The sequence below is a fragment of the Panthera pardus genome, unplaced genomic scaffold, assembly GCF_024362965.1.
Source record: "Panthera pardus isolate Hobbes unplaced genomic scaffold, ASM2436296v1 HiC_scaffold_15, whole genome shotgun sequence".
In the NCBI taxonomy this organism is placed as follows: domain Eukaryota; kingdom Metazoa; phylum Chordata; class Mammalia; order Carnivora; family Felidae; genus Panthera; species Panthera pardus.
Window position 1 is genome coordinate 31,929,836 of NW_026526710.1, and position 288,358 is coordinate 32,218,193.

The 288,358-nt window shown below is 39.2% G+C and overlaps 1 protein-coding gene and 1 long non-coding RNA gene across 10 annotated transcripts; one reads left to right on the forward strand and one right to left on the reverse strand.

Annotated features, from left to right (window-relative positions):
* Nucleotides 1-9,503: 9,503 nt before the first annotated feature.
* On the reverse strand, nucleotides 9,504-232,358 carry ARHGAP28 (Rho GTPase activating protein 28). Of its 8 annotated transcripts, XM_053902405.1 has the most exons (20): nucleotides 199,123-199,236; nucleotides 180,119-180,214; nucleotides 96,998-97,200; nucleotides 86,448-86,665; nucleotides 80,837-80,929; nucleotides 75,220-75,312; nucleotides 67,423-67,512; nucleotides 56,821-56,905; nucleotides 54,796-54,938; nucleotides 52,065-52,230; nucleotides 51,872-51,963; nucleotides 49,488-49,565; nucleotides 43,389-43,551; nucleotides 37,202-37,284; nucleotides 34,397-34,594; nucleotides 33,937-34,050; nucleotides 24,917-24,973; nucleotides 22,752-22,876; nucleotides 13,371-13,435; nucleotides 9,504-11,216 (listed from the first exon to the last, which is right to left on the reverse strand). In XM_053902405.1, the coding sequence occupies exons 3-20, from the start codon at nucleotides 97,164-97,166 to the stop codon at nucleotides 11,122-11,124; spliced, it is 2,127 nt and encodes a 708-aa protein (XP_053758380.1). In that variant the 5' UTR covers nucleotides 97,167-97,200; nucleotides 180,119-180,214; nucleotides 199,123-199,236; the 3' UTR covers nucleotides 9,504-11,121. The 8 variants fall into 8 exon arrangements, with proteins under 8 accessions (XP_053758380.1, XP_053758382.1, XP_053758376.1 ...); XM_053902407.1 differs by lacking the exons at nucleotides 180,119-180,214; nucleotides 199,123-199,236 and adding an exon at nucleotides 232,102-232,358; XM_053902401.1 differs by lacking the exon at nucleotides 180,119-180,214 and having other exon boundaries at nucleotides 199,123-199,405.
* LOC128777064 (uncharacterized) lies at nucleotides 12,680-14,740 on the forward strand. Of its 2 annotated transcripts, XR_008422224.1 has the most exons (3): nucleotides 12,680-12,938; nucleotides 13,100-13,183; nucleotides 13,634-14,740. It is a non-coding gene; the product is annotated as an uncharacterized LOC128777064 (long non-coding RNA). The 2 variants fall into 2 exon arrangements; XR_008422223.1 differs by lacking the exon at nucleotides 13,634-14,740 and having other exon boundaries at nucleotides 13,100-13,478.
* Nucleotides 232,359-288,358: the final 56,000 nt, after the last annotated feature.

The window sequence follows — 288,358 nt, forward strand, 5'->3', positions numbered from 1 at the left end:
ATTCTCTTTCTCCTGCCCTTCCCCTGCTCACACACACTCTCAAAATAACTAGATCGCTAGGACCAAAAGGCATATGTGCACCTTAAAACACTATCAAGTAAAGGGCTAAGTTATGGTACAGTGGGGTAGAAAGGAACGGGAAGGCTCTAAAAAGGTTCCTGTAACTAGTATTTGTAGGCTGTATAATAGGAGCACTTCTAACAGCCCAGCGGACAAAGTACTTTCACTGTAGTAAGGGGACTGTCGCGGACAGGGTGGGTGGTATTAGCACATGAGAGATCTAAGTTCCCTAGTTGAAACAGGGACCCTGGTGTAATGGGAAAGAGTACTAGGCAGGTCGGGCCTGATTGTGGAGGATCCAACAAAATTATCTCAGGTCCATTTCCAGTCAGCCCCTCGTATAAGAGGCTATCACTTTTCTGATAATCTATCACTATAGATTTTCTTCTGCTGCTGAATTTCAGGTGAATGGAATCGTGTAGTACATACTCTTCAATGTTTGATTTCTTTCACACAACACGGTTTTGAAATTCGTATTTTTCCATTTTTTTAAAATTCCTTTTTAGTCAGGGGCACTTGGGTGGCTCGGTTAAGCGTCTGACTTCAGCTCATGTCATGATCTCGTGGTTTGTGAGTTTGAGTTCCATGTCTGGCTCTGTGCTGACAGTGAAGAGCCTGCTTGGGATTCTCTCCCTCTCTCTCTCTGCCCTCCCCTGCTCATGCTTACTCACCCTCTCTCTTTCAAAATAAATAAACTTAAAATGTTAAACAGTACCCTTTTTACCCTTTTCCAACTTCTCTCTGGACTGTCAGAAAACACGTCATTTACCACCAGAAAGGTAAGAGAAACGTCTTATGGGAGCCCCTAGCATCTCTGGAACTCCTGATTCTTTTCCATCTGCTTGTATGCTTTGCCAGAGATCTTTGGAATTGAGGTAACTCCCTTGCCTTCCCTGGCACAGTTGATCCAACAGAAATTACAACTGGGCTCAGAACATTCTGGGATGGCCAAAAGAAGACAGCATGCACTCCCTAGTGAAGAACCATGGGAATAGATAATCTAGATGTGTCCTTGAAGAGGTTAACGGGGTGCTTAGGAATGACCGCTTCATTAGCCATGGAACAGGAAAAAAAAAAAAGCCTCATTGCAACAAGGCAAGAATCTGTACCATGGGAGGACAAATCCATTAATCTTCCCAACAGATTAACCTGATGCCCCAAGAAAGAGAAAGGGTGGGGAAAGCACATCCATTTGTTTTTCAGTGTCCATTCTCTGTGCCAGGAGTTACATCCAAGGGAATAAATGAACCATTTGGAATGAAGCCATATTTGTGTATTGTGTGGGAAAGAGACTCAAAAAGAGACAACCCAGTCTGTTCACCTTGAGAGAAGCTGAGAAAGACAAGGAGGGCCTTTGAGCTGCAAGAAATAGATGCAGCCCTTCTAGAAGCATATAGTCCCCACATTTGGGGCTTGAATCTAGCAGTGAGCAGCAGAGATAGTGCCAGCCCCACTCGGGCTCCCCATCTATACTGGGGGGCTCAGAGCCCTCTGCCCACTCCAGGAGAGTTTCAAAAAAGCAAATGGAGTGCCACGTGCCTACCTAGGGCATAGGCATCTGAGATGCAGGGAGGAGCATGAGGAAGTGCTCCCTGCCCACCTCTCTCCCAGTCACCCCAAAGTCCCCCAATGTGCTCCTGGGTGTGTGACCACAGGGCGCCTGACTTCAACCATGGCCTTGGGAAAAGCTTTAAAGGCCCTTCATCCCCCAGTCCCCGTGTGAGGGAGTGATCTGAAGAACTTCTGTCTGCTGGAGAGTTCAGTTCCAACACAAGAGGACAACGACAGCAACGAAACCTCAACTATACTGCAGCTCAGCTGGCACCAACCGGTACTGGGATAGAACCCGAATCCTCTGCTGCTGTCCAGTGACAGACACCAGGAAAGTGGAATGTTCTCTAGGATAATGACAGGCTATTTTTAGAGGTAAAATGACAAAATCTAAATGTTGACAAGTTCAAGCCAGAAGGACTTGGGCCTACCTGTGTTCATTTAGGACTGGGATGTGGCTATGCTTTCAAACTTGGTCACCCCCATGGTTTACCAAAGGGTTGATGTGGGCTGTGACAAGAAAGGATCCAAGGGACTCAAGAGTTTTGACTTGAGGAACTAAAAACTGTTGCTCTTAACTGAGATCTTAAAAAACTAACATATGGTTAGAATGGATTTTGGCATAGAGATTTAAAAATTCACTTTGAGACATGCTAAGTATGGAATGTTTTAAAGGGGGATATTTTTGCTAAACTGGATAAAAATTTTGCAGCACCAAGATTTGATGGGTTCAACTCTCATGTACTCTTAGTTGATGTAAAAATCCAACATTTCTAGGATAAAGATAATTGGAGCTCTATTAAGATTAATTGGATATACAGTAAATGGATTGGTAAAGAGATGAAGGGAAGATTGCTGTCTGATGGAAAAAGCCAAATCCTAATGATCATATATGTATTCCTTGTATATTTGTATGCTAATTGGGTTGAACATACATTATGGAGGGAAAGACTATAAAAAAAAAAAAAAAAAAAAAGGGTTGACGTGACCTTTTCTCTGTCTCTGTGGAAATCTGACCTTAGGTTAACTTTCTGGCTTCTTGCTTCTGGGAACCTGGTAAGAGAATATGTTAGTTGTACTACTGGGGAGCATTGTTTTTAGTAAAAGGTAGATCTTATGACGCAGATCTATGCTTTCAAACCATGAGTTTTGTAACCTCCTCCTCCTGGAACAGAAAACCCTTGCCTCCACATAATGGGGAGTGCAGTGTATGGATATGTGGTTCTGAATCTATTGGGTACAGAAAGACCAAAGAAAAAATAATTCCTCAGACTCATCCCTCTGTATGAATTACGGAGGAAGAAGACCCAACGTCAGAGAAACACCTGCGACTGCTCCATGGTGACCTCTTTGAAATCTCCGCATAATGATTTTACATGGTGTCCAAAAGATGAGTTACTGTTATTTGTTGTTGTTATCTGTTGCTTGTCAAGCAAGCTTTTGAAATTTGTAAATTCTTACGTTCCTTTAAATAGAGGTTGCTAATGGCACACAGGTGTCCTGAGATTTGTTTGTTTGTGAACCTTTTGGTTATAACTATGGGCAAAATGTCATGGAGTGATGTTAACTTGCTAAGCTGACATGGAGGGTGTTCAATTTTTATGTTCAGTATATTTTGTGTTTATTATATGCATCACTATATAATACTTCTTGAACTATTGTATTGCTGAATCAAGAGTTGTAGTGTTAGAGATTATATAACTGATAATATAATTGAGAATGGAATAACTGTGGCTTGCTTGTTAGAACTGGCAGGTTACTTTGTAACTATTTCCAAAACATCTGTTATTTAAACTGAAGCAATAAGTCACTCCTTTAAAATAAAAAGCAATGGGGCATCTGGGTGGCTCAGATCTGGGTGGCTTAAGCATCTGACTCTTGATTTCAGCTCAGGTCATGATCTCACAGTTTGTGGGTTAGAGCCCCACGTCGGGCCCTGGGCTGACAGTGCAGAGCCTGCTTGGGATTCTCTCCCTCTCCCTCTCTCTGTCCTTCCTCCACTCATGCGCACTCTTTTTCTCTCTCAAAATAAAAAAATAAACATTAAAAAGTAAATAAATAAAATAAAAAGTTGTTGCATCATTGAAAGATTTAGGACACTACAAAATAGCTTCTGCAACCCTGTTTGGCAATGGATTAGTAGAGTGGTGGATTCACTGATTATTAGCGATGGGTATGTTCTTATTGATTTTGGTACTTTTTTTTTTTTTTTTTTAGCATTTATTCATTTTTGAGAGTGAGAGAAACAGAGCATGAGTGGAGGAGGGGCAGAGAGAGGGAGACATAGAATCCAAAGCAGGCTCCAGACTCCAAGCGGTCAGCACAGGGCCTGACGCAGGGCTCGAACTCACGGACTGTGAGATCATGACCTGAGCCAAAGTCGGACGCTTAACCGACTGAGCTACCCAGGCACCCCTGATTTTGGTACTTCTATGTTCAGATCGTTGTTAAGTCATTGGGTTGGAGCCCTGGGGTGGCGTGGAGTGAGATGTAGTGAGTGCGGGCCACTGATGGGAGAGAAGCCCCTGTCATTTAAGGACACAAGTTACGCCCCAGCACCGGCCCGCAGCTGCACAGTGAAGGAACTTACGGTGAGGTTGCTAAGCAAATACTCGGAATGAATTACTGTTACCTATAAGCTCATAAGCAAATTGTTAAAAATACACATGCTTGCTAGTTGACATAGTTCAGATAAAACTTTTCAAAAGCATACTCTCCTCATTCCCTTTGCTTCTCACCGCCCCCCCCCCCCCCCCCCCCCCCCCCCGCCCAGAGCAAGTGTAATTTACTACGGGGAAGATAAAAAGAAACATCTAAGGGGAACCCCAGCATTGCCCAAAGTCCTGATTCTCTTTAATCTGCTTTTATGTTTTTATGTTAAGAATTTTTTTTTTCAAAATTCTACAGAAAATTTCAAGCGTAGAGAATATTACGTTGAATGCTGGTATACCTACTGCCCTTCCATCGGAAGTATTTTACTATATTTGGCCTGAAGCATATCTTTCTATTGATTCATCAATCTATCTTATCTTTACACATTTCACAATAATAAATCACAGACACCGATACACTTCCCCCGAGATGCCCCAGGATGCATATCATTACCTTAAGTTCAATATTTCTTATTTGCAAATTATTGTCTTTTGAGGTAGCATTTACATATAATGAAATGCAGGAATAGTAAGTAAGCATTCACTGAGTTTTGACAAATATTATACATCTTTGTAACCCAAACACTTATCAAAATATAAAACAATACTATCCCATAGAAATGTAATGCAAGTCACATATATAACTTAGAATTTTCTAGTAGTTACATTAAAAAAGTAAACAGAAACTGCTGAAATTTATTTTACTAACACATCATTTTAAACATACAAAATATTAGAATCTAACATGTAATAGTAAAATATTACTAATGAGATGTTTTATATTCTTTCCTACTTACGTCTTCAAAATCTGGTGTGTATTTGGAACACATCTCCATTCAGACTAGTCACATTCCAAGTGTTCAACATGCCCATGTGGCCTGGCCAGTGGTCCTGTATTGGATGGCACATATAGAATGTTTTCATTCCCTGGAAAGGCCCCATGCCCCTTCCACCCAGTCTCCATACCCACCCCCATAGAGGCTCCATCGTTCTAGGTTTTCTCCCCTCTCACTTATTAGTGCTGCCGGTCCTACCATTTCATGTCAATGGAATTGTACAGTATGTATCTTTTGTGTCTGGCTTCTTTCACTCAGCATAATGTTTCTGAGATTCATTTATGTTGTTATCTGTACTCAGCAGCTGGTAGTTGTATAATTGGTCTGAGAGAAACTGCTAGACCCTTTCCAAAATGGCTGCCCTACTTTATAGCAGCAAGTATAAGAGTTCTGATTCTTCCACCCTCAAAGTGATCAATCTGTTTAATTTTAATCATTCTGGTGGGTATGTAGTGGTATCTCCTTGTGGTTTGTTTTGCATTTCCCTAATGACACACGATGTTGAATGTGTTTGTATCTGCTTATTAGCCATTTGTGTTATCTCCTTTCATGTAAGTATCTGTTCAAGTCTTATGCCCTTTTCAAAAATGTGCTTGTTTTTCATTAGAGAATTCTTTATATATCCTGAATGTCTGTCTTTTGTCAAACATATACTTTACAAATATCTATTTTCCTAATCTGTGGTTTGCTTGATTTCTTAATGGTCCCTTTGGATAAGCAGCAGTTTTAAATTTTGTTGAAGTCTAATTTAGCAAATTTTGTTTTCTTTTAAAAGTGTTGCTTTCTGTTCCTAAGAAAGCTTTGCCTATTCCCAAGTCACAAAGCTAGTCTCCTGTGTTTTCTTCTGAAGGCATCATTGTTTCGAGCATTATAATTAATACTCTGATCCACTTTGGATGAATTTGTGATATGTATATCTAGTTGCCCTAGCCCCTTCTGCAGAAAGTTTCCTTTCTCCATAGGGTTACTTTGGCACCTGTGCTAAAAATCAAATGATGATGTAAGTGAGCACCTCCTGTGCTGTTTTGTTTCATTGATGTAGGTGTTGACCTTCATATTGTATCATATTATCTTAATAGCTGTAGCTTTATAGTAAGTCTTGAAATCCCTCATTCTAAATGTAACTTGGTTCTCTTTTTGGGGTAAGATTACTTTAGATGTTCTAGATCCTTTGCATTTCCATATAAATTTTATAATTAGTTTGCCAATTTCTACCTAAAAAGCCTACTGGTGTTATGATTGGGATTGCATTAAATCTACAGATCTATTTGTGGGGAACGGACATCTTGCCAATGTTCTTCCATCCATCTCTTCCCACGTAGAAACATGATCTGTCTATAAATTTATTTAGCTATTCTTTAATTTCTACCAAAAGTATGTTTTAGTTTTTCCATAAACTTTCTTGATGCTATGGGAAATGGAAGTTAAAACCTTTATTTTCCAATTGTTTGCTAATATAAAAAATACAATTGATTTTGGAGCACCTGGGTGGTTCAGTCGGTTAAGTGTCCAACTCTTGATTTCGGCTCAGATCATGATCTCAGAGTTTGTGAGATCAAGCCCCACCTCGTGCTACACTGACAGCATGGGGCCTGTTTGGGATTCTCTGTCTCCCTCTCTCTCTGCCCCTCCCCTGCTTGCTCACATTCCCATGTGTGCGTGTGCTCTCTCTCTCTCAAATAAATTAAAAACCTTCAAAAAAAATACTATTGATTTTTACGTAATAGCCTTATATGCCATGACCGTGCTTAATTATCTTACTAGTTCTAATAGTTGAAGATATTCAGCCTTTTCCATATAAATACTCATATCATTTCCAAATAGAGACTGCTTTCTTTTTAATCTTTTGCCTTTCTTTCTTGCCTTTAGCACAAGATATACTGTAAAATGTTGAATTTACAAAAAAATATCATGAATTAGTACTGAATTTTGTCAAATGTCTTTTCTGTATCCATTGAAAAAGTTTTTGTTTTTTTTGTTGTTGTTTTTTAAAGACACATTAAAAACAACATCATAACCATCCATTACTATAGTGCCACATGGGTTTTGCACAAGGCCACCATCCAGCAAGTGAGTGACAGAGTGGGCTCACACATGTGCCTGCTGACTTGAAAGCCCTGTTGTTTTTGTTTGTTTGTTTGTTTGTTTTTTTGAGAGAGAGAGAGAGAATGCAACCTCGAGAGTAGGAGAGGGGAAGAGGGAGAGAGAGACAGAATCTTAAGCAGGCTCCATACCACCACAGAGCCCATCACGGGGCTCGAACTCATGACCGTGTGATCATGATCTGAGGTGAAATCAAGAGTCGGATGCTTAACCAGCTGAGCTACCCAGTCCCCTCAAAAGCCCCCATTCTTTCACTAGGCACATGGTGCCCTTAGACTGGTGGAACATAAGAATTCTTGGGACAACGTTTTTCTTTTTTTCTCTTTATTTTTATGGATAAATGCAACATACATATTATATTTAACAATGGAAGCCAAGACAAAAGAATTAATATTAACTTTTGCAACGGGAGACAACATAAAACATTGGCATTTCTTGTGACATTAAATCATTTTTTAATCAGATCACAGAGTTTTAGAAAATAGTTGAAAAATGGCTGAAAGATTTGTTTTTAAATTAAGGTTATGTGTGTGTGTGTGAAACCATTTAAAATGTTTGAAAGAAACATTTTAATCCATGTCACACTATTTTTTATTAAGTGACATATTTATGGAAAATAGCTGAAAATGCCTGTCAGAAACTAGGAACTATTTAATCCCATAATATATATTCTTTTCAGGCATGTTAAACATTTGTGAAAAACAGTTGAAATATGCTTGATAGAAAGAAGGGAATTTCAATCTCATGTTGCTTTTCTGTCAAGTGCAATATGGGGAAAGCAGTTGAAAAATGCCGGAAAGCAGAGATGACTCTTAATTCCTACACTTGAAAACCTGCACTGCAACGTGGTGAAACACACAAGACAATGACTAAGGGACACGAATTTCTCAGAGTATACCACAGGTCACAGTTACAGAGTAGTTTTGGCTTTAAAGCTTTTGCTAAAAATATTTTACATCATTAAATGTGTATTATTAAATGCACATTGAAAGCTAACTGAAGTGACTTAAATAATAATAAGACTCAGGGACAGTTTGTAACAAAAACTGTTAAAGTCCATTAATTTTTTTCCCAAGAAAGGCAAGTGAGGTAGTTTATACTGTATACCCATTGTAATGAAATTAACATTCCAGTTTATTTGAAGATCACTGAATCCAAGAATCATATCCTCCAAGAGCTGCTAAACAAAGGGATCCTCTTCCACAGAATGCAGAAAACAATGAGCCAGCTCTAGGTTTATTTTCTGGGTAAGTGTCACTAAAATGTTAACTTCCTCTAATACTTTCCCAGATATTATTTTCCTAAGCGGGAAGCTAGTGAGAACTGAATCTAGAAGCCCGGGATCTGAGTCTTCTCTTGTTTGCAAACATACTACTCAATTTTACTGACTACTATAACTATTTTAAAACAACCCTTGAAAAAGCAAAAATAGTTTCAGTAATTATTTGACAGACATTTTTGAATTGTAATTGTAGAGGTTTGTTTATTCTTTAAGAATAAATTGAGTAAAAAGAACCTCTACTCATACAAAATTAGTCTGTATGTCTACTGGAAGTTCTCCTCAAATCAGTCAGTTATCCTAGGACAAAGAATAAAAGTTGTATCCAAAGATAGTGGTATTGGCATGGCCTTCCATATCACATAGCTATTTGAAAGTTGTCACACATCCTTAAATACATTCAGGTGATTCATTTAAAGCTACTGACTCAGCTGAATCTTTGACATCTGACACCACACAAAGGGGGGTAAGAAACTCAGAAACTTACTGTTTTTCACCTGTCATCTGTTACCTACTTATTTCAAAATGATAAGTGGAGTAAATCTCAAAACGTTTAGAACTTATGGATAGGTTCTAATGTGTTTTCAATTCAAAGATAGGAAAATTCTCAAAAAATTAAATGAATACGATCCGTAAATCTTCTATGTAAACACGGTAGAATTTAATGATTCTGAAATATAGGAAACAATAAGAAAAACCAGTCCCTGTTTTCATATGTACATGGAAGTATAAGATAGCTAATTTGAAGATTATCTTCCATGTGTGTGGGCATAAATTACCACCATCTTATGTCCTGGAAGTTAGCAACTGCATAAAGTAAAATGTTTACTCCTGTAGTCTGAATTATAAAATGATGAGAGCATTTTTTTGGACTCTTGAAATTCATTATGTAAACTTGCACGCCATTGATTAGCCAACCATGGAAAACTGATGAAATGTAGGAATAAATAAAAAGTGATAAAACGCATTTATCTCAAAATGGGTTTTCAGGCACAGGAAATAAAAATTCTCAAACAAATAAAATGAATGGATATTTGAGTTTTTTATAAAAATATAACAAAATATTAGTGGCCAGAAACACAATTATCTACATGGTGAATACAAACAATGTTTTAAGAGATATCAAGGCATAATGCAGCATATAAAAGATTTCTTCTATACATGGGCTTCAGTTATCATCATATTACGTTTTGAGAATTGGTAAGTAGATGAAATGTCTTCTGTATCTGTGAGCAACTTTATTGTTTGAACTGCAAAAGAGAGTCATCTGGGCATTAAATCTCATTAAAATTGATACAAATTCATCAACATCTCAATCTGTGGATTCTAATCCAAAGCATGCATGTGGGATAAATGAGATTTCTGTCCCCAATTCTACTGACCCTAGAAGAACTGTATCTGCAGTCTCAAGATGAAAGGCGGAGCCGTCTGACCCCTTGGCACATTTCAGATTTGTTCTCCATTAGCTCGTGGAGAACTGTATGTTCTCACCAAGTGCCGGTCTGGAAAATGCTTCCACAGGATCTTCACAGTGAGACAGTTTCCAGCTCACCAAAGCTGCATCTGATTTTAAAGCCTGAGGCTAGTCCACAGTGCTTGGCCATGTCAATGGTTGATGAACAGAAACAAAATATGCTTTTACAGCATATAAAATATGGATATGACACTATTTTTCAGTATTCTTGGATAAAGAACAGTTGGATAAAGGCAGTTCTATATTTTTAAATTGGGGTGGCAGAAGTGACTATCTACAGTTGTGAAATATAAAAAATGATATGTTTGATCAGGAAAGGAAATCTGTGTCTGGCACAGAGAAAGCTATTCGTTGAGCACCAGAATCATGAGGAGAAAATAGTGGTTCTGTGACTATTAACCACGCAGAAGGTTACGAAAGAATAAGGACACCCTCTTTCAGACTAACCTTTGCTATACGGACCAGTGCTCATCAGAAAAGAAGCTTTAAAAATATCAATTTTCAATAGTCCACAATAGAGAAATGGTCATTTGCACCAGAATGCTGATAGTCATAATACAGTACAACATACATAACAATACAGTGTTCCTTCAACAGGAGTTCGCCCTCCTCCAATTTGGGAGCAAGTCAGAGCATAAATATTGTATGCATAACTTTAGGAACCGATTCCCTTTGAAAAGTAGATCTGGATTATTTTACAGAGCAAAAATTATTGATATTTCTGGCATTCTTGTTCAAAAAGGTCCACCTATGTATATAACACAGGTATGAAAACAATTCTCTTCTACCTCTTGTCTTTGGTAGCATTTGCTACATAAAGAAGTGTTTCTTATCTCTAGGTATAGGGCCAAATTCATTTCTGATATGAAACCAAAGTACTAGAAATGATTAGAGTTCCACATACTAGATTGGCCTTTCTTCTGGAAGGATCGCATCATCTTTCCTTCACTCTTATCAAGGAATCATAGGAGAAAGCCCCAGCTCAAACAGCCAACCAGTGCCTCCTCCATGGTTCATGTTGACAACGCTGGGAGACACCACTTGGGCTGAGAAACACCAAGAGAGTTATTGGAGCAAACATGTCAAAAGTAGTCTTGTTTTTTTCCCTACCACATGCAGAATCTTCTTGGCATGTGATACATGATAGCTGCCATCCTGGAGGGTGTTTCAAAAACTTGGTTGGGGTTTAATCACCCACTCTGCTTGAGGATTGACGTGATATACATCCAATATATAAGCATCTGGATCCAAGCAATGCTGCCCTAAAGGAAAGAGAAAATCAGAGGATGTTTTTGATGGTGCACACTTCTATGTGTGCATATGCATGTGTGTGTTGGTAAGTTCGAATAAGGCTAATATCTCAGCCAAAAGTAAGTAGATACATATTAAAATTTCCTTAGCAAAGCTAGTCGGCCTACCTTCTTGCCTTCCTCTATCCCTTCTTTCTTTCTTTCTGACTGTGAAATACTTCACATAAATCCCATGCAAAATTGTGGAAAAATATAGACATACCAACTACAGGCAAACTGTTCCCTAGACTCACCACATCAAGTAGGAAAATCTGGAAAGAACTTATTTAAGGTATAAACTGATCATTTATAAAATAATACACGTCCTCAAATGGTTTTACAGATAGTAACTTGACCAGGACTAGAAAAGATTAAAATTACGTTCATTTTAGGAACGGTCATTTTGTTTCTTTACTACGGATGCAATGCCCAAGGGCAGGAGATCTAGAAATGATAACAACAACAACAAATCATTCCATGAGGCAAATACATTTGAAAATCTTTATGTACAGTGTTTGAAATGTATACCAAATTCTCAAACAAAACTACCAACATTTGATTGCTTGCTTCATTCACTCATTCATTTATCAAATTGTTCTTGAAAGTTACTATATTCCAGGTATTATTCCAGGGGCTAGGGCTACAGAAATGCATCAGATAATCAAAAACACTTGCCCTCAGGGCACTTACATTCTCAAAGTGATAAAAGGCAACCAGCAAACTAGCAAGCATAATATAAAGTAAGTCTGGCGGTGATGAGAACACGAGAGAACAAAAAACCGGGAAGGCACACTAGAGAGGGTGAAATCCCGGAAGGTCTCTTTGAGGTGACACAGCGGCCAACACCTCCAAGAGGTGAGGGAGGAAGAAACGAACACTCTAAAGGAGAGCATTCTGGGAAAAGAGTACATGCAAAGGCTCCATGGCAAATGTGCCTGGTGATGAGCTCTGCAAGGTTGGTGTTGAGTGGAAGTCTGGATAGAATATGAGAAGCATCTGCATGCTGGTGTATTTAAAGCGATGTGACGGATTGAGCTCACTAAGGAAGTAATATGTAGGTAAGAAGAGCTCTGAGGCCTGACCCCACAGCTTTCCACGTTGAAGGTTGAGAGGATGAGAAGTAGCGGGCAAAAGAGGGTCAGAAGGAGCCACCAGTGAAGTGGAATGAAACCCAGAAGCTTAGGTCGTCCTTGAAACCAGGTGAAGAAAGTGTGTTTTCAAAGGGAAAGATCAACTCGGCAGGCAGTTATCAAGACAGACGAAAGACTGGATTTCACAACATAAGAGTTCTCCGGTGGCCTCAACAAGAGAGCAATTTGGGTGAAGTGTTGCGGGGTAACGCTTGCCTGGAGTGGTTTCAAGAGAGAACGAGAGGGAGAAATTGGAGGACAGACAACAGCTTTAAGGAGTTTTTGCTGTAAAGTGGAACACTGAAATGGAAGTGGGCTGGAAGGGGGTCAAGAGAGATTTTTGGAAATATCTGTTATCTTCACAAAACTGTTCATGCAGTTGGAAATAATGCAACTGGGAGGGAAAAGTTGATGGTGCAGGAGAATGGGGGACTGGAGGAAGGCTCCAAGTGGCAGGCGGGGACATGAAGCGAGGTACACACAGAGGTGCTGGCCTTCAGTGGAAGCACCGGTCGTTCATCCAGGCTGTGCAGGGTGCAAGCAGAAGACATGGACGAAGGGGAAGGTAAGGACACAGATGAAAGCAGAGGGTATTTCCCTTTGATTCCTTTTTGCTCCCTCTCAGGGAAACAAGAAGAATGAACCTGGGTTGAGGGTGAAACCAGGAAAGTTCAACAAAAAGGGTGTCACGATTTCAAAGTTCCATGATGTTTCTCTGTTTTTCAGGGATCTCTAGGAAGAGACTTGCCAACTCTGAGGCACATTGAAAAGACCCACAAGTCTACTTCATGTCAACTGGAATATTCACATGTAAAATTTGGGTATATTTTAGGAAATTCATACAACTGTTCTCACATGAGATTAAAAAATCAGAATCTTACTGATTTTGAATTTATAATCTAAGAAACTGGTAAAATGTGCTGTTACAATAATAGCATCATATTTCTTTTAGAGTAATCAGAGAATTTAGGAGTAAAGACCGTTAGAGAATGCTTACCTATATTTCCTCCAATTTCATATAACCGTTGGTTCTGAATCTTAATGCATTCTGACGAACCATAACTGAAAAAAAGAAGGCAATGTAATTTTAACCCTGTTCTATGATCTGAGGTAAATCTGTGGATTAAATAACCATGGCAACAAACAATTCCTTCTGCCTTGAGTGAAATATACCCACAAATCATTATTACAATTGAAGTTATGATAAAAACTTATTATTATTATTATTATTATTTTTTTTTTTTTACTTGTTTGACACAGACAAGCATTCAAGGCACAGAAAGGATGGGACTATCCCAAACTAAGACGGATGCTGCTGTCCCCTGCAGCAACCTGGAGCCCATTCTGTCCCCAACTGACAGCTTCATTTAAGAGAGTAAACTGTTAGAGACACGCCAAGGCTGGCTAAGGAGCAGCTGGATGTTTCATATTGCCTTGTCATTGGTCACATTACTCTCGATTCGAAAGAAGTCAGGTTTCATTTCTCTTTTTGCCAGAAACTGAATGGGATTCTCTCCTTTGTCCATGCCATGTTTCTAAACTTGCCTAAAGCTTTTCAGACTGTCTAATGTTGACTTCATTGCATGTTTCTGCTCTATGGTGAAAGCAAGTCAGAGAAAATAATTGCCCAGTTTAATTTCAGCATCCTGGAATACTGCAGTAGAAAAGTCTAGAAAGACCATTGTTGATCTCCACCTACATGAGGAATGACTTTCAGCTTGGTTTCTTCAAAAAGACTGCCTTAGCTCTTTGTGAGGAAGAAAGATGTGTGGCCTATTTTATTGTTTAAACATTTTGAGATAATGGTAGATTTGCATGTAGTTTTAAGAAATTATACAGGTAGATCCTGTCTACCCTTTACCCAGTTTCCCCCAATAATAACATTTTGCAAAACTCTAGTTTGCTACCACAACCAGAATGTCAACATTGATTCAGTTAAGATACAGGATATTTCCATCATCACTAGATCTCCCGTTTACCTTTTACAGTCCCACTCCCTACCCTCTCCATCATTACTATGCTCATCCCTTGTCCCTAGTAATGTCTACTCGATTCTACATTTTCTAGAAGCTTCTAATTTCAAAAATGTTACACAGAGTAAATAGAAACAGAGTACAGAGCTTTTTTTGTATTCATTTTTTTCTTTTTAAATATAATTTATTGTCAAATTGGCTTACATTCTGTATGGGCTTTTTTTTCTAATCAGCATAAATCACTGAAGACTCGCCAAGGTGTTGCATTTTATTGATGAGTAGCATGCCATGGTATGGATGTACCAGTTTGTTTTTTACCTGTTGAAGAACATCTGGTTTTTTTCCACCAGTTTTTTACTATTTTAAATAAAGTTGCTATAAGCATTTGTGTTCAGGTTTTTGTGTGAATATTATCTTCATTTCTTTGAGCTAAATTCTCAGGAGTGTGCAAGCTGGATCACACGGTAGTTGCATATTTAGTTTTATGAAAAACTGTCAAACTGTTTTACAGAGCAACTATAGCCTTTTACATTCTCACCACCAATGTAGGAGTGATCCGGCTTCTCTGTATCTTTGCCAGTATTTGATGTCATCGTTATTTTTTATTTTAGCCATTCTCAGATGGTTTAATGATAGTCATTGTGGCTCTGCATTTCCCTAATGGCTACTGAACATGTTTTCATGTGCATATTTGTATCCATATATCCTCTTTAGTGAAATATCTGTTCACATCTTTTGCTCATTTTTAATTTGGATATTTTTATTGTTGAGTATTGAGTGTTCTCTATATATTCTAGAAACTAGTCATTTGCTGGATATAAGGTCTGTATACATCCTTAGTTTGTCTTTTCAACCATTTCACTGAGTCTTTCAGTATATAAGTTTTCAGTTTTGAAAGATGTCCAATTTATGGATCATGCTTTTGATATCAACTTTAAGAACTCTTTACTAGCCCTACATCACAGAGGTTTTCTCCTGTTATTTTCTAAAAGTGTTATAGTTTTACATTTTAAATTTAAATATGCACTACGGGTTAATTACTTTTCTTTCTCTTTCTTTCTTTCTTTTTTGTCTACAGATATTCAACTGCTAGAGCACCATTTATCATTTGTTGAAAAGGCTGTCCTTCAGCCATTGAATTGTTTTTGTACTTTTGTCAAAAATCAGTTATTAGAATAGTCACATTCATAGAGACAAAGTAGAAGAGCAGTTACCAGTGCTTGGGAGAGGGAGAAATGAAGAGTTATTGTTTAATGGGGACAGAGTCTGAGTATGGGATGATAAAATCTTTCCGGAGATGGATGGTGGTAATGACCGTGTAACAATGTAAATGTACTTAATACCATTGGAATGTACACTTAAAATTATAAACTTTATGTTATGTGCATTTTTATTTCTTCCTTTAAAATCTGTATGCCTACTTGCCCAGCCACCCTTCCTTCATTCTTCCCTTCTCCCTTCCTTCCTCCTTCCCTCCCTGGCTTTCTCTCCTCCTCTCCCCGCTCTGCCCCCCTCCCCTCCCCTCCCCCCCCCTTACCTTCCTTTCTCTTTCCTTATATTGAGTGGCTTCGTCCTCCAATAGTATGTTGAACACAAGTTACAAGTAGTGTTTTTTTTTTTTAAGTAATTTTCTTGATCTTGGAAGGAAAGCATTCAATCTTTCATCATTAAGTATAAGGTTTGTTATAGGTTTTTATAGATGGTAGTTATCAAGTTGAGGAAGTTCTTCCCTTTTCCTAGTTCACTGAGAGTTTTTATCATGAATGGGTATTGGATTTTGTCAAATGTTTTTTTCTGTATCAGTTAACATGATCTATGATTTTTCTCCAATCTGAGGATGGATTACATTACTTTCTGAATATTGACCTAAACTGAAACGAATCCCACTTGATCATGGTGAGTAACTCTTTTCATATATGTTGGATTAGATTTGCTCATGGTTTGCCTAGGACTTTTATCTCTAAGTTCATGAGAGATACTGGTCTGCACTGTTTGTTTGTTTATTGTCTTTGGTGTCAGGTCAACACTAGTTTCATAAAATGAGTTAGGTAGTGTCCCTTCTTCTCTTCTATTTTCTGAAAAAGAATGTGCTAAATTGCTGTGAATTCTTTAAACATCTGCTAGAATTCTCCAGTGAAGCCATCTGGACTTGGAGATTTCTTTTTTGGGGAAACTTTTAAATTAAAAATTCAGGGGTGCTTGGGTGGCTCAGGCAGTTAAGTGTCTGTCTTCAGCTCAGGTCATGATCTCACTGTTGGCAGGTTCAAGCCCCGTGTCAGGCTCTGCGCTGACAGCCTGGAGCCTGCTTCAGATCCTGTCCTCCTCTCTCTCTGCACCTCCCCCCTCACTGTGTTTCTCTCTCTCTCTTGAAAATAAATGTTAAAAAACAAATAAATAAATTAGTTAATTAAAAATTCCATTTCTTTAATGGCCTCAAAACTATTTCATCTTGGTTGTGTTTTGGTAATCTGTAGTCTTAGAGGAACTGGTCCATTTCTTTTAAGTTTTCAATTTTGAGCATACAGTTGTTTATAGTATTTTCATATTATCCTTTTAAGGGAAATATTACATAGTGATATTTTTTGCTTTAAAATTGGTGATTTTTTTGCTTTTCATTTCTAGAAGTTTATCAATTTTATTGTTTCTTAAAAGAACCAGCTTTTTGTTTCACTGATCTCTATCATTTTCCTGTTTTCAATTTCACTGATTTCTGTTCTTCTATCACTTCCTTCATTTTGTGTTTATTTTGCTCTTATTTTTCTAGTTTCTTGAGGTAGAAACTTACTTGATTATTCTGAGATCTCGCCCTCTTTTTTAATGCAAGCATTTACTGCTATACATTTTTCGCTCAGCATGGCTTTAGCTGCACTGTACAAAATTTGGTAAGCTGCAGTTTTATTTTCAATCTATGTACTTTAAAAAAAATCTTCTTTAACACTTCCTCTTTGACTTGTGGAGTTTTTACAAGTGTGTGGTTTAATTTTTAAATATTTAGAGATTTTCACGTTGTCCTAATGTTACTGACATCTAGTTTGATTCCTTTATGGACAGAAAAGATACCTTGTATTATTTAAATTATTTTAAATTTACTGAGGTTTGTGTTATGGCCCATGATATGGTCTATCTTTTATAATTACACCTTGATTTATTTACAGAATTTTTAAATATACTACTTTGTATTTTGTGTGTGTGTGTGTGTGTGGTTTCTCAGGCATTACAATACACAAATGTAACTTATCATGGTCCACTGGGATTGAGGTTTTACTACTTTTAGTGATGTGTAGAAACCTACTTCTGTCAGTTCTCTTTATCTTCATACTTTAAGAATAAACATTTAATTCTATTTATTCTTAGTTCGTTGAATTAAAAATAACATAAGTTAAAGGAAGAGGACCACTAACGCATATATTATTTCATTTTTAAAACAGAAAGATAATCCTGATATTCTAGCATAACTAAACTTTACCTATTTACTTTGAAATTACTTTACCATTAATATTCTCCTAATTGGTAGAACCCTAACAAATTTTACAAATAAACCTAATTTTAGAACTTTTAGATTTACTTAAAAATTGTGAAAATAGTATAGACAGTTCCATATTCCCCACACCTGGTTGCCCCTATTATTAACATCTAACATTAATACGGTACATTTGTCACAACTAATGAATATAATACATTGTTATTAACCAAAGTTCATATTTCATTCAGATTTTCCTAGTTTTTACCTAGTATCTGCTTTCTGTTCCAGAGACCCACCCAGAGTATTGCAATATATTTAGTAATTATAGTTGGTTGAATAGTGTCCTTTCCAAAATTCATGTCCACCTGGATCTTTAAGAATGTGACTTTATTTGAATATAGGGTATTTGCTGATGTAATCACTTAAGAATCTTGGGATGAAATCATCCTGGATTCAGAAGATGCCCTAAAATCCACTGAGTCTTTATTAAGAAGGGAAGAAGACACAGAGAAACATAGGGAAGAGGATGATATGAAGATGGAGAGATTGAAGTGATACGTCTATAAGCCACGGAATGCCAAGGATGCTGGCAACCACCAGAAGCTAGGAGAGAGGCATGAGAAAGACTCTCCCTCAGAGCCTCCAGAAGGGACCGACCCTGCGGACATATTTGTTCAGACTTCTGGCCTCCTGAACTGAGAGAATACATTTCTGTTGTTTTAAGCCAGAAGGTTGAGGTAATTTGTTATGCAAATACCGGGAAACGAACACCTAGTCATGTCTCGTTAGGCTCCTCTTGATTCTGTTTCTCACCTCTGTCTTGTTTTTGACATCCATGACAGTTTTCAGGAAGACACATCAGGTATTTTGTAGAACATTTCTAAGTTGGGATTTATCTGATGTTTTTCTCATGTTTAGGCTGAAGTTATATGTTCTTGGGAGGAAAGCAACAGATGTAAAGTGCCATTTTCATCATTTCTTATCAAGGGTACATACTATGAGCAAGACTTAGCATTGTTGATGTTAATCTTGGTCACCTGGCTGAGGTCAGATTTCATGACTATGAAGTTGTTCTTTTTCCCTCTTTACATACTGCAATCTTTGGAAGGAAGTCACAATGCAGACAATAAGGGGTGCTGAGCCTCAACCCTTCTTAAATGTAATTACCTTAAATATGTCCTCTACCTACACTGAGCAGCATATCAGATGTAAAAGTTTTTGCTTCAACCATTAAATATGATTTAAGAAACGCATAACGAGTAGGATAATCTCTTACATTTACTACTGTTTACCTATTCTGATGTTCTCTTTTCCTTTCCGATGCTCCAAGCCTTTGTTAACATTTTCTTTCTATTTAGAGAACTTCCTTTATCCATTCTTTATGGGTAAGTCTGAAAAATCTCAGTTTGGCTTCACCCAAGAATGTCATTTCCCCTTCATTCTGGAAGGGTATTTTTTGCAGGACTTAGAATTCAAGGTTGACAGTATTTGCTTTCAGTACTTGGAAAAATGTTATGCCACTTCCATCTGGCCTCCAGGGTTTCAGATAAGAAATCTGCTGTCGTTGGAATTGGTGTTCCCTATAAGAAAGCCATTGCTTCTCTCTGAATACTTTCAAGGTTTTTTTCTTTGTCTTTAATCTTTACAAGTTTAATTACATTGTTGTGCCAAGGATTTCCTTTGGTTTGTCTTATTTGGGTTCACTTAGTTTCTGGAATATGTCGGTTTACACCTTTGCTAATTTGGAATGTTATCAGCCATTGTTTATTCAAATACTTTTTCCGTTCCTCTCTGTTTTCTCTACTTTCGGTGCTGCAATGATGCGAATGTTAGCTTTCTTATTATAGTCCATGGATCCCTGGACTCAGAATATAGTCTGAGACTATATTCACTTTTTTAGGTCTGTCTTCTTTGTTCAGAATAAATAATGCTAGTGATATGTCCTCAAGTTTACTGATTATATCCTCTGTCAATTCCACTCTACTATTGAGCCCAGCGAGCGAGTTTTTATTTTAGTGATTCTGTTTTTCAGTTCTATAATTTTCATTACATTCTCTTTATAACTTCTATTTGTTTGCTGAGGTTTTCTATTTTTTCATTTTATTCATGAGAATCATAGTTGCTTGTTGAAGCCTTTTTTTTTTCCCTTTGAGATGGCTACTGTAAAATTCTTGTCAGATTAATTCAGACATCTGATTCCATTTAGCACCAGCATTTGTCAATTGTCTTTTCTCATTCCTATTGTGATTTTCCTGGGTTTAGGTATAATGAGTGATTCTGTATCATACTGCAGACACTTTGGATATTATGAGACTCTGGATCTTATTTAATCATCATTTTTGGCAGGCAGTCCTGTTGAGGTATAGCACAAGGTCTGGGTGGGTGTGTATCTTCAGCTTTTTGCTGGGCCCCACTGACACCTGCCCAGTGAAAGTGGGACACCAACTGGCACCATTCTGCTGCCTCTGATTGAGGGTGTAAGATCAGCCGCCTGCTGGGCTCTGCTGCCACCAGGGAGGGGAAACAGAAGGCTGCCTCAAGCTGCTTTGCTGCTGCTGGGTGAGGGTAAAGCTCAGCTTATCGTTGGGCCATACTGACTCTGAGGGTGGGGTGAAGCTGGGGGATACTGTCTGCCTCGCACAGACTCGTCAGGTCTCCCCGATGCTGGGTGGAGGTGCTGACACTAACGTGGCTGGGAACTGGATCACCAAGGGATTCTGCTGGGTGGGGCATGCAGATCAGTGGCCTGCTTGGTCCCACTGAGACCACAGGCGTGATGGTGTGCTCTTCCAGTTCCTGTTTGGTTGGAGCAGGGTAGGTACTGCCAGAATGGTGCTTTGTGTTTAGACCACTCTCTCCCCAGTCCTTTGGCTGGGAGCAGGCTCTTCTTGGAACTCTTTTATTGTCTGCGTCTGTGCCAGGTTGGAGGTTTCTGCAGTTCCTGCCTGGATATGTGGGAGGCAATAAGGAAACCCAAGAATTCACCACCATGTTGTTTCAGAGGCCCGATGTCCTTAGGTGGTCAGCACTCATCTTTCTACCTTTTAGTGTCTTCCTACACTTGTCGTTAGGTTATGTCCAAGGGTTTTTAGTCCTAAGAGGGAGGATCTGGGAGAAGGAGACTTCTTTCTTCTTTTTTTTACTTAAACAGAACAGCCTCTAGTGAAACAGGCAAAAATGGGCCACTTTACAACTAAACTGAAATTGGCCACAGTTCTAACTGGTGAAGAAAATGGACTGGACAAAATCTGTTGAAGAAGTTCATACAAAGAATTTGCATCTATCTGCAGTCACTGATTCTGACTTACTTTTACCAGAAACATTTTCATTCTACAAAAGGTCTACATGACAGCACAGAGGCAGTTTTGTCATGCATGTGACTAGGAATCTATTGTGTGTTCAAATCCCCTCAGTGGAATTTCAAGTCTCTCTATTACCGCCTAGTGGTAACTACTTATGGTGTCTTCACAGTGAAGAGAAGTAAGTTTTTGGGGCTCCTGTTGGCCCCTATTATTTTCTTTTTTTATATAGTACATATATAACATGCACACATCCTACATAAAAACACTTGAAGAACTTTCACAAAGTGAACATACCATGTAACCAGCCCCCATAGTCTAAAAAAAGAACTTCTTAGAAGCCACTATCATGGCTTCTTGGTCACTATCCCTTCCACCCTTACAGAAAGCCACTAACCTGGCTTCTAATACTATAGGTTACTTCTATTGGCTACTCCTGTTTTTTTTTTTTTTAACTGAAATATTTCTATCAAGTTAGTCGATTCTTACACGTATGAAATATAATACAGAAAGATTCTTCATACTCTTTGCCCACTTTTCCCCAAATGGTAAAAAAAATACAGTATAATGCTAGTTAGAATCCTGACATTGATACGATCCACCCATCTTCTTTAGATTTCCCATTTTACATGTACTCATTTGTATGCATGCGGGTATTAAGTTCAGTACAACTTGTACAGGTTCTTATCTACCACCAGAGTCAAGACACTGAGCAGCTCCAATATCTCCAGGTCCTTGTGTCACCCTTTTATGACCATACCCATCTCTCTCCCATAATCTGCCCTCCCCAACTTTTGGCAACTGCTAATCTACCCTCCATTTCTAAAATTTTGTCATTTCAAAATGTTATATAAATGGAGTGTTACGGTATGTAACCTTCCTCAACTGGCTTGTTCCCACCCTCAACATGGGTACTCCTTTTTAGTATGATTGGAAAGCTTCTCTTTGAGAACCTCCATCAGTTTTACTAGAAACCCTCAAACTGTACCTGCTGTCTAATGGACAGATTTAAACTAGTGCTTCTCATCTTTTAAAAACCTCAGGGCAAATGTTTATCCTTTAATAAGTATGCCTAGACAAAAATTATCCTGATTTATGGTGCTTCAAGATGACTTAGGGCAAATGAGGAAAGGATTTTTTTTTTTTTTTTTGTAAATAGAATTCTGATCTCAAGATTAATTAGCAGTAGGTTTTAAGAAAGACGACAGCAATGATGCCCGTTCAACTACATAAGCTTTATGTATAGGCTTTATATATAGGCATGTCGAAGCCCAGTGAAGCCTGGAATGGTATTCTAGGTATCTATAAAACTAACTTGCTATATTTTTTATTCTAATAAAAAGTAAACTCATTGAGTAAATGAAACCAAGATAGAAGATATCTATTAAGAATTCTATTTGTAGAAATTTCTTCAAAAAATAACCCTCCCCAAAAGAAAAAGAAACAAACCAAACATTTCTGTTATCAACAATTCTATGGTCTACTTAATTTCTTTCTCTACTTTTCACTTACTCTATTGGTAAAGTCCCCAAAATAACAGGTTCTAATTTTTCAAAAAAGCCAAGTTTGTAAATGCCTGGGAGTTACTTATCTGATAAAAGATCATCTTCCTTGTACAGAGACCTATACTCACTTTTACTCACCTGTTCTCATATTGAAATTTTGCCAGTATGTCTTTGGCTTTGGTGTGACTATTGAGTTGAATGGCCATGGACACCTTAGAGAGAAGTGGAGCATGGACCCTTATGACTCCTTCCGGCACGTCAGACTGCCAATGAGGAAAAATTCAGTACATTCTGTCAAACTAGGATGAATATCGCTTTAATGATTGCACTTTAAAGATGTGAAAATCAGTGGCATTATGAATTAGGAAAACATGTAAATATGACCAATATTTAACCAGAATGAAACACTGCTTTCTTTTTAACAGGAGATTCACTAATGAGTAAACTTAACCTGGGATTTTACTTTTGTTACATACTTAAGGCACTTGCTATAGTCCCTTAAAATAATAAGACAAGTAACACTAGGTTATGACAAAATCTCATGTTTCTATCAGTTCATTTTGTGCCCTAAATAAGCTTACTTCAAGCAGGAGTCTGTATTTCAGTATATTTTAAGAAGAGTCACCTTCTGAAAAATTTGAGAATCAATTAGAAAATACAGCTTTTTAAAACCCTTTTTCTTTAGTTATTAACAATGATTGGCTGGCCCAAGTTGAATTCCAGATGGGGATTTAAAACTTGATCCCTCAAAGTGTGCTGATAACACTCTGAAGAGCAGGTGTGGACTGCTGAGCATCTCTGGTTTCATATGACAAGACTGGCCTGGAGACCTGCCTTGGAGCTCTGATTAAATGAAATAGTCAGAGAATGGCACTTAGGTCTAATTAACATCAACTGATGTTTTTTCAGGACTGGAAAATTTCTTTTGTTTCAAAATTTGGAATGTTTTAAAAATGAATTCTCCGTCTAGATATGAACGGAAATAAATTTCTACCTGAGGATCTGGCTACTCCTTAGGCATTTTATCAATTTGAACATTCTCAAAAAATGGCATTGTTGATATAGAAAGTTTATGTTGAACTGACTCAATATATACCCTAGAAGGAATATATTATGGGTTGAATTGTGTCCCACAATAGATACGTTGAAGTCTTACCCCCCAGCAGCTGAGAATATAACCTTATATGGAAATAGGGTCACTGCAGATGTGATTAGCTAAGACAAGGTCATATGGAACAGAGTGGACGTATATCCACTATGGCTACCGTCCTTCTAAGAGGAGAAGAGACACAGACACACACACAGCGTGTAAAGATGGACACAGAGATCGGAGTGATACATCTACAAGCTAAGGAACACCAAGGATTGCTGGCATCACCAAAAGCTAGGAATGATGTCAGAAACAGGTCCTTCTCTCAAGGCCTTCAGAAGGACCAATGCAGCTGACACCCTGATTTCAGAATTTTAGTCTCCAGAACTGTGAGAGAATACATTTCAATTGTTTTAAGCTGTTTAGTTTGTGGTGCTTTGTGACAACAGCACTAGGAAACTAATAGAAAATATTTTAAAATACAGTCAGTTCTTATGGTCCTTTTCTACTATTACCAGCAAGAACCAGGACAGCATGCCAGGGAACGGATGCTGAGAAAGTTGGACTTGGTGGGGGGAGGTGCAGAGCGTCCCCAGAGTCTTGGAGTCAAGACTATACTCCTAAAACCCTCTCTTGGTCATTTCATGCCCTTCCTCTCCCAGCTCCCCAGAAGCCTCTGTAAGATAAATTCCACATTCCTGACATTACTGAACCTGTGATCATAATCACATTTTCCCTATTAATATTTATAGTATTCATACTTGCGTACAGAATGCCTAGCCATACATTTTGAGTCATAAGTTAGCAGATTCTCTTCCTATACTATTCCTTCATGTGCCACATGAAATGCTAAGTCTGAAGGATGTTTCATGATCAAATTAAAAAAAAAGATATGGTACGGGGAGGCGCCTGGGTGGCTCAGTCAGTTAAGCACCCGACTTCAGCTCAGGTCATCGTCTCACAGTCCGTGAGTTCGAGCCCCACGTTGGGCTCTGGGCTGACAGCTTGGAGCCTGGAGCCTGCTTCAGATTCTGCGTCTCCCTTTCTCTCTGCCCCTCCCCCATTCATGCTCTGTCTCTCTCTGTCTCAAAAATAAATAAACATTAAAAAATATTAAAAATAAATAAATAAAAATGATATGGTAAATATATCCAGAGAATATCATGTAGGGAGTTAATACTTAGAGAGGAAAGGAAATTACTTATTTTCTTACCATTCTTCTTGAAGAGGGTGATTTTTGTAGTACCTTTGAAGTCTTGGGGCTTATAACCTAAATAAAACACATTTAGTCCTCAGGATTAACATTAGGAAAACGAGCACATGCTGCTATTAGAAGTGTAAACTGTCACAGTCTTTATGGAAAATATTTGGGGAATATTTATCAAAGTATAAAATGACCCAACAATGTCACATCTGTAAGTTTATCCTACAAATATACTTCATTTGTGAGAAATAATGTCTATACAATTTTGTTCACTGATGCATAAATCTTAACAGTGAAAGGCTGGACATGATCTAACCTTTCACCAATACGAATTGCTTACATAAATTAAGTTGCATCTACAGAATGTCATGCAAAAGAAGCAAAGAAGGCTTTGTCAACTGATATAGAATGAACACCATGATTTCTTAAGTTGGTATAGCAAAACAAAGGACAACATTTCATGTATATTACCGTTCATGCTAAAAGGGGGAAGAACACTATTGAGAATTCAGCTCAGCTATCCATGGTGTTGCTGCCTCAGCATCCATTTTGTTTGGCCAAGCAGCCTGCAGTGACCTTAAATGGACACTGGTCCCTTGTGTAAACCTTTGCCCTAGATAACAGCCTATGGAGTCACAAGCAAATCATAGAGTGCTGTTATGACTTTCCCTGTAGCCCTTCTGATCAACAGTCTCCCCACCTCCCAAGGTTGTGCCCTTGTGTGAACCTTAGATAAGACCATAGTGGGGTTCGCAAAAATCCCACTCTTTTGGTTTGAATTGACCAAATTGGCCTTAGCCTGGGAACCCCAAAGCATTGCACCCATCGACTCTAACCAAGGAATGTGCCCCAGGTTCTGTGGCTCAGTCTACTTCTTGCCTTGACATGCACTTACAGCTCCTTGGGGGCATGCTTTGTACTTCCTCCAGAACCTCTGAGTAATAAACTTTTCTATTTCAATTTCTCTTATGGTTTGTTTTTGAGCTGTGATTCACCACCCAGTGCCTTTGTTCCACTTAACAAATGTTAATTTAACAACATCATAAGAAACATATGTTTATATTTGCTTGCATGTGCATAGTGCTTCTTTGGAAGTATATACGCCTGCATATTCCTGGGCACAACCACCCTGCCATGGTGACATGATAGTAAGCTCATGGAAGCTCATGGAAGCTCATAGTAAACTCATGGAATAGACTTCAGTAGCCACACAAAACAAAGAATTCAAACTTTACGAAATTAGCTCAGCAGAAAAGTAACTAAACAAAGCAACAACAGCTACAACAAGAAGCAAGAAACCCTGGGGAGGAGGGGAGAATCTTATTTCCAGAGTTGCCACATTATAATATTTAAAATGTCCATTCTGCAACAAAAAAATTATGAGACAGACAAAAAACGTCAAGAAAATATGGCCCACAGACAGGAAAAAAGGAGTTCCAAAAGTTTCAAAAGAAACTCCTTTAGGAAACCTAGACAACAGACTTACTAGAAAGAGCCTTTAAATCAGATATTTTAAATATGTTCAAAGAACTAACGGAAACCATGTTTAAAGAACGAAAGGAACCACGAGAACCATATCTCACCAGATTGGGAATATCAAAAAACAAACAGAAATTATAAATAAGGAATTAAATGGAAATTCTGGACTGAAAAGTCCAACTGAAATAAAATATCCACTAGAGGAGCTCAACAGCAGATTTAAGGATGCAGAAGTAAAAAATCAGTAAACCTGAAGATAAGTCCATTGACACTATCCATCTGTGGAACAGGAACTAAAAATGAAGAAAAATGAACAAAACCTAAGAAGAATTATAGGATAACATCCCCCATGAAGTGCAACCAACACATACATAATAAAGAGTCCCAGAAGAAGAAAAGGAGCAGAGAATATTTGAAATAATAATGGCTGAAAACTCCCCAAATTTGCTGACAGACATTCATCTATCAATTCAAAAAGCTCAACAAACTCCAAATTGGATAAATGCAAAGAGATCCACAGGAAAATACATCATCATCAAATTGCCAAAAGACAAAGAACCTTGAAAGCAGCAAGGGAAAAGCAGCTCAACACACACAAGAGATTTTCAGTAAGATTAACAGTGATTTCCCAGCAGAAATCACGAAAGCCAGAAGACAATGGGATAACACACTCAAAGTGCTGAAAGAAAAAAAAAAAGCCGTCAAGCAGAATTTTCTCTGGCAAAACAATACTTAAAAATTAAGAAGAGGCCTTCTAGATGCCATCCCCCGAGAGCTGCCTGTGTTGCCCACCCATGGTCAACCCCTCCATGTTCTTTAATACTGATGTTGCAATGTTTTTCCTTTGAGCTGTTCCAAATTCAACAGAAAACTTTCATGCTCTGAGCACTGGGGAGAAAAGATCAGGTTACAAAGGTTCCAGCTTTCACAGATTATTTTGGGATTTATGTGCCAGCGTGGTGGCTTCCCGTGCCATAATGGCACTGTCAGCAAGTCTACCTATGGGGAGAAATTTGTTGATGAGAATTTTATCCTGAAGCACACTGGTCCTGGCATCCTGTCCATGGCAAATGCTGGACCCAACACAAACGGCTCCCAGTTTTTCACCCGCACCGTGAAGACTGAGTGGCAAGCATAACGTGGAAGAGGGCATGAACTCTGTGGAAGTCCCAGAGCACTGTGGGTCCAGGAATGGCAACACCAGCAAAAACATCACCACTGTTGACTATAGGCACATCTAATAAATCTGACTTATGTTTTGTCTGAACCACCAGACCATTCCTTCTGTAGCTCAGAAGAGCACCCCTTAACCCCATCTGCTTAAAATAGCCTATGATCGGGGCACCTGGGTGGCTTAGTCGGTTAAGCGTCCGACTTCAGCTCAGGTCACGATCTCACGGTCTGTGAGTTTGAGCCCCGCGTCGGGCTCTGGGCTGATGGCTCAGAGCCTGGAGCCTGCTTCCGATTCTGTGTCTCCCTCTCTCTCTGCCCCTCCCCCGTTCATGCTCTGTCTCTCTCTGTCTCAAAAATAAATAAACATTAAAAAAAAAAATAGCCTATGATCTTTGTGCTCTTGACACAATTCTTTAGCTTCCATATTTTCCTTATCCCCCTCTAAGTCCAGCTGATTTACAAAGTTAAGTTTATGATTATTAAATAAAAACTAAACAATCAAAAAATGAAGAAGAAATTAAGACATTCAAAGATAAATAAAAGCATTCCTAGTAGTACTGCCCTGAAAGAAATGTTAAGATAATCAGTCCTTCAGGCTGAGATTAAGGAACACTAGATAGTAACTTGAATCCGTGTGAAGAAATAAAGAACACCAGTAAAGAAAACTAGGTAGGTAAATATAAAAGGAAGCATTAATGTATTTTTAAAAACTCCAATTTTTTCTATCTAATTTAAAAGAAAAGTGCATAAAGCAATAATTATAAATCTGTGTTGATGGGCACACAATTTGTAAACATGCAACTTGTGGCAAAAGCAGCATAATGTAGGAGATATGGAGGTCTCTAGGGAGAGTATTTATACACTATTGAATTGAAGGTGAAATTAATATGAACTAGATTGCTACAAATTAAAATGGTACTTGTAATTCCCAACGCAACCACTCAGGAGATAATTCAAAAATGTGTAGTAGAAGAAATAATTGTTTCTTTCAACAAAAATACATAGTAAAATAGTTAAAGTGGTATATTAGGAAACACTTATACACAAATGAAGGCAGTAATGGAGGAACTGTGGAACAAAAGTCATATAAAACATACAGAAAAAAAAACACAAAGAATTGAAAGGATAAATAGTTCTGCAACAGCTAGAGACTTCAATACCTCACTTTCAATAACAGAAGAACTAGCAGAAGATCAGAAAGAAAACAGAAACCTTCATCTAGACATAACAGACATCTATAGAACACTAGCAACAGCAGAATCTGTTTTTCTAAAGTACACATAGAACATTTTTCAGGATAGACAATATGTTTTTCAGGCCATAAATCTCAATGAATTTAAAAATACCAAATTAATATCAAGTCTATTCTCCACCCACAATGGAATTAAATTAGAATTCAGTAACAGAAGGTAATCTAGGAAATTCACAAACGTGTGGAAACTATACCATACTCTTAAATAATGAATGGGTCAAAGGAAAATTAGAAAGTACTTTGAGATGGACAAAAATGGTACACAATATACCAAAACATATCGGATAGAACGAGAGTAGTTCTCAGAGGAATATTTATAGACGTAAATGTCTACACTGAAAAAGAAAGAGCTCAAGTCAATAATCTAACTTTCTATAGTAAGAAACTAAAGAAAAAGGACAACTAAACTCAAACAAGCTTAAGAAAATAAATAATAAAGATCAGAATTTTAATAAGGAATAGAGAATAGAAAAACAAGAAAATCAATGGAACAAAAGTTGACCCTTAAAAAAAAAATCAATAAAATGGACAACCCTTTAGCTAGACTGATGGTGTAAAAAAGAATGAAGATTCAAATTATTACTCCAGCATATAATCAGGGACATTACCACCAACTCTACAGAAATAAAAAGAATTATAAGGGAACATCATTAACAACTTAGATGCTAATAAATTATATGCCAACAAATTAGATAATGTGGATGAAATAGACAAAATCCTAGAAACACACAAACTCTCAATACTGGCTCAAGAAGAAATAGCAAATCTGAATAGAGTTATAGCAAGCAAAAGATTGAGTCAGTACTCAAAAAAACTCCTACAAAGAAAAGTCCAGGACCAGATGTTTTCACCGGTAGGTTCTACTATAATACCAATCATTCATTCATAAACTCTTCTAAAAAACAGAAGGTGGGGGGGCGGGGGGGGGCGCCTGTGTGGCTCACTTGGTTAAACGTCTGACTTCAGCTCAGGTCATGATCTCACAGCTTGTGAGTTAAAGCCCCACTATGGGCTCTGTGCTGACAGCTCAGAGCCTGGAGCCTGCTTCGGATTCTGTCTCCCTCTCTCTGCCCCTCCCCTGCTATTGCTCTTTCTCTGTATCTGTCTGTCTCTCTCTCTTAAAAATAAATAAACATCATGGGGTGCGCCTGGCTGGCTCGGTTGGTTCAGCATCCAACTTCAGCTCAGGTCATGATCTGGTTCGTGAGTTCAAGCCCTGCATTGGGCTCTGTGCTGACAGCTCAGAGCCTGGAGCCTGCTTCAGATTCTGTGTCTCCCTCTCTCTCTGCCCTTCCCCTGCTTGTGCTCTGTCTCTTTCTCTCTCAAAAATAAACATTAAATTTTTTTAAATAAATATTTAAAAAAAATTTTAAAAATAGAAGATGGAGCACTTCCTAACTCATTCTAAAGGCTAGTATTTCCCTGATACCAAAGTCAGACAAAGACACGACAAGAAATTAAAACTATAGATCAAGATCCCTTATGAATGTTGATGTAAAAATCCTCAAGCAACCTGTCTAGTAGCATATTAAAAGGACTGTATACCTTGACCAAGTAGGATTTATCCCAAGAACGCAGGATTAGTTCAATAAATGAAAACCAGTAAGTGTAATACATCATATTAATAGAATGAAGAGAAAAAACCCAATGATTGGGGCGCCTGGGTGGCGCAGTCGGTTAAGCGTCCGACTTCAGCCAGGTCACGATCTCGCGGTCCGTGAGTTCGAGCCCCGCGTCCGGCTCTGGGCTGATGGCTCGGAGCCTGGAGCCTGTTTCCGATTCTGTGTCTCCCTGTCTCTCTGCCCCTCCCCCGTTCATGCTCTGTCTCTCTCTGTCCCAAAAAGAAATAAAAAACGTTGAAAAAAAAAAAAAAAAAGAGCCAATTGCAAAAGCTTTAAAAAAAAAAAAAAAAAAAAAAAAAAAAGAAAAAACCCAATGATCATCTCAACAGATGAAGAAGAAGCATTGGACAAAATCGAACACCTTTTGATGGTAAAAACACCCAACAAATTAAGAACAGAGTTTTCTTGAAGCCCATCCATGTTACCACAAATAGAAAGATTTTGAAGGCATCATGCTAAGTGAGATAAGTCAGACAGAGAAAGACAAATACTGTATGATCTCTCTTACATTTGGAATCTCTAGTTCATAGATACAGAGAATGGATTGGTAGTTGCTGAGGTGGGGAATGGGGTACAAGAAGGAGAAATGGGTGAACTGTTTTTGTTTTTGTTTTTTAAATTTACATAAATTGAATTTTAAAAATGTAAGAAAAAAAAAGAATGGAATTTTCTCAAACCAATAAAGGCAATCTATGAAAAACCCACATACAACACCATACTTAATGATGAAAGACTGGGCTTTCCCCTTAAGATCAGAAACAAAACAATGATCTCTGCTCTTGCCTTCTTATTTAATATTCTACTGGAGTTCTAGCTGGGATAATTAAGCAAGAAAAATAAAAGGCACAAAGACTGAGAAGAAAGAAGGAAAATTATCTCTTTTCACAGATAATATGACCTTATATGTAGAAATCCTAAAGAATTAATACACATAAAACCAAACTTTTAGAGCCAGTAAATGAGTTTAGCAAAACTGCAGAATACAAGATCAATATACAAATATCAGTTGTATTTCCATACACAAACAATTAGCCATCCTAAAATGAAATTAAGAAAAACAATTCCAAGGACACCTCGGTGGCTCAGTTAAGTGTCCAACTTCGGCTCAGGTCATGATCTCGTGGTTTGTGGGTTCAAGCCCGGCGTTGGGCTCTATGCTGACAGCTCAGAGACTGGAGCCTGCTGCAGATTCTGTGTCTCCTTCTCTCTCTGACCCTCCCTGCTCATGCTCTGTCTCTCTCTCTCTCTCTCTCTCAAAAATAAATAAACATTAAAAACAGAAAAAGAAAACAATTCCATTTGCAATAGTACCAAAAAGAATAAAATACTTAGGAATAAATGTAATCCAGAAAGTGTAAGACTTATATATTGAAAACCATAAAACATTGTTAAAAGAAATTATAGAAAACCTAATAAATGGAAAGATAACCCATTTTCATGGGCTGGAAAATGTAATATTATTAAGATGGCAATATTTCCCAAATCTATCTACATATTCAATGAAATCTCTATCAAAATCCCAACTACTGTTGTTTTTTTCTTCCAGAAATGAGAAAACTGATCCTAAACCTGATATGGAAATTAGGGGACCCCAAATAACAAAAGTTATTTAAAAGAAAAAGTTGGAACTCTTAATTTTCAATTTCAAATCTTAAAACAAAGCTACAGTAATCAAAACAGTGTGTTGTTGGCATAAGGAGAGACATATAGATAAATGTAACAGAAGTAAGAGTCTGGAAATAACTACTACATCTATGGTCAATTTTCAACAATAGTGTCAAGACCATTTGTTGGGGGAAAGATTCGTCTTTTTAACAAAAGATGCTGAGATACTGGATAGCTACATGCAAAAGAAAGAACTTGTATACTCCTACTTCATATTACATACTACAAATAACTCAAAATGGAAGAAAGATGTAAATGTAAGAACTAAAACTAGAAAATTCCTGGAAGAACACAAAGAGTTCAAATCTTCATGACCTTAGATTTGACAAAGGATTGTTTGATATGACAACAAAAACATGACCATCAAAAGAAATAGGAGATAAATTATACTTCATCATGACTAAAAACCTTTGTGCATCAAGGGACACAAACAAGAAACTGAGAAGACAACCCACGGAAGGGGAAGTAATATTTTCCAATCATACATCTGATAAGGGACTTGTATCTAGAATATATGAAGAACCCCTACAACTTAATAGTAAAAGGACAACTGAATCAAAAATTGGGGAGGAAGCTAAATAGACATTTCTCCAAGGAAGATCCACAAATGGCCAACAGGCACATGAAAAGACGCTCAACATCATTAGTTTTCAGGGAAATGAAAATGAAAACCACAATGAGGTACCACTTTATATGCCACTAGGATGGCTAGAATAAAACTTTCTGATAATAAGTTTTTGTGAGGATATGGAAAAATCTAAATCCTCACACACTACTGGTGAAAATGTAAAAATGGGGCAGTTGCTTTGGAAAACAGTCTGGCAGTTCCTCAGATGACTCAACATAGAGTTGCTTTATTACCCAGCACACACCCAAGAGAAGTAAAAACATATGTCCACATACAAACTTATAAATGTTTGTAGCAGCATTATTCATAATAAGCCAACAGTATAATCAACCCAAGTGTCCATCAATAAACGAATGGATAAAAAGATATGTGGAAATCCATATAATGGAATACTGTTTGGCCATGGTTCATGGATGAGCCATGAAATATAATGCTAAAGAAAATATACCAGTCACAGAAGACCACATATTATATGACTTAATTCATTAAAAGTCCCAAATAGGGAACTCTATAGAGACAGAAAGTGGATAAGCTGTTGCTTAGGACTGGCAGGAGGAAATGGTAGAGGTGTGCCTAGGGCGATGATAGCCAAAGGGTATGGTATTTTTTTCCAGGTGATGAAATGTTCTAAGGTTGATTGCATTGATGATTTCACATATCTGTGAATATACTAAAAACTATTGAATTTTACACTTTAAATAAAAAACTGTATGATATGAGGATTGTATCTCAATACAGTTGTTTATTTGTTACACAAACTATGCTAAAGCAAAAATTCTTTGAAATGCAATGAAGATTAAAGACTAATCTTGAAGACTAAATATTCTTTTATTATCCAATCACTAGAGAAATCGTTCTCTATTTATTAGACATACTAGATACTGGAATGCCCTAATTCTAGTTGACACGGGACTAAAAGGTTGACTTTTATCTTTTGTGAGAACTATTTTAGACTTAAGTACTTAACAGAGTATTAAATAATCTTCCAGATAGACCTATTTCAAGAACTTAAACCAGAAGCACATATTTCAACAAAATGGAAAGACCACAGTACTCTGTTATGAACACCATTTCCATAATGTTTATGGTCACAAGACAGATATTTTGTGAGAATATTTTGGTTATAAATTACAAGCTACTTTGTGTTATGCTTTGAGGAATAAAAACCTGGGCAGTAACAACATTTGCACCCTTAGTTTCTTGCCATTACCTCTCGTTCTATGGTCTTCCTCCTCAGCAGCTTTCTGACACTTGGGAGCTGCTTCTTTAACAGCATCGTAGCTTCGTTCATTCTTCTGACTTGCATGATTAGGAAAGATGGAACCTGGAGAAGAAACACTACTTGAATCGAAAGGAAAGTGTTTGGATTAAAACTCCCCGGTAGACTCCATCTTCAGTTATGGTAACTCCTCCTGGCCACTCAGTATCCTGGAAACAGACTGTGGCATTTGTCTTTACATTTTAGAGAAAATGAGAAGCACTCTTGTCTAAGAGGGGAAACATATTCAGGAACAGTCATGAAAGTATTTACAAAGATGCCACAGGCAGCCTGGGATGATCTTATATTTCCTCCTGTGACTAAGGGTATCGCTCGCTCGTGGAGTCTTTACATTTCCTGGGTGCTGGTGGACTTCCAAAGAAAACATCACAGTCATCACACCGTTACTCACCTTCCACAGAATCTTTTGGTATTTAAGCATTAGGCGGATGATGTGGGCTGCAGTGTTTGCTAACTGTAGTTCTTCATAATCAGAATGTTTGCTTCGACTGAAGAAAAGGTTTGGTGCCATTACAGTAGAAATGTTCCATACACTCATTCGGTTTTTTGATTCGTTGGCAATCACTTTATTGAAGAATGTCATGAGGGCCTAGCAAGAAACGGCAGTCACACTATTGTAGATTATCAAAAGGCACCACTAGGTGCTGTCATTCATTTCTATACCCGTTCATGGTGCCCTCTAGAAAACTGTCAGAACTACAGCATGGCTATATAGCATGGCTAAATGTGTAATGCTGTCTCCTTTATTACTTAAAAGTGCTAATGAGATATGTGAACTGTTCACTCAATTGTCTGCTTCATGAAAGTATTCCATTTCTATAGCGTTTATTATATTGGAGTCTCTATAAGTAAAAGTTTGCATTGTTTTATTTTCTTTATCCAAAATGAGGTTGACAAATATTAAAGTTATGTAGTAAAACCGGGAAGAGGAAACACTGCAATTCAAATAAACATGAAGTTTTGTTATGAAGGAAGAAAAGGAATCCTTAAAAACACCTTAATTAAAATAAAAATTAATGTTTATTTATTTTTGAGAGGCAGTGAGAGAGAATGAGCAGGGGAGGGGCAGAGAGAGAGGGAGACACAGAATCCGAAGCAGGCTTCAGGCTCTGAGCTGTCAGCACAGAGCCCGATGTGGGGCTCGAACCCATGAACTGTGAGATCATGACCTGAGCCCAAGCGAAGTTGGATGCTTAACCGACCGAGCCACCCGGAACCCCTAAAAACACCTTAATTTAAAGCATTGTGATTGAAAACTATTTACTGTTTCCTTGGGAAAGGAAAATCCATTAAAAAAAAAATGTGTATCTCATTAGTCAGTCCAAATGTAAACTCAATTGAAAAATTAAAAAATTTTACTTTCTGGGGGTCATTTTTCCATGCTTTTCAGTTTTCAAATCTTCAGCAGACCAAAGGGAAATGCTTACATGAAGTTGTTCTTGGCATTTAAAAAGAGAGAGAGAGAGGGAGAGAGAGAGAGAGGGGGAGATTTGAGAAAGCTTAAAGTTTGGCTAAGCCACCAAAGTACAGATACTTATCAGAACCTTCTGAAATTCACCAAGAGGGCTGAAATCTTTAAAAAAGAAAGAAAAGAGAATAAAAGATATTCTTTAGTTTTTCAAGTTTGAATCTGCTGTAGTATTCTTAATGAGAAAATGGGTAGCACATAATAGGAATTAATAGTTAACATTAATTTGAGGGTTTATTGTGAGCCAAGCATTATTCTTAATACTTCATATATATCACTGACTTTGTCATCATTACAAACCCTGTGAAGTGGGTACTATTATTAATTCTGTTTGACAGATGAGGAAGCTAATGAAAAAATTAAAGTAGCTTCACCCAGTGTGAATTAAGTAAGTGGCAAAGCCAGGATTTGACCTGAGGAAATCTAATTCTTGAGTCAGAGCTCTTGACCTCTACCACACCAGCTTCAATCCTAGATCCAGTCACACTGTAGAGTGGGAAAAAATTTGTGTATTTGTGTGTGTGTGTGTGTGTGTGTGTGTGTGCGTGTGTGTATGTGTAACCTCTTCACCAGTCCCATGATGTTTTTGAGGATCTTGTTAGAAAAGTATCGAATTACTTGTTTCTGAACAAAATATCTGATACCAGATGCATCCTTTTTTCCCTTTATATATAAAAGAACATTGTTGAACACAAACCCCAAAAACAAGCTAATAAATTTCCAGCTTTTGAAAAATTATTGAATTACATTAGACACAGACATTCTTATGTCATATCCAATTCCCATCCTTGGGCTGAGGATATGATATAATTGACATACATTATAATTGACCTAGATATTTTTATTAGGTAGGAGGAAAGGTCCTCACCAAATTGAAATGTCTGATAAGAGGCAGCAGAAAGAATCATCTTTGTTTTCAAGCGTTATGTTTACTGGCCTCAAAATTACGGGCTCTTTCCAGCTCATCTTAACTCAGTTTCATTTCAAAGATTCCAAACACCTGTTGTACTTATAACAAATTTCCCACTGTATACAGAATCATTACAAAATAACAAGAGGACCTTTTGATTTTTGCCAACATACAGCAAAGAAATAAATCTGAAATAAAGCGAAGAATATTCGGGAGAATAATGCAGTATGATTCGATTAAATGTTCTATTATATATTAATGGAGAAATTATTTTTCTGAGTCTAATTTTCCTAATCTGTAAAATGAGGAGACCCTATCAGGTGATCTCCAAAATTCCAAGATCTTAGGATTCTTTAATTATTTTTGTAAACTTTAAGACCCAAACATTTTACAAATTTCATTTAAATCAGTGATTTCAAATTTCCTCCATGAGTACACTCCTTGGATCTTTTGCCACTAGATTGGAGTGAGCAGCTTATAGAGTTTTATATTCTGCAGCTTACAAAATGGTCTCATTTACTTCTAACATTACGTGCTTCTCCTCCTGCTAACCCTAGCCTGGTGCCGGGCACTAGACAGATACTCAGTACCTCTTAATGGATTGAATGAATAGAACTGAAATGTTCAAAGAAGATTCCAGGATTTACATTCTTTCCTGCCTTCCTCAGGAGAACACCAGTGGGAATGCGCAAAGACAATTATAGGTTGGCAGTGTGCTGAGCTGGCTTAGTCAGTTGTCATCTTGGGTTCCATTTTTCCATCTGAACCATTTTCTCTAAGAAGGGCCAATCACAGACCATGAGGTTGATACCACATACCTGAGCTGTGTCTCTGTTGGCATCGGGCAGGGCCATGACCATGAGGTGTAAAGCTTGAAACTGTACTTTGATGGGAGGCCCTCCTAACAAGAAAACAGAAATAACCACACATTTTGAACAACACTGAAGCATTCTGACAGCATTTCTTCCTAACATCTGGTGGCACAGGAGGGCTCCTGACAGCTTTCAGTGGTAAAGACTCAGGTTTTGTGCCCAACAATGTAAATTTGTTAACCTGGACAACAGCCTCAGTCTATCAACTCCTTTTTCACATCCCATGATGCCACTGTAGAGACAGGTGGCCAGTGAGAGCCTCAAAATAATTCTAGATTTGTATAACATTTCCCTTTTCAAAGTACTTCCAGTGGCCCTGCTTTACTTGTATGCTATAAACAGAAGGTTTAAAAGCTCAAGTCAACAGAAAGTAAATCTTGTTTCCACATGATGAGGCAGCAAAGTATAATTATTAGGAGCACAGATTCTAGAACCAGGTTCAAATCCTGCATCTACTACTTAGTTACTGAATGACCTTGGGCAGGCTATTTAAGCCCTCATTGCTACTATTTTACCATCTGTAAAATGGGAGTAGTCATACCTACCTCATTTGGTTGTTACAAAGACTAAATGAGTTAGTATGTATAGCGTTTGCATCAATGCCTGTACATAGTTACCTCTGTATGTGTCCGTTCTTTTTATTATGATTAATGACACTTATTCTAGATCTACAGTTGGATCTCCAGATTCTTGAGTATTTTATTCCTGGATAATGACAGAAGATGGCGCCAGAGGGCTGGCATTCATACTTGAGTATTCTCAAAGCTGGCTTTTTTCCCCGTTTTAGGGAAAGAATTTTAGGGATTCCATCCACAACTGGATAATCCACAACCAGCTGTGCTGAAAATGTAGCGCATATCAGAGCATTCTAGGCTTTTCTTTGTCTCTCTGTATTCTCTTCACAATAGTCTCTTGGTGGGGAGTTCCTGAAGGGAAGCATTATGTCCTAGCATCCCTGGAGAGTTTTCAAGTTGAAGTAAAATCTATTTATATTCAGTGGATAAAAGGTAGTCAACTGCCTATAAGGCTACTTAGCTTTACAGCAGTGGAAACACTCTTGTGACAAGCTACTGGGTTACAGGAGATGGTGCACATCCTAGTTAGCAGTAGATGACTAATGTATATAATCATGTAACGGACAAACAGTTGGGAACATTATTATAGGGCTGTATCATTCTCTTGGCATAATCCCCATGTGGATTTTTAGAAATTTATGTAAAACTTGTAAACAAGAATGACACAGGTTCAGGATGTTTTTGAAAATGGCCAATGTACACTGATGTGAGTTTACCTGATTAATAGGAACTATCAGGAGCATATCTCAGTATAAAGCACTGAGGGACACATAAGGCATTATTTTAATGCATAAACTGCAGGCTAATCTTCTCATGCAACCAAAAGTGTTCTTTGGCTGGCTGGGGGAGCAACAAATGCAGCTGCAGGTTCTGTATTTCTACTAATTTCAGAGCAATTATGAAAATACTTTTAAGACTAAAACTCTGTAAACTGGCAAATAATCTATTTTCATTTTATTTAGGTAACTTGCCCCTACACCATTTCGTGGTTAACCGTTTTGTAGTTAATTCATTTACTGCACCCTGGTTAGGATTATTTTCCCAGGAAGTTATTAACTTTTCATAAAAGCTTCTAACGCTTGATGGATGAACTATTAGTCTTTTAATCTTGTGGACAATTTTGGGGCCAAGTTTGGGAAGAGAAAGCAATTACACTCAACGATTACATTCTCCAAACCCCATTTTAGAGAATAAAGAATGGCAGCTTAAACACATGTATCCACAATTTCTTCCTTCAGAAAATCTCGTTATAACTAGAGCTTACACTAAGGTAGCAAAAAGGCCATTTTCCCTGCTGGTAGGAGTCCAGAACTCTGGGCTTCCTGCGGGGTCGGCTGCTATCAAATCAATCACTGCAACATAGTATTTTTCACTTTCAAAGTCATACAAAGAAACGTGGACTCCTCTGTGAACCTTTTCAGGATATTTTCCAGATTTTCTCCCTTCAGTGAGGTGTACTGGCTGCGGTCAGATGGGGAACAACGATGCTACAGAAACTAGTGTATTTGTATACCTTTCTTAATAGGATTCTCTGACCAGATCTGGCATAATTTTATAATACCAAGAAGCCACAAACACAATAAAATCCTCTGTGGCACCACTTTGTTTTAACGAAATTATTTAGTATATACACGACAGATTAAAGTAAAGATAATACTTCTGCAGCCCATTTTCCAGGAGAGCAAACTATGCAAAAAATCCTATTTTGGGGGGCTTATAAACTGAAGGGAGGAACTCTTGCTTCTGTATGGCTGAGTAAGCTCCTTCCTGACCAATCCTCCTGAAGGGAACTATAAACGCTGGACAAAATGCAAAAAACAACTCCCTAAGGCAGTGGAGAATTAATAAAAGCAGGCAGATTTAGAAGACTGGACACCTGGAATTAGAGAATGGCACAGGGAGAGTTTCCCACTTCTCTAGCTTTTAGTCTGAGGTCAAGCTATAGTCAGTATTGCATGAGGTAGCTAAAGCTCCAAAAGAAAACTCCAGTCTTTCTGTCCTCAACAGCTAAAAGACAGGATTCAAGATGCCTACAACCACTGGGAAATTATGGGCAAAGGCCCTGATTCTGGCATAAAGTCCTGGCCGACCTAAACCAAGAATGTATGGAGTAGCACAGGTAAGGATTAAATAACTAGACTGATAGTTGAGCTGCTTCCAAAAGACCACTGGCAATTTGAGTTCAATTTGGGTCGAAATAAATGGTTGGCTTAAATACAAACAAACAAACAATTGACAAAAACCATAAGAGAACTCCAAACCTCACTCTTTGGGGAAATTATGGAACACAGAGTCTCCGAAACACAATATTTACACTGTTCAGGATACAGTTTAAATTTACTTGACATGCAAGAGTGGTGCATTCTCAAGGGAAAAGACAATCAACAGAGACCAACCTTGAGATGACCCACATCTGTGGGGATTAGCAGACAAGGATTCCGAAGCATCTATCATAACTATGTTCAGTGATGTGAAGGAAAGTATTCTGATAATGAATGAAAAGATAGGCCATCTCAGCAAATAAATAGAAAATACTTAGGGGCACCTGGGTGGCTCAATCGGTTGAGTGTCTGACTTCGGCTCAGGTCATGATCTCACAGTGCGTGGGTTCAAGCCCTGAGGTGGGCTCTGTGCTGACAGCTCAGAGCCTGGAACCTGCTTTGGATTCTGTGTTTCCTTCTCTCTCTGCCCCTCCTTTACTCACTATCTGTATCTCTCTCCTTCAAAAATAAACATTAAAAAAAAGAAAGAAAATACTTAAAAAGGAGGCAAGAATATGACAAAAGAGGCAAAAATATACAATGAGGAAAAGATAATCTCTTCAACAAATGGTGCTGGGATAACTGGACAGTCACATAAAAAGAATGAAACTAGACCCCTGCCTTATGCTATACACAAAAATGAACTCAAAATGGATTAAAGACCTAAATGTGAGACCTGAATCCATAAAAATTCTAGAAGAAAGCACAGGCAGTAATCTCTTAACATCAGCCATAGAAACACTTTTCTAGATCTATCTCCACAGGCAAGGGAAACAAGAGCAATATTAAACTATTGGGACCACACCAAAATAAAATACTTCTGCATAGTGAAGAAAATCATCAACAAAACAAAAAGGCAACCAACTGAATGGGAGAAGGTATTTACAAATGGTATATATGATAAGGGGTTAGTATTCAAAATATATAAAGAACTTATATAACCCAACCCCCCAAAACCCCAAATAATCTGATTTAAAAAATGGGCAGAGAACCTGAATAGACATTTCCCTAAGAAGACATACAGACATAAAAATGGCCAACAGACACATGAAAAGATGCTCAACATCAGTAATCATCAGGGAAATGGAAGATCAGAACCACAATGCGATATCACCCTACACCTGTCAGAATGACTAAAATAAAAAACACAAGAAATTACAAGTGTTAGCAAGGATGTGGAGGAAAAGGGACCCTCGTGCACTATTGGTGGGAATGCAAACTGGTACAGGCACTGTGGAAAACAGCATGAAGGGTCCTAAAAAAAAATTGAAAAGGTAAATACCATATGATCCAATAATTCCAGTATTCAACTAATAAAAATAAAAACACTAATTCGAAAAGATATATGCACCCCTATGTTTATTGCAGCATTATTTACAACAGCCAAGACAGGGAAGCAACCCAAGCATCCACTGATAGATGAATGGATAAAGAAGATGTGGTGTGAAAAATAAAATAAAGAAGATGTGATGTGTGCATGTATGTGTATATACACATTCGACGTATACCATGTGTGTATGTATATACATATATACATACAATGGAATATTATTCAGCCATAAAAAAACAAAATCTTGCCATTTGCAACAACATGGATGGATCTACAGGATATAATACTAAGTGAAATAAGTCAGAGAAAAAAAGGGTCACATAATTTTACTCATGTGCAATTTAAGAAACTAAATAAATGAACACAGAAAAAGAGAGACAAACAAAAAACCAGACTCTTAAATATAGAAAATAAACTGGTGGTTGCCAGAGGGGGGTAGGCAGGGAAGGGATGAAAAATATAAAGGGGATTAAGAGTACACTTATGATGAGTGCTGAAAAATGTATGGAATTATTGAATAATTACACTGTATACCTGAAACTAATATAACACTGTGTATTAACTATAATTCAGTTTTAAAAAAGCACCAACTAGAAACTCTAGAACTGACAAAACACAGTATCTGAAACACAAAAAGAATGAAGCTAACTAGCTCTTCTCTGTTTCTTTGAGAGTTTCTCTCATAAAACAAAACACTACCTCATACGAAGAAAAGAGATACTGGTCACAGATGGCATGTGAATTAAAGCTTAAGAAAAAAACCTGCCTTGCCTATCATATTCTCTTCTATGAAGACCCAAAGGATTATATTATGAATCTGGTTTAGTTAAAATTTTTACAGACTTAGAACCTATTAATATTTAGGACAAGTTTTGTCATAAAACTTAGAACCTGGCCATTATTTTCTTTCTGGTGGTTTTAAGGATTTTATAGTTCTGGTAAACCTGCAGAAAGCTGTAAACTGGCAGATATAGATATCATTTGTTAGGCTCACACAGTGTTTTCACATTTGAATCTGTGGCTGATATTTTCAAATTAACAGTTTCCCCATTAAAGTGTGGATTTTGGCTCTCACTCCCGCATGGTAACCATTATCTAGAGTTGAGCAGTGGCCAACCTCTTTATATGGGGTGTGTCCTTTCTGTTTGTCCCTGGTGTTTTCTGTCCATGTGGAACTGCCATTTATTTAAGGCTTGTACACAGTTAGGCTTGTGACCCCCGAGTTCCTCAGGTTAGCAGGCAAAGCCCCCATCATGTAGCCCCATTCTACTTTCCTAAATCTCTCTTTTGTCACATCTCTACAATAGTCAACCCTGAGGCTGAAACCATGCCAAATTATTCCCTCACTGCCAAATACAACACACACTTTCCAGTTTCCATGCTTTTATCCAAGTTCCTCACTTAAGGCCTAATCTAGGGGACTGTAATTTTCAAAAACACTATAGTGATATTGTAATTTTCAGAGACAAAACATCTTCTGTGTAGCCTATATTGTGTGTTACACATCATCAAACCCAGGACTTCAGATTTAAAGAAGGGAGAGACCTTCTATATTTGGAAGGACTATTACACATGAAGCACAATTCTAGATGTCTTCATTCAATAACCATATCAACCCTGACAAGCAATTATTATACGTAATTTGTAGGTACAGCAATGAAGCTGAGAAAGGTTGATTACACGGCTAACAGATGGCTGAGCACGAATTCAAATCTCAAGAGCCTGACTTTCAACAATCTTCTCTTTTAACAATTACAAAACCCTCTAACTTTTATCTACCAAACTTAATATATAAATATGAAAAGAGATGATTGTCTACCATCGAACTCAATACTTCACTAAGCACTTCCAGGAAATAGCAAATCTGTACATTTATGACCACATGTGATTATGCATTTTTCTCCTGCTCTGTGGCACTTTATTGACATGATATGTTAGTCCATTCACACTTAACTTCTTCTACCTACTTTCCATTAAAGTGATGAAGGCAGGTATATATTCCACGGGGAAGAGAGAGGTGGGTAGTTCTCTGAAAAATGCTTTCAACATTACTGCAGCTTCTCTATGGCACATTCTGTCCCATTTAAATTTATCAGAATTAAACTTGGCATCCAGTTCTTCACGGTATTGCTGAAAATCAAGAAAAACAGTCAACATTCAAGGCGTTGTTTGTTTTTTTTTTTACCACCTGACCCCCTTTTTCCCTTATAAAAACTGTCATTACATAAATTATTTTTGTAAACAGGTTGAAAAGCCAACATCTCCAAAGCCTTACTTTTTCAACATAATTAATGAACTGAAATAGCTATTTCTGAATGAATTCTTCTAAAACCTTTTAAGAATAATGTTAATATGGGGCGCCTGGGTGGCTCAGTCGGTTAAGCACCCAACTTTGGCTCAGGTCATGATCTCATGGTTTGTGGTTTTGAGCCCTGCGTCAGTCTCTGTGCTAACAGCTCAGAGCCTGAAGTCTGCTTTGAATTCTGTGTGTGTGTCTCTCTCTCTTCCCTTCCTCCACTTGCTCGCTCTCTCTCTCCCAGAAATAAATAAACATTTAAAAAAAAGAAAAGAATAAGGTTAATCTTGGGGCCCTTGGGTGGCTCAGTCAATGAAGCATCTGGCTCTTGATTTCAGCTCAGGTCATGATCTCATGGTTTGTGAGACAGAACCCCATGTCGGGCTCTGTGCTGACAGTATAGGGCCTGCTTGGGATTCTCTCTCTCCCTCTCTGTCCCTCCCCCATGCACACATGTGTGCACGCACAGTCTCTCACTCTCTCTCTCTCTCTCAAGTTTTTTGTTTCTGTGGTTTTGGCAGAATATCACCTATCCCCACAGGATAAATGTACTGATTTGACAAAGCCTTCACTACCCTTTTTTTTGTCATAATCTCTTCTTTCTGCCACCCTTGTCATCTACTTCTAAATTAGAACAAGAATGTATGCCTCTCAACTAGTTCTCATGCAGAACAAAAAATATCCCAATAAAGGAACTCTGACCTCACTGCAACATGCAAATCAATGACATCATCCTGGAGCAGTTACAGTGAAGTTTTAAGCCATGTCTTCCACATGTTTGCACGCTTGCCCAATCCTTCATAAGGTTTGGAACACTGTGTAAGTACTTTAAAAAAATTACTAAGCCTCCCTAAGTTTTAGCTGGGTTATACATTTTTCTTATGATTCATTTGATTATCAGTGCCACCATTCTCCACGATTCTTTTTCAAAGCCAAACTCATATCCTACTAACCCCCTTGAACTACATACAGAGTTTGCCTATTAATACTAGGTAGTTGTGGTCAGTTCCCCAACTGACACTACTCCAAAGAGAGAATTTTGAAAACCCTCAGTTTCTTTGAGGCCTCTGCTTTATTTACTGAGTGCTTTGAGTCACACACAGTCAGAGTCAGTCTGCGCATCCGACCTTTCCCAACCAAGTTGCTGCACATTAACCAGTCCAGACACTAATGCTCTCATCATTCCCCGAGCCCGCAACACTGGGGACACTCTGGCAGGACACATTCCTTACAGAGACAGACATGATTCCAAGCCACCCTCTAGCCCTTACTAATGACAGCAAAAGGAGATTTTTTTTTCTTGTCCTTGAGAAGCTCTCAATCTAATAGGAATAATAGAGCAAATAAAGCAATGTTTTGCTGATAAATACACTCTGTAAAGCACTGAAGCATACATATAAAGGCTTTCCTAGAATAAAAGAAGTAGAGAATAGACTGGGCTCTGGTAAGAGGAGGATGCATGAGATCCAATCTCTGCCTTTGACCATCTTGTGGTCCAGTGAATGGGACTGTCTTGTGAGTTCACGATGTAACTCAGAGCACATACTAGATGCACTGCAGCCATGAAAGAGGAGAATCTAACTCTTCTCAGGCCAGCTCTCGAGTCTGAGGAGCTTGTCAGGGGAGGAAGAAACAGAAGGATACTCCAAGACAGCAGAAAGCGCTCTAGTGGTGGTTCACATGCAAGGAGACCCACTGTGTTTGGGGAACTCCAATTAGTTCAGTGTTGCTGAAGCATCACGGGCAAGGAGGAGAGAGAGAGAGTTGAGGCTGGGGGGCAATCCAGAGCCGACCCTCAGGGGACTGAACTTTATTCCATGGGCCATGAGGCAACAAGGAACACGTCCGAGCAAGAGAACAACAAGGTGAGATTGATCTTTTCTGACAACCAGATGGGAAAGTGATTTGGAGGAGAATAGAGCTTGGTGCTGACTGGGGAATGGACTAGAAGCAAGGAGACTAACTACTGGGCCATGGCACCATTTCTGGAAAATGGGGGACTAACCTGGATAAGCAGCCAGAAGACAGAAAGGAGAGGTGGCACTGAAGAAATGCCTGAGAGAGAAAATTCTCAAGAATCAGTGATGGGTTATTCAGAGGAGACTTAACAGTCCAAGATGACTCTGATTGCGAGCCTGCGTCATGGGTAGAGGGAGGTGGTGTTAACAAGAAGGCCAGGGAAAGCAGCAAATGACTTCCATCCATTGCCTGGTGCCACTGCCACACAAAGCAAAGGGGAAACAGATTTCAAGGAGACAGGAAGCACCAGCGTGAACAGAATAATTCAAATTCATCTCCCACGTCCCTCTGCTGTAGGAAGCTGTCTGAAACGTAACGTGACTACCATTCTAACCTGTCAGCTGTTCCCTGCGGCTTAAGAGGCAACATGGCTCCAGAACCAAGAACAGGCTCTATGACCAGACTCTTTAGGTTTTCATCCCAGTTCTACAACTGACTAATTCTAAGGCCTGTGCCCCACATTTCTGTGTAATAGGGATATTGAAATGACTTCACAGATTAAATCAGATCATACAACGTAAAGCTCAGGGGAGAGGGCCCGCCACACAGTAAGCACTCAATAAATGCTGGCTGTTCATAACTCCCCCCTCCTCTTGGTCTGTAATAACCTTTAGTATTATTACTATGGGAAGCCCATGCATATGCAGTTATTTGGGTCATAGTATCTCTTCATCTTGTCTGGATGGCTAGTATAAAACAAAACTGAGAGAAAGAATGTCCTCTCTTCCTTCTGACTAAAGCAAACTGAGGGACATAGGGGCAGAGCTAACATTTCCACGGCGGTCCTAAACATGAAGCCATATAAACCAGGCGTTGGATTTAGTTTGCCAAAGACAGGAAGCATTTAAAGTTTAAAGAAGTCATGTTTTCTGTCCAGTGTTAATGAGAAAACTAGGCAAGGGTCAGATGCCACGTCCTTAAATCTGCTCTGAGCAAATACAGCCTGCTTCCATTTCAGAGGCTGTTTTATGAAAATGTAAATGACCCACCTTCAGCTTCAAAAACCAGATCAGGAAGGGAAACTAGCAGACCAAGTAACATAATTATGAAACACTGAGAGCAGCTAGTCACAAAAAAAGAGAACCTCGCATGTCAAACAGTCTGCCTTCTTCCATAAAATGTATTCCCTAGAGTTTGGCTCAAATTTCTGTCATTTTTGGAAAAGAAAATCATTGGAAACACCAAAGCATTAAATTGGTTCCAAATGATCTGAGGCCTCAAATACAGAAATGGGCTCCACTGCTGTGTTCCCTGTGCGGTCAAAGCTAGCAGCTGCCCCCCAGGGCTGTGTCCCTGTTTGTCTCACCAGGCCCTGAAAGCACAAACCTGGGCTGGATTGTTCATAACGATACATTAGTGTTAGCATCATCCATTTGGCACAATTCGAGGATAATTATAATGGAGGGTTTTTTAACTGTCTTTCCCGAAGCGCATTCCTAGAAAAACTAGTCTAACAGATGAACTTACAAAAGTAGTTTAAAGTTTGAACAAAGGAGAGAAATAAAGACCCCTTTAATATATCAAGTTACAATGTCTTTCTAACTGCGATAGTCCCCTGTTTCTGTTCGCTGGCCCAGATTTCTTTCACATTGGTTTTCCTGGAGCTCAAACCATGAAAACATCTGGGTTACATTTTCAGACTAATAAGAGATGGAAGAAATAGGCTGAAACTACATAAACCCGATTAGGGGAGAAAAGGGACTTTTCCCTAAATGTGGTTCAGGAATGCATGTGCCTATAAGAACCCTCTTGAAGGGATTATTAGCCTCTGGCAAGCATTTTTCAGTCAAAGATTAGCTAAAGAAAAGAAACTTGTGCTATGGTGTTAAACTTCGTGCACACAACAGATGTTGTGTAAGGTTGACTCCTTTTGATTATTTTGAAAAAAGAATTTTAAATCATTTCCATTATGTTTTACACACACACACACACACAGAGGCCAGGAAGAATGTGCAAATGCAGTTTCCCAATTATGGAGTGAAGTTTAGGGGAATGAATTCTAATTGTGTCTAGGAAATTTGTTTCCCTGACTTCCCTTGGGTTCTCTGACCCAACAGATACAACAACTTTCATTCTCTGATTCAGGGTACATATAACAACCATACCCATCAGAACCTGAGACAAAAAGCAGACTCAATTTAGGAATAATAAACCATGGGGTACCTGGGTGGCTCAGTTGGTTAAGAATCTGGCTCTTGATTTCAGCTCGGGTCGTGATCTCCCAGTTTGCAAGATTGAGCCCCTTGTTGGGCTCTGCGCTGACAGCACAGATCCTGCTTGGGACTCTCTCTCTTTCTCTCTCTATCTCTGTGTGCCCCTCCCCTGCTTGTGCGCTCTCTCTCTCCCTCTCTCTCTCTCTCTCTCTCAAAATAAATAAACATAAAAACAAAGAAAGAATAAATCTTGAGGAGTCATTAGGATTTTTCTTGCCTTTCAAATGACCTTGTGCCAGCACTTAGCAATCCCCATTCCCAGGGAGGTTACAACTCTCCAAAATGCCCTGATCCCTTCTGCCACTGGCAAAGCGTGGTGCACTGCTCAGATCTCCTTTGCAAAACGAATTACCTGCACAAAATAATGCAGGTGACTCCCAGCCAACCGACTCCCCCCACAGTTAACACCAGCTCTTCTGCCTCATCCCCTTCTTCACGGAAGCCCAGCAGTGGCCGAGTGCGGTGTGGAAGCTGGCATCTGGCCCCTCTGCCAGGTGGGGCAACAGGGAAGGACAGCATCAGCCCTGCATCTGGTCTGAGGCACTGCCTTCCCAGTCCTGCAGCAACTCTATGCCCAGAGAACCCTCTTCTACTCCTGACTCAGCCTATTTACTTTCAGTTTCAACGGACAAAAACAGCTCATCACACCTCTAAATAAAAACTCTGAGACTTCTGATACAAATAGGATTCCCCAAACCATGTACCAAAATGAAGTAATGCAGAGATGCTCTTCCACCTCTACACACTGCAACCAAGTTAATTTTTCCCTCATCCTGAGACTTTTTTACTCAAGGACGGACTGTTTAAAACTGCTCAGGTTCTCATGTCTACCAGCCAGGGAGTGATCTGAGAAGAGTGAGGCTCCTTCCTGCGATGCACCCCCACCACCAGAGACTAAGTGGAAGGTCTTACTGGAAATTTATAAGAAAAGCTTTTCAGTGCTTCTTTCCATTATGGTACCGTACAGTTTGCCACTATAGAGAAGCAATAAAGCAAAGCAAAAGGAATCATGTTACCTGGGTGGTTTCATGTGGAGAAATTAACATCACCTTAAATGGAACTGGGCTGAGTGACTATTCCGGTGGTGACCACCTTTCCTACATATTCTTATAAGGACATTCATTAAAAGGAAAGCCAAAGAATGTTTCTCAGTTCAAAGCAACTGATAATGGCAACAGGGCTCACGTAACACTGGGTTGGTGAATTCCATGACTGAGAGGAACACAGCCAACTAAAATGTTTAACCCAGAAAACAATGCTGGGACATTTCAACTTTTCCAAACTAAAGAAAGATAAGCGGCAGTTTTTGATGGTGAATTGGTATGTTGTTTCGCTGTTGTTGGTTTTTTAGTGTTGTTGTTTTAATTTAAAAGGATATAAAACATTTAATCATAGGTATCCAGGAACACGAGGATCAAGTGGTCCTATCAACAACGACACAGCTACAACAACAACAGAGGACTTGCAACCTGGGGCCTGTGTGAACCAGGTCTAGCTGGCTTAGATCTCCAAACAGAAAGAGAGAAAACGTTCAGTACCTTGACTTTGGCGGTACATCCAGAAAGTCGAAAAATTCCTTCAGATTCCAGGCCTGATTCCTCAACTTTCTCAAAAAACTAGAAAGCAATGATATGTTATAAAAATAAATACCTCCATATAATTATAAACATCTTAAATAATAATGATGGTGACAACAATCAATAAATTACCATGCATATATACGTGACTGGTACTTGAATGTTTTGTTCAATGTTTACAACTGCCTCTGAAATCAACAGTAGCCTCCAATTTACAAATGAAGTGGAGACTGAGAACCTCCTGGGGCATTCCCAAGACCACCTTCAAAAGTAATGGCTCTTGACCACTAAAGTAGGTGGCCACTTGCCCACTTTAAGATCTGACTACTCTATCTCTTTCTGCAGATGGACCAATAGGAAAGATTCTAAATTTGCTATTATCAGATGTAACCAGTTTAGCTGAGAGACTACAGGAATCCTAGAAATATGACCAAGGTTTATACCTCTCATGAGTTCCCATGGTGATGATGATGATGATGCTGTTATAGTAATAATAATACCTAATGTTTATGGTGCACTTACTGTGTCAGATACCCCATTCTCAGAACTTTGCATCTATTAACTCATGTAATCCTCACACTGATCCTATAAGGCAGGTGCTAACCATACCCCCATCCAACTGCTGAGGAGACTGAGGCATGGAAAGGGTAAAGGACTTGCCCCTATTCACACAACACAGGAGGACCCAGAGTCTCTGGTATTTTCCCTTCAAGAAATAATGGTGCCTGGAACTAAGGTAGTTCTTGTAGGGTATGGAGAGAAATGGATATTTAGGCCAAAGAAATATGTCCATAAAAAAAGACTCTCCCATAGGAGTAGACGAATAATACCTCTAGCTGTCTTCAATGAGGAACTCCTGACCACAGGGGGAGTAATAGCTAACATTTATTGAGTTGCTAACATGGTATAAATCCAGATTGAGCTGAGCTAGCATTTATTGTGCAACTTCCATTTGCTAAGTTCTGTGCTAGGTTTTTGCATCTACACAATAATATAAATTCATGTGTTGAATCTTCTCAGTCTTAGATTTTTTACGTATTGTTTTCAAACTCTGTCCTTTACACAGAGGACAGAAGTCATAACTCTATTTCGAGGAAGGAAAGAAAATCTTAGTGTCACCATGGACTTCGGCTGTGGGTGTACGCTGTGCTCCCTCTGACCCTTCCTCCTTGCTGGCTGTGTGTTCAAGGGCAAGGTAGCTTATCCTTCTGTGCCTTGGTGGCCTCAGCAGTAGAAAACACAGTCCCCTCTGGCTGCTCGCTGCTGACTCCCCACGCTAGGATATGGATGGTACCCACGCAGGAGAGGTGCCCTACAGATGCCCCCGTGCACACTGGCATATCACCAGCACCCTTTAGCTCTCTCTCATCATCATCCCCCGTCTTCATCAGCAGCAATCAATCAATCAATCAATCAACCACCTGATGTCAGGAGTAGCTCAATCTGAGGCACTGGCAACAAAGTTCAGAGAGAACGCAATAAAGGGACATAGCATTGTTATGGTGAATAAGATAAGTGTTATGCTTCTTCAGTCAATTATTTTCCTATATTACTTAAAAACTCAATTTAAAATGCAACAAGATTTGTGTTTAGGGCTTGGAATTTTAAATGTGCCACTGGATGTCACTGTTGAATAAATGCACACTTGGGTAAACCCAAGTAAATTGTTGGCTATAAAACACATGACTTAAATCAGGTATTGAGCAATCATGGTCTCAGAGATATTGTCAGATGACAGTTCAGATAATATCATTTTTCAAAACTCCCTTCCACCAAACTTCTTCTTTGTCTAAATATACCCTATCTCCCTAGTGATACCTGAAAAACCACCAGAAAAGCTGATTTTTAGGCTTTATTAAGCTTTGTTTGGTGAATTCATTTAAATGATTACACATACATATTTAAAAACAGCCATCCTGTGAGATAGCTCAGCAAATACTTGTATAATTAGTCAATGTAATAGCTGATAATTAATGGTCACCTTATATTCTAGAGAGAATAATCAAATACTAACATATAACACAGACAAGTAACCTTTAGAAACTACTGGAGAAAACATAACAGAAGGAAGCCATGTACAGAGTATCTGTGTCCATCACCTGATGCTTTAAGGTCAGACAGTGTCACAGGCTCCACAAGTTCACAGCAAGGCAAAGTGGCCCCAGTGCTGTGGGGATGTTATGGGGATGAATAAGCAAAGCTGAAAATCACCAAGGGCCTGAGGCTTCTCTTAAGCCTTTCGTGTCTTTAGTGTCTTTAGTGAGAAAACTCATCAGCGGGTTTCCAGATACCAAGCTGCCAGCATGAGGCTCTATCCTTTTCCCATTCATTTACATTCCACTCACTTTTTGCAACACCAGGGGAACCTTCACCCCAGGATCCTTCTTTCGGTCATTGTCCAACAGGACTGTGAGCGGAACTCCAAAAATTCCAGTGTCTTCATTGTAAAATGGGCAAGAAAGAAAGAAAAAAGAATCAGAAAAGCGCTTCTTCCAGTGTGCCAAAGAGTTAAAATCAGAAGAAACCTGTCTTAACTACCTCGTCCTTTTACTCTCTCAGTTTTGTTTCTTTTCAGTTGGATTCCAAAGGCATCAAAAAAGGCAGTCAGTTCAATCAGAGACAGATGGCGGATCTTCTTCATATCTTCAGAAGACAGGTCTCCTGCTTCAGTTAGACCGAATCTGGTTTTCTGGACAATAAATTTCTACAATACATATGGAGGATATTTATTTTTTTATGGCGAAGGAAAAGTATCATCCCTTCATTTAAATGTCACCTGGGCATCCTAAATCTGTATAGCAAAACATGCTACTTGTAAGAAATCTGTGAGGAGCAAGCTGTGTCATAGAAAGATTATGAATGGTTTTTAGAACATTTGCAGAACGCTCTTGTGCTACATTAGGAACAAAACAGTGGACTGAAGTGTACTACAACATCATCATCACAACCGTGAAAACTTGTTTCTTCGAAGAGACATCCTCTGTTGTCAACTGATGTCCCAGGCACCATGTGGAATGTACCTACCACGGGCACATGTGACCCAGGAATATAAGGCACAACAGCTAAGTGCTCCCAGAAGAGCTTTTGATGTATCTTTTTGGGGGTGGGGGACCATCGGTCCTTTCACCAGATACAACCTGTTTTCTTCTACAAACCCTAAAAGACGAATGAATCTCCCCACTGAATCTCACTGCACATGCCTGCTGAGACAGCAGTTACTCTACCTTGAAAATCAAATGGAGAGGACTCCAAATATTCCTAAAAAGGGAAAGTACATAGAAAGTGCCAAATAATCCTCCTATAAGTTTTGAGACAATGATATTGCTATATTCTCTATTTCCACAATAGGAAACAAAATACAGCAAAATGAAAACAAAAAGTCTTTGACAATCCAAAAATACTTGTGAAGACTAACAAGTAAGACCTTTTAAAGGAGAGATTGTTCTCCTATAATAACCACAAGTATGCTTTGTTCTCAAAAAACCTGCTATTGAAACAAATGCTAAAGTAGAAAAATCCCAGTTATTTCAATTACAAATCTTTGTACGTTCTCCATAGGGGCTCCCTCAATTAGAGCTTTCTTGAGGTTTTTAAACCAGCCACTCATTCATTCATTCGTTCACTCAGTCAACAACTGTTCTGTGGAACCTCAAGTATTTTAAAATTAAAACAATAAAATGCAGAATGTGGTTTGGGGCAACCTTGTCCTATAAAAGCTGAGCTGTTTTACCTTCTTTCTGAGACCAAGGCCCCACATAACGGTAATATACAGCAACAACAATAGAGACAAGAACTGCAATTATTCATGGAGTAATTACCACTTGCTAAATCCCACGCAAAGTTCTTCATCAGAGACTGACCTGCACCCCAGATGACCCAAATCTCAGAAGGCGACAGACAGCTTGGATGAGGGAACTGGGGACCAGCATCCTCTCTTGGATGACTCTCCCTAAAGATTGGGAGGGATGCCCCTGAAACCAGAGTCCCACTGGATTTCCTTTTTGCCCCGGAATACTCTTATGCCCTACCAACATGGAAACTGCTTAGGGACCAGGAGGGGCTTTGGAGTTTGACACACGGAGGTTTAAATCCTGTTTCTACCTCCTATTTGTTGACGGGCTTTGGATATATTTCTTAACTTCTTTGGGCCTCAGTTTTCTTTTTTTCTTTTTTAATGTTTTTTTCATTTTTGAGAGACAGTGTGAGCGGGGGAGGGGCAGAGAGAGGGAGACACAGAATCTGAAGCAGGCTCCAGGCTCTGAGCTGTCAGCACAGAGCTCGACACAGGGCTTGAACTCATGGACTGTGAGATCATGACCTGAGCTGAAGTCAGACACTTAATCATCCCATGGGCCACCCAGGACCCCATGGGCCTCAGTTTTCTCAGCTGTAAAATGGGAGCAGTCACAGGGTGATTACAAGAGGATACCTAATGCAGCATCAAGCTGGTAGAAGGCACTCAGTGAGTCTTACAGTTCTTGCTCTGCCCTCCTGCTCCCCTCCATCATGGGGAGGTTGTCTGGGAACGGTCTAGGCTACCTAGGCAAAGACTCTGCCAGTTTTTATATGACCCATTCCTTTAGCCATGAAACTGCCTGAGCCCTGCTCATCATGCCTCCAGCTCTGATCAGCATAGAATATTCAGGGCTCTACATCATGAATGCTTCACAAATGCATTTATCGAGTAGCCAATAGATCAATGTAACATATTTCTTATAGTGGGCTTTTAAGATACAATATCCTGGAGATATATATACATACATACTGAGGCTTTCAGGATAATGAAGTCTATAGCTCTACTTGCCTATTCCATAATAATAATATAAACTCTTGAGTCTATATTTGATGAATTTTTAGTACCTGTCCCATTAAGTGCTCACTTCTTATTGTAATGACTGTGACTTTGCAGTACCCCCTTCTGATATGTGGCTTCTAGAGGCACAACTAGGTATACAATTAGAATCTGCACTAATCTATAAGTAAAGTAAGGATATAAAGTGCATGAAAGCACACAAGCCAGGAAATCCTATTTCTTCTATAAAACAGTATTCAAGCGTATACCCTCACAACTCTTCCTCAACCCAGTCCTGTTAGGCAGGCTGTGCACTGCACAATAAATGGTGCCCTGGTGTTATGCAACACCGATGCCTGACCTTTCCTCTACACACAGATGTAAGTTTTGTTTTGTTTTGTTTTGTTTTAAATACTAGTTTGTCCCATGGAAAAGTTACAGGAAGTTACTGGAATAATCATGAAAGGCTTTACATACAGTTAAGGCGAAGTCCTCTTTCTTAAATTCGGACTTCTTAAATTTGTTTCTTTTTGGAATTTCTGTAACCATTTCTGAATAAGATACTTCGAAGGACAGCTCTTCAGTTTCTGGTGGAATGTTCTTTTCCAGATAAACATCATCTAAAAAAAAGATGCATAATATTTTATAAGTCACTTAATCAATTACAATCATTTCCTGTAAAGTAAGTACAAAATATTTATAAGTTAACTTATAGGCATGTCAGAATGTTTACATCCAAGAAAGCATCAGACTCACTCAGAGGATTTCAGTTAAAGGATAATGTGGGGTCATCAGATTTCCATATGAATGAATTTCTATAATCATTATCCAAACAAACTTTCTATTTCGTCTGATGTTTTTAATCTTACTTTTTACATCTCATGAGAGGCACTAGAGGATTACTAGAGGAAAGCCCACAAATGAGGTAGATCTATGTTACCATGCTATTACAGTTAAGTCCACCTAAACCCAATGGTGCCGCTACTGGGGAAGCAGAAGCTTAAGGCAGAAGGAGGAAGGGCAGAGACCCCACTACACTTCCTGCCTAAATTCATTTCTCTTATTGTTTTTCCCAAACTATGGGATTTTTGTCTCCTAAGATGTGTTCAAATTAAATTTGGACTTCACTGCTAGGTTTGTTCTGGTAAATTAATCCAAATTCTTAGGATTTGATTTGGTTACCTGACCTTGTGTGCTGTTTATTAAGAAACAGCCCAATGGGTATAATGTCCCACATAAATATTTTCCTTGAGGTAGTTTGGAATGTAAGACAATAGATTCCTTGACCAAAAACAAGTGAATCCAGAAATCATCTGAGTAACCCTAAACTCTAATTTCTGACTAAGATTTTGGCTTGCCATTTTTTTTTTTTTATTGCTTGGAAAAATTGTTCATATGCAATGAAAGACCAATTTGATTACAAAAAAGAGAACTCATCTTTTCTACCCTCTTCTATAGACAGTGACCAAAGGACAACCAAATAGAACAAAAGGAACAATGAAAAGAAATAATAGAAGACCTAAAGAATCTTATATTAAAACCTAAATGGGAAAATTTGCAAATCAACAGTTTGTAAAGTTCTGAACTGAAATACTGATTAGTATTAGTATTTTTGATTAAAAATACAATAAACAGATGCAGTAAAAACTTAGGAAATGGCAAAGGGGGAGTTTTGATGTTCACTCCTCATACAGAGGCTTGCATTTAAAGTGGAAGAAGATGAACTGTTAAATAATACTCTAACTTCTTATAGCTCTATACATAGATTTTTTTTGGAGGGTGGTGATTACAGTGCTCCAAACCAACAAACCACCCCCGGTAGACTTTTATCTCTTAGAGGTGTAATTTGAACTGAATAACAAACATCAGAACATTTTCATCACCCCAACTCATTTGAATTTAGAAGTTAATGCTGAAAGTATGAAGCTCTGTTGTACATAAGAAGAGGCACATATTTAGGGAAAGGTTCAAGGACTCACCAGAGTAGGGTCTTGAAGGAGCCTACTTCCTATAAGGAGGATTTCGGATTCCATACTGAGCCCCTGGAGCATGCCCAATGCTCAAGTGGAAGAGGCCCAGTTAAAAGCTAAGCCTGTAACCTCGTATGTTATAAGCTTCTCTGGTGCTGCTTACACTTGAGCATAAGTAGAGATTTCTGGAAGTGTCCTACTTCCTGGACCACTTGTAACTATTAAGCAGATCCAGATTACTTGTGAAAGAGACCTCAAATCAAAGACACTACCCAAGTGAGTACTTTCTAAATGATGTGATGGTGGTGAAGGAGAAAAAGATTCTGCTTCCAATTTGGCTCAATTAATTTTGTCTGGTGTGACAGAATGGGGTGTTTGGAGCTGGCAGGGAGTGAGTGCTAGAGTGACAGAATCAAAATGGGAAGAAAAACACACACTCTGCCTTGACAACGTTACTGGTAACTGTGCTGAGTGCCAGAACAAAAGCAAGAAGACACAGCTTAAGTTCAATAGAGAAGGAGGTGTTGCTCACCACTCACTGCATTCTGAACTGACTGTCCAGGGTCTGGAGATCCATTGGAATGAACTGGTAGAGCTGGAATGGTCTCAAGTATAGACTGTGAAACAAGGGAAGATGAACACAAGACATTATATCATATAAGTACGGGCTGCCTCACATGTCAATCTGATTTATGTTCTGAAGTTTACAAAAGTTCTTTTCACACCAAGCAATTCTTGATTCCATACAGGGCCTGCACCTGATTTTCTGCTCCTTTGTTCAATCCAGAGCCATACAGCTCACACAGGCTTCTCAAAGGAGAACTGTGTCAAGGTCAAAATACCTGTGTCTTCTTAGCTCTGGAGAATTTGCTGTTCATACGCTTCCTAAGATGTAGAAATTACAATGCTTGATGTCACACAGTTTGACAATTACAGTATTTGTTATTTTTGGTGCAGTAGCCACACATTTTAGGCTTAAATTCCAGGTGATGGGGGCACCTAGACAGCTCAGTCAGTTAAGCATCTGAATTAGGCTTAGGTCACGATCTTACAGTTCATAAGTTCGAGCCCTGCATAGGGCTCCACACTGACAGCGTGGCAGTGGGGAGCCTGCCTGGGATTCTCTCTCTCCCCTTCTCTCTCTCTGCCCCTTCCCCACTTGTATGCATTCTCTCTCTCTTTCTCTCTCTCTCTCTCTCTCTCTCTCTCTCTTTCTCAAAATAAATAAATAAACTTAAAAAAAGAATTCCAGGTGATGACGTAGCTACATGGCTAATGGAAAGGACCCTAGGGCCACACTCCTGGAATTCTAATCCAGGCTCCCCCACTTGTTGTGCGACCTTGAGCAAGTCACTTGTGTTCTCTGTTGGTAGAATATTCAAAGAGTTATTATGAATTTCACATGACTTGTCCTGTATAAATTATATCAAATAATATCTGATACACACTGAGCACCATATGGGGGTTGGCTACTGTTGATGATTAACATATTAATTCCTTCATGACAAAATAAAGAGTGATAATAACTACCAAAAGCCTAAGTATGCTCTTCTAGTCCAGCTTCTAACTTGCTAGTTTCTTCACTGAGATCCTGCCAAAGCATTGCCCTCCCCTGCAATATTGTCAGAAGTTGAGTATCTTTGTAAAGCAAGTCAATTGCTCAAGTCTGGAAGGGTACTCGTAAAAAAAAATTATACACAAATCTATCATTTCTGCCAATATAGATTTGAATGTGGGAGTTATTATCTATGAATGTGTGTGGCGATGAAAATCTGCTATTCAATCAGCAATCTTTTCAGTATAAAGTCTGTTCATTTTTTCCACAGAGCCTGATGTTATTTCTTTTATTCTCATATTTATTTAGCAATTACTGAACACCTGCTTCGTGAAAGATCCTTTATCATGTGCTACAAATTACACAAGGAAAGTCTCAATTTTTGAGCCTTGTGTGTTCTTTTTCCTATTTTATTTCAAAGGAGATTACACACTTGTAATTGTGTAAAAATCATGTAAAGACATGGCCAATTATTAAAACATGGACGCCCAATTACTGGAACTGGTAGGAGAATGAAAAGACATAAAAAGGTCTAAAGCCACACAATTTACTGCCAATCAGATTTCTGGTGGCTCTAAAAACCAATCTGTACACTAAAATCCTTAAAATGATATGGACCACTTTTCAGTGGTCTTCTGGAGTTTTCCAAAAAAGAAATGCTTTCTCAAACTTTTAAATGACTCACCTATGGTAGACAACAGTCTTGAAAATGGAGAGGCATTTATTTACAGTCTGAAACTGATGGTTTGGGATGTTTAGACCCTACTAGATGCCAATTTCTTAATCTGTGAAGTGGAGAAGTGTCCACCTGCTGAGTTGGTTTACTTGGCCTATAGCCAACCTACTGGACTGAAGGCATGCATGCCCTTTGTAATGTAAACTATTCTGAAACTATCTTGGGGGAGGCAGAAGTTTAAACTGTGATCCCTGCTCTTGAGCTATTCATAACGAGGAGTAGAGAGTAACATTTATGGAACATTATTGAAAAACGGTCAACCCGCTGTTAAGAGCTAATTTCTTCTACAACACAACTGTGTGTTTACTGGAGGGTAATGGATAAGGAAGAGGTGCAGCCTGGAAGGGTTTCACCCAGAGGTGGGTAAACTGGAACTGGAATTCAAAGCTTGATGGGGAGGACTTACAGAGCCAGAGGAGGCTGGCACAGGCATTCAGACCCGAAATAAAGTTAGAAAGTTCAGGTATGGAAATACCTGAAACATTTCAGCTACCAACCAGGAGAGACTGGTTTACGAGGAGTTGAGGCAAGGTATTATAAAAACCTGAGAAATAAATTAGTCAAGACAGTCAACTCCAATTATGGAAGGCTCAGAAAGCCAGGCAGAGGAGCTGAGACTCTCATAAGGGTTAAACCAAAACAGAACAGAACAAACAAAAGAACATTTAACACAATTCCCCGTGTTAAAGCAGGGGAATGAGATGTTAAGAATGAAAAAGGAAGATAAATCTGCCAGTGAATGGACCTTGAGTTTTGAAATAGGTTGAGTGAAAAGGCTAGGTGCTCTGTATTTATAGTTTTAAAACATCCATTCACCCATTAAACACACTAACACTAGCATCATTTTTAAATTTTTACTAGTTATTTTAATATATTTCAAGTGTTAATGCCATTCCTATTTAAAACACACTTCCTCTGCTTGTCGATAACAGATCCTACCATTTCCCTATGTGCCTGACCACAAGAGGCTGGGCTTCAATGGTAAGGAAAAGCAACATTTTCCAGCCAGTGAAGCTTGCTCTGCTGTCCAAATCATGCGGCGCTGGGATTGGAGAGTATAATTTATGGGGGATAATGATTTTTCAATTCCAACCTGTGAAAGGTTGGCACTACCGCTGGAGTTCTTTCAAAACTAGACTTTGTATGATATTTCCTTCACATTACAGAAACACCATACCAAAAATTTTCCATGTTCATTACTTACAGGAGCTGTTTCTGACCTTCCAGACTGGCTGTTTCCTTTTTTCTCAAGGCTTGAGTGTGTGTGTTATAACTCTATGTATACAAGTTGCCTTGAATCAATACAGGTAATAAGGTTCCCCTTCTTCCTCTTCTGCACCTGAGATCAGAACTGATAAATCTACATCTTACTAAATTCTCCAGAACTACACTTTTTTTGTTGAGATTGAAGTGTAATTAACATACAGTGTTATATTAGTTTCAGGTGTCCCATATAACGATTCAATACTTGTATACATTTCTCAGTCCTTGTCGAAGTTAAGTGTACTCTCCATCCCCTTTATCTATTTCACTCATCCCCCTGCACCTCCCCTCTGCAACCCCAGTTTGTTTTCTGTACTTAAGAGTCTGGTTTTTTGTCTCTCTTTTTTTATTTTGTTCATTTGTTTTGTTTCTAAAATTCCACAGATGACTGAAATCATATGGTATCTGTCTTTCTCTGTCTGACTTATTTCACTTAGCATTATATCCTATAGGCCCACCCATGTTGTTGCAAATGGCAACATCTCATTCTTCTTTATGGCAGAGTAACATTCCATTGTATACATATATGCTGCATCTTCTTTATCCATTCAGCTATTAATGAACACTTGGGTTGGCTCCATATCTCAGCTATTGTAAATAATTCTGCAAACACAGGGGTGCGTATATCTTTTTGAATTATTTTTTTTTCTTTGGGTAAATACTCAGTACCCTAGAGATAAACTTAAATAAGTCACATTCACTGACAAATATGCAATCAATTTTAAAATAAAACATATAATAATAATAATTATAAAATCTATCCAAATGCGAATTTAAAGGCATTCCAATGATATCTTAGGTTAAAAATTAAATCACATGTGAAATTATAAGCTAAATGTTAGACAATAAGAACAATAAATTCCAAAAATCCATGATAAAAGCTAAAATATTATTCAGAGATTAATTCTTGGCCTTAAATGCAAATAAGAAAGATCAAAAATAAGTGTTTATAATCCAAGAGACTAGAAAAAATTATACAAGACCAAGAATGAATGAAAAAATAAAGATTAAATAAATTAACACAACAGAAAAAGTAGGCTTCAATAAAAAAGACAGTCTTTTTAGCACAGTGTTGGGAAAACTGGACAGCAACATGCAGAAGAATGAACCTGGACCACTTTCTTACACCATATACAAAAATAAACTTAAAATGGATGAAAGACCTAAATGTAAGACAGGAAGCCAATGAAACCCTAGAGGAGAAAACAGGCAACAACCTCTTTGACCTTGACCACAGAAAATTCTTATTAGACATATCTCCAAAGGTAGGGGAAACAAAAGCAAAAATGAACTATCATCAAGATAAGAAGATGCACAGAGAAGGAAACAATCAACAAAACTAAAAGGCACCTGACAGAATGAGAGAAGATTATTGGCAAATGACACATCACATAAAGGGTTAGTATAAAAAATCTATAAAGAACTTATCAAACTCAACACCCAAAAACCAAAAAATCCAGTGAAGAAATGGGCAAAAGACAAGAACAGACACTTTTCCAAAGAAGATATCCAGATGGCTAATAGACACATGAAAAGATGCTCAACGTCACCCATTATTAGGGAAATATAAACCAAACCACAATGAAATACAACCTCACGCCTGTCAGAATGGGTAAAATTAACAGCTCAGGAAACAACAGATGTTGGTGAGGATGTGAGAAAAGGGGAACACCTTTGCACTGCTGGTGGGAATGCAAACTGGTGCAGCCATTCTGGAAATAACTATGGAGATTCCTTTTTTTGAGAACAGAGCTACCCCATGACTGCAACTGCACTGCTAGGTATTTATCCAAAGGATACAAAAATGCTGATTCAAAGGGGCACATTCAGGGGAGCCTGGGTGGCTCAGTCAGTTAAGCATCTGACTTTGGCTCAGGTCATGATCTCACAGTTGGTGGGTTCAAGCCCCACCTCAAGCTCTGTGCTGACAGCACAGGCCTGGAGCCTGCTTTAGATTCTGTGTCTCCCTCTCTCTCCCTGCCCCACCCCCACTTGTACTCTATGTCTTTCTCTCTCAAAAATGAATAAAATATTTAAAAAATTAAAAAATAAACAAAGGGGCACACGTACCCCAATGCTTATAGCAATGCTATCCACAATAGCCAAATTATGGAAGAAGCCCAAATGTCCATCAACCAATGAATGGATAAAGAAGATGTGGTATATACATGCAATGGAATATTACTCAGTGATTAAAAAGAATGAATTTTTGCCATTTGCAACAATGTGGATGAATCTAGAATGTATTATGCTATGCAAAATCAGTCAGAGGAAAAGAAATACCATTGATTTCACTCATTTGTGGAATTTAAGAAACAAAACAGATGAATACAGGGGAAGGGAAAGAAAAATAAGATAAAAACAGAGAGGGAGGCAAACCCTAAGAGACTCTTAAATACAGAGAAAAAACTGAGGGCTGCTGTAGGGGAGTTGGGTGGGGAGGAATAGGCTAAATGGGTAATGTGCATTAAAGAGGGCACTTGTTGGGATGAGCACTGGGTGTTACATGTAAGTGAAGAATCACTAAATTCTACTCCTAAAACCATTATTACACTGTATGTTAACTAACTTGGATATAAATAAATATATAAAAAATAATTAGAAAAGAAAAAGTAGGCTTCCTCCATTAAAGGAAGTGATTTCTTAAAAAATATTGCTGATACAGACAGCAATTTACATTCTAATTGGGATAAAAGACATAAATATTAGAAATAAAAAAAGGGCAAATAGCTACCTCGCAGAAAATTTAGAAAGTATATGCCTAAATAAATATGTGTATATATTTGTATACATGTGTGTACACACACTCAAACATCTACATATATTAAAATGATAAATAAATTGGATATTTTGCTAGAACAAACATACATTACCAAAACTCATACCAGTTGGAATATAAAGGAATATAACTTCAAAACCATATCCATTGAAAAAGTAAAGCACTATATCTACATTGATGCCAGACCTTGGAGGTTTCATAAACAAATTGCAATACAAACTTATATATAATAGCTTTTATAGATTATATATTTACACCAAAATTTAATATATGGCTCCAAAATACTGAAAAAAAAAAAAAAACAAAAAAAAACAACCAAGCTTCTTAACACTTTCATACCAAGGTCACTATAACTCTGTAACAATGAAAAGAAATTATATATATATAGGCTAATCCCATTTATTAGAACAGTAGTTAAAAAGGCTAAAATTGGGGTGCCTGGGTGGCTCAGTTGGTTCAGCATCTGACTTTGGCTCAGGTCATGATCTCACGGTCCACGAGTTTGAACCCCATGTCAGGCTCTGTGCTGGAGCCTGCTTCGTATTCTGTGTCTTCCTCTTCCTGTACCTCTCCTCTGCTAACGTTCTATCTCTCTCTCAAAAATGAATAAACATTAAAAAAATGTTTTTAATGCTAAAATAGTAGTAAATGATATATTCTGCATTGTAATAAAAGAATAATGTAACACAATAAGTAGGATTCATTTTTATCAACAAAATTATAGTTCAATATTAGAAAGACATCAATAGAATTTCCTTAAGTAATTGCTTAAAGATGAAAAATATATTCATTTTAATAGATGATGAACAATTATTTTATATAATTCAACCTCCATTTCTAATAAAAACAACTAGAAGTCTCAGAAACTTAGAACAAATAATATTCTACTTAACAATGAAACTTAAAAGAATTCATGAGAAAATCAAGAACTTATTAAAAGATCCCCATAATTATTATTCAATATAATCAGTGATTGTGATCGGTCCAATTAAACATGGAAAAGAAATAAAATGACTAGGGATGCCTGGGTGGCTCAGTCGGTTAAGCCTCTCTTCTGACTTCGGCTCAGGTCTCAGGTCATGATCTCATCATTTGTGAGTCTGAGCCCCACATCAGGCTCTCCACTCTCAGCACAGAGCCTGCTTCAAATCCTGTCTCCCCATCTCTCTGCCTCTTCCTCGTTCGCTCTCTCTTAAAAATAAAAATAAACATTAAAAATTTTTTTAAAAAACGACTATTTTAAAGATTGAGTAAAGAAAACTTTCACTATTTCAGATGATATCTATAAATTATAAAATCAAATGAAAAGTTCTTAGAAGTAAGAAGAATTTTCAGAAAGGAAGCTATAAAATATACTTTCGTGAGAAATCCAAAAATTTACTTCCCTTACAGTGCCGCAAAAACAAACTAGAAGGTATCATAAAAAAATCTATGAAAACTATTAAGTTCCTAAGTAATTAATCAATAAAAAATGTATAAGAAAGAATATTATGAACTTTTATTGAAGAACAGAAAACATAAATAAGTGGAAAGACAATTACTATTTCTCAGTGGGAAGAGTCAGTATTTTAAAATGTGAATTTTCTCCCCAACATTAATCTTTAAATTCAATACAATTCTTAGTGAAGTCCTAACAAGATTTATTTAATGGCTGGTTATAGAGTCATCCTAAGCTCATTTGGAAGTAAAAATTCCTGAGAAGAAAGAAAATTTTGATCCAGAACAACAAGGGTGAACACACCCCAACAGACATCAAAAACAAACCACAGAGTTATAGTAATTAAGATAGACCCCATACATACAGAGGTTTCAATGATCATAAAATAACATTTCTAATGTACATAAAAGATGAAAGATTGAAAAAAAATTGATCAAGCCAAGGTTATCCTTTTGGAAAAGACAAAGTTAGGTTATCTACTTTATACCATTTCACAACGTAAACTCCAAGGGCAAGTTGTTGGGGCCTTCTGAAGTCTTGAAGATGACAATGAAATGTCCTTGGGAATTCACCCTGCCAAGCAAGATATACTTTACAGAAGTCATGGCCAGGACCCCTGAAGCCCTTGCTACCACTTCACGGAATTACTAGAAATCTTACTATCTAGAAGAAACTGCAGAACCAACCTGGGGTGCCAATGCCTCCTTATAATCAAGAAGCGGAGAGGTCAAAATGTATTTCCCTGGTGATAAGAAGTTCTAGAACGACTTTCAGTATAGGTGCAGTAAGGGTTAAGTTCTCATCTCTCTAGCAACTAGCCAATTTGTTCAACATTTCTAAATAAAGGTATCTGAGTAACAAACCATCCAAAGTTAGTCACACTGGAGACTGATACAAATCAGATTTTTTTGAGTCTCAATACTGCTGACACTTTTATTTATATCATAATTAGCATTCAATCAGTTTTCAGAAAAAAAAAGATTTAGTTTTTTTTTTCTTTCCTTTTAGAAAATCTGAATGATTAACTTACTCCAGGAAACACTATCTATAACTGCTACACAAGACCACTGTCTTTCTCTTATACTCTCAAGCTTTCAAGCATCCTATTTGCAGACAATATGTGCCTAACAAGGATTTGGTGAATGAATGAATGGATTAATGAAAACCTAGAAAATAAGGCCTACCCAAAATCCTCCCCCTCAGCAACTCAATTATGTAACCATTCTGCTTCAAGTGCTACTTGGTGTGTGCATGGAACCACATGCAGTCCTGTGTTGGCTTTTATAAAATGACTGGGGCAGTAAAGTCAGCTAGAGAGAGAGACGAGTAAGGTGGGTCAGGAGTGTTTATGTTAACTAGAAGACGTGGGGGAACCTCAGTAGGTGTTAAACAAGGCTCACACTTATTTGTATCTATCTATCTATCTATCCATTCATTCATTATTTTACTTTTTATTTATTTATTTTTTAATATAATTTATTGTCAAGTTGGCTAACATACGGTGTATATAGTGTGCTCTTGGTTTTGGGGGTAGATTCCCATGATTCATCACTTACGTACAACACCCAGTGCTCATCCCAACAAGTGCCCTCCTCAATGCCTTGCATTTTTATAGATCAATGACTTTCAGCTGTGGGAAGGATGAATTTGAGGGGTATAAGCTAAAGTCAGGGACAGATCACTTAGAAGGCTATCTCAGTAATACAGTAAGATGATGAGCTTCTGTACTAAGTAAGTAGTTACAGGAAAATAGGGGAGTAGAAATATTCTAGAATGTAGAATATTCTGGAATGCAGAATATTCCAGAATGTAGAAATATTCTTTTTTTTTTTAATTTTTATTTATTTTTGAGAGAGACAGAGCACAAGTAGGGGAGGGGCAGAGAGAGAGGGAGACACAGAATCTGAAGCAGGCTCCAGGCTCTGAGCTGTCAGCACAGAGCCCTATGCGGGGCTCGAACTCATGAACCGTGAGATCATGACCTGAGCTGAAGTCTGACGTTTAACTGACTGAGCCACCCACGCACCCCTAGAAATATTCTTTGTAAGGCAAAATCCACAGGTCTCAGAGATGAGCATGTAGAGGGAAGCATGTAGGTAGAGTTGACGCTAACGCTTAGGGACGGTACCCTGGGCACATGGTAGCATCACCAGCTAAGAGAATATATAGGATCCTATGCAAAGCTTTAGGCAGGAGTCCCCAGTCACAGGGGCACAGCACAACTCTGAAAGGTCTATTGTAGGTAACTCCTCATTTTAGTAGTTGTCGGAGTTTGTGAATGACTTACTCTGTTTTCAGCCATCAGTACTGGAGATTATCTCTAAAACAGAGACATCCTCACTCATTTGCATTCCAATGCAGTCTTAAATAGGAAAGTAGCAGCTGAATTTAAAGCCAGTAGGTCAGACACTGTGGGTAACCCCTAACCTATCTGTGCCATAATCTGTAATGCTATTTATAAGTTACCCATCGACAAAGACACTCGCATTCTTTTATGCTTTTTATAGATCACTGTAGCAAAGCAATTTCAAAACCAAAACTCTGAAAACACAACAGAAAAGCTCCTTCACCTGGGGCTAACAGCTTTGTCTCTCTGAACAGTGGGGATCTAATGTGTTATGCATGTGAACATCAACTATCCTTTCTCTCAAAGTGGATACCAGATGAGAAACTACTGCCCAGAGGGACTTGTAAATGCGCCCTCTTCATTTGCCTGACTAATGGGCTCTTGCCTTCCAGTCATCCTGTCATCAAAGAACTGCTATCTCATTTACCAGGGTCTCTCACTTCTTCTGGTCCATTGTAACCTCCCTGCCAGAGCAGCTACAGAGAGACCCCAGGCGGGGATCCCCAGTGGTTCTGGGGAGGGGGAATGATGAGACTTTCTGAGAAAGAAAAGTACAGAATCTGTCTGAATTGGAGGATTTATATGGGTGTGATCTAAGGCTGGAAATGTAGGCCACAGTGCCTTCAATATCAGGATGAGGGCTTTTTAATTTATCCTGCAGGTAAGAGGACCTTTGGGTCAAATGGCAGAGTTAGGCTGGATCACTGGTGTGAACTCAGCCCAGAGGACCAAAGGTAAATTCCTCCGTGCTTGATACACGTAGAGAACATCCTTTGTTTTCTGACCATAGAGGTATTAGTTTATGGAGCCCTCTTTTAAACTAAGATCTAGTTGTTCCTCAGTTTTGAGTCTCCTACTTCCTAACTGTTCAAACACTGGTGGGTCTACTGGCAGCTGTGGTTTCTTTGCAATCTCAGTTCAAGTTTTTCTTATCTGTTTTGAGGAAATTGCTTCTTCTCGCCTTGAACTTACAGTTTTGCCCTGATGTGCAATTGTCTTGGCATGTGACGACTTACCACAGAGCCACTCCTGGGAACTGTAAAACTCCCTTCTTCATCTGGGGACCCATCTGACAGGGCGGTACTGTTGAGAGAAGCATCATCTGGCTAGACGGAGAAACGAAAGTACCATTCTTATTCAGGCAGACGCTTCTAATGTGTTTGTGTACTGCACTATGTGTATGTATTTAGATGTGTGTGACAACATACAAAGTCATGACTGCCTGGGCAGCCCTTCAGGGAACATTACCGTGAGTGCCTAAAAGCCAGGCCCTCTGGCAGACACTGGACAGACGCTGGCCCCTGTAGCAGACACTGCCGTTGCCCGCCACAAACTCCCTTTGCTTTAACAATGTCTTGGTGTGGTTCCAGGGAGTTAAACCAAAGAACTTCATTTCCAGGATTCTTTGCGGCTAAGAGTGATCACGTGACAAGTGTGGTCCACGAGATGCAAGTGTAATTTTACCAAGAGGGCTTCCGGAATGGCTGAGGCTTTCCTGACCAAAAAAGAATCTGGTCAGCTCCTGTACACTCATGACAGCACCGCAGATGACAGCCTACAGTTGCCGGGTATCTTGCTCGAATAAGCATGATGGCCACGGCAAAGGATGGCAGGGGCAGAAGATCAAACCCACCTGGGTTTGTGCAAAGGTATCAGGTGAATGCCCTGTCAGACTTGGACCTCCAAATCTCCATGTGAAGCAAAATAACTCCAATGCTTCCATTACACATGGCCGAACACAAACCTGTCTAATCTTACTTTTTAAACACACCCTATGATTATCTTCAGCAGTGACGAGAATTCAGCAGCAACAGCACCACGTTATGTTTATAAAGCTGGAAATAGATTTTTGCTTTAGCAGACAATGGCTTCACTAAAATTTAAGACATAAATATTCTTTTCTTTACTGAAGGAACCTTACTGCAAAGTACGCTGCTTTTGATACTTATGAATACATACAGTATTCTGTCTTTTAAAAAACTGTTGCTCACCTTGCTTGACCACATTTTGTAAATTTCTTTTTTTTTGTAATTTTTTAACGCTTATTTATTATTGAGAGACAGAGAGAGAGAGCTTGAGAATGGGAGGGGCTGAGAAACGGGGAGACACAGAATCCGAAGCAGGCTCCAGGCTCTGAGCTGTCAGCACAGGACCCAATGCAGGGCTCGAACTCACAAACCGAGGGATCATGACCTGAGCCGAAGTCGGATGTTTAACCGACTGAGCCACCCAGGTGCCCCTCTAAATTTCTTTTTTTTTTTTTTTAATTTTTTTAATGTTTACTTATTTTTGAGAGAGAGAGAGAGACAGAGGACGAGTGGAGGAGGAGCAGAGACAGAGAGGGAGACATAGAATCCGAAGCAGGCTCCAGGCTCCAAGCTGTCAGCACACAGCCCGATGTGGGGCTCGAACCCATGAACCACGAGATCATGACCTGAGCTTGAAGTTGGATGCTCAACCGACTGAGCCACCCAGGTGCCCCGCCCCTCTAAATTTCTTATAGAGGACAGGCATTACTTTACAAGGTGAGCAAAGGACTTTTTTTTTTTTTTAAGGGACAAATAAAACACAAGAACTAGTATAAGAAATTTAAGTCAAGATGGTGAACTGACAATTATCTACCCCTCCTATCCTCAATCACTGAAATGGCAGAAAACATATAATTTTTTTAAAGGAAGACATTTTTTTTAAAGGACGACATTTTTAATAGCACTGGGAACCAGTACAGAATTCTACAGCAGACCAACTCATAGAAATTTGTAGATGAAAAGAAAATAGAATTAGTTTGGTAAAATAAAAATCTTTACCCCTGAGCAGCATGAAAGGAAATTTCCAGACAGGGAGAAGAAAAACAAACAACACAGAACTGTACAAAGACTAGGAAAGAGTCCCAGGTACATAGTTAAAAAATGTTTGCAAAATAGGAGCCAAGCCGACCAGCTCCTAAAATATGTAGACAGCCCCTAAATATAACCGAGGAAGCCCTCCCAAAATATAGTCCAAATAAAATGAACTAACTACCTTGGGCGGTGGGTTCCTATTGTGAGTGTAAGGGTCTGAGAGAGAAGGAAATCAGGAGGCCACAACAAAAGTCATGGAGGGGAGACTGAAATGAAGTCAGCTTTGCCTGTAAGTAATGACTTAGGTCCTTCATCCTTCATCCTTGGCATCCTTCGCATCTGGGGACAACGTTTACCAACCTACCTGCCTCCTCTATGCACCTTAAAGCTAAGGACACTCCACTCGCTCACAAGAACACACAATCAAAATTTTGGCCTTCAGAAAAATTGATCCACTCAAGTGCAAAGGAAACATACAGCAATTTCCTAATTGATTAAAAATTAATAAAGTCCTGTGCTATGATTCTGCAGAGGATTTTGAGAGCCCACAGGGCTTGTAGTTCCACCTGAGAGTGTGCTCGTACCTTCTGCCTTGTGGAACACTTTCCACCCTATGCCTCCTTGGATGGAGTCTCGGTTGGATCACCTCACCCTCTTGCTGTGACAGGATTCTCAAGGACAGTGGTATGAGGGAGGGACTAGGGAGCTGGATGGGAAAAAACAACCTGGATCCATAGTCTTGGTACAAAGCTCTCTCTGCAGTGGACGCAAAACCTAAAACCTAAAACGCTTGCTGCCACCTAATGGGAGATATGCACTTCCCCGATCAGATGGTTCTCACACTCGGACACTTCACTGTTTGTGTCACTTATTATTACACATTCTAAAAGCTGGCATTTCTCCACTTAAGAGGTTTATATTTGAAAAATAACTGGAAAAAAAAAACCTAAATATTTATATCTTAGTTGATAGTGAAAATACTGAAAAAAATTTTTTTACATGGTAGTCTGTTGTTTTTCTGTATGAGCTTACCAAGGACCAAGCTTTAGCTGACGACATCCTCCACTTGGGAGACACACACAAAAAATTAGTTTTTGCTGTTGCTTCTCCCTATAGATGCTTTTTTTAAAAGAATTTAGTTAGGGGCGCCTGGGTGACTCAGTTGGTTAAGCGGCCAACTTTGGCTCAGGTCATGATCCTGCAGTTTACGAGTTCAAGCCCCACGTCGGATTCTGTGTTGACAGTTCAGAGCCTTGAGACTGCTTCAAATTCTGTGTGTCCCTCTCTCTGCTCCTCCCCTGCTCATGCTCTGTCTCTCTCTCTCTCTCTCTCTCTCTCTCTCTCTCTCCCTCAAATTAAAAAAAAAAAGAATTTAGTTATTTTTGATTTACCTATTATTTCTTTCTGAGTCTATGAGCTATGGGTGATGGCCTGTGGGTAGGTTGTCTGCCAAAAATCTAAATTATGTTGCATCTTTACCCAAGAGAAATGATGAGAATACACATCCTTTATATGATATGAATGTTCATTGTGGTAACATGCATAATTGCTCAAAACTGGAAACAATCCAAATGTCTATCAACAGGTGAACAGATATACCAATAGTATATTTGTGCAATGGATTATTGGTAGTAATAAAAGGACCAACTTCCAACATATGCATCAAATGGATGAATCTAAAAATTATTTTGAGTGAAAACAAGACAGATACAAGAGTACATTGTATTTATAATTCTACTTATATGGAAGTTAAAACCAACCTAAGGGTTAGAAATCAGCGCAGGGCTTGCCTGGAGGAGGGGCAGGAGGAGCAGGAGGATAAGGGAAAGGGCCCCAAAGAGATTTCTGGGGTGATGGAAATTTTCTCTGTTTTGACTAACTTGTGGTTATGTGGGTAAAAACATATGTTACAACCAATTGAATTATACACCTAAAACACATGTATGTATTGTTTGTGACTCTACTTCAGTAAAAAAACAAAAATATTTTGATTCCTTAAAAAAATGTAATTCTTTGCAGTACCTGGGTGGCTCAGTTGGTTAAGCGTCTGACTTCAGCTCAGGTCATGATCTCACGGCTTGCGGGTTCAAGCCCTGCATCAGGCTCTGTGCTGACAGCTCAGAGCCTAGAGCCTGCTTCAGATTCTGTGTCTCCCTCACTCTCTGCCCTTCCCCCACTCACTCGCTCTTGCATGAGCATGCTTTCTCTCTCTCTCAAAAATAAACAAACATTAAAAAATATATTAAAAAAAACAAATGTAATTCTTCTCTTCAGAGTGATTTAAGGGGCTATGGCTACTCTGAACCAAGAGCCCACTGCTACAATAATGGGAAAAAAGAAGAATATGTTTACTGAAATTCAGAAAAAGAGTGAGATAAGCTACAATAATACCATCATGACCAAGAAAAAACTATTAATCTGCAACATAAAGATGAAGAAATCCAAGCAAACAGGCTAACAGGAGAGGAAATTTCGGAGGTACTGAAATTCAAGCAAAGAGACAACCATCTAACGTGTGTTCTAGAAGGCTGGAAACACGGAAAATGGGGAGAAAATAATGTAAAACATAACAGAAGACAGTGTGCAGAAACTGGAGGGGAAAAAAAAGTCCTTGGATAGAAGGAACTTGCGGAGCAATGGCCAAAATGAATGCAGTAAAGGGCAGATCCTCATGACGGTTCAGAACTCCAGCAGCAAATTCAAAATCAATTAAAAATGCCAAAGTTGAAAAAATTTGCACGGTGAACAAACAAACGAAACCACTTATACATAAAGGAATGAGATTCAGGTAACCAAAATAAGAAAAGAAAAGAAAAACAATAATATAAGAGTGCAACATTGAATGAGCAATAAGAGGAATTCTGCCATAAAGGTTTTCCCTGACAGCTAAGGTCTTCTGTTAATAAGGGTCACTCATTTTACACATATTCCTATCAGGAACATCAACATGGTATTCAGAGTCTGCTGGATTAAATCCATACGCTACAGTGGCATCATAAAAGGAAAAAGTTAAAAGTTCATGCTAACGCTGGCATTGCGTTGTACACAGTGGTACCAACCTTGGCCTACCCACCATTGGTTCCTTGTTTTGTGACTAAAACAAACTCCCACTTGTTTAAATCAAAGTTCTTTAGATTTTCTTTTCCATGAAGCAAACACAGATGTAACTGACATTTTTTAAACAGATGGTATGATGATTGTATTTTGCAGTAAATTATGAATCAATACCAAGTGTAGCCATTTGATTTCAATCACTTAAGACATTGGAAATATACTAGATGAACTGCTTTGCTTTTCGACTAGACTAACACCCCAAATGACTAATTCATTTATGTGGACTGCACATTTTATCTATATAAGGAGTGGTTTGTAGAGTAGGTTTGTTGATGGAAGACTGAGTTGTAAGACTTTTGTCAATGCCCAAATTCAGTGGCATTTGCAGTTCAGAGTCAAGGGTCCACCACATATAATACATAAAAAGACTATTTCTTTACTTAATGTAGCTTGTTGCAAAATAAACACTTTGAATATTAATGAAATCATAATATATCATATGAACTCTGTTTTAAAGATTTAGGTATAACCTACAATTAACTGCCAATATTTAAAGAGTAAAAGCATGCATTTTGATGTCGTTTTGAGAAATATTTAGACCAGTGAAACCATCACCATAATCAATACAGTGAACAAAAGGAGCACACCAAAAACTTTCTTATACCCCTGTCAAACCTTCCTTCCCTCCTTTCCTCACCCATCCCCAGGTCTCCAGGCAATCACAATCTCCTTTCCCTCACTATAGGTTAGTTTGCATTTTCCATGATTTACAGAAGTTGAATCTTTTTGGTCTGGCTTTTTTCACATGGCATAATTATTCTAGATCCATCCATGTTGTACATATTAATAGTTCATTGCTTTTTATTGCTGACTAATATTCCATTGTATGGATATACGAGAATTTGTTCATCCACCTGTAGGTAAAAATGGTCGTTCCCTGTTTGGATCTATTACGTGAGAAACATTTGTAAGTAAGTCTTCGTGGTAATATATATTATGTATGAGTAAAATGGCTGGGTTTGAAGTAGGTATATGCGTTAACAGTTGAAGGTTGCCAGGGGTGCCTGGAGGCTCAGTCAGTTAAGCTTCTGACTTCAGCTCAGGTCATGATCTCCCAGTTCATGGGTTTGAGCCCCGCGTGGGGCTCTGTACTGACAGCTCAGAGCCTGGAGCCTACTTCGGATTCTGTGCCTCCCTCTCTCTCTCTGCCCCTCCCCCGCTCGTGCTCGCGCGGGTGTGTGCGCGCGCGCGGTCTCTCTCTCTCTCTCAAAAATGAATAAACATCAAAATAAGTTTTTTTTAATATTTAAAAAAAAAAAGAAGTTGCCAAATTATTTTCCAAAGTGGATGGACCATCTTACACTACCACCAGCAGGGCAGCAGTGTCAACTGCTCTGCACCCTTAGCAGCAGATGAGAGGGTCAGTCTTGCATTAGGCAGGTTATGTAGAGACACCTCCCTGTGGCTGTATTTGCATTTCCATAATCACCAGTGATACTGAGCACCTTTCCTGAGGTTAATTTGCCATCCCCATATTTTCTTTGGTGAAGCATCTGTTCAAATCTTTTTCCCATGTTAAAAGGTGAGAAAAGACCAAACAAACCTTTACCAATGGAAAGCTCAGGGTATGTTCTTGAAAGAGAAAGTTGATTTGTTTTCAAAAGTAAAGGATTTGTGTAGTTAAGTTAAGGGAATCAAAGGTCAAATACCAGCAGGGAGCAGACTGGGGATAATTTTTAATATCAAAAGAAATCTTGTGTTATTTCTGTAAATAACCGGGGTTATATTCTGGGATTAAATGGGAAAGTTAAGTCAGATGATCCAAACTCTCTTTCCTAAAACCTAATAGAGTGAACAAAACATAACTAAAAAATAGGAAAAAAGATTCCCAGCAACATTCATATGAGGGGTGATTGGACAGAGATGTTCCAGAAATAACACAAATTCCTTTCTACAGTCCAACTCCCTCTCCATCAAAACTGCACTAATGAAGAAAGCAAATGGAGAACATTTTGAAAAAGACAACTACCATCATGTCCAAATTAGGAGAGAGGACAACCAAAGGTGTGAGTAACCACAGGTGGGCTCAATACATGCACATTCAAACAAAGACTCCCCTGCACCATCTCAGCAGGGAGGAGGGAACCTATTGGGATTCCCCATTCTGCCTTTTGCTAATCTGGGAGGAAGCCAGGACAGGGAACATGAGCATGGAAAAACAAGAAAGAAAACACTACACAACCTCCACCAAAGGAGAGAAAAGACTGCTTGAAGGAGTGTACATAGAAACATGTGAGAAAAGGCTCTGGGCTGAACCGTGAATAAAGTAAACTTTCCTGGTTGTAAATGGATATAAGCTTGACCCTTCTTGTGAGGCTTGCCTGACTTTTCCCTCCTCTGGGTCAGCTGGGAGAAGAAGTGGGGATGGGTAAAAGTAGGGAGAGGGAGAAGGGAAAAAGGCACTGGATACCTGGGGTTACATGTATGGTCAGAAGAAAGGTGCCTGGTATTCACCCTGCACTGGGAAAACAATAGAAAACCTGAGGACACCTGCTTCTCCTCCAACAGACGGACCTATGACTCGATGGAACTAGCACTTATGAGAATTTCTTTAAATAAAAGAAAAAACAAAGAAACTAAATCTGCCCCAGAAACGGCCTACCGTCATTGGTTTTCTGGGTATTTGTCTGTTTTTATAGAGCATGCAATTATTTGTGAGCTTAACTATTAAACTTGGGTTTGTTTACTGCTGAATGTTTTCCTATAAATTGATTAAAGGTAGATAGGTATGTTGACAGCTGTGGCTGTCCAGTCATCTTAATTACGGTGCACTGTTTTGAAGTTTTGCCTGATTGTCTTGGGGAAAAAAAAATGGCCTCTTCATTCATCCCTACTCCCAACTTTCCTGCTATAACTTACCAAGGAATCACTTGTTTTCATAACTCCTGGCAGCTCTTTTTCCTCCTGGGGACCATCCAACTGAGCAGTATGATTGTCACAGGTATCACCTGGCTAATGAGAGAAATGAAAGCCATTTTTATTCAGGCATATCTGTCCCAACATGACTGTTTATTCAATTATTCATTACACAAACTCTATAAATGGACAGCCATGTGGTGATATACAGAGTTAATGACTGACCTGTGCAATGTCAAGGGCATTTGCCAATTCATCCACAATTATACTGATCCTCATAAATACTGTGTACTGTAGCAGAAGTTGGTCTCAAGAGCAGACACTGTTAATTACCTGCCAAAATCCACTTTTATTTCCTTCTTAACTTACGAATATCATGATCTATTCCAAGATGCTACATCTAAACTAAAAAGACTAAAGTGTGATCATGTGATGGTTATGACCAATGAGATACAAGTAAAATCCTACTTGGTAGAGCATCCAGGAAGGCTAGTATTTTCTTGTTTAAGTGGATAGAATCTGCTGGCTGATGCTTCTTCCAGAACATGGACATGATGCCTGTGATGCCCAGGCATTAAATATAAGCCTATAAGCATTAAATATAAGCCCACATGCTACGTGGAGCAGAGTGGAAAGATGAAAAAGTCGGTAGATCCAGGCTAGGGATACTAGCCACACCAGCCTCAGACTTCTTATTTTATAAGGACAATACATCTCTAATTGTCTAAGTCATGCAGCTTCCTGATAAAACTATGCTACTTTAAAATCAGACTTTATGACTTTTGGTAATGACTTATAAATCAGCAAAAGTAGTCAGTTTTTTTTTCAATTAAGAAACTGGAAATACAGTAGATTGATGGTCTCACAAACACACGTGACTGAACCAAACATTTCATTCCCATTCACTGAATATTGTAAAAGCTCTGATTTTCATTATGCAGCAAGTATATTTGGAGACTATTCCAATTGTGATCGATGGCATTATAGGCTTTGTGCATATGCTCTAAGATTTTTAGCAGCACTTGTGATATAATGGCATTCCCCCAAATAAGATGCAATTATTCTATTCTATGATTGAAGCAACATTGTGCCAAATTAAACACACTGGATAATAGTGAAATCATAAACTTCTACATGAAACTTCAGAAACTGTTATTTTTCATCTTGCTTTTCCATATTTTCTAATTTTCCCCCAAAGTGTACACATTATATTCATAAGAAAAACATACATCTGTTTTGAAGTGAAAACAATGCTAATGAGGCAATACAAGAAGCCAGGTCAGGACAGAGGACTGAGGGCACAGCACTCCCAATCACTCAGAATTAGAGAACGGGATTGTAAGACCAGCTCCAAATGGCACTGGAAACCAACAAGGTGTACTAATAACAGGTGAGAAATTGTTAGAAATTCCTGGGGAATAAAACATAAATAACGTATTTCATAATTGCACAGATTTTAGCCTAAGAATAGCATAAAACAACACTGCTGGCAAGGAAAAGATAAATCTACAAAAAGCAAACAGACAACCAAGTAACCTCAGTGTGAAAATTAGAAAGGGTAGGATGGGGCCCTAGCGGAACAGCTGCAATAATTTATCGTAAAATGTTTTGTCAATGGAGAGGCCAGACAGACCTCCCAAAAGCTCCCTTTACACTGAACAGCAGGCAGCAGCTAAAAGCACTCTGGGTGCAGTGAACCACCTGCCATGGGTAGTAGTCCAGGATCAGAACTAAAAAACAGACCTCAGTATCAGGTTACTCTGGGCCACCATGAAAGACATGGAAGGGAGAATAATGGGAAACATCAGTTTTGTCTTGGATAGCAAGAAATGAAATCATTTACCACTTCTCCCTTTGGTGTATGCTTGCGTGTGTGTGTGTGTGTGTGTGTGTGTGTGTGCGCGCACGCGTGCACACATGAGCATGCATACTCACCCATATATACAGTGAAACTAACTTCCATTCACACAACATTCACATACCTTACTCACTTACACAGTACCCGAAATCACCCTTCTTATTCAATAAAGAGTCCTTTGGGAAAATATCTATATCATGGCAGAGAAATCATACAGCAATGACATATCCTAAGTAATTAATTAGTCAATCTAGTCCATTAATAAATATAAATCAATCACTAAGAACCATCAGGCACCGGAGAAAATCAATGTTAGGAAAAAGTCACTCATGGAGAAAAAAAAAAAAAAAAAAAAACATTCTAAAAAGGTACAGTGATAAACATTCGGTGAAAAAGAATTGAGAAAAGGGAAGAGGCTTAAAATGAATTAATTTCAGAAATATTTGAGAAAATAGTACAACCATAAGTCAGGAGTAACTATAAAAATAAAGGGAAGTGAGTGAAAAAGAAGGAGTTCTTGTCAATTAGCAGTATGACTACTGAATGAAAAAATCAATAGAGGCTAAATTATAACCACTCATGGCTAAAAGGAGAATCAGGGATTTACAAAATGACATAGACAAAATCTACTAGCATACAGAACAGAAAAAAAAGACAAGGAAATATAACAGACAATTTAAGAAATATAGAAGTTTAATACAGAGGCAATAAAAGGAAGAATAGAGAAAATGGAAATGATGAAATAATTAAAGAAATTCTGGGAAGAGAATGGTCATAACTGAAAGAAAAGTAATGTTTTTCAGAAACAAAAAGCTGAGTGCTGATCATGATTAAAAAAAAAAAAAAAAAAGATTTCATACCCTTATGGCAGTTCAGGTCTCTAACACTAAAGATAAATTTAAGGGGCACCTGGGTGGCTCAATCAGTTGACAGGCCATGATCTCAGGATTCATGAGTCTGAGCCCCGCAAAGTGTTCTCTGCTGTCCGCACAGATCCTCTGTCCCCCTTCTTCTCTGCCCCCGCTTGCGTGCATACATGTACATGCTCTCTCTCAAAAATAAAAACAAAACATCAAAAAAAGATAAATGCAAAAGGCTTCCAGAAATGCAAAAATGAAAGGATACAAAATAAGATGTAGAGAGAAATCAAATTTCTCAACGTTAGCACTATATGAAAAAGCAAACATTAATATTTAAAAATTTCTGAAAAATTAATTTAGGGCCTAGCACTTTGATACTCACCAATTTAGGATTTAAGTTTTTATTTTTTTAATTCTTTTTTTAATGTTTGTTTGTTTATTTATTTATTTTATAGTGAATATAACTTATTGTCAAATTGGTTTCCATATAACACCCAGTGCCCATTCCAACAGGTGCCCTCCTCAATGTAGGATTTAAGTTTTTAGGTATGAAAATTTAGTATCCGGAGAGATTTCTTGCCAGATTCGCTTAAAGGATAAAAGGTACAATCTGCTAAGAAGCTGTAACATTTTGTAATATGTATGATTATGCAAATTAATATTTTTACTGTTCTCTGTAGTCATTCTGCTATGTTAGCCCTCACCATCCTCCTGGGAGAAAGAATGGTACTCCCTTTCCCATTCTATAAACTGCTCAGTAGTTCAGAGCAGGGCCTGGAATAAAACTTTAATGTCCTCTTCTGTCTTACTGCTAGATTTCTTAGATTGTTCGGCACCACAGTTGCCCCTTGATTCACCTTTAAAAGGTGATAAGACCTTCCAGGAATTGAAATTAAAAAAAATAGTGAAAAAAGGGAAAAGAAACAAAATAAGCCTAGACAATCACGGGAGTCCATGGTTAGGATGGTGTGTTAAGTGTGGCAAGTAAGACTTCAAATAAGCCTCTCTTACGTGCTGCCTTACATCTGGTAAAAGCAGAAGGGCCATAAATGGTCTAACTACAAGCCTCCGTCCCACTCTGCTCCCTTATATAAGGTCCCCTAGCAGAACAATGCTCCTTATCCAGGAGGCCAGACACAATTCCTGCTTATCCTTCAGTAGTGGCTTTCAGTTCCCCGTCAGCCTGTGGAATTATTCAAACAAGCCAATCACATCCTCCCATGGGAACCAAGGGGAGCCGTGCTCTCTTGATACTACACGGCCTGCTTGCTACAACCCTTGGTTATTCACTCTGTTCCCAAGTGCACCCCACATGTAGCTCTGTGTGGTGTCTGGTGTCCTCCTAACCCAAGCTGTGAGAACATGTGATAATAAATTGCTGTTGACCTTCTCTGTCCATTGTCAGGTGTCAAGCCACTCCTATAACCCTAGGGTGGGAATCCCTCCCTTACCTACAGGGTAAAGAGGAGGCGATTAAAAGAGAAGACAGAGTCAGCTAGGGTGAAACCTCACAGAAATCCATCATTTGAAAACACTAGTGTCTATTCGACATGCCCCTCCTCTGGTGGTCTGAGGAGTCAGGGGCAGACAGAGAGGAATCACAACTCAGATCAAGTGTCCTGGTTGGAAGTAAGGTATGTAAGACTCCCTGTAATTCAGGAACAATCTAAAACCTGAGGACACTTGCTGCCAGCTCAACAGAAAAAGTAAAGACTTCTGACTAAATGGAGTTAACACTTCTATGAGAAATATAATGAAATTGGAGGGAAAAACAATTAGAGACAAAATCTACTGGATTGCTCCCAGCTCCAGCTAACCACATTCCTCCTCCAGAACTTGACCTACCCTCAGGCAACAGAGGAGCAGCCAGAACATCGGGCCACATCCAAACCCTTAAGCAGCATTTGCAAGCAACAAAGGGCTAGCCTGTATTAGGACAATTTTTCGAGATCCAGACAGAATGTCCTACATAAAGTATGTATAAAATGAAAATAAACTGTACAGAAACTAAAGATCATCATCAGCATCATTATTCATCAGATCAAAAATGGTACAAGGGTCATTCTTAAAACAGCAAAAGAATCCTTCTTCCTCTACTAGGAAGGAAAAAAAAAAGTAGAGCTAAAGAGAAGGAAACATGAGTCATACCAGAGGAGTCTCTCACCATAAATTTCTGCTGCCATGAGTCCAAGTGGAGGCAGATGTCAATAACTCCATGTCTTTCTACGTCTCCTACTCTGGGCACCTCACTTCAGTAAGAGGACCTAGGCCTTAGGCCAAATGGTACAGATGATGGCATAGCATTCATCACACACACACACACACACACACACACACACACACACACGCAGGCCTTCCACTGAGATCACTTCATTGGCAATGATGAGCTCAGGTTAGCCCTTTTTGAAACTTTGTACTAAGATAGACAAGGTGGGCTCCAATGAAAGGTGTTTACCTCCTGTGCTAGACAGTGCACTTTCCCCACCTCCTGTTACACACTGAAGATGCTACGGTGCTGTCCCCCAACAAAATATCTACCTGTAGAAAATAACTGAAACATCAAGTATTTCATATGTAGAGAACTAAATTAATATTGACAGATACATGGAGAGTAGCAGAAGGTCTTCTACTACATGTTCAGCAAAAAGAACCAAAGTTTAGCTGACATTTTGACTTCTGGCTGGGGCTGGAACTGCAGCTGTGGTTTTGTTACTCGAGGTGCAGACAGGCCACGGAGTTATTTGTGGATTTAACTATTTAATTATTCATTCCTGAATTTAAGAGTCTTTGTTTCCTTCTTTGTGACAAGGCAAGTAGGCATTTTGCTCAAGTTCTCCCGACTGCCTTGAAATAATTACTTTTTCTAACCTCCTTACTTTCAAGTCCCCTTGCTTTATCTTACCAGTTGACCATTTCTGCAGGGAATTGCTGATATCACTTCTTCATCCAGGATCAGTTCCAAAAGAGGAGCTGGGATACAACAAAAATCATCTGGCTATTGAGAAAAATGAAAGTGCATTTTTATTCAGGTATCTTCTCCCCAGTGTCATTGTGCATTCAGTCATGAGCTCTGCATGACCTGTGTCCATTCACACAGACGTGTGGGGACATCCATAGATTTGCCTGCTGTGCACTGATCACCGCATGTAGCCATCCATCAGCCAACACTGAGAGCCCACTACATTCGGGGCACAATGACAGACACTCTGGTCTCTGTGGAGTATATTGTCAGCTGTTTACTCCAAATCCAGTCACCTGCCTTCCTTAACAGGATCCTGATTTTTTTTTTCTTTTCTAGGGACTTTTGTGTCCAACTAAAAAAGGTCAATTTCTTAGGCTCTTTTGAAGCTAAGGATGATCATAAAACATTTCTAGGCAATGAAAGGTAATTGGAATTCTACAGAGTAAGATTTCCAGGACACTAAGGTCGGGGAGACAGAGTAAGATGGTACAAGTTCCAGGACCATGGATATAGTGCTAGAAGTAGCCCGGCCAATTTGTAAGCAAAAGGATGAAGGTTGCATATGAATGACAAAATAGAAAGACAGGAGGAAGATGGATCCATGCTACTGCAAAGGAACACCTACCTTACCTTCTTCTTAAAGAGAGAAAAATACACCCGTATTTGTACAACTCATGATTTCTTGGGTTTTCTGTTACATGTAGTAAAATGTATATACAGGTGATATAATCAAGTTTTTAAAAACAGTGTGCATGACTATATTTACACAATTATGTCAGTCCCACCTCTGACTAGTTGTTTATCAATTATGAAATTGGAAATAAATTAGGTTGACTATTTTACTCAATTAAATATGTTACTGAAAGGAACGTTTGATTCACATCTTCTAAATATTGGAGACAAATGTATTTGGGTCCCAGAATTCTGCTCATGATGAACAGTACTGCAGATCCTATCACATCCAGAGGCTGATTTAGTATTTGTGATTCAGTGCATAATAGCTCTACTAACACAGGGGTTAAATATTTTATTCCTTTACTGTTAGAATTCCACTGAAAACTTTATTTATTGGATATTTAATTAAATCATAAAATTTTATTTGGGCCCATAGAAATAGTCATTTTTTACCTTGCTTGTTCATATTTCCTAAGTTTCCAGTAAAGATTATGTACTATTTTTATAATAAGGAAAAACACATTTTTTGGAAGGAATATTACTGAAGAATCAGCACAGATTCTTCAAGGGTCAAGATAGCAAAATGAACATACTGCTTTCTCCTCCCCCTACAAATCATTCATAGTGTCAAAAGAGATACCTTTTTCAAAGAGGAGATCTAGAAACCACTAAACATTTCCATTAGCAGAACAGAAATTGTTGGATGTTCCTGGAAGATAAAAAGCAAGCAAAAATGGCTTGATAAGGGTAGAGGGAAACCTTGGCCTGAAAAAAGTTACAAGAGAAAAACATATAGAAGATAAACGCTCATCTAGAAAAAAAAACACATAATCAACATTGAGAATAAAGAGAGCAGTAAGGCATCCCCAATTCAGAGGCCAATGGCCAAAGTGATCGAAGAATGTTTTTCTGAAAAAAGCAGCCAGGAGAGCTTCCCTCCCTCTAACACTGAACAGCGGGCAGCAGCTAAATGTGATTCCAGGATAAAACCCAACAAGTGTCCTCTTGTTGACAACATGACCACTTGCCTTGGGGGGGGGGAGGGGTGTCCTGGTATAGTGCTCCTGGACAGAAAGTTAAATTGCCCTTCATTGGGGCCTTCTGAAAGAACACAGGAGTATAAAAAGGCAAGTTAAGCTTGCCTGAAAAGCAAAAAAAAAAAAAAAAAGAAAAAAGTAATTCTTTAAGATTATCATTACTTTTGCATTGATACTATATTTGTGTGTCTTTAAAGTGAAGTGTGACAGCTGACTGACACATTTCACCACTCACACAGGTCCAGACTGCTATCCACTAGGAGAGTTTTAGGGAGAAAATAAGTCTACGTAACTGCATAGGAAATATACAGTCATTACCTATACTCATCAATCAATCAATCATTCAATCAACCTAGCCCTGCATTAATAGGAATTAACACCCAAATATCCAAAATCAACTGAACAATAGTGATGTAATGATGCCAAACGTAAGCAGATGACCCTGAAGAAAATAGTAATTCAAGGAAAAGAAGACCACCTTGGAATTTAAGGTTTAGGGCTATTGCAGCCAAGAAACAAGAACAGATCACTAAAATAAAGAGGAAGTCAGGGGAAAGGAGATGCCTCAGCAAATTAACAATATGGCTGTTAATTTTTTTTTAATTAATGAAAGGCAGAAGTATTGATACCACCATGAATATACGATGGTATTATGGTATTACAGTAAGTTACGGATATAAAAAAATGAAGTGGAAAGGACAGCCACAGATACACACAAACCAAGCCCGGAATAACAAGAGAACATTTAAAAGATACTGAGGTTCAATCCAAACAATGCAACAATCATCTAACGGGAGTTCCAGAAGGAGATAAGTGACAGAAGGAAGGGAATAAATACTGGTTTTAAATATTAGAAGGCAATATGCAGAACCTGAAGAATGAGTGAGCTCTCATATTGAAAGAGCTCTTTTAGCGGTGACTAGGATGAATGTTTTCAAAAGGTAAAACTGGTGAAATTGCAAGGTTCCAACAATAAACATAAAGTTCAAAAAACTTCCACATTTGTATATAAAGGAACTCATTCCTCATTGGTGGAGATACTGTGCTTCCCATAGACCAACAGTACACGAGAGAAGATAATGAACGAGTAGCTCCAAAATTCTGGAGGCAAATTATTCTGAGCATGGGATTCAGTGTGCAAAATACATTAAGAAAAGAGGAGTGTAATCTACATATCTATCTTTTAAATTACTGAATTTATATCTTCACTAGGTAAGTACACGGGGTCAGATTCACATGCCTAAGATTAATGCAAAATTACCTTATGAAACTTATGATGTTAAATCTTCATTAAGAAAATGAGATGGAAACTTTAGGTGATTTTCTATTAATGTACGTAAATGATGACAAAGAAAGAAACAGCGTAGGAGAGGATATGTGGTGGTGGGGGGGGGGGAGACAGAGAGAGTCATATAGAGACAGGGGAAGTGAAGGAGGGGGAGACATTGAGAGAGACAGACCAGGGCTGACAGATACTTTGGGCAAGAGAAGGAGGGAGGGATGAATTGGTATTTATGCTGTCAAATTCAGATAGGAAATTTTAAAAGTTTAGGTACTTTTCTAAGAAACTTCCAAGTCTACTTACAGAAGCAGATGCTGATTTTTTTTTTTTAGGAAGAAAGTCTGTGAAGATGTTTATTAGGCCTGATAGACCTGTAAACTTACCATATTTTTTTAAAACCCTAGATTTATGTATTTTTTATGAAGAACAATCTGAATTTTGTAATGCCAGGCTTTCACTGACTTCCAGGTGCTGCGCTTCTATGGACAGCACAAAGACCTCTACTCCCTAGAATATATGGATTTCTTTTCAACCACTCTCCCTGTTGCACACCCATTCTCTATTCACTTCAGAACTGGGGCTTCAGCAGCAAGACTGGAAGGGAGAAGAGGAAGGTAGGCAGGGGGAAGAGCCCCGGGGGAGCATTCCCTTTATTTACCACAAATATGGTCCTTTCTCTGCCTTTGCTGGAGTTAAACACCGGTTTCCTGCACCTGCATGTTATGGAGAAGTAACAGATCTTTCGTTTCTTTTTGTACTTAAAGCCCCAATGTGTAAGTGCCCACTTTATACTTCCCTTTAGGGTCTGTGGGAAGACCACTGTTTCTATGCATCTAGGAGTCCAAAGTTTTTGGAAACCTAAAGACACACTGAATGCATTTTCTTCAGTACCTGCAGGATTCGGAGAAGCTATAGATAGTTAACTGTTTTGCAATTTGCTAGGGAAGAGCAAAAATCTTAGCCTGAAGTAGTTGGAAATAGAAATAAGAAAGGAAGCATGTAGGTCAAGTTGTTAGGATTCTCTGAAGACGATCTGGGACATATATGTGAAATGACTCAGGGAATTTAAACCAGCAGGGTAAACCTTTTCTTTCATAGGCACCTTGGCCAGGACTCACATGGCTGAAGCCCTTGCTTCAAGTTGTGGGTGTTACCTTGATTCAACTACAGCTACAGAAAATCTCACTTCCAAAAAGGTACGGGTTTCAGCTAGATTGAAAGTTCGATCAGCACAGAACTCAAAATACACTGCCTCAGATATATAATTATGTACAACAGAAGATTCTAGAACTGTACTGCTCAGTACATTAGCTGCAAGCCATATGTGATGATTTAGATTTAAATTAATTAAGATTAAACAAAATTAAAATTTCAGTTCCTTACACTAGCTACACATTGGACACACTCTAGCTACCCATATTGGACAGCACAGAATTAGATCATTTATTTCCATCACTAGAAAGTTCTTAAGGACACTGCTATTCTAGGGCATTATTAACACAAATGCAAAGGTTAACCTGGAAATGTGAGCTACCCTGGCAACTACCCAGTGTGATGAATATATATAAGAGAAGACTGGACTTACAGATAACCTAAAGTAACTCAAAGTGGAGGGTGCCTTCAACCAAGCCACCTACCCAAATATCCTTGAAGTTTTAATTTATGTCATTATTAATATTACAATTAAACAGATAAGAAATGTAAATCAGAGTGATTAACTAACTTGCCCCAGGCAACTCTCTGCAACTGCAGAAGAATATCCAGTTTCTTTTTTCTACAGACTAATTATCCCCAAAATTTGAGAATCCTATTTGCATAGAGCCTAATATAGGATCTTGCACAGAGAATGTATCTGGTAAGTATTTGTTGCATCAATAATGCAGTTATTGATTTCAGTGATGCAATGAGTGAATAAATAAATGAGTGGTAAGGCAGAGCTAGCAGCAAAACCGTCCTAGCAATAGGAGAACATGACTAACACCATCAAAAGTAAAATTTGTGGCCATGAAATTGCTAAGGGTAAGCTGGAATTTCAACCAGCCATTTCTCAGAAAACATGTGATGCTTCCCTTATGGTTTTTTGAATCCCTCTCTTGCCCACTTAATTAATGTTGGCATCTTTCACTTTTTACCATTTTAATTTGAACATAAAGGCTACCCTACCCACTCTCCCACTCCAACCTCCATTTAAAATTAACTACCCGAACTTGCTTAGAATACTTTGGGCCCACTTCTCTGGGGGTCCTTTGCCTGTCCACAGAATTTCCATTCAGTGTTAGATTTAAGTAAAGGCTCTGTGTATCCCATCTATAAAGATTTGCTCCATTACCAAGTAAGATATTCTCCAACTCAACCAAGAAGGAATAAAAAAGTGTTGAGGGAGGCTGCTGTAGGAGAAGGAATGATCGCTTAAGTTTCAAAGTTGTAAAATTTGCACTCTTCTGTCTGCTTTAGTTTTCTCTAAAAGAGAATGGCCAACTTTTTCTAATATTTTTTTCACATTCTCCCCATCGCCCCTAAATCAAAGCAAAACTTTTGAGCCAAGTTCATTACTTACAGGAGATTCGCTGACTCCAAAGATGTCTCTGACATCCCTAACAGATTGCTTGTTCTTTTTTCTCATGGTTTGAGTGTAAGTATTGTATCTCTTTTTCACTGCAGCTGCTTGGGTTCGAGTCAGCGTAGAGAGCAAGGCTTTGCCATCCTCCTCTTCATTACCCGAGATCAAGGTTGATAAACCCACATCTTGCAACCACTCTGCTTCGAGTTCTCCTTCTGTCAAATAACATTACCAAGGAAAGGTCAGAACATTCTCCATTTAATTAGATGGCATGTATATCTATAGGCCTGTGCATATCAGTGAATAAATAGTAAACACTATATTAAGACCAATCTTGGACCCTGAGGGCAAGTTAGGTGAAATAAATCAGACAGAGGAAGACAAACACCATATGATACCACTTCTATGTGAAATCTTTAAAACACACACACACACACACACACACACACACACACACGCTCACAGATACAGAGGTAGGTGAAATGAGTGAAGGGAGCAAAAGGTACAAACTCCCAGTTATAAAATAAATAAGTCATGAGGATGTCATGTACAGCATGGTGACAATAACAGTTAATAATACTGTACTGCATATTTGAAAGTTGCTAAGACAGTAGATCTTAAACATTGTCATTGTAAGAAAAAAAATTCTGTAACTATGGTGATGGATATAAACAAGACTTATTGTGGTGATCACTCTGCAATGTATACAGATATCGAATCATTATGTTGTACACCTGAAACTAATGTTATATGTCGACTATACCTCAATTAAAAAAAAAAAAACACCAGGGGCGCCTGGGTGGCTCAGTCGGTTAAGCGTCCGACTTCGGCTCAGGTCACGATCTCACAGTCTGTGAGTTCGAGCCCCGCGTCAGGCTCTGGGCTGATGGCTCAGAGCCTGGAGCCTGCTTCCGATTCTGTGTCTCCCTCTCTCTCTGCCCCTCCCCCATTCATGCTCTGTCTCTCTCTGTCTCAAAAATAAATAAAAACGTTAAAAAAAATTTAAAAAAAACAAAAAAACAAAAAAACACCATCCTTTTTTCCAGGGTAATTGTGGGAAAGGCCTATAGGAATTAATGAAAAATCTGTATGATATTTTTTAAGTAAGTCAAATTTTAAAGTATTTTCTGAGAGAGTAAGGTTAATAGGCATATTTAGTAAGGTAATTTTCCTTGCCAGAAAGTTAAATATAAGCCATATCTGGACTCCCAATTTCAAACAATGATAAAATATGAATACTTAAACTAAAACCATAATAGAATAAGAATGGCTTAGTGGGGTAGGAAAAGGTTTTTCAATCACTCAAATGCTGGTTCAAATCCCAATGACACCATTTACTAGGCAAACAGCTTTGGAAAGTTTTTAGATATCTCTAGGCTTCTGTTTTGTTGGCAAAATGGAGGTAACAAGATGTACTAGGTGGCTATGATGATTGTTATATCAATTTATTCATGATAGATGGCAAAGAATCTGGAACAGAGCATGAATTCAATAGATACTCATTCTCTTTTCTACATAGTCTGAATATTAGGTAAGTAATCTTTCCTTTTTTTCAGAAGTCAATTAAAAAGTTTAAAGTTCATCATAATGAGGGTTAACTGATATTGAAAATTACATGTGCAGAAATAAAAAAAATTAAGAATAACAACATCATATAACAGAAAATCCACTACAGATACATTTCCGGGAACTATGCTAAACAGGCATTACCTGAATGAGATTTGTTTAAAGAGCAGATCAAATTGATTTGCAAATAGCCTGTCAAATCATCAGTCTAAGAGGCTTGGATCCCTCTCACATTATTGTATCACATAAACAAAGCCTTCTAAATGCACTTTACAGGAACTTCTCAGCGAGGCATTTTTTTTTTTTTTTTTTTTTTTGGTTATTTTGTGTGTGTGTGTGTGTGTGTGTGTGTGTGTGTGTGTGTCTGTAAGTTTATTCATTTGCTTTATAAGTTATCCCTTTAACAGAAAATGCAAAGGTAAACATAAACTTAGCAGCTCCGATCCAAAATAGTAAACATTTTAAATTAGTCAGTTATGACTTGGAAATTGTCTTTTACTTAGGCCACAGATAAGATTTTCATTTTGAAGACAAAATTTACAAATATAGCTCAATATGAAAGTTTTAGAATTTGGATTTTTTCCCCTCCAACTCTGTAAGCAGTAATGAAAGAGTAGATGGAAGGAGTCAGAATTAACAGACACTGGGGTGAAGATGATCTAAATCCTTGGACTCAGACTACAGAATCTGCAGAACATATATTTTCCACAGGAAAGAAATGTCTTCGAAATCAATATTACTCCTGTAACATTGCTGAATTATGGAATCACAATCCTGTGCTCATTCCTCCAGTTACCAAATGTATAACTTTCACATAGAATACTCCTTTGAATTTCAGCTACATCTATTCAACTACCTACTCAACAGTTACTTGACTCTATCAGTCGCATACCACACTCAACAAGTTCAAACCTGAACACATACTCTTCGTTCCCAACTCTAGGCCTCTTTCAGTATTCCACATTTCAGTAAGTGAAACCCACCATCCATCTAATTTAGCAAAGTAACTAACCTAGGACATGTTGTTGACATCTCCCTCCTTTACACATCAAATCCAATATGTCACCAAGTCCTTTTTTTTTTTTAATATTTATTTATTTTTGAGACAGAAAGCACAAGCAGGGGAAGGGCAGAAAGAGGAGGGGGACAGAGTGGGTTCTGCTCTGAGCACAGAGAGCCCAATATGGGGCTTGAACTCACAAACCTTGACCCGAGCCAAAGTTGGATGCTCAACCAAATGAGCTACCCAGGCATCCCTATCATCAAGTCCTTTTGATATTAATTCCTTATTATTTCTCAAAAATTTCCACTTTTATTTGTCTTCTGCTCTGACCTTGGCCCAAACTACCATCATCTCTCACCTGAACTACGGCAGTTGCCTCCCAGTTTTTCTTCCCATTCTTGATTCACCCCTCCAATCCATGATCCACATTGTAACTAAATCAGACCTTTCCAAATGCAAATAGAAGCCCTTTCCTGAAAGGTCACAGTTCTTCCTTGCTCTTGGGATTAAGAATAAAACGCTTGGGCCGCCTGGGTGGCTCAGTCAGTTAAGCATCCGACACTTAATCTCAGCTCCTGTCTTGATCTCAGGGTTGTGAGTTCAAGCCCTGCGCTGGGCTACGCACAGGGAGTGAAGTCTACCTTTAAAAAAATAAAAAAAATAAGCAAAATAAATAAAATAGAATCCTTCACATGGCCCACAGGACATGAAGCTGTTGACCTTTCCGGCCACAGCGTGTACCATACTCTCTTCATTCTCCCCTCACTGAAAGTACTTGTCTATGTTTGGTTCCTCAAAAGCCCCAAAAAGCCCCATTATATATTTTGTTACAAGGCCTTTGGACATGCCAATCCTTCTATTTGGACTCCTAATAATTGTCCATTCAATCTTTTAGATCTCAATTTATATATTTCTTTCTCAATGAAGTCTTTTTTTCCTGAATCCCTCAATCAGTCGGGCCCACTGTTACCCATCCTAATCCTGCTGTGTGTCTTTTTTCTTCAGATAACTTTTCTCCCAACAGACATCTAGTTATATCATTTCATTAGTTATTTTTTATCTACTAGGTTATAAGCTCCATTAGAGCAGGGCATTTCTGCCTTTGTTTATAACTCTAACACCAACATTTTGCAATGCCTGTGAGAAGCAGGTACATATATTTGTTGAATTCATTAAATCCCAGTTGAAATATTTAATTATTCTAAGTGAGAAAATGAAGAACGCAAAACATCAACTTTCAAAACTGAATGTAGCTGTCACACATACCATTCTGTACTAAAAATCCACCTAGTTAGTAACTTTGTTAGAGAAAGATACCAAAAAGGGAATAAAATTTTCTAGTAAAATAGAGTAGCTCGTAGAGAAATAACAGTTCTGCGTATAACAGTTATGAACTCTGAACTAAGTACATAAAATAACTATTTGAGGGTAATGGAGAAGAACCAAGTGTAGGCAGAAACTGAAAAATAATTAAATTTTGATACAAGAAAATGTACTGTGTGAGATTTGTACTTATACAACTTTTCAACTGAGTCCTTTCCCAATCCCTACATTACACCAGGGGTAGAACACAACTGAAAACCACAGTCTTATTTATTTGAAGAGTCAGGGGATGCAATAAGGGATTATTACTAGGACGGCTGGAAAGTGAGGGGCACATTCCTATTAGGAGGGAGCCACACAGGAGAGAGCTCCAAAATCTGCACAAACTCTGATCAAATCCTTAACTAAACATTAAACCAAAAAGGCATATGTGAGACTCCAGCATCCTATTGAAAAACAGCAGCCAAAAGGGCTAAAATAAATGAGCAAGGTTACAGAGAGTGCACAGAGCAGAGAAGATGGTGTTGTGAGGATGAGTCCAATCTATGAAAATTGCTATGAAATTAACTCCCTTTAGAGGAAGATAATGGGATACAGAGTCCCTGAAAGATGTCAACAATGTTATAATATTACATTCTCAATGATGTTACAATAGGTAGGATATAATAAAAAGGAAAACAAAAAAAAATAGACTAATTTGTCAAGAGAAAAGGTCATCAATAAAAAGTGACTCTGAGAGGACTCTGAAGTTGGACAAGGACTTTAAGGAAAAAATTATCATGAGGGAATAATTAATTCCAGCAAAGAAATGAAAAATAGAAAAAATGAAACTAAAATCTAAAATTCAAATTATAAAATTAAAACATATTAAATTTAAAAAATTGCTGTAAAGGCTTAATGGTGTATTAGAGACTTTAAAAGAAAGGACTGGTAAACTTGAAGATTAAATCAGTAGAAATTATTCAATCTGAAAGAGAGAAAAATATTTTAAAATATTTAAAACAGAGCCCAAGGGACCTATTGGGAATGGTTAAGTATTGTAATATATGTATACTTTGAGTTTCAGAAAAGAGAGAGAGTAGTGAAGAAAAAAACATATTTGAAGAAATAATATCCAAAAGTTTCCAAAATTTGTTGAAAAACCAGTTAGCTTAACTAATACAAAGTAGGTCAAATACAATAGAAAACTGCACTTAGGCATCCTAAAGAGAACCTGCTGAAAACCAAAGAGAGAAAATTTGAAAGCAGTCAAAGAGAACATATTACATATAGGGAAGCAACAATATGAAGGCACTGAGCCCTTATTAGAAGCAGTGAAGATCAGAACATAGTAAGATGATGTTTAAAAAATCCTGAATGAAAATAAAAACCTGTCAACCAATAATTATATGTCTAGCAAAAATATCCTTCAAGAACAAAGGTAAAATAGTCATTATCACATGAATGAAAACTAAGAAATGTATCACCAGCAAACTTGCTCTGTAATATATGCTAAAGGAAGCTCTTTAGGGTAAAGGGAAAAGATGTCAGACAGATACTGGATACACAAAAAAGAAGTAGTGGAGGGGCACCTGAGTGGCTCAGTTAGTTAAGCACCTGACTTCAGCTTATGGTTCAGGAATCTGAGCCCTGAGTTGGGCTCTGTGCTGACAGCTCAGAGCCTGAGCCTGCTTCAGATTCTGTGTCTCCCTCTCTCTCTGCCCCTCCCCTGCTCTCTCTCTCAAAAACAAATAAACATAAAAAAAAAAAATAATAAGAAAAGTAGTGGAAATGTTAAACATTCAGATTTGATTTCTTTAAAAGACATATGGCTACTTCTTCCCTCAAAATTAAGTCTTAAATCCTAAAGATATTAGTTAGAGCACAGCAAGGCAGTCATTTATGCAGAGGAGCAGGGATGTTAGGGCCCAAGTGGGATGAGCAGGGCAACTATGAAAAGGAGAGGGGAAATTGATAACATATAGAGGGATTAATCAAATAAATATATATATGTAAGATAGTGGAAGCCACTGTCTAAGAAGGGAATCACAAATACAGAAGGAAAAGTAGAATTAACCTAGCTGATTTCCAGATCAAATATGGAACACTTTCAATATCAAAACAGATTATAGTAAAAGATAACCCACTAACAAATAACACACTAAATAAACCAGGAGCCCATTCTGATATAAAAAAATAATATGGGGCACCTGGGTGGCTCGGTTGCTTAAGCTTCTGACTTCAGCTCAGGTCATGATCTCATGGTTCGTGAGTCTGAGCCCCACATTAGGCTCTGTGCTGACAACTCAGAGCCTGGAGCCTGCTTCAGATTCTATGTCTCTGTCTCTCTCTGCCCCTCCCCTGCTCATGCTCTGTCTCTCTCTCTCAAAAAATAAATAATAAAACATAAAAAAGAAATAATTTGATATAGAATATATATATATCAAATATAGAATAGCTTGATATAGAATATTTTATTTCCACAAAATATTTATTTTTTATTTTTATTTTTTTAATATGAAATTTATTGTCAAATTGGTTTCCATACAACACCCAGTGCTCATCCCAACAGGTGCCCTCCTCAATACCCATCACCCACCCCCCCTTCCCTCCCACCCCCTATCTACCCTAAGTTTGTTCTCAGTTTTTAAGAGTCTCTTATGGTTTGGCTCTCTCCCTCTCTAACTTTTTTTTTTCTCCTTCTCCTCCCCCATGGTCTTCTGTTAAGTTTCTCAGGATCCACATTAAGAGTGAAAACATATGGTATCTGTCTTTCTCTGTATGACTTATTTCACTTAGCATAACACTCTCCAGTTCCATCCACGTTGCTACAAAAGGCCATATTTCATTCTTTCTCATTGCCATGTAGTATTCCATTGTGTATATAAACCACAAGTTCTTTATCCATTCATCAGTTGATGGACATTTAGGCTCTTTCCATAATTTGGCTGTTGTTGAAAGCGCTGCTATAAACATTGGGGTACAAGTGCTTCTCTGCATCAGCACTCCTGTATCCCTTGCATAAATTCCTAGCAGTGCTATTGCTGGGTCATAGGGGAGATCTATTTTTAATTTTTTGAGGCCTCCACACTGTTTTCCAGAGCGGCTGCACCAGTTTGCATTCCCACCAACAATGCAAGAGGATTCCCGTTTCTCCACATCCTCTTCAGCATCTATAGATTTGTTCCTTTTAGCCACTCTGACTGGCGTGAGGTGGTATCTGAGTGTGGTTTTGATTTCCACAAAATATTTATTGATCACAAAGATGAAAGTAGTAACTTCACAGGGAGAGACCTTGTTAATACCACCTGAAGTGATTCAAGTAGACATCATCATTAATGGGAAAATCAAAACTATATGCCACCTGATAGGACGCAATGAAAAGAATACAGACAGCATCATGATCTGCAAAGATGCAGAGCCTGAATCTGAATCATCAGGAAACACCAGACAAATCCAAACAGAGGAATATTCTACAAAATAGCCTGTAATCTTCAAGAGCTTCAAGGTCATATATGTATATATGTGTATATATATGTGTGTGTGTGTGTGTGTGTGTGTGTATATATATGTGTGTGTGTATATATATATATATATATATATATATATATATATATATATAGGCCCTGAGAAACCATTCTAGATGTAAAGAAACAAAAGAAACATGGCAATGAAGTACAAGTGATTCTGAACTGGATTCTTTTGTTATAAAAGATAATATAGGAAATATACAACATTTAAATGCAGTCAGGATTGGATAACAGTGATGCATCAAAAATAATTTCTTGGGACGCCTGGGTGGCTCAGTCGGTTGAGTGACTGACTTTGGCTCAGATCATGATCTCACGGTTCATGGGTTCGAGCCCTGCATTGGACTCTGTGCTGACAGCTCAGAGCCTGGAGCCTGCTTCAAATTCTGTGTCTCCCTCTCTCTCTCTGCCCCTTCCCTGCCTGTGCCTGTGCCTCTCTCAAAAGTAAATAAATAAACATTTAAAAATAATAATAATAATTTCTTCATTTCAGTAGTTATACTGTCACTATATACAGAACAGCTGCACACACACACACACACACACACACACACACACACAGACAAATCCTCAATCATTAGAGTTGGAGATTTTACCAACTTCCTATCCATAACTGACAAAATAGACAAAAGTGTATGTGTATGTGTATATATATTTTACAAAATTAAAACATATAATATACATATATTATATCTTAGATATATTCTATAGATCTAAAGACCTAAGGTACTTGTGAGTAACAGGGGCAGTTGGCAAGTTACTTTCAAATGGTCAAATGGTTCCAGACCAAAAAGAAGGTTATTTAAGTTGTATTTGCAGTTTTTCTGTAGATTTTAAATTGTTCCACAATAAAAAAAATGTATGTTCATATAAACAGTGCTGTATTGATGGTGGTACAACATGTGTAGATGTTACACACCTACAACAGTACCAAGCGCTGCTGCCTATAGCAGGAGTTGCATGCACCACCAGAAGCTAAGAGAAAGGAATGGAACAGAGAAGCTGCTGACACCTTGACTTCCAGTCTCCACAACTGCAAGAAAGTAAATTTCTGCTGTTTTAAGCCACGGGGTTTTGGGGTACTTTGTTACAGCAGCCCGAGGAAACTAATACAAACTGCCCAGTAACAAAAGGAGAGCAACTACTGATACACCAGATGAATCTCAAAAACACTATGTTCAGTGAAAGAAGTGATAGAAGCGAAACCCCAGGGCACCTGAGTGGCTCAGTCGGTTAAGCGGCCAACTTTGGCTCAGGTCACGATCTCACAGTTTGTGAGTTCAAGTCCCACGTTGGGCTCCGTGCTGACAGCTCAGAGCCTGGAGCCTGCTTCGGATTCTGTGTCTCCCTCTCTCTCTGCCCCTCCCCTGCTCTCTCTCTGTCTCTCTCTCAAAAATAAATAACAAACGTTAAAAAAATATACTTAAAAAAAAAAGCGAAACTTCAAACTAATCTATGACACAAGAACATCAGAATCATGGTTGCTTCTGGCCAGAGAACAGCAGTCATGGGAGTGACAAGATTGGGGAAAAGCATGAAGACATTTTCTGAGTTGCCCGAAATGTTAATCTTTCTTGATTAATGTGAGGCTACAAAGTTAGCATCAGTCAAACATCACTGAATTGTACACTTAAAGTTCTGTGTGAATAGTTCAAGGGGAAAAAATCCGTAAATAAATACGAAAGTCTAGTTAATAAGTATGTTTTTTGTAGAAGTTTAGGTTAGCAAACCTGAAAATATTTTCTGTGTACTCTAGGTTTGACCAAATGATAGTAGAAACCAGGCGTCTCTCATTATTGGAGGAGTTATAAATACAGAAAAAAAAAAGAAGAAGGCAACAACAAATCTTGTGGTGGTAAATTGGAATGGAAGGTTATTAGTATGAACTCATGTTTTTTTAATACAGATAGCTAGCTAGTATGAAAAAAGGGATGAAGAATAAAAGGTATTTTCCTTCATGTGTCTTTCTATCTCTCTGGATCTAAAAAGGCAAGATGGAAGGGTGTAGGTAAATGGAGTAAGAATACACCACACTGATGGAGATGGTTTCCTTGAACAGATTTTCATTCAATGTGTGGTGGGACTTTTATTTCTAACGATTTGTGAAATATACTAATTGTGGTGCACATAAACTACTATTTTTCAGACCTAGGAAGGACAGACTTACATGCAAAGGAATGAGGAATGAAAACTTTTTTTTAATGTTTATTTTTGAGAGAGAGTGAGAGAGACAGAGAGACAGAGAGAATGTGTGCATGCAAGCAGGGGAGGGGCAAAGACAAAGGGAGACAGAGAATCCCAAGCAGTCTCCCTACTGTCAGCACAGAGACCAACTCGGGGGATCATGACCTGAGCCAAAATCAAGAGTCAGAGACTTAACCAACTAAGTCACCCAGGTGCCCCAGAATGAAAACTTTTTAAAAGTTTTGGTCATTGTCTTGAGATTAATCACTGGCTAATGGAAACATTCTTAGGTGGGTACTTACTTAACTACCTTCAGTCTTTCTTGGATATCTTATGTATTTACTTGGTGATAGAGAGCAACTGAGATGACCTATACTTTTAATCCAAAGGTAGTAATTTAGCTCTTTTTAATAATTAAGGACAATTATATTTTTTCTAGTTCTCAATCTTCTGTTTAGTTTCACTAAAAATTGGTATATTTGACATAGCTTTTACTTTGAGAAATACAAGATAATCTATTCCTTAAATACATTAATACTAGTAGATGCTGCAAAACCAAATATTTTTTTCCTCTACAATTATACTGGCATCTTTTTTCTTTCTCTTTCTTTTTTTTGTAATGAATAGTCAAGTGTACAAATGTAAAAGCCATCAAAATTAGAATACTCAATCTGCCAGATGATAATGAATCAAATCAATGATAGGCACAGCATGCCTAAGCAGTGATACATCAGAAATCAAGTTGGATGTTGACAGCTCTTCTTGTTAGGACATGTCACTGTTTATAGAAGTCACCATGAGCCAGTCCAACAGATATAAATGAGTGGGAGCTGGTAGCTGATATGCCAAATTCTACTGATTTCATTTGTTAAACTACTACTAGAATGATTTCCATCTGTGAACACAACAAGACACACGAAGGAAGATAGTAAACACACGGGAAGACAGATCCAACACCTTACCATCCACAGGCTTGACCTCAGCTGGTATCTGCTCTTCCTGTACTCTCATGCTACTCTCTTTAATGCTTTCTATTTCCCGCAAGAAGTCCTCCATGGAGGTGCTGTCTATGGAGGCTTGTGAGTTGGAACGGTTAAATGCAGGCGAATGTAGGGACTCATTGGAGAGCATTCTGTTAATTCTTCGGCAGCGAGGAATAGATTTTCTGAGGAAAGAACAATATCTGTTGTTAATAAAAATTAGTGTCTTTTAATGTTACAAATCATGAAATAAAATTTATGTTTAAAATCAATGGAGAAATAGAGTTAAGTGTGACAGAGTGGGCTTTGAGAGAATAATCTCCACTCAGTGGTGGCCCTTCTTTTTTATTCCCTATAATTCATAATGATTCTCTGGCCATGTAGGAATCACCGTGATAATACTTTTTATAATTTTCACACACTTACAAAGTATGCAGTTACTTGTATTGGCCAAAGCATAGAGTTTAGGGCAATATCTCTGATGAACACAGATGCAAAATCCTCAACAGATTATTAGCAAACTGAATTCAACAATCCATTAAAAAAATCATTCACCACCAAGTGGGATTTATTCCAGAGATGCAAGAGTGGCTCAATATCTGCAAATCAATCACAGGATATATCACATTAGCAAAATAAAGGATATAAACCATATGATCATCTCAATAGATGCAGAAAAAGCATTTGACAAAATTCAACATCCACTCATGATAAAACTTCTCAGCAAAATAAGTATAGAGGGAACATATCTCAACATAATAAAGTCCAGATACGACAAACCCCCGGCTAACATCATACTCAATGGTAAAAAGCTGCAAGTTTTTCCACTAAGATCAGGAGCAAACCAGGATGTCTACTCTCAAACTTATATTCAATATAGTACTGGAAGTTCTAGCCACAGCAGTCAGATAAGAAAAAGATAGAAGATGCTTCTAAATTAGTAAGAAAGATGTAAAACTGTCAGTATTTGCAGATGACATGATACTATATATAGAAAACCCCCAAAATACCATGAAAAACTATTAGAATTAACACAAGAATTCAATAAAGCTGCAGGATACAAAATTAACATGCTGATGAAATCTGTTGTATTTCTATACACTAATAATGAACTAGCAGAAAGAGAAATTAAGTAAACAATCCTATTTACACATGCATCAAAAAGAATAAAAGACCTAGAAGTAAATTTCACCAAGAAGGTGAAAGACCCCTACTCTGAAAACTATATGACACTGATGAGAGAAGTTGAAGATGACCCAAATAAATAGAAACATACACCATGTTCATGGATTGGAAGAATCAATATTGTAAAAATGGCCATACTACCCAAGCAATCCAAAAATTCAACATAATCCCTGTCAAAATAACAATAGTATTTTTCACAAAACAAGAACAAATAATCCTAAAATTTTTATGGAATTTTAGAGATCTCAAAGAGACAAAGGAATCTTGAGAAAGAACAAGTTGGAGGTATCACGATTGCAGATTTCAAATTATTATTACAAAGCTATAGTAATCAAAACAGCATGGTACTGGTACAACAAGACACGTAGATCAACGGAACAGAATAGAGAGCCCAGAAATAAGCCCACACTCACATGGTCAGTTAATCTATGACAAAAGAGGCAAGAATATACACAATGGGGAAAAGAGAGTCTCTTTAATAAATGGTGTTGGGAAAATTAGACAGGTACATGCAAAAGAATAAAAGTGAACCACCTGCTTACACCAGACACGAAAATAAACTCAAAATGGATTAAAGACTTAAATGTAAGACCTGAAACCATAAAACTCCTAAAGGAAAACATAGGCAGCAAACTCTTGGACATCAGTCTTAGTAGTATTCTTCTCAATGTGTCTCCTCAGGCAAGGGCAACAAAAGCAAAAATAAACAATTGTGACTCCATCTAACTAAAATCTTTTGGACAGTGAAGGAAACAATTAACAAAACAAAAAGGCAATCTACTGAATGGGAGAAGTTATTTGCAAACGATGTATGTGGTAAGGGGTGTATGGTACGTACTAGAAGGCTGTTTGGGCAAGCACACCCTGAATGTCTGTGTTAATCACTATCTTGAGAATGCAGAGATCCTATCCTCCTTCTATATTCCCATCAAACAGAATAGGTAGAAGAACATGTTGTTCAGTATTCAAGGTTAGGAGATCCAATGGTGGCCAACCCAATATCTCTCTTGTAACAAAGAATGTCTGGATGCTAGGCCTCAATCTCCTTGGAACACTGGCTGTGCATGGAAGGGAAGGGCTACAGATAGTTGGTAGGCTAGTTGCTACACTATAAAAACTTATTGCATGTGGATTCCAGAAGTGGATGCTTTGTCCACTTGGCCACTCCTGGATTTCCTGTATGTAAGTTCCCCAAATAAACCTATGTCTTGATCTCTGTCTCTAAGTCACTCTTTTAGCCTTGCCAGACCATCATCTACCCTTGGCTTAGAGTCTGCTGGTGTGTGGCTACACAAAGGGTTAAAATCCAAAATATATAAAAACTCATAAAACTCAATACCAAAAAAAAGTCCAACTAAAAATGGGCAGACGATGGGGCTCCTGGGTGGCTTAGTCGGTTGAGTGTCCGACTTTGGCTCAGGCCATGATCTCGCAGTTCGTGAGTTCCAGCCCCATGTCAGGCTCTGTGCTGACGGCTCAGAGCCTGGAGCCTGTTTCAGATTCTGTGTCTCCCTGTCTCTACCCCTTTCCCGCTCATGCTCTATCTCTCTCTGTCTCTCAAAAATGGATAAACGTTAAAAAAAATTTTTTAAATGGGCAGATGACCTAAATAGACACTTTTCCAAAGAAGACATACAAATAGCCAACAGACACATAAAAAGATGCTCAACATTGTTAATCATCAGGGAAATGCAAATCAAAACCAAAATGAGTGACACCATTTTGACATCTGACACCAGTCACAGTGGCTAGTTTCAAAAAGACAAGAAATAGCAAGTTTTGACAAGGACGTGGAGAAAAAGGAATGCCTGTGTACTGTTGGTGAGAATGTACACTGGTGAAGCCGCTACAAAAAAACAGTGTGAAGGTTCTTCAAAATTTTTAAAATAGGAATACCATACAATCCAGTAATTCTACTTCTGGGTATTTACCTGAAGAAAATGAAAACACTAATTCAAAAAGATATATGCACCCCTATATTTATTGCAGCATTATTTATAATAGCCAAGATATGGAAGCAACCTAAGTGTCCATTGATATGATGAATGGATACAGAATGTGATGTATATATGTACACATGCACACACACACACAATATGGAATATTATTGAGACTTAACAAGAACAAAATCTTGCCATTTCAACAACATGAATGGACCTAGAGATTATTATGCTAAGTGAAATAAATCAGAGAAAGACAAATACCATAGGATTTCACTTATATGTGGAATCTAAAAAACAAAACAAATGAACAACTAACAACAAAACAGACTCTTAAATACAGAGAACTGATGGTTGCCAGAGGGGAGGAGACTAGGACCATGGGTGAAACAGCTGAAGGACATTAAGAGACATAAAATTCCAGTTATAAAATAAGTCACAGGGATGAAAGGTACAGCAAGGGGAATGTCGTCAATAATATTGTAATAATACTGTATGGTGGCAGATAGTGACTACAGTTATCATGGGAAGAATTTTTGTAAATGTTGTAAATACATAAATGTCAAATCACTATGATGGACACCTCAAACTCATATAATATTGTATGTCAACTATATTTCAACTAAAAGTACGTATAGTAAAAGTTAGCTTTGGAAAAGTATCTAAGACGATGACAGAGAAGGTGTAAAAAGTTGGCTGCTCACACCCACTAGGATGGCTACTATCAAAAAAAAGAGAAAGCAAGTGTTGGCAAGAATGTGGAGAAGATGGAACCCTTGTTCACTGTTGGTAAGTCGAATTTCTGTGGACAACAGTATGGCAGTTCCTCTAAAAATTACATATAGAATTACCATTTGATGCAGTAATTCCACTCCTAGGTATATATACCCAAAAGAATTGAAACAGGGTCTTAAAGAGAAATCCATACACTGTGTTAATAGCAGTGTTATTCCTGATAGCCATAAGGTGGAAGCAACTTTGACAGATGAATGGATAAGTGAATGTGGTCTATACATATAATAAAATATTATTCAGCCTTAAAAAAGAAGGAAATTCTGATACATGCTACCACATGACTAAACCTTGAGGACATTATGCTAAGTGAAATAAGCCAGTCACAAGACAAATGCTGTATGATTCCATTAATAAGAGGTATGTACAGAAGTCAAAATCATAGAGACAAATAGCAGAGTGGTGCTTTCTGGGCTCTGTGGGGCTGAGGAAATGGGGAATTTTTGTTTAACGAGTGTAGAGTTTCAGTTTTACAAGAGAAAAAGAGTTCTGGAGAGGGATAGTAGAGGTAGTTGCACAACAATGTGAATATACTTGATACCACTGAACTAGCTGTATGCTTAAAAAGTGGTTGGGGTGCCTGGCTGGCTCAGTCAGTTGAGTGTCTGACTTCAGCTCGGGTCATGATCTCACAGTCCGTGGGTTCGAGCCCCGCGTCGGGCTCTGTGCGGACAGCTCGGAACCTGGAGCCTGTTTCGGATTCTGTGTCTCCCTCTCTCTCTGACCCTCCCCAGTTCATGCTCTGTCTCTCTCTGTCTCAAAAATAAATAAATGTTAAGAGAAAAAAAAAATTAAAAAAAAATGGTTAAGAGCGGCAGTGCCTGGGTGACTCTGATGAGCATCCGACTCTTGATTTCAGCTCGTGCCGTGATCCCAGGGTTGTGGTATCAACCTTAACCTTAAGAGAGACCTGAAGATTTTCTCTCCATCTCTGGAGCACCTGGGTGGCTCAGTCGGTTAGGTCTCCAACTTTGGCTCAGGTCATGATCTCATGGTTTGTGAGACTGAGCCCCACATCAGATCTGTCTCCCTCTCTCTCTGCCCCTCCCCTGCTTACTCACACTCACTTTCTCTCTCAAAAAATAAACACTAAAATATATATTTTTAAAAAGATCCCCTCCTCTCTCTCTCTCTCCCTCTGTCCCCTCTCCCCACTCATACTCTCTCTCTCTAAAAAAAAAAAAAAAAAAAAAAAAAAAGGTTAATATGGTAACTTATCAGAACTATTAAAAATTGAAAAAAAAATTTAAGTTGGCTACTTAAATACTGAGATAGTAGTGTGAGGAAATAATCTGTAACATTAAACGGAAAAATCCTACATGAGGATGAGGAAGGGGGCACCGACCTGGAACACAAAGACCCATACATAGTGAGTTCAGGGAGAACTGGATCACCGCTACAGGCAAGGTCAAACCACTGAGGAGGGCAGTGCAGACTCCTGCGATCTAGGAGGGCCACAACAGGGCTACCTCCAATCTAGCAGATACACAGTTGAGCAGAGCAGGGAACAGCTTCATGGGGCACTTTGTCACAGGGCCGCTGCGAGGACTAAATAAGTTAGCACATGTGTACATTTAGAACACAAAAATATCCAACAAATGTGAGTTTAAAAAACCAGAGGCACAATGGGGGAAATATATGCGAAAATGCTAGAATTCTGGGAAATTTTTGAGATTTGCATAAAAATAAAATGAAGTATTTTTATGTGAGGTGGTGATGTGTTAAGTGACCTCATTGTTGTGGTAATCATTTTGCAACATGTGCACATATCAAACCAACACGTTGTGCATCTTAAATTTAACCCAATGTTATATGTCAATTATATCTCAATAAAACTGGAAAAAATTCAAAAAATATTTCACTTCTATGGTATCTGACAAATCTCATACTCCCTGGGAACAATGTTTGATTAACAAGAACACTTTGGTTCTGAACCATGAATAACTGAGCTACTTTATGCAGTACGATCTTCTATTCTTGTTCTGACATTATTTTTTTTCTTTTTAATTTGCCAATTTGGAGTGACTGTGCACCTTCTTTCAAAGAACTCCAAGCCTGCCTTGTTCTCCCTTGGCTCAACTGGAGTTGACCAAAACGCTGAGACTACCTCTTCACCAGTGTGCAGGCCGAGCTGTTTCACCCAAAACAAGAACTCCCAGATGAAAAGAGGCCAACTGTGGCATTATGACTCAGGGCAGTTTCATTTTTATATGCAGAGCAGCAGAGGACTGCTATGGAATTTAGCCATGTCCTATAGCATATGCAAAGCACACTGATACCCAGGAGCAAACAGAGAGACGGGAATAAGAAAACAAATCCGTGTGCTCAATACTGTCTCTAGGAATCCTACATTTCTAAATCACTTTTAGCAGAAGTTTCTGGCATTTTACCACTGATCCTGACACTACCATACTGTTAAGTAGTGCGAGTTTTGAACATCAACTGGCAGGGAGTTAGCCAATTTATTTTTAAAACTCAAAGCATTTCAGAAAATTACGAACTATCCCTTTTATTTTCTTATGCTGTGAATTTCAGGCAGCTTTAACAATTGGGTGGTAAGAGTTTTCTACTGAATTCTTTATAGTCTGAAAGACACACATATTCTTTTTTTTTTTTTAATGTTTATTTATTTTGAAAGAGAAAGAGCATGAGTGAGGGAGGGGCACAGAGAGAGAGGGAGAGAGGGAATCCCAAGCAGGCTACAGGCAGTAAGTGCAGAGTCCTACGTGTGAACCATGAGATCATGACCTGAGCCAAAATCACGAGTCAGTCAGCTGAACTCACTTAGCCACCCAGGTGCCCGAAGACAGATATATTCTAATGGTAGAGATAGAAATCGACACAGGTATCATGATGGCTGTACCTTCCTTCATTATTTTTTATGCTTTGAAGACTTTTCCCTTTTGCAACAAGACCAAAACTGAAAGCCACTAATTTCAATAATTCTAGTATAGAAACATCTTATAAACTGTATCCAATTACCACTGCTACACAGCTTACTACCCTTCATATACCATATTCAGAAGCCCAAAACCTTCTTAGTTATGGATATTTTTTAGGTTTATATCTTTCAAAAATGAATGTGCTTGACTTGTGAAAAAGTTACAGTATTAATGACAGACATGGACCAAGTTTTTTTTGTTTATTTGTTTGTTTTTAGTGTTTATTTACTTTTGAGAGACAGACCGAGAGAGAGAGAGAGAGAGAGACAGAGAGAGACAGACAGAGAGAGAGAGAGAGAGAGAGAGAGAGAGAGAGAATGAGTGGGGGAGGGGCAGAGAGGGATGGAGACACAGGATCCGAAGCAGGCTCTAGGCTCTGAGCTGTCAGCACAGAGCCTGATGCAGGGCTCGAACTCATGAACCGTGAGATCATGACCTGAGCCGAAGTCAGATACTTAATGGACTGAGCCACCCAGGTGCCCTGTCATGGACCAAGTTTTTAAAAACTATAACCCAGTACTGAAAGCATAAAAGTTTAAATCATACATAAGTTATAAAGTGGAAATTGAAGGTCTTCTCCATCTGTATCACATCAGTATTTGCCTATAAGCTGCTCTGTTTCCCCTACTCAAAAATATGTCATAGATATATTTTCTGTGCCAGCACAGAAATATCACCTCAATAACTGCATGGACTGGCATAAGTTATCTTAGAAATTAAGCAAACACGCAGATATATCCAGGCACTGAAAATGTCTGAAGAAGTGAGAAACTTGAGAAAGAATAAGTACATCTTAGAAGATGAGGAGCAGACACATTTAGGGCTACTAATGACAATTTTAGTTACAGCACACAATTTCTTACTCATGCAAAGCTTACATTGGTGGAATCTCAGAGAAGAGATCACTGTAACATTCTGCTGGGGTAGGGGAATCAAATGTGAAATACAGGTCATGAGTATCTGAGTAACACATTGGTTCATTCTGAGGTAATCCACCCAAAGAATCCAATAATTGCATGATTTTTTTTTTTTTTTTTTTGGCAAAGAAGTAAGACAGTATTTTGGGGACGAGCACATTTGGAAGAGTTCTCACTTTTTCAGTTAGGGATCCAAATATTTCCCTCCTCATCCCAGGGTAGAGTAGGGACCACGACCTACCAGTCTTAAAGCATTACATAATTATGATCCTCAGGCTCATCCAACACTTTGATGAGCCTTTAATCTGTAGCTTCATACCTCACCATATTAGGATAAATAGAGCTTAATCTTCATAAACTGTTTGTATTTTTTAAATTCCAAAACAATACCAGGAAAATATTACTTGAAACACAGACAGTAATTGTATCACACAGCAACTTTTGTTGGGAAAACAGCATTAGGTTTCAAATTAGATTTTGAGTGCATAGTGATTTCCATGAATTCAAAGTGGCATTAACAATGATTTTATTATTCCATTTTTCCCTCCATTATTTTTCTAGATATAACTTGTATTACATTGCAATGATTATTGGAGATCTGTAACTTCTTACTGTCTACACTGAATGAGTATTTTGTAACTTCAGAACAATGTAAATACAAGAGTATAATTCTCCCTCCACAGATCAACTGACTTTTAAAAAGTCAATAATCTTTTCACAAATCAAATAAGTAGTCTTTTATATGTATCCCTTCTGGCGCTCTTTCTTTCTGCATGCCCCTGTACCCATAACAGATCATTTGTTATCAGCTTCGAGGACTTCATCTGGCACTTCCTCTATTTTACCTTAGCATTTGTCATACTGTGGACCTGGTGGCAACAAACTCCCTCAGGTTTCTTTCTGAACACGTCTCTAATTCATTTTCGGTTTGGTGAATTTTTTTTACTGGGCACAGAATTTTAGGCTGGCAGTTTTTATTGTTGTTTTTCAAAACCTTTTAAAGATGCCATTCCATTGTCTTCTGGACTCCTGAATCTGATGAGAAGTCCATTATAATTTTTTATTGAGATTCTTATAAATATAATGTCTTTTTTTTTCTCTAGCCACTTTTTCATAGATTTTCTCTTTCTCTTTGTTTTTAGCAATTTAATTATGAAATGCCTACACTGGGGTTTTCTTTGTATTTATTCTGCTTGAGGTTTACTGCGTTTCTTGAATTTGTGGGTCAATGTCTCTCATCAATTTTGAAGTATTACCCATCTTCTCTTCAACCATTTCTTTTGTCCCATTCTCTCTCTCCTCGTCTCCTGGAACTCCAATAACATGAATGATAGCCATTTGATATGGTCCCAAATGTCCTTCATGGTCTGCTTTGCCTTATCCTCCACTCCTTCTCTGAGCTACAGTTTATTTTCTACTACTCTGTCTTCAAGTTCACTTTTCATTTCTTCTATGCATCTAGTATATCTATCCAGTGAATGCTTCAATTCTGATATTGTGGGGTTTTTCATAATACATATGTCAAATTAGCTCTTCTGAGAGATTCGATTTCTCTGTTGGCATTATTCATCCTTAATCCATTCTGTCCAACTTTTCCTCTGATTTCTTTAATATATTATCATTATCATTTAATGTATCATCATATCATCACTATATATCATCATTATCATATTATATTATCATTTAATATATATCAATATATCATCATTATCATATTATCATATATCATATCATATAATATCATTATCATTTCTTTAATATATTATCATTGTTACTTAAAAGTTCTTATCTCATAATGCCAACACTTGTGCCATCAGCGTGCCTGCTAACATTGATCAAAAACCAGTCAATTGTTAATGGGGGCCACATTTTCCTTTTTTTTACAAACCTCGTAACTTTTTGTTGTATGACATTTATTATTTTTTAAAGGAGCTCTAGAAAACTGGAATAAATAGTAATTTCCCCCAGAAGGGCAAGACTTTTCCTCTGTCTGGTAGTTAGAGTGAGACACAGATCACTTCACTCCAATCAGGAGCTGAGCGGGGTCTGAGCTGTATTGCAACTTTAATTAGTTGTAGGTTACCTCTAGTTCTAAATGCTTTAAGAGTCCTGTGTGTTTACAAGTTCTTCCCTCCAGGAGGGCTATGCCATAAACACTGTGGGACTCAGAAATCTCTCTGTGCTTTAGAGTCTAGCCCCCAGCCTCCTTTGTTGTTGCTCTCAGAGCAAAAATCCCAAATGAGAGGATTATCAGGTGTGGAAGACCCTGTATCTGGGCTTCAACAGATTCCAATCTGCTGTGCCAGTGCACACAGCCATTAACAGCTGCACTGGTGTCTCCTTGCCCCTGCAGATGCCTTCTGCCCAGGCAGGTATGATTGTCTGCCCAGCACTGCATAGACTCAGGGGCAGAAACGTGCCCAGGGAGGGAAATGACTGCTGGACTCTGTCACCTAGGAAGAGCTCTGCCCTCCGTGGAATTTAGCTCCTTTAGACATCGTGTCCGCAGCGTTCCACTACAGTGTTTATAAAACAAATGATTTTTACATTTATCCGTTCTTCTCTAGTTGTTACAGTAGGAAAGACAGTCAGCCACCACCTAGCCTACCTCCTAACTGTTAGTGGAAATCCCACAGAACGTTGTAAACATCAGATTTCCTTTAACATCGTATTTGCTAATGAACTGCTAGCTCTGTCTAACCACAAGTCCAAGTTTTCTGAGTATATGCCGCAGAATATTTTTAAAAGACATACTTCTTGCTAAGAAACACTCTATGGGCCCTTATTGTCTCTTATAAAGAATTTCACATATAACAATTTACTACCATACACATTACATCATTTGATCCTTACATTCACCCCATAAAGCAGCCAAAGCAAAAATTCACATTTCATTGAGGGAAACAGTTACTGACAGCAAAGCGGAGACGCAGAACTTCCCACTACAATTACAATAAAATGCAAATGCTCTTCTAGGACTCCATGGCCCAGCACGTTCTGTCCTCAACCTGCTTTTGCAGTCACACCTTAGATCACTCTCCCCAGCATTAGCACTAGGCATGCTAATCTTTTCTCAGTTTCTTTAAAAAGCCAAGCTGTTTCTTCTCTCAGGAAATTTTCTCTTACCGGTTTTTCTGCCTGGAACATTCTCCTATTTCCATGCCAAGATGCTTCCCATCGTTCAGCTCCCCAGGTAAATGTCACCTCCTCGGGGGATCTTTTCCTGGCCATCCTAACTTAGCATTCCTCCAGTTATCCATCATCTCAGCTTTCTGCACTTTCTTTTTCTCATCCATCAACAACTTACACTTCATCTACTCACTTACTTCATTTTTCTGGAATGATTTTCCCCAGAAGAATATAGAAGAACCATGTCTGTCTCATTTACACAGTATCTGGCCAGTAACAGGAACTCAGAAATATTTGCTGAATGAATGACTATTGACAATGGAGCCAGAATATAAATTCAAACCTTTTCAATACTGTCCAAATGCTCTCCCTAACAGTAATCTTTCTTAATTCCAAAAGTCCCCTCAGGTTTTAGTGTATCTGTGTATTACTATATATATCTTTGTACCAGAGAAGAAATATGTGGTGATTTAGAGAAAAACTGTGAAGCCAGCTGGCCCAGGTTTCAATGTGGGCTCTGACACTTGCTGGATCTATAACTTTGCACAAGCTATTGAACCTCTGTCCCCCACTGCCTAATCTGTAAAATGGGAATATTAATCATACACATGTCCTGGGGTTATTATGAGGATTAGTGAGGATTAATAATATGTGAAATGCATGGCACATAGTAAACCCATATGTAAAGTGACTGCTATAATTTAATTTTTTAGCATGCCCATAACTAGATTTATGTTCACGCTATTATGCAGGTCACTAAAACATCTCTAGAAATAAAATGAGATAAATAAAACTGCATTTATCAGAACTTCTCTCTGATCCAACCCCATCCCCAAGCCTTCTTGTTTCTTCAACTTCCTTAAGTTCTGGCCAAATCACATCAGAAAAATTCTTCCCCATGGTTTCAGTGAGATCTTTTGTTTTCTTAAAATAAGTGCTATCGCTTTCTCTTCTCCTTCTTCCTTCTTGGAACGTAGACAAGATGACTGATACTTTAGCAGCCATCTTGCAATGATGAGAGAAAAGCCAAGAAAATTACAGTGATCAGCCTCGATATTACTGAGTCTCAAAAATAGTATCAGATGCTGCCTATCTCTGGTCTTCTAGAAATGTGAGAACAACAAGCTCCTATTTTTGAAGACTATGCTAATCTTTGTTGTTGTCATTATTATTACTTCCAGCCCAGATAATTCTCAATGATATAACTAGAAGGAATACTTTAATAAGTCATTTAGAGTAGATTATATGCCTTCTCCACTCCACTAAGAGGATTATTCAAGTAAGAATCCAGTCAATAACCTGCCTCCTAAAGGAAGGTGTGTCTAATGTAATGATCTTCAATATTAAGAGCTGCCAAATTATTAGCATGCCTAATCTCATGTCTTGGTCTGGCCTTGCTCAGTGTACTACAGAGTTAAACTATTCCTGCTGAAGATATCCCTACCTAAATATACAAGGAATATAGTCACATTGTTCTCAAATCAAATATATTCCAAGAATATTAGGAAGAATATACCAAAATTAAAGATTTCCCCCTCCTCTTTCTAAAAGAGGATTGGATTTTCCATTGTCATTGTCTTTAATGATGTCAATGGCAGCACAGCATGACCATCTAGAGACATCATCTTGGCTCCTGACCTCAGTGAGGCTTTGCAGCAGGGCTCTTGCAAAGTGACATTGCTCACTCTGTGGGACAGACCCTAGCTAGGCACAGTCCCGGTAATGCAGCTCTTTGTCCCTTAGCTCCCTCAGGAGGCCATTTAGATAAAGTAAGACGACAAATCCCTTGTTTTTATGCACTGGCTTCTCAGCAATCTTTGTATTCTAACATGTGTATAAACAAGCTCAACTTGGATGTCTTGCAAAAAAGCACTTGAAAGGCAACGGTGATAAAGGGAAGCTATAGTTTCAGAGTAATAGAAGCAAGAACACACAGCAGGTTCCCACTCTCTTTCTCAGGCTCACTGACTCTGTCTTTCAATATCATCTGGCATCCTTCATTTTCTTCCTGCCATCCCGGTTTTCTGTTCCTCTCCTGACCTGCCTCACCCCTCTTTGGGGAACAAGAATAAAGCTGATGAAACCACTCCATCAAAAGGTAAGCAGGTCTGCCTGAACCTCTCTGTTGGCAGGAAAAAAAATACAGAAAAATGTGTTTGTAGATTAGGTGGAGGCTTAAAACAGCAAACAAATCTCAGTCACTCATCAGGGAATATTTGAAATGGTTTTGAAAGCTGGAATTTTGTTAACCAACTGAGGTTCCTATCAGCAATTAAATTCTTAAGCATGTACATAACACCTCTGAGCACAAGCACTGGGCTAGGAAGGGCAAACGTTGCAACATGGAGGGAACAACTTCCAACCATTAAACACTGAACCCCAGGAACTTGCAAGGTGGGGAGACTTTAATGGGACAACAAGCTCTTCTGCAAGAGAGAATGATGGAATCTTTTTTGAGGATGGATGGGGAGAAGAGCATGCTTTTCTGTACTTCTAGCTATGAAAGAAAGTCAACTCCACATGCTTGACTTTGAAAGTAATCTATGCCAGGGCATATGGGTGGCTCAGTCAGTTGAGGGTCTGACTTTGGCTCAGGTCATGATCTCATAGTTTGTGAGTTTGAGCCCATGTCGGGCTCTGTGCTGACAGCACGGAGCCTGGAGACCATTTCAAGTTCTGTGTCTCCCTCTATGTCTGCCCTTTCCCAGTTCATGCTCTGTCTCTCTCAAAAAATAAATAAATAAATAAATAAATAAAAATAATTAATTAATTAATTAAAAAAATAAAAATAATCTATGTCATGTTCTATCTACTGCTTTATCAAAAGACACCACTAGTGAGAATCAATGCTTATATAGCTACCACATAATTAGAGTATATCACTTATATGGGCATATATAAACACACACATGACAAAATCAAAATATAATCTTTCTTCAATTTCACCTACTTTGCTTGAGGGAATGGGGAAATAGAGACTGATTGCTAACAGGTATGGAGTTTCTTTTTGGCATGAGGATAATACTCTGAGATTAGATAGAAGTGATGGTATCACAATTTTGTGACTATATTAAAAACCACTGAATTGTATACTTTGGTTTGTTTGAATTGTACACTTTAAAAAGAGTAAATTTTGTTATATGAATTATTCATCAATTAAAAACTGTATGAGAAAAAAATCACCTTTTTATTAAATTTTGATAATTAAAAGTGTTTTGACACTGATAACACTAAAGGCTGGTGAGGATGTGGGGCAAGAAATATTTTCATTCACTGCTGGTGAGAATGCAAACAGTACAGGTGCTTTGGAAGACAGTTTGGCTATTTCTTGTAAAGCTAAACATACCCTTATCATACAACACAACAATCACTCTCTTCAGTATTTACTGAAGGTGAAAGCTTATGTCCACACAAAAACCTGCAACATCAATATTTATAGCAGCTTTATCCTATCCCTTAGTAGGTAAATGGATAAACGTGGTACATCCAAATAATGCAACGTTATTCAGCGTTAACAGGAAATGAGCCATCAAATCATGAAAAGACATGGAGGAAACTTCAATGTATATTTCTAAATGAAAGAAGATGTTCTGAAAAGGTGACATACCATATAATTCCAACTATATGACATTCTGGAAAAGGCAAAATTATGGAGACAGTAAAAATATCAGCGGTTGTCAGGGGCTGAAGGAGAGCTGGGAGGGATGAACACATGGAACACACAGGCTATTTAGAGCAGTGAAAATATTCTGTATGATACTTTAATGACGGATACAGGTCATTACACATTTGTCCAAACCCACAGAATGCACAATACCAATAATTAACTCTAATGTAAACTATGGACTTTTGGTTGATAACGACGTGTCAGTGTAGGGTCATTAATGTAACATGCAATACTCTGGTAGGGGATGTTAATAATAGGGGATGCTGTGCCTGTGGGAGGCAGGAGATATTCAGGAAGTCTCTGTATCTTCCCTTCAATTTTGCTTTGAACCTAAAACTGCTCTAAAAATATCTTCAAAAAAATATTTTGGGATTTCAAATAAGTTTTAAAAATCAAAAAAGAATCAAGTTTTCAAAAAAGGGTCATGGATGGAAAGACACCCCTATGAAAAGGTTCTTTGGCTGCTTGGAGCAAAGAGTAATAGTCACAGATGGGAAACAGCGTTACCTGTTCAACTAATAATCCTCTAAACAGGTGACAGACTAAAATGGCTGTTTTTAAGGCACAGGAAATCACCAAGTAAGAACGCTTTATGTTGTATTTTAAAACCAATATACAGTTTATGAGTTTGATGGAGATACTGATTTTGGTGAAGCTCAGTCAGTCCCACAAGTGACTCATCACATTATCCTCAAAGATAAGTTAAAATTATTAGTGGAAAACTAATTTGATGACACCTAATCATTACTCAGAAGCTGGTATTTTTTATTTGATTAGGAGATATCCAGGAAAAAAATATCTATAAAATAGAATGTAAGCAAAAAGAAGCTTTCCCTTGCTCTTTAATAGAATTCTATCCTTTCTACATTCAGTGACATATGTCATTATAACAGTTTTAGACATCTATGTTTGGTGCTTCTAAAATTACACTTATCCAAGAAATCTAGATAAATAATTTTTTTAAAGATTGTCTTTTTCATTCAAAAGCAAGTTATACATTCTCTCTACTGTTTAGTACCAAATGTCAGTGTGCATTTTTATTCTGTGGTTTTGAAGGGCCTGCCGTGGCTGGTGTTACTATGCATGACTTGTCAAAGTAACTAACCAGATGAGTCTCCCAATCTGGTGTCTGAAAGTCTGCCTCTCTGGGGCTGTGACGATTTGCTGGAATGCAACCATGTGATCTCTTTTCTTCCACATCTCTGGTCTCTATTTATTGTTGCTATCACCTAGTCATTCAATGGTCAGCCACAAAACACGAAAACTCTATTCTGTTGCATCCTTATACTTTTTTTCGATTTCTTTTTTGTCTGTCGCCCTTCTTCGACTCCAAAAGTTCAACCACAGCAGGACAAAATCATAAACAAGATCAAAGGGATAATCGGGTAGTCCCTCTGCTTGGAGCCTCACGTGGTCATTCTCACATGCACGGGTTTTAAACAGCTCTGTAGTCCATCCTGTTAAAGGTTTTCCTCAGCCTTTTTCCTCATAAGGCAATAACAGCTCAACTTTAAACTACTCAGTAAAAATCCAAGGCGAAATATAAATCCAACTTACTAAATTCTGGCAAGAATGACTTGGTCATTTGGATGAATAATTATCTCTCAATTCTTTCTTTCACAATACATTTTCCACACTCAGACTTAGTTTATTCCATGATGGTTTTAGTTCTATGGGGTCCCCTTGAGCAATAATAATTTTATGTTCCATTTGTTTTTACTGGCTAACTTTAAGATGGCTACCCCTAACTTTTGTATAAACAGGTTTAAATTGGAAAGCCATAATAACTAGGGTTTCCGATGAGACAGAAAAGCTAGACTTGGGGATCTGAGAGGGAATTTGAGAAATACTCAAATACATCACATTTAAAAAAATGAAGCTCCGAGAAATGAAGTAACTCATCCAAGAGCACATAGCTAATTACTGAGAACTACAACTACAAATTTAATCTCCTGATATCTAATTCCATGTTCATTTTCCCCTAGTCACCAGTCTCTTGATCCATTTACACTTTACATTCTTCACTCATTCACCCAAAAAACCCAAGAGCTTCACACTTTTACAGTAGAGGCTATTCTCTTTTTTCCATTAATGTATTTCTTAAAATGCAAATGATAATCAAGTGGATCTTTTTATCAAAAAATATGTTGGAATTTCCGTCCCCAAAGTTTTCATTAAAGAACAAAGATGTATGCAAAGGTGCTTCACAAGAGAGAAAAAAAATTTAGTACAAATTTCTCTAAAAAATCTGAAAGTAAACTAATAAAGCTGACAGGTGTAACAGACTAAATACACTGGTCATATTAAGTTGTATATAAGATACAGATACCACACATAAAAAAACAACTGCTAAATATCTGGTCTAAAAGGAATATATTAGCACTATTAAACATAAATCCCATTGTTAATTTATCCATTGGTTGGCATTTTAGAATGTATTAGAATTTCTTGAAATAGTATCAATAATTCTTGTATTTTACTTAAAACCATTTGAGGAACTAGAAGCTGAATTCCATTTTACTCGATTTTCCTTGTGGCATATAGAGACATTTCCCAAGTATCACAGCCAGGTTGAAGTAAAATAATAAATTCTAAATTCACATTTTTATTACAGTTGCTATTGGTAATCATCATCATCATCATCATCAATCAATTAAAGGTATTTTCAATTACTTGTCTACCTCACCATCTCCAATTTACTTATAACATTGTTCATCCTAAGATAAATTCCTTCAGCAAACCATTAAGAGGCAGCAGTCGGAGCACTTCACATGCTTTAAAAATGCCATACAAAACAACTGTCAGAATTTAAGGTCATCAAAGTCCCCCTCACAGAATGACAGGAAAGGCATAGACTAGTAACCTGAATGCCCACGTTAAATGTGAAGGTAAGAGTTGCAAGTTCCACCAAAAGAGAATCAAATAACTAATTTCATAATGCTTGACTTCACGTGGTGGGGGCTGTTGTTGCCAATGCCTCTGAAGCTCTACCACGTTCAAGATGAATAGCTTGAGTAGTTCAGTACCTGATCTCTGAAAGCAGACAGACAACTATAAACCCCAGATCAATAGTTTATGCCCTGGGGAATGGAGAGTGATTACTTTTCTGTCATCTTAGAGGAAGCTTTTTCTTTCTAAGAGGAGTAACCCCAGCAGGAAGTTTTCCCTCTCCGAAGGCTTCCTATCCACTCATTTGCAAGTAACGTTATCTTCTTTCTTTACCACTGGCTGGGATTAATTATGATAATCAGTAATTCCCTGAATACACTCTGTTGTGCCCCAAACTGTTGAGCTTTTGTCCCTTTAAAGAAGAAATACAAATGACACAAATGACTTAGGTCTTTCACTTCACTGTATTTACTTGCATTTATTTATAAAAGAAGCTGAGGCTTTTTTGGTTTTTTGATGAATGGGCAAGAGAGTTTTCATTTTCCATGAAAAAGCTCCTTCTTTAAAGTAAAAGAATACCAGATTTTGCTTAACAGGATACCTGTATTTAAGTAGAATTATAAAATGAAATTCTACAAGGGTTCCTGCTAGCCCATATATATAGCACCTCTGTATGAATTCAGTAAAGTCTATCCTCTCTGAAAAAATGTGGTTTGGCTAATGGAGCAAAGCTCAAGCTCTGCCCCACTTGACCCCTTGGCATTCTTATTCAATAAACAACCTCTACAACTACTTTCATTGACCTTGAATTTTACTAAATGACTCATAGTTTCCCATTTATTTCCATTATAGAATTCTTCTAGGAAAATGTCAGTCTCCAGTCAAACTTTTAAAATCACATCTTTAACAACAATACCAAAGAACAGTTTTCTTAAATTTTTGGTAAATGTGGATATATAATAATTCATTAATGAAAAATGAGTAACTATGGGAAAGGCTGTGACTATTAGTTATGGCTACTTGAGTAACCTTTTGGGAAATGTGCTCTTTCATAAAAGATTTTATTGGTTTTATTATTCTAGAAAGAAAAAAGGAAAAGAGGCACTATGTATTTCTCAAAAGAAGACATAAAAATATATTGTTATAGAAAAAGAAATAGATCTGTAGTGTTAAAAACTCCAGGATGATGGTAAGTGAAAGCTTCCTCAGAGCCTCTCCTACACACCTCTGCACTTCTGAACATAATAAACAGAAAGATGTAAGATCTGCGGTACTAGAAAGTATATTTGGATGTACTTAATAGACACATATTAAAGGAGTGCTGCATAGCAAACCCTTAGAAAATGTTTACTGAATGAACAGAATAGACTTTGCAAAGGAATGGAGGCTGGACCATTTCCACTTTTAAGGAGCGACCGCATGATAATCAGCAAATTCAAAAAGCATAACGATCAGCCAGTTCAAAGATGGTGCCTGCCCCTCTTCCTCCTTCCCCCAAACTACTTCTCTCTAATCTACCAAAAGAGTTACCAAAAACATTCAGAATCTTACATTTTAATGATTTATTCATTCATTCAATGGATGCTTATTACATTAACACACTATTGAAGAAACTTGGCAAAACATGACTCTAGTTTCTAGCAACAAGATTCAGAATCCAGGAATATTCTTCAAGTGGCCAAACACTGTGGATACTTTTACAGTCCCACTGGACTAGTACTTTCCTTTAAATTTCACTGGGTTGATGAGTCTTTCTTCTTGAAACTTTACTCCAGTGGCTCATAATTTCACTCCGTGAAAAATTTCTTAGGGAACTTTATAAAATGCACATCATTGGTTCCTACTCACAGAAATTTCTATTCCGATTTGGAGAAAGACCTGAGTATATGTATTTTTAAAAACACCACCCGCCATGCCTATCCTAAGTAATTCTAGCGAAACACAACTCTGTCTCCTAGCAAGACCACTCTGTCCTGATTCTCATTAAACCTTTCCAACCATTATTTCTTTGTGTACTTTCTGAATCCCCTTAAACCACCAATCCCTATATATATCCATATATCTCTCTCTCAAGGTTCTTCATACTTTATGATTCTATATAGTCTAGACTCTTCTCCTTCAAAAAAGCTCTTCCTATGTCAGAGTTTAGCCTTGACCTATGTGCTAGTATCTTTCCAGTCCTTAACTCCTTTCCTGACTACTCTCTCAGACTCATCCAATGGCATGCTGGACATGTCTACATGGATGTTACAATGAGACTTCAGGACAATGTCATACATTGTGCCTCAACCACAAGTCCTACAGATTAAGGACTAAGTGCCTTTGCTCATGTTTTCCCTATGCTTGGAGTCTTCCCTCCCCTCCTGACTTAAGATCCATTTTAGGTGGCTTCTCCTGAAGGAAAGAATTCCTCAAACCCATTCTGCATTCCTCTCAACCTGGGCTGATGGAATTCTGAGCATACTTCTATCTATGCACTTACTGGCAATTCCATGAAAGCATGAAAGACGTAAAAGTAATTTGTATGTGACTGCCTTAGAATTCACATGAAGATACAGACCATTAAACTCAAATACTTCCTCTACTCAGCTCCAACTTTCTTAACAATCAGCCAAAATTTTGGTTTGGCAGCAGAACAGAGAAAACTAGATTTCTGCAAAGTATCCAAGAATTTAATCTGAGAGTGATTTAGAGGTGAAGATGAAATAGGAAACATACGCATAAAGAGAATAAAAATGTATTGCTGACTACAATGACTACAATATGATGATGATGATGAATAATTTAACAAATATTTATTGGGTACCTATTAATACTAGATATGAGGTCCAAGGTGCCAGACACTATTCTAAATACTATAAATACAATAAACCAAAAAACCTAGCCCTCATTGAGATTTTATTCTAAGAAGGATGAATTAAACTAAAACAAATACTACTGTATGTACTCATGCATGCAGATGTGTAATTAGAAATTCATAAAGTGAGCTTCCATCTCCAACCATGAGAGACCAACAGGGTTCAGAATTACCCTACTTCTGTAAACAATAGGAAACTGGACAAAAAAGGGAAGCGATTGTTTTTAAACTTAACAACAGGCAGTGCAGGACTGTGGTGCCTGCAGAAAGCAAACAAAGGCAGTGAGTCTCCCAATGGATATGCCTATCTATTTGGAGGCAATTTCACAGAGAAAGAGATACTGAAGATAACCCAGCAGCAGTCTCAAAGAGGAAAAGGAGCAGATATCAAAGCTCAGAAAGGCCGAGTCAACTAGAATTTGCTTGTCAGAGTACCAGAATGGCAGGATCTAGAAGTGAAACTATTCCAGGCATCAGCATGGACACTTTGGTTAAACACTTATCAGGACTCCAGAACTGAACCTTCACAAGAGTAGGTGGGAAAAGAACCAGGAAGCTTTAATACGAAAACTTTCCAGAGTTCAAACAGGGCCAAGAAAGTGGTGTGTATACTAAAAATGTGTCAGGTGGACTTCTGCTTTCACCTACAACAAAGCATCAGACTTCACATAAGCCAGGGTAAAGGGGCATGGAAGAACAAACAGGACACACAGTAGAAACCTTAGAAGGCTCATGTCTTATTAGTAGGATTGGATTTAACCTAGCAAGAGGCTACTTTAGAATGCATTTGCCCCCCCTAAAATTCCACCGTCTGCCAAAACAAATTTGTGAATTCTTTAAAAAAATACAACAAAATCTGTCAAGCCACAATCTAAAATTCACAAGTTCAACTAGCCAATGAAAATTAATAGACATATGAAGAAGGAATAAAAAGTGACTCAGAATAAAGTCAGCCAGTAGAAATACACAGAGATGATGGAATTGGCAGAAAAAAAAAGTCAAAACAGCTATAAGGAAAATATTACAAACACTTAAGGACTTAAAACATGAACATAATGCAGAAAGAAACAAGAGATACAAACCATGAAATTTCTATACATAAAAAATCCATGTGAAATAAAACTTCCACTGGGTGGAATTAACAGCAGATTCGACATTGGGAAAAAAAATCAGTGAACTTGAATAAACATCCATAGAAATGGCATAAACAGATGCACTCAGCTAAAAAAAAGCAAAATAAATAGATAAATAAATAGAGCCTCTGTGACCAACACAACATAATGTGACCACAATATAAATGTGCTGACTTCCAACCAAGATTAAGTAGCAGGAACTAGATTTACCTCTTGCCTAAAATAAAGAACACACACACACACACACACACACACACTACTATATTAAAAGATTCTCAAGATTAGTGAATGACAGTAGACCAAAAACAGTGATCTCAAAAAACAGAAAACAAACAAGTTGAGTCCTACAGTGGCCCCAGATTATGGCCTAGAGAGAGCTTCCAGGTCATGGGTCAGTAACAGGGAACCCAGCTAAGCCTGCTGGTCTGGGTTTAGGAAATGGAGCTAGAAGTCAAGGAAGCCATGGAGCTCACAGGGCAGGATAATGGAGAGGAGAAATCTCCAGATGGAGAGAACTCTAGAGATTTTCAAGAGGATTCTACTCACATCTTCAGTTTTCATATATGGAAACTAGCCCAGGCCAGGAGTCACCAGACGAAAGGATCCCAGTAATCACAGAGGGCTGGGAATAGTTTGTGTTCTCAGCAACTAAAGTGAAAAAGCTCATGGTTTATAGGACCTTGGATGAGGTACTCAGAAGCATTTCACCTCTACAGTAGGGAGAATTTTTCCTTAGATGAAATACTACTCTGGTCACACCCAACAAACCTTAAAAGCAAGACACAATAGTATCAAACAGTTTTCAAATGCCAGAAAAAAATTCAAAAATACTTACAGAAATATAAAAATATCCAGCCCCCAAAAGATAAAATTCACAACTTTAATTCCAATTAAAAAAAAATTACCAGGTTAGCAAAGAAACAGGAAACTATGGCCTATAATGAGGAGAAAACTCAATTAATACAAACAGACTTAGAAATGACACAGATAATGGAATTAATAAACAAGGACACTGAAACAGTTATTACAACTTTCTCCTGTATGTTCAAAAAGCTAGAGGATGGGGGTGCCTGGGTGGCTCACTTGGTTAAGCATCTGACTTCAGCTCAGGTCATGATCTTGCGGTTCATGAGTTACAACCCTGCATCAGGCTCTGTGCTGACAGCTCAGAGCCTTGAGCCTGCTTCAGATTCTGTGGCTCCTGCTCTCTCTGCCCCTCCCCCAATCACATTCTGTCTGTCTGTCTCTCTCTCTCTCTCTCTCTCTCTTAAAAAATGAATAAACATTAAAAAATTTAAAAAAGAAAGAAGAAGCTAGAGTAAAAGCTGACATGTTAAGTGAACACAGAGAAGATTTTTTAAAGGCCCAAAGAGAATTTCCAAATTTGATGAAAACTTTAAAGCCACAGATTCCAGAAGCTCAATAAACTCAGAGTGTAAGAAACACAGAGAAAACTACTGTGGCACACCATAATCAAATTGTTTAAGCCAGAGATAAAGAAAAAAAATTTTAAAATCAGAGTAAAATACAAAAACAGTATGTAAAGAGGAACAAATAAAAGAGTATCAGCAGATTTCATGTCAAAAACAATGCAATCCAAAGAGCATAGCGACATCTTTTAAATACTTGAAGGAAAAACAATCAACTTACAATTGCATATTCAGTGAAAATATCTTTCAAAAATTAGATGGAAATCAAATTTTTTCAAACATAAAATTGAAAGATTCATTAGTCACAGAACTTTCCTTCAAGAAACATTAAAGGAAATCATTCAAGCAGAAGAAAAATGATACCAAGCAAAAACACTGATCTATACCAAGAAATGAAGAGCAGAAGAAATGGTAATTAAAAGACAAAGATTGTCAGATTAGGTTGAAAAACAAGATACAAAAAACACGGTCAACAAGAAATGTACTTTAAATATAAAGACACAGGGGGCACCTGGGTGGCTCAAATAGTTAAGCAACTGACTTTAACTCAGGTCGTGATCTCACGGTTCATGAGTTTGAGTCACACATCGGGCTCGCTGCTGCCAGCACAGAGACAGCTTTGGATCCTCTGTCCCCCTCTCTTTGACCCCCTCTCTATACTCCTCCCCTGCTTGTGCTCTCTCAAAAATAAATAAACATAAAAAGTAATAATAATAAAAATAAACATAAAGACACAAACAGGTTAAAAGTAAAAATATTTTTGGGGCGCCTGGGTGGCTCAGTCGGTTGAGCATCCGACTTCGGCTCAGGTCATGATCTCGCAGTCCGTGGGTTCGAGCCCCGCGTCGGGCTCTGTGCTGACAGCTCAGAGCCTGGAGCCTGTTTCAGATTCTGTGTCTCCCTCTTTCTCTGACCCTCCCCTGTTCATGCTTTCTCTCTGTCTCAAAAATAAATAAATGTTAAAAAAAATTAAAAATATATATATTTTTTAAAAGTCATGCTGAAAAGATTGAAAGCTAGATGGCTCTATTAGTAACAGAAAAAGTTGATTACAAAGCAAAAAATATTATTAGAGATTAATAAAAATCATTTTATAATAGAAAAAAGGTCAATCAAGAATAAATAACAATCTTAAACTTTTAAACTCTGTACCAAATAACAGAGAATCAAAACATATAAAGCAAAAACCGATGGACCAGCCACGAAAAACAGATAAAAATTATAATTACAGTAAGAGATTTCAAAACCCCTCTTTCAACAGTGTGGAGAACAAGTACAGAGTAAATCAATTAAGTATAAAACGAAACTTACTTAATTGAAAATTAAAGAACACTCCACCTACCAATATCAGAATACATAATCTTCTCAAGTATGCATTTACCCATATAGATATTTGGTCCATTCAACCAGTGTCAATAAATGAAAAATAATTCAAGTCATAGAAACATATTCTTTGACTACAAATGAATTAAATTAGAAATCTACAGCAAAAATACATGTAGAAAATCCTCACAAATTTTGAAATTAAATAACAAACTTCTAAATAACCAATGGGTCAAAAAAGAAAACAAGGTGAAAATATGAACTATAAAAGTATTAAAAATACAGCATTACAAAAGTTGTGGGATACAGCAAAAGTAGGGGTTGGAGGGAAATTTATAGCACTAATCATCAGTATTAGAAAACAAGAAAGCTATCCAACCAATGACTTCAGCTTTCACCTTAAAAAATCAGAAAAAGAATAAATTAAACCCAAAGTAAGCAGAAAACAAATAACAAATCACTGAAACCAAATGCTTATTGTTTTAAAGATCAATAAAATTAATAAACCTCTATCCAGACAGATGAGGTAAAAGAGAAGACAAACTAGCAATGAAAAAGTGACATGACTACAAATTTTACAGATATTAAAAGGATAATATGAAAATATTATAAGCAACTTTATGCCAGTAAGTTCAACAACTCAAGGGTGCCTGGGTGGCTCAGTCGGTTAAGCCTCTGACTTTGGCTCAGGTCATGATGTCGCAGTTCAAGAGTTGACCTCCACGCCTGGCTCTGTGGTGACAGCTCAGAGCCTGGAGCCTGCTTCAGATTCTGTGTCTCCCTCCCTCTCTTTCTGCCCCTTCCCTACTCACGCTCTGTCTCTCTCTCTCTCGGAAAAATAAATAAACATTAAAAAATTTTTGAAAAAAAAATAAGTTCAACAACTAAGATGTAAAAAAATTTCTTAAAAGACACAATCTACCAAAGCTCACTCAAGAAGACACAGATAATCTGAGTAGCCCTGTATCTATTAAACAAACAAATTGAATTTGTAGTTAAACATCTTCCTACAAAGAAAATTCCAGGTTCAGGTGGCTTTACCAGAGAATTCACCAAACACTGAAAGAAGAAATAATACCAATTCTACACAAATTCTTTCAGAAAATTAAGTAGAAGGAAACATTTACTAACTCATTCTATGAGGCCAGCTTTACCCAAATACCAAAACAAGGCAGGTGAATAGATGAGAAGAAAGCCACAAATACCCTCCATGTATGCAGATGCAAACATTCTTAACAAAATTTTAGCAAATCAAATCCAAGAATATTTAAAAAGGAAAATGCATCATGACTAAGTGGGGTTCATCCTGGGAAACCTAGGATGATTCAACATTTGAAAATTGTTAACTCATTTAATTCACTGCATTTAATTATTTAAGAGTAAACAATGAAAATCACATGATCATCACAAGAGATACAGAAAATCACAAGAGATACAGAAAAAGCATTTGACAAAATCTAGCATCCATTCCTGTAAAAATAAACAAACACTTTGCAAATTAGGAATAGAACTACCTCAGCTTGTAAAGGGTATCTAGGAAAAACTCCTAAAATCATATTTAATGGTGAAAGACTGAATGCTTCCCCCACTAAGATCAAGAACAAACCTGGATGACTGCTATCACCACTTTTAATCAAGATTGTGCTGGAGATTCTAAGCAGTGTAATCAAACAAGAAAAAAAAAAAGTAAAGGCATCCAGATTGGAAGCAAGAAAGTAAACTATTTTTACATGGAGATATCATGATCGTCTAGTTAGAAAACCCTACAGAATACAGAAAAAACAATACTACTAAAACTAACAAATTAGTTTAGCAAGTAACAAGATAAAGACCAATATACAATGTTGTAGACAACATACAATACAAAAAGCAATTGGATTTCTACACATTAACAGTAATTAGAATCAACATTTAAAAACAATACCATTTCCAAAGCATTAAAAATGTAAACTACATAGGAGGATAAATCTGACAAAAGATGGGTAAGACCTGTATACTGAAAAGTATAAACATCGCTAAGAGGAATAAAAAAGACCTAAATAAATGGAGAGATATAACTGGTACATACATGGATTGGAAGATTCACTACTTTGTAATATTAATTCTTCTCAAATTGATCTATAGACTTAAAGCAATCCCAATAAAAATCCCAGCAGTCTTCTTTGTAGAAATTGACAAGATTTCTAAAGGTCATACGGAAATACAGAGAACATAGAATAGCCAAACAACTATGAAAAGAAAGAAAGGAAGAAAGAAAGAAAGAAAGAAAGATCAGAACACTTATAAAGCTACAAGAGAAAGCAATATAGTATTGACATCAAACACACTGAGATCCAATGGAACAGAATAAAGCCCCAAACTATATCTGCACCTATGCTGTCAACTGGTTTTCAACAAAGGTGCAAAGCAAATCAGTGAGGGAAAGAATTTTCTCAATAAGCAGCACCGAAACAACTGAAGATCCACTTAAAAAAAAGAAGAAATAAAAAGAACTTCCATCGATATCTCATACCATATACAAAAATCAACTTCAAATGGGTCATAGACCTAATATAAAACCCAAAAGCTTTTGAAACTTTTAGAAGGAAAACATATAAGAAAACCTTTATGACCTTTGGTTAGGTAAGGATTTCAAAGGTAAGATACAAAAAGCATGACACATTAGATAAAACCTATATAACATGGACTTAAAATCTGCTCTTCAAAGATACCATTAAAAGAATGAAAAGAATGAACTTTTCTACAAGAAAATATTTCCAAATCACATATCTCATAGTTGAATCCAGAATATTTAAAGAACTTTCAAAATTGAATAATGATAAAACAAGCAATTGAATTTTTATAATGGACTAATGACTTGAACACTTTACCAAAGAATAAAACTGTACATGTTGAGAGAAAGATGAGATGTTGCATAAACCAAGAATTAAAATAAGTACCACTTTCTCTAAGATACTGTCCCTGATCTTACCAGACGAAAATTATCTGCCAATATATGTCACTTACTGTTGTGTACTACATTGACTTGAGCATATGACTCACCTAAATTATTAGTTTTTAAAACTACTTGAAATTAGAAATTACATTAGATTTAATCTGACATCCCCCAGCATATCATAGTTCTTCACAGGATGCCTGTTTCATCCAAGTAAATATCACATGTACAGAGATGGAAAAATAGTAGGTATATAGGGAAATTCCTTTTTAAGTGAATGTTGTAATGAAGAAATATGTTTCAGAAAATTACTTTATAGGTTGAGTCATTTTATAATTTCTCTTAATGTTCCAGAAAATTCTAAATTTTATTAAACAAGTAAGAAACCTATCTTCTTCTTCCTTCTAAGTTTAATGCTTTTCCTTTAAACTCAAGGCTTCATTTAAAAAAAAAAAAAAAACTTGTTTTTATAAAACCATTATCTGAGGTTAATCACTGTTCTCTAATTTCCTCTCTCTCATGGACCTCCAAATTGTAGAAATCAGTTCCAGGCAGTGCCAGCTCCCAAAAGATAACAAAGCTATGCTATTATGGAAGAGAAAAGGAAACAGAAGACTGAGGAAGCAGAGAAGGGGAGAAATACCACATACAATTTCACAGAAATCCAGAGTCCTTAAGTTGTATGTACTGCTCCAGAGACAACTGCCAGGATGATTCTAGCCTCAAACGATATTCTCAAGACAGGGATCCAGGACTTGACAGCCATCTTTTCTTTTCCAGTCTCAAAGTGACAGAGAACAAACTCCAAAAAGCATCAAAGTGACCTAGGTTTTTTTCCATTTCTCAAGTCTTGCTTCAGGTGAGGCATATTGATGCCAAAAGGAAAAAAAAAAAAAAAAAAAAAAAAAAAAGGAGCTGTCTTCCACAAAGCAGGACAGATTTTGAAAACGGGTATATCTTACACAGAAAGTTAACCTTACATAACACCTGAACCCTAACAGACAAACAGGCAGGGATCTATTAGGCCTCCAAAGTCTATTTACTTTCAATAAATATTTATTGGACATAGGCATGTAAGTTTTGCCACTCTGCTGAGCTCTGAAATCTGCCTGCATAAACCTTATTTTATTGCCATTATCAGTTTCCAGAGCTCTCTACCAGCAGCCACCCTGGCTAATATCTCATTTTCCATTTGTTATTTGTTAAATTTGTACATTTAAATTAATTTTTAATGACATGTAAAATCACAGAAGACTGTGCGTGTGCATATATACATGAAAAGGAGAAAGAAACACAAATAGATTCCGACAGACATTGGACTTTGCTCCTTTCATTCACCAAAGGCCTGATGGGACTTTGTTAAATAGGTTAACTTGCTGATCTCATTATTTATAAGAACTATAGGATATTGTAATGAGGTGTTTTTGAAAAGCAACAACAAAGCTGAACTTCACAGAATTTAGAAAGGAAAAAGGGGTGTGAAACATTAACTTCAAAAAAGTGCAGTTAATTGGTTATCACTGAATTTCTTAGCCTACATGATGACTACCTAACCTTTTCTGAAGAAAATGAGTAATATGTCCAATAGAAAATGTTGTATTCAAATAAGTGGTTATTGATTTAGAAGAGGAAGCATTTTGAAGGCAGGGGCAAGAAGCTTTTAGAAAAGAAAGATTGATCTGTAAGGAAGGGGCCAGTGGGAAATGAGCAAGGCTGCCAAGGGGGCAGGAAGGCATGGGTTCAAGCTTAGCGTAAGTCCTGTTTCTCTCAGTCAGGAGTACAGAGAGGGAAGATGAAGATTTGTAATGTAGGAAGGTAAGCCCACATGGTCTCTATATTCTCCAAAAAAATGTATATACATATGTGTATATTTTTACCCATACATAGACATCTGGGTGTGCACATGTACATACTGTGTTACCATTTATCAAGAACTTTCTGGTGAGTACTTGCTAATAGAGCCTTGCTGGCTGTCTACTCCTAGGGCCTATTGCTCTTGGTAGGCACCTGGACCTAAGAGGTATTAAATACCTGGAATATCGCCCTTGTGTGCTCCTATACATTTTGTTAACCATTTCTATCCATCCATTTACCAGACTGTCCTCAAACACAGAAAATGCCTATAGGTCTTAGATGTGATAGTTTGGTTTTGCCACCTGCTATAATTAGAACTTAGACTTCAACGTTATACATGAAATATAAGGGTATAACTGTTACCTGGCTGTATGTTTTAAATCTTTCCTTATGATGTCCCAGGCATTGGTCTGGATCTCACAAGTGCTTAGGGAGGCCCAACCTCTATAAATATCTGGTCACCCTTTATGCGAATGAATGGGAACTTAGGGCCCCAAATGCCTTTCACCTTAAGGGTTGGGCTACACCCAGCTAGCCCAATAAAAACGTGGGACGTGACCCAGAGCAGGGGTCAGTGAACTACATGTGGACAATTCCGGTCTGCTGCTGCCTTTTTAAAGACAGCTTTACTGACACATAGCCACTCCCACTTGTTTGAGTATAGTCTATGGTCACAGTCACTTGTGCTGCAGTGGCTGAGTTGAATAGTTACAAAAGAGATCTTATGGACCACAAAGCTGAAAATATTTACATCTGGCCTTTTACAGGAAGCCTGCTGACCCCTGACCCAGAGCAAATGAATGTGTGCAGGGTACAGGCTGCTGCCATGTGCCTGCCTAAGACACAGCAAGAGAAATCCTCTCCCTTCCCCAGATCACAAGAACAGACCATTTCCTGAGCAGCCATGGCTGTTGGAACAACACTCTCCCACTTCTCCACCAGGAGCACAGGCTGTACCCCACTGGAGCTCTGAGAAACTCCAAGACCTGACTCGCCTTGCTGGACCTTGGGAAGGACAGGAGGCTCAGTTAAAACTTGCTGGTGCATTTTTCGTACTGAGTCTGAATCCTTGTAGAAAAGCCCATTCATCTAGAGAGAACAGTGCTCTGAGCTCCACTCTTTGATTTAGAAAATTAGTCTTTAATAAAACAAATATGCAAGAAAATACGCTAATGGCAATCTGTGAGAATAAGATTTCAAGGCTTCAGTTGATTTCTTCAGAATGCCTGTTTAAACCTGCTTAATATTACTTCATGCATCTAGGAAAAAGGATAATTGAAAAGTTAAATTGGTCATGTAATTTTAAAAGGTGTGTATTTTTACATACACATAGGGGCTCAAGTTCTGTTAAATGACCAAAAAGCAAGATCGGAAATCTAAACTTTAGATCTGTTAGTGAATCTTAGGAATGTATAAGAAAAACTTAAAACCACTGTGACTTTTTAGTATCACAACCTAAGGAACACAAGGCACTCTAGAACAAAATTACTGGAGCACAGATGTGTCTGCAAGGGACCCAACATGATGTCACGGGCCAGTGGAGGGTGAAGCTCCTCCTGGCGGTGCTGATCAGTTCTAACACCCCTCTGCAGCTCACAGCACCATTGCCTCATTTTCCTATTACATGCTCAAGGTCAATGAACCAATTCTCAAAAGTGGCAATTTCTTTAGCATTTCTGAAGTGGGGCAAAAACATTTAAGCAAAAGCCACTGCGATTTACTTATCACATTATGAAGGAAAAAAAAAAAATGGACCTGAACAAAACTTGCTGCTCTATTACGAAACTGAGTTTGTGGGGAGGGGCAGAGGGGCTGGGAGAGGAGTATTCATCATGTAGGGAGATGTGCTGTGAGAACTAAGAACTTGGAAGCTATTTTAAGTGCAGTCAGTTTGCTGTATATCTATTTTGCAACATCTCAAGTCTAGGATTACACACCATACACATTCTCTTAAAGACAAATACTGTTTGACTTTAAGAGGGAAAATAGCTTAACAGTGTTTGTTATCTAATATTTTTGTTTTTCCTAATTGAAAATGAATAAAGAATACAATTAACTTCATGATTATATAAAATGTAACCCGTCTCTCCCCTTAATAACCACTGCATGAATGACCTAATAGAGGCTTGAGCAAGTAAAGCTCAAGTAACTCTCACAATGATGAATGAGTCCGGGTGTAAAATTTTCCATTCATGTTGTGAATTATATTTTCTGAAGTCCTTCTTAATTACCCTTAACCTTCGTGGGCCTCCCTGAACGAATGATGAGTCTAGATCAAATCCTCAGCATACTGGAATGAAACACACATCCTTTACTAATGACAGCAAACAGAGGGTGACCTGCCACCTTTTAAATATCACTGCCAAGAAATACATACTGTGCTTTACAATTCACGGTGTGGATTCCCATGGAACTGAAGTGGGGGAAGGAAGGAGAGCAGAGAAAGCCATTTAGACAGTTCCCAGAAAATTAACTGTAATTCTGTATTCTCATTCACTCAGAACATACCCCCCAGAACCCTGGATTTCACTTTTATTCCACATTGTTTCTACTCACCTCAAGTGTGCCCATTTCCCTTAGGCAGGGGAAGGCAGAAAGAGGAAGAAAAAATAAACATGAAATGAAATAGAGGTAAATATAAGATTATCCATGGTCTGAACACTTAAAGTAACCGTTCATAGATACACTGGAGAAGCAATTTCCCTCATTTGTCATTACTGCGAGCATAAGAAGACCCTGCCTATTCTTATATTCCAAGGTCTTCGATATTAAATCATGGTCCATAACAACTATGGATGCTGTATTTTATGGTATTTTAGGGTTTCACATTTATCACATCTCATATGTATTTTAACTATGAAGAAAGGTAAGCCTCCGATGTTAAGTGACTTGTCCAAGGTCACATGACTTAAAATTGAATGGTCTTTCAGGAAGATCTGTGGAAAGATTTTGCACCCAAAATGATCGGTATAAGTGCACAAAAATCATCCAGAATAAATGAGGCATTTCTTTCATGATCCTCATTATGTTCTGCTTAATGTTTAAAATATAAGTTTGAACCAGGTAATGAGAACCATCAGCCTGGAAGCAGCTTTTAAGGAACAGATTTTGTGCATAAGCAGGCTGAAAACTGGCTAGATCAGAGCAACACTGTGTGTCTAATGAATTAACCTAAGAACCTATAGTTGAGAGAGGACAGAGGGATTGGAGCGATTTATGTAGAAACAGTGGACAAACTGTACCATCTAACTAGGGAGAGAAAACCACAGAATTCTACAGAGGTCATGATTGCTACACTATTACGTTATTTCCCCTCTATTTCTTGCTTAGGCAGAACTCTAAAGACTAAAAGAACTCTAAAGACGAAGACGGACCATTTGACACTGTGAACCTATGCTTCTCTCTTGGACTTCTCTCTCTCCATAGGGAGTGTTCTGGAATGCTGTGGGAGGGCTTTTTGATAATTGCAATGACTGGGGCTCTTTCTGGTATTTAATCATCAGTGCCAGGAATGCTAGGAGTCCTACAATGCAGTGGACAGTCCTGTACCAAAAAAGAATTGTCCTGTGTGAATTTCAAATACCCTGCTGGATATTCACCACAGCTGAAAGACCTGTTTATAATAGTTGGAACCTAAACCCTAATTCAGCTAAGGTATTTCTTATATACTGAATTTTCCATCGACACAATTATAGTATAAATTGATAGGAAACCGTATTTACTTTTTTAATTTTTTTAAGTGTTTATTTTTGACAGAGAGAGAGAGAGAGAGAGACAGAACACGAGCAGGAGAGGGGGAGAGAGAGAGGGAGACACAGAATCAGAAGCAGGCTCCAGGCTCTGAGCTGTCAGCATGGTGCCCGACGTGGGGCTTAAACCCATGAACCGTGAGATCATGACCTGAGCCGAAGTCAGACACTTAACTGACTGAGTCACCCAGGTGCCCCAGGAACCTGTACTTGCTTTTGTCTGAATATTCACCATTCTGGAAATTTATGTCATGTGCAGCGATACAGCTCATGTGGACTCGTCTCTACTCGCAGCATCCCCAACCATGGTACTTCTATATCAGAATAACCATCTGACTCTTTCCTCATGTCATCTCATTTAGTTACATCCCAGTGTTTACATATCAAAATACTTATTATATAAAATAGAATTTCATTTTCTTTATAGTATAGTTGGGCTATTATACTGATTTTTAAATTATGGGCATTGGTATATTATATTATCTATAAATTTCATTTGGGGATGGTCAAGGAGACAATGCGTCTGATAGAGTTGATAGCCAGGGCTTTAGACCATTTTTTCTTTTCTGGAAAGTCTCACTCCTGACCTCTGCAACAATGCTAACTCCTGGTTTTCCCAATCACTCTTCACCTATTTTCATGGCTCCTCTTGTCCCCGACTCTTAAAAGCAGCAATGTTCCCCTGAATTTCCTCCCCCACCCCTCTATTTTTACTGACATCTCTCTCCCTCTTGTATGACTCTGACCAGCACTTTCTTGCCAAACTGCTCTCAAATCTAGACTGAGTTTTCCACCCCTTTTTCTGATTTCACACCATAATTTTAGTTGCCCACTGTATACCACTTGGGTTTTCTCCCAGTACAGTCTCTCAAATGCAGCCAGCTCCACACAGAGCTCATTTTCTTCCCTGCAAAGTCTATTCCTCCTATATTCTCTTTTCCCTTGGCTGGTGGCGATATAGCTTACCAAGTCTGCCAAATTAGAAAACTGGGATCATTTTAGACCAATTCACATTTTTTACTGCCCCAAAGCAATTGTTCACCAAATCCAACCAAATTATCCTATAGCTTGAATATTTCTAAAATCTAAAGCACAAGTTTTTTATACTTTTTCTGAAATGCAATACAGTAGCATTAAAGTCTTAATGTTAAGTGTGATTTAACTCATTAATTCTACTTTTTATAAGCCTATAGAAACAACAGTTTTAGACAACTTTAGGCACCAAGATGTTAAATATAAAGTTATTCATGAAAATTTGGAAACAACCAAAAGGAAAGGATTTGTTTTTTTACTGTGCATCCATACAAAAATGATTCTGTAACCATTAAAATTACGCTAATGGAGCATCTTTATTATAACAAGAAATGCTTTTCACAGTGTTAAATGAAAAATCAGGACCTAAAATTACCTTTACCCTTTAAAATATGCAGAGAAAAGTGGAACAAATCATTAATGGTGGCTACCTCTCATGAAAGGATTGTAGATTATTTGTATTTTCTCTTAATGTTTTTCTGTGATCTTCCAGATTTTCCACAAGGTTCATGCTTTTCCTATAATTATTTGAAGTCCTTTTCAAGTCTCATCAGTGGTGCCTGTACCATAGTTCAGCCTCCTAATGCACTTTCCTTGCTTCCTGTTTCCTTTCTCTTCAGTCCATCCTCCAGGCTACTATGAAATGAATCATTTCAAAGTGCAGATTTGTTCATGGAGCTCCCTTTTTGCTGGCTTCCTACCATGCAAAGGTCCAGGACCAAATGAGTAAGCATGTCATAAAAAGGTCGGACAGCCTCTCTCCAAGTCTGTTTTTTCAGCTTCATACCCTGCAATTCCTCACCAACAAACACCTTCCCACTTCTGCCTGAACAAGCCATGGACTATGGCATTTTTTTGCAAGGATTTTTCTTTGACAGGAATGTCCCTTTTTCCCCTTTGCTGCCAGGTCAAGTAACATATCTATCCTTTAAGATGCAATTCAAATGCTATTAGTCTCTGAAGCTTTTGCTGACAGTTGGGAGCCATTTACACTCTCCTCCCAAACACTGTTATGGATTCTGTATTTTAGCACTTATCTCTTGGTGTAAGAAAGAGCCAAAGAGAAGAATTCCTCTTTGTGGGAAAATACTGTGTCTCAGTCATTGTTGTATCCCAAGCTCTGACACACAGTCTGGCACACAACAGGCACTCAGAAAGTATTTGATGAATGACCGAAGTAATGAATGCAGCCCAAAGCTGTAGGAAGAAAAACAACGAGTACCTCAGATAAGCAGCTGGCCTGGAGAAACTAAAGGCGAGCTATAGTTTCTGACTACACAAAAGGCAGAAGGAACCAGAATGTGTTGAAAGCAGAACTACTCAAGTTAGTTATAAAGGGAAAATGACAGATGGGTTATGCAGTGATTGATAACTACTGGAGATTGCTGGAAAAGATGGATTAAACTATTACATTAAAAAATCTCTTGTGCCTTCATATTTGAAATACAAAAATCTTTGAGAGTTGTGCCTAACACCTTTAACAAAGAATCACAACTGTGATTAAAAACAAAAAAGAATCATAACTGTGATTAACGGTGTTTTTGTGTAGTAAAACAAAATACCCATGGAATGCCTCTGGGAAGCTGAGACACCAGAGTGATGTTCAAGGTATCATCTCTTTGCACATTACAACTTTTTAAAATCTTAATGCCTGGGCTATATTCCAGATCAACTGGGGCCCAGATATTCACTATTTTTTAAAAGCTCCCACAATTGAGAATCATTAATCTATATGAAAACAGTTTCCCCAAATGTAGGCTGCATCCCTAAAAGGAAATAAGTATTTTCATGATTATGGTCACTGATAATCTCCTTCCTAAAAAGAGAGCAAATGACATACCCTTGGTATTAAAGAAAAGTAAATAACAATGCAGCTTAAAGAACTTCACTCAAGGGATGTTAATTTTTATTTTAGTTGATTTTTTTTCCTATTCTCAAAATACATCTTCAATACAAAATTCAAACCTGAATAAATGATCATATTGGAATACTATATTCTAACATCATATTTCGATATTTTAAGGCCAAAGGAAAAAACTTGGAGAATAAAAAATTTTATGGTAACAAATAAGCGCTAAGAAGAAAATTTGCTATTTTAGGGATTTTCTTTTCCCATAGAAAAATTTTAATAGCTTTGAACGGCAGTTCTTGGGGTCGGGAGATTGTTTTAATCCTTTTGATCAAATTTTAAATCGTACAATCTCACATTATTTTTAAGGGATTCACCTATCAATAGAGGAACATTGGCATGATTGTTTTGAAGAATGACGAGAACTCTGGTCAGTCACCCTAACTGGATGTGTGACAGGGGGTCAAAGAAGGGCAACAGTGGGGACAGTGAACTGGGAAATGAGGCTGGTAGGGTAAACTGCGTTCCCACCATCCTGTCCTGAGGGCTGTTTTCCTCTGGGTTCTCACATTTTACCCTCAGTGTTGCCAATTGTCCTGACTTGGGTATATACTCATCCCCTTTTAGATTCTGGCAAAGTTAGGAAAATTTTCTTTAATCTTTCTTTAAGTGTATATGAACACGATAGTTTTTCAAAACAAAAAATCCTTACTGAAAACTAGAGAATGGCAGGGGAAAGAAAATGAAATGGTAAAAAAAACAAAAACAAAAACAAAACAGGAAATCTATAGCAAGCATATAATAAGCATATAATATATAAGAAGTATATATATATATATATATATGACACATATATATATGAAACATATATATATATATGAAACATATATATGTATATATATAAAATGTATAGAAAATAAGCATATAATGGTATAAGCACATGACCAATAGTGGCTAACAGTGAACTTTAGCTGGTATAAATTGGCAACTCTATAAATCATTATCCTGGTCACTTGATCTCAAAATGCTATTTTGTTTAACTGACTTTTCCTCCTCCATTTAAAGATAAGCACCTTACTCCCAATCTGTCCCCACCACAACCTCCAATAACATTCTCCTTATTTTATTTTTCTAATATTTATTTGTTTTGAGAGAGAAAGGGAGAGAGTGCACAAAACATGCAACGGAGGGGCAGAGAATGAGAGGGAGAGAGAATCCCAAGCATGGTCCTCAGCCCAGAGCCTGACACAGGGCTCAAACTTATGAACTGTGAGATCATGACCTGGGCCAAAACCAAGTGTCGAACGATTAATCAACTGAGCCACCCAGGCATTCCAGACTTCTTATTTGAAACCATTGTGCTATCTCCTAGGGGAGTATTTTTCAAAAAATTTTTAACTTCAACCCCTATCAGGAATAGAATATATATATCTATCCAACACACACATACATCACACATGCAACAAATATAAACTTCATGGGAGTCTCATTATGTATGATATACTATGACATATTTCCTTTTCTATTCCATTTTTTCAAATACTGATAGCAACCTATTAAATTGATTGCATGACCTACTACTGGGTAGTACCAGCAATAGTACTGAAACCAAGCAAAACCTGAAGATTTCCACCTTGTCTAATGCTCACATTAACACGAAGCTCATTTACACATCGAGGGCATAATCCCCTTTGTTAGTTTCTCGATTCTGTCCACTTCTCTGGAATTCTCAGCACCTACCGGTTGGTTCGATTATGTCCTATATAGTAAGGACGATGAGAAACCAGGGAGGTAAGAATAACAGAGCCACAGTCAACTAAGTGCTGACAGACTCCAACCCAAATTCCAGCAGAGGAAGCAGAGAGCAGGGAGCAACATGCACTGGTCTAAGGCAGCATCTGGGCTGAAGAAGAGAATGTTGGGCTCCAGGATCCAGAATGACGAAGACGTCTTTTCTCTCGTCACTCAGTTCTAGTGCCAGGAAGAGGTGGCAAAACTGGGTGAAGAGGATGTTTTGAGTAACACTCTGGTCCTCTTGAATGAATCGATGATTAAATCAATATTCACAGGCCTAAGCCATATCTCCTTTTAAAAAATTCATCATTGTATAAAAAAAACTGTGCCCCACTTTACTTGGGTAATTTGGAACCTGTGTTATTTCATTTACATGGATTATGCAGAGACTTGAAAGGAAACGTTACTTACAGGTGACAAAAGATGAGGGTCTTATTGGGAACTCCTAAGGGAACGCTTATGAAAAGGGCTTTAGATTCTTTAACAAGCAGTGAAATTAATTCCAAGAACAGCTTATGAGGTAATTAGTTGGGGTTTTTTTTCTCCATGAATTTCCTTCCAGAAAAAATCAGCCCCTTAATTTCTTTAGGGCCCTGGTTGTCTGTAAGCATCAATACAAATGGCTCTGACTCCACAGACTGCTGACGGTTCCTGGGAGAGACACTGCTATTTGTCAAATGTGACATTAGGATGAAGTGTGAGGACAGGGGATTACAATTAGATATCTTTACTCAAGGTTGTCAAATGTGACTAGAATCAGAAAACACGATACTTTCACAGGATTTTACAGGGGAACTTCCTCACGTTCACCAAGCGTATTCATACTTAGTTTGGTAACTCTGGCCTTTGTTTCCACCTCATTTTGTTCCTATCTCCTGCTGTCTTGGCACTGACTATGAACATGTCTTCATTCCTTTACTAAGTCCAGTTGAAAGCAGGCATGCGGTGCCTCATTCTTTGTGCCCTTAACATCTATGACAGTACACACTTGGAGTTTAGAATGGGTTTAATAACCCATTACATGAGCAAATAAGGAGAGGGATATAATGGATGTGAGTCTTGTTATGGAATGGAGGGTGGGGTGAAGGTTGAGAGCAGGGCAGGAGAAGCAAGGGGAGTTATGGACTTTCCCTAGATATGAAAGAGCAAGCAAGTTTAAACCCAACAGGGCTCCTGGCTACTTACTCCCTTAGGAGGAAACTTATTTCTAGAGCAGGGCTTCTCAATCTTTAGGGTGCAGAGAAATCACCTGAGAATCTTGTTAAATGCTTCTGATTGAAGACTCTGATTCAGAAGTCTGGGGCAGAACCTAAGAGTCTCCATGTCTAACAAAGTTCCCAGGGGTTACAAAAACAGCAGGTCCACAATTTAGACACACCTCAAGAAGCAAGGTGGCCTGGGACCTGTGCTCTAACATCTGTAACTGCATCAATTTGAGGTCCTGGGAGGAAGCAATAGCAAACTCAAACAGACAAACTGAGATATTGCCAAGATATGAGCAGCTTAAGGGATACCAGCAAGAAAAAAAAATTAAGGAACTTAAGGCTAGCGACTGGGAGAATGAGCCATCACCAGCCCCAGACCAAAACAAAAGGGGGAAAAGGAAAGAGAGGTTACCAGAACTAAAGAACTTTGGAGCTGGGACAGAAAGAGCAGTGTTCTTGAGTATCTTAGGTAGAAGAACACAGATACTTCCCAGAGTGTGAGAAGTCTCACTCCTGTCCTAGCTTCTGATACCCTACGGTGATTCCCACTGGCCAGACCCAACTGGGACCTTGAGGGCAAGGTTGCAGGGTGGGGGTGAGGGGGTGGGGGTTGGGGGTTGTAAGTGACCCCCAGAACAAGAAAGAAGGGAGAGTAGACTTGAAGGCACAGGGAGCTATCCAGCAGAGAACTTTGACCAATTTAGCTATTATTCCCTATGGTTAAAAGTAAATACCCTTACAAGTGAATCTGGCCTTGTCTAAGGGGGCTCCAGATAAAAGACTGCCATGAATCCTTGTTGCTTCTGTTAGGCAATCTTTAGGAAGAAAAGAACCTCAAGGAGTTTGGTAAGTAGGGGCAGCTTTAAAGATAAAAGAAAAACAAGCTGAATGCCTGAGGCAGAGGCAAAAAGGAAGTGCTGGGAAGGCATTAAAAGACCAGCTCTGGAAGTTAAGAACACAGTGGCCCCTACAGACCTTGGAGAAACAGGACTGGCAGGTTGGGGGTGGGGGATGGTCTCAAAAACACTCTATCTAAAATCCTCCAAATCCTTTTTAGAATTTAAATGCAATATCACTGGTAGGTTTCCAAGATTTGGGGAAGAAAGCAGACCCAAGGAAAACTAGAAACAGTAAGCACTATGACTAAATAGTTCTTAAGAAAACCCAACCAGAAGTATGGAAGAGAAATTCAATTATAATTATACGCATGTGTGTATGAGTATATACATGTACATACACATATTAGATTCCTCATTAAAGCTTCAATCAAGGCTCTTAGGAAAACATTAAGAAATGGAAAGAGCGACATCTTCATCTTTGGGTTTTCAACATGTTAAAAACCCGTATCTTTTACCCTAAAAAGCAAAACCAGTGTCTTTTCAGCCCCCACCCCCCACCAGGGATGTGCCTTGTTCCTCATCAGTAACAGTAGGACAATATGAAACACAACAGTCCTTCCAAGGTGTGACGTCAGCCAAAAGTGCCCAGAATCTTAAGAAGTGAGAGCCCAATCTGGATCCTGACTGATGAGTCAGATCTGAGTGCCCTTTGCCAGGATATGATACAATGTCGACTGGCGCAGTCCTTCTTCACCATCTCCACCCCCTTCCCTAAACCCATATTCCAAGAGATATGGGGTAGTTAGTTCACCACTGGCCCCAGGGGAAACTGCAAGGAGAAAAAAAAAAGGCAAACAAAGATTTCAAATTCTTGGTTCCAGTTCAAATGAGAGACAAAAGTTGTTTTGAAAAGAGATATAAACTGGCAGAACAAGTTTTTTGTTTCTTGCGTGTGTGTGTGCGCGTGTGTGTGTGCACGTGTGTATATATGTGTTATGTGTTTTCTTACCACTCCATTCTACACTGGGAAGATGAGAAAAATTTGGAGAGAAAAAAAGAGTATTATAGGCCATCAGACCATGCATTCTGTGATCTGTCCCCAAAATAAAGCTCCAGTGTATCAGAGTGGGATTTGGGGTCAGCACAGGTTTCCCACAAAAGTTTGGGAGGATCTAGCAGGATGTGTGCTTTCTGCCTCCCTTCTTTAACTGTTAAGGGAGGCAGATGCAGAGACACCCTGTGTGGCAAGGGCAGGAAGAATGGGTAGGAATGAGCTTGGTGAGCTAAGGCAGTCAGGAGTTGTCTGTCCTGCCTAGGGGTGCTGATTTAGTTGACAGAGAGAAAGAGGAGAGTGACTGATTCTCCATCTGGCCGGAGATAAAGGTCCTGATAGCAGGGGCCACCAAGCAGGTAGTTCATAACAAGGATCCAGGTGGGAGGTACACCCATGCCCACAGAACCATAGACGTATCCGAGGAGCTCCACATCCAATTCCATCAGAGTCAGGGGGTCAGTTTGGGGCTCTGAGAAGTCAGGGGAAAGAGAGGAGGCTGAGTTCAGAACACAGGTCCCCTGACTGCCTCTACAGCAGTACTTAAAGCAACATCCAACAAGGAAGGGATGGAGGGGAGACAGAAAGATCCTGAATATTCCTGAGTCTTAACCAGAAGAAACTTAGAAAGCGCTAAATTGAATGGAGCAGACTGGATGTGGCTGTAACTAGATTAACTTTTTCTGCTGTCAGAAATGGGGGATTAGAGTTAGAATATAAATTTCGTTGCCAGAAATGAAGAAAATTATATCCTGTGACTGTGAAATTCACGTGCATTACAAGACTGATTGATTTTCCTCAGCCTCCATTTCTTTAATGTTATATGTGAATATTCAGCTAAGGTCAAATTGTACCCAGAAGCAGCAGCCCCATGGTCTGACTTCTGCAAATACCAGAGGAGCAGATTCTGGCTGGCCATCTGGCCTTGACCTTGGATCTTACCTGAGCTCTTATTTAGAGCTGGGGTAGCTTTATAGGTCCAACCGAGGCTCAAGAAGCGGGCCCGGCCTGGAAGCACGTGGGCTCAGGCAGGTCCTTGGTCCTTCCTGAGAGATGGAATGCACCATCGGTCCCTGCTCACACGAGTCAACATGCTTCCAGCTCCGCTGCTCACAGGAGGGGCCTGACCCCTCTGCTCACCTCTCCTTTCCAAAGTTTTGCTGCAGCCTCTTATTTTTTCTGCAGTTTACCAAACAACTCCAGTTCATAAAAATCTCTTTTATATAAACTAGGGACTCTTGGGTTCCACATCAGTGACATTTTGGGTTCTCTTTGACTTACTTTTGTAGCAAGATGAAGTTCTGCCAGAGGTTTGTTAGAAAGATGCACATTAGCCAGAGTCATTTTGAAGCAATAAAGAACTGTCAGGGGTTTACATAAGTCTTGACAAATGAATTTTTACCATTAACTAACCCATTTTCCCAATAGTGAGGATGTTCAAAACCCTATACACGAGGAGACCAATATTTCTGCTGTCCACAAGGACTGGCAAGCATGACCTTTGCCCTAGAACCGGGGCAGGTATTGTTCATAAAGGGCTGTTTAGGGGATTACAGTATACCCTTACCCTGGGACCCTGGGAATTATATACTGAAACTTTGTAGCATTCTGATAAAAACAACATGGAGAGCCCAGAATACAAGAACTATGTTGGTATGTTGGTTTTATGAAAATCGAGTAGCTGCAATGGTAAAGGCTCTTGCAATCTGGTTCTACCCAAAGAAATGTGAAAAACATATGTAACTCCTGAAAATGTCTAGCTTGCCAGGACTATTATTCATTTTCTATCATGCAAGTTCCATAGCCCTGATCAGCAGGCCAAGGAGGATACATGTGCTTACTTGCAGAGCTTCAGTATCTATCTCAATATGCAGTTTAGGGGAATTTCACCAATAACATAATGTAGGGTTGTGTTTTTTTGAGAGAAGGATAGAGAGCAAGCAGGGGAAGGGCAGAGAGAGAGAGGAAGACAGAACCCTGAGCAGGTTCTAAGCCATCAGCGCAGAGCCCGATGTGTAGCTCGAACTCACGAACTGCAAGATCACGACCTGGGCCAAAATCAAGAGTCAGATGCTTAAACAATTGAGCCACCCAGGTGCCCCAAAAATATAGGGTTGTTTTTATACACAGTACACAATGCACCCTTCAATAGTGTCTGGGCCCAAACTAAATTTGATATTTATGATGGCCTACAAAAAGGCCTGGGCTCTTATGTCTGCATGACTGTATGGCAAGAACATTAAATGAAAAACCTCTACTATAAAACTCAGGCAAGCATTCTTTGAGACCTGGGCTGGAGAGAAAGGAAATAAACACACCATAATTTCAACAGATGGATTCAGATGTTCTGACTCCTGCTTAAGTTGCGGAGTTAGGCTAGCCTTCTGCTTACAGATGTGAAGTAGTGATTCTGTACAAGGAAGGGAGGGATATCCTAAAAAAGTAGCCTTCCAGATGCATTAGAAGGAACTGCTGTGATAGGGCCATATCCCCTAATATCAGAGAATCTATTATTCACAGGACCATATAGTTAAGAACTGTATTACATTCAGGAAAGTCTGATTCAAAACACTTCCAGAGAATGCAACACTCACAAAGGTATTTAAAACAGAATAAAACAGAGAAAGTAATCCTAGTCAGGGCACCTAGGTGGCTCAGTTGATTAAGTGGCCTACTCTTGGTTTTGGCTCAGGAGATGATCTCACGTTTATTAGTTTGAGCCCTGTGTTGGGCTCTGCGCTCATTGAGCACAGCCTGTTTCAGATTCTCTGTCTCCCTCTTTCTGGCCCTCTCACGTGCACGCATGCTCTTCCTTTCTCAAAAATAAGTAAATGTTAAAAAATTAAAAGAAAAGAAAGTAACCCTAGTCGATGTGCATTAATACTCAGCAATTACCCAACATTCGGTAAAATACCTACTGAACATCCTCAACAATTCTATGAAAAATATTACCAGTACTATTAAAATTTCTTTTTACAGATAAAAAAATGAAGGCTTAAGGAGAGTTTGTCACTCATCTGAGGACCCATAGCTGGTAAGAGTAAGATGTCAGTCAGATGTAAGATGTAGGATTCAAACTCAGGCAATAGGACCCCAGAACCAAAACTCTTTGCCCTGTGCCTCAGGTATTTCCCCCAGGCTACCTGCACTATTGTTACCTCTCTTGCGGTGGTCACTAATAGCGGTCTATGAATAGGCAACATGGCCAGTTTTCAGGGAAGTTCCTCCTCACTACCAAAAGAGCAAACCACAATAGAATCAAAGCACTCATATAGTTCTAGGGCCTAGGAAGCTACCAGTCAGGTTTCCAAGACGTTTCACAAGAAACTTGGAGTTCATTAAGGGATTGTTGGACATTTCATGTGGATTATATCACTGCACTAATTTATTTTAAAACTAGAAATGTAATATGCAAACTTTATGAAACAAAATATCCTAAAGTAAAGCTGGGACATCTAACGACGGATTTATGAGTGAGTTATACATATCTCCAGACTATACCACTCTTTAGTCAATTTACAGAGAGAAAACTATTTCCCAAGTTCAGAGTCGATCAATCCTCTGCGAGTGATACGAGTAAAAATCAACAGCTAATAGCTTAGCCCCTGTCCAAGAAAGCCAACATAAAGAACAGCTTATAGTCATGTTGACAAAAGATTGGGAAACATCTACTCCAATCAAAGAGTCCACAGTGTAGCCATCAGATTAAAACACCACAAAGGAGGGTCAAACCTTCAATATTGGGTTTTGTCCCTCATCCTCTTCCGACATCTCTTTACTTGCAGGACCTGAGCCCCTCCCCATGACCATATCCATTGTTGTGGCTTCACTTACTGGCTGAGGATTCTCTACTCTTTGGCCAGATCACTCTTGAGCTCAGATTCTTCAGGATGCCAAATCATCTTCATATGTTCTCCTTTACCTGAAACTCATCATGTCCAAAACCAGCCCCTCCTTTTCCCCAGCCTCAGGAACCACATCACTACAACTCTGACATTTTTCACACCTCCCCCATCTTTGCCCACCATACTGGACAGGTCCATAAATTGGGCCAAATCTGAGAGACACATCTCTCAAAACATCTTTTTTTTTATTTAGTTGTATATCTAGTATACAAATTTATGATATATCAGCTACTGCACACCTAACTTGTCTCCCAATATCTTGCTCTGCCATTTTAATATCCTTTACATAAATCTGCAAAGGTTGCTTAAACAACAATTATATAATGCCATTCTTCTGTTAACTGTTCCAGACTGTTCCAAACTCATTAGCCGGTATAAAAGTATCTTTACAACCTGCCTTAGCTTACCTTTTCGAACTCATCTTACCCTACTCCAATCACAATTGCTACAATTCATCCATAATAATCTAATAAGGGATCCTTTAAGTAGGCTGGTAAACAGGAATCAATGACAACAAGAGAGTATAGTGGTTAAGAAAGAGGGCTTTTCAGTTGGACTGACTGATGTGAACTGAATCACAGATTTACCACAAGTAACTTATATGTTCACTCTGAGACCTGACTTTCCCTTGTCTCAAAAAAATGGGATAATAACATAAGGTTATCATCAGAACTAATTAAGATAATCTGTTACCTATTATAATACTTCCTCCTCATCAGATATATCTAAGAGCAAATTTTCAAAGAAGAAACACTTTGTACAAGTATATTATTATTAGTTAATTGTTGTCCTCAAGGCTTATATTCGTTAGTTTCTAGAGGTTCTTGAAGAGACAGTTTGGAAAGAGAATTGAAATAGTTTTGTAGCAATTAAGAAACATCCTGTTGAGGCTCTTATACTACCCAGTTTTCTATGCCACTGATTTAGTAATTCACTGAGTACATAACTATAATATGCCCATATTATATTACCTTCATTACTGTGCTATATCTCCAAATATACCTAAGTACAGAAATTTCACCTTCTACTTCTTAACATCCTAACATAACCTCACCCAACACAGGATTCTTGGTAGACCTTCAATAAGTACTGAGGTCAGAGTGAGTTATCAGGCTACAGATTGCTAATCCTCATGATAAATACCAACAGCTAAATGCATGAGTTTCTGATGTTGCTTAACCAGGATGTTTTTTTCAAGGGAATAAAGATTATACTTCATAAAAGGGGGAAAATGCTTTACAATGCCTTTTGTCATGCTGTACTAAGCAAAATGCAAATCGGCATAAACCCATGGGCACACAAATTAAAATTAAGCTTTGAGCAATTAACCATTTTATAATTGCAATGTTGAGAAACACAGTTCATAACAGGAAGACCATATTTCTCCAGGTTATCTGCACTTGATACAAGTAAATGTGCTCGGTGCTTATAAAAATGTTGACTAGTATTTGACTGCAAAAGAAAAAGGCTGTGAGTCTGGCCACTAGTTGGAGATCATCTCACAATGCTTCCTTAGAGAAATGTTCCTCTCTAATATTCTGTCTCCATAAATTTACAAATGTTTTCTCTGACAGACATGTTTTGAGGATTCAAAAGCTTGTGTCCAGGGGCGCCTGGGTGACTCAGTCGGTCAAGCATCCGACTTTGGCTCAGGTCACCATCCCACAGTTTGTGAGTTCAAGCCCCGCATCAGGCTTCGTGCTGACAGCTCAGAGCCCGGAGCCTGCTTCAGATTCTGTGTCTCCGTCTCTCTCTGCTCCTCCCCAACTCATGCTCTGTCTCTCTTTCTCAAAAATAAACATAAAAAAAAAAAAAACCAGGGGCGCCTGGGTGGCGCAGTCGGTTAAGCGTCCGACTTCAGCCAGGTCACGATCTCGCGGTCCGTGAGTTCGAGCCCCGTGTCGGGCTCTGGGCTGATGGCTCGGAGCCTGGAGCCTGTTTCCGATTCTGTGTCTCCCTCTCTCTCTGCCCCTCCCCCGTTCATGCTCTGTCTCTCTCTGTCCCAAAATAAATAAAAAACGTTGAAAAAAAAATTAAAAAAAAAAAATAATAAAACAAACAAACAAACAAACAAAAAAACCACAACAACTTGTGTCCATAAGTTATTCTGAACTTCATCAGCAAAATTCAATTTATTGAGTACCATAGATATGGCTGACCATCATGAGCAATTACTATGTACCAGGCACCATTCTAAATACTTTACACATACTCACTGGTTCGATCTTCACAATAACCCTTTAAGGTAGGCACTACTACCTCCATTTTACAGATATGACAAGTGAGGTTTAAAAGAAAAATTCACAAGTCCATGATATAACATTAATAAAGGGTACAACCCAGATTTACACACAGCCTATCCATTCCCAGAGCCTCTGTTCTCACTCACCATATCATACATATTGCACTCCTAAAGTAGAATTCAGTACGTGTTAAGAGTTTTAGACCAAGCTTTGGGAACCGAAAAGAAGGAGAAATTACCCCCTATTAAAGTTCAGGAAGGACCTCAGGGAGAAGGATGTGCAGGATGCTGACTGGTTGAGATGGAATAGGAACAATGTGCATTCTGGTGAACAAAGTCACACAGCTAGGCAGGTGCAGGCAACGGGGTGGGATGGACAAGGAATCTGATTTGGCTGGTGATGCAATAGAAAGCATAGCTATAACAACTCTTCAGTTTCCACAGGAGGACACGATGGGGTTTTAACTACTGGTCTATGCAAAGTTCTCTCAACAACGTAACAGGAGTAGAGACATTCTTTGGGAAGATTAATTAGATTTTTTTGAAAGCTTAGGAATTTTTTTTTCTCAGAAGATCATTTTCCTTACTTCGTCTAATAGACTATTTTGGATAATAATCCAAAAATCAAGAACTCTCCACTGGGAGGCCTACTGGACTGAAACTAACAGGATAAAGCTTAATAGGAATGAAGATGAAGTTTAGAAACTTCAGCTGTACATGTTTAGGATGACTGCTTCCTGGCAAGAGTACAGTTCATATGAAAAAGATGAAGAGATTGTGGCCAAATTCAAGGTCAGTACAAGCTAAAAGCTCTATAAGGATGCCAAAAAGACTAAGTGGAAGGTAAGCAGCATAGAAGTATAGAAGTGTATCACACAGAAAGGGGAGATGATTATCCTAAACACAGCAGAAGTGGAATTCAGCTCTGGGCATCATTCAAAGGGTAGAGGTTGACAGTCGAGACTGAATTCAGAGCAGGATTGATGAAGACAGACAGTCAAGGAGCTGTACCATACGTAAAAATGTTCAAAGTACTGGAGAAATTTAGAAGCACGATCACGATCTCCAAATATTTCAAGAACTGTCTTGGGAAGAACAATCTGTTTAGACTCACGATACAAAAATAGAACCAATGACAGGATAATACAACCAATGAATCATTAATACTAAAGGTCAGTTCTACATTAGCTACACAGGAGGGATGTTACTGAGTTACATAAAGGAAACAATCAGTGTCCAATGGGCATCTACAGGCTAGCCAAAGACAAGATAATGCTTTTCAAAAGGAAGTTCACCTTGGGGTGTCTGGGTGGCTCAGTCAGTTAAGCATCCAACTTCAGTTCAGATCGTGATCTCACGGCTCATGAGTTCGAGCCCCACGTTGGGCTCTGTGCTGACAGCTCAGAGCCTGGAGGCTGCTTCAGATTCTGTGTCTCCCTCTCTCTCTATCCCTTCCTCGCTCATGCGCTCTCTGTCTCTGTCTCTCAAAACTAAACAAATGTTAAAAGAAATAAAAAAAAAAAAAAAGAAAGCTCACCTTGCTGAACATGGGAGTATATAAATACTAAAACACAGAAACGGCGAACCTACTCTTCGGGAATTTGGAGAAGAGGTCAGAGAAAGGGGAGTGGTAAGATGGGAAGAAGGGAGAAAGAAGGTGTGGAATGTGAGCTGGACTTTGACAGATGAATTTGTTTACAATCCAAAGTGGTCAAGTAACTGCCAAAAAACCAAATCTGCAGTAAACTGAATTGTAAACAGGTTACTGAAAATGCTCAGTGAGTCCACTTAGGGCTTAAGAACATACAATAATTCTCTGTAACACATTCCTTCTCAAATGTGTACAGTTCATAGAGGGTAATGTGATCCTTTCCCTTCTTTTCTTCCAACAGTATCCCCTCCACACACACGTGCATGCATGCGTGTGCACAGAAGCACCAAAATGTATATATATAACACCATGGAAGAAGAATAGATACTACCTTCTCCCTCAAGAGAACAGGTCAGAAGAGGAAGTAAATATGGTCAAAGAACAAGAGCGCCTGGGTGGCTCAGTCAGTTAGGCATCCAACTCTTGATTTCAGCTCAGGTCGTGATCCCACAGTCTTGAGAGCAAGCCCCGCATCAGGCTCCATGTTGAGCATGGAGCTAGCTTGCTCTCTCTCTCCCCTCTTCTTTTTCCCTCTGCCCCTCTCTCCCACTCCCACACAGTCTCTCTCTAAAATTAAAACACACACACACACACACACACACACACACACACACACACAAACCAGAATGGTCAGAGAACAGAGAATATGGGGGCCCCTTTAATAGGAGAAATGGCCTCCCTGGATTGTTCTAGTCCTGCAGTGACTTCCACCAACACCTCAAAGAGTTTTCCTATTATCTCCTGAGTGGAAAACACAGTAACAAATTTTGTCACACTCAGCATCGTGCGGGAGAAAATGCCCAGGCTTCAGACTCAAACAGATTTTGGTTCACGTTCTTGCCCTGACACTCATCAGCTGTATGAAATGTGGGCAAGACACTTGGCCTCATTTTGCCTCAGTCCCCTTACCTGTCAACTGTGAATACCCATTTCTGCGTGAAGTTTTTTGTGAATATAAAGGAAACAGTATTCATAAAATGCCTGCAACCACTCTATGATTCTACTCCTACCATTACCACCAAAACCTACAGGTCGCTAGTGGCGAATGTTTTGATAGCTCGGACATTTCTGAGACTTTGGAAATGACACTTCTTGAAAAAGCTCAAAATGGGCTTATCTAATATTGGCTTCTGATTTCTTCTATTTTATACATTAGAAAGCAGTTTTGCAGGGATTGCAACCTCTCAGTGGTGAGGGATATCCACAGACTTCCCTAATTTGAAAAGAGACTAAGCTTCGGGGTGTTTTGTTTAGGGATAAGACAGTGGGGGAGGGAGAGCAGCTGAAGCCAGGGATGGATAAAGTGATAAACCTTGTCATGCTTTATAATTAAAACATACGAGAAGATTCGTACCTACTGTATAATTCGAGGTTGGCAAAGAATGTAAGACAATTACTATATAATATGCTATTATTTAAAAAGAATCTTTTCAAGTAGGTGAACGGTCTGTGAGCATCCATTTTAATTCTACTGCTACGAAGCACTCAGTGTTGAGCAGTCACGTAGTTCCCGTGGACGCCCTACACCAGCACGCAGTAGGCTTGGGCTGCCGTGGGCTTACTGCCTCCACATCTCCAGCTCTCCTTCTGAAGTTCATGGAGGCATTATTTGGGATGAGCTCTGTAAGTCATGGAACAGGAAGAACTTAGTCCAGAAGTTTCAGACAGTTATGTACTGCTTTAGTACACAAATAACTGAAATATTATGTCTTTTCTATCGTTTTAAACAGAATAATGGACCTTTCGTGGCCAAAATAGTGATTTTTGTAAAGCACCTGGTTGGATTCTTGCGAAGTCTCCACCAGAGTGACGTGCATCTGGGTAGGAAATGTCCCTTGATATAAGGCCCCAATTTTACTACTATGTATATTCACATGAGACATTTTAAAAGTTTACATCTTCGTGTTCATTTAATTAAATACTTTAACATACAGAGTATTAAGTACACTAATCTTTCTAGCTAACAGAGACAAGACCTGTTTACTCTGCTCACTTACAGGGGGCAGAGTTTGCTTGGTCCCTGAGCTTTGTAAACCTATCATTTATTCATCACTAAAGTCCCCTGGCAATGAATGGCCATCTCATCTGCACTGACGTTGTCCAAACACTGCTCTCAATAGTTGTCGTCCCCTGAAATAATCTACAGCCTTCGCTATCACTAAGAAACCATTCCGTTTTTCTCAATCCCCCCCACCTTCCTTCTGTTTAGATAAGCACTTGGGGGTGTTGATTGTTCGCGGTGCAATCTTCTTTCAGTGAATGGTCTTATCACGAGGTCACACTACACCTTCAGAATAGCTGAAGGGCTGTTACACTCTGTCTCCCAAGATGGTGGTGAATCGCTTCCCCATGTCTTTACTATAATGATATTGCACATCTTGACTGAGTTGCCTTCACACTCTGCTTTTGGAAAATTTCCAGGCAGGGTCTGCGTTTACGTCAGCAAGATGGATTCAAAATACCACCTCTGGGGTTTTAAACGGGCTTTGAAACACATTCCTGCACTGGGCTCAACTCAGGTCAGTAGGAGGCCTTCCAGTAAATCTGTTACTTCACTTTGTCATTCTACTTAATGCAGAGGGGTACTGATTTCCTCGTAGCTCATCTCGTAAGTGGTTTTACTTTTCTACAATTTCTGCCGGAACCTTGGCTAAAAAGCCTCACATTATTATGCCCATTTTCTTCAGAGCTCCTTATGTTTAAAGATTCTGCTTGCTTAGGTAAGCTAAACATTGTTCTGTTTTCCATCTGATTCTTCTTTCTTCAGCTTTAGGATCATAAAAATAAAGTCCTTTTTTATATTTTCAAAGTTAAATACAAGCCTTATCTTGTTAAACTTGCTGTTGATTGGAATGGTTACTATTCAATTGGTCCCTTAGTTTATAGTTTAACAAGGGCCTTACAAAATTCATAACAGATAGGACATGTACCACGGGGGTGGGTCAGGGGGCAGTTACTACATGCAGAACTCTAGGGGCTATCAAAACAAAATTATAGAATGTCAAATTTAACAACAATTTCCAGATATAACACAAATCCCTTACTACTTACAAGACTTAAAGTAAAAGAAAGACTCCCTTATTTAGTAATAATCATCAAAGCATGGAAGTATACAATTATTTTCACAAACAAATGAGCACATCAAGCTACCACCACATCCTGGACATTAGGCTGGAAAACATATCCCCTATGAGGGACCTTGGTTTTGCTTACCACACTCTGAAATCTAAAGGCAAAACTAAAAGGAAAAAAAAAGCTCTTATCCCTCACACACTTTCTATACAAGAAAAGCAGTATTTCATCTAAATGAACTTTCTTACCACACTCCAATCTAAAAAGACAGTTCAATAGGCCTAAAGTAGAATTTACCTCTGATTACAAAATACACTAGTAAAACAATTTTAAAACAATAAAGAAACTATAAACACAGTGGCAAAACAAAAGATGATGCTACTTAACTAAAAAGAACCTAGAACAGTCTGAAGCAAATGATTCTAATTTGAAGGAAATGAAATTCAAATAAACAACAAAACCACCCTTCCTAATACCTCCCCTTCCTCTGAAAGACAACGCAAAGGACAAAAACAAGGGAGAAAGAAAGAAAGAAAGAACTAACGAATAAGGAGTCACTGCCAAAGGGGCTCTGTGGATAATAATGCTCTAAAAATTAAACATGAAAGTAGGTTAATAGACACTGTGGAATCCTTTCTGGGAAGAGCATGCATTTGTGTTTCTTGAAATAGACCTTCTGCTTGCCGTGAATCAGACTAATGGATGGCTTTGAGGGTACGCTCTAACACAGGTACTGATTTCTCCAAGAAGGTGCATGAGGGAGGAGTATGCGGAGGCCGGGAAAAGATGAGAAGAAATGGACAAATGTGGCACACAGAAGTCGCAGGCACAGTACTTTTATGTAGGGCACGTACATAATGGGCACTCCACCCACCTGGCTTCTCTAGGACCAGGGCCACAAACACAGCTGCTTCTGCTTGGCGCGCCTTCTCCCAATGTGGAAAACAAGAGGAGAGACTCAGCAGCCTGACCAAAGAAATACATGAATTCCACTAAAGAGTGGAAGCACTTGCTTGGGTAATGGAGGCTACCTCAGGAGATGTTTCCAAAAGTAGATGATTATCAGGAAAGACTGGATTGGAGTTTAAAGGCTCCTGCTCAAAAGCAGGAGAATCAAAAGATCTCTAAGACATTAATTTTTATGCATCTATTACGATTCCATTTTAACTAGTCTTCCCAAATTAGTAACAGTGCTTATCTGCTCTCCTTCTACAGTTGAGCTTTAGAAACTTACATCCACACTGTAACAAAAATCTTCTTTGAAAGGATAAAAAACCAGTTTACAATTGCTTAACATTATGTACCTATAACCCACTAATAAAACCATAAGCCCCACTTATACATTCACTTAAAATGGATTTTAAAAAAGCTACAGCAACCATTTACCTACCCTCTTCTCTCCCTTCTTAAAAGAATCAGTCTGCGGAAAGAAGCCTGAAGCCCAAGTTACTGATCTAGGAAGTGCTCTGTACCTTACCTTTTAGAAGGCTGAAAGTCTCACGGATGATATTCTTAAGGGAGAAGCATAGAACATCTGTACGACCGTGTGTCCTCATGGCCCAGAGGTGGGGAGGCCATCCTCCAACCCACATCGACCACCACACACCCGCTGAGCACTGCCTCCCCCTCCGGGACAGGACAGCACTAGCTGCCTCCAGCTCAGCCGCCAAGAAACAAAGGGTATTGGAGTTTCTTGTCTAAGTGGTAAACTAATTCCCACTGCACAGTAACTATTTAAAGAAATAGTGCCTGCAGGACAGATCTGCCTCCCAGCCTTCCTGTTTGTGTCCCAGCTCCAATTTTCACCCATTTCCTAAGGAAGACTGCAAAGTGTAATCAGCCTCAAGAAGCCTGAGATTTATGAAAACCCGTGGAGTGTGTGAGGGCAATTTTTGGACACAGTCTCTCCCCCTTTCCTTCTTTTCCCAGCTAAGCAGATAGGAGGCTTTATTAAAAGTACTTCCAAAGTCAAAAGCAAACACACTGTATCTAGTGTGATTTGGTGAGTCTTGACTCCGGAAAGATTTTAAACCTGAAATGTAGAAACAAAAGAATTTGTAGATAATTATTCCAACATGTATCAAGTAGTAATGCAGACAAAAAAACCATGCAACTTAGGGTCAGAAGGCAAAGGCTTGATTCAGAAAACCTTTGCAATTTACTAGCTTTAAGTAAGGAAATTCATCCAATCTTCCTGGGCCTTCCATATGAAATTCATCCCATCTCTCTTCTCGAAGCCTCACTTTTTTTGTCTGAATAAATGGGACTAGTAACAAGCACTTATGTGTCTACTCTGAGAACCTCATAACTGTAAAAGACCCCATATTTTGCCTTATATAAAAGTCAAGATCATGCTGTCATTGCATCATGGCATCCAATTTCCCAGCTGCTATTACATAGTATCAGACATTAGTAGCTGAATGCAATGACCTAATACATCCCCTCTCCTCTCTCCAAAATTATATTATGTATACATTTGTTTACTTGTGTATTGTCTGACTTCCCCATTGGTAATGAATACTTAATAATGATTCCCAGGACGAAGAATAGCACTTAACATTTATTAACCTGCAATAAGTACTTGTTTTTAAATAAATGAAGAGATAAATGCATAATTTCAGACAAAATAAACCACAATGCTCTACACACAGTAAGCCTATAACGAATACTTAACTGAATTAATGAATGAACCACAATTTTTTTCTCTAGAAAAACATCCCAGGAAAAATGCAATGCTATAGAATTTTAAGACAAGTTGGAGCCCTTAACAACAGTTGACATAAATACAACTCTATGTTTTGTTAGATCACCCTGTTCAAATATATGAAGATGGTTAATGTACAGATTTTTTACAACATGGATATGAGGTACAAAATCAGTATGAATTAATTCACTGACAAAGAGTTTAGCTTAATTTAGAATATACCTAAAATCCTTCCTCAGGCCTGTTTCTGTTAAAAATGGAAACTCCTTTCCTCTGGTGCCCTTCACGTCCTCCAGTGGTGGCGGTGGGATGTGATAAGGACTCATTGATTTTTTTAAAAGCATTACCCAGACAATGAGGATACAAATGTGTGGTCTCTTGTGGGTCTTACAATCCAACTGCTAATGTTTAATATAACATAACAACATGCTGGGAGACAGGATAGTCTCAGGGATCTGAAACAAGAGATTTAGTTTTGAGCCTTCACATCATTGCCTGAATCCAGTTCAGGCCAGTTCAGGCCAGTTCAGGCTAAGAGAGACTAAAAATCAGTTCTTTGATGGCTGCCCATTAATCGACCATGCATGAAGAAGACAGCAACTCTAGTGGATACTTGTCCATCTTATAAAATTACCAACAGAGGAAAGATTCTGCATCTTAGAAGATCATGTGAAACATAATTCCCTCTTACTTCTAAGGAGTTCTCTTGTGTTGCTTGGGAAATAGGACCCTCCGCACCCTTTTTCTCTCCTCCCTGCCCTCTCTCTTGGCTCTCTTGACTTTATAGACAGAACAAGAGCTTATACAGATCTTTTTGCAAGTGTTAAAAATGGAAAATAAAGATTTAAAGTTTCTCACTCTGAATGAAGTCATTTTGGTTCCGCAATATGAGGAAGCATTTCATAATCACTGAACCTGAAAGTTGTATAGCTTTTGGCCAACGAGAAAGAATCCCTGAAGAACAGAGCGTGGTGGTCAAATAAAAACAGAATTTCCTGCCTTTAACAGGTTCCGATACTCCGTTTTTCTGAGCTCAAAGTTTCAGACATTGTGACGCGTTGTTTGCCACACATCCCCTCCTTCACCTCGCACGCAACTTCCCTGGGGGTAAAGGCCTTTTTAATTGAGTAATTACAGATTCTAAAGAAGTTCTGAAATAGATTTTTGACAGTTTCCAGCAGCAAGACTTTCTCACCTTACATGTAGCCTCTAGCCTGACAAATACCAGTCTACAGGGAGCTTGTAAGTTCAACTACAAGGGTTATCAGATGTGGCTTAAATGCCTCCTGGAACATGTACATTTGACCCTGGGGGAGGAGAACAAATTGTGGAAACTGCCATCCAACAGCCATCTAATGTAAGAAGAACCTTTGGGAGACCCACTTGGAAGCCCAGACACCCTCCCCTGGGGATGCTGATGTACCGTCAGCTATTTCCTGTAGAACAGCTTTACTGCCCTGGTTCCTGGTATCAAGGTATCACTGTGTATTAGACTAGCAAATAAAAAGATAACTTCAAGTTACTGACTGGAAGGTTTTGCTATGTTATTAATATTATTATTTGAGACTACCATGTATCTTATTTTAATAAACACTTATGCTATAAAACATAAAATAAATCTTCTAAGGGAAGATAATTTATAGGTATGACTAAAAGGAGCAAACATCATGGAACACATTATCCCAAAGTCTGCCATTAAGTAGGCATATACACTGCACAACAGAAGAATCATGAATTTTTCCTTTTCGCCATCTATTGTTTTATAGGACAGCTGATTTCCTGTGAGCTGACTCTAGCGCCTATGATTAATGACAAAGAAAGTAAGTAAAAAAAGTTACATCAAAAGATCAGTCTTATTGATAAGGAAGTATTTCAACAGCAAGTTAATTATCAGACTATTTCTTTTCCAAAGTGAGAGATAAAGATGATATTTGCCCCTCCTTTTCTCCCTTTCAACTTGCTCTAGGCAGGGGTTCTGCTAAACACTGAAGACCTAAGATGTGTAAGCACAGGGTTCCTATTCTCAATCAACTCATGAACTGGTAAGACAGGTATAGAAGTAGCTATGGTACAAAGGTAGTGTGTACTAAGGGGGAACGTATACCTCAATATCAAGAGTGCAGGGCACGAAGGAAGAAGGACATAGGTTCAACTGGCTTTGCCACTTGCACACTGCGTGAGCTTGGGCAAAGTTAATCCTTTTACACTTTGCTTTACTCATGGATAAAACAGAGGTCATATTAGTGCCTGCCTCCTGAGACATTTTATAAAAATAAATGATTTAGTACAAATCCCTAACAGAGCACCTGGCTTTCAGAAGTCCTCAAATAAATAGCACTGATGCTGAAGAAAAAGATTAAAAGAAATACTTAAATTTGGGTGCCTGGGTGGCTCAGTCAGTTAAGCGTCTGACTTTGGCTCAGGTAATGATCTCACAGCTCGTGGGTTTGAGCCCCGCGTCAGGCTCTGTGCTGACAGCTCGGAGCCTGGAGCCTGCTCGGATTCTGTGTCTCCCTCTCTCTCTGCCCCTCCCCTGCTTGTAACTCTTGTCTCTCTCTCACTCTCTCAAAAATAAATAAACATTAAAAAAATTATATATATAAAAAAATACTTAAATTGCCATGAACATTCAATAGAGAAAGGAAGTTCCATCCATAAATAAGAGATACAGAATTTTTCAGCCAGGACACTCCTCTCTTGGAATAGTTTAAATGTACAGGTTGTCCTTGATTTATGATTGGGGCAAGGGTACCTGGAAAGAAAAGGGCCCACTGTCACCCTTTATCTCCCAGTTGCCTTACCCCCTTCTTTCTGAAATGCCCAACCACAGTGCTGTGCCCAATCTTAGCCTGTGCCAACCCAGGGCATAGTAAATGGCCTTGGAGTCTCTGCAAAAAATTGCTTCTTGTTCAACAACAGAATGTTCTCAAAGGCTACCTTATGTAGAAGAAAACATCCAGAATATTCATAAAAACTGAAATTTCTGGTTCTCACCATGATGGATTAACTGGGACTGCAGTAGCCTTCCTGCCATACAATCAGAAAACTGGATAAAATATGTGAAAAACTGCTTATAAATGTTAGAAGAAAGTACAAGATGTGATCCTGAGAGAAAGGGAACAACTGAGGTGAACTCCATAGTTACCCCAGCTTCCATCCTAGATGTACATTCCAGACTGGCAGGGCAGTGACAGGAAACCCAGGAATACTGGGGTCTGAGTTAAGGGGACACAGAACAGAGTTCACAGAGGCTAAGGGAGATGGAATTTTCTAGGACAAGTATAAGACAGGAAGGAGCTATGCAGACAAAGCGCTCAAGAAATCCATACATGGGTCTCCCTGAGTTTGTTGCTAAATGGTAAGTCACATATAAACAGGGTTAACTTCACAATGCTGGACAAAAACCAAGTGAGGATCTTTAAGTTAAAGGATTCACAGAGTTTGCAAAGAGCAAGGAGACACATGAGTTTTTAAATTTTTTTTTTTTACATTTATTTATTTTTGAGAGACAGAGAGAGACAGCGTGAGCAGGGGAGGGGCAGAGAGAGAGGGAGACACAGAATCAGAAGCAGGCTCCAGGCTCCAAGCTGTCAGCACAGAGCCTGATGTGGGGCTCGAACCCACGAACCGTGAGATCATGACCTGAGCCGAAGTCGGACGCTTAACCGACTGAGCCCCTCAGGCACCCCCACATGAGTTTTTAATAGTCAGACTAGAAAGTCTACGTTCAGCACCTGGGGATTCAGGTCCTAACCCCAGAAGTATCTTAGTAGTATGAAAATTTAAAGTATCAGTTGAGTTGTAGGGCTAAATCCACCATACAGTAAAGGCTACTGCAGACAAACAAAACACAGATCTAGTATCCAGTAAAAAAACAAAACAAAACTATACATACAAAGAAGCAGGAAAATGAGACATAGAAACAGACTCAAAAGGACAGAGGTGAGGAATTGACACACAAGACAATTATAAATATGCTCAACATACTTAAGGATTTAAAGGAACTCTATGAGGAAACAAATGGAAAATTTTCAAATGAGACTTTACAGAAATGAAAAATGATTTGAAATGATAATATACTAGATGCAATTATCAGGACATTGATTAACTTCAGAAAAGACCAGCACATTTGAAGACAATACAGAAAATAGTCAAACTTCAACACACAGAGGGGAAAAAGGGCTGCAAAAAAATGAACAGAGCCTCAGTGATGTGCAGGATGACCCCAAGTGGTCTAACACATATGTTACTTGAGTCCTAGGATGGCGGGGGCGGGGGGGGGGGGGTCACAGGATAAAAATGAAATAGAGAAATAATGGCTGCAATTTTTCCAAATTCAACGAAAACTACAAGCCATAAATCCAAAAAATTCAGTGAACCCCAACAAAGATAATACAAAACAAAGATAAAGGGAAAACATCAAAAGCAGCAGAGTGAAAAAAACAGACGTGATGAACAGAAGAGCAACAATAAGAATGACTGCCAACTTCTCATTAAAACAATACAAGCAAAGAGCAGTTGGATGACATCTTTAAAGTGCTGAAAGAAAAATGAAAAGGTCATCCTAAAATTCTATATCCAGTGAAAAATCGTTCAAAAACGAAGACTTCATAAATACTATCTTAGATAAACAAAAGTACAAAGAATTCATGGCCAGCAGATCTGCACTATAAGAAATGTTAGAGCAAGTTTTTCATGAAAGAAAATAATACCAGATGGAAACTTGGAACTGCACAAAAGAATTAAAAGTGTGGAAATTTGTAAATATGTGAGCATATGTAAAATAAAAGCATTCCTTATTATATTTCTTTAAAATATAATTGTTCAAAACAAAAAATAATAACAATGTATCATAAGGTTTCTGACATATGTACTTAATAAAATGCATGACAGTAATATGAAGGATAGGAAGGAGAAAATGAAAGCATAAAATCTTAAAGTTCTTATGTACCACATGAATGATATATTATTTGAAGGTGAAAAGTGAAAAGCTAAAGTGGAATACTGTAAACTCTGGAGTAACCACTAAAAATAATGAACAAACAGCTATAAGAATGGAGATAAATGGAATATAAAAAATATACACAAATAATCCCAAAAAAGGCCAGGAAAGAGAACAGATGGGATAAATAGAAAACATATAGCAAGATAACAGATTAAACCCAGGGTACCTGGGTGGCTCAGTCAGTTAAGCGTCCGACTTCGGCTCAGGTCATGATCTTGCGATTCGTGAGTTCGAGCCCCGCATCAGGCTCTGTGCTGACCGCTCACCTGGAGCCTGCTTCGGATTCTGTGTCTCCCTCTCTCTGTCCCTCCCCTGCTCACACTGTGTGCGTGTCTCTCTCTCAAAAATAAATAAACATTAAAAAAAATTTTTTTTAAAGATAGTAGATTAAACCCAACCACATATGCTGCCTACAAGAAACACACTAATTATAAACACACAGAGTAAAATGATGGACTAAGTTTACCATGCAAATATTAAGCCTAAGGAAGCTTGGGCGGCCATATTAATTCAGACAAAGCAGACTTCTGTGGTAGTTTGGGTCCCAGGGAAGCAGATGTCAACACTAAATCGGAGGTTCAGGAGACTTATTTGGGGAAACCATTTGTGAAAGACAAAGGTGAGAAAGAGCAGGACTCGACAGGGAAAGATCTTCAGATATGATTGCTGATCTGACACCGGTGAAAGGAGAGAAGGGGAAAGAAGATTTGGGTCGGGAGGGCCTCAGGCTGCAGTGCAAGTGGGAGAAAGTCTCAGCCAGGCTGATGGGCAGTCCCCAGCAGATACAGCTCAGTAGAAGAGCTGGCATTGGTCAAAAATGGCCCAACTCTAGTACCCTGTTGTGCTCCATCACGAACGGGGAGTGTCCTGGGGAGAGCATAGCTACAGCAGAAATATGTGGCAGATCCCAAAAGTATGGCAGCTAAAGTCATGGGCTAAGTATACTACTTTTTGGAAAGGATGTCTGAATAGCACAACTCTATGGCAGCCACAACTTTGAAACAAGGGATATGACTGAGGACAAAGAGCATTATTTCTTCATGAGAAAAAGCTTATTTTATAAAGAGAACCCAACAACCTACCCTTAAATATGGATACAATAAATCACACTTCAAAATATTTGAAGTCAAAACTCTCAGAACTGAAAGGAGAAACAGACAAATCCCAGTTACAGCTAGAGATGTCAATACCTCTCTCTCAGTAACGACAAGTAACCAGAAAACTGGGAAAAATACAGAAATGTTAAACAACAGCATCAACCAAATTAACTTAATGGATATTTATTGAATACTCTCACCCCAAAGGGTGGAATACACTTTCTTTTAAAGCTCACAGTGCACATTACCAAGATAAACCATATGCTTGTCCATAAAACCAATCTCAATAAATTTTAAAGGACTTAACTCATAAAGTATGCTCTTTGAGCATAATGGAATTTATTTAGAAATTGGAAAAAGAGATCTAGAAAATCCCCAAATATTGGGAATTAAACAATATGTGTTTAAATAACCCAAAGATCAAAGAAGAAATCCTAAGGGGAATTAAAAAAAAAAAAAACCTAACTGAATAATACAAAAACTACAGCATCATCACACAAAACTACACAATTCAATATTTGTGGGATGCTGCTAAGGCAGTCCTTAGAGGTAATATAGCATTAACTTCTTATATTAAAAATATGAGAAGTTAGGGGTGCCTGGGTGGCTCAGTCGGTTAGGTGTCTAACTCTTGACGTCAGCTCAGGTCATGATCTCATGGTTCATGAGATCAAGCCCCATGTGGGGCTCTGCACTGACAGTGTGGAGCCTGCTTGGGATTCATTCTCTCTAAATAAACAAACAAACAAACAAACAACAGAAGTCAATAATCCATGATCTAAGCTTCCATCTTAGGAACCTAGTAAAAGAAGAAAAAGTTAAGCCCCAAATAAATCAAAGAAATAATTAAGAATATAAATTACAGAAACAAAGAGTAAACAGGTAAAAAAAATAGAGAAAATAAGTTTTTTTAAATCTGGGTTTTGGAAAAGATGAGTGAAACAGATAAATTTGTAGGACTTTCATCAATAAAAAAGGAAAGAAGACATAAATTACCAGAATTGTGGAGGAAATAAGAGGATTATCCTAAAAATCCTACAGATAGCAAATGAAAAATAATGGAATATTATAAACAATCATATGCCAAGAAATTCAACAGCTTACATAAAATGGACAAATTCCCTAAAAGATATAAATTACTAAAACTGACAGAAGAAATGGAACCTACCCATATTTGTTAAAGAAACTGAATTCATAATTTAGAAGCCTGCCACAGAGAGCTCCAGGCCTAGACAGCCTCACAAAATCATTTAAAAATGAAAAAATACCAAACCTGCACAGGAAATGGGAGGTACAGGGAACTCCTCTCAATCCCCTGTAAGAAATCAGAATTCTCCTGATAGGAAACCCATACAAAGACATGACAAGATCTGACACCAACAGACCAACACTGTTCACAAACACAAACACAGAAATCCTCCACAAAACAAGAGAAACCAAATCTAGTACTAGCTGATGACATCTCGTATCTGACTGCTACTGTCTACAGCAGTACTACCGTTGTGTCATATTTTTTCTAAAAAAATTTTTTTAATGTTTATTTATGTTTGAGACAGAGAGAGACAGAGCATGAACGGGGGAGGGTCAGAGAGAGAGGGAGACACAGAATCCGAAACAGGCTCCAGGCTCTGAGCGGTCAGCACAGAGCCCGACGCGGGGCTCGAACTCACGGATCGTGAGATCATGACCTGAGCTGAAGTCGGCCACTTAACCGACTGAGCCACCCAGGCGCCCCGTATTTTTTATGTCACTATAAGTCTTCTGTTGGAGATAAAGACTTACATTTACACTGGTCATTTGATTTAAACTCAATAGTACAGACCCTCCTGGTTAAATACATTGTTACACTGGCTAAGATGATGCAATAAAATGGCTGGTACACAGCAAGTGCCTACAATTTTTTTTTTTTTTTTTTTTGAGAGAGAGGGAGGGAGAGAGAGCAGGGGAGGGGCAGAAGGAGAGGGAGACGGAGAGAGAGAATCTTAAGCAGGCTCCACACCCAGCTCAGGGCTAGAAGTGGGCTCAATCTCACAACATGAGATTAGCCGAAATCGAGTCAGATGCCTAACCACTGAGCCATCCAGGTGCCCTATAGTGCCTACAATTTCTTTCTATTTTTTATTTTTTTAATGTTTATTTATTTTTGAGAGAGAGAGACAGTGACAGAGTGTGAGTGGGGGAGGGGCAGAGAGAGAGAGAGAGAGAGAGAGAGAGAGAGAAACAGAGTCTGAAGCAGGCTCCAGGCTCTGAACTATCATCATAGAGCCTGACACAGGGCTCAAACTCACAGATCGTGAGATCATGATCTGAGCTGAAGGTGAACGTTTAACCAAGTGAGCCACCCAGGCACCCCAATACAATCTCTAATGCTACCATTTTTTAGCAACTAGGTTGGGCTATAACATGTAGTTAGTCAAATAATTGCTTGCAGACTTGAATTGATTAGGCATAGCAATTCTACTAAAGTGACATCTTAAATACCCTTGTTGATAATATAGAAAAACTAATGACAAAGCATGCAGAGTGACCTTACAAGAAGTTATGATTGATTTGAATTCCAAGGCAGGCTTGGAAACAGGATCTAAGGGTCTCAGCTTGTTCAGTGGGCTAGTATATCGTTCATACCCAGTTGGTCAGAGAGCACACTGCAACCTCAGAAGGTAGAGCCTTGAAGCTTCTGAAGATGAACAGGCTACTGCAAAACGCCAAGGCCAGCTTAGTCCCTGGCTAGGAACCCCTTGATTATAGCAGGGAAAGGAGACATCCTCTTGTGAACTCAGCGCTCAGGCCTCTCTATTAAGACACAGTTTATTGTCTCGAGCTATTCCTGTGGTGATTAGGAACAATCTGATGGCAAAGATTAATGGTGCTTTATCCTATCTGTGTGCGAAGAGAACACAGTGGAAGTCTTGAAGTTACTTTCAATTTTCCCTTAGCACAGATGTAAACATCACTATTGCACGGAGTCAAACTCACTTTATGACTAAGAATCAGTATTAGCTTTACTTGTTTTCCTTTTCAGTTGCTAAAGCAATGGGTGATTAAGATAGTAGATTATATAGTAGACTCTTCTTCAGGTATATTCTGGAGATCTACCTGAATACCCAAATTTGCTAATATAAAAATGTTTTTCACAGGCAGATGGCTATCTTACAACTTACACTTCTTATCCTCATATCACAAATAAACTTTTCAAGTTTCACTAGTTTCACTAAATTTTTCTTTTTCACTTAAAGATTTACTGAAATGGTCAAACATCACTCTGTTCATTCTAAAACATTCACAGTGGGAACTTCGTGTCTGTGTGGACTCCCGATATGAATGAAATTAGATTTTTCTCCTGTTTAAAAAAAATTTCATAGTGGGCTTATTTATATCATGTGTATGTAAACTAATGCAGAATTTTACCTTCTGACTAAGAACAGCTTCACTTCCTGTTTACCTTTATCCCCCACACTCTCAGTCAGGTAAGTTTCTGCACACTCCAAAAGCAGAAAATATAAAGTCATGGTGAGATTCGGATCCCGGCCAACAGTTAGAATCACTCTTAGCTAAGTGACTCCCCATTAACCACTCCTCAATACACACACACCATGCAGTTCATTTCATAGAACTTCCAACAAATAGTAAAACAAAATGGATTAAATCCATAAATGCCCATTTAGATTGCTACACGATGGGTATTTTAAGAAGAAAAATGCTGACAGAAACCAATGTTATTGATCCTATTGAACATCGAGGTAAAGCCAGTCACCATTCCGACTATTTTTTATACATCAACATTTGTCTTTTGCAAATGAGAAATCTTCCCGTAGTGGCAACAATGCCAGATTGTAGTAGTTTAGCAATGGACTTCATCTTTGTAGGTAATTGCTCTATCACAGAGGTTTCTATCTTAGTATCAAGGGTACCTGTCTTGTCCAATTAGGCTACATACGACCCATAAACACAAAACAACATAAGCCTTTTATTTATAAAGTGCCTTTCTTCAGAAATACCGACTTATCTGACTTCCACATTTTCTTGTTCTAGTTCTATTAAGTGGTAATAATGGCAGTATAACTGATTAAGGCAATTTTTCAGTCAGCTTTACACAGTGGGGGCAGGGATGGCAGGGAGGGAGAGAGAGAGGCTAAGGAGAAGGAAGTGGAGAGTAAATTCATCCTCGGGCCTAAGTAGAATCTCAGCTAACAAAGGCACGCTTCATTCAGATTGGTCTAGTGCTGACGTAGAAGAAACTATTCCTTCATTCAACAAATGTCCTTAAGAATCTACCAGGTAGGCCCTGTGGTGAAGACAAGAGATACAATGAGCAGCAAAGACAGACATTCTCAGCCCTCTTCAAGACTGCTCTCTGAAAGGGAGACCAATCATACGGCTGCAATTAAAAAAGGGTGATAAATGTCATTGCAAGTGAAGGTTTCCCTGAGGAAAAGCTGCCTGAGCCGGGATTGGCCACGTGAGTAGGATCCAACTAGTGCACAGGGTGGTGAGGTTGATGGCCAGGAGAACAGTACAGGGAGGACAAATGCGGCAGGGGGGAGTGTGGGGCATCTGAGCAGCTTGAAGAAATGGCACGAGCACAGATGGAGCTGGAAAGGTGGATATGGCCAGGAGATGTGAACCTTCTGGCACGGGAAGGGTTTCAGTCCTTATCCATAAACAATGGGAAGCCATTAAAGATAACTTTAAGCAGAATTTTATTATTGCCTCCTCAAGATTTTTTTTGTACAAAGTACACTACGAGGAAGCATGGAAATCTTAATGAAAATAATTCCCATGAGTCTTCCAATATACAGTGTAGTATATAACACAGTTCCTTTTAACATCCAGTAAAAATGACTTCATGCAAAGAGAAGACTTAGGCACAATTTTCATTCATCAAACAAATATTTACTGAGTACTTCACTATATGCCACGCATGATTCTCAGACATGATTCTTGACATTCATTAGTGAACAAGAAAAGACCTTCACCCTCAGAGAGTTTAACTCTAGTAATGCAGATAAAAAATGATAAAGACAAGAAATAAGTAAGTTACGTAGTAGTTAAGAAGATAGTAAGCGACATGAAAGTAAGAAAAGATGAGTAGGATTAAGGAGGATCAGAAGGGTGGGAGGAGCCAGAGAGAGGCAGCCAAGTTACCATATTATAATTAATTAAACAAGACCTCACTGTGAGATGAAATTGGTACAATTTTGGTTGAACAACCCAATTTTAACTGTTTTTGCTGAAATAAAAGAATGATTCTAGTGCCATTTCTAGACAAACTTCAAGTTTAATCTCTGGGACAAAGAGATCAAAGGAAATACTAGCTATTGCTCAAAACTTACTGCTTCTGTCTTTTCTGTCTTGCAATGGTCCTTCTATTAACAGTAACATTTTGAATACTGACTCATGATTTTATTGCACTTTCCATATGGCAGTGATTTATTCATGAGCAAAAGAAAACCAGCCTCACCAGTGTCATAACTTCAGCTTCTTTCGGCTGGCAAATACTGACAGATTTTTATATTCAATTCAGTCCTTCTGCCAGTAAGGGTAAAAAACCCAAAAGACACCTCACAGTAACAGGTATAGCAGGAGAGGGAAATGAAAGGTGAATGTATATTACTAAAGTAATAGTACCTGCATAATCGGTGCAAAATTATTAATTAGCTAATACCCTTAATTACAAGCAAGCTTTAAAATGAGTTTTAATACATATCAAAGATACCAACTCATCTCTTTGGAATAAAAGTCTGGAAGTGAAACTAGAGCTTCCTTGACAACACAAATGGTCCCAAATGAATACTGAGAACAAAAGAAGCAAAATGATTGTCAGAGGAAATGTGCTCTAAACCCAGGACAGCAAATAGTTCTTGTTTACAGTAAGCTGTGAACAGCCAGCTTTGACTATTAGCAGTTATGTGCCAATGACTATTAGCTCAACTACGTAGTGAGGGCATTAAGTCACAGGATGATTGTTGCTTTTATGTTGTACTTCCACTAAAGCTTGATTTTATTGCCCATTTTCCACAGCTCTTAGGTAGGCTTCGGTTGTAAACAATAGACTTTGGTAATTCTTCTACAAGAAAAAAACAATGCAGCCTATGAGCAAAGCCTTTATTGTTTATATTTTATAACATATACACTATAATATCGATATATATTCAACAAGGGAAGAACAACAAATTTACGCACAATTTTCCATTTACAAGTTATGTGAGTTATATGCCATACCTACTAGATTATGTCTTTAGTTTTGATCATTAGTGGCCATTAATAAATGAAACTACTTTTATTTTTCTCTTGTGTTGATGTTTCTTCTATTAGGAAGCCAAACTTTCTAGTCTAGACTTTCATAGGGAGACATGTACAATCAAGATGCCATGCTGGGGGCGCCTGGGTGGCGCAGTCGGTTAAGCGTCCAACTTCAGCCAGGTCACGATCTCGCGGCCCGTGAGTTCGAGCCCCGCGTCAGGCTCTGGGCTGATGGCTCGGAGCCTGGAGCCTGTTTCCGATTCTGTGTCTCCCTCTCTCTCTGCCCCTCCCCCGTTCATGCTCTGTCTCTCTCTGTCCCAAAAATAAATAAAAAACGTTGAAAAAAAAAATTAAAAAAAAAAAAAAAAAAAAAGATGCCATGCTGGACTTAAAATAATGATAGCAATAGTTAAAACATTTTAAATGTTTACTAGGTGCCAATTAGCATCCTAAGCGCTTCACATACACTAACTAATCTCATCCTTGGTACTACCCTATGAGATTGTACTATTACTAACATCATTTTACAGAGGAGGAATTGTATAGCAAGGCTTCTGACTCTGTAAGAGGCACAAAGAGGTTAAGTAATTGGCCCAAGATTGCACAGCTAGGCTTCTGATGTCGTATGAGGCACAGAAAAGTTAAGTAATTTTCCCAGAATTACACAGCTAGGCTTCCAATGATGTTCGAGGTACAGGAATAGACAGCTAGCCTCTGCTGCTGTACAAACTGATGAGTAATCTCCCACTGTGCCAGTTTACTACCCCTGCTTTCACATGGCAGGAATTTGTATTTCTACAAGTTTTCTACTCCTGGGAATGATTTTTCTGCGGGGAGTGGGGGGGGGGGGGGGTCTCTATAGGTATAATATGCCGAATCAGGAAAAATATAGCATGAGGAAACAGTAACATGGCTCTGTGAGCTTCTTGGCCAGCAGGTCAACTTGCCGGGATGAAAAGCCTCTCTAATAATACAGTAGCACACTCCCAAGCCTACCAGTGCATCTGCAAGCAGCACAGTAAGAGCCTGTGAGAAGGTGTTACATTGACAGGTAAGCAAGGGTAGAGCTGTGTCAGGCACAGATGCCTGGTTTCCGGAAAGACACCAATTCAGCTCTAAACACAAAACTTAACAATCCCCTTATCTTAGAATGAGAAAACGATGCTACATCTACCTACACAACCTCCCTGTAAACCCATCCATATGACAAGAACAATCACACTTGCTCGGGTGTTCTCTTTGAAGAGAAGACCTGCAAGGAACATGTAATCACTGGATGATGTTATTTGACTTATGGAAAGGGAAAGGGGAGAACACAAATATTTACTGAGTTCCCAGATTGGGCCAAACACCATGCTACAGGTTCCCATTTCTCTAATTAAATTTTGACAATCTACCCATAAAGTACATTTATAGCATTATGTGTTATTCTCCTTATTTGTAAGGAATAGAAAACCTGAGGGTAAAAGGGTTATGTGAATTGCCTATGTAAATCTAAGGGGAAGTCAGTGTGGAGCCTGAGTACCCCCTCAGATAGGTCACAAAGTAAGTGTTCAATAAATGTTGAACTGAATTACTGAATTGAAGTAAATAAATAAAATGAAGTCACACCAAGAATACAATAAAAATAAACTCTAGTGTTAGAAAGTAGGTATACTTGGATTCCAGCAGTATCAACTTTTAGAAAGTCACTTTTGATAATGATCTTTTTCTCAGAGAAGTTTTATATGTGCCCCCAAAACTGTGCGAAATGATGAGCTTTACCTCTAAGTGGAACTGTATTTGTTTCACGTGTTTCTCTCAAGCACTCAGCTGCAAAAGGCCACCGCCTCCGCAAAGCTCTTCTATTTCCCCAGGTAGGAATGGTTGCTGCCTCCTTTGTGCCCCAGGTCCTGACCATATTCTACCCCAGCCCCTTTCTCCTCCACTAAGTTTATTTGCTCTCACATCTGCCTCTTTCACTAGACTGAAAACCCTCTGAGGGCAGACTCTTTTCTTATCTATCCCTGTTAATTGGCAACACTAAACACTTAAAAAAATTCACCCCCAAACCCCCCAAAAAACCAAAACACACACACACACACACACACACACACACACACACACACACACACACACGTTTCTCAGACCTTGAAAGTTCAATTTTGAACTAACCTGGCTCAGCTCTTACGGGGGTCCCAGATCTGGACACAGGCCCATTTGCCAATGTTAACAGACCCTGAATTACAGGAAGTGCTTGTGAAATCCTAGAAAACACGCCAATCTGCAGTATTTTTTTTTCTAACATCAAATCATTCAGTAACAGAGCTTTCTGCCTTTCATTTCACTGCAGCTATTCAGTCTCACTCTTTTATGTTTATGTGGACGCTTTCCATGGATTTTCCAAATTAAATTGTGTACAATTAGATTTTATCACCCATATCCTAAATTTCTGAAGAAAACTTTCTTTAAAGTTTCAAAAGAACAAACAGCCAAAGGAGAGTCAACCAGATGTAGGGATACAGAATGGATATGTAATATTTCTTGATAATTGCCTGCTTTCATACTTTCCTTCCCTGACCCCAAGAGCCAGAACTGCAAGCACCGTAGCGAAAGAAGAGGGAGAAGTTACGAGACGCCATGCCCACTTGAGTCCTCTCAGCCACACCCCTGCCTCTTCACCCTCTCTCCCTCCTAAAAGAGCACCGCTGCCATTCTCCTTCCCTATCTGCAGGCCACGCAGGACCTCTCTAGCAGCCCACTCGCCTCAGTCTCGGAGCTGGGAGCATCCCACAGATACCAGGAGGCCACACGCTGAGCTGGACACTGGCCAGCAGATTGGCAGGAAAAAGTCCAGGCAGAGTTGTGCTCCTGGAACTTAGAGACTAGCAAAGAAGAAAATGAAACAAGTATTTGCAATATGTTAGACGAACGCTATGATGAGGTAAATAAAGCTAAACTGGGGTTAAACTCGAACACTTGCGTTAAGAATATTCTACCTTGACAAGAACTGAAGAAAAGAGACTGGGTCTTTTGTACATGAGTGTATGGCTGATAGCTCCTCTCCTCCCCAGTTTTCTCATCAGTAAATGTAGGATGACAAAACTACCTCCCTCTTAAAGTAGTTCTGAGAATTAAATGCGTGGCACCAGGTACAGCACTGTGAACAGGGCCTGGCCCACAGTGAGTGTCCAATGCATCCCTAATGTGATGTGTCTCATGGAAGGGCAGCCAGTCTAACCCAGGCAACGTCTAAGGCAACGTCTGAGATGAAGTGGCTTCGAAGCTTAGTCCTGAAAAATGGGAGTGGATTCACTACAGATACGTTACTTTGCTAGGGCTGTCATAACAGTGTTCCACAGGGTGGGTGGCTTTCACATAGAAATGTATTTTCTCACAGTTTGAGAGGCTAGAAGACTAATATCAAAGTGTCAGCAGGTTGATTTCCCCCGAGGCCTCTCTCCTTGGCTTGAAGATGGCCATCTTCTCACTGTGTCTTCATGTGGTCTTCCCTCTGTGCCACTATGTGTCCTAATTTCCTCTTCTTGTAAGATTAGTCAGACTGGGTAAGGGTCCACTGGAATAATCCCATTTTAATTCAATTACCTCTTTAAAAGCCCTATCTCCAAATACAGTCACATTCTGAGGTACTGGGTGTTAGGACCTCAACATATGAATTTGCGGGAACACAGTTCAGCCCTTCACAGTGGGGAAGGCAGGGAGAGGCACAGAGACGAGGGCTGTTTCTAACAGAAATATTACTATTAAATAAATATTACTATTAGAAATGTTACTATTTCTAACAACCTATGAATTGAAAGAGGATGGTATATGGGTGCCTAGGTGACTCAGTAGGTTAAAGTGGCTCTTGATTTTGGCTCAGGTCACAATATTACAGTCCTGGGATGGAGCTTTGCACTGAGCATGGAGCCTGCTTAAGATTCTCCCTCTCCCTCTGCCCTTCCCACGCTCGCATGCACCCTCTCTCTCTCTCTCTCTCTCAAAAAAAAAAAAAAAAAAAAAAAAAGAGGATGGTGTAGCATGTTGAAAAGAAACTGAGTGAATCTAAACCCTTTTACAGTATAGATTATAAAGAGGGAATAGCGAGAGCTGAAGCTAGAGAGGGAAGGAGAAGCAAATCAGGCCATGGGGCCTTACAAGAGAGCTTGTATATTAAGCAGTGGGATTTTATCCTCAGGGAAATGGGGAAACATTTTGGAATTTCAAGTAAGGTGCATATGTGGCATGACTGAACTCCATTTTAGAAAAATCATTCTGTCTGCATTGTAAGGAGTTTTTTGGAGGCAGAGGGAGCACCTGGGAGACATTTGTTTTGTTTTATTTTGTTTTGTTTTGTTTTGTTTGGGGGGGGGAGACATTTGAAATAAGACAAGTGAGAAAGACTGATGGCTTGAACATGCCTTGGGGAAGAAACTGACACACTCTGGAGAGCTAATCAATGGACCTTGTGATTGATGGGGAGCAGGGGGAAAGGAGAATGATTCCCATGGTACCAGGAGGTGGGTAGATGATGGTGAAGGAAGATGACAAAGTCAAATAGACATTCTGAATTTGAGAAACCTATGGGACTGCCAGGAGATCACTGGCTGTTGATAGTACCTGTTGCTTATTAAACTCTTATTATACGGCACAGGATGTGTCAAGAACTCTACACATATTATCAAACACCTTCCTACAAACGAGGAAGCTGAGCCTTTAATGAGATACTCAACCATGGCACCACATCCCTTCCACACCCCAACTGCCCTCGCTGCCACCCCTAGGGACACCACTATTTTGACCTCTGATACCATAAATTAGTTTTGGCTATTTTTGTACAGTATATGAATAAAACTGTACAGTGTATGCACTCTTTTGTACATGTATCCATGCATTTTAAAGTCTGCAGTCTAACCTGGGAAAAATAAAGGTTGATGTAGACAGAAACATAAGTATAATCTCATGAACACATATTCCCATATCCTAAGGACCCCTAAAATGGATATATAGTACTTATGCATTTAATTGCCAGGTCAAATCACAGTAACATGAAATGAATCCAGGTAAGAACAAGGCCCATTTCGGTGTTGTATCCCTTTGAAGGCACTCGGTCACTGACCCAGACTAACTGTAACAAATCCCTTCATATAAATTAAAGATTAGAATGTAAAGCAAATAGTAATGGTGAGAGCAGTTTTAAAGGGAAAGTTCTACTGCAATACTTAAAGTAAATGCAGGTCAGTTTTGGATAATAACAAATTTGAAATCAACTCTAATTATTGCTTTAATAAAGTAATCCCTTTTTCTAGTTGGGAATCGTTCACACTGCTAAGGAACTGACAGTGACCTTAGAAAGTGTTTTGAATGTTTTTAAAACCATAGAAATGTCAGTAAAAGATCAACTTTTTACTAGTTTTAAAAATTCTTTTCTAAAACAATTCCACAGAAGTTGTGCATTTAACTTTCAGTATTTTACTGTATGATCAATATACTACATAATTTTACTATGTGCTTGCTGAATTCTGAGTTTGTTTCTGACCTGGACTTAAGAATCTCTTGGTGGGGTGGACATTACAGTCTTATTTTTAGGATAAGATCTTGCCTCTGATAGTTCTCTTATGAAATTTATTATTTTTACTTTTAATCACAGTATAAAAAACTGTTAAAAATTTTACTTGGAGGATGAAAACAATCACATCTGCAAATTTATGGCTATCCAAATTTTACAGATGCTCAACATTTGTAAGGGGGGGGGAAGCTGTAGTTCTCCACAAGAGTTTTGTCTGTTTGAACTTGCATGGGCACACATAGTTTTGATATAATTCCATTGCAGAGAATATTCACATCATTTTTTAGCATAGTGAATACTCTGTGTAAATTCCTTCTGCAAATCTTTTGATACTAAGTTCCTCTTACACCCCTAAAATTCCTGATGTCTCTCTCCCAGAAAAGAACCAACAATTAGCATAACTTCTTGTTGAACCAAACAAAGTTCTGATTACAATCTTAATTAATCTCTTTTTGAAAAAAGAATCAACCACCTGTGACCAAAAGTTTGACTGCAGGACATTCTGACTTTAAAATCCATGGGGAGCAGCAACTTGTGCATGAGATTTAAAGTCAGGTTATTGTTTAGCGGAGGAATTCTACACTTGAATGTGAAATCCTAGTCTCTCTCTGTATTAGCTTTAATTTTTTTTCAAGGTCAGACAGCTAAGAATCTGTGAACATGTGCAAATGTTACCTATTTTTTACTTTTCATTTTTGCTCTTGTAATTTCCACGTTTATTTCCTGTCATTGATGAATTGTAAATTTCAGTTCCTTCACTCATTTAAGACTGATGTTCCATTAACATCTCTGAGTTACTTAAAATTCTTAATCTCGTTGTAGAGTTCAAGCTCTGAATATGCATCTATTTAGATATTTTTAATATTGTACTTATTTATATATATGTATACATACATATTTATATTTACTTTATGTATTTTAAATATTTATATAAATGAATACATACTTGTATATTTTATATATTAATTATATCTACTTTTATATATATTATATTTAATATTTGTATATATTTTAGTTAATCATACAGGATGACTTGGTAAAAGCTAGCAACATTTTCATAATAAATTAGAGAATCACAGAAATGATGATAGTTATCACAACTTTATATATAGTACCAAAAAGGTATAAATTGATAGAGACCATCCGAAGTGGGGCTTTTACTGATCACTACCAGGATGTTCTAAATGAGAATTAGAATTTCCTTGTGCATTGCTAAGCTTTTCTTTTTTGAAAAATCTAACTTTTTCCAAATTTGCCAACCAAATCTTTAATAAAACTTTATGAAACTTACTTAAGTAATTGTGTCTAAATTATTGTCTAAATTTCTAGACAATTATTGTCTAAAAATTGTCTAGAGTAAGAACTAAATCCACATCTGCTAAGATATCTGAATTTGCCTCCTTTCAAATTATATATAAGGCATCAGTGGTGGCATAAAGATGAGAAGAAAAGAGAGTAAGCACTGAAAAGAAAAAGCCCACTCCATGCTTGCTAAGTTTTATTCAAACTTACATTATACAGTGTCACATGTGAAGTATGATTAAAAAAAACTTTAGTAAAAACCCAATTTCCACATTATTTTAGAACAAATCTAAAGCAGTCTTATGCCTTACCTGACTCTTACAAATAAATTATTTCCTATTTTGCCTTTGATCTTCTCTGATTAAAGACCACAACTCTTGTTTATCTAAGACAATCAGTGGACAGATACACGGCAAAAGAAAAAGTCATAAATACCATAAAATCTCATTTTCAGGTCTGTCTACCTATAAATCTTTAACTAGACCAGCCAACTAGGAGAAAAACTAGATAATTTGTATTTCCCCTTCTCTCCCTTGTTGCCTCCTGGTATAATATTAAAAAGCAAGCAAGCAAGCAAGCAAGCAAGCAACAGACTCTATCTAGAGCCAACTCTATGCCCTATATCAAAGGAGAACAGAGCAAACTTACTTACGATGTATGGATCTTAAGCATTCCATCCCATTCCCATTTCTCATCTGATACAATTACAGTTAAGTCTGACATAGGAATTTCTTACTTTGAATCTTCTAACAGTATTCCTAGCAAACCTACAATGCAATGACATATAGCCATCCAGGCACCCCTCTGTAATTGCTTAATTTTTAATTCAATGGGATAAATAGGTAGAACAACAACCACTACTTAAATGATCTTTTACCAAATCTGTAAGAATTTTCCTTCCCTAGGGTAACATCAAGACAGTTGTAGATCTGGGGCACCTGGGTGGCTCAGTCGGCTAAGGATCCGGCTTCAGCTCAGGTCATGATCCCAGTTTGTGGGTTCGAGCCCTGCGTCGGACTCTGTGCTGACAGCTCAGAGCCTGGGTCTTGCTTCAGATTCTGTGTCTCCCTCTCTCTCTGCCCCTCCCCCACTCATGCTCTGTCTCTCTCTCTCTCTCAAAAAATAAATATTAAAAAAATTAAAAAAAAAGATAGTTGTAAATCCAAGCTGTGTATTAATCACCAATATGTCCCTATGATTCCTAACTCAAATCCTAACTCCTAATATGCAATGCTGGCCAAGTTTCTGCTCTCATTACATCTGCTTCTGATGCCTCCCTCTAGAGACATTTGACTTCTTTAGGTTCTGCTCCATGTGTTTCCCTTCCTGTCTTTCAATCCTGCTCTGGTCCCCCATCTTCTCCATGTATCTCCACAGAATACATAACAGGGCTTTCTCCTGTTTTCCAAACTTTACCATGTTACAGAATGGCTCACTCCACTAATCACTTTCCAAGCGCCCCAAAACTACTGCTATTTTCCATTTCTGATAACTATTAAACAGGAAATATTCTCTATAAAGGGTCAGAAAGTATATTTTAACACTAGATATTTCTGTAAGAGTTATTTTCATTACTCAGGTTTTCAACACATCTGTGACAACATGGATGGTCCTAGAGGAGATGATCCTAAATGAAATGTCAGAGGAAAACAAAAACCATATGATTTCACTTATATGTGGAATATAAAAAATGAAACAATAAAACAAACAAAAGCAAAAACAAAACAGAAACAGACTCATAGATACAGAGAACTACCTAGTGATTGCCAGAGGGGCAAGGAATGGAGGTAAAGGGAATTAAGAGGTACAGTCTTCCAATTATAAAATAAATTAAGACACAGGGATGTAATGTACAACATAGGGAATACAGCCAATAATACTGTAACAACTTTGTATGGTGACAGATGATAACTAGACTTATCATGGTGAACATTTCTTATGTATATAAATGTCACAGAACTCGGTTGTACACCTGAAACCAATACATATTGTTTGTCAATGATTTTTCAATTAAAAAAAAAAGGAAAAACAGGAGAAAATAAAAGTTAGTTACAATGGGGTATTTCCACTGTGCTAGAATAATAAATCAAGGAGAAAGAAAAAATAGGTGAAAAGTTCTCTTCAGTAGAATCTCTAAACAAAAGGAATAATTTCAACAGCCCCAAGCAAACTTCAGTGTCACACAGTCAAGGCCAAAATGTTCCAGATAAGATGAGGAGGTTAAGACTATGACCCCGTGTCTGTGATATTATATGGAATACAGGCATTGGGCCTGTGTCCCCAGAAGGTATTTTATATTTTTTTATATATATATTTTGTAAATATATATATTTACATATTTACATTTATATCTGTGAAGTTAACCTTATCATATTTTATATTTTATATTTTTTAATATATATATTTTGTAAATATATATATTTACATATTTACATCTGTGAAGTTAACCTTATCATAGTATAATTTGTACATCATAAAATTCACACATTTTAAATGTACAATTCAATATTTTTAGTAAATTTAACAAGTTGTACAACCATAACTATAATCTAATTCTAGAACATTTTCATCAAATTATTTTGACAATCATAATGGTTGCTCAGATATCTGTTCTTTTGATTTGAGAAAGCTGAATTTCTTACAAGTCTTGTGTCTAGTTCAGTGGGATGTTTCTATGTTAGCCACAAGTGTAGGCTTGGTCAGACTGCTGTGGATCCTGAACAAATAGTAAAAAATGGTGTTTTATTTCATTTATTACATTTCGATTTTTCTAACAGGGTAACCTAGAAGGGAAAAAGATATACTGTAACATTAACTAATATATTTCAAGTATGGTTGTATAAGACTGACTTCAATCCTTCATTTGCAAATAAACATTTTGATTCTTTAAAAATAAAAAGGTGGAAACAGGGAGAGGGGAAAGGGAAGGGGAGTAGGAAGTGATGATCAAAGGACTGTGCAAAACATGAACGGTGTTTCATGAGGGGAGAAGTTGTTAATTCTTATACAGATCTTACTATGTGGCAGTTGATGTTCTAAGGTCTTTACTTACATTGATATCTTTACCTCACGAGAGGTCCGTGAAATAGATGCTACAACTATCCTCAGTGAGGAAACTGAGGCCCTGCAAGGCGAGATAAGTTGCCAAGGTCCCACAGTCAGTAGAAGAGCCAGGCTCCTCATCCATGCAGTCTGGTTCCAGCAGTCTCACCTTTCACCAGATTTGCTCCTTTCAAACCTAACATAGTTGATTATTTCAGTATCGGTGAGGCTGAAAGTTAAATTAGCAGTGACTTGTGGCCAAAATGCCCCAATTCTTTTGTGATCAATACATGAACCGTAATGGTTGAGACACATACTAATTTAACTGATATTTCTGGTGTATATTGGCAACACAAAGAAACTGCTCAAATGCTGTCCAGGAATGATATTTATTTTAGAAAACATGGGATACATTTTGTATTATTTGGATTCAGGCTTAGGGTGACCATATGCACTGGTTTGCTCAGAAGAATCCCAGTTTATACCTGTTGGCCAGGCATGATTATATAGCACCTGCTTTTGCTTTCAAACTGTCCCACATGGACAGTAAAATATATAGTCATCCTACTCATGCACAACCAGCGTAAATGGAACAAGTCAAACTGCATAAAATTTATATCCAATCTCTTTATTACATTATTTTTCATGCTATTCTTTATAGCAACTTCAGAAGCCACTGGTATATCCCAACAACAATAATGGCTGTCCAGCATTTATTCTGTTTTCATGTATATCTTTTTCTTATTGTATGATCCCATCCCCAAGCTTTCCATTCAACAAGATTCTTACTCTTAGTTATTTCTACCTATAAAATTCACTAGGACTACCGATTATCACCAAAACTTCTAAAAGACAAAACCAATACAAAACAAACACCTTTCTTCCCCATCTCAAAATATATATAATAAAAAAGTTTCTATGAACCTAAAGCTATATGAAGTTATCTCTGTAAATGCTAGTTTATATTCATATATGCTCATAAAATGGAGTGTTCTATCGAACTTGTCTTAACATGTTACAGGATCTGATTCATCCCCACATGAATTTTAAAGTGTCTTTTATTCATTTTCTTAGATGAAATATCTGCATAAAGCTGACAAGTGCTGCATTTGGTTTTAATAACTGTGATTCTTTCATTGTCTTATCCTAAAATCAGTTGCTTTTACCATTGTGAACTCAGTGGTACCTCTTCCCATTTCTCTGCCTCTTCTTTCAAACACTTCACTTCCCTCTAATCTTTCTGCCAAATGACTGCCTTTATTCCAGTACTTTCTATTCTATGATAACCACCCTAATGACATGTCTTTCCTAAGGACTCCATGGTTATTTTTTGGAAACAAGCCATTATTCAATCTCACATTCACATTATGCTTCCCATAACGCTGCTGACTCAGCAGCTGCCTTAGTAGGCCTATGCTTTCTCCATGTTGCTTTACAATTTTTCTGAAAAAACTACTTACTTATGGTCCCCTTATGCAAACTCCCTGACCTCCTTCCCTTTGGGTCAGATTCATCTATCCACCCGGAGGTATAATCTTCTTGAGAAGCTCAGCTGGCAAATAAACCTCCCCAGCCTCTGGGCTTCACTTACCATATTGATTATGAAGATTCTTAGGAAACTGACCTGCAGAAAGAAGGGAGGAAATTCCTGCCCTTGAACTGAGTCACTGGATTCCATTACTTTACTGTTGTCTCAGTCCACATAGTTACAGATGGTGGAGGGTATAACCAATCACTAATTCTGGAAAGCTGTTCCACACCAGTGTGAATTAGTATGAGGAAGACAACTGTCCACTGTATCCTGCTTAATGGTTTGAAATTTCTGACAGTTTTCTCCCTTTTTTAGCCAGCAAAGATTCTTCAGATCTCAGTTTTTAAGCTTACCCTGATTATGATACCCAGCACATAACTGTATTCATCTTTAATTTCCCTATAATGTAGCTTTTACCATGATTTAGCTCCACTAAATGGTCTCAGTTATCCAAAGACAGGTTTAATCTCCCTATGATAATGACATGTCATTAAAGGGCTTTCTATAAAAGCGGTCTGAATGTGTGGTACCCTTCTGGAAGAAACTGCAATAAGGTCTGAAGATCACATTTAATAGGAAGAAGTGGAGTTCATTAAAGATGTAAAAAAGAAAAAGTATTTACAGTTTCAGAGTCACATGGGCCAAAGATAAATTACATATTTCATTCTATAAAAATATTTTAAACAGTCACTTCTTCCTAATTATCTGTTACCTTGCTCCTTTATGAAAATGGTCTCATTTGAGATAAGTAGACATCAAGAACAAAGATGAAATCATTGCAAACAGAGAATCAATTGTGGCTCATATTTTAGAGCCATTGATACTTAAGTGATACTTAAGCACAAGTTTGCTAATTTAGGCCCAAATTTGACCAAATCTTTATCATGAAAAGTGAGCATGGTTCTTTGTGCCATCTTTATATACTTAGGCTCCTGGAAGAATTTCAGCAACCTCTTTGTCTTTTATGGACAAAGAATCTACTACGACAAAAATCAGTATGCTTGAGTGAAATGCTTCCAGATGAAACTGGACCACAGAGTGAGAAAGATGCAGTAGCCACGCTTCTGAGAAGACCATCAGAACTCAAAACACGACAAAAATAAGATGTCTCAACTCATTCCATTCCATTCTTCCATATATTGTCTTTTAATTTAATTAAAAATATTTATTTTATTAAGAATGATTTTTAAGAGTCAATCACAAATCAAACATCAAACTATGTGAGGCTTTATATCTGATGTTCTTCCAACTGTGGTCTGCAGTTATAGAACAAGGGGAAACTTTACAATATGAGAGTAAATCATAAGATTGCATTATCCCCTTGAATCAATTATACAGATAGGGAACAGAAAATATACATATATATTTACATATTATATAATTACATACATATATATATATATATATATATATATATATATATATATATATATATATATATATAGTTGATCTCAATTTTCCCTCACTGAAAACATATGTATTCTATTGTCACTTTGCATTAGATAACATAGGAATACCTTAAAAAAAATTTAAAGGCTAACATGAAGGAATTTATTTTTAATTAGACAAGAAGAGTCGTTCTCATGTCAAAGTATTTTTTTTTTACTTTAAGCTTTCACAACTGTAATACTGTACTGAAAATAAGCAGAAATATTCCATAGTTCCTTTCAAAGACTCATTCTTTCAAAAAGAAAAAAAAAAGTACTATTTCCCACTGGGCACATAGATAGCACCAGTTCCCTATTTCTCTGTCCCCTCTCAAATTATAGCCTAGACTCAGAATCACTTAACTAAGTGACATTTTTGTAAGATACAGAAGTTACTGGTTTATTAGGAAAGGTCTGACTATTTTTACCTAATACTCCCAGGTATAGTGTTTACAGCAACAACAGAAAAAAAAAAAAAAAAGTAACCAATCACTGGGGCGAAGACAAAAATAAGTTGAATGACTATGAGCACATTAAGAGGAAAAACATAAACCCATAACTTGGTGTGAGGATACTGACTGCATTTCTTAGGAGCCTAACCTCCGCATTCCTGAACCGTGACCAGAGATGATAAAGAAGTGTTGAGAGGAACAAGCGACCTCATTGTTACCTGGCTGTGCTCTTGAGCTGAGAGGAGGCAAAGCCTGTGTGTCACCACACAGCAATCCCAGGCTAAGAACTGACCTCACCCCAGATGAGAAGTTTCTAGAGCCTGTTTCACAGCAGTCGTTTCTGCTTAGACATGGTCCTCTTTGTGCAGTGGCTGAAGTGGACTTAGCAGTTGGTTTTGCTGAGTCTGGAACCTCTGTCATACTACATGAGGTCTGTGTTAATGGAGGACACAAATTGTTTCAGATGTGGACAGAAAAGACTGTGAGAGAGCAAACTAGAGAAAGAGGACCAAGAGAAAGCTCAGCAGGAAATCTGAACATTAAGCAACAGTTTGTTACTGACTTGTGATGCCAGTGTGATGCCAATCAGAATAGGTAGGAAGGTCTGTTCTGCTGCCTGGTTTGAATTTGTGTCTGAGGACACAATAATTGATGATAGAATTCATAATCTTTTGAAACAGTTCCAGAAATAGTCGTTGCCGAACTCAGTAGGGGAAAGAATTCCATTTGGCCCCACTCATACTTTTCCTCCAAGAGTAGTAATGGGGATTAATAAAAAACATGGCAGAGTAGAAATCTCATTAGTCTACCAAAGGTAAATGGGCACTGGCCAATTTGTAAAGGGAGCTAAAATTAAATTCTTAATATGATTTAATGTCAATTAAATGCTTACAATAAAGAATGACCACCCTGAAAATGAATCTATTTAATAGTTAAAATATAATCAAATTGGTCTGTTCTACAAATGTAGCCCTCCATCCTTCCTAATTAAATCCCTATTTTATGAGGTTGGATTTGCCAGATGCTTGGAATTTTTTTAAGTTTTGGAGATATGTCTTCAAAATGGAAGGGACTTTGCTATTTTTTGTAATAGGAAAATTGGCTTCTTGTCTTAGCAATTGACAATTAACTTCATAACCCTAGAGAATTTCAAAGACAAAATCCAACAAAAATCAGGAAAGAAAATTAAGCAGCAAAAAGCATGATTTAGACAATTACAGAGAGACAGCATTCGAGGATTTTGTAATCAATCTATGTTGCTGCTCTTATTAGTTCTGGCAGGGCCACCCCCACAGAGAACCAGTGGATACTCCAGACAGCCCAGTGGAGTAGACGTGTGTCTGTGATATCCTCTGAATCATCCCAAGCTACTGAGCCCTAAATTAGATGCTGCATTTTAACAGGAGACATATTATCTCCAAAAAGAGGGACTGTCGCACAATGAGGTCATGGAAATTTTATTTTTACAGTGCAGAAAACAAAAGCATTTCCTTTCTCATTCACAATTCACAGCCTGGGACTGTTGTGTTTTTATTTTTGTGTGTTTTGGGTTTTTTTGTTTGTGTTTTTTAACAAGCTAAACTGGCAAAGTGAAAATATAAGCAACTGGAACCTGACCTTGATTATCATTTCCTTGTGTTTCTTCAGGGTTCATTTTCTATTTCTTACTTTATACAAAACTGTCTTCTATAATCAGTTTTATAACCAGAGTCAATTATTTTGTTTTTCAACTTTGAAGAAGAAACTTCATGCCATCCCCTTCCCTCCATCCCATAAATATTTACAGGACGTGTTGCTGGGTACTGAGATCATAAGGATAATGGCTCCAGATCTTAGGGAGACAGGGGGCAGCTACAGAGGAAACATCATAAATATTTTTGGAATAATAAATGGAGGGTTGCAGTGGGCTCTGGGTGCACTGGGAGCACAAAGGAAATAACCTGGTGCCGGATGGAAGAGAAAAGGAAAAGGTAGCCAGGCAGGATTTCTGGACAATGTAACCTGTGACCCAAAGACCAAAGATGATAGGCCCTAACCTGGTGAAGAAGAACAGGGAGAAGGCTCTTCAGGCAAGGGAAGCAGGGTGCACAGAAAGGGGGCACAGTGTCGTGGTTAAGAAGCATAGGCTCTGGTATGTATATTTTACCACAGTTTTCTTTGTTTTAATTTTTTTTAATGTTTATTGTAAGAGAGAGTGTGTGCGGGCACACAAACAGGGGAAAGGGAGAGAGAAGAAGAGACAGAAGCCCAAGCAGGCTCTGCACCATTAGCACAGAGCCCAATGTAGGGCTCTAAACTCACAAACCGAAGATCATGACCTGAGCCAAAATGAAGGGTCAGTCACTTAACCAACTGTGTCACCCAGGCGTCCCACCATGATTTTCAAAAAACCAGCAGCAGAGGTTTTGGAGGGAGGCCACTATACTTCACTTGGGCAAATTATTCACCCTCTGGGTCATTTCACAATCTGTAAAATGAGAAGCAAAATAGTATCTACCTCCTAGGAGTAAAACCCTTGGGACTTTAATTCACGTAAAGCACTTGGACCTGTGCCAGCTTTATAGGAAGCACTAAATAAATGTTAGTATTTATTATTCTGTATACAGACCCAGAGATGAGAGAGGGCAGGGCACCTTCAAGGGCATGATGAGTTTAAGTTGCCTTCTCTAAACAGGAAAGTCCAGTAGACAGAAGAAAGAATCCAGAAAAGAAAACTGGGCTGAAGTTTATCTTTAAAAGTATTTTTGAAAAAACGTTTGCTGTTTTCTTTTTTAGCTATACAAGATGATGGATGTTAACTAAACTTTTTGTGACAATTATTTCACAATATAGGTAAGTCAAATCATCACATTGTACACTTTAAACTTAGTGCCATATAACAATGATCTCTCAATAAAACTGCACAACAAGAATTATTTTAAAAAATTAATGACATTTTAAAGATATCACTTTTTCCTCCCTGAGGTCCTCACTGAACTTTAAATGTATACTGAGGGTACATCTTTGAAGCCATCTATACGTCAACTGCTACTTAAGAATAACCTGTCAGTACAAAATAATTATGTCTTCCAGCATGAAAATAACCTTTTACAAAGAGCAGGCTGATCCCCCCACTCTAACTACGACTTCTATCCCAACATCTGAGAAGGAGTGCACTTTTACATCTATGGATGCCAAACATTCCCACAAAAACCCGTATTTGGTTTCATACACCCCATTTGACAGTCTGTGACTAGAGGAATGTTATGTCATGATGCCACATGTCATATGGAAAGGCATGACAAGAGGACAATATGAGACAATGTAATGAGTCCTCCCCATAAAATAATGGTACAGCAATATTAGAATATTGGAGGCTTGAGTTACTTACCATCTTAGTTTCCTCACTGGAAAAAGTAAGGCTAGATGTTTTCTAAGGACCCTTGGGACCTCAAATGTCCTGTAAACTACTTGATGAACAGGATGTCTGGAATCAAGGAAGAACAGAAAACCCTGAGTAAGAAGGAATATCTGTCCAGTCCAGAAATCTGTCAGATAATGCTACCAAGGAATATTTGTAGGAAAGGGTGGTATTTTATTTGGCTATTATGTCTCTAACTTTCCTAGAAAGATACACTACTAATTTACTACTCAGACTTCAGCTAACCTATTTCAGTCTCTATTTTGAGTGTAGTGCAGGCTATTGAATAGATAATGTACAAACAGATGAGATCAGTTGTTTGCTCTGATTGACTTCTAGCTCAAACATTTTTTTGCCTCATGTTGTTATGATTATATTGGCTAGAGATGTACTAAAAACTTTATCCCTAATCTCAGAAATGCTTCATTTGCATAAACAAACATTTCTCTCTGTCTTGGCACACAAGAGTAAGGACTGGTGGTCACATGTGCAGATCACACACCTGCATGGGATCTGAGGAAAGCACTAGAAACACAGAGCAGACTCCCAATAAGGAAAAGAGCTTTGGACTGTGGGTGTGAGGGTCAAAAGGATCATTTCTTTTGTCTTCCTATTAGACAACAATTTGCATCATTTCCACCCATCGTATGTGAAATACTGAGAGGCTTCCACTTCCTCTACACCTTCCTTGAGAAGTGGCTAAAACTCAGCACCTTCTTATGCCATAATCTCATTAAATGTTGATGCCAACATTGTTCACTTCTGAGAACAGAAATATCCTATTCAAACAGGTATTAAATCGTAAGCCTAGGCACTCTGAGGCTTGGCCCAGTCAGCTTTCTCACCTTGGCCCGAAATGCCCAAGCCACAGACACTGCCCATCCAGAAGTGTCCTGATTATAGGGAGACAGAACCAAATGGCAGCCTCCCACACGGCAGGCATTCTAGCTGGCCCCCAGGTTAGCCTGGGCTATTTTTATATTGAATTTGCCTTCCACTTGTTCAAAGCTAATCTCTAGGTACCAGGGAAACAGCCCTCTCGGGATATAAAATGATCATAAGACCTATAAATGTAAAGATCCCCAGGATGAAGGAGGCGGGCGGATTTTGAATGCTAATTTGACCAACATCTTCTTAACTTGTGCTTCATGAATTACCTACAAATGCAGGCAAATGTGTACAACATACATATGTGTGCTTTTCACAGGGGCCTAAACCTTTTATTAGATTCTCTAAGAGTTCTGTAATTTGAAAAAGCTAAGAACTACATGATAAAAAATAGCTCTTTTTAAAAATACAAGTCAAGTCCCCAAGCCACAAGTAACAGGAAAACATAAATTGCATCACTTTTTGCTTTCATTTAAATATCTTTGAGTAATGAAAAGAACTCCAAATTAAAAGACCCTATCTGCTATATATGTTCAGTTTGTGAAAAGTTATCTCACTTCAATAGTTCATCAAATAATTTTGACAACAGTATTCACAATTTGATTTTAAGTAAATTCATCCTAAAACCAGAAACAAAAAAAAACAAAAAAAATTTCCTGAATGGAAAACAGTTTCCCAAATTAGGTACTGCTGCAGTAAATGGATCATTTAATTGAATACTTGCTGAATTTCAGGTCCACTCATGGTTGGGTATGTGGAGAATTCTATTCTAGGGGTAGCATCATTCAAAGAAGGCAGAAAACCTGTAACGGAATCTCTTTATCATTTTCCCAAAACAAACAGGGTTGCATTCCATCACCCCAGCAGCCATGGGCTTAACTGCAGCTGACCAAATTTGAGATGACCTCCAAAATCTGTTCTTAGTAACATTCTGGTCTTCATGGAATTGCCAAAATGCCGGTGGGGGTTGGGGTTTCAATAGGGTTGAGTTTAAGTCTTCCCCCTCTGCCTGCCCTGTCTGCCTCTTGTTCACACACTGCTAAAACTCTGTCACCCACGATACCCAGCTGTGTCATACAACCACAAGGCAAGTTAACTGGGGTAAGAGCTGTCTATGGCTCTACTAAATGTGAAGTCTGAAGACTGGGACTTTGACCGAACCACTAGGATTCTGGTGTATGTTTATGATTATTATTAAGCCAGCTACCTCCAATGTGTAAGTTAGTTTCTATCAGTTATTTGACTGGGAGGGTACATCAACTGAGAGTTCTAAAAGAAATTTAGGTTTAAATCTGATTCTTTCAAAATTAATTCTTCAGTAAGTTATATGGTATCTATAAAGAGTTGAAGACAGCCTCCCAAAGTGAGGTATTTTTATTAATTTATTTTCATTGCTTTGGCTAAAACAATCGGTATTTCTTTAATAACTCATTCATTAAGCCAACCCCATTTCACAAATAAAATCCTGCAAATGTGGGTATAGAATCTACTACTACTTCCCTCACCAATCCTCAGTACCTCCAAGCTGAATTACTGGACCCTTCCTCCACCTTCTCTTTGACCACACCCCCATCCATACACCAATACATGCACATCACACAGTACATATCCACATGCCTTTTCTTCAACGAAGCAAATCCTGTATTCTCTCCCTTAGTGAGATCAAACCCCACGCTGGGCTCCATGCTGGGTGCGAACCCTACTTAAACACGTACATATACACGCACATACACACAGAGAAAATATTCAACGACATGCTCACACACCTCTTGGAAGTCTCTGCTTATTCAAATTGCATTAAATTTATCCTAATTTTGTACCAATATAAATAGAAATATTAAATCTAGTATACATAATATGGATAAAAAAGTAAGTTACCAATGAATGCTCTCTTTAAACTAGAACAAAAAATAAAAATAAAGTGCTGTGGGAGCCTTAAATGGTATCCAACATTCCTATTAATTGGGCTATCAATTTATGATCATCTGAAAAATCAGTCTGCTTACTGGCAGGCTCTCTTTTTCAAAGAAAGGCTGAAAGACAAATACTTACTGATATACTGATACCGACTTGAAGTAGGCTGGTTGAAATAAACCAAACTCTACTTTGAGTAACCGAAGCTACTAACAGTGAACAACAACTCGTGCTTACTGTACAGACAGCTTAAGTACCCAAGAGATCAACTAATAAGCAAAATTAAGAAGGGGAAAGGTGTTATTATGCAATTGGTACAGATCTAAAGCCATGTTTTGGTTAAAAATCTAGGATTATCTAATTACCTTCATTTCCAACCTACTAAGAGAGAAAAACAGAATTAAGTGTTCAAAGAATCCCTAGAGATCAACTAATCAATGGAACCCCTTCATTATCCAAATAAAGAGATGGGTGTGAACTGAGTGTGATCCAACCATAATTGTTTCACCCAAAGTGCACATGGAGTGGTCTCTACCTCCTTGAGGAGACTGACTTCACCCAGCCTCAGTGATACCAGGAAGTGGCTGCTATGCCTTTTCCTCCCACAAGCTCTTCTGCCAAAGATACTTCCTGCTCACATTCCTCCTACTGACCTGTGCTCATCTTTTTTTTTTTTTTTTTTAATTAAAGTAGTTGACATCAAGTGTTGAATTAGTTTCAGGTGTACAACAGAGTGATTCGACACTTCGATACATTATGAAATGCTCACCATGTAAGTGCAGTCACCATCTGACACTATACAACATTATCATCATATTATTGACTATATTCCCTATGCTGAACTTTTTATCCCTGTGACTTATTTATTTTATAGCTGGAAGCTTATGGTCATTCTTGGAGACTTTATTTAGCTACAGACTCCTTTGAAGCTTTCCTTAACCACTGTATCTCTCTCACCAACCTAACCCGGAGTGGCAGTTGAACATTCTCTGCTCTCTCAGAGCATCCCACACATTGTTCCTCAATCGTTCTTTTCACAATTCAAATACCAAGTGTCCACACTGGGCCACTGGGCTAACGCTGGGGATACAGAGGGAGAGGCAGCATTTCTGTCCTCAATGAGCTGCACTTCAGAGGCAGATGAAATAACCTGTTAACCAGTCCATCTGGTCTCATCGAAGGATGAACTATTAACCATTTTTGTAGTCCCAGAATCCAATATATGGTATACAGAGCTTAAAAGATGCTTGTTCAACTTCACCTTTATTGTGAAAATTGGAGTTTAAGTTATTGTTTTAATGAGTAAAATAACCCTTACGCAAAATTTAATCTTTAAAATGGAGGGTTTATTTAACTTCTCTTCATGATCCTTTTCTGACTTTTATGTGTTGAGGCATACTCATTTACAATTGTCACCAGATTTTTTTATTAATTATTCTTCACTTCATAGCATATTACCATGAGTTTACATTAAACTATGAATAAAGGCTAATTCAGTGGTTTCTGAGAAAGCAGGTAGCATATAAGAATACCAATTCAAGATTTCTAATACTTCTAGGGTCAAAAATAATAGCAAATTCTGAAAATATCATCATATAGTTGAAAGATTATTAATTATTATGAATTGTTCATATATATATATATGTATATGTATATATATATATATATATAGTACCTAGCTCTGTATTAGACGAGGGATACTGAGATGAATAAGACATGGCCCTGGACATCAACAAATTCTTGGCCTTTAGAGAAGTCAGCTATAGAAGCACTGCTACTAAGTAGAAGGTAAGTGCAATGCTAGAAGAATGGATGAGGTAGAGAAGGCACAGAAAGGGACGTAACCAACTTGATTGGAGGGGGAGGCAGCCAGGGAAGAAGATGTCACAAAATAAGTAATGGTGAGATTTTAGAAGACCTCCTTGGTAACTCCCCAACCAAAGGACAGGTCACATGTCCACATTTCAGCCTCCACAACCTTCCCTCTGCAACCATTTGTTAAGACTCTACTGAGCGCCAGGCCCTTGGATGGGGGGAGGGGAAGGTAGTTAAAAATTCTGCAATGAAGAAAACAAATTATGTGCTTGTCTTCACAGTGCTTATCTACTATTGTGGGGCTGGGGTTAAAGTTTTATCCTATATGCAAAAATCAACGGATTTTAAGTAGGACCAAATGTGTTTGAGTCTTGCATTTTAGAAATCCAGGTTTCTTTCTTGGTTTTGAGCGAATTTTCAGCTTTTTGGGGGTAAGTTTTATAAGCTCCCCCCCTACAGTCTGCCTTTTCTCTCCTCTGCACCTTCCCATAAGCTAAGTTTTTATAATAAGTTCTACTTGCTCTATTTCCTCACCTCACTTTCACCCTTAACCTGCAGCAAACTGGCTTCCACCTCTACAACTTCATTAAACCCACTCTAGCCAAGATCTTCACTGCTATCCACCCAATAAGCCCTGGGGGGGGGGGGGGGATCTTCAGTCTTAACATTTTTGGTCATTTAGCCACTCCTCATTTCTGCTCATTTTGAACCTAATGCCTTGGTTTCCAGAATGCTCCTAGTCTCTTGATCTCCCAATGCTCTGCCCTTCCCTATTTGGCACTGCTCCCCAGGTTTCTATCTTTGTTCCTCTGCCATCTCTACAGACACTCTTTTCTCCCCTGCCAGATCGCACACACGTAGTACTCGTTTTAATTCTCTCCTGAATGCAGACATCTCTCATGAATAAAGAGCTTAGAATTTCCAGCCTTGATTTCCCTCTCAGGCTGCCAGCAGATAGAGCCAACTACCAGCTGGACATAGACACTTAGTATAATTTTCAATTTTCACCTGCTACACTCATCTCCCCATCTACAATCTGCTCATCCACCAGAATTCTCAATTTCAGTTAATAACACTCCAAAACAGAAACTCAAGTAATTTTCTCCTGGTCCCCAGTATGCATTTAACCATCAAATACCAAGTCCATTGCTTGTTCCTCCCCCAGAATCTATTACTCCCTTTCCTTTGTATTCCCACAACCCCTTATCATCTTTACTTAACAATGGCATTATCCTTCTAAATTATTTCTCTACTCCCAGTCTTGGTCCCTCCTTAAAACAATCTTTTACACTCCAGAAAAATAAGAAGACTGCAAGCAAACTGTTGTAAGATTACAATTATGATTTTATGGATTTTAATGCAATAGCTCTGAATCCAGCTTAAAATAGTAAGAATGATCTGAATTGGGTATGAACAGTTTGGAGATGGAGAGTGGAAGAAACAGAAGAGAGAACAAACCAGGTTAAAATTTGGTTAACTAAAGAGAGTTCCTTCTTAAGACACATAAAAAAGTCCTTCCATGGACTCTAAAAGAAAATTGGTGCTAATTTTTTTTTTTTAATTCCCAAATAAGAACTATTTTAGAGTCTGGATAAGTATCATGTTTGTTTAAGATTGGTATAATAGAAATCAGCTTCACTTGGGCTTCTGCTAAGCAGTGACTCATGTTGTTTTAGCTGGTGTTGACTCACTGCCCCACAAAGGATGACACAGCTTTAAATAGGCAGAGCATGGCCTGCTTTTTCCAATTACATACTTCCAGAACTAGAAGGGGTAGGGGTCCTCCAGAGCAGAGCTTTCTGCAACTAAGCACAATTTAGACTTTACAAAAACAGTTGCCAAGTTGACCTTGTAATCACTGAGCTTTATAAATGAGGAGGGAGAGAAGTTAAGTTGTGGTATGTTAAAAATCACAGGGGCCAGGCATCCTCTGTTTTTCAAAACAAAATCTGCGGAAACTTACAGTCAGCTCTTTTCCCATTTAATTGCTTACTCTATTGAGGTCAGCAAATGTTTTCCTTTAAGATTCCAATGAAAAGCCACAACAAGTGTGTTTTCAAGACTGTCCACGTTAACTTAGTGAGATAACGTAGGGGTAGCTATAACCGTGTTTGAAAGGAAGCTAAGGAAATGCCATTCTCATAATTGTTGCCACCTTTTCTCTGCTTCTGTACCCTTAATGTTTCCCAGTGAGAAAGCCAGTTTCCCCCACTGCCATGATTTCCACGTTGTTAACCTGACTGCTCCCAGAACACATGAGACCATGTTGTGGGCCTGAGTGGGTGACCAGGGGTCAGCAGAATGAATTCAGAGTCTGGCTCAACCAGTTGGTTATTCCTTATGAGGCTCTCGGCAAGACACTTTCCCACACTTTGCTTCCCTGTTGTACCACAGAGAGTGTTCCTTGCAGTCCTTACTCATGAGGAGTCTTTCATGATGCTTCATTCCTATTTGTAACACACTCTGAACTCCCTGACTGGTTAAGAATAGTTAGAAGGGGGGCGCCTGGGTGGCGCAGTCGGTTAAGCCTCCGACTTCAGCCAGGTCACGATCTCGCGGTCCGTGAGTTCGAGCCCCGCGTCGGGCTCTGGGCTGATGGCTCAGAGCCTGGAGCCTGTTTCCGATTCTGTGTCTCCCTCTCTCTCTGCCCCTCCCCCTTTCATGCTCTGTCTCTCTCTGTCCCAAAAATAAATAAAAAACATTGAAAAAAAAAAATTTAAAAGAATAGTTAGAAGAGACTCCTAAAGACACAGCAGTTAGCAGAAATGTCCGAACCATGCTGTTTATATATAACTACAATGACCGTCCAGTCTCTGTAGTTCTGGTGTCCCAAGAACCTAAGTTTATCAAAATGAATACCTTGCGAAATAAACACAAGTGCATACAGCCAGAGGCCATTCTGACTCTGACCTCTCCAGATGACTCAAGTCCAGACGACAGTGGGCTCCGAAATAATTTTCAAAACAGGAATCCTCGCTCGCAGGACAATTTAAGTCGGCATTATGCATGGTTCCAAGATCACTGATGGATAAGGGCTATGCTTAGACTTAGGGAAGGCGAGGCATGGCTCAGGGGTCTGGATTGCCACAACCTACCTTATCGTATCTAAATTTTTGAGCAAGATTTGGAAAAAACTGATCTTCACAGAAGTATGGTCTAAGATCTGGATTGGTCTCTTGGTTGGTTTCAAATCATGACAAGGCAAAAACCTGACTGAATATTGGGAGAGAAAATAGGAAAAAGCCCCATTAATTCTCATGGAGTATTGTTTCTCAACTTGCATTAAGATTTCTTACACTGTAGCATTTTTCACAGAACTGTAACAAAAAATCCTACAATTTATATGGAACCACAAAAGACTCTGAATAGCCAAAGCAATCTTGAGAAAGAAAAAGCAAAGCTGGAGGCATCACAATTCTGGACTTCAAGTTATTTTACAAAGCTGTAGTAATCAGAACAGTGTGGTACTGGCACAAAAACACACACATAGATCAACAGAACAGAATACAAAACACAGAAATAAAGCTACAGTTATAAGACCAGTTAATCTTCAACAAAGCAGGAAAGAATATACAATGGGAAAAAGTCTCTTTTTTTAATTTTTTTAATGTTTATTTTTGAGAGAGAGACAGAGAGACAGAGAGAGAGAGAGAGTGTGCACAAGCGGGGGAGGGGCAGAGAAAGAGGCACAGAATCCGAAGGCCCCAGGCTCCAGGCTCCAGGCTCTGAGCTGTCAGCAAAGAGCCCGATGTAGGGCTCGAACTCACGAGCCATGAGATCATGACCTGAGCCAAAGTTGGGCACTTAACCGACTGAGCCACCCAAGTGCCCCAAAAACACAACAAATGGTGTTGGGAAAACAGTTCCACTACATCCATAAGAATGAAACTGGACCACCTTCTTAAACCATACACAAAAATAAACTCAAAATGGATTAAAGACCTAAATGTGAGGCAGGAAAGCATAAAATTCCTAGAAGGGAACACAGGCAGTAATTTCTCTGTCATCAGCTGCAGCAACATTTTTCTAGATATGTCTCCTGAGGTAAGAGAAATGAAAGCAAAAATAAACTATCGGGACTACATCAACATAATAAGCTTCTGTAGAGCAAAGGAAACAATCGATAAAACTAAAAGGCAACCTACTGAATAGGAGAAGATATCTGCAAATAACATATGCGATAAAGGGTTAGTATCTAAAATATATAAAGAACAGATACAACTCAATACCCAAAATACAAATAATCCAATTAAAAAAATTGGCAGAAGGCATGAACAGACATTTCTCCAAAGAAGACATCCAGATGGCCAACAGACACATGAAAATATGCTCAACATCACTTATCATCAGGGAAATACAAACCAAAACTACAATGAGATATCATCTCACACCTGTCACAATGGCTAAAATAAAATATGTAACAGGGGCACCTGGTGGCTCAGTCAGTTGAGCATCTAACTTCGGCTCAAGTCATGATCTCACAGTTCGTGGGTTTGGGCCCTGCCTCAGGCTCATTGCTGTCAGCGTGGAGCCCGCTTCAGATCTTCTGTACCTCTCTCTCTCTCTGCTCCTTCCCAGCTTGCTCTCTCTCCCTCTCTCTCTCTCTCTCAAAAATAAATACATCTTAAAATATATATATATGTATACATACATATATATATATATATATATATACACACATACATATATATAAAACAAGTATATACATGTATATATACTTAAAACAAGTGTTGGTAAAGATATAGACAAAAAGAAGGGGCGCCTGGGTGGCTCAGTCGAATAAGCATCCAACTTCAGCTCAGGTCATGATCTCACGGCTTATGAGTTCAAGCACCACATCAGCTCTGTGCTGACAGCTCAGAGCTTGAAGCCTGCTTCGGATTCTGTGTCTCCCTCTCTTTCTAACCCTCTCTTGCTCACACTCCATCTCTCCCCTCCTCAAAAATAAACATTAAAAAATTTTTTCTTTTTAAAGATGTACAGAAAAAGAAGCTTCCTGTACTGTTGGTGAGAATGCAACCTGGTACAGCCACTGTGGAAAACAGTATGGATGTTCCTCAAAGAGTTGAAAATACAACTACTCTAAATCTAGTAATCGTACTACTGGTATTTACCCAAAAATACTGATTGGAAGGGACACAGGCACCCCTATGTTTAGAGCAGCATTATTCACAATAGCCAAATTATGGAAGCAGCCCAAGTGTCCATCAATATCATCAATAGATGAATGGATAAAGAAGATGTGATGTGTGTGTATGTATGTATGTATGTGTGTGTACACATATATATAATGGAATATTATTCAGCCATAAAAGATAATGAAACCTTGCCATTTGCAATGACATGTATGCAGCTAAAGTGTATAATATTAAGCAAAATAAGTCAGTCAAAGAAAGACAAAAATGAACAAAAAAGCAAAGGAAAAAAAGAAAGAGAGACAGAGACAGAGACAGAGACAGAGACAAACCAAGTAACAGAGTCTTAACTATAGAGAACTGATGGCTACCAGAGGGGAAGTGGGTGGAGAGATGGGTGAAATAGAGGATGGGGATTAAGGATCCCTTGTTGTGATGAGCACACGGTGTTGTATGGAAGTGATGAATCACTATGTCGTACACATGAAGCTAACATAACACTGTATGTTAACTATGCTAAAATTAAAAAAAAATTAATTAAAAATAATTTATTGGAGCTTTCCCCAAAAGGAAGAAAAAAAATTATCAAGAATTATGTTGTGAGTCCAATTTCAAGGAATGAAGTGAAAAACATATTTTTAACCATAGAAATCTAACTTAGTAGTTAAAGAAAGCAATTAATAAAACTAAATGAAAAGTTCTAAGAGCTAGTTACTAAGAACATCAACCTAAGGATTAAAAGATTAAAAATTACCCTCCCCCACTTCTGCCACCACCCCCCTCCCCCCCCCCCAAAAAAAAAAAAAGCCACAGGAAGATTTCCTGTTACTAATTGCTTAGATCTCACTGTCTTGGTCAAAATGAATGACTTTTCCAGCACGTTTGTCTACTTTAAAATACTGTTACCTAAGATTGCATGAAGGGCAAGAATACAGCTTTTAAATTAATGGGAAAAAAATTCCTAACATTGCACTTGCTTCAAGTGATAACAAAATGTTTCAAACTATTTCTATCCACCCATACTTAACCCACCGATGCTTATTACATTAAAATAGAATAAAAATTACTGCAAAAGGAAAGACTAAATCAAAACTGAGTATCTGTAACACCTACTATGTGAAAGTTGTAAGTTTGCTAAGGAGGACACAATAATAATACTGTCCCTCCTCTCAATTAACCTATGATCAAACTGAGACAGGAAAACACTAAATCCATAATATACTAAATGTTTCAAGATTTAAACAATAGTTTTGGAAGGGCTGAGTGGGAATCATTATCTCATTGTGTGACCTTGGACTACTCTGTGCCTTACTGTCTTCCTACTTCTCAGGACTGTTGTAAGGATTAAATAAGATAATGTATGTTAAGCTAAATAAGTTCTCAATAAAAACAGGCCTCTAAAAAAAAAGAAATGACATCATAGGACAATACGTGATTAATTGCCAAATGATCATTCTGTTATGACAGATGAAAACTCTCTGGCTACTACTGTTAAGGAAATTTTCTGGAAAGAAGTTTAGTCCTTACTTCTCTGACTAAATTTATTCTCTTTTGTTTGGCTCTTCATTTCCAGCTACTTATATATGGGTTTAGTTCCAACCACAGAGGTATTAACTTTAGTTACTGTGTAAACTTTTAGGTGTGGAGAGAAAAGTGTCAAGGGAAGAGATCAAATGTCATATTATTAACTATAATGCCAATTTTGTACTTTCAACATTTTTTCTAAGCACCTGTCAGATATCTCCACAGATCTGAAAATGTAAATACACTGATGGACCTTTGCATAAAGGCAAATGTATTGGCAGTGTTTTCTAAATTGATTTTCAATAAATGAAAACTGAATAGGAAATTTTAGAGGGATTCTTTTCTGTATACATTACAGATGTACAAAAGTAAACTTTGTGGCTAACCAACCACAACATTTAACACAGATGTAAAAACTTCTCTCTTATCCATAAGATAATCAGCACCCTAACTTAGAATTACTAAAATGGTATAAATAAATCTCAAGTGTTTGACAATTTAAAAAATTCTGCATACTTTAGCTTCCTGTCCTCTCCATTGTGTGCCTGTTTGCAGTCATCATCTATCAATCTGAGGGATCACAAATGGAATGCAGAGGTTTAATTAGTTTTTAAGAGTAATATGAGACAAGGCAGCCGGTTCTCTGAGTGATACTTAGTATATGTTCTTCCACCCTTGGAATCACTGAGCACTTAATGCCTGTCAAAGGGACAGTTTTACCTATAATATTCACTTACTCAAAGTGATGTAACACATTTGATACTGAAAGAATGTGTCATAAACCCCAGATATTTAAGATAAATATGCGGTGAAACCATCTACTACTTTCTTTAGCTCCCATTATAGAGACCAGAGTAACCAGATGCGCTATTATTTTGTTCTGAAGTTCATCCTCTAGTAATCACAAAGAAATGGGCACATGAGATTCCATGGGTGAAGAATGACACATTGTACAAAACTCACTAACTCCAGTAACCAGAACACAACAAGAAACTGAAAGCAAACAAGCAAACCAAGAAACACTCCAGAAACTGAAATAAGTGCTATCAAAGTCTTGTGTTAGATTATGCATTCTGGTCCTCTGAATAGCATTTTCTTTACACAGTTCTCACAACCCTGATTATCCAATGAAAAGTAAATCATAAAGCATGTTAAAATAACAACATTAAAAAGAACGTAAGTATGACTAAAGGGTTTCAAGACTGCCTTGGGAAATAACAACAACAAAAATATTTAAATTACTGAAGACATAAAACAAGACACCAATGCAGGCTATTTACTATGAAGGCAAGTAAACTTTCGCATCCCAATAGGGTGCCTTTACTACATAGAGCACTGTAAATTATACTGTCTTAATGATGACAGTCATTCATTAAGAAAAGGTTCATTTCTGTCCTAGGTAGGGGTATGCATGACCTTATAGTTTCATCCAAAGAGGCTTAAAACAAACTCTATCGCTTAAATGGATAACCTTATTTCTGAAATTTTCTTCTGAGAAACATTTTATTCTCTTCCTCTGCTCCATAACATTTAACTTTTATTTTTTGCTAGAACTGATGATATCTAGAGACCACAGATTAAGAAAACAGAGAATAAGAACTACTTCAGAAATGAAATAGTTTAAGAGTGGAATGAGAAGGCATTTTGATCATATGTGAATTAAATGTTTACTTTAGTTACAATACATTTGCAAAGGTTCAAATAACACCTCAGGGACACTGGTAAAGGAAAAATGTTTTCCAATAGGTACAGACATAGTTCTAAGAAAACAGCCTCAGTAATACCTCCAGGCAAAGTGGGATTTAACAACTACCTCTCTTATTTTAATTTAGTAGCCTTCTGATTATTTTTCTCCTGACTATAATAAAATTTTGCTTCCAAAAAATCATGAAACTTTGAAAATTAGGGAATAGGTTTTATAAACTCAGACCAGATTATGGATATTAAACCATTTTTTATATTTGGTTGATTTAAAAAAAAATCTTTTTTAATGTTTATTTATTCTTGAGAGAGAGAGAGAGCGTGAGCAGGGGAGGGGCTGAGAGAGGGAGACACAGAATCTGAAGCAGACTCCAGGCTCTGAGCTGTCAGCACAGAGCCAAACACGGGGCTCAAACCCAAAAACCGTGAGGTCATGACCTGAGCTGAAGTCGGACGCCCAAACGACTGAGCCACCCAGGCATCCCAGTTTATTTGCTTGATTTTTTTTTAAAGGAAAGGGAGATCAAACAATAAAATAAGAGAGAATACTGAATATGCATTTTATAGTATATAAAATACATCAATGTAGAAGAATTGAGAAAAAAAAATCAGTAAAGTTTGAGAAGAAAACAGGAAATATTTCATAATCACAAAACATCTCCCCCCAGTTTTTTATTAATTATATAGAGGAAAATAGTAGTTCACCAGTAGAGAAACCCAGCAGACACCATTTTAACCAGGTGATCAGAGCCAACATCAACATCAGTGAGACAGATCACCATCATGTCCCCTCCAAATATAGTGCACTTGAGAAAGGCCCAACATCATCCTGTGGAATTCTTACCCAAAATGCACAATCTCTATCTAACCATGAGAAGATATCACACCAATCCAAATTGAAGAACTTCCTACAAAACAAGCAACCAGTATTCCAAATGTGCCAAGGTCATAAAAGATAAGGACAGACTGTCAGAGATTGGAGGTTTGGGAGGCAAAATGAAGTTCAACATGGGATCCCAAGTTCAATTCTACAACAGAAAAAGTGATGAAATCAAGTTAAATCCATGGTCAACCATATGCACCCCTGTTAATTTTTCAGTTTTGATAATCAAACTAGGGTTATGCACAATGTTAACATTAGGAGAAACTGAAGGAAGTTTACATGAAATGCTGTACTACTTTTGCAAGTTTTGCAGAAGTGTATTATATCAAAATAGAAAGTTAAGAAACAGTTATCTATCCTCATGAATGTGATTCCACAATGCCCTAGATCCCTGAATTTTTGTGAATACATTAAGGATTAATGATCAGGGAGAAGAGAGCAGGTTAAAAATGGACAGAGCAACTGGCCAAATGTTTAGCCAAATGACATGATCAAAGGAAATGTGCCAGATGTTTTCCAACAGCTCCACATATGGAGGCACCTACACTCAGCAGGGGCCCCGCTGTAGAAAGAAACCAGAGACACTGACTCTGGTTTTAACCATAACATAAAAATGACCCATAAATATCTTATCCTCTCATAAGAATCCTATTTTGATTACTATTTCTGAATCTTCTAGAAAAAGTTTTCAATAAAAAGTTTCTGCCCCAGATTTTAGTGTACCTCTGTATATGTCCAGAAGCTCACATAGTCCTGTATAAGTACTTAACTGAACAAGAGTTTACACCTTGAAATAAACGTTTTAATTAATTTCCATCCAGGAAAGTACCAATAAAGATGGCGCTAAGAGTTGCTAAATTTAGTTTTTTTCCACAAAGTACAATAGTTACTTTCTAATTATCATTAATTCCATTTTAATCAAATCATTCCTGTTACTATGCACAGTTATAATATTACAAAACAATATCCCCTTTACAAAAATGTTAACATTGCTATAGAACTAGAATTCCTAGGATAACCTTGGTTAGCTTCTTTTATTTGTTTTTGAGGAAGAGCTGGTTCTCTTCCTCTTCTATTTTTGTTCTCTCTCAGGAAGTTTATGGTATAACAAAATGAACATCAGAAATACTCATGGACATTTTATACTGTACACTCACAAAAAAAATCATATATATTTCTTATGTATAACTTAGAGAAACTTTCAAGATAGCCAGCTTTATCTTCAGCTACCTTTCATTCTGTAAGTGAAATAATTTTGTATGTATGTTAATATTTTCACTCTGGATTCTGAATAAGGGTCTAGAAGCTTAACCTCTCTAAAAAGCACAAGACTGTAAAGACAATCATTTAACAGAACTAAGAATTTACAATCCTTCATTCTCTTTCATCATTTACAAGTAGAATGTAAAGATAGAATGTTTGTGAAATAAGGAATCACCCTTCCTAACTCCCAACAAATACTTAGTACTCGAGTCTTTTTCCTCCATGAATAAATTTTGGGGATAGGTACCAAAAATATTTTACTCTCCTCTTTACATCAACAACTGTGATTAAAAGTGATAGCAGTAGGGGTGTCTGGGTGGCTCAGTTGGTTGAGCATAGGACCCTTGATCTTGGCTCAGGCTCAGGTCATGATTTGGGGTTTGTGGGATCGAGGCCCAAGTTGGGCTCTATGCTGACAGTATGGAGACTGCTTGGGATTCTGTCTCCTACTCTCTCTGTTCCTCCCCCACTTGTGCTCGCTCTCTCTCAAAATACTAAACTTTATTTTTTTATAAGAGACTCTTTTTTTTCAATGTTTATTTATTTTTGAGAGAGAGAGCTTGCACAGAGAGAGGGAGACAGAGTATCCGAAGCAGGCTCTGCTGATAGCAGAGAGCCCGACAAGGGGCTAGAACTCACAAACCGTGAGATCATGACCTGAGCCAAAGTCAGATGCTTAACCAACTGAGCCACCCAGGCACCCCAATAAATAAACTTTAAAAGAAAAGTGGTAACAGTAATAATACAACTACAGAGTCGTATTGGATACGACTCTAAGCAGTTGAAGCAACTTACCCAAGGCCACATGGTAATAAATGCCACAGATGATGTGCGGGGTCCAGGAGCCTGACCCCGAGCCTGAGTAACTGGCAAGTACACTTTATTCTGGCTACTTTATTTATTTAGTTTAATAAAACTATTTTTATTTATTTAGTTTAATAAAATTAAATTAGTTATTTATTAGTTATTAATACTAAGTTATTAAAAACTAAGTTATTTAGTTTATTAGTATTAGTTATTAATACTAAGTTATTAAAAACTAAGTTATTTAGTTTAATAAAATTAAATTAGTTATTTATTAGTTATTAATAAAAATAAAATTAGTTATTTATTTAGTTTAATAAAATAAAATGGGCAGTCCCTACAGAAATTAAAGTAGCCACCCAGCTTCCCTGTTGAAGAGTTACAGGGGGAGGCATGTAATGGAGCAGCCATTACTCAGCCTTAGCCAGTGCTAGCAGGTAGCAGCAGAGGCCTGAGTCGCTGGATCCTTTATTTTTTTATTATAATTTTTGATGAGAAGCTGACAGTCCAGATATACATCTGAAGCCCCTTCATTTCAAAATGTTGCCACTTATTCCAAGTTTGTTTTTTTTTTTTTTTTTTTTTTTAATAATCCTACTGGTCTGAAAGATAAAGGGCCACATTCTCAAGGTAGGGACCTTGTCTTATCCATTCTTGTATTACTGAAGCGTAATGTGTGACTGGCACATAGTAGGTACAAACACAGTGACTTCTGTTGTTTAAAATCCTGCCATTTTATCTTGGCCATTTTATAATCTTGGTAGGAATTCATTAGTTTATTCAACACATCTTTACTGAGCTACCACAATGTACCAGACACTGCTCTAGGCACTTGGGATACAACAGTGAACAAAAGAGAATAATGAAGAGAGAGATGCAGAGAGAAAGAGAGAGATTGAGATTTTATTTTAGTGGGAAAAATAGGCCCCCCAAAATCAAAAGCACATAAAGTCAGATAGAGTGGAGGCTTGGAAAATGAGAAGATGGTTTGGTCTGAATTGAACCTTTGCTGCTCAGAGCTCAAGAATGATGATACAATAGTCCGTGTTTCCTAGTGCCATACTGGTCACTCCTCCACAAATATGTTACACATATGTAAGCAATTTAAAGGAAAGCATATTTTTGAAAGAGAGAGTCCTTTCTTCATAAGTAGAACAATACGATCTTGCTCCTTGGCTTGAAAGGAAGTATTGATCAGTAGTTAGTGAGTCAAAGGTTAATAACTCGGCCCTGATTATTTCTGTTATCAGACTCATGATTGATGGTGTCCTCCGGCTCCTTGTAAATACAGGAACTTCTTTTTGATTGTTGTTACTGGGAACCAAGGAATTAAGCTATTCTCTTGTGATTTAGTTGCAGGGGACGGGGTCAACTATCTCCTGCATCAGAGGGTGAGTGGTACAAAGGTTCCTACAGAGAGGGTGCACACGGTCACCAGAAATGAAAACTTGGAGCAACATAAATCTAATTGGCAACCGTATGACAAAACACTAACTATGACACACAACTCTTTTGCTCTCATGCATTATCATTCCACAAGACCACATGCTGAGTTAATGGAACTTCTCCTCCAGTTTGCTTTGGAAACGGATGTAGTTTCGGAAGGCCCAAATGGCACAATCTGGCTATTGCTCCTAGACAGCTGCTGGGAGTTACAGACAAGACAGCTACACCAGGACCATCTAAAAATGCACAAACTAGGCCCTGCTTCTCATCAACTCACTTATATCTATTTAGTTATTCATAATCTGAGTAATTAGAGTCAAGGATAACGTTTAAGAAAAGAAAGCACCCTAAAGACAAGTAGCCTTTAAAACAATGTGCTCCTAAAGCTGGAAGAAAAATGTTATTTTCTTACTGTCTTAACATAAAAATAAGATTTCACTCAACTTGCTCTTTTTAGAAGAAACAATATTGTCTTTGTTAGTCAAGCCTAACATAGATCTCATGCCAATGTAGTTTGTTCTTCTCATGGATACTAGCCAAAAGGATATTCCTTGAAATAAAATCACAATCTGTTGAAAGCCTCACCAATCAATTAGATTAGGAGACAGAAGTAATCATTATCACATAACTAATGATAAAAGTATGGGAAAAAGTAAATGAAAATGAGGATGCAAAAAAGCACATCAACCCTCAAACTTCCCACTTGTAAAGAAAACCATTCACCAGTGGATCCATAGTAAACAAATAGCCACATTTAAACAAGCAAAACTTCCCCTAAATATGAGTCAGATATCAAACCATCTCACTCATTATTGTAACACTTTTGTTCTGCCCAGGGAACTTTCCTAAGGGTCTAACATCTTTGTTTAGTTAATGGAAGTCACATTGGCCTTGATCTTGCATCAAACAGATGAACACTGATACAGAGTAATTTAACATAGATCCCTGCTTTATTAAATCTAAAACACACATAATGAGATGATTATAGACTTCTGTTGACCCAAAAGAAATAAATTATAATTGCATTTACAGCACTGGGTCAACATCAGTAATAATAAAATAATACCAATATATTTATACAGTTGAGTGGTTTTTAAAATCTAGAAATAAAATTGTCTTTTAGAAGTCTACTCAGATTTACTTTTTAGAGACTTTCTCCAGCTATGTTTTAGCTCAGGTGGCATGCAGCTAATAAAGGAACTCAACAGTATTCGAGGATTTAGGATAACGTATTCAAAATTTTCCCCTTTTCTGTTTGTATCTCATTTCCAATGATTTTTTTAAAAATAATCTCCAATATGTCAATGGGTGAATTTGGCAGAAATGAGGCATATGCCTACTTATCATCAAGTTGTATCAAGAACACAGCTCCGCTGCTAACCTCTGCTAGCCAAGGACCTTAACCATTGCCGGCTGAGACTTCGTGCACTTCCCACTTTCAATCAAGGACAATACAAAGAACAGGAGGCTCACTCAACTAGTCCACCAAAACTTGAAAAGACAATGTGATGGTGCTCTCACGCCCTGGCAGAAAACACAGCTGGGAGGTGAAAGCCCCAAGCCCGGGAAACCTCTGCTCCCTTCGGAGCAGCTCTGGGTACCTGCTGCCCGGGTGGCTGGCGGCGGCCCTGGGCGCACAGCGCGGCTCGGAGCTGGGCGGCTGAGAGCGAGCGTACGAGTGGTAGGCGGTCAACACCACGCCGCCCGAGTCCTCCACTTCCATCGTCAGCCGTGCATGTCCCCGCTCCGGCCCGAGAACAAAGGCGGGGACCAGCATGGACCAGCGCACCGGGGCCGGGTCACCAGAGGGGTGGTGTGGCCGGTCCAGCTCCTAGGTAGGGGCTAGCTCCCGCAGCTGTCAGGGGCGCCCCGGGAAGCCGGCCCCGCCCGCGGGGCAGCCCTATTAGCAGGGACTTAAAGACACGCCCACGAGCCCCGCTGGGGGTGGGGGCGGGGAAAATGCTGGAGGCGGGGAGGGCGAGGGGGCGGCGGTTAGGGCCTGGGCTGGGGGTGGGTGGAATCCCTGTTTCTAGGAAACTGGAAACCCCCTGTGATCCTTCGGGGCTTGGGCTAGCAGCTCTAGCAGTTCTTGCTTTGTTTCTTTTTCTTTTCCTTTTCTCATCTCCCCCCTCCTCCCCCCCTCCCCCGCCCCCCCAAACGGGACGCTTATCCCATAGCTAGGAACATTTCCTGCCTGGCAGCAAGAAGTGAGAGAAAGAAACCTTGCCTTGGGAGCCTGGGCAGAGAAGGAGAGGGGCCCGGTCTACAACGTGTGGTCTCCGGAAGAAAGGGAGTAAATGTGACACTCTCTCATTTAAAGCATTCACATCAAAAATTGAAGAACCGGATTACGTTGCTGTGTACTTGGTCAAGTTACAATAAACTTGATTTCCTTTTGGGCAGGTAACTCCCTCTTACAGCAAGCAGAAAACCTCCCTCCCTCACCCTCAATACCACTGCAACCAGACTCTTACCTCACCCCACATCCCTTTCCTCCTCCCAATCCTGATCAAATTAAGATACTGCTTTCAGTTTGTCTGAAAATTAGACTTGATTATCTGGGCTGAATACATGTTTTTTCCAGAGGTCTTTATTTAGGGGAGAAAGGTATGGCAGGGAAGCAGGTAAAAAGGGACATAATCAGAAATGATTTTCAATGATTTTACCTATATAAGACTAACAGCACAAATGGAAAGACAACATTCTTTTAACAATTTAAAAAGGGAACCAAAATATGCTAGAGGCCCACAATGACTCCATTTTTCACACTATGACAGGCTGTTTTACCTGTTGTCTCTCACACTCCCCTGGGAGCTAGGTGGAGGGAAAAGAGAAGATAGTTTACCCCTTACTGAGGGGTGACCTAGGTCATGCTACTAACATCTCAGAATGTTTCTGCATCTGTGAAATGGGGAAAATAATATTCTCTTCATGGGGTTAAAAGCATCACATACATGGTAGGTTCTCAAGACCTGTTGGTTCTCCCTGCTACTTCCTTCACAGTATCAAGAGAGACATTTATTTTCACTGTACTTTCAGAGGTTGGGAAAGAAAAAAAATTCCAAAATGCTTCTTAGAAAATATTTTGTTGATTAAAATGGTTGGATGACTAAAATACCCTTTATGTGTTGGATCCTGTTCATTAGCTCTTTAAACAATTCAAAGGGATCAATAGTATTATCCCAATTTTATCAATTAAAATTTACCAAACATCAGCGTATGGAAAAGGCACAAAGAATGCTTCATTCTTCAAAAATTTCAGATACAAAGATGTATCTGTTTACCTACTGTGTTTGATGCCAAATGTATCAAAACTAAGATAATACTTTCTTAAAATGTAAAATAAATTCATAATGTAATTATTGAGACATATCTACAATGCTTCATCTAAAACTTTGGGACCAGATATGTTTCAGAATTTATAAATATGTTTTATTTTAAACGCTAATTTGATACCATTAACTATAGTTTGGGACAGAACTCTTTATTCAAACTTTATTCAAACTATAAAAGCCTCACATTTATTCAGATCAGGATTGTCACCAAGTAAGTTTTGGCACTAAACTTTTTAAAACCATGCAATTTTTAAGGCTTTTTGCATTTTGGAATTACCATAAGGAATTACAGTAGTGGAACTTTTTCTGGATATGGAATTTTTCTCCTTGGCATTTTTTTTTCCTGAACTATAGGCTCGGAATTTTAAATACTTGCAGGGCATCTCCTTGTGAATATTTTGACCATAACTCTGCCCCAAGATGTCCAAAACTACAGTGGTACTCCCTCATGCCAGCTTCAGTGGCCCAGGCCTCCGTCTTATGCATTCACATTTTATTTTATTTAATTAATTAAAAAAAATTTTTTTAATATTTATTTATTTTTGAGAAAGAGAGACAGAGTACAAGTGGGGGAGGGGCAGAGAGAGAGGGAGACACAGAATCCAAAGCAGGCTCCAGGCTCTGAGCTGTCAGCAGAGACTGATACGGGTCTCAGGCTCAAGAATCAGAAATCATGATCTGAACCCAACTCGGATGCTTAACCGACTGAGCCTCCCAGGGGCCTCTATTTTATTTTTAAAGTTTATTTACTTATTTTGAGAGAGACAGAGACAGCATGAATGGGGGAGGGTCTGAGAGAGGGAGAGAATCCTAAGGAGGCTCCCTGCTGCCAGCACAGAGCCCGACCGACCATAGGGCTCGAGCCCATGAAACCGGGAGGTTATGATCTGATCCGAAACCAAGAGTCTGGTACTTAACTGACTGAGCCACTTAGGCAGCCGCCCCTGCATTCACATTTTGGACACCCTGGAATCACTAGGACTTCTCCCTCCAATGTCTCACATCACATCTGTCATTTCTTTCTCAAAATGTCTGCCAACAATTCCTTTTATCCCCAATGCTGTGATCTTTGTTCTTATATCACCATCTCTCGCCAAGGTCACAGCTATCCTTCTTCGACATAGATTACTTCCAACCACTTTCTTCTTAAACCCTCCTCTTCAAAGTGCTGGTAGAATGACTCTCCTAAAACAGTTCCTCCCCTTCTCGAAAGCCCTCAGTTTTAACCCACTTGCTACAAAATAAAGTCCAAACTCCTTTGAATAGGTGCTTATTAGTCTACTTTGATCGCCTATTACTTTTTTACTCCTAAGACCCTGTGGCCCACTCACACGAGCCTGTTATTTTCCTATCTAGAAATCCTTAAAAACCCTCTACCTACTTCCATGAAGCCTTCTCAGGTGTTCCCAATTCAAAGTCACCCCTCTTGCTTATGTTATAAGAACAATCTCACTCTGCCACCTAGTTAGAGCACAGTGAGCCAAAACTGTGCTCCGTGGACACACTCTGCTACTGGGCCCGTGGCATAAGTAGCTACTAGACCATAGTGGTTTTTTCCACTGAGCCCACACATGGTCAAGAAAGCCCTCTTGAAACAGAGCCTCCAACAGCAAGGCAGCTTTGAGATGAAACTATTTGCTAACCTAGGATTGCATTATTATTTGCCAACAAATTAAAATTAGTGTCTTTTACTAAACTGCAAGCTACCGGAACGGCTATTGTCATATTTTTGTCTCTGTACTCAGAGCCCATAGATTTTGCAGAGTAGGCAATCAACAAAGAATACTGGTAAAATAAATGAACGTGTGAATCAATGAATGAAGGAGAGAGCACTCTTTAGTGCAGTACTTCTGATCTTTCAGAGTAGCCAAGGAATTATACTACATGATTCATAAGCCTGTACGGCCCTATAAGCTCTGACTGCTAGCTAAAGGAAAAAAAAAAAAAACGTTTCACTTGTATGTATTAATATTTTCTTGAATGTAGGCATATACTATTACTTAATAAAATACAACCCTAAGCATTCTTGAGTGTTCGAGTTTCAGAAAGACAGTAGAGGGCATATATTGAATATTATACAATACGCTGTGCAGGACATTTTCCTTTTGCCCTCCAGATCCACTTCCCACCCTCACTACCCTGTGGGGGCCCCAGCAGTTCACCTTCTGGTCTACACCTCTAGGCTCCCTTGCCTCTGGTTTTAGGTATGGTGCCACCAAAGAAAGGCACCAGCAGGACATCTGCAAGGAAGAGGAAAAGCCACCCTGGGTATGTATTTCCCAGACTTCTCTGCTGGATTTGCTATCAGCTGGCTCCTTCCACCTTAAGGCCATAGCTGCTGACAGGGGCCTCTTTCCAGGCTGTTCTCTCTGGATTCCAGTAATGCTACTTCTACCTAGCCCTTCTAACCGAGGGGTACTTACTCACATCTCCTGGTGCACCAAGTAAATCCTCCTCTGGCCCTCCTGTGCCATCCCTTTTGGTCCCTCAAGCCACACACAGCCTTACAGACAATCCCTTTACTAAGCTCTCCTCATTCACTTGTGCCGAGTGCCCCCATCTCTTCCTGCTAAGACGCTGACTGATAGGTATTCCCACTGAGATCTGGGGCAGTATCCTATAAGCAAAAACATTAGTATGTCTTCAGTAAACTGTAAAAATACACACACCAGGAAGAATAAATACAAACAATAAATAGCCTTCTGTCAGTTCAGGTGACTTATCACTAGATAAGTTCAGGTCCGAACAAGTTTTACAGTCATATGATTCATGAAAAAGCTTTCGGATTAGAGAGATTTGGGGATTTTGGAATTATAGATATGGGACTGTGGACCTGGTAGAATCTGTTAACATTTTTGGCATTCTGGGAACCACAGGACTAGGGGTTCACAGCACAAGTCTGTGACAGCTGGCTCAGCAGCAGAGTAACCAGGGACCCTGGGACCCTGGGAAGGACTGTCCATCTGGGAATTGGGTTGATAGACTACCCCTACAGTGGGCAGTGGGCCTTCCGAGCACAGAAATAGCACTGGCACTTGGAGTAAAAACAATGGCAGAGGGAACATTCTAGTTTCCTGTGCATACTGCTCTGGATGTCACTGCAGCAGCCAGCACTGGACCCAGAACAGGAGACCTGGGTGTCAGCACCAGCTCTACACCAACAGAACACAGGACCCGATCAAACCGCTGAACTGCAGACCTGTTTCTTCACACGTAGAAGAAATAAAACAGCCTGCATTTATGGAATACTTACCATGTGCCTGGTTGTACTCTAGGCATCAGAACCTCAATTCATGAAATGCTCACAGCCCCTTTCCGACAGAAGTATTACTGTTAGCATCTTCATTTTACAGTTAAAGCAACTGGCTTCATTAACTTGTCTGAGGTCACTCAGGCTAGGACATGGCAAAGCTGGGACTCAAACCCAGCGAGTCTGACTCCCTGCATCCAGACTCTTGTATTTCATTTCTCTTTCATAAAAAGGTTTCCTGAGATTCAACATATACTCCTCCTTTATACTATAATGAAATGGGTGTTCAGATTTATATTTCTTTGTGGCGGCTTTCCATAAACGTATCTAGCATTTAGGAGGATAGATCTCACTAGCATATAGTAATAAATGAAGAGTGAATTACATGTATTTTCAATGCACAGTAGTAAGGTAGTTCACAATTTCTTCATATATAACAACAGTTCATTAACTGCTCTTGGAATGTGTTGAAGGTTAATTCAGTATTTCAATCTACCTTGTAAATTTGTCAGTCAATACACATATATAAGGCATTAGAGAATATCATCATATAGGAACCCTAGGTGCACAAAGACTCTGTGCTTTCCAAAGGAACAGAGGAGGCAGAGTGGTAGACCAAAGAGGGTTAGACAGAGTTAAGTCTGAATTATGAATTTGCTACTTACTGCCTGTATTACTTTAATTTCTACTTCAATTTTCGAACTAAGACGTAGGGAATTTTCTCTGACAGTTGATGGGAAGATTAAAATGAGAGAGCATCTTTAAAACATCAATCATAATGCTAAGCAATCTTAGATGTTCAAGAGATGTTGGTTCCCCTTTCTCTTTTTTACTATCTCCTGTCACCTGTCCTCCACCTCCACCCTTCCAGAAGCATCATTTGAGTTCAAAGGTCAAGAGTAAACAACCTGACCTTAGGAATTCCAAAGGCATTTCATAACCTTTACTGAAAGATGAATCAGATTCAACTCACAGAATGACTTAAGCCTCACCAACTCTGGCCCCTGGGTGTAAGTGATACTACAGTAAGTATTATGAAGTATGGTGATATTCCAACATATTCAATCCTACCAGGAAAGGCAAGAAAACAAGAGCATTTATGCAAAACGTTAACATGGACAAAAGAAAAGTGCCTCTTGTGGCCTTGCCTGCTTATCTGGCCAAGCTGCTTCTGGAATAATCGCTTACCACCAGAACAGGAAAACAGCTGCAGCAGCATGAGTCTTTGGAGCTGTTGGCTGCCGAGCTCTTAGCAAGAGGGCTTGAAGTTACATAGTCACTAGTCCTATCTTACAGGAAATGAAGGCACAGTTCTCTCCTACCTAGGGGGACATGTTAATTTTGTCAAAACTCCACTTTACATGCATTCCCACTTCCCCAACATTCTCTGGAAAGATTGGGTTGGGGTCCCTAGGTGGCTCAGTCATTAAGCATCTGACTCCTGATTTTGGCTCAGGTCATGATCTAACGGTTCGTGAGACTGAGCTCCACGTAGTTCAGGAAGGATTAGGCTGCTTGGGATTCTCTCTCTCTGCCCCTCCCCCACTCATGTGCTCACATGTGCTCATGCACACGCACGCCCACTCTGTCTCTTAAAATGAATAAACTTTAAAAAAAGAGAGAATTTTTGCATCAGACTTATAAAAATTGCATTAAAATTTTCCTTTTCAAACTGCCCTTGTCTAAGATTATACTAAATCTTTAAATGAATTTGATGAGGGTTTTTTTTTGTTCAGATCTCTATTAGAATTAAAAAGCAATTTTTTAATGCTTATTTTATTTTTGAGAGAGAGTGAGACAGAGGATTTGAAGTGGGCTCTGCACTAACAGCAAAGTGGGGCTTGAACTCACAAACGGTGAGATCATGACCTGAGCCAAAGTAGGATGCTTAACCAAGTGAGCCACCCAGGGGCCCCTAAAATTTTTATATGCAAGGATTGCCTCTTCTTTGCAAGTTCTTGTTATCCTGAAGTAGTTCTCAAAACTTATTGGCGCTAACTAAATTATTTTCCCAGTGCTCTTATTATGACAAAGAATTTTTAGACTGCTCTGATTTTCCTATTGCTTTCTTAGCATCTATTTTTAAACAGATACCAAATCCTACTCTTCTTCAGTAACTGTTCTGTGCTCTATGATCAATTTGGTCATTGGGTTAAGCAGACTTAACCCACCTTAACTCACCACAAGAACCTGTCAGCCATGTCAAGACTCATGTTATTTATGTGATGGACATAACTGAGTCACTTAAGTGACTTAACTCACTCCTACAAATAAATTGAATCATTATTGATTGGAATTAAATCACTACCAATACACCCAGAGTAGGGGAAGAAAACAGATCAGCCACAGACATTTGGTCTACAACAAACTTGCATTATCTAATACTTTCTGCAGTGCTGTATTTTGCAATTATGCAAGGGTTTTATTTATTCATCCTTCTCTCCATCCATCCCAAGAATTTACCATCATCATTAGTACTTACAATGTGAAGTACCAAGAACGTAAAAAGAAATGCAAATTTGAAAGCATGTGTCTCTGCCAGAGGTAGGAGCAGGGCTCGAGTAGGAGGTCATCAAAGAACACTTCCCAGGGGAGATAATGCTAGAGATGGGTCTTAAAAGATGAATAACATAAAAACTGGCCAGCTCAGGAGTAGGTGTGGGCAGTTGGGGGGGATGAGAAGGGTATTTCAGAAAGAGAGAAGAGACTGAAAAAAAGGCAAAGACGTAATAAACAATGTGACACATATAGGGAAACACCTTTAGTTTAGCTTTGCTGGACAGTAAGATGTAAAGAAGAGAATGCTGGAGACAAAGCTAGATTTGGAGGCCAGGCACTGGGGGTGGGGGGATCTGAATGCTGTGCGAGGTGTTTAAACTTAGAAGTTTGGATGAGAAATCCACTGTAGGTTTCAAACAGGGTAGTACTGGGATCCACTTGTGCTCTTAAATGGTCCCTCTGGGCTCTGCACAACCTGTCTGCACTCAGCTTTTCTGACCTACACCTCCTGCACTTCCCAGCCTCCTTTGGAGAAGAATGTATGCTGGAGCCCCGGAAAAAAGAAAGCCGGTTGTAAATGGCCAGATGCTAAGCCTCAAACGGAATCCTAAGACAAAGCCAAAGATGGATTTTAAATAGCTGTTAAGAAGTTTAGCTCAATGCCTCAGCAAGGAAGCTGAGAAAAGAACCCTATCAGTCCCCTCTCCCTGTCACTAGCTCATTACTACAGATCAGTTACCTGTTTTATTTACAGTAACCTGGGCAGGACAGACCACCTGACTTGGAAAGTGATGAAATAAGCACATCAGGTTTCCACTGAGTTGAGGAGGGGAGAACAGGTCAGCGAGATGCTCAGGGAGCAATATGGCAGGCAGGGCTACCAATGAGGAGGGAAGGTTTATTATGAGAGTTCTCTGGTGGCAAGCCACAAAAACATTTCTGATTCTGAAACAAGGAACAATGTTTTAGAAAGATCGTGAGACTGTCACATGATGGGAGGTCAAAGCTTAAGAACAATGTTTGGGACAGAAAAGAGAACACAATCTTGCCAGAATACAGTCCTGCCAGGACGCTTCCTATAAAATTAACCAATTTTCACTTCTTCCCCATCTTTGCTTCATTCTTCTCAGGATACAGAATATCAGAACATTGCATCAGATTGGCTGTGCTTAGGTTGCACATTAGGCAGTCTCTGGGTGTTAAAGAAATGGTCTGGCTGACGTGGACTTTAGCAACTCCTTTGCCTTCTATAATGCTAAGCTAGCCCCCAAGATCACACACCATGTTGGAGGAAAGCCCCTAAATTGACATCTGGGTGCATTTAGGTAGCAGGAGTGGATTCTGAGACACCCACAAATAATCAGTGTTTATTAGAGTAAGATTTGGTGAAGCCTCAAGCAGGCAGAGCTGGCCAGAAAGCACCAGCTAAGAGGCAGTCAGGTTGTGGGGGTAAAGATAACTAAGAGCTGAGAAGGGAAGAGATCTTACAGAGAGTGAAGTGGAGAAAGAACACACTTGCCCACCTTGCAGTTTTGCCTAGATGTGGCCCTGAATATGGAGGGTCTTATTTCCTGAAGGTCACAAATCAAATGGACCTGTGATTTTGTGATGAGAATACAATAGTTCAAATCTACATTGACTCATCAGTTCTCAAATATGGCTCAGATTACATCATTTAATGAAATTTACATGAGCTGACCTGAGTCACGTGGGTCTAGAGAAGTATAACTGTAAGTATAATTAAGTAAGTTTGTGAAATGGTGGTTAAAAATAGTAACAGTGGAAGGAAGGCAGGGTTTGAAGCAGGACAGACATAGAAATAAACTCTGTTTCTTCCATTTAGTGCTGTAGGACTATAAGCATTTAATTAATCTCTCTGGGATGTGATTTTTCTCATCTGTAAAATGAGATGGGAATATCTACCAGACAGAGTTGTTGGCCAGGATTTATAAAGGAAAACTTATAAAATCGCTGTGTACATAATGCTCAATAAACATATATTGCTTTTATTATGCTATGCTTTCAAGAAATTGTTACTCTACCTTCTACTTTATTAGCAATACCTATTTGAGGTTCCAGGGAAATTCAATAAATTCTAGCCACCATTATTAGTCAACCAAAGAAGATAATTCAATACACTCCAAAGACTATAAATATTTCTACAGAAAGGATTATGACTGTGTTAACAGAGCCATGCATTGACACTGAGCAGAAGGATTGTTTATCAGTTGAAACATTATTCAGTGATGTACCTAGTTATTACTGATTATTATCCAGCTCCAAAAAGTCATAGAAAGCCTGAATGGCTCGACATCTCAGGCCAGAATACTGGCACGCCCCTGAAGAGGAAGTCTTGATTCACAGCACTGGTATTCCAGATCAGTCATTTCTGGTTGGTTTCTCAGAAGGCAGCTAGCACACTTAGTGAAACATCTGGTACAAGGTAGGCTTAAACAATACTTAAGGAATAGGAGCCTTCCTCCACTTAATCCTCCATTATTACACCTGCAAATGTAAAATGAAACTATAGGTCTGCTACCTGACTGTGCCTTTCTCAAAAAAAAAAAAAAAGTGGGAGGACTGGAAAGTCATAAGAGAGCCGTGCCAACGGGCCTCAACACTAGAGAAAAGGATGCTGTGTACCTCATGCCCCTGCAGTTGTGCAATGCAGCCCCATTAGAATGGCTTCAAAAACAGGAGTATAAGGCTAAAAGAAACAATAGTTGTAATAAAACTTGTGTTGGAGAGAGGCCAATTCTGATCTCTGCACTGACACGTGACAGCCATAAGACTGTATATTATATTGATTTATATTTCTTCCTGATCCCTTTCTTTGGAATATCACCCCAAGTGTCTTTTCACAGGAGCCTTTCTTAGGCTACGTGGTTTGGATTGAGCACTCCCAGCACCCCCCACCTCACCAGTTGCCACAGAAGTCAGACCTGGGTGCAGGAATGGGTATTTGACTAAAGCTGGCCCACTTCCCTGGGACCTCTGCCAGATGTTCATAACAAGATTTTTTTTTACTCTCTCTGTAAGGATAGTGCAACCCTGCAGCTGCAAACAGCCAGCTTGCTTCCCCAAAGTTTGTGTGATATATGTTGAAGACAAGAAGAGACAAAGATGCTGGGGACCTTCCTAACAGCATAGTTTGACCCTATATTCTAAGGCATGTCTGAAGTAAATACTACCATTTCTTTTGCTGCTTAAGCTAGTATAAGCTGGGTTCTTCTATCTGGCAACCACACAGCCAGCACTCACAGGGCCGTAAACTGTTTCTTCCATTTAATGCTGTACGACTATGAGCCTTTACTCAATCTCTCTGGAATCTGATTTTTTTAAAGCACTTGACTCACTTATCCCCACAACAACCCCATGAGGAGTTACCCTCATTATCATTCTCTCCACTTTGCAGATGAGAAATGGGAGCACAGAGAGGTTAACTCACTCAAAGTCACGTATCTAGAAAGAGACAGAGGCGGAATTCAATCCAGGTAATCTGGCACCAGAGTCCAGGAACTTAGCAACTACACCGTGCTGATTCTTCATCGCCCAGACTAGTATCATGAACCTGGGGGACAAGCAACTCAACAACTCTGAGCCTTCCATGTAAGGAGCAAATACACAACATTTTATCAGAGCAGGCTCTTCGTAAATAGTGGTGATTGCGGTATTTGTACTAACCTACTTCATTCCAATTGCTTCATTCTGAGTGGTGCTTGGTTGGGGGGAATAAATGACCTTATCTTTACAAACAGCTTTGGGGATTTGGAATGAATGCTGGGTTCTAAGAATCATGATAGCTTATTCCCTAAAAACAAGTAACAGTTTTATTCCCTTCCACAGAGAAAGAATGAACCACAGTTTGGACCTCATAACTTGAGTGTGTCTGTCCTTGTCGCCATCAACGTGTAGTAATAAATGGTCACTTGAGGTTTAGAGGTTTTTTAAAAATCCTCTCACAGTGATTGAAAAAAAGGCTGAAGATGATGAGATACTTGAGAAAGAATTAGTATACCCTTAACAGTGCTTCAAAGAATTCAGAATCCCTTTGTTCTGAATTCTTTTCAACTGCTAATGTTGGAAAAGGGGTATATTTCCTAAATTAGATGAATTCCTGTTCTCTACAGATCACAAATCTGATCCAAGTGAAATACAATTCTAAAGGTAATGTGAATAGTAGAAATTTACCTTCAGATAACTGCAGTCATTTAGAGTATGCTCCTTTTATGGTTTTTTTTTCCCCCCCTTGTAGCTTCCCCATTCTTATTTGGATCTGTTCTCTGCAGACACAGGACAAATTGGCCACTTCCCTCTTCCTGGCTGGTTTGCCCTTCCAGGTCCCTCTGGTGAAGAGCAATGTGATCAGTGCTGAGGCATTCCTAGGTGGAGTCACTTGGCTGTAGCTACTGAAGGGAAAACCCATCCCATTTATGTCCCTAATTATAAAACTAGCGTTGGGTGTGGGTGAGATACTATATACAGTTCTAGTTGTTCTATTCATTCATGTATTTATTCCTTGATTCACTTATTACACATAAGTTTACAAATTTATATATTTCTTGAGAGCATATATGCCAGACAACATTCCTGGTTCTGAGGATACAAACTCAGTGAAATAACATTATGAAATTTCTTCGTATGCTTTCATTTTGCATTTCCCAATAAAATATTCTTCCTGTTCAGCCAGAGAATAGAACTGTTTTAGTGTGACTTCTCCAAAGGAGAATCATGAGCAGATCAAAGAAGGGCAACATGATCTCAAGGCTAGCAGGTGACAGAGCAGAGATCAGAACTGGCCTCTCCCTCCAACACAAGCTTTATTACTGTAACTACTGTTTCATTTAGCCTCACACTCCTGTCTTCAAAGCCATTCTAACAGGGCACAACTTTAGGGGCATAAGTCACATCCTACTGTCTGCTTCTGAGGATCTTGGCACCACTCTCCTATGATTTTTGAGTCCTCCTACTTTTTAGAGGAAGTTGCGGTAAGATAACAGTCCTGTACTTAAATTTTTGAATTTGAAGATATAGACACTGATAAAGTTGTCATAGTTGGAACAGAAAAACAGCTAAAGCTTTAAAGTCAGATTTTCACTTTCAAGGAGGGTCCCTGAAGGACGTTCCAGATATCTAGCCAAGAAAACTAGGATTTTTATGACTAGAGCTCAGCACTTGAGTTTCCTAAATTGTAAAAACTTCCCATTAACATCAAACCAAAGTGTGAAAGATTGAATGTGGAGATTTTTAAACCAGGACAACTAAGGCTGCACACAGTGATGTAAAGAGAGAGCAGCACTGCTTCCACACAGAGGGGGCTTGAAAACTCTCAGATCTTGGGAGACATGGTAAAGAGAAAATGGAATTATACTCAAGAAGTATATCCAATCTGCCCCTTCCTGGCTTAAATCCATGGGATGCAGAGTAATAGGAACAGCATGATTGAGTATTCAAGGATGGATAAGCTTATGTGCCATCCCCACCTGAAATTCTGGACGAGGCCCCCTGCAAAGAACCTAAGATGACCTCCCAGAAACTGGCATGGAAGACCTAGAGGACCAGTAATTTCCCATGGCCCCCAGTGAGAAATGACTGGCAAGCTCTCAGAGGAATCACTATAGCTGAGATGAAGTGACTTCGTGGCAGAGGGCCTCATAGTTGATAGCCCAAGAGATCCCCAGGGCCGGCAAGATCTGAGGTGGGGTCCTATGAGCAGGGGGGAAATGTTAGGGCTCCCAAGGAGCACTGCCTATGCTTACAGAGTGAATAAGGAGCTCCACCAGCAGTGGGGGCAATGTGAACAGTCACCCCTCCCCACCTCCCACCACCAAAGACTAAAGCAGATGAGCCAAGTCTGGAGGCACCAGACCCACAATGTTACAAATGTCTCCTGTACCCAGACACAATCTCAGGATACCAAGCAAAAGACAAGAACCCACCACAGAAAAAAAAGAACCATAATGGGAAGTTGGAACTTAGAATGACTGAGCTTAAATTGTGAATTAAGTGATTTCCTAAAAAAGACATCTTTAAACCAAAATGCTGATTATTTTTGAAGTGGTATAATAGAGTTGAGTTTAAGGACAGATGAATAAAGGTACACCTTCTGTAAACTGGGCTTGTGACTGTATTCAAAACCCACTACATGAAGATAAATGAGATAAAATTCCTGCTTTAAGAAGCATATAATCTTGGGATGTATTATAAGGTGAAGCATCGAAGCTAAGAGTTTTCTGCCTTACAATTTTGCATATAATTGGTCTTGGCATTTTATGAATAAATACATTTCATGCTTGTAAAGTGGGCCTATGGGGGCTAAGTGAGAATAAAGCCTAGGGCCAGAAGAACTAATGTTCTACTGCAGAAATATGATGTCATTTGAGGGGTGCCTGGGTGGCTCAGTTGGTTAAGCATCAACTTCAGCTCAGGGCGTGATCTCATGGCTCATGAGTTCGAGACCCAGGTCGGGCTCTGCACAGACGCTCAGAACCTGGAGACTGCCTCAGGTTCTTATCTCGGTCTCTCTCTGCCCCTTCACTGCTTGCACACTGTCTCTCTTTCTCTACCTCTCAGATATAAATAAACATTTAAAAACAGAAAGAAATATGATGCCATTTGAGAAAAACACAGTAGAGCTGGATGAAAGCCCAGTAAAGGACAATCGAACTAATCACCAAGTTGAGAAAGATGCTTGACGAAAAGAAATATTACAAAGATAAACCAGTCAAGAAATGAAAATGCTGAGATGGAACAGACTGATGTCTCTGTTTTTTCTAAAATATTGCAATCATCATAAGCCATTACTTGATTACAATCCAAAAAAATAAAAAATGGGTTGGCTAGCTCCAGAGTCTGATTCACTTTCACAATTTTTTTGACCTAATAAACCCCACATGATATCAGAAGTAACATGACCTTAGGTATTTGTCTTTTTATGTGCTAGGGAGGCAGGCAAGGTTCATATGGTATGTTTATTGGTGTTGCCCAGTTAATGTCTCAGCAATGGAGGATCTGTTTCGGAACAGCCTCCAGTCAAGGAAGGATTTTCCTCCAAAATACTTTAAAACCAGACACTGAGAAAACCCAGATGTGATGCAGAAGAATGCTTATTACCCAATGAAATCCCAGCCACAGCAACACTGTCCACATGGAGCACCTTGGGGAGAGGTTCAGAGAGCTGCAGATTTGGACAGTCACTCCCAGGGAAGACAAGACAAGTGCTACAATTCAGCGTGGGCTTTGGGAAAACACATAAGAAATGGTTTGATTTGGTACCTAGGTCTTTGAAGCAAGAAGCAAACATCTCAAGACAGAGCAGATTTTGAGTTATGGCAGCAATCTGAGCCATGTGGCAGAAGAGGTGGCTGGGGCAGCAAGGCCATTCAATCATGCTAGATAAAGCACTGTCATCAATTCCTTGGCAAGGAAGAAACAGACACCTGTATAAAAACATACTCTGCTTTCTTTATAGTTACTGGTTGCTTTTACATGTTCGAAATTGTAAGGAGATCTTATTACAGAGTATAGGTTTAGTCATTCTCAACAAGTGCTTTTGATGTCTCCATAAAAATCTAGGTTAAATATCCCCGTCTGCATGGATCCTGACTGGTTATTAAAATCGAGATTCTGGTAAAGAGTGGCAAAAGGACTTTTTTTTTTTGATGAGTATGCTAAATGGGATCTTATTTATGCTTCTACAGCTCCTGTCCCCTATGATCTTTCCAGGCTGTACAATCTCATGGTGATTTGAATCTCATGTGTATCTAGGCTGGAGGATGTGATTTTCTCCACACACTCTTCTAAGTCAGCATCTAAGGCCCCCAAACTTGTGCCAGTGGTGTGCTGGAGCTGATTTGCGTTGGCTCATAAAAGCTGGTTATTAAATTTTTAGGAATTCTGTGAGCCAGTTGTTAGACACAGCTGTTACTAAAATTAAATTATATAAACTTACAATTAAATAAGTTACATTTGAAACAAAGGTAGGAAATACTAATTATTTAATTACATTTTACTATTTTTATGCCTTTAAGGCTATTTACGTCTGTTGTTCCTGATAGTGGAAATACAGCACAATGGGGTGCTACTGTGCATCTCTTCTGGGCTCTGCCGTCAGTAACATCATGTCAGTAGTTTGAAATTGGCCATGATGGAGGTACGGAGGCTAAGAAAATTAGCAAATTACTACAAATGAGGGCTTGTTTTGCTGATTGTCTAGAATTTAAAGAGTGAAGAAGAAAGTGTTCACAATACAGATTAAACCTATAAGTATGTTGTATCTGTAGCCACTATGTTATAAATGACACAAATAAACAAAGAAATATTCTTCCATTATTCAAAGACATTTTCTGATTCAGCAAAATGACTCATGTTATGTACAAAAGAGTGATATTCTGACACAGGTCTTATAGATTACCAACAGATAGAAGGGTTCAGTCAAAAAAAACAAACAAACAACAAAAGCATTTTATGAGAATCAATTGGTTACATGGAGGTTATAATAAGGATATAGTGTATTTATTATTTGTAAATTGTGTGGTAAACATCCTATATATAAAATTCATAATAACCTTATGAATAAAACACATGCTTTTTTTCCAGAGAGACAGTTGTTAAACATTTACCAGAAAATCACTGCCTGTGCCTCATTCTCATATAGGGAAAAGGGGGATTGGGCCATTTTTCTCTGTTAGTTTTTTTTTTTTTTTTAAGGACAGTTATCTCTTTTTATTAAGAAATATTTAATTTCAGATCTCTGCCCATTGGCCCTCTGTTGTTTTCTATAGGGTCAAAGGAGCTTGGCTTAAGTGCTACTACAAGGAAAAGAATGCAGTAATTACCTATTTTCTTTACAATTAAAAGTGGTTTTTAAGGATGAATATAGCTGATCCTTGAACAACACAGGTTTGAATTGTGTGTCCAATTATATGCAGATTTTTTTACAGCACAGTTCTGTAAATATATTTTCTCTTCCTTATGTTTTTCCTAATAACATTTTTCCTCTAGCTTACATTATTGTAAGAATAGAGTATGTAACACAAATAACATACAAAACTATGTAGTAACTGACTGTTTATGTTACTGGTAAACGCTTTCCAGTCAACAGTATGCTACTACTAGGTAACTTTTAGGGGAGTCAAAAGTTACAGGCAGATTTTCAACTGTGTGGGGGATGGGGAAGGGGGCGGTGCCCCAACCCTTACGTTGTTCAAGGGTCAACTAACTGTATGTACACACTGAATTATCTGTGCTAATAATCAAGCTGGCCCTAAGCGTATTAGTTGTGCCTTTGAAATTATTTCTATAGGAGTTTGAAAAAGATTTATATTTGTGATGTTTGAAAGAAAATGACCAATTTGTTTTGTTTTTGTTTTTTTTTTTATTTTTTAAGAAATCAGTGTGTACTATGAAAACCAGAGTACCTACATTTTAAACCCAGATCTGTAATCTACCAACTCTGTTATCTGCTTAGATAACCTCCCTGTACTTCAGTTTCCCCATCTGTGAAATGAACATGGTAATGGAATCTACTGCATAGGGTGGTTGTGATAATTAGATTAGTCAATGTGTATAAAGTATTTAAAAAAGTGCCTAGCAGACAACAGAAGGCTTGCCATTATCATTACCACTGCTATTACTACAACTGCTGCTGCCACACAAAGGAGTCAACTCACTGACTTAGGGATATTAAAAGTAAACTGTAAAGAGTCCTGACCTTAGATTCGTGCTGGTGCATAAAGAGTGACTTACCAAAAATCACACAACTTGTAGTATTAGAATCCAAAACAGATGTCCCATTATTTCTCTTGTTAACTTACTGGCTTCTTTCTGAGCTTTTTATTTATCTTCACTAGTTAGTCAATTTCCAGAAGTGATGTGGTTCTTTTATGAAAAAGAATGCTTTTATCTAAGTATACTTGGATGCTCTATAGATGCATTTTCCAATACGGTAGCCACCAGCCACATGTGGCTACTGAGCATTTGATGTGTGACTAGCATGAACTACGATGTAACTATAAATGTAAAACACAAACCAGATTTTGAAGACTTGCTATGAATATAAAACATAAAATACTCATTAATAATGTTTATGTCGGTTACAAGCTTAAATTGTAATATTGTGAATATACTGGGTTAAATAGAATATGTTATTAAAATTAGTTTCACCTGTTTCTTTTTACTTCATATGGCTTCTAGAAAACTTAAACCTGTATATGTGCCCCACATTTATGGTTTGCATTATATTTATATTGGACAGTCCTGCTCCATGCAAGAGTAATCTTTATGTCCAACTTTGAAAGCTGAAAATACTGCTTTAATAACCCAAGAAGTGTTCTTTGCCTCAGTTAAAAAAAACTAATAACTAACATCCACCTAGTCATCCTATCATTCCTTATTTGGACATTACGAGAATCTTCATGCCACTCTACTTGACCACAAGTCTTGGCTCCCCAAATCCACCTCCTACACTGCTGCCAGGAGAATATGTACCTAAACACGTCATGTATAATGACACTCTCCCGAGAAAGGTCCTTCCTTCCTTTGCTTCTTAGTACCAAGTTCAGTGGCAGGGCACATCTCCACTTACCCCCATGGCTTTGATACTGCTTACTTTTCCAGTCTCATCTCAATTCCTTGCACATGCTACCTTTGAAGTGATATAAAGAAATTCTTAATTATGCACATTCTAGGGGTGCCTGGGTGGCTCAGTCGGTAAGCATTTGACTCTTGATTTCAGCTCAGGTCATGATCTCAAGGTTCCTGAAATCAAGCCCTGCATCAGGGCCTGCTTGGGATTCTCTCTCTCTGTCCTCCCGTGCTCGTGCACACAGGCATGCGCACATGCGCTCTCTCTCTCAAAATAAATAAACATGTTTTAAAAATATTGTACATTTTGTTAGGTATTAGGTTGTTGTGGGGGTGTGGGGAGTGGAGAGGAATGGAGAAGATGACCTGGGCAATGGTATGAAATGTTCACTTACTATATTTATAAACTCATTGGTAAATTTTTTGAATGAAATATAAAACATAGACTCAACATCCTACAAGGTGTCCTGGCCAACGTGTTAAAAACAAGAGTAAGAAACAATTTGTATGGTTTATCTGACACATCTTAACATGATTCCTCTGGTTTCCTCAAAACTGTGACATCCTGAAATGAAATCCTGTATGAAAAGAGTTTGGTGCCTGGGACATATTGTATATTTAATTCACAATCACTTTCTACCCCTTTGCTCATATCTTCCCTCCACCAACCCTACCCCCATCATCCTAAGTCTCTAGGTAGAAGTCCAGGAGGTGAAATCCAAATTTTCAAAAATAATGGATGATTTACATGGGAAATCGCTTTCAAGGGCTTTATCCATGTCACAGACTAGTGATTACCAAGGAGCTTAAATATGTTATTGCATGGAAAAGCCTTATTTGTTGAGAAGAGTGAAGAGAGGAAAAGAGGAGCACATGAGGCAGAGTAGGCAATAATTGGAAAAACAGGGAAAACACATCTCATGCCTGCTTCCTTCCTGACAAATTAAACAAACAAGAATAAAGAAATCATGTGAATGGCCAGGTTACCTCTATATTTCAAAAAGCATATACCTCAATATGGAGATACACTGGAGAATTTCATTTAGTATGACACTTTCATTTTGATGAAAAATAATCTGAGTCTGGCTAACATTCTCAGTATCTATCCTGCCCAATAACTATCTTCACTCTCTCTAGTAAATTCTAAAAATTAAAAAGTAATTATATAACAACTGATTTACACACTTAGGTAAACCAATAATTATGGAAACATCACTGGCACCTTGATGAAAGTTGCCATTTTCACCTTGATAATGCCTAGATTTTTTTTCCTTCAGAGATGTACAGTCATTTTTTTAAATTTTTAAGATGATACGAATTACTTAATAGTCATCACCCTTGTGACTAAGTACGATCGGTACTCTGATGGATTATTTGGAACACATAATTAATACTTATTTGCACAGTTACCAAAATGAAGACACATTTACACAACTGAACTTCTCCTTTATTCGACAGCTGGTCAAAAACAAACATTCTCATAGGCTTTGTTATTAAGCTGCCTATATTTGTAGAATCTGCAAGTCTGAGAAATATTTAGAATCCGCCTAATTATCCACCTTCAGACCCAATTTAGGCACTCGATTCAATTCATCAAGAGGTTTTCCCTTTTGCTCTCAAATCTAATTCATCAGACTTTTATACAATTCTTGAATAGCCTTTAAGCTTTCTGGAAGTTTAACCATCAAAATGACACCCCTGGCTAATTACCGCCCTAAGACGCTGATTTCCTATGTCAAAATTCCCCACTTTGAGAGAGTTCTGGCACAGGGTGGTACTTGCTCGTAACTGGATTAAGATTACTCACGTTTCTGAAAGATTTAGCTTTCAGAGCCCCCACTGGGCAAGACAAGATGAGATCATCATTCTTTTCTGGTTCCCACAAGTCATGTTTTTCAATATAGAAAGTTAAGAGGATTTTGATGTAAAATTTATAACTATTTCTGTAAAATAGTGGTAGCAGCCACACTAGAAGTTTTAGTTCTCTGAGGATGCTAAAATAAAGTCGCAATGATGTTGCTGGGATTTTCCCCTAGACTTTGCTGTGTTTCCAACACCCCATATCCTCACCTGCTCTCCAATCCCAATCCTTCAATCCAGGGAAAGTCAAATCATGCCACATGGGCCAAATCTGGACTGCCACCTGTTTTTGGTAAATAAAATTCTATTAGAATACAGCCACACTCGTTTGCTTACATCTCTATGGCAGCTTTCATGCTGAGTAATTAGGACAGAGATCATATGATCTGAAAGCCTAAAATAATTACAATCTGGCTCTTGAGGATAATGTTTCCTGACCTTAGACCTAACAGGATCACTGAGTCTTCTCTTTCAGCCCTTTCTTCTCAAAACATGTATGTGGTGGATGACCAAGTCAAGGGAACTCTTCCGCTTTTTCAAGAACACAGCAAATACTTTCAAGCCACAAAATGCTCTCTTTGCTAGTAATACCCTCTTTTACCTTCACTTTCTTGAGTTCCTACCTATCCCCTAAAGCTCAGCTCTAGTGCCATTTCACTTGAGATTCTTTTCTTGACTATCCCATGAAATAAAACTCTCCTATCATTTTATTCTATTAACGCATTTGTCTCATTCTCTTTTTAAGGATATCTTTTGTGTACTCAAGTACATCAATAAGTTCATTTGAAGAGACCTGATTTCTTTACTATATTATCTTATCATACAGACTCATGGTATCTATTTATTCAATTCTTAAGGGCTGTTGTGAGCTATTCTTCTAATAATAGCACTTTGATACAGAGATATTATTGTATACAACTCCGTATTTCATTTTCCCCAAATCCTCCTCCAATCCACCCCTGACACTCCCCAGGTAGCCCAAAGCACAGTGCCCAGTTTACCATGTAAGACAAATTCCAAAAGGATCAGAGATTAAATGTAAAATATTAAACCACACCAAGTACAGCTGACCCTTGAACAGCATGGACTCGAACTGTGTAGGTCCACCTATATGCAGATTTTGTTCAATAAATATACTACAGTACTATAAATGTAAATGTTTTATCTCTTCCTTTCGATTTTCTAAATAACATTTTCTTTCCTCTGGCTTACTTTATTATAAGAATATAATTTACAATACATAAAACATACAAAATATGTGCTAATCAACTGCTTATGTTATTGATAAGGCTTGCAGTCAATGGTAGGGTCTCAGTAGTTAACGTTTTTGGGCAAACATCATATGCAGATTTTTCACCATATGGGGGATAGGCTGGCACCTCTAACCCCTGCATTGTTCATGGATCAACTGTACTTCAAAAACCATGGATGAATCCCTTTATAATTTGATAGTGGTAAAAACTTTCCTAACTATAACTCAAAATTCAGAAGGAGTAAGAGGAAACACTAATAAATTTGATTATATAAAACCTTAAAAACAGGATTTTTTTTTATATAGGAAAGGCAACATGAGTAAAGTAAAAGCACAAATGACAAACTGAGAAAAAATATTTGCCATTTCTATCACAGAAAAGGGGTAAGACTCTGAATATAAAAAGAGTTTCTAACAGAGAAAAGAAATAAACTAACACCCTACTGAAAAATGAGCTAAAGATATTAACAGGTAAATCAGAAAGCAATACAAATAGTTCTTAACTGTATAAGAAGATACTCAACCTTACTCATAATAAGAAAAATGAAAACTAGGGGCGCCTGGGTGGCTCAGTCGGTTAAGCGGCCGACTTCGGCTCAGGTCATGATCTCGCGGTCTGTGAGTTCGAGCCCCGCGTCGGGCTCTGTGCTGACAGCTCAGAGCCTGGAGCCTGTTTCGGATTCTGTGTCTCCCTCTCTCTGACCCTCCCCCGTTCATGCTCTGTCTCTCTCTCTCTCAAAAATAAATAAACGTTAAAAAAATTAAAAAAAAATAAAAATAAAAAAAATAAAGAAAAATGAAAACTAAACTACAGTGACCTAATAGGACCTGGCAACAAATAAAAAAATCTGAAAAATGTTCATGAGACCTTGGGGAAACAGGCATTCACATACTGCTGACGGGAATTCAAAATGGTACACTAATGGGGGAGAATTCGGCCTCTTCTAGCAACACGACTATGCATTTATTTTCTAACTCAGCAATTTGACATCTAACAATTTAATCAAAGATATACTGGCAAAAGTATGAAAAGATATATACAGAAGGTTATTCTTTACACCACTTGTAACAGCATAAACACGGGAATAACCCAGGTGCCCATCTATAGCAGAATGGGTGAGCCCACAGAAAACTATGAAGCTATAAAAAGGAAGGAGGAATACCTCTACATTATTGCCATGGAGAGATGCCCACCATATATCGTTAATTGGAAACAGCAAAGTGCATATGGTATATGTCTGCTACTTTTCAGAAAGTTTTTTTTTTTTTTAATTTTTTTTAATGTTTATTTCTGAGAGAGAGAGACAGATAGAGTGCAATCTGGGGAAGGACAGAAAGAGAGGGGGACATACAATCCAAAGCAGCTGTCAGCACAGAGCCCGATGCAGGGCTTGAACCCATGAACTGTGAGATCATGACCTGAGCTGAAGCTAGATGCTTAACCGACTGAGCCACCCAGGTGCCCCTTCTTTTTTTTGTTTTTAAAGAATTGTTTTTTAATGTTTATTTATCTTTGAGAGAGACAGAGAGACAGAGAGAGAGGGAGCAGGGTAGGGGCAGAGGGAGAGCGACACACAGAATCCAAAGCAGGCTCCAGGCTCTGAGCTGTCTGCATAGAACCTGATGTGGGGCTCAAACCTACGCAGTGAGATCATGTACCTGAGCTGAATTTGGACACTTAACTGATTGAGCCACCCAGGTGCCCCAGAAATAGTTGTTTTTCTTAATCCCCCTCCCTACCACCTATACACACATACCAACAACAGCACATAACTTCCAGAGAAGGACTGCCTGATGCCTCAATTCACTCTGGGTCACAAAAGCAGAAGTGAAATATTCTCCTACTACCGCCTCTCATTCAGAGTTTGCCTAGTAATACTCAGAAACTTCACAGGCAACAGGGTCTGTAGTACTCAACCCTTTCTTTTAAAAATGTTTTTAACATTTTTATTCATAATTGAGAGACAGAGAAAGAACGCAAGCAGGGTAGGGGCAGACAGAGAATGAGAGAGAGACAGAGAGAGAGACAGAGAGAATCCAAAGCAAACTCCAGGCTCTGAGCTGTCAGCACAGAGCCCGACACGGGGCTCAAACCCACAAACTGTGAGATTGTGAACTGAGGCGAAGTTGGATGCTCAACCGCTTAACTGACTGGGTCACCCAGGTTGACCCAGTACTCAGCCCTTTCTGACCTGACCTGGGGAACGTAAAGAGCTTTTCAGACCAAATGGATTTAGTTATTTTAATCTCGAGTTGACCAGGTCCCAAAACAAGGTCAAGTTTTTCATAATAAAGTTTCATTAACGAGGAAACTGAGGCACAGAGGGATTAAATAAGTTGTCCAAAGTCACATAGCTAGCAAGAGGCAGAGCTGGGATATGAACACAGGCTTGACTATTTACTATACTCTGTCACCTCTCTATTCAACCCCTCTCATTTCAGTTCACAATACGGGCTCCCTTTTTCTTTATAGCCAAATGCCACATTTCAAACATACAAGTCAACCTAAGTATATGGCAATTTTTAAAATATCTTTGAACATGTTCTTAAAATCCAGATAAAAGTCTTCAGAGCAAGGGTCAAAGGGAAGTTAAGAATAGTAAGTACATTGAGTTAAACATACAATTCTTTCCAATGCTTCACAGATGGTTCCCTAACTGTTAAAAAAATATATGGGGAAAATTTTCTCAATCTGCTACAAATTATAATGGCAAAAACTCATTAGCTTAAAAAAAAGTCGCAGGTTTATTGGCTTATATGAGCACGTATCATTTTATTTGCCAAAAGCTCACCTCTCCTCAATACAGCATGCAAGCTGGCTCATAGGAGATTGAAGAGTACTGCTCCAAGACAGAATTTTGGGCGTACAAAGGTGAAAACATAAGCCCATTCCCAGTACATGCCCACAGGAGACACATAGGAAAGGCAGTGAATATGCCATGGCAGAAATTTTGTAAAATGTAACATGACTATCATCTGTACCTTTGAAGACAGATTAGAGACAAAGTTATATCACCATATAATTCAAGCTTATGGCAGTCTATTTTACAATTAAGTCAAAAAATGGACAATGACAAAGAGATAGTATCTTACACCTCTCTGTGGCTGACCACACCCCTCCTCCTCTCAACTGCATTCTCTACCCCTGAAAGCTGGCACTGCCTACAAATAAAAATATATTGAAATTCACTTAAACTCAAGAGATTAGCGATACAGGTATTCTCGTGCTAGAAGGCAGTATCTAATGAAAAAAGGTCTTTGTAAGTCCTGTTCATTTAGACATTATAGGAACAATGGAAGAGGTAGGCAAAATTCCTTAACCCATTAAGACAGATATAGGATATCCCCAAGCAAAGTAAAATTTCTCTTGATCGTGGGAAATAATAAAACAATTTTAAATGGTCTTAGGAGATCTTAGTGCAAGGGGGTATTTAAATTAGTGGGAAAAAAATCCAGCGAGGGTTATAAAGAACCAATAATGTAATCAACTCGCCTGCTATTACGATAAAAACACAATGAAAATGTATTTCAGTGCAATATTCAGGATAGACCAGGGGAAAAAAAAAGACAGAAACGAGGAGAAGTAAAGACCATCACTTCAGGCCTACCTCCATTACCATTTCTGAAACAACAGCAACCATGCATGAGACATTCTCTTGAATCCCTCCAGTTTCAATTATTCTGTATTCCTGTTTAGACACATTCATCTGCACTCATCACATGTTGTGTTTTGGGTTGGAAAATGTTGTCTTCAAACCTACTTGCACCTAGATCACAGATGCACTCTTGTTGTAGTCCCAGGTCCTTCCTGACCAGTAGCTGGACAAAAGTGACCTTTTGGCTCCCCTGCCATTTGCCCCTTGTCCTCCCCCACACCCAAACAACACCAGCCCTAATACGTTTTGGCACTGTAACTCTACCTTCTCTCTCACAGTGACAGCCAGGATTCCCAACCTGACCAACCTCAGCCTTCCAGCCCTGAACTGCTCTCAAGGCTATAAATCTAATCCTATCCCCCACCTCAACTGAGAAAACTTAGTTTGCTTGGCTCTGTGCCCTAAACTCCCTAATACTCCCCAGCTGTTTTTGGCCACAAGTTCCCTTTCCATAAACCCGAACAACAAAAAGACATATTTTAGGTACTTACCTATCCAGCTAACTTTAGTTCCTCCCTCATTCTAAAAGGTTCTCTCACAGCACAGTAAAGATGAAGAAATAGTGAAGGAAAAATCAGTTCAATTGCTGAAATATTTACTGAGCATCCACTCTATATGTTCTATGTAAGCACTGTACTCTACACTAGCTGATAGGGGATGGGACTGACACACCCCAAATGAATGACATACACCCCTCACTCTCAAAACCCTTAGAATTGAATGGGTAGGGAGCAGGGGTGAAAACGGGTAGGGGTGATTCTTACATGAGATAATCTAGTTTCCTTGAGGAATGAAGTATAGAGGGAAGGATAAACCATGCTTGCCTCTCTCTGTTATGAGCACCAAATGAGAAGCAATAGCTTCTGACCAGAAGACTGGGGAAGTCTCATTGGTGGAAATGGCTCTGGAATCAGACCTGGAAGAATAAGGAGGATTTCAATAGTGGACAATGAAAGAAAGTACAGGAGAATGTTCTTGGTGCCCCTGCCTATGTGTACAGCCCCCTAAAATCTCACTACCCTCATTCATTTTCCAGTGGGCAAGTATATTAGTTTGCTAGGCCTGCTATAACAAAGTCCCACAAACTGAGTGGCTTAAACAAAACAAATTTCTTTTCTCACGGTTTTGGAGGCCAAAAGTCTTAGATCAAGGTTCCTGGCAGGGTTGGTTCCTTCTGAGGGTGGTGAGGGAGAATGTGTTCATGCCTCATGCCTAGCTTCTGGTGGTTTGCTAGCAATCTTGTCATTCCTTGGCTTGTAGAGAGGTGGTGACCCTGATCTCTGCCTTCGTCCTCACACGGTCTGCTCCCTGTGTGCATATCATTTTTCAAACGTCCCCTTTTTATAAAGACACCAGTCATACTGGATGCAAGCCCACCCTATGACCTCATCTGAACTTGATTACCTCTGTGAAGACTGTTATCTCCAAATAAAGTCACATTCTGAGGCGCTGAGTGTTGAGGAGTTCAACTTAAGAACTGAGGAAGGGGAACACAACTCAACCTGGAATAGGAGGATACTTAAAGTACATACCCATAGGTGAATATTATATTAATTTTATTATTAACACTAAAATATAGTATGTGTATATTAATTGATACAATTTATTTCTGAGTAATATAGTTGTATTAACACATTTATTATAAATGTGATAATATATAGTATATATAATAACCTGAATCTTTACTGACCACTTACTATGAGCTAAATTATTTTTTCAATATTATTTCATTTAGTCCTCACAACATTCTATGAAAAAATTCCTATTTAACGATAAGGAAACTGTTATTTAGAGAGGTTAATAAATTGCACACAACCACAGGTTTGCAGGCAGCAAAGCTGAAACTTGCACCAAGGCCTATGTATTTCCATCCTCAGAACTCTAATCACTGCACTAAGTATGGTATTAACATGCACATACATTCAGCAATGGACAGCTGTAAGTAATAAAATGGATTCTTCTGTATGGCTTGTGAAAATTACTCTATATTTACATATTATGTAGATAAATTAGAAAGATTCCTCTTAGCACAAAGGCATTTTAATATTCACAGATTTCTGTTAGGTGAAATATTGGTCTTTTGCAAATTCTTCACCTCGAATCCCACAGCACCTTGAAGAAACATCTCAAGTTTCATGTTTTTAGAGTGTCTATTTCTGAATAGACAAGAAGGGCACATTTTATGCCTACAGATTCCAAGTCAACAAATGACTTGTTTTCTTTCCACGAGAGGTAAATGAACAAAGGGGACAGATAATATATTACTGTACAAGTAAGATCCAAATAAAAATACTAGAGAACCTGGCTCCTGAACAAGCGATAAGAGGTTTAATACCATCTACTCTTACTGTAAGTCCCGTTAAGAGGACACCAAATTTAAAAGGGAGGAAAGCAAACGAGGGTATTTTCATCTTTCTGTTTGGGTAACAGGAGTTCTATTGAAAGAGAATCAAAATGGTAATAATACTTTAGATTTTCATAGTGCTTTTGAATTTTCAAAGTGTTCTCACATATTTTATTTCATTTGACTATAATTACCCTGTTTGGTGGGCAAAATAAGGGCAATGACCTCCAATTTACAGATAAAGACACCAAGGCCCAGAAAGTTTAAGTGGCCTCCCAATGTGACCTAGCTAATAAACACTAACACGCACACGCGCGTGAACACACACACACACACACACACACACACACACAGATTCCATACCTTTAGAACAGCTTTCTGTTATCCCCTGGGAATGCTAGCCTTTGGGAATAGCATGTAGCTCTTTAATGTCAAAAGTAAAATGACCTTTGAAGCTCTTTATCAAGAATCTGTTGCAAAAGATGCTGAATTATTTTTCAGGCAAAATGCTTATTAGCTGTTAATCAAAGTGCTCCTGATAGATCATTATATGATTTCATGAATGGCTACCAAGTATCACATGAAAACAATGAACTACAGAAAAAAATAAAACACCACTAGACCATATCATTCATCCAAGGTACTAGAACATAATATTAATTTATTCACTGACTCAATGAATGAGTTGAATGTTGAGAAACTACCAGATGTTAGACATTGGGCTACATACTAGGAATACGACGATGAGCCAAAGCAAAATCATCCCAGCTTTGTGGAGTTTACTATCTGGCATGTGTATAGTAAGTGTGTGCATGTGTGTATATGGGGGGGGGGGCATAACTATATACTTATAATTAAAGAAGTATGTGGGTGAACTTCACAAGGACCTATAGTGGTGGGGGAGGGTGCAGCAAAGCGGAAAAGATACCAGGTGGAGGAAACAGAGTGTGCTATGGCCTCAAGTTGGGATGGCACATAACACACTTCAGGATATAGATGAATTGTCTAAAACAGTCACCTCTACTTTCTTACTTCTGTTTCTCTCTTTAACACTCTTCATTCAGGTGTCCATCTCCACCACTCCACTCAAACTGTTCTTAAGGTCAACAATGACCACCATACTGTAAATCCAACAGGCACTTCTCTTTCACCTGTCTCTCACTGGCATTCAAACTGCTAGTCATCCCCCTTTCCTCACGAAAAAACCGAAAACAATTTCTTGGCTCATCTTCTGTTTTCTTTGCTGGCTCCTCTTTTGTCTCACCTTTAATATTGGAGCCCTAGAGTTTAATCCTAGGTCCTTTATTTTTCTATATTTGTATCTTTAAAAGATGTCACCCAGTCACATGGCCTTAATCCCACTTAGGTTGTAACTCTCAAGTACATACCTCTAGACCTGATTTTCCACTGAGATTCAGACTCTTACACGTAATTGCCTTCTCAACATCTCCACTTGAATACCAAATGTAGCTCTTAAAGTTAACATGGGCAAAAAATTGATTCCCAATTCCTCAAATCTGCTATCCTTTAGCCTTCTCCACCTTAGTGAGAGACTCATCCCTCATTCTTCTCTTTCCTTTACCTCCATGTAAATATATTTGCAAGCTTTTATCTCTAAAATACATCCTATAATCATTCACTTCTCTCCACCTTCAATGCTATCACCCTAATCCACCTAACCAACTGCAGAGAAATGACATATTCCGTAACTAGTCTCACTGCTGCCATTCTTTCCCTCTTTAAATCCAATTCCACATGGCAAACAGATGTTCCTTTTAAAATGCAATTCAGATCACTCCACTGCTCTGCTTGAAATCCACCAAGGACTTTCCCTTTCTTGGAATAAAATCCAAATTCCTTAACTTAGCCTACAACCCTTTCAAAATCTGGTCCAAACCCACTTCTTTGTCCTCATCTTCTGCATTCTTCTACCTGTGGTAGGTGGAATGTCTCTCCCACAAGATATCTACACCCTAATCCTTGGAATTTGTGAATATGTTACTTTATATAGCTAAGGGGAATTGAGGTTGCGAAATTAAGACTATAATCAACTGACCTTAAAATGCAAAATTATTCTGGACTCTCTAGGTAGCCCAGTAATCAGAAGTGTTCTTAAAAATAGAACAAGGAGACAGAAGAGTCAGAAAATAAGATGTGATGACAGAAACAAGGTCATCAACATAACACAATATAGGACTCACCCCACATTGCTTTGAAAGTAGAGGGTGAGGGCCATGAGCCAAGCAGTGTGAGCAACGTCTAAAAGCTGGAAAAAGCAAGAAAATGTATGTTCCCTGAGAGCATTCCCTTAAAGAGGAACGCAGTGCTACAGACACCTCGGTTTTAGCCCACTGAGACCCATTCAGACTTCTGACTTCCAGAACTGTAAAATGGTAAATCTGTGTTGTTGTTGTTGTTGGTGGTGGTGGTGGTGGTGGTGGTGGTGTGTGTGTGTGTGTGTGTGTGTGTGTGTTAAGCCACGATGGTAATTTGTTACAACAGTAACAGAAAACTAATATGCTACCTCACCATGGGCCAGCCACACTGGTCTATTTCATAAACAAACTTGTTTCTGCCTCAGAGCTTTTATCTTTGTTATCATCACTCCTTGGAATGTTCTGTTCCCATATACTCACAAGGCTGACCTGGCTTCTTCTTGTCATTCTGAGCTCAGCTTCACAGAGAAGTCTTCCCTGACCACCCAGTGCCAGGTAGCCTGTCGTCACTTTCTATCACATTACGTTTTATTTCTTTGTAGAATTTTTGCCCTCTGAAACTACCTTTGACATTTATTGGTATGGTTGTTTGTAGCCTAATTCCCTACTCTGGAGTACAATTTCCATCAGAATAGGGTCCCTGACTTTGTTCACCATTGTATCCTCAGTATCTGAACAGTATCTGACACAAATTGTATGCTCAATCATAAATGTTGCCTGCTGAATGAATAAAACCTACTACGGGTGAAGTATAAAGAGTGATATAGAAAGGGGGTGGGAGAAGAGGCTGGGGAAGTAGACAGGGGGCAGGTCATATGCTATCTTAGAGTCCTTGTTAAGAACTTTGAACTTCAGCCTAAAAACATTGAGTAGCCACAGTAAAACTTCTGACAGAGAAGCAATGTATTCATACTTCTGATTTTAAAAGATTTGGAGACAGATTGGAGAGGGGCAGTGATATAAGTGGATGTAAGGAGAATAAGTAAGAAGGATGCTTTGGGGCAGTCCAGGCAAAAAATGATGGTAAACTCAGACTTACGGTAATAGCAGTAAAAAAGCTAATGTACTAGAGATATAATTTGGAATCAAAATGAATTAAGACTATGTGATAGATTGAGATATAAGAAGTCCAAGTGAGTATATCTCAAGAATGACTTCCAGATTTATATTCTAAGCAATTTAGGAGAATATGATGTCAATTTCTAAGAGGGAAAAACTGCAGAAGAAGCAGGCCGTGCATACATCAAGGGGAAAGATCAAAAGTTCAGTTTTAGCTTTGTTAAGTTTGAGTTGTCCTCAAGACATAAAAGTGGAGATATTATTCAGACAGCTAAATTTTGAGCCAGGAACTCAAATTAGAAGCAGTGGTGGTGGATAATGTGTTCTTATGATAAAAACACATGGGATTGGGTGAAATCATCTAGGGAAACTGCATGAAAAGAGAAGACTGGAGACACTGCAAATTCACCTGTACTGAGAAGCCTTACCAATGGTGCTCACTGCACCCAGAAAGCTGTCCATCGCCCAGCAGGAAAGATGCCTGCTTATACTTTGGGAATTTTTTCAGCCCATTTAAATTACCATGGATGGAATTCCCTTTTTTCCACTCCCCTCTGCACATTTAGGTAGAGGAAGGGCCAGCAAAGGAGACATTGAAAAGGAGTAGTTAAGGTGATTGAAATTTCATTTCATAGAATCTATGATAATCCCTCCAAAAAAAGAATACGTAATAAAATAGGAATTTATGTGGGCTAAATGACTCCTCCCTTGTCAGAGCATTCTGAAACCAAAGCCTCTCATCCCAGGCTAAATGCTTCTTGCCCTGGATGAAAACTTAGGAACCAAGTATCTCAAAGAAACATCATTCTTGATGCAATTAGTTTTCCTATAGCAATATTATCAAAAGGATGAGGGGAGGGGCACCTGGGTGGCACAGTGGGTTGAGCAACTGACCCTTGTTTCCACTCAGGTCATGATCTCACAGATGGAGCCTCATGTCTGGCTCTATGGTGACAATTTGAGGCCTACTTGGGATTCTCTCTCTCCCTCTCTCTGCCCCTCCCCTGCTCACATTCTCTCTCTCTCTCTCTCTCAAAATAAATAAACATTTTTTTTAAAAAGGATCATTTGTCAGAAAACCGTCATCTCTAGGTGGATGTTCCTGGCAGCAGCTAAATTCAAACACCCTGATCTGTTTCACTGTGGTGGTCAGATGACACTTCCCAATTTCCTCATTCAGAGGTTCTCAAAGTGGGAACCCTAGAGTTCCAAGGACCCTTTTCAGGCAGTCTGCAAAGGGTCTGTAATACCAATATGTTATTTTTAATAATACCGAGATGTGGGGTGCCTAGGTGGCTCAGTTGGTTAAGCGTCCAACTCTTGGTTTCTTCCACTCAGGTCATGATCTCACAGTCCGTGGGTTCGAACCCTGCACCCTGCACCCTGCTCTGTGCTGAGGGTGCAGAGCCTGCCCGGGATTCTCTGTCTCCCTCTCTCTCTCTCTGCTCCTCCCTCCTTCCATCTCTCCCTCTCACTCTCTCAAAATAAATAAGTAAACACTTTAAAAAAATACCAAGATGTTCCTTATCTTTTTCAATCTCATTCTTTCTGGAGTGTACAGTGAAGTTTTCCAGACTACGTGACATGGGATATCACAGCAGACTGAATGTTGAAGGAAACAGAATATATTAAAAAGATAATGCAAAAATGTAAAACAGTGCCCTCTTTGTTTTGTAAAGTCATTTTTTCATAAACATATTAACATGTAAGGGGTTCACAGGGCACCTGGATAGCTCACGTTGGTTGTCAGTTGGGTGGTGGACTCTTGATTTCTGCTCAAGTCATGATCTCTTGGTCACTGGGATGCAACCCCACGGGGAGCTTGAGCTCGGAGGCCCCTGGGAGGCGGGCTCCCGGTTATTAAGCTGGGCGCCTACTTGGGGTTCTCTCTCATTCTCTCTCTCCGCCCCTCTCCCACTTGTGCTCTCTCCTTCTCAAAATAAGTAAACTTAAAAAACATGTAAGGGGTTCATCACTGAGTTTTAACTAAACTGAAATTTAAAACTTTCCCTGTTTTAATTTCTGACAGTAAATACTAACAGATAAAACCCATATGAACAGAAGCTCTTTTGGTCCTCAGTAATGTTAACTGTGTGAAGAAGTCCTGAGACCAAAAGCTGAAGCACCCTCCTAAAAGGCCACAAGAAGGATTCCGAAACCTGGGACAAAGGACAGCAGGCTCCCCATTCCCTCCTTCTAGCTAGCAAAGGCTCAGCAGCACCAGAACCTTAGGAGGCTCTTCTTCCTGAATCCCCAGCCTCCGCCCTGGATGCATCACGGACGCCCAGCCTCACTCCAAGCCCCCCCCACCCCCACTCCAGGAGCCCGGCCTGCCCCTCACACCACCAGCCGCGGCCCCGCCGGGATCTCCGCACCGAGGCCCGGGCATTGCCAGGCCCTGAACGGTCCTCGGCGGGAACGGTACCCACGGGCGGAAACCCCCGTGGTACCCTGGGAACCCCCAGACGGTCTGGCCCCGGGGGCGGCCGGGGTACCACCGTCCCCCGACCCGTCCGCCTGCTCACCGGGTCCCGGGTCTCAGGAGTCACACGATCCGGCCGAGGGCGCGACGGCAGCGACCACGCCACAGCCAGCCCTGCGCCCGTCCCTCGGGTCGGCTTCCTCGGACTCTTGAAGGAATATGCGGCCCCGCGGGGTTCTGCAGATTCGCCGTTCTCTCCGCCCGTTCGCTCTCTTTAAGCACACAGAGAGCGGGAAAACACGGGGCAGAGTCCTTCAGAGCCACGTCGTTTGGGCCACCGTGGTGAGGCGAGGACTTGGAGGAGTCTGAGGACCAGGAATATGACGCCCCGAGAAGGGACGCCCAGAGCTTCAGCCTACTGGCCGGAGGGCGAACCCACGACTCTGAGTCTGCGCAGTAGAGGTGGTGTAAGCTCTCCCACAGCGCCCGCATTGCACGTGTCTGCGGCGTGGGGGCGGGGCATCCTCAGGCCGGGGCGGGGTCAGCAAACTGGGTTGGGTCTAGCACTGATAGGTTTGATAGGTGAAAGCCAAGAGTATACTTTGGTTTTTTTGTTTTTAGAGGGTGGGAATATATTTTAAGAATTAAAAACAAATACTCTAAGGAGCAGAGCATGGCATGTATAAATATATACAATAGCTGTAAAGAGAATAGAGCCGACTACCCTTGCAAAAGAGGATTGTATATGGGGAGAAGTGGCGTTGGAGGAGCAGAATCAATGTTAGTACTTAGTTCAGCTTGTGTCAAGAAAGCCCTGGGAATTGCTTGAAGTCACCTGGTGTCCACTGTCTGTCAGTGTCTGAGTGAGCACCACCTTCTCCTGTCCTGAGAAACCACAAAGCAGCTGATGATCCAGCAGGAAAGATTCCTGTCTGCACTGAGAGACTTTCCCCAGCTCCTGGACCACCAAGGGTAGAACAGTGGATACCCCAGGGGCACTGGTGGTGCGAAACAGAAAGTCCCTACCGCCTTGACATGGTTGGGAGTTAAAAGACCCAGCTCAAGATTTATATCCCTCTCCATTCCCAGACCCAATCTGGAAGGAACAGTGGTGAAGCCCCCTCCTTCTTAGGGAAAGGGACTTGTATCCAGAAGGTCATGACTGAGGTTTGCTAACAGGCCAAGGAAAGACACTTAAGTTCAAAAGAGCTAGTCAGAGCAGGGCTGAGCAGAAGGCTCTGGGAATTTGAATTTCAAAGGCAGTGGAAAACTTCAATAACTCTCAGAACAAAAGGGGCTGTGTCTCACAAACTCTAAACAATTCTGCAATATCAGCATCTCTGTCTCTACTCTTGACACTCATTAGTAGATACTATAAATATAATATATATATACACACACGCATACTAGTATAGTACTCTCTCTCTCTATATATATACAGTACTCTCTCTATAGTACAGTACCATATATGTATATATATACAATATATATGTATATTATATATATATATATACACATGGGGTAGCCTCAGGAAGCCACACTAACTAAAATCAGAAGAACTATTAGCAAATTAAATTTATTAGATAATAAATTTACAATACGCATAGTTTTAATGCACAGGAAAATGTGAAGAAAGTAGCGTAAGAAATGTCTAAAGTACATTCCTGGATGTCATAAAAGCATTTGGCGATCATTAGTATTGGATCCTGGCAACTTTTCAGAAGTTTGACAACTCTCAAAAGTTTACCAATACACATGAAAAATTGAGTGAAGTCAGCCTGTGTTATGTTCAGTCCTGTTCAACTTTTCCTTTGCTGGTGTGTTTGAGAATGCAATAAGGGACTTACAAAGCTGTGTCACAATATATAGCTTGACACCTGGGAGACTCTTTCACCTTACCAGATTATAAATGTTATCAGTTATCATTGACAGTGACAAAGAAATTGTGGGATGTAAATGGATGACTGCGTTCTTAAAGCACAGAAGCCGCAAGAGCAAGCAATTTATCACTCACTCCTTTGCGGAGTCAGCACAGCACTGGGGGCTGACAGAGAGCCTTGAGGAGCCTGAGATCCAATACCAGTTTACACAAGGGAAATACAATCCCAAGTCCCCAGGTCCATGAGGTTTCTTAAAAAATGAGAACTGTCACTGGGCTCTGCCTCTTAGGTTAAACATTATCCAGTAATGATTGATGCAGAAGGAGAGAACTGCCTTGAAAGGAGGTGAGAAAGATGTGCACCAGAAGAACAAGCAGCATTCTTATTATTTAGAGATTGACAAAATATGACAATCACAGGGCTTCCAGGTAGAAATTTAAGGTAAGTGGCATAATGGTTAAGTATCAGGACTCAGGAGTCACACTGAGTTTGGATCCTGGCTTTGTCACATCCTAACTTTTTGAATTGAGTAAGTGAATTTCAACACATTTAATGGGGATGATAATGGTGACATGATAAAGAACTAAATAAGAAGATGCATATAAAGCACTTAGCACAGTGCCTGGCACACAATACATGCTCTAGAAAGTATTGGGCATGCAGTGACAGGACAAGGCCACCAGGAGTGAAGTTCTAGACTTAGCCCAGGTACAAGTATTGAGCTCATCTCAGCCCCGTGATGGGCCAGGTGTGAAAGGCACACAGTCACAACACAGACTGCTGTTGTAATGAAAGCAGAAGTGAAGGGGCCGTGAACAGGAGAGTGTTACAGACTACTGGAGGATTCAGTCCGACGCGAATCCAAGACACAGATGATCATAGGTTATTTGGGCTCCGTGAGGGAAAGATTGTTGGCTTTACATGATTTTTGCAGCCCCAACCACCCGGATTTCCAAAGGCATAGTGCACAGAACCTAGGACAGGTTCACTAAACTGGTCTCCACTCCTTATTGGCTTCTAGCTCATTTGAATTTAGGCGTGTCATTGAACCTCTCTGCTTCTTCAATCAATAAACGAAGGTGATAGAATTTTGACTACTTGCTTAATACATTTTGTTAAGAGTACAGAGAGAATAATTTACAAGCATTTTGAGGAGGGACATGAGTTTAAGAGATACAGGAAAAGAATACAATTCTAAAGTTTATTATGAGATCAATAACTATTCTTTGAATTGAATTGAGTATTTCACTGAGGTAACAGCTGGTGGATATGCATAACATGCACATAAATGAATAGAATATACATGTAGTTATGCAATCAGAGCTATGTATTTAGAAGCAGGTGCCCTGGGGTCCAGTCCCAGCTCTGTGTCTTTGAGTCAGTTCAGCCTTCTTCTCTTCGGTTTCCTTAGCTAAAGAACAAAGACCATAAAATCCTAACTCACGGCATTATTTTTGGAAAATCAAATGGACGTGAATGGACAGTTTATGATTTCCAATAAAAATTACCATGTTCATAATTATTATCAATAGGCTATTTAAAAAATTTTGATTGTAGTAAAATGCACATAACCTAAAATTCACCATCGTAACCGTTTCTAAATGTACGTTTCTGTAGTGTTAAATACATTCACATTATTGTACAACCAATCACTAGAACGTTTTCATCTTGCAAAACTGAAACTCTGTACCAATAAGATAACAACACCCATGCTCCCTCAGATCTCAGCTCCTGGCAACCACTATTCTCCTTTCTGTTTCTATGAATATGACTACCCTAGGTGCCTCATGTAAATGGAGTCATACAATATTTGTCTTTTCATGACTGGCTTACTTTGCTTAGTATAATGTCCTTAAGGTTTATCATGTTTTAGAATTTCTTTCCTTTTTTTTTCTTTTAATGTTTATTTTTTGAGAAAGAAAGAGAGAAAGACAGAGCATGAGTGGGAATGGGCAGAGAGAGAGGGAGACACAGAATTCAAAGCAGGCTCCAGGCTCCCAGCTGTCAGCACAGAGCCTGACGTGGGGCTTGAACTCACCAACTGCAAGATCATGACCTGAGCCTGAGTCAGACTGAGCCAACCCAGGTGTCCCAGAATTTCTTTCCTTTTCAAGACTAATATTCTTCCACAGAATATTAATGTAAATACTTTTCCTTCTTTTTTAGTGTTCATTATTTGTAACTCATTTGCCTTCTTCTGGCAATATTTTAAGCTTTGCCCTGTACCCATTTTTATATCTTTAAAATGCGGTTTATTGAGGCACCTGGGTGGCTCAGTCAGTTAAGCGTCCAACTTCAGCTCAGGTCATGGTCTTGCAGTCTGTGGGTTCAAGACCCGCATAGGGCTGTGTGCTGACAGCTCAGAGCCTGGAGCCTGCTTCGGATTCTGTGTCTCCCTCTCTCTCTGCCCCTCCCCCACTCATGCTCTGTCTCTCTCTCTCTCAAAAGTAAACATTAAAATTATAATAATAAAATAAAGTAAAATGTGGTGTATTTATCACAACCAACATGATAAACTCCTTCCTTTCACATCAAGTGTTACTGTGCTTTCTTCTAGGAGCACCTCGTTAAAAAAAAAAAATGAGGAGCCTGACAGTAACTATAATAGGCTAGTAGTGTATCAACTTGACATAAAAAGCATTTCAACAAATTTGACATGATTGATGATAGAGCCTCTTAATTTAGCTGTGCAGAGAGAAACTGTTAAGATTTGGCGTGTCTGTCACTATCCTCAAGGAAAAGCCATTTTTTACAGGACCTATCATGGCTGCTATTATAATTGATAACATGGTCTAAAGCTAAACTCTAGTGTTGCTGTTTCTTCAGAGAATGAAGTTTGCCTAAACAAGAAAGCATTTATTTTACAGGCATACCTTGGAGATATGGTGGGTTCAGTTCCAGACCACTGCAATAAAGCCAGTATTACAATAAAGCAAGTCAAATGGATTTTTGGCTTCCCAGTGCATATAAAAGTTATGTTTACACTATCCCATAGCCTACGAAGTGTGCAATAACATTATGTCTTAAAAAAACAATGTATACACTTTAATTTAAAAATGCTTTTGCTGCTAAAAAAAAAAATGCTAACCATCATCTGAGCTTTCAGCACATCATAATCTTTTTGCTGGTGGAGGGTCTTGCTGGATGTTGATGGCTGCTGATCCATCAGGGTAGTGGTTGCTGAAGGCTGAGGTGGGTATGGCAGTTTCCTAAAAGAAGACAATGAAGTTTGCCACATCTATCGACTCTTCCTGTCACAAATGATTTCTCTGTAGCATGAATGCTGTTGGATAGCATTTTACTCACAATAGAGATGGAGTCAATCTTCTCAAACCCTGTTGCTGCTTCATCACCTAAGTTTAGGCAATATTCTAAATTCTTTCCTGTCATTTCAAGAGTCTCCATACCATCTTGACCAGGAGCAGATTCCTTCCCAAGAACCCACTTTCTTTGCTCATCCATAAGAAGCAACTCCTCATCCATTAAAGTTTTATCATGAGATCACAGCAGTTCAGTCCCATCTTCAGGCTTCACCTCTAATTCTAGTTTTCCTGCTATTTCCACCACATCTGCAGTGACTTCCTCCACTGAAGTCTTGAACCTCTCAAAGTCATCCATGAGGGTTGGCATCAACTTTCTTTCGGACTCCTGGGAATGTTGATATTTTGACCTCTTTCCATGAATCATGAACGTGCTTAATGGCATCTAGAATGGTGAATTCTTTCCAGAAGGTTTTCAATTGACTTTGCCCAGATCCATCAGAGCAATCACTATTTATGGTACCCATGGCCTTATGAAATGTGTTTCTTTAGATAATAAGACTCAAAAGTCAAGATAACTTACTGATCCATGGACTACAGAATGGATGTTGTGTTAACAGGCAGGAAAAAACGTTACACTTGTTGGACATCTCCATCAGAGCTCTTGAGTGACCAGGTACAGAGGAAGTGATATATTTCAACAGTGGGCTTAAAATATTTAGTAAACCACATCATAAACAGATGTGCTGTCATCCAGACTTTATTGTTCCATTTATACAGCCCAGGCAGAGTCGATTTAGCATAATTTGTATGGGTCCTAGGATTTTTAGAATGGTAAATAAACATTGGCTTCAGCTTGAAGTCACCAGCTGCCTTAGCATCTAACAAATGAGTCAGCCCATGTTTTGAAACTTTGAAGTCAGGCATTGACCTCTCCTCTCTAGCTCTGAACTCCGAGATGACATCTTCTTCCAATAGAAGGCTGTTTCGTCTATAATGGAAATCTGCCATTTAGTGTAGCTACCTCGAGGAACGATCCTAGCTACATCTTCTGAGTAACTTGCTGCAGCTTCTACAGCAGGACTTTCTGCTTCACCTCACACTTCGATGTAATGGAGACGGCTTCTTTCCTTAAACCTCATGAGCCAACCTCTGCTAGCTTCAGCCTTGTCTTCTGCAGTTTCCTCACCTCCCTCAGCCTTCGTAGAGCAGAAGAGCGTTAGGGGCTTGCTCTGGATTAGTTAGGCTTTGGCTAAAGGGAATGTTGTGGCTGGTTTGATCTTCCAATCCAGACCACTCAAACTTTCTCCGTAAGAGCAACGAGGCTGTTTCAAGTTCTTATCATTTGTTTGTATGTTCAGTGGAGTAACACTTTTAATTTCCTCCAAGAACTTTTCCTTTACATTCACAATTTGGCAGTTTGGTGCAAGAGGTCTAGCGTTTAGCCTGTATTGGCTTTTGACTTGCCTTCGCTAAGCTTTAATAACCATCCTGAGCTTTTGATTTCAAGTGAGAGATATGTGACTCTTCCCTTCATTTGAGGCCATTGTAGGGTTACTCATTAGCCTAATTTCAATAGTGTTGTGTTTCAGGGAACAGGGAGGCCTGAGGAAAGGGAGAGAGAAGGGGAATGGCTGGTAGGTGGAGCCGTGAGAACATACACATTGTTTATCAATTACATGCACTCTCTATATGGGTGTGGTTTGTGGCACACCAAAAACAATTACAATGGAAACACCAAAGATCACTGATCACAGATCTCCGTAACAGATATAATAATAAAGAAAAAGCTTGAAATGTCATGAGAATTAGCAAAATGTCACACCGAGATACAAAGTGAGCAAATGCTGTTGGAAGACTGGAGCCAATAGACTTGCTTCAGGCAGGGTTGCCACAAACCCTCAATTTGTAAAAAATGCAGTATCTGCAAAGGGCTATAAAGTGAAGTGCAATAAAACAAGGTATGCCTGCTATAATTTTTTGCAACTGCTTATTAAAGGAAAATTATCCAAACACAAATACGTTTATAGAAAATAGTATTCCACAGAGATTTGTTACCGTATTCTCTCAAAGATTTTAAGAAATCATCTTATTTCCCCCCTTTATTAGCAAGAATACTTTTATGTAGCTTTCTTTCTTACTGCAGACAGAAAGCTTAAAGCTACTCTGAAATCTTTCTGAATTATTTCTTAGAATTGTTTTTTTTTTTTTTTATTCCAAATAAGGAAACGTCACTATTTCTTTCTCAGCTTTTATTTGGCTGTGGTTTGAACTGTTTTCCCAATGGGAAATATATCCATATACAGAGAATGAAAGAAATTTGAGATAAATATCAAAGTGCTTCCGGGGAGAAGTTTAGACCTTTTCTATGTCTTGGCTCACCATTTCCCACTGTAGTGTTCTCTCTTAATCTGAGCCAATAATTTCTCTGCCTCTTTTAGCAAACCAGTGTGAATGATGCAAAGCACAGCATCAGTCACCATCTGGAAGAAATTCTTCTCATGGGCGGTTTATCCAGTGTGCTGAGGCAGGGGTGGTAAGTCCCTTGGTGTGGGGTACCCAGGATCCTCCCCCTTAGGCTCAGCCAGGTGACTGGAACAGCTCAGCCTCACTTACCCTACTGGCTGCTTCTCCGTTTTGAGATTGCATCTATACAATGACTTCTTTTTTTCTTTTTAAAAATTTTTTTGATGTTTATTTATTTTTGAGAGAGAGAGAGAGAGACAGAGACAGAGCATGAGCGGAGGAGGGGCAGAGAGAGAGGGAGACACAGAATCCGAAGCAGGCTCCAGGCTCTGAGCTGTCAGCACAGAGCCTGACATGGGGCTCGAACTCACAGGCTGCGAAATCATGACCTGAGCCGAAGCCGGGCATTAACCAACTGAGCCACCCAGGCGCCCCTATACAATGACTCCTTTATTCAAAGATGCTTTATCTACCGTGCCATACTATCCCTCCAGGAAGAGCGAACACCTCCTATAGCAGAAGGGAAAAAGCAGCAATAATCCCCTGGGAATCTACCCATGTTAGAAATATCCACTGCCTATATTCCTATGCCATGTCACCAAGATGTTCTCAGCTCACCATCTTTCTTCTCCTAGGAAAAGGAAGATGGTTTAGACAGCCACCTGTACCAGCCACCTGTTGGCTTCCTTCATTAAACACATATAGGCTGGGGTCTGGCCTAGGGAAAGATGGCTTACTTCCAAAAACTGTTGGCAATTCCTAATTATTTGCAAGTATTTTTTAGCTGCTCACGAACTGAAACCTTTTAGTGTAACATTTTCTTTTTTCTGATTATCACAGTAATCCAATCCCACTTCTTGTATCTATCCCAGAGGAAAAAATCTGATATGTGGCTAAACATTTACATACTACTTTATCACATCATTATTTGTAATATTAAAAAACTGGAGATAGTCTTTTTTTAATTTTATTAAAAAATTTTTTTTAATGTTTATCCATTTTTGAGAGAGAGACAAAGACAGAGTGTGAGCAGGAGAGGGGCAGAGAGAGAGGGAAACACAGAAGCAGGCTCCAGGCTCTGAGCTGTCAGCACAGAGCCCGATGCAGGGCCAGAACCAGGAACCTGAGATCATGACTCGAGCTGAAATCGGATGCCTAACCTACTGAGCCACCCAGGTGCCCCAAAACTGGAGATAATCTTAACGTCTAGTAGGGAAATGCACTGTAACATCCTGCTTTTGTTAAAAATGGTGTTTAAAAAACTGAGGATAAGTAAAAGAGCTTACCATACAATGTTAAGCAAAAGAAAGAAAGAAAGAAAGAAAGAAAGAGCAGGATACATGACTGAACAGCCAGTATCAAGTCAAGTTTAACACATGCACATTCATATGAGTGCACAGAAAAATATGGAAATGGGATATACCCAAATGTTAACAGTTATTTTCTCTAGGTGATGGGGTGGTGATATAATCTTTATTTTTTCCATACATTTACTTGCATTTTCCAATTTCTCTACAATGGTCATGTATAATCATGAAAGGGGTTTTTAAAAATATATGTTTATTATTGAAATTTTGGAAATTACTAAAAAGTGATGTGGGGGCCCCTGGGTGGCTCAGTCAGTTAAGCATCTGACTCTTGATCTCAGCTCAGGTCTCGATCTCAGAGTCGTGATTTAAATCCACGTTGGACTCCATTCCATTCGGTTGTGAAACCGAACTAAAAAAAAAAAATACCAAAAATGACATAAAAAATAAAGTTACCCATAGTCTCAGTATCCAGAGTTTAGCAGTTTAAAAAAAAAATGTGTTTTTTCTCTGATCTCTTTTCTATATGTATACAGTGGAACTCTTTACAAAGATTTGACACGCACATTTTAATTGATATATAAATAGTACCATCCCAACCTCTGCTCTCCTCATCCAATTTCCTTCTCTAACTCTACCTTCCTTCCTCCCTCTTATAGGACTCATGGGATTACTTGGGACCGACCTGGATAATCCATACTAATCTCTCACTTCAAAATCCTCAATATTTCAACATCTCTATACTTTTTCTTAACAGGCTTCTGGGATCAGAACATGGACATCTTTGGAGGCACATTATTCTGCCCGCCACAGAGATTAGTCATCAATTAAAGCTAAGCGTGAAAGCCATCAGGACTCCTTGGCAGCATACAAAGAAATCCTCATTTCCTGCAGCTAGAGAACAGAAAAAGCTGAGGATTAGTTTGAGGGCCTAATTAGAAGACTATCAGAGCTCTTAGCCTGTCTCCTCTCTGTTAAAGGCAAGTGCCCTCCCTTTTATCTGAAGAGGAAACAGAGGTCTCTGCCGTGCAAGACAGAACATGCTGTAGTATCTAACCCCATTTTCCTCCCTGGTCATCGGTGACCTAACCAGAGTTAATTACAATATAACCTCACTGGGCAAGTGTTGGATCTGTTAAGAGAGGAAATTAATTGTACTCCAAAGAAGCTGCAGCATATTGCCAACAAAGACCATAGGAAGCAAGAGAATTTGAATGGTTCTGTGTCCTGAGGGTGCTTGATGAGGAGAAGTAGAACATAAAGTTAGTTAGATAAAGGAGAGTTTATTTGGTGATGTTGCTAACACAATGCTAGGGTAGTACTTGAAAGCAATGCCTTACATTAAGTGAACTAGAAATGCCAACTGTCACAGCAGACTATGGGAGAAGGGACCCAAAAGCTTGGAGAAATGGGCATTCTAGAAAGAACTTACTATGTAAGGACTAAAATCACACCATATATGGCTATGCGTCAAAGGAGGGCCCAGAGGACATTCCATATATCAAAGTGATAAGGAATGAGCATCACAAAGATACTCACAGGTGGCCATCCTCTGTAGGCAAGGCATCTATCATTAGATAGAAAGTGCTGGTTCAAAACCACACTCTCAGATAGCAATGGGAATGATAGGCTCTTGAAATAAGAGTCTGGCTGATGGTGCTTCACTATGAGAAGAAAGTGGGTGCCATTACCATAAACAGCAAGGTTGTGGCATATACAGGGTTCTGAATACCCCTTGGGATTTGATAGATAACATGAAACAAGAGTATGTCTTAATCTGTACAACCAAAAGAAACCAAAGATGTATGATCAAAACTGAAGGAACACACCCAAATTCAAAGTCATAATCCCTTGCCCAGTTTCCAGACCTGAGCCAGTTTCATATCCATGGTTCATTGACTAAAGAAATCTTAGGTCTCCAGAAGAAAGGACCTTGCTATACAAGTATACAAAACATCTCCCAGTTCTCCCCACAAAAGACATATGGCCATTTACTCAAGTAACTCTACATGTTGAAAGGGGAATGCCAAACATTTCAAAGACTGTTGGACACAGAGTCTGAGCTGACACAGAGATATGAAGACTCATCACGGTCTCTGTTAGAGTGAGTTTAAGAGATCCAGGTAACAAATGGAGTCCCGGCCAATGTCCAGCTCACAGTAGGTTAGTCCACAGATGTAACCAGTGGCAATTTTCCCAGTTCCCAATTATTTAATTGGAATTTTCGTATTTGATAAATGCATTATTATTTCATAATGATAACACATATTTGGCAAATGGTGAGAACCTCACATTGGTTCCTTGGCTCGTGGGGTAAGAGTTATCATAGTCATCAAGTCTAAACAGAAGCATCTGGCACAATCCCCACTCATCTACCACCGTCACACACACATACTCCCTGGCCAAAACAGTATTTTGTAGAAAAAGCAGAGATCAGGGCCATGCTAACAGACCTTAAAGATATAGAGGTGGTAAACCCCTTCTCCATTTAATTCATCATGTTGAGATGTTTAAATGAATCCTGTCAAAACCAGTATAAACAAAATCAACTTTGTAAATAACCTCAAACTTCACTTTAGCCAATGTTGACTTTACTTCCTCTATTAGTTTTTATAGACCAAGTATCACTACCACATACTCTCCACATAAATTGTTAGTATTAGCTAAATTCTGGTTGATGCACCACTGAATTTAAGACTAGACAGAAATCAAGTAACTTAGTCTCACTGGAATCAAATTTGGCATGATATCCCCATATCAACCAGGAAGACAGACTTATCAGACAACTGTACTATAATCTGCTCTATGTTTACACTTAAAAAATAAGCTTCTCATTTCTTTAAAGTGGTTATTTCTAATTTCACTTGGAGGTTAAACATTAATTCATATTCTAGGAAAGCCTGTCCAATCAGATAATATCTTAACTATGGAAGGGAAAATAATAATAAGAATAACCAATATGGACCCGGAATGCAGGGATATAAGAAATGCAGAGAAGAGAACATGGCTCATCAGACTTCAGTTTATTCTTCAATTTTATCTTTTGGGGGGCCAAGACCTCAAAAGTCTTTATTAAGGATCTAATACATTCTCTAATGATTCTATGTCAATTTTCTTACAACTTCTGGAGGGTATAGAACAGTGATTATAACCTGATATTGAACCTCTATTGAATCTAGTTAGTAGCTGTCTTATATGGCAGGATACTTAAAGTTTATGGTTCTATTTTACAGTCTAAAAAATGGGACTGACACTACATGGCTCACAGGATTTGTATGAATATCAAATGAGATAATATTTGTGGATACTTAGCATATTATCTGTACATAGTAAGTGTTCAGTAAAGTTTAGCTATGGTTGATGAAATTATTCTAATGATAACAATGATTTTCCATAATGAGGTTGAGTTTCTACTTTAAATGTCTTTTGGCTAAAGGTGCCTGGGAGACTCAGTTGGTTAAATGTCTGACTATTGGTTTTGGCTCAGGTCATGATTTCATGGCTTCATGGGTTCAAGCCCCACGCTGGGGCTCTGTGCTGACAGTGCAGAGCCTGCTTGGGATTCCATCTCTCCCCCATCTCTCTCTGCCCCTCCCCCACTTGCACTGTCTCTGTCTCTCTCAAAATAAATGCATAAACTCCAAAAAAAAAATCTTAAAAAAAACATCTTTTGGCTAAATGCAAATCAGTTTGATTTGGCTAAATGCAAATCAAAACATCTTTTGGCTAAATGCAATCAAATTTTTGACTGCAATGATAAAAAACCACATTATTACTTCTTGATTTGTGGGAAATTTCAGAAAGTGAAACTTCCTAATGCAAAATTTAAAGGTTTTATATGAGAGGGATAGGAATTCTTTGTTAGAACAAAACTGTTGTTGTTAGAAAAATTGGAGAGTATTCTTTTTAATTTGAGTTTATTTATTTATTTTGAGAGAGAGAGAGAGAGAGTGGAGGAGGGGCAGAGAACAAGGAAGAGAGAGAATTCCAAGCAGGCTCCATGCCATTAGCACACAGAGCCCAATGCAGGGGTTGATTCCCACAAACTACGAGATCATGACCTGAGCTAAAATCAAGAGTTGGATGCCCAACTGACTCCAGGAACCCCACTGGAGACTATTCTAATTGATTCTAATTAGCTATCTCATAGACTTTAATGTTCTAGCCAAAAATTTTCTTAGAAATCTTTTCAATAATTTCAGCTTCAGTCCTGTAGCTTTCAATTTGGCATAGGAGAGGATGCAAGTCCCTACGAAGTGAAATTTGAGAAAGTGTTTGGATCATAAAGGAAGACAGTGTTTCTCTTCATAGAGAAAGAAAGTGTATCTTCAGTGTGCAAAATCGACCTGCCTGAAGGTTGAAGGCTGAATTAGGGAATTTAAAAATTCTTTTATCACGACATACAACTTACATACAGAACCATGCAAAAACAAGTAAACGTCACCCAAATCATGAAGTGTAATTATCACCTAGGAAACCCGAGATCAAGAGTGAGAACATTATCAAAATCCCAGAAGCCTCGTGTGTTAATATCCCAATCATGAAAACTACCCTCATTTCATTGTTTTCAGCAGGACAGTTGTTCTAAATAATGTAGCTGGCCATTTCCAGAAATGGAAGTTCTGAGTGACTTTCAGAGGTCTCTCTTAATCTTCCCATTTAACAATGAGCTCAAAAGTGTGATCAGTAGGATTACACTCCCATGTAGGTCTCTGATGTCACAAACGAGAGCTACATACACTAAACTGAAGGCCAATGATTTCCATTGAGCATCAGTCAAAACTCAACTGACTTGAAAAACACTTAAAAATCCTTACATAATATTCATGAATGTCTCTCATGATAGGGTCTAGTTGCTTGAAAGAATTACTAATGGCTTTCTCTTTCATTGAACCTGGCAGATATTTATTACACCTTATTTCCTCCCTCTCTTCTCCCCTGTCTCCCCAAAGTGCGCTCTCTCTCACTCAATCAGTCACTGAGCAATTCTTCAGGGAGCTCTGGAGACTTACTGACCTTTACATCTGAATTTTAAATTCCATCATAAACAAAGACCCCTTTTCCTATTGATTTTGCCCCAGTTTTCTGGAAGCCCTAAATGATTCTTGGCTTTTGTACATCAGTCTCAGAGTGATGTCTTCCTTTCCCCTTTGGAACTTCTTAAAACAAATCAGCATAATTGTGTCCACTTACTCCTTTAGCATCAAGCCTTTATTCTAGTCTTTCAAACCACCAATGACCTTAGAAATGTTTTCTTCACATTTTTGTTGACTCTTTATTTTTAAAGCAAGTAAAAGCAAGCAATCCGAATGTTAGATTATTTTTATTAACAAGAAGACTCATGCTCCTCTCCCAAAAAAAACTTTCTTTCTGAGAGGTAAAGGTCTATCTGACAATAACACTAAGTGCTTCAAATATAATTCCTTAAAATATAAGACTGTCCTTTGTTAGGAGAAAAACATAGTCAAAGCCATCATTATTTAGCTGAACTGTGTCAGATGAAATGCATCTTTTTTCTTCTCTCCAAGATCAATATTGTACCATACACAAGAGGAAAACTGTATCCATATAGACAAAAAGGGGCTTTTCAGAATGAAATATGAAACATTAGATGCTCTGTTTCTCTTAGTAAAAATATAATTTCTACTCCGGGAAGGGCAACATAGTTACCATGCAATAGTTGCTTAAAATCACAGGCAATGGTCAAAGTCTGTCAATTCCACCTTCCACGAGAAAAGAAAAATCATTGCTTGGGTATGTCCAATGGTTTCCAACACATAAAGTGAATTTTTTGAGCACTTCCCCTAAAATAAGTACTCATACTTGCAATAAGAATATTCACTACCATATTTCTTCTTTAGAATGATAAATTCTGAAAGCAATCTAAAAATTGATGAAATATTCATTAGGAGTAATGTTTACTTTCTTCATACTGTTTTGAACTTCCTCAAGGTTAAAATTAACTGGTTGTTTTGTGATATGGATTTTACCAAAATTTTAATCCATAGAAGGCTACTTGTATTGCTTGATTTTTCCCCATGAGTATACGTTATAATTGAAATCAGGAAAAAAAAGTAAAATTGCCTTTATTTCAGAAAAGCATGATCTGGCTAATTGATTTAGTTCTTCACTTTGTTTCAATAGTAACAAATTGGCCAGAAAGTAACAGCCAGAGATTTAATGAAAGAGTCACCATTGGTGTGGACTATGTACATGTCTCAGAGATGGTCCTATACTCCAGTTTGCCCAGAAATATTTTACAGCAGATTTTGATTTGGGTGTTTCCACCAAAAGTTTAAAAATTTGCATTAAATGTAAAAGACCAAATGACAAATAGCTAATTATGCCTTGATACTTTTATAACCATATTATTTCTATGTTGTAGCCATTTGCATTAAATGTAAAAGACCAATGACAAATAGCTAATTATGACTTGATACTTTTATAACCATATTATTTCTATGTTGTAGCCTAAGCAGAAAGTTAGGATTAAAAATGCAAAAAGCACTTCGATTTCTTGCCCTCTTGATTTTTCTATGAACCTATTTGGAAGGCTGCCAAGCATGTGTTCAACAAATGTTTTATACTGGAAATGCTTTGCCATAATCACAAACTGATTGAATAACCGTGATAATTTAAGTGTTCTTTTGTTCATATGCTTCAATGTTTTGTTCATTTGCTTGAAATATGTGCTTTGCTTTTAGCTAAAATCAGGTTCATATGTGTCAAAAAATAAAGAGCTGTATATTTCCATAGCCATATTCTTGTAACATGAGATCTGTAAAAGATTTGAGAAATAAGTTAATAATCGCTTGGCTATATATGGGATATGTTTTCATAGTAAGAGCATTTGATTTTGGTCAAATTCATGTCAAAGAAGAATTAGAATTAATTTTAACTTTGGTATGCCTAAAATATGGACAGCCAGATTATCTTAATAGGAAACATATTTTCACATTCACAATTGCTTATTCTCAGGCACAAAGTTTCCATTTCAAACACTGCAGCCCCGTACGGCAAATCCCTCATTTATCTGAAAACTTCAGCTATCCAGATCACCTTTGAGAATCAGGAAAAGAAACAAAACAAACCAAAACGAAAAAAAGCTTGTCAACATCAAACTCGAAGCCACAAATTCTCGGCACATGGTAGAAACCAGTGATGTGGACACTACGGTAGCCCAAGAGGAAACAGCAAAGCTGTAAAGCAGGCAACACGATCACGATCAGAATATTACAGTCTGGAGTACGGTAGGATCAGTGTACTCTTTAAGGGCACCAGTGTGGACTGCAAACTATAATAATGGATATCTTAATGATACTGATTATTTGCTCCCCAAATGCACATCCTGCAACAGTGCTGCTTGCATTGGGTCATCTGTGGCTCTCAATGCTCCCATGGATTGACTGTGGAATGCCACTCATAAAGTGTGCGGACGGCAATTCTAAAGGTGTTCAGAGCAGGGAAGGGTCATCCAATTATGCACCCTCCTCAGTGACCCTGGTCTTATCTCCACTGCCTATATTTATAGGAATTCATAGGATGGAAACACCAAGAACACAATTTGCCTTACAAGTGAAAATATGGTGAAAACACTGATATATTTTGACCGGGAGCATTTTCGTTATTTATGTTATGAGACATTTCCAGGTTTTCTTACGGAAGGCAAAAAATCAGTCAAAGACACATAATCAGGTGTCAAATATAGCTCACAAATGGATACTGTGATTTTACATGTTTACTATTAGGTTCCACCAAAAGAAAGGGGATTCAGGTGAGTTTGTTTTCTAATGAGCAAAAGCATGGAAAGGTCAAGAAAAAGATACAGGGATATCCTGTCCGGACTTTGCAAAGAAGGCTTTCTTTCTTTGCAATCACAGAAAGTTAGAAAAAAAAAAAAAAAAAAAAAGACTATTAGGACCATTAGGACCATCACCAAGCTTACAAGACCTCACAGGCAGCAGGAACGTCCCCTTGCATACGACACATGTGGCCTCTGGCCTTGCTGCCTTAGCCACAGATAGTGAAGCGGGAGCACGCGGGAGCTGGTAAAATAAAACTTACAGAAAGTTAGGCAGAATTGACAAGGGATTCTGTTTCGTTGAGGGCTTTTTTTTTTTTTTTTTTTTTAAAGCACGTGTCTTTTTTTTTTTTTTTTTAACTGAAAAAAAAAAGTGAAATTTCAGCTCAATTCATTTGGTGGGGTTGATATTTTATAATGGAGATGTTTAGCATTTGCTTTGTCCACGGCAGGAGCAAGGCATGATACGTTTTTCTTCTTATAGCTGTTGGGAATTTATTGCCGGTGCTAAAAAAAGCAACATCTTTGTCACTCTGCTTTTGTGTGGATTGGGTAACCCTGGAGTAAGTGATTAATTAAGTACAATGTCCTCTCTTGCTGAGAGGTAAAGAAACATGGGGTTCACATGCCTGCCTTTTTACATCTAGGATCACGCTGGAGCTCATAACAGTCTTGATTGAAATCGTGTTATTAATTTTGTTTTGGATGAGAATACTCCATTTTGAATATTGAGACATTTTTATAGAAGGCAAGAAAATGATGAATGCAAAGAGCAGCCTCCCTCATGAGAGCAGACTAGGAGTGCTAGGTCTTACCAACACCAGAACATGCCAGAGAGGGGCGCCTGGGTGGTTCAGTCAGTTAAGCGTCCGACTTCTGTCGGCTCAGGTCCTATCTTGTGAGTTGTGAGTTCGAGCCCCACATGGGGCTCTGTGCTATCAGCTCAGAGCCTGGAGCCTGCTTCAGATCTGTGTCTTCCTCTCTCTCTGCCCCTCCCACACTTGCGCTGTCTCTCTCTCTTTCAAAAATAAATAAACATTAAAAAAATAAAAATAAATAATAATAAAAAAGAATGTGCCAGAGGAAAACTAAACAGTTATAGGTTTTCTTGAATGTACCTTCTTTCTTCTTGCTTTTCACTACTTAAGCCGTCTTTTCTCCTCTCTGAGGCATCACTAAAGCTGCTAGGCACACTGGGATGGCAAAGAGGTTGATAGCTAGCACTTAAACTTACTATGAATATTGTCACTGGGAGAATGCCAGGGGGAGCAGAGAGGACAGAGACAAGGAAGGCTGAAAACGAATGAAGAGGCAACAGAAAAGAATGAGAAAGTTGTTGTTTCTGCGTATTCTGGAATACAGATATTAATGGTGTTTTATATCAATCAATGGTTATCAAAAGTACTTCTTTTAAAATTCTTGATGTTTGAAAACTAATTCCAGACTCAATAATTAGCATATGTTTGTAAATATTATTTACACTGCAGTTGTCAAGTGTGCTATATGTTGCTTCAATAGTCAGGAAAACATTAGCAAAGATTTGCAATAATTCCCTAAATTAATTTGTTTTAAACTTCTGTTCTCTGAAACAATTAGCCCTCCCTGAGCGTAGGTCCCAACTTCCTGAACCCTCAGCTCATTCATGCCTCCACCTCCTTCAGGTCTTTCCACTTAGATGCCACTTGAACTAGAAAACATTCCCTGAAACTCCCAAGCCCAGATTCAAGACTACCAGCATGTTCCATCAGTGTCCTACCCTTCTCCAGTCTGAGCTCTTAACACACCGTAATAGAAGGGTCCACTCATCTGTCTTGATTCTCTTCTAGACCCCAAACTCCATGAGGACAGGAAAGGGATAGTTATGGGCATGGGTTCTGGAATAATAAAAACACTTTGTAGTGCATATTTGTGCAACGTGTTAGTTTAAGCACATTACACGTGCTAAAGCCTCTAATCTTCATAACAGCCCTATAGGAGAATGGGGCAGAGGCAGATTAACTTGCCCAAAGTCACACAACCAGCCAGTGGCAGATCCAGAATTTGAACTCCCGCCTTTGTTTCCAGAGACCATGCTCCTTACCATAATACACTGTTGCCTCTGGAATCAGAGCGTCTTGGGTTCCAGAACAAAGTCAGTCACTTACTAGCCATTTTACCTGGGGTAATTTCTTATCCTGAGTGAACCTCGGTTTTTTTCATCTGAAAAGTGAGAGTACATCACAGGATTTCCTTCAAGAAGTTGAGAAGATTCAATGAGATAATGCCTCCAGTAGACAATAGATAGGTATTCACCATGGTACTTGACATAGAATAAATACTCAATGATTATTTCCCTGCTGTCGTTTTATCCTTATTCTTATTATTCTCATCCTTCTTTTCCTCCTCTTCCTCTGTTTTTCTTTTTCTCCCCCTTACTCTTCAGAATTGGGTCTGCAGCTCTGAGCAGAAGATGGACATATAGGAGACATTGATAAACATCTCATGAATGAAGGAATAAGGGAATGGATGAGTGAAAGAATGAATGAAATAGCAGGCAAAATTTCTTTGATGCCAATTGGCATCTTCCACGTGTCCCAGCCATATATTTTCCACCTCCACGGCCTGAGAGCGGCCTGGCTGTAACAGCTGCAAGCCTGGATAGGTTTGGCCTCCCAGGCACTTGTTCTCCTTCCCAGCAGCAAACTCGGCTAAAGAACAAAATCTTTCTAGGCTAAAAATGTATGACTTGGTTAAAAGTGGGTGAGAACTCAGGCTGTCCTAGAACTGTCAAGTCAATGTTCAAGGTCCATTTGCAAGAGCTTTGGAAATTCCTATAATACCAAGAAATACTGTTTAGTCCCAAATTCTAAGTTACAATTAACCTTTGACAATATGGGGGTTAGGCACCCTGACCCCTCATGCAGTAGAAAACTCATTTGTACCTTTTGATTCTCCCCAAACTTAACTACTAATAGCTTACTGATGACTGGAAGCCTGACTGATAACAGTTGATTAACACATATTTTGTATCTTACATGTATTATATACTGTAGTCATACAATAAAATGAGTTAGAGAAAAGAAAATGTTATGGGTGCCTGGGTGGCTCAGTTAAGCATGCGGCTCTTGATTTTGGCTCAGGTCACGATCTCAGGGTTCTTGAGATCAAGCCCTGGGTAGGGTTCTTCATTGACAGCTGTGGAACCTGCTTGGAATTCTCTCTCTCCCTCTCTCTCTGCCTCTCCCCTGCATGTGCTCTCTCTCCACATAAAAAAATAAATAAACTTAAAAAAAAAAGGGAAGAAAGATAATGTTATTAAGAAAATCCTAAGGAGGAAAAAATACATTATAGTACTGTACTGTATTTATCAAAATAAAAATTCATGTATAAGTGGACCCATGCAACTGAAACCTGTATTGTTCAAAGGTCAACTATATTCAGTTTTTAAACAACCTCAAACATTTGCATTAAATCAACATTATGGATATATCAAAATTTTGCTAAATTAAGCTAACAAGTATCTTGCAAGGCCATTACCATGGTATTATGTTATTGAATATTCATCTTGAACAAGGATAAGGAAAAGAGTTATTGTAATAATTGCTTAAATTTATATGAAATCATTATTTTTTTGGAGTTCACAGCCCCAAAATAGTGTCAACATCTGAAGCTGCCAGATTATATTGGGCTAAACATGATTAGCACACATTCCTTGCTGAACGCACCCAAAGGTTAAACATAAGCCAGAAACCAACACCAAATGCAGCTCAGGCATTCCTGAATCAAATACCTTAGTGAAGAAAAATGATAAAATCTCAGGTCTTTTCATTCTTGGCAAGTATGTCTACATTTTTTTTCTAGTGTTAGGTTGTAGGGAGAATTCTTATGTATGAGGAATTTCCCACGAAGTGGTAATTGTCACTGCTGTGTGTTTTCTACTGCTCCTAGGTCAATTCAGCAAACTTGCCTTGTTCCCTGATAGGTATGATTCCTTTGTCTTTTCCACCTGTGCTCGTGCTTCCTTGTGTGGATGGGAAATATGACTGGTGCAGAGATGAGCATAAACAGCGTGCCCACTGGAAAAATCACGTGGGAGTCTGCTCATCTGGGCTGTTTTCAGCTGGGGTTTTGCTAGTTCTTTGTATGTTAGTTCCCTTTGTTGCCCTCTTTTTGATATGGTTCTAACTGTTCCTTTTTTTGTGGTCATTGGGGGTGGTTTCATTTGGGAGAATATTCAGTTCCTGGCTTTCTCTTTTGGCTTCTTCTTCTTCTTTTTTTTTAAAAATGTTTATTTTGGGGAGAGAGAGAGACAAAGCACAAGTGGTGGAGAGGCAGAGCGAGAGAGGGAGACATAGGATAGGAAGCAGGCTCCAGGCTCTGAGCTGTCAGCACAGACCTCGACATAGGGTTCCAACCCATGAATTGTGAGATCATGACTTGAGCTGAAGTCAGACGCTTAAACGACTGAGCCACCCAGGCGCCCTTCTCTTTTTGCTTCTTAATCCCAACTGGCAACTAAAAAGGAATCCAAATTTGTGTGGAAACGACAGGGATTTCAGAAGAGTCTCTCCCCAGGTTGTTTACAGTTTCCATGTGGAACATTCAGAACTACAGGCAGAAACCTGCCCTCTGCACTAAGCATATTGCAGCTCTTGTAGACTGAGAGAATGGGCCCAAGGGAATGAATGCCTGTTTCAACTCAATTCTTTGGCATTTTATACTTGTCTATTCCTTTCAGGAGAGCCCACCGGCCTTAACCATATTTGGCGTGCAACCAAAGAAATTGAAGATTTATCTCAAGTTTTAGTACATCTTTGATTTTTTGGCTTCATCCAATGCCGTGAAAAAGGTAATAGAACTTCTGAGGAAAAAAACAAAAGTCACAAGGATTCAGACTCAAACATATCAGATTCGTGGAAATCCCTGTCTTTCATCTGCAGAGGGTTTTGAGTAAATATCTCTGACATTACCAGGTTCTTATCTATTTACCAGAAATCTGTATCCCTATCTATTGAAACTGAAGCAATTTCCAAGGGCTCCACAAATATATAGAGATTAAAATACTTAGCTTTTTCTTTATGGAAAACTGAGTTGGTTAAAATCAGATTAATTAAATAGGAGCACCTGGATGGCTCCAACTCTTGATTTCATCCGACTCTTGATTTAGGCTCAGGTCACGCTCTCAGGGGCATCAGATCAAGCCCTGCACCGGGCTTCTCGTTGAGTGTGGAGCTGGCTTAAGATTCTCGCTCCCGGGGTGCCTGGGTGGCTCAGTCGGTTAAGCGGCTGACTTCAGCTCAGGTCACGATCTCGCGGTCCGTGAGTTCGAGCCCCGCATCGGGCTCTGGGCTGATGGCTCAGAGCCTGGAGCCTGCTTCCGATTCTGTGTCTCCCTCTCTCTCTGCTCCTCTCCCGTTCATGCTCTGTCTCTCTCGGTCTCAAAAATAAATAAAAAACGTTAAAAAAATTAAAAAAAAAAAAAAGATTCTCGCTCCCTCTCTTTCTCTGCCCCTCCCTCACTCTCTAAATAAATAAATATTTTTAAAAATTAAAAAAAGATTAAATAAATCACAACCAGTGACTTCTATTTTAATTATTAATGGTTCATGTCAACATGGGCCAGGCCTATGCTACGTTTCACAATGTATTTTAAAAATTAAGTGTAGATAAAAGAAATAAGATTCGATAAATTAAAAATAAAAAATTCACTCTGGGAAGTGTTTCGTTTCAAAATACAAAGTTTTGTTGTTTCGTTGTTAAGAGCAGACCAGTCTCCCAGAAGAGGACTTTCATCATGTTTCATACCTGAAACTAATATAATGTTATGTGTTAATTATAACATAAGGAAGGAAGCAAAAGAAAGATTCCTAAAATTGGAGCTATACTGCAGGGAAGAAATTTATAGAATAAAACCTCTCTGTGGTATATATATGCAAAATTTCTGTTTGAGATATAAATGATGTTTAAAGGAAGTGTTAGAATAAAAACAGAGTAACTTAAAGCAAAATCTTTCAAATAATATTGCATCTGTTACTGAATGCTTATAGAGTGTCTGAGGCTGGAAACCTGAGCTCAGAACAATATGTAGGGATAACAGATGTGGTCCCTGAGCAAGAAGAGATATAGCTGGAAAGTGCAAAGGTCAGACCTACAGCGAAGTCTTATTATATATAGCATGGGCTTCTAGAAGCAGTCTGCCTCCCTGACACACATAACATGCACACCACACACACACACACACACACACACACACGCATGCACATTTTTTTCTTTTCCTTTTATGATGTTATAGTGTTTGGGGTTCCTTAATCTCAAGTTCCTATTAATTCCCACCTGTTACCCCTCTACTAATTTACATACTTCATTTTAAGAGTCTATGTATCTATTTGAATATTATTCTATGTGCTTTTAAAATATTATTTTAGGGGCACCTGGGTGGCTCAGTGGGTTGAGCATCCGACTTCGGCTCAGGTCATGATCTCACGGTTCGTGGGTTCGAGCCCCGCATCAGGCTCTGTGCTGACAAGCTCAGAGTCTGGAGCCTGTTTTGGATTCTGTGTCTCCCTCTCTCTCTGCCCCTCCCCTCCTCGTGCTCTGTCTCTGTCAGTCTCTCTCTCTCTCTCTCTCTTTCTCTCAAAACTGAATAAAACATAAAAACAAAATAAAATGAAATATTTTTTTAATTTTAGGTACAATCCACCCCCCAACATGGGGTTCGAACTCACCACCCCAAGATCAAGACTCGCATGCTCCACCAAATGAGCCAGCCAGGCGCTCCCACCTCCTTTTAAATTGGGACTTGATTTATGCTCTGACTCTCTTTGTAAATTCTACCCTGGTGGTCTCAGAATCTCAGTGTGCAGGGATCATTAAAGGCATCTGTTCCAACCTCTGCTTGGTGTGGGATTCCTGCTTAATTTTCCTCTCAAGAAGGCTATTGGCTTTGTTGCTTAGAGAAGGAAGTGAGGACTGCCTTCACTGCAGGCCTTCAAATCACCGCTGGAAAAGTCCTCACACTGTATGCCCACCCTCCCTATTTTCAGTTCTTCTCATATTAGTCTTTTTATGGCCTACCAAGTGACTTCCTAAGTAACATTTTTCACTGTATTGTTGACCATGCTCCTTTCTCTCTCTGTCCTCCTTCGCCTTCCAACCTTCCCCATCCCTCAAAAAAGGCTTTAAAAACAAAACCCTGTAAAATTATCCCTACCAAGCACTTACGCTAATCTAAGTATAGACCAGCTTCCATTGATAAGTGAGCACATAGACACACATACCACATATACACACTCCACATACACAAACACCACACCACACCCAACACACATACACCACACCACACGTCATACACCCCCCCACATACATGCACGTGCACACGTATACCACATACACGACACACAGGTATACACTGTAATACACACATGTATGCTACACCACACATATACACACATATGTCACACCACACGCACACAAGTCACACACACCATACACATATGCATACACACCCACACCACACATACCACAAACGCACATGTACATATACACACACACACACATATATATATATGTATACATATATATATATATATACATATCAGTTTCCTAGCATCAAATTTTGATCCACCATCTGTTTCCTTTCGTCCACGAAGAACTTTGACCTTTTCACATACATCTGGCATTACAGACATTTGCAAAGGAACAAGGGCGCTCAACATGTAGCATTCTGAGCCTTAATTAGCCTTGTAGACACGAACGCCCCTAAACTCCCAATATCAGGGCTTCGAGCAGGCAGAAGGCACCCTTCACCTTCCTCCGGTAAAGGCCTGAGGGGTTACTGCTCTGATTTCTTCTTAGCCCTCGTCTTTACTCACAAGGGCAGAAAAATTAAAACAGAGGTTGCAAAATGGCAGCCTGCCAGCGGAGTCTGGCCTTCAGATACATTTTGCATGGCCTGCCCAGAGGTTTAGAGATAGTTTAGTTAGTGGCCACCATGTACAAATGAGGACATTTTACTTAAAAATCTGGATATCTGTGCATCTCAAACAAGTCAAAACTTACACCCCTAGGGCTGTATTCCTTCTCCGCAGCAGTGGGCAATGTAACTCCTGGAAAACACAGGTGCGCTCCCGGTTCCTGGCATCCTCAACAATTCACTTTCTCTTACATCTATCCCACAGCATCCTATTGTCTTAACTCCCTGACCCTTCCTTAGAGGCAAGGGAGATGTTCCTCGGATGGAGACACTTTGAGTCTGGTTGAGAACTGATGTGGAGAAGCAAACAAAACCTTAGATGAGTCACAAGTGGTGATAGGTACCGATGGTGAAGGTAGAAACTTTGGAAACATGGACAAAATAGAGTCAAAGCTCCAACCTGAGTAGCTTGCTCCTTACTGGGGTAAATCCCATGCAAATAACCTATTCACAAAAAATCATTAATATAACAAAGATGGAAAATCGGGGGCAATGAAATGTGAGGGGGGGGGACTACTGTGTGCTTCCTAAGCCTCAGTTCCTTTCCTTTCTGGGCACGTCACCAGACTGTCTATCTCAGCCTCGCCTGCACTTGGATGCATCACATGACCAAGAACTTGGGCAGAATACAAGGTGCCACCTACAAGCTCCACCTCAAAAAGCTTCTTGCACAATCTTCCCTGCTCTCTCTTGGTCCCCAACCTCTAATCAAATGGAGAGGACACCAAGGACCCAAGCGGAAAGAAGATCGGAAGGAGTCTGGGAAACAGCCCCCAGGCCCATCCCACTCCCCCACCCCCAAATTCCAAACTCCACAATGACCTGTGACTTGAGTGAGAAAGAGGCATTTGTATTCCATTGAGATGCTAAGATTTGGGGGATGTTTGTTACAATGCAATGTTTGTTACAATAGTTACAGTAATACAGAAGGCTCAGGAAAGCCAACTAGGAAATGGATGGAGTAAAGTGTTCCTGTTCCGATGGTAATGACTGCTAATAAGCATATCTGTGCCACCAAAGAGATAAGATGAGATCCCAATGGAGGAGCTTAGTTCCTTAATAGGCTAGAAGACTTCTGCTTCCAGGTTCCAGCTCCCTGCTGAACAGTAGCCGGAAAGCTGCGGATGTGTTTAGGAAATCTTTTATACCAAATTACTCCACGCAGCTGTGCTTTTCCTGCCCGAGTGGAGAGGAACACAGAAAGGGAAAGCCCATCTGTTTGGTGACTGTGAAAGTGCCTCCAGGCTCCCAGGTAACACATACCTGAAGAGGGGAGCAGAGAGGCAATCATGGTGAGACTTAATTTTGCATTAGAAAAGTGTCTGAACCCAGTGGCCCCCTAGAGGGATACACAATTCCAAGCTAGAACTCTTTATTAGTTTAGTACTGTTGAAGAGATAGGAGTTTTGAAAATCTGATTTACATTAGCCTTCAACTAGGGATATGTTTTCCAATAGCAAGTTTTCCCTTTTTTGTCGTGTGGCAACAACTTAGTGGGGGTTTCTAAAGGTTTGGCAATTTGTTGAGATAATTAGGAATAAAGGAAGAGATGGCATAAAACTAGTTCATTATTTTGGACTCTTTTTTTTTTTTTTCTCTGCTAGCTATGGGTTGTTTGTAATAGAGCAATTTAATATAGAACATTTTAACAGTAATGATCTTATTTCTTGGGGATTTGTCCAAAGTGAGAAGGTGGTCTCAAAGTGGTTCCAGCTCAGTAGGGAATTGTGTCCTGGAAGCAAGGTGGGTTGTGATCCTAAGAAAGGCTGAATGCAGGGTGACAACCCCAGTGTTTAATTCCAGCCCAGGACATAATGCCATGGAAGAGTGTAGACCCCAGTCTGTCCGAAGGAAGCCCCTTGGTTAAATTATCTTAATGTGTATGCTCAGCCTCTTTGAACACAGTGAGGAAGATCAAAACAAAGACGTATATAAGAAAATTAATAAAAGAGGGATAGATAAGGAGAACAAAAGTTTTCCGTAAGGTTAGCATAATGGCTTTGTAATGGTTGCCATAATTAGATCAAATCTGGCTCTGGGCTTCCAACAATGTACACAAAGAGGGCATGGCAATTGTAAAATCTTGCTCCTAGTCAACAGAGACTGAGTCTTCGCTGGCCTCAAATTCTAAAAGAAAACTTTGGACCTGGGATGTCATGTGGGCATCGTTGGGTCACATGACGATCTCCTTAAATACAATAATAAAAAAAAAGAAGTTCACTAAAATATATGTTGAAATTATATTCACTGTTTTCTTTTATGGTATCTAAAGCAGAGTTAAGTATTTAAAGAACTGTTTATTGGGGCATAATATGACAAATACAATTTTAAATGATCCAAGGGTGCTCCTTTATATGATACCAAGTGTCTGTGAAGCATGCACTAGGTTTGGTTGTTCAGACACTGTCTACAGAGAAATGAGCATAGGCTCACTGACATTTTATAGTTCAAGGCATTTACCATTTACTTTGGAAAAATCCCACTGGATTCAGGCAACTCTGTGGCAGGTGACATTATAGTCGTTGATGCCTTATGTGTGTACAGCACATGTCAGGGAGTGCACAGTCTCCTGGACATAGTGAAGGAAGAGGCATTGTAGCTTTTTAGTTCCAAGGTTCAAAGACCTGTTTTAAAGCATAGATTTCTTAGAGACTGAGCTCTCAGGCGTAAACACGTAATAAAAATGGCCACTATTCATTGAACTCTTACCAGAAGCCAGGTACCAAGCAAGCACTTTGCATCTGGCATTTCATAGAATGTATTCAACAACCCTCTGGTTTCAGTATTATTGGCGTCTTTCTATCAACGACGATTCTGAGACTCATTGTCTTGTCTGAAGGTTACAACAGCTAAGGAGCAGATGAGGGAATAGAGGATGTTAAATAACCAGACCAAGGTCAATCAGATTTAGGGGAGCAGCCTTGCAATTTCAACCCAGTCAAATCCCTGCGCCCATGCTCTGAACATCTAGTTTATATAGTTTCCCCACCCAAATAGTCTTATGCTAGAAGAAAATAAATGCAGTTTAACAGAGATCCCTCAAGCACATTGGCTAGAGTAGCATCCATATTTCTGAACATGAAAAGGTTAAGGGGGAAGGGAGCAGTACGAGAAAGGATCAGAAGCAAATCAGGGTAGGAAAACGCCAAAGAATTCTGTTTCCCTCCCTTATTTTCTAACTTTCCACCAGCAAGTATGCTGATGTTGGGGTGGGGTTGAGGCCAGGACTCTCGCTATCCTAAGAATCACATTTCTCTTCAACCTGACCAAGACACTGGGATGAGCTGAATCCTCTAAGCTCCTTCATTACCAATAAACCTTCAAGCTACATGTAGACTATGCATATGGAAAAATTTAAAAATTTTTAAAAAATACTTATACATTTTTGAGAAAGAGAAATAAAAAGTGACAGAGACATAGCACGAGTGGGGGAGGGGCAGAGAGCGGGGGAGACACAGAATCCAAAGCAGGTTCCAGGTTCTGAGCTGTCAGCACAGAGCCTGACATGACGCTCTAACCCATGAACCACAAGATCTTGACCTGAGATGAAGTTGGATGCTTAACTGACTGAGCCACCCAGCCACCCTGTATACATGTGGAATACTTTATTTTATTTTATTTTTTGGGGGGGAAAAAGTGTTTTATTTTATTTTTTAATTTATTGTTGTTTATTTTAAAAAGTGTTTAAACAATTTTTTTTTAATATATGAAATTTATTGTCAAATTGGTTTCCATACAACACCCAGTGCTCATCCCAAAAGGTGCCCTCCTCAATACCCATCACCCACCCTCCCCTCCCTCCCACCCGCCATCAACCCTCAGTTTGTTCTCAGTTTTTAAGAGTCTCTTATGCTTTGGCTCTCTCCCACTCTAACCTCTTTACATGTGGAATACTTTAGAAACCTTCCCCGTTAGGGTTAGTCTGTAGACAAGTGAACGAGTGCTTGAGTAGCCTACAGCTTTTCCCATGCCCTCTGCAAACATGGTTTCAAATTTTTTTAAAGTAAGGTTTTTATTGTCTCTACAAAAAGGGGCTTTCTGTTTATTTCAGGTGAAAGCGAATTACCTGAGAGTTAGCAAGGATGAATTGAAGAATGAAATTGAAAATTTTCTCCTTGGCTTATCTTCCATTAGCATATCTGATCACTCGTTTGTTTATTTATCAAACACTTGCTGAGAACACCCAGCATGCCCCAGTGAACTTGGAGTGCTATTCTGAGACAGAAAGAATAACTGACAATTTGTAAAATAGATCTCTAGGGCCAGGTGCCATGGTGTGACCCCAAATTGGGATGGGGGGACATGTGGATTGCTGAGGACATGAGGTGGGGGTTGGTGCTGTGGAGCAAACCAGAGAGACTCTGATTAACAGTGTGCCAATCCGTGGAGATTTTCTGTGGAGAAGGACCAGTCCAAACATAATGAAATAAGAAGATGGAGAGCCAAAGACGAGACAAATGGGGCATTTACTTGAAGGGGTGAGGAGGGGAGGGTTGGAAATGGGAAGATGAGAGATGAGACTAGGTACCAACAAACTGAAGGGCAGGTCAAGACCAAATTCAGAGAATACAACCCATCCCCTGCCAGGCCTTCCCTACTGAACGGTTCTTCCAGTGTTTTTGAAGCTGGAAATGTACTTGTGAAGAAATAAACTGCTTCATGTCGATTGACCTTGGTGAGCGAATGCAGTGCACGGAGTAAAGGAGAAAGAGTCAAGAGTGCAAATGACAAGAGTCAAGAGTGTATGGGGAGGTCTGCCTGCACAGTTGGAGGAGCCTGTGGTACATTCAGCTGGGGTTTCCAGTGGGCAGGTAAAAATGTGTTCTCGTGTTCAGGAGGCATAGATGCAAAAGTCACTGACCTACGGGCAGGGCGCCGCCTACAAAATACTGTTCTGCTGTAGACCCAATGCTGACGGCAGGTGATCTGTGTGCATACCAGTGTGATGGGTCGCTAAGTTTAAATTCCATTCCAGGATTATGATTCTATGATGCTGAGTTTCAGTTTCCCTTTTGGTCCCTCGTGCCATAGGAAAAGAATTGGTTAAAACACTGCCCTTATACTCTTGCATTTCTCATCTGCTTTCAAAGAATTATGTACATTGTTATGGAAGAATGCCCTCTTCTAAAAATAAGCCTATAAAACTCCGATGAAGCATATAATCTACATTGCTGCCACTGGAGGTTTTTGGTATTTCACCCAAACCAGGGCAAAATAAACTCACACTAAGAAATCTGACTCTTTACTCTCCTATTTTTAATCCTCCTATCATAGAAATTCCTGGTTTGGGGAAAGATGGTTCGCAGAAAGCTGACACGCTTACGAATTTGAATAAGCAGATCTAGGAAACCTCATTTTGGGGAGAGAAATGTGGAAAAAGCCATATAAACTCTTGCCAACTCAGCTAATGAGGGCAGACAGAAATGCTGCCCTGAGATCACCTATTAGGAAGGCAATTCATGCATTTGTGCCCTGCCAGACCCCTGCAGTCTTAGGTGGAAACAAACATTGAGAAGGAGAACCACTGCATTTTACATAATGGGGAGCCATGCAGGAATCTCATTAACAACCGCTAAGAAGCAATGCATGGGAAATGGTCAAAAAAAGAGGTTAGAGAGGGAGGGAGCCAAACATAAGAGACTCTTAAAAACGGAGAACAAACTGAGGGTTGATGGGGGGAGGGAGGGAGGGGAGGGTGGGTGATGGGTATTAAGGAGGGCACACCTGTTGGGATGAGCACTGGGTGTTATATGGAAACCAATTCGGCAACAAATTTCATATTAAAAAAAAAAAGACTCATTTATATGTCAAAATGTTCCTGACTTTTATTTTAACAGTGAATAACCTCTAAGCCAGGGAAGTGGGGAATAAAGCATTTCTGTTTGCAGTTTTACACTGTTTCCTGCTTGTTTGTTCCCTTTGTCTCTGTCCCTCTTTTGTTCTAGACTTGTGTTTTTATTCTGTGAGATTTGCTACCACTTCTGTAAGCAAGCAAATTGTAGAAATGGATTACTGATGCTTTTGGGACTTGTCTTACTGGGCAGAGCGTGGTCAGGATGCTGATGTATGTAGTATAAACCTCTGGGTGCAAGCTCTGTGGAACAACCCCCACTCCCATCTATCCTGGCCCAGAGCTGGTCTCCCACTAGCAGGGCACCAGAGAGGCTTGTTACCCTCTCTTCTGTCCCTGAATCCTTATTCCTGAATTTTAGCTCCTTCCCCCTTGGTTGTTGTCCTCCCCATGCATGAAACCCTGTCACAGGCTCCCATAGACAGTTAGGAAATGAGGCTGAATAAACCCCCTGCTCTGGAGGTGAACTGGGGCTCTCCACCGAGGAGGCCCTGTCCTGGAAAGCTACCTTCCATATCGACAGCACCACCTAAGTAAAAGAATAGAGCTTTGCTTCACCGTCTTAAAGCTCAGGCTGTAAGGTTTGAAAGATACATCAATTCCAAAAGCCAGACTTGCAGTTTTGCAACAGATGAATCAGGAAACTGATCAGATACATGTAATTAGGGGCATTTTAAAATCTAAGCAGCCTGATTTAAGCACCATTCAGTAGGGATGCTACTTACTGAAAACTGGGTGTCAGATTCCACACAGGTGCTCTTTCAAAGATGAAGAGAGATCAACAAAGATGTGAAAATGTGAGCTGGGGTAAAACCACCTTGGCAGATAATGGACAATAGGACACCCTCACCCCTGCCCACTGCCACTATCCTGATCAAAGGAATCTCAGCTTTCTTACATAGCTTCCTTTGATTTCTACGTTCACAAAGAAGGTCCTCAATAGCTTAATCCTGGCTGGGTTTCTCACTTGGGTAATCTGCTCACCATGTCTCTATACCTTTGGTCATTTGGCCCATCTGTGTGTGCTGCGGGCTTCTTCTGTCTTCCTCATCAGCTCTGGTAGTCTCTCTACAAACCTTGTTCTGGCTGCTCTCCTGCTCGATGTCACCAGATAGGAAAATAGCACCCCTATTCCAACACCCTTTGCCCCTCTCTCCTAAAGCCCGTCTAGGCCAAGGGCTTTATTCATGGCCTCTATTCAGGCCTGCCCTGGACCTCAGCTCAGAGCAGAATGAGTACAATTGCCAACTGTGTCCTCCTGTTTCAGATGACCATCATTCAGAGCCTACAAAAGAGATGTTTTTCTAGGAACTCATAAAAGAAAGGCAAAGGGCCAATGGAGAAATGAAAATGATTAAAATAACCTTAAACAATAAAGTGTATACCGTTCAAAATAAAATATATACTTAAACCTTCCTTTCCATATGAACACTGTAAATGTCGTATGATGTGGGTCTGGTATTGTCGATCTCTTGCCGAAACAGCCAATTAAGTGTGGCAAAGGAAATCGGGCCCCTGAACTATAGCCAGACTTTCCTCTGTGTTCATGACTGTGCCCCACCTGGTTCCCATTCCCTTGGGCCTGCATACCAAGCCCTTTGTCTCGAGTTGTGGTTTCTCCGTGTTCAGACTCTACAGGCACTTCATCTATCATTCAGAGAGTTTGAGCTATCTAGATTCTACAAGCAGTTAGACAAACCCCTGCAAATCTCAAACTTAATTGCTTTTGTTTCCACCAAATTACTCTTAGCAAAATGTTAGCAGGAGCTGTGTGTTACCCACAGAGAGATTCTCTACTTTCAGGCTGAACTCTGCTTTAAAACTCCTTGGTCCTGACACTTTTGGAGTAAAGTAAATGCATGAAGGTGATCAAAAGGCAAAAACTTCCAGTTATGAGATAAGTCCTGGGGATGTAATATATAGTCGGGTGAGTCTGGTTAATGGTACTATATTGTATATTTGAAAGTCACTATGGAGGGTAGATCTTAAAAGTTCTTGTCACGAGTGAAAAAATTTTGTGGCTATGTGTAGTGATGGCTGGTAACTAAACTTACTGTGGTGATCATTTTGCAGTATATCCATATATCAAATTATTATTTTGTACATCTAAAACAAATATGATGTTAAAAAAACAAAAATAAACAAAACTAATACAATGTTATATATCAATTATATCTCAGTTAAAAAGATTAATTAATCTTAAAGAGAGATGGGGAGGCTTTGTAAGACCAAGTGATAATAATGTTTATGCTCCTGAGGACCGATAAAAATATTTTAAGTGTAATAGATACTTACCGCAAAAAAAGTGAATACAAATACATTCATCAATCCTTAAAAACAACAACAAACATCCCCAAAAGTTCTTGGTCATTATACTTTCTAAATTCCACTACCAGAAATACTCCCTGGGCCTGGGGACCTGAGACTTTGCTAGTGAATCATTTCCCACCCAGGCTTTTTCATGCTTCCTTGGAATTCTGCTCACTACGTGAACCAGGAAGTCTGCCCCTTGGTGCATGCTGAGATTTGTCCGTGGCCTCCGCAGGAGCGCACGTGGTTCCCATGCTCCTGAAACCCTGGATACCACTGACATTACCTCATCTTTTCTTCTCTCTTATTTCCAAAAGCATAGTGGCTCCTTCAAAGGTGGTAAGAAACAAAGCGTGAGTGACTAAAAGGCTGCATGCATGTTCCAAAATGTAAAATACCCGAGCAGGAACCCTTTAGACACCACCTAACACATTCCTTCGGTGTCCTTTGTTCCATCAGACTACCTCTCCAGAGAGCATACCGAGCACACTCCTATTTGACAGTTTCATTTGAGTGCTATCATTTTAATGCAAGATATCATAGCTTTTATTTTTTGTAAATTTTTTAATGTTTACTTTTGAGAGAGAGAGAGAGAGAGAAAGAGACAGGGCTCGGGCAGGGGAGGAGCAGAGAGAGAGAGGGAGACACAGAATCTGAAGCAGACTCCAGGCTCTGAGCGGTCAGCACAGAGCCCAACCCGAGGCCCGAACCCATGAATTGTGAGACCGTGACCTGAGTGGAAGTTGGACACTTAATCGACTGAGCCACCCAGGTGCCCTTCGTAGTTTTTATTTATTTTTTTATTTTATTTATTTTAATTTTTTTAATGTTTATTTATTTATTTTGAGAGACAGAGACAGAGCATGACCAGGGGAGGAGCAGAGAGAGAGACACAGAATCTGAAACAGGCTCCAGGCTCCTAGCTGTCAGCACAGAGCCCGACACAGGGCTCGAACTCACAAACTGTGAGATCGTGACCTGAGCCGACGCCGGACGCTCAACCAACTGAGCCACCCAGGCGCCCCTCTTTTATTTTTTTAACTGAGTGATTATTGGTTAAATTCTCACATGACTTCATATTTTACCACCAAGTATTTTTTCTTTTCTTTTTTTTTTTTTAACATTTATTTATTTTTGAGACAGAGAGAGAGAGAGCATGAACAGGGGAGGGGCAGAGGAAGAGGGAGACACAGAATCCGAAACAGGCTCCAGGCTCCGAGCTGTCAGCACAGAGCCCGATGCGGGGCTCGAACTCACAGACTGCGAGATCATGACCTGAGCCGAAGTCGGACGCTTAACCGACTGAGCCACCCAGGCGCCCCACCATCAAGTATTTTTTCTATGGCAAATACATGTATGGTAATGAGAAAATGTACCTTGGTAATAAAGTTTTTTTTTTTTTTCTTACAGGAAAATGCTCAGAAACATTGCTATGCCAGAAATGCAATGTAGTGTGGTGAAAGTTTCCATGCTAGTAATCCGTTTTAGCCCAGATTTCTAAAAATCGGAACCTGAGGCAAAGCTCTTGCGCCAATGTTCTGTTTGGGGGTGCGGTCTCAGGGAAGCAAGAAAGCAAGGGAGGGAAGGAGTGAAAGCTAATATAAACAGGTATATGACCGAACTGGCCAGAGCTTCTCAAAGAAGCACAGCTGCTGGGGCGCCTGGGCAGCTCAGTCGGTTAAGTGTCTGACTCTTGATTTTGGCTCAGGTCGTGATCTCATGGTTTGTGAGTTTTTATGAGTTTGAGCTCCACGTCAGGCTCCATGCTGACAACGCAGAGCCTGCTTGGGATCCTCTCTTTCCCTCTCTGTCTGCCCCTACCCTACTCATGCTGTCTCTCTCTCTCTCTCAAAATAAATAAGTAAACATTTTTAAAAAGTTAAAAAACAGAAAGAAACACAGCTGCTCACTCAGTTGCTCTTTGAGGCCCGAGTCCACTGGGGATAAGAAGGCTAACATTTCATGGTTAGGCTTTTCCTAACTTCCGGGTTATGGCGCTCAGCCCCTCCAGCAGCTGCTGGAGACTAGCTCTTCTATGGGTCCATGCCAGGCCCGTGGGGCTGCTGTGGTGACTCCTACAATGGCAGATGCAGTGGGGACCACGCCTCAGCCTGGCCCTCATGTCCCAGGAGTGCCTGGAAGGATCTCTGGTGTCAGAGGTAATGATGGGGCAATGAAGCCCCCCCCCCCCCCCACCTCCGCCAGAACTTTAGGACTGTGGGAACAACATGAGCTGCTCTGGAAGCCATGCAAGCATCCCAGTGGAGGCCTGGGAGCAAGCAGATGTGGGCAGTGGTGTAAACCTGGTCTGACACAGGAGCACAGGAGGAAGCAGGTGTTACCAATCCCTCACTTTTGGCTGTGTGGCTTTGAGCAGGTCAGCTAAAATTTTATGCCCCAGTTACCGTGCCTGTGAATCCTCAGAAGAGGAGGAGTGACCTTGAGACTGTCCCTGTGTGCAGATACATGGTTGGCAGATCTCAGACCTAGAGAGGTATAAGCTTATCTCTTGTATTGGTAGCAGGATCTACAATACTCTGGTCTAACACCCTCATTTCTTGCATGAGAAAGTCACAGAGAAGGGTCTAGGTCTTTTAGTTACATCATATAATATTTACAGTTGGCAGAGAGCTCTCACACTTACCATCTCACGTGACCCTTTCCACAGCCCTCAAAGTACACATCAGCTACCATCCATCTGCATCCAACAGTGCTAGAAATGGAACCTTTGCACGTGGACTCCAAAGCTAAGGATCTTTCTATTACACTTTGTGTCCTATTTTTCATGCCATCCCCTTCCAGCTCGAGAAGGCATGCCTTTCTAATGCATTCCAAACAACCCATGCTTTGTTGTCTAAGAAGCCCAGTGATTTCCTTCCCATTAACCCTCCCAGTACTTAGTGGATAACACATTCTAAGTACTTTAAGTATTTTGGACAATGTGCTTGATTTATGTTCCCTGGCAGGGGTTGGATGGGCTGGCCCAGGTGGTGTTAGTTCCAAAGGCCAGACTGTGACAGAGAGAACACCTATGATTGTGGCACAAGTTATAACATGTTGATATTGACTAGTCCCAAGACAGGATGCCAAGAATCAGAGCTGGGGAATCATATTTGGAGATCAAATGTGCCATCAAGCCTAGCAAGGCCAGAGACAGGATTCAATGGCCAAGGGATCGTGAAAGGAGAGCCCAAGGAATAAGGGATTGAGATAAGGGAGGGAGGAAAATCTGGGTAGATAATCAAGATGAGATGGTGATGGGTTTTTGAGGTATTCAGGAATGTACAGCATGGCTGAGCTGAGTGCATTTGAAGAGCCAGCCACAGAATAAAAATAATGCATTTTTTGGGGTGCCTGGGTGGCTCAGTTGGTTAAGCGTCCGACTTCAGCTCAGGTCACGATCTCATGGTCCGTGAGTTCGAGCCCTGCATTGGGCTCTGGGCTGATGGCTCAGAGCCTGGAGCATGCTTCCGATTCTGTGTCTCCCTCTCTCTCTGCCCCTCCCCCGTTCATGCTCTGTCTCTCTCTGTCTCAAAAATAAATAAAGGTTAAAAAAAATAATAATAATGCATTTTTTGATGCCTAGTGGAAAATTCCAAATTTGTTTGTTTTTTAAGTTTATTTATTCATTTGTAGACAGACTACACATGGGGGAGGGGCAGAGAGAGAGCGCAAGGGAGAGAATCCCAAACAGGCTCCTCACCGTCAGCATGGAGCCAGATGCAGGGCTCTAACTCACCAACCGTGAATTCATGACCTAAGTGGAAGCTGGACACTTAACTGACTAAGCCACAAAGGTGCCCCTGGAAAATTTCAAATGTGATAATTATTTGTACAGTGGTTACTTTGGCTATAGAATGAAGGGCTCAACTCTTAAAGCTTGAATTTCATAAAGAAATGCAAATTGTCTAGGGTGCCTGGGTGGCTCAGTCAGTTGAATGTCAGACTTTGGCTCAGGTTGTGATCTCCTGGTTGGTGAGTTCGAGCCCTGCATTGGGCTCTGTGCTGACAGCTCTGAGCCTGGAGCCTGCTTCGGATTCTGTGTTTCCCTCTCTCTTTGCCCCTCCCCTGCTCATGCTCTGTCTCTCTCTCAAGAATAAATAAACATTAAAAAAAAAGTTTTTAAATACAAATTGTGTACATATCGCTAAATCACAAGATGGTGTAAGTTAAGTATCACATGGGCAATATAAACAACATACTCTAGTTATTCAGAGGGATAAAAGATCTGAACTTCGAATTTTAAACCATAGGTTTTTGAAGAGAAGTGCATCACACTTTGTGAAGATTTACCAGGAGGCAGAATACATAAGAGACCAAAGATGAAGTGACTGAGACAGAGAAATCACTTAGAAGATGATGATAATAGTCCACATATGAGGACAGAAAGGTTTAATGTGAGTCATGGCAATAAATATATTTTGTATACACACATTTAAGGTCATCCCTTCATATTTTGTTTCTTTAAGTAATAATGTCAAAGATAAAGTACATTTCATTCCTTAAGTTCACACCCAACTGAATACCCTTGAAGCCATCTCCCTTTATACACTGGTCAAGCTTTGTTCAGGGGGGTTTGGAGATTGGAAGGCAGGTGTTAAATAAGAGAGAACAATTATAGAAGGAGAGAGTATGGTAGTATGTTTGTGACTGCATGAGTTTTGGGACCAGACACATCTGAGTTCAAATTCCTTTACCAGTTGTAATCTTGGGCAAATTACTTAAAATTTCTCTAAACCTTTATCTCCTCACCTATAATACGAAAATAAAAATTTCCCTAGTGGCATTAAGGTAGGATTTAAATGCAACTAGCTATTCTTCCTAGATAACCAACACTCTAGAAATATAACCTGGGGGAGCCTGGGTGGCTCATTCGGTTGAGCGTCTGACTTCAGCTCAGGCCATGATCTCAGAGCTTGTGAGTTCGAGCCCAGGCTGACAGCTCAGAGCCTGGGGCCTGCTTCAGATTCTGTGTCTCCCTCTCCCTCTGTCCCTCCCCTGCTTGCACTCCGTCTCTCTCTCAAAATAAATAAACATTAAAAAAATGTTTTTTAATAAAAAAAAGAAAGAAATATAACCTGTTATTTCCATGGACCGTCTAAAACTTCACATCTTTGTCATTTTACATGATAATGACACTACTGGAAGGTTATCTGGAATTATGGACCTCTCTGGTCCCACGTGGAGCATGACGGTGTTCTCGTCCTGTTACACCAGGTGAAGTTGTCATAAAAACGAATGTTGCATCCATCTGTTTCATGTTGCAAATATTAGTTTTAAATTATAGTATGTTCCTCATTTTTATAGTTGAAGTTAAGACTTGTTAACTCGATTTAACATATATATAAATGCAAAGTAAACATTTAAATCCACATTATACTTCTTAGTATAAAGCTCTAACACTTAAAACGAACTAGTTTCAGAATACCAGGCACAAAAGTGTATGCTTATGTTTTAGTATCTTATTTTTAATTTTGGTATTAAATATCTTATATTTTTATACTGTAGTATCTTCCTGAAGCAATTTCTTCTACATATGTCTGTGTGTGCATGTGTGATGTACATAGTTTTGGTGATTAGATCTGAGACATGTCTGAAAATAATTAGGCCTCGGAGAATGTGAAAGAGGATTACCTGTTTCTCCTTTGGTTTCATGTGACTAAGTCCAATCAAGAAGATTGTAACCCTGAAAACACTTTGATGCAGAATTGTGGCCTGAGCGGGGAGGGGCACACATAGAGTCAAGAGAGACAAAGGCTCGGGAACAGAGTCTTTAGGACCTGTTGGGTGTTCTGGTCTCTGACCCGTGATGACTGGGTACAATAGGCAGCTAATGGCACTCAGTGGTCATTTGGTGCTCCAAAGCCCTTGTCAGGGAATATTTATTCAATAGTCCTTTTCATTCCCAGGGTGCCTGGGTGGCTCAGTCGGTTGAGCGTCCGACTTTGGCTCAGGTCATGATCTCGCTGTCCTTGAGTTTCAGCCCCGCGTCCGGCTCTGTGCTGTTAGCTCGGAGCCTGGAGCCTGCTTTGGATTCTGTGTCTCCCTCTCTCTCTGCCCTTCCCCCGCTTATGCTCTGTTTCTCTCTCTCTCTCTCCTTCAAAAATATAAATTAAAAAATGTTAAAAAAAAATAGTCCTTTTCATTTCCTACCCCCCAAATTGGCTTTAAATCCCAGTGCCTATATCCACACAAAGACAAAAACTCTCAGATTAATATCAATCTGAGACTACTGAGCTGCTATTTATCCGTACAAGTCAGTGTTAGTATCTGTCGGTAAAACAAAAAATAATCACCTGCAAGAATCCACAGTTTCTTTTTTAAAGTTTATTTATTTATTTTGAGAAAGAGAGAGAGAGTGTGTACTCATTCAAGCGGGGACGGGCAGAGAGAGAGGGAGAGAGAATCCCAAGCAGGCTCCACACTGCCGGCGCAGAGCCCGACTTGGGGCTTGATTTCACGAATTGTGAGACCATGATCTAGGCTGAAATTAAGAGTTAGAAGCAACTGAGCCACCCAGGTGCCCTAAGAACCAACAGTTTCTTAAATGTCAAAATCCCCTCTTCTATAAAAAGAATGAGGGAAAACAACATATAAAAAAAGTTTGGGCCAACTAACCCCCACCTCCTCTAATTTTATGGTAGTGATCAGCATAGGTGATATCTGCAACATGTGTAATGTGGTATGGAAAAACCTATGATTTATTTTGCTGACTTTTACAGTGGTTTGTCATTGGCATGCAAATGGGAATAAAATCATAAACAGCACTTTGAAGATAGTGAAAAGACAGTTATAATTTTTTCCATCCGAAAATAAATAAATAGATAGATAGATTGGATAGCTAGCTAGCTAGATTGAGTTAAGTCAAAGAAAACTTCAAATAGGATGTGAAAAATGTTGGTTTCCAGCACCTTTCGAGCCTAAAGTATATTTCATATCCGTTGGCTCAAAGTTGTGGGGACTGTAACAAAGGAGACAAGAAGAACAACAAAAGAAACTTCTTGAAAGGCCTGGCTTATTCAAGACCTCGCTGGATGCTGAGGATGAAGTTTAATGGTCTGTGATTCCATGGCACAGACCACCTAGTTAGCATCATTGAATGCCTTTGATTAGCTTGGCCAGAAGAAGTAACCTACTGAACCCCGAGTAGATGTGGCAGACAGAAATCTAAACATAACCCAAAGCAGCAGAGTCATAGGCATTAACCTTCTACAAATATTTACTGAAAATCTGGCAGCCTAGACGCTCTCCTTCCAGGAGGTTCTGACAGACTAAAGGAGGGAGAAAGAGAGACACGCATGTGACCAACCACAATTTATTTTCACAGGCAGTGAGGAACAAAGAACTAGGAGAACACTTCAAAAAAAAAAAAAAAAAAAAGGCAATATATTCTGACCAGGGGGTTGGCGTCGTCTGGAAGAACTCACCGAGGTGGTGACATTCAGGGAAGGCCCTAGAAAGTAAAGAAATTCTCCCAGCACAGCAAGGTGGGAAGGACGTTTTGTAGGAGAGTGGGAACAGCGTGCACAAAGTTGGGCAGCAAATGGTCCCATGTGGATGGAATATGAGGGGTGGCTGTAGCAAATTTGCAGAGGGGATTAAAAAGTGCCATTTCCGATCGTATTCTGGAGTCTGAATGCCATGTTAAGAAATGTGGGCATTATTCTATAGCTATTATGAAATCATTGGATCATCCCCTCATTCAACAATATTTAAAAGGGCCTGCTATGGGCTAGGTACAGGTTTTCCTCTTATCAGAAAGCACAGCATTCCCATGGCATCCAAAAGATATCGAGTCAGGAAGCGATTGCCATTTCCTGAAAGCGAAAATCTTCTTCAGATTTCTTTCATTAGCAAAAGCCGGTATTAACGTAGGTGTTTTGTAAAAACGAAATGGTGTAAGGCCACTTTCAGATAGCAGGGGAAATCTGCACTATGTTAGTTTCTGAAGAGAAGGTATGTTTACTTAGGGATAGTCTTGTTTCGTTCATTTGCACGTCCTTTATTAAAATGATGGAAATCGTCTCTATTTTTGGAAAGTACTTAAAGTTATCAGAATTTTGAACAGACAATTAGGGATTTCCCCCACCGATATTTTACATAAAACTGTAATTTTTACGTTGCCCATGATCTTCTGGTTCTTAACCCAATGTCAGGTAATTACTAATTGCTTTCTTAAAAATATGAAGTATGCCAGAATAAAAAATATATGTTTGTATATTTTTATAACTCTTTTCAGTCCTTTGGGATTCCTGTCTATTTAGGAAAACCTACATGTCTTTCACTGACATATTTATGACGCCAGCGCTCATGTTTTCAGGAGAGAGGAAGCAGAGAGGGGTTCCTGGGGCGGCTGGCCCCCTCGCATGCGGCTCGGGGGCGGCCTGTGGTGCCATCAGAGCACGCGGCTGGGCAGAAACTGAGGATCAGATTCACCCGCACCCACTTCCCTCAGGACCATTTTGAGTGTCCTCTTCGTTGGGGAGGGCTTGCTCTCCTGGCACTCCCTTCCTCAGCTTGGTCAGGGCATGGTTCTTTCCAGAAAGACTATGGTGAGAAAGTTGGGGATGTTTCTAAAATCCTTTTTTAAGAGAAAGGACAATAATCTTCTCTCAAGGGGCACATAATCTAACAGGGAAAAAAGGCAGGCCAACAATCCCAACACAGTTAGTTAAAGGCCAAGGCAGAAGTGGAAATACTGGGAAACTCAGGAGACAAGACAGCCTGTAAAAAATAAGGGAATCCTAACCACCACCACATTACGTAGGCAGTTTCTCTGTAAGTGCCGGGAGCTACTGTGTTCTATACACACATATTCACTGACTCTCACAACAACCACACGAGGTAGGGGCTCCTGTATTATTGTCCCTGTTTTATGGGTGCTGAATCCGAAACCATTTGAGCTGCCAGACCATAGGGCCGGTAGGCAGCAGAGGTAGGATTTGAAGCTGGAAGTCTGGCATTGAGCCTGTACATTTAACAACTTCCCTGTTTTGTCTGTGAAGGAGAAGCTCAGTTGGATAAGAGGCCTGTGAGGTGAGAAAGCAGAGACCTCTGAGTGGAGCTGGTTGGAGGAGCTCATATTCCGCAGGTTGAAGCCACATGGGGCCTGGGGAGGGGAGGGCAGTGAGCACAGCTCAGCCTCTGGGGCCAGGACAGGGGGAAGGGGGAAAGCGGGAAAGGGCCAGGGTGGCCCAGGAGAGCGTCCCCAGGCCTGTCTAGACTCCAGGCTTCAATCACCATCTGTCAACACGGTCAAACCCAAAGAGCATTTTGGGGACAATCATTTCCTGACTTGATATTTATAAGTTTTCAAGGTCCTAATTGTTCTCTTTCTCATACCATGCCAAGGCAGAGTGTGTTTATATCTCCAAGATATCTCCAAGATACTGCAAGAGGGGGTCAGGGAGTTAAGATGTTGTCTGTGACCCACGCCCAGCTTAAGGCAACCGTGAAGAGACTGGGCCCATCTGGGTGGCAGAAACTCTTAGGCCTCGGTGGGCACCCAGAGCCCCTCTACCTGCCTGACCTCATCACTTGCTCTGGGATGCATTGATGTTTCCACCTCAGCCACTCCCTGCAAAACACATCGCCGCTCTGCCTGAGGGCCTTTTGTCCCCTAGGCTTTCTCCCAAGGCCTTGGGCTCACTGGGCCTGAGGTGCAGCCTAACAGTGTGTCTTGGGGGCTGGGGACCCACAGGTCAGTGGGTGCATAAATACCCCATTTCAGGCCCTTCAGGTGGGGAAATTCTGATGTGCTTTCTGCAAGCTCCTGGGGTACCTCCAGGGTTGAGCCCCCCACTCCCCTCCCTCACAGCAAGAGTCCAATGTGCATTTGTTCTTCTTCCTCTGACCCTTTCTCCAGCTCCCTGAATCTTCTTTGCCGGGACCACCTCCAGATAAACTACCTGCACCGAATCCTCACCTCAGGCTCTGCTTTCAGGAGATCCAAACTAAGACAATTTCTTTACATCCTGTTGAGTTTCCTCCTTTCGGCATTTCCTTCACTACCTGCCCGAGAGGTTCTCAGGCTGCCACAGTGGCCAATAAGGGAGTCTAACGTGTCACTGACTTAAAAGAAAATGACGTCCTCTTTAAACAAAGGAAGAAAAAGCTGTTGGTGGCTTGTAAGCATTGGTGTAGAGAATCACTTTAATGAATGTTCCACCCTGACCCTTGAGATTTCTGTTGCCAAAATAAAGGAAAGGAAATGGAGTATACTACTCCATTGGTCATAACCTGAGGGGTCTGTAGCTAGAGTACCAATCCCACCCCATCCTGACCTCTTGGTGGGTTTTTGTGATTGATTATCCAGAGCAGGGGTCCCACCAGATTTGAGGATCTGAAGATTTGGTGAATATCTTTACTCCTAAAAGCTTTTACTTCATTGAATTGTTTGTTTTCCTTCCTTCCTTCCTTCCTTCCTTCCTTCCTTCCTTCCTTCCTTCCATTTCTTCCTTCCTTTCCTTCTCTTTCTCTTCTTTTCCCCTTCTTTTGTTTTCTTTCCCTCTAAATCCCAAACTAGACTCCTCCAAATCCCAGTATTCTTAAGGCATGTGTGTGCCTGTGTGCGAGTGTACATGTAAAGAGAATGAGGCAGTCGGTGGGGGGTCTCAGAGCCCAGGGAAGTCACTCTGGTCTTAGGTCTTCACTTCCTGGTTTATACATTCAGGATGGAGGGAGAATGAGACAGATGACCTTTAAGAATTCTTTTTTCTTTTTCTCTTTTGGTTAATGTTTATTTATTTATTCGGAGAGAGATAGAGTGTGAGCAGGAGAGGGGCAGAGAAAGAGACAGAGACAGAGACAGAGACAGAGAGACAGAGAATCCCAAGCGGGATGTGCACTGTCAGCGTGGAGCCTGATGCAGGGCTCGAACTCTCAACCACAAGTTTATGACCTGAGCTGAAATCAACAGTCAGAAGCTTAACCGAGTAAGCCACCCAATCGCTCTGACCTTTAAGAATTCTTATGAAATTCTATGATTTGGAAGCAAACTCAACAGCGAAATAAAGCTTCTTCTAAAGTAATAACGAGGCCACACTAACGTCTCAAAGAACAAAATTAAATTGTCATCTGCTGAACATGAAAAAGGCTTGGATGGAGGCAGTAGCTAGTAATTAGCAGAGCCTTCCAAAGAAAAGTTTGAAGGTTTACAATGGGAGTACCCCAAATACAAGGGGAAATACTGAAATGGCAGTAGCAACTTCTGTCAGGACCCATCCCACAGCCTATTCTTAAAATGTCTTTCTCCTAACTGGCCCTCAGCTAATTCCTGCTGATGTGCTAAGGGATGCTAGCAGGGAGATTTAACTTAATGAGGAACTCTTAAACATCAAAAAACCTTTAAGATCAGAAGAAATAACGAGCTCATGGAGCGAATCCAGGCATGGTGACAGGCACGGGACAGATAACTTGACAGAGAGAGGAGTTTGCATGGCATCATTAAATTTACATCTTGTCGAAGGCTCCTAATCTGGCTACTTGTAATACCAGACCACCGCAGCCACCGTCGAGCCTCTGCTTGATGAGGTGGGGCATCAGAAAGCAAATTATTTAATTGGCTTAAACCTGCACTCACCCACAAAAACCTTGAGAATTTCATGGAAAGACAAACATATTTCAAAAAGAAACTTTGAAGCTGAAAAATACAAGCAGGCTGCTATTTTCCTGCATTGAGGGTGAGCCCACATCAGCAGCCCCGGGCTGTGGAAGAGTACCGCTGAGGATAATCGGTATTCCCAGGGCTGTGGTGGTGGATGATGATTTACTCTGAGACCTCTCAGCCCAGGTGCCCAAAGCACTGACAGGCATGCTGACAGCATGCTCACGGCAAAGCCTACTAGGGCATTAAAAAATAATAAAACCTCACTTAGAAAGAAAGGAGAAGCACAGTGAAGTTCAGGCATGTGCTTCAGCACGATAAAGTAAAAATGCAGTCCATCTGATGGCCTTAAGGTGAACCCAGAAAAGCCCTTCATCCTCACTATTGTTTTGTCGGCCCAGACGTGATAGTTTACCGGGAAGAAATGTACTGAAAAGCCTCCTCCTTCTTACTATGTTGTCCATATTCGAGAAAAGAGAAAAAGACACGGAAGAAATCTGGTTTCAAACATTCACAAGAATAAGTATTAGTGGCTTTTGCTGAATAACAAACAACGCCAGAAGTTAGTGGTTTCAAACAACCGCTGTTTATTTGGAATCATTCATGATTCTGGAGGGCACCTGGGTGCCTCAGTCGGTTAAGTGTCTGACTCTTGGTTTCAGCTCGGGTCATGATCTCACGGCGTGAGTTTGAGCCCCGCATAGGGCATTGCCCTGACAGCATGGAGCCTACCTGGCATTCTCTTTCCCCCTCTTTCTTTGCCCCTCCCCTGCTCATTCACTCTCTCTCTCTCTCTCTCTCTCTCAAAATAAATAAATAAACTTAAAAACAATTTAAAAAATCATTCATGATTCTGTGAGTCAGCAATTTGGGCTCATCTGGTGGCTCTTCTGGTCTTGACTGGGCTCCCTGTGTGTCTGTGGTCGGCTGTGAGCTAGGTAGCCTCTAGGTCCACAGCTGGACTGGCACAGTCAAGAGCAGGATAGTCTGAGCGTAAGTACATATAACGAGGGGTGAAGAACTGTGCCCATTTTGACAATTTAACACAGATACTATGCTGCGCCTATAGAAGACAGAAATATTAAAAATGAAAAAGAAGAGAGAAGTCTTGGCATTATGACTACTTTATTTTCACTGTTCTACTGGAACAGAATCAATTCTAAAATAAGTCTATGGGACGCCTGGGTGGCTCAGTTGGTTGAGCATCCAGCTTCAGCTCAGGTCATGATATCACGGTTCATGAGTTCGAGCCCCACATTGGGCTCTGTGCTGACAGCTCAGAGCCTGGAGCCTGCTTTGGGTTCTGTGTCTCCCTCTCTCTCTGCCCCTCCCCCACTCACTGTCTCTCTCAGAAATAAACAAACATTCAAAATAAATAAATACATAAATATACAAGTAATAAATAAAATAAGCTTGTTTGTGTTTTCTTTCTCCAGCCTAAAGTCACCTTAGCACGTAACATTATATAAAGTTACATCTAATAGAATATTATATAAAACAATACTTTTAATTTATTTTGTCTTCTTCCTGTGACTTTACCACTATCTTTCCAGTCACATTCACCTTGAGTCATGGTTGGACTATCATTGGAGAGAAAAGAAGGATCACAATTAATGAATAACATGTCTAATTCCTGCTAGTGATGGAGTTATTCACATAATGCTCAGAAAATATAAACAATTCCCCCAAAGTCTGTTAGCTGTGGAAACAGTACTGGAAATCCCAATTTCTTGATTGTTGTTTCAATACTCTAGTCCTTTTTTTTTTTTATGTTTATTTATTTTTAAGAAAGAGAGAGAGGAGAGTGTGGGGGAGGGGCAAAGAGAGAGGGAGACACAGAATCTGAAGCAGGCTTCAGGCTCTGAGCTGTCAGCACAGAGCTGGATGAGGGGCTCGAACTCCCGAACTGCGGGATCATGACCTGAGCTGAAGTCAGACCCCTAACTGACTGAGCCACCCAAGCACCCATCAATACTCTATTCTTCATACCATGCTGATTGCCAGGGATGACCTTTACTAATAAGTCTAATGATTTAATTATTTTTCATTTGGCCAGAGTGTCCAGGAACATAGTGCCCAGTTGGAAAAAGAGCTGTCTGCTAGAAGAAACAAGATCGGCCCGTAGATCAGGCTGTCCCTACTGTGCTCCGAGAAGCTATTGCTACTTGCTGCCCCCAGCAGCTCCTTCTGGCTTTCGTCGCTTCCCCCTTTACTCTTGGCTGTACTTCTTGGGGAGGTTTGGGGGCACTGTCACTGGCAGTTCATGCCTTGACTCTGCCCTCAGTGGCACTAAGGATTAGTTCAGGCTGAGTAAAAGAGAAAACCCCAAACAACAGTTCTATAAGCATCATTCTCTCATAAAACTCTTCTCACATCATGGAAATTGATTTAGGCGAATGGGGCCAGGAAGGCAGCTCCCCAAATACCCTAGAGACCCAGGTTTCTCATTTCTGCTTCTTTGGGTTATCACTTCTGTCTTCAAGAGCATCACAAAGCTTCTGAATCTTCAGCGGTCACATGTGCCATCCAAGCAGCGAGAAGGCAGAAGGGAGGAAGGAGGAAGGAAGCATAGCTTCGTCTAACTAAACACTCTTCTCGGATGTCCCATCCAGCATTTCATCTTACTCCTTGTTGGCCAAAGCTTGTTACAAAGTGTTGTAACACTTTGCTGTAAGGAGTCTGGGAAATCGAGCCTTTTATTTGGACGCATCCCTAGGCTGAATAAAAGCAGGGACAAAGAAGAGGAGGAGGTTGACATTGGGCAGGGGCCTGTCAGTCTCCCACACTTGCTGACTGAAGACAGCCAGCCTTGGGTGAAATCAAATGTTGTCTCTCCTCAAAACAATATTTCCCTCCTCATGATTAGGGAAGGGCCCTGCGCTTTGTAGCTGGTGGTCAGAAACTCTATCTGGTGACAGGGCCAAATTCTCTGACAAAAGATGGCAACAGGGCTTCCCAATAGCTCATGTATGTAAGAGGGCCTTTTAAAAAAACAACAACAACAACAACAAAAAAAAATAAATAAAAAAAAATAAAAAATAAAAAAAAAACAACAACAACAACAACAAAAAACTAAAATACATTTGAGCTCATGAGATTTATCCCCGCCCCCTCCCCCCATGAAGTTTCTTTAGCACTGAACACTTAAAAGTACATTTTGGTTGGGGCACCTGGGTGGCTCAGTCAGTTGGGCGGCCAACTTCGGCTCAGGTCATGATCTCATCATTCGTGGGTTTGAGCCTGGTGTCGGGCTCTGTGCTAACAGCTCAGAGCCTGGAGCCTCCTTCAGATTCTGTGTCTCTCTCTCTCTCTCCCCCTCCCCCACTCACACTCTGTCTCCCTCTCTCAAAAGTAAACATTAAAATAATTTTTTTTAAAGTAAATTTTGGTTAATATACAATAAGAATAAGGTTACTTAAAGCAACACAAAATGCTATATTAATCATTAGGAAATGCAAACTAAAGCAAAAAATATTGGCAATGGTAAGTACTAATAAAGATTGTTTACTCATAGCAACTGCAACACTTATACGTAGCTAATGGCAATGTAAAGCAGGATAGCCATTTTGGAAAATTGGAGATTTAAAAAAGTCAACTTTTAACCATATATAGCCCTGCAGCTTTAACCAGATATCTTTGCAATTCTACTCCTACACATTTACCCCTAAGAACTGAAAACACATGGCAATACCAACTTTGAACTCTGATGTTCATAGCAACATTATTCACAATAGCCCTAAATCAGTTTTTACAATGGGCCAAGGTTGAAGAAACTTATGACAAAGGAGAACCGGTGAGATAGATGTTCTAAACCTTAATGGCAGTGGTGATTATGGGTGTGTGGCTTGTCAACAGTGGGTGAAGTGGGTGCATTTAGTGTACGTAAATCCTCAGTAGATTTTTTTTAAATAATTGTTTTAATGTTTATTTATGTTTGAGAGACAGAGAGACAGAACACAAATGGCGGAGGGACAAAGAGAAAGGGAGACACAGAATCCAAAGCAGGCTCTGAGCTGTCAGCACAGAGCCCGACGACGGGCTCAAACGTATAAACTGCGAGATCATGACCTGAGCTGAAGTCAGACACTTAACCGCTTAACTGACTGAGCCACCCAGGCGCCCCTAAAGTTGATTTTTTTAAGGGAATCTGGATATACCAAGAGGGCATTACCCATTTTCCTCCAGAGACCTTACGTGAGGAAGTCTCTCTGTGTCCACCCTTGGGACCACAGAACACTGTCAGCTCAGGGGTCTTGGATTACTGAGGGCAAGGAGAAGCCCATCTTCAGCAGGAGGTGGAAGCGGTGTAGGTAACACCCGAATTTGGTGTGTATTTGAGAGTGGTTAATGGGACAGAAAAATCCTTTGGCTGATAAAATGGGAAATTAACCAGTGTCTGCCTGAGAATTAGTTACAGTAGGTCTTAAGCAAAGCACTATGGGCACAATTACAGACACTTTTTTAAACTGTATCTAGTAAGACTTGTTAATAGCAAGATTACAAAATATCAGGCATAGAAGTGGCTACTGGAAGCAAGGGATATAAATGGGCTCGACTCTGTCTCCAGGATGGCTCTCTAGATCTTATGAGACCTACCTCATGCAACCTGCTCAACTCCTGTTCACTTTGTCCACAAGGAGCAGTACCAGCTTCCAGAAAAATACCTGGAGAAATTAGCTGTGTGTTTTCAACCACTGCGACTGTCTTTGCATACACACTTAGGAGATAAGTAAAATCTGTATTGCTATGGGAATGCAGGCAAGCTTGTGGCATAAGTTAAAAGCAATTGCTATGATAACATGGATATGGGAATGGAAATGATCTTAACAAATGTGTAATTTTGACTAATTCTATCAGCATTTCTGTAGGCCCTACAAGATCAAATACATTTGGGAAATGCGATATATTCTGATGCCCTCTTGCAGATCCACAAAGAATATTTGCTCATTAATGGAGTCTAAAAGTACTGTTTTAGAACTCTAAGACAGTATTTCCCAGACTTACATGATCAGACCCTCCTTTTCTCCCTGACCATTTGTTTCCCACAGATGACATTTTAAAATTCCATGTCCCTTGGGGCACCTGGGTGGTTCAGTTGCTTAAGCACCAGACTCTTGATTTTGGGTCAGGTCATGATCTCACAGTTCATGAGATTGAGCCCTGCATAGGGCTCTGTGCTGTCAGCTTGGGATTCTCTCTCCTCTCTCTGACCCTCCCCACCACCCCCAAAATAAACTTAAAAAAAAAATTAAAAATAGAACAAAATTCCATGGCCCGCACCTTAGGAAATGCTACATAAAATGGAAAGTTGGTTTAACTGCTACAGACACACTCCTCAAAGGTCACTGGTCACTGGTGTATTGGTTTCACAGGTATGTGGTGATGACATTCAGACAACTTTTATGTGCACATTTTGTCTTAATTCAATCATTTTATATCTGTGAAAGTGACATATGAATGCACCACCAGATAAAAAAAAATGTAGTTTCTACATTTAGGGTTAATTTTACATGCATAAAATTCCAATTCATATTCATAATTTGTCCACTTACAGATGCAAAATTTGGTACCCAAATGACCAGGCAGAAAAGCAGTCTGATCCTGGCAAAATAAAGTACTCTGGGTACAATTAGCCAGCTGGCATTGAATAGATACAGTCCACTAACTGGCTTGCTTACACGTGGAAGCTAGAACTATTTTCCTATATTTCTTCACTTGTGGAGGAAATGTTGGGCATAATTTTAAGGGCAAAAAGAGGAATATTAGAAGAACATCGGAACTATTTCAAAAGACCACTATTCTAGAATAATTTCTTAATGACATAGTCTGACTTAACCCATTTTTTAAAGCTTTCAAAAGTGCAATGACATACTTTTGGTTTCATTTATTAGAAAAATACACTTTTATTTACCTGAGAGGGTTAGATATTTGATCTCATGAAGAGGTACTTGCATGTAATTTCATGATTTCTTTATATGTATGTCTTTAATTTTAAGATCAGTTCCTTAATCATCAGTTGATTCCTGCCAGTGACTTTGGAAAATACATGGACATCCAGTCAACAAAGGCACTATCCTGTGATCACCTGAATATGTATATTTAATAGAAGCTCAAATTGTAATAAACTTCCACACCCAGCACGGGGCTTGAACTCAAGACCCTGAGATCGAGACTCGAGCTAAGATCAAGAGTCAGACGCTTAACGGACACCCTTGTTGTAATAAACTTCTTTGTGTATTTTTTGCTTAGATCTAGATATATCTATATTTATACAACCGAAATAAAAATGGCTAAAATTTGCTTCCCAGAGGTACAGGCAACTGAACATGTTCCCTGGTGGCACTCAGAACTCTCAGCTGTCCTGGAACTGAGCCAGGTATATCCTTGTGTTTGATGGTTTATTGACTAATGATTAGGGACATTCATATTGAAAAACTTAACTATGTGACTGTGACTAACACCAAGCAGTACTACAGATTACAGATCGCTCTAATCAGAAAGAGTCAGTTTAACGAGGAAAGGGTGAAAAGACACAGTTTGGAAGCCCTTAGTATTCCAGGTTTCATTAGCTTGATACTAGAGAGTATACAACGTATCCCTTGTGTATAGAAATAACATTGCACCAGGTGCCTGAGTGGCTCTGTCGGTTGGGTGACTAACTGGATTTCGGCTCAGGTCATGATCTCTTGGTTTATGGATTTGAGCCCCATATTGGGCTCTGTGCTGACAGTGCAGAGCCTGCTTGGGATTCTCCCTCTCTCCCTTTCTCTCTGCCCCTCCCCTGCTTGCCCATTCTCTAAATAAATAAGCAAACAAACATTGCACCTATTTTGTGTATGTGAGAATATGGAGGATTTACTTTGATTTTGCATAAAGACATATCAGACATAAAAACAATTTTAAGGATTATAGACATTTCTTCCTAATCACTTAGGATAGCTAGGAAGACCACATCATTGTGAATGCTGCCAAAGGATCATGGAAGGAAGGAAGGGAGGGAGGGATGAAGGAAGGAAGGAAGGGAGGGAGGGAGGAAGGAAGGAAGGAAGGGAGGGAGGAAGGAAAGAAGGAAGGAAAGAAGGGAGGGAGGAAGGAAGGAAGGAAGGAAGGGAGGAAGGAAGGAAAGAAGGAAGGGAGGAAGGAAGGAAAGAAGGAAGGGAGGAAGGGAGGAAGGAAGGGAGGAAGGGAGGAAGGAAGGAAAGAAGGAAGGGAGGAAGGAAGGAAAGAAGGAAGGGAGGAAGGAAGGAAGGAAGGGAGGAAGGAAGGAAGGAAAGAAGGAAGGGAGGAAGGAAGGGAGGGAGGAAGGAAGGGAGGAAGGAAGGAAGGAAGGGAGGGAGGAAGGAAGGGAGGAAGGAAGGAAGGGAGGGAGGAAGGGAGGGAGGAAGGAAGGAAGGGAGGGAGGAAGGGAGGGAGGAAGGAAGGAAGGGAGGGAGGGAGGAAGGAAGGAAGGGAGGAAGGAAGGAAGGAATTGGCAATTTGGATTTCATGCTAGTTATAATTAAGGATTTTCCAAGGGGTTCATTATTTTTAAAAATTCTTACAATATTGCCCCTGCTGAAATTTGTTTATAATAACTCTATTACTATTAATAACTCGATTACTATTATTATTACTATTTTTAAATGATATGAGATATGCTTCACACCCAGGCTCTGTTGTTGACTCTATCTACTACTCAGTAGAATGACCCAGGAAGCTCTGAAAGAACAGAGGCCTAGACCCCACTCTAAAATAACTAAACCCTAATCTCAGAGGTAGGCCCAGGACTCCGTGTTTTGTAAAGATTCCCCCAGGTGATTCTGTGCCCTGAACCACTGGATTACATTTCTCACCATTATAGAATTATTCAACATAACCTCATAAATGTTAAATAAAATGTTTATGTCTGTTTGAGATACTTTCCATCAGAACAAACTAATACACATTTTTAAAATAAATGATGTGCTCGGGTAGATCACAGAGGGGAAACTCCCAAAATACCCCTGTAATTACCCTCATCTGTTTCCTCTAGATAATTTTCAAAAAGGATTGAGATGTACATCCAAATCTATGTAAATTATATAGCCTTATAATTAGCACCTTGAGGTTTTTGGGTAAATTTCTCCTAAGCTGTAGCTATGAAGCTCTAAATTCTCAAACTGTCTGCAGAAGGAGGATGCTTTCCAATTAGGGTGTTTTCTCTTGACTAAATAATTAAGTAGCTCAGTTGATTTGAACAGCCTGTAGGTAAGAGCAGACAAAAATGATAATGTATGCCCTCATTAGGGAATACTATGCAGGAAAAGGATCCACAAAGATGAAGGAAAGAAATGGAAATTATGCCTTATGTATGATAGCTCTTGAGTGGAATTTTGTACTATACCATCACTTAAAGCTATGAAAAAGTTTAGATGTCTCCATATATTTGATAGTAAGCCAAAGTGGTTCATTCTAATTCAGAATGTACCATCTCACTTAAATCTGTACAGATTAAAAAAAAAAAAAGTATTGGAAATCAAATAGAGTCTTTACAACGTATACGTTTTGTGTACTAAGTAAGTACCCATCCAAATGTATTGGTAGATTAAGTTCACTTACATTGCCTTTGAATCACTTAAAAGACTACAGAGTCATTCCAAATATTGTTTATCAAGCTTGAGGCTTTTCTCCAAGTTCTGCCTTTCTTTTGGGATCATATCTATCTGCACTGCTTTGGAAGACTATAAGGCTCAGATAACCAACAGCAGGTTTAACTATTTTGGAATGTTATTTAACAACTGAAAATAATTTGAGGCCAGAAACTCTTGATACCAAAAGTCTCCTTTAATTTGCCAGTTTAATTTGTGGGATGATTTATTCATTCAAAATGCTCTCTAAAGGATTATGGGTTAATTAAATAGCTCATCTGGTAGAACTCCTAGAGTTCAGAGGACAGAGTTAATCTAAACTTCAAAGAATATAAAAATAAGATAAACACAAGAAAAGAGAAAATAAAACAACACAAAATGATGCCATACTTCCCTCCTATAAACTGGTCATGGTTCTCTTCAAATGCCATTTGTTTTGTTTTGTTTTTTCATATTTAGAACGAAAATATAAGACAAAAGCAGAAAATGCCCCCAGGTAGTTAAAATTTAGAAGTTTCGATGGTGTTTAAAAGCAGAAGACTGTACTCAGTCTGCTGATGTGGCAGAGTTTACAAACACGTGTCTCAAGACAGAAAGACAGATGTTCAATTAACAAAAGTTTTTCTTTGTTGTTTGGTTTTTTGGTTCTGTTTCATCCTGAAAGCTCAGGATAGGAGACAAGAATATTTATGAAGGGAAACAGATTCTACCCAATAGCCCCTCAACAACCTTTATCACGTTAAGATATCCTTGAGTGAAGAGCAGAGTAAACAAATTAGAGGCATTTAGAATAAAATGATCTGATTTGAGAATTATAAGCAGAGGCTTCTCATTAAAGATGGCAAACAACACTTACATCTATGTCTCTGCCCACCTAAAGTTCCTCTGAAGTTGCTTGCTTAAAAAATATTTTTAGGGGCACCTGGGTGGCTCAGTCAGTTAAGTATCCAACTTCGGCTCAGATCACAATCTTGAGGTTCCAGGGTTCTAGCCCCATCTCCGGCTCTGTGCTGACAGCTCAGAGCCTGGAGCCTGCTTTGGATTCTGTGTCTCCCTCTCTCTCTGCCCCTTCCCCCCTGTCTGTCTCACAAATAAATAAACATTAAAAAATATTTTTAAAATGGTATAACCATAAGTGTACTATCAGTGGCCCAGAGTTGGCTTAATAAACAGAATAGAACCTTAAAAATTGTCACCAGTGTCTCAGAGAAGTTCTAATTGGGAGGATATTAGGGTTCAGCAGAAGAGGTTATTTGCTTATTTGCTTATCCACCCATTGGGCAAATATGTATTAGTGCCAACCATGTAGCAGGCATTATTCTAGGTGCTGAGGATTAGCAGTATCCCCATGGACAAAACCTCCACCCTCTTGGAACTTAGACAGGGCACAGAGGAAATCAATCAGGCAGATATCATATGTCATATGCAAATGAAATAATATGGAGAAAAATAAAGAAGAATGGAGTAAGGGAGTGAGTAGTAGGGCTGGGGCCTCAAATGCAAGTTGTCATATCCCATTCAGGCTGCTATGACAAAATGGCATAGATTCGGTGGCTTATCAACAACAAATGCTTATTTCTCACAATTTGGAGGCTGAGAAGTCCAAGATCAGATGCCAGGTTAGGTGTCTGGTGAGATGTGCTTCCTCGTTCAGATGGCTGAACGTTCTTTCTACAACCTCACGAGGTAGGAGTGGGAGGAAGTTCTCTGGAACCTCCATAAAAGAGGGTGGGGATTATAGGAACACTAATCCCATTCAGGAAGGCTCTATCTCACGATCTAACCGCCTCCCAAGGGCCGCATCTCCTGATACCATCACATTGGGGTTATGTTTTAACATACGAATTTGGGGATGGGTTGCATACAAACATGTAGCAGAGGAGTCAGGAAAGACTTCACTGAGGTCTGAATGAATTGAGGAAACAAGTCACGCAGATATCTGGGGGAAGAGTATGCTAGGCATAAGGAAGAACAAATGCCATTGCGCTGGGGAGACAGTGTAGTTGGAATTGAGGGAGAGAGGTGTGACACACGAAGGAGGTGATACCGAAGTAGTAGAAATACTACAAGCAGTAGAGGAAATTCTCATCAAAGGAGACTTTACAGAGCATGGTAAAGACTTTGAATTTTATTCTAAGTGAGATGAAAAGCCATTAGAATTTTGTTTGTTTTGTTTTGAGAGAGACAGAGCACGTGTGGGTGAAAGGGGCAGAAGGGGAGAGAGAGAGAGAGAGAGGCAAAGAAAGAGAGAGATGAGAGAGAGAGAGAAAGAAAGAGAGAGAGAAAGAGGAGAGAGAGAGAATCTCAAGCAGGCTCCACGCTTAGCAGAACCCAACGCAGAGCTTGATCCCACGCCCCTGGGATCATGACCTAAGCCAAAATCAAGAGTCAGTACTCAATTGACTGACCCACTCAGGCACCCTACCATTAGAGTACTTTAAGCAGAGGAATGAAATGGTGTGATTACATTTAAAGAAATCACTGACTCTGGTATGGAGAATAGACTCTGGAGACAGGAAGGGCAAGGGATGTAAGTTAGGAGGTCATTTTAATAGTCCAATTGAGAGATGATGGTGGCTTAGGTCTGTACATTAAAGGTAAAGTTGATGAGAAATAATTGGATTCTGATTAGAAGAGATTTGAATAAAGTGCTTGGAAATAAAAACAATATGATTGCTTAGAACACAGGCATACACAGATACATCTTTAGATATGCTGAATTTAAAACTTGGACAAAACTTGATGTGCCTAAAAAATAAAATAAAATAAAATAAAAATTGCACAAACCTTGAAGAGTAAATTATTAATCTGGAAGGCAAACTAAAGGAAATATCTTACAACATTGATGAGAAAACAAAGAGTTTAAAAATTAAAGTCAAAAGCCATGAAGCAGGGGATCCAAAATATATTCAATAAGAGTTCCAGCTAGGAAGAATAGAAAACATGGAGGAGGAGAAGAAATAAAGAAATACAGAAGGAAAATTCCTGGAGGTTAAACAAACACACAAAGAAAAAGATGGGAATCTTCAGACTGGAATCACCAGATATCAAAGCAGGGCTGATGAAAACAACTGAAAGCCTTGAGGTAGGAGAGCTCTAGAAAGTCAGATCTTTGGAAAGGAACGCAAACAGACTTAACGTCAATCCTCTAATTAGAAACACTGCATGTGAGACATAAAAGAAACAATTCATTCGAAGTTCTGAGGAACAGATATTTTGATTCTAGAATTCTTCACCTAACCAAAATAACAATCAAATGTGAATACAAAGCAAAATATGTTCAGACACGAATCTTACATTTTCGTCACTTCCATGAAAACAAA

Coding starts and splice junctions, on each gene's coding strand:
- ARHGAP28 (XM_053902401.1), bottom strand. CDS start 199,298: ATGCTGGTCCCCGCCTTTGTTCTCGGGCCGGAGCGGGGACATGCACGG. Junction 75,313..80,836: donor CCTGCAGAAATGGTCAACTG/GTAAGATAAAGC, acceptor TTCTCTCATTAG/CCAGGTGATACCTGTGACAA. Junction 67,513..75,219: donor TGAAAACAAGTGATTCCTTG/GTAAGTTATAGC, acceptor TTCTCCGTCTAG/CCAGATGATGCTTCTCTCAA.